Consider the following 230,590-nt stretch of genomic DNA (forward strand, 5'->3'; position numbering starts at 1 on the left):
TGAATGAATGAATGAATGTATGGTGGGAATGGGGCGGTGCTGACCTCATCTCGGGACTTGTGAATGGGTGGGCTGAATACCTCTGAAGACCTCCTTAATTCTACCGACACGCCTTCCCAGAAGGAAGCACAGTCTGGGGTCTCTGAGGCAGCTTCCCCTACCTCTGGAGTTGAACTCACTGAGGTGGTTAAAAAGCTCCTCGGTGGTAGGGTCCCGGGGGTGGAGGAGATCCACCCTGAGTTCCTAAAGCCTCTGAATGATGTGGGGCTGTCCTGGTTGACACGCCTCAGCAACATCGCGTGGACATCGGGGACCGTGTCTTTGGATTGGAAGATCGGGGTGGTGGCCCCCCTTTTTAAGAAGGGGGACCGCAGGGTGTGTTCCAACAACAGGAGGATCACACTCCTCAGCCTCCCTGGTCAGGTCTATTCAGGGGTGCTGGAGAGGAGGGTCCGTCAGGAAGTCGAATCTCACATTCAGGAGGAGTAATGTGGTTTTCGTCCTGACCGTGGAACAGTGGACCGGGTTTACACCTTCGGCAGTGTCCTTGAGGGTACGTGGGAGTTTGCCCAACCAGTCTACATGTGTTTTGTGGATTGGAGAAGGCCTCGGACCCTGTCCCTCGGGGGTCCTGTGGAAGGGACTTCAGGAGTATGGGGTACCGAATCCCCTGATACGGCTGTTCGGTCAGCGTGTCAGTGTTTGGTCCGCATTGCCGGCAGTAAGTCGAATACGTTTCCAGTGACAGTTGGACTCTCACTGCCTTTGTCACCGATTCTGTTCATTACCCTTATTGACATAATTTATAGGCCCAACCAAGGTGTAGAGGGGGTCCGGTTTGGCAACGTCAGTTTTACGTCTCTGCTTTTTGCAGATGATGTGGTTCTGATGGCTGCATCAGGCCACGATCTTCAGGTTTCGCTAGAGCAGTTTGCAGCCGAGTGTGAAGCGGCTGGGATGGAAATCAGCAACTGATCTTTTGTGGTAATGAAGGAGCTGAGCCAAAAGGTAAAGCTCTCTATTTACCTGTCGATCTACATTCCTACCCCCACCTGTGGTCACGAGCAGTGAAATTACTTTCCTGCGCAGGGTGTCCGGGCTCTCCCTTAGAGATAGGGTGAGAAGCTCGGTCATCCGGTAGGGGCTCAGAGTCGAGCCGCTACTCTGCCGTATCGAGAGGAGCCAGATAAGGTGGCTCAGGCTTCTGGTTAGGATTCCCCCCGGATGCCTCCCTGGTGAAGTGTTCCGGGCACGTCCCACCGGGAGGGTCCCCGGGGACGACCCAGGAAACGCTGGAGAGACTACGTCTCCCGGCTGGCCTGGGAATGCCTCGGGATTCCCAGGAAGAGCTGGACGAAGTGGCTGGGGGAGAGGGCGTCCCTGCTTCAGTTGCTTGGACAAGCGGCAGTAATTGGATGGATGAATGGATATTGATAATAATACATTGCCTTTATATAGCGCCTTTCATGACACCCATGGACGCTTTACAATTAAACAAACAACAAAAAGGGGGTTCATTGCACGAGCCGGTGTCCATGCCGCGGTCAACCACATGGACGGGACGCCGTCCACCGACGCGGAACTGCAGATATTCCCCAGCGGGAGCCTCGCTGGCTGCAGCGGGGACGGCGATTAAGATCATACTTAAATAACCCAGTCACTCTTGAGTTATCTGCCCTTTCTCAAAATGTGTCTGCGAGTGAATGATTCTAAATGTGTCATTATTTTGACATCCCAGTGGGGCTAATTTCCATAACTTCTTCCCAGCTTGGCATCTAGGCTGGAATGAAGTTTCTGAGCCACAAAAATGCTTTCATCGTCTTGGGCGCTGAGACAGATCCGTTGGCCCTATGACGTGCCAATTTCACCATGGCAAGAAATATGCTGTAAAAAATGTCCACAATTGTTGACCCCTGAAGTATTTTGCCGCAAGCGCTCCTCAGTAATGTTATGACACCTGAGAGCTCTTCAAATGCAATCTTTCCTTTAATAAATATTTGCATAGTCAATTTTCCATTAGTCGGAATAATCTTTGTCTGTGATGGACGACTTTAGTGCCGTTGAGAAAGTTTGAGCCGTCATATGAATGTTCTTATATTGTCTAATGGCACTTACTGAAAATGAAAGTATAAGAAGCAGAGATGAGTTTATTACACGAGAATCAATGTAACATTCTTTATGCTTGACATTAGCTTAGCAGTTTTTTCAATGTTATACATTTGCCATTCATTTTATGAACAAAGCTCACTGCACCTGTTTTGTGAGGATGATTTTGAGATTTTGACTGGATAAACTACAAACTAGACTACACGTGCTTGTCAAATAAATGCCAAATACAACGCACTTTTTAGGAGATATTCCATTTGTCATATATTTTGTTGTTTTTGGCACAACCCTGCAACACATATATGTCAAACTCAGGCCCGGGGGCCAAATTTGGCACACGACGTAATTATATTTGGCCCGCAAGACCATATCAGATGTGTATTAGAGCCGGCCCGCCAGTATATAGCACATGCGGCACTAATATTCCAAATCCCAGAATGCTTTGCTAGCGTGTCGGCCCATCGGTCTCGACACGCTTTTTAATTTTGGCCCACGGTGAATTTGAGTTTGACACCGCTGCAGTGTAACAGATGCTCAGGCACCTGTAAACCACATTGAAAAAAATGATTGCTGAATACATCCTTTTCAAATGAATAATAATAATGACTTTTATTTGAATGCGGTTTAACGTGGATCTCTGTTCAAAGTTGGCGAATTGCACTTTTGTACACTAGACAAATTTCCTGTGACGGACAATTAGCTTATTTTGTGGCATTATAGTACTTTGCGTGAAGGCAACAGCACTTCTCTCTTTTGCACCTTGGCTCTGATGGTCGCCAGAATGAAAGAATTATCTCTGTGTACAAGTGTTATTTTGTTATGTCTTGGCGTTTCTTATGTTATTATTACTGTGCTTACACTTGAAACCTGCCAAGGGACTACAGCAGGACGACAACAGGACAACAGAAACTAGCCGACGGCTGTAGGCTAGTTTAGTTAGCAAATGTTCATTAATAGGCATTGTCCTTTTTTAAAGAAATAAGGAACAAAAATAAATAGGCCTGAAGGCTAAAGAGCAAATTACAATATTTACAATAAGAGAATAACCATAATCTTTACAAATTATGACAGTTACAAGAACTAAATCGAAGGTTACAACGAGTACCGGAAGTGAGCGCTCTTGTTTTGAAGGTGCGTCTGGAAGGAGAGTTGGCGTTTATGACATGGTGGACGGTCTGTGTTGTATGCGAGCTCAAACGCTCCGCGCCGCGCTGCGATTTGACGGAAGATGTTAAAAAACCGGGAAGTGCTGGTAAGTGTAACTTGTGTCTCCGTGTTTTGCTTGTTGGCTTGAGCTGGTCGGAACAACTCAAATGACCTCCACGGGGAGGGAGGAAGAAAGGCTCGTATCCGGCCGGCCGCAGCGCGAGGAAGGCGGAAAGACGGCTCGTTAGCTTCCCGCTGTTAGCATGCTGCTCACGCCCAGGCTGATGCCGCTGGCGAGTGGGTGAGTTGTTGGGCGGTTAGCTGGTGGAAGGCAAGCTTGGAAGCTTCCTGACAACGACGACGACGACGCGGCGTCTTTTGGTACTTCAGCCTGCGTGGAAATGACGACAGCGACCGGCCGGAAGATGCCCATGCTAGATAGGATGTTGACCTTCTTGGTTTTATTTCACTGCAAGTTCACTTTTTTCCCCCTTTGCGTTTATTTTCCGTCCTGAGTGAACTAGGGAACACATGTTGTTGTTTTGACCATAAAGCTGAGACGTCCACGGTGTACTTTGCCTGATGGATGACTTATTATGTTTGTTGTGACTGACAAAGTAACAGTCAGCTTCGCTTTGCATATAGTCAGAGACTTCTGTGTGGTTGACGATTTAGTTGTTTGACTAAAAATTACGCAAAAAATCCCTTTGTAGTAGGCTTTACACCATCAGGATTTTTGGGACCGATCAGCGAGTTTAAAAAAAAAAATAAATCTCCGATCCGATGACAAGATGGAGCAATGCGTCTATTTAAATGACTTGTGCATTTACTGTATCTACTTGTGTACTGTATACTGAGTATCTTCAAAAGTATTCTCTATTCAGGTGATGTATTCTAATCAGTCAGGTCAAACCAACATTACAACATGACAGAAATAATGGGTGCTAACTTACTGTCATTAAAATACTTTATTGTAATAAAATTACTTCACACACATTGAAACTTTAGAGCATGATTCAACAGAACGCTGGTGTGTTTACGTACAACCGTTAGTGCTAGCACTAGCTTGCTAGTCTACATAATGTTTTGTTGGCTGCTTTTGAGCCATATCATATTTAGGCTTTACACAATCAGGATTTTTGGGGTTGATCAGCGAGTTGAAAAAAACGATCACCGATCCTATCACAAAGATGGAGGAATGTATCTATTTAAATGACCTGTTCATACTTGTGTACTTAATTGCTCCAAAAATTATATTTACAATAAATAATGTATCTTTGTTCCTCTATTTATGCCATTGAGGCATAGTGACAGACAGAACAAATGAATGGTCTCCTATTAAAACAGGATGCGGTGGTATCTGAATACAAGATTTTATTGTAGTAGTCTGACAGTGCAATCGTGATACAGCAAATTTGTCTTGTTGTTTGATCCGGGCATTACGTGTCGGCTGTCTCTGACGTGTTGTCTGTCCCACACCGCCGACATGTTTTTTAAAAAAATTATTATTATTTTTTTAAATAACTTCATTGGCCGTCAGATATTTACAGTACTACGTCAAAAGACAGGCGACAAGGCTAAAAATAAACTAGCTTTTGGATTCAAATATATTGTGCACGCGACGACACGGAGTAAATGTGTTTTGTGGAGCCGATCAATGACGTTATTGATTGGATCGGCGAATTATGACATTAAAGCCGATCAGCATAAAATGCTAAATGTCGGCCGATACCGATCAGCCCGATAAAATCGGTGTAAAGTCTAATCATATTAAAAGTACGTGAACATACCTCAAGCAATCCTTGAACGAACTTCTTCTCCCGAGGACCGGTGACCACCACACGTTTTTCCCCATTTTGTTTGTTTTTAACCAACACAATACACGCGCGATCCATTGTTGTTGTCATGGCCGTGGTAACTAGTGTACCCGGTCAGTTTGATTTGACAAAGCCCAGTGATCGTAAATGACAACGCTAAAAATAAACTAGCTTTTGGGTTCAAATATACTGTATATGACGGCGATGTCTTTTGCGGAGCCGATTGATGACGTCATTGATCGGCTCCGCGAATCATTCACTCATTTGTGACTCTCGAATCACTACAAAGTAGACTTTACACCGATCTGATCAGCTTGATTAGTATCGGCCGATAATTAGCATTTTATGCTGAGCGGCTTTAATGTCATAATTCGGGGATCCGATCAATTATGTCATCGATCGGCTCCGCAAAATACATTTACTCCGCGTCGCCATCGTGCACAGTATATTTGAATCCAAAAGCTAGTTTATTTTTAGCCTTGTCGCGTGTCCAATAAAGTTATTAAAAAAAACATGTCGGCGGTGTAGGACAGACAACACGTCTGAGACAGACAACACGTAATGCCTGGATCAGACTACAAGACAAATTTGCTCTTTCATGTCAGAATCAGAATCATCTTTATTTGCCAAGTATGTCCAAAACACACAAGGGATTTGTCTCCGGTAGTTGGAGCCGCTCTAGTACAACAGACAGTCAATTGACAGAGAACACTTTGGAGACATAAAGACATTGACAAAAAACTATTGTGCAAAAAGATGCAGTGTCCTCTAGCACTTAGAGCAGTTCAAATGACTAATATTGCAATAGTCTGGTGCAATGACCATTGTGCAAAGGGCGCTGAGAATTCAAGGAGTGTATGCGGTTTAAAGTGACGAGTCGTGCGATAATCTGGGACAATGTTGGTTGTGCAAATGTTACAGATACTCTTCAATCAGTGTGCAAATGGAGCAGATGCTACTCTGGCATGAGTGGCCAGTATATGCAAATAGTGCAGCATGGCGAGACAACTACAGTGAGTGCACGAGTAATACATAATTGGCCCCACAGAAATGTGACAACGAACTCAAGTCAAAAAATTGCCAGCATGTTGTAATGGAATTGTAGGTCAGGTGTTTAAGAAGTTGATCGCAAGAGGGAAGAAGCTGTTGGAATGTCTACTAGTTCTAGTTTGCATTGATCGGTAGCGCCTACCTGAGGGAAGGAGCCGGAAGAGCTGGTGACCGGGGTGCGGAGGGTCCGAGAGGATTTTGCACGCCCTTGTCTTAGTTCTGGCAGCGTGCAAGTGGGTAGGGGGGTACCGACAATCCTTTCAGCAGTTTTGATTGTCCGTTGCAGTCGGAGTTTGTCCTTTTTTGTAGCAGCACCAAACCAGACTGTGATGGAAGAACACAGGACCGATTCGATGACCGCTGTGTAGAACTGTCTCAGCAGCTCCGGTGGCAGGCCGTGCGTCCTCAGAAGCCGCAGGAAGTACATCCTCTGCTGGGCCTTTTTGAGGACGGAGTTGATGTTGGTCGCCCACTTCAGGTCCTGAGAGATTGTAATTCCCAGGAACTTGAAGGTCTCGGCGGTTGACACAAGGCAGCTGGACAACGTGAGGGGCAGCTGTGGCGAAGGATGCCTCCTGAAGTCCATGATCATATCTACAGTCTTGAGCGTGTTCAGCTCCAGGTTGTGTCGGCCGCACCACAGCTCCAGCCGCTCCGCTTCCTGTCGATATGCAGACTCGTCACCGTCCTTGATGAGGCCGATGACAGACTATTGCAATAAAATCTTGTATTCCGATACCACCACATCCCGTTTTTTACGATCATTGGGCTTTTATCTTGTCAACTCAAATGCGACCGGATACACTCGTTATCGTGGCGACGACAACAAGAGTGGATCGCGCCTTATATAGCGGTTTACGGTTCTACGTAAACATGCCGCCGTTCTGTCGAATCATGCTCTAAAGTTTCGGTGTGGGTGAAGTACAACCCCAATTCCAATGAAGTTGGGACATTGTGTTAAACACAAATAAAAACAGAATACAATGATTTGCAAATCATGTTCAACCTCTATTTAATTGATTTTTACTTAGAATTTTATGGCTGTAACATGTTCCCAAAAAGCTGGGACAGGTGGCAAAAAAAACTGAGAAAGTTGAGGAATGGTTATTAAACACCTTTATGGGAATTGCGGTTGTAATTTAATTACAATAAAGTAATTTAATTACAGTAAGTTAGCACCCATTATTTCTGTCATGTTGTATGTAATGTTTGTTTGACCTGACTGTTTAGAATACACGATGTGACTAGAGCAGTGATTTCCAACCTTTATGGAGCCAAGGAACATATTTTACAATTGAAAAATCTCACGGCTCACCAACAAACAAAAATGTCACAAAATGTGGATACATTAATTGCTGTACTTCATTAATTAATGTACTTCCTGCCATCAAATAGAAGACCATTCTTTTGTTCTGTCTGTCACTATGCCTCACTGGCATAAATAGATGAACAAAGCTGCATTATTTATTGTAAATATAATTTTTAGAGCAATTAAGTACACAAGTATATACAGTAAATGAACAGGTCATTTAAATAGACACATTGCTCCATATTATGATCAGATCGGTGATGTTTTTTTTTTTTTTAAAACTCGGTGATCGGCCCCAAAAATCCTGATTGTGTAAAGCCATATATATATATATATATATATATATATATATATAAAATATCCCCCCACACACACGCGCACCTGCCAAATAGTGCAGCCCTATGGATGCGACCGTAATCTCAGACGATTCCCCCCGAACCAATAGCTGGAACGATCTGTGTTTTGGCCGTGACGAGTCAACGTTTCGTAATTTCCGTAGCAAAATACAGACGTTCAAACATTTGGCAGCTCTGTGTATCTTCTTCTTTTGCTTTCGGCTTGTCCATTTAGGGGTCCCCACAGTGTGTCATCCTTTTCCATGTAAGCGACATCCTCCTCTCGAACACCAACTGCCCTCATGTCTTCCCTCACGACATCTATCAACCTTCTCTTTTGGTCTTCCTGTCGCTCTCTTGCCTGGCAACTCTGTCCTCATCATCCTCTGGGCTGTTGACCCCAAGTATTTCAAGTCTTCCACCCTCGCTATCTCTTCTCCCTGTAGCCTCACTCTTCCCCCTCCACCTCTCTCATTTATGCACATATATTCTGTTTTACTACGGCTAATCTTCATTCCTCTCCTTTCCAGTGGATGCCTCCACCTTTCTAAATGTTCCTCCACCAACAGACCACAATCATCTGCGAACATTATTTCAGCATTTCCATCACCACTGGAAGGGGCTCAGGGATGATCCCTGATGCACTCCCACCTCCACCTTCAACTCCTCTGTCAAATCTACAGCACACCTCACCCACTGCTGCCCTCATACCATGTCCTGTTCTATTTGAGCATACTTCTCTGCCACTCCAGACTTCCGCATGCAGTACCACAGTTCCTCTCTGAGTACTCTGTTATAGGCTTTCTCTAGATCTACAAAGACACAATGTAGCTCCTTCTGACCTCTGTACTTCTCCATCAATATCCTCAAGGAAAATAATGCATCTGTGGTACTCTTTCTGTCCTGAGTCTAGCATCCACTACTCTTTCCCATAACTTCATTGTGTGGCTCATCAACTTTATTCCTTTATAGTTCCCACAGCTCTGCACATCACCCAGCACACTTTTCCTCCATTCCTCAGGCATCTTCTCATCCGCTAGAATTCTGTTGAACAAGCTGGTCAAAAACTCCACAACTCCTCGATGCTTCCATACCTCCACAGCTCTGTCATCAGGACCAACTGCCTTTCCATTTTTCATCCTCGTTAATGCCTTTCTAACTTCCCCCTTACTAATCATTGCCACTTCCTGGTCCACCACACCATCTACTCTTCTTTCTCTCTCATTTTCCTCATTCATCAGCTCCTCAAAGTATTCTTTCCATCTATCCAGCACACTACTGGCCCCAGTCAACCCATTCTTCAACACGTTCTCTGCTCTGCCTTCGTCTTCCTAATCTTCCTTCCCACCACCAGAGTCATCTTACACGCCACCATCCTATGCTGTCAAGCTACATAAAAGAGCAAAAACAACAACCGATAACTGACTTGATTGTGAGTCATACTGTCCATTGTATCATACAAATGTGACATGCTGTCAAGCGTATCCAGCCTCGACTGGTTCTACGGCATTGTAGGACATTTCGCCCTCTATGTGCGTGTATCACACTCGGGTGTTAATTGGCGTGTGGTTGGTTCTGTCGTCATGGCAACACTGCACCTTGGCACCTGAGCAGGGCGGGGCGGCAATGCAGAAGGTGGCTGACTCTATGCGGCCTCAAATAAAAATACGTTTTATTTGGAGAGCGGCTTGCGTGGCGGAGACGTCAGAATAGTCCTGCAAAGGGAGAGGGGCTGGCAAGTTATTTCTGTGTGCTTTCTGGGCGGACTTGTACTTTGCAAAACGGAGGAAGAGCTGATCTGAACTTGAGTTGTGCTAACATGTAGTTGTTTTCAAAACATGCAGTACTGTACATAAAATTACAACTAAATACTTTAGTTGAAACTTTTCCAAAATGATTTTAATGAAGAACTTGTGGGTTTAAAGTATGAGTCCCGTGGCAGTATGAAGTCAAGTGGGATGCTGAGCTGACGATGTCTTATATTAATGGTGGACATGAGACTTAACAGTTGCATATATATATATATTAGGCTTTACACGATCAGGATTTTTGCGGCCGATCACCGATTTATATAAAAAAAAAAAAAAAAAAAAACACCGATCCGATCACATGATGGAGGAATGTGTCTATTGAAATGACCTATATACGGTAAATAAAACTGTATATACATGTGTACTTAATTGCTCCCAAAAATTATATTTACAATAAATAATGTATCATTGTTCATCTATTTATGCCAGTGAGGCATAGTGACAGACAGAACAAATGATAAATGGTCATCTATTAGATGGCAGGAAGTCAATACAGTAATGAATGTATCCACTTTTTGAGACATTTTTGTTTGTTGGTGTGCCGTGAGATTTTTCAATTTTAAAATATGTTCCTTGGCTCCATAAAGGTTGGAAATCACTGCTCTAGTCACATCGTGTATTCTAAACAGTCAGGTCAAACCAACATTGCAACATGACAGAAATAATGGGTGCTAACTTACTGTAATTAAATTACTTTATTTTGAATTACTTCACCCACACCGCATGATTCGACAGAACGGCGGCATGTTTACGTCCAACCGTTTGTGGTACCACTAGCTTGCTAGGCTACATAACGTTTTGTTGCCTGCTTGCGAGCCGTATCGTATTAAAAGTACGTGAACATACCTGAAGCAAGCCTTAAACCAACGTCCTCTCCTGTCCTGAGCACCGGTGACCACCAACACACGTTTTTCCCCATTTTGTTCTTACAAACACACGCCGCGCTCCATTATTGTTGTCGTCGCCATGGTAACGAGTGTATCGGGTCGCGTTTGCGTTGACACGATGAAGCCCAATGATCGAAAAAATGGGATGCGGTGGTATCGGAATACAAGATTTTATTGCAGTAGTCTGACATAGAGCAAATTTGTCTTGTCGTCTGCGGGCATTACGTCTGTTCCACACCGCCGACGTTTTTTATTTTTTATTTTTTTAATAAATAACTTTATTGGCTGTCAGATATTTACAGGACTACGCCAAAAGACACGTGACAAGGCTAAGAATAAACTATCTTTTGGATTCAAATATACTGTGCACGATGGCGACGCGGAGTAAATGTCTTTTGCGGAGCCGATCAATTAATTATGACATTAAAGCCGATCAGCATAAAATGCTAATTATCGGCAGATTCCTATAAGGCCGATAAAATCGGTGTAAAGTCTAATATCTATCTAGCTATCTAGCTATATATATTGTTTATTGTTTCACAAAGATCATTTACATCACTTTAAAAATGTATAATTGTGGCTAAATGAGGAGTTAACGGAATTAGGTTCCGCGTGGTGGTGACTCGGCGTGCCCGGCGCTACAGTTTTTGTTTGCTTCCGTAATGGCGTTTTTGCGGCGTAATCCTAAACTCAAAAGGTCCTGACGACCGTACGGAGGCTTTGCCCAACACGGAGTGGCGTTTTCAAGCGGAAATACACACAAATACAAACAGAAACGGCACCGTGTGTGCTGTGACGAGATGTCGTTACGCCGGCTGGAGAGGCGTCCGTCACCGGGAAAGATCAATGCTGTCTGAAATGTCGATGCCGCTGATACCAGAAGATCGTTTCTCAAAGTTAAAACTTGATGCATCAGTCATTTGAGGGACTGTATTTTCGGTGTCGTATCAGAAAGGAAATCGGTGATATGGATCATTAGGAGACACATGGAAGCCAAACTCTATTTGTGGCGGCCAAAATTTAGGGTTAGGGTTAGTTGTGGGGAAAACATGTGACATTACTCATCAGCCCCTTTTTCTGTCCTGTGGGAGTTCGCCACGCTTTGCAAATGTTTCTGACAGCGACAGGCGTACAAGTGCTGGAGCGGATTGTGGAATGGACTGAGTCCGATACTCGTTTTTGCCGATATCGGACATTGATGTTGCTGTCACACTTTCTTGATGTCACTGGTAAACTGTTGCACAGAATTTCACCGGTTTGCTTCTCAGGTTGTGCTGGGTGGCACGCATCCTGATGGTGTGGGTGTGGGTGTGTGTGTTTGTGTGGGGTGGCACAGTTGTCGGCTAAGAAAACATTGAAGGTAGCCGAGAAATAGCAGAAAGGTAGAGAGAGGCTTGACAGGCACGGCTTTTGTCCTGAGCAATCGTCTGCACGTCAGCAGTGCAAACTTGTTCGTTTGGACACGTGCACTTCTCCACTTCGTCACAGTGGTGTCATCGTCGAAAAGATGGAAAATGACTGGAATGTCTTCCCGGTAAGGCTGAACCATCAGTTGATTTTCCCTAATTCATTCAAGTTTATTTGGTCAGGGTAAGAGGTACTACGATTAATCGCCAACTCATCGATCAAACTAATCAAATGACTTGATAATTGATTCATTGTTGAGAGACCTTGTTTCACTTCTAGGTATGTTACTAAAATTTTCAAGATACCATTATATCAAAATAGACTATATCATTGGCTGGAGGAGTGTTACACAAATAAAATGAGCCCTGGTTTGGACAGAAATAATGGGTGCTAACTTACTGTAATTAAATTACTTTATTGTAACTAAATTACTTCACCTACACCGAAACCTTAGCGCATGATTAGACAGAATGGCGGCATGTTTACGAACACCGGTAACCACCAACACACCCTTTTCCCCATTTTGTCCTTATAATACAGTTGGCGCGTGTTGTCTGTCCCACACCGCCGACGTGGTTTATTTTTTTATTTTTTTCAATAACTTTATTGGCTGTCAGATATTTACACTACTACTTCAAAAGACATGTGACAAGGCTAAAAATAAACTAGCTTTTGGATTAAAATATACTGTGCACGATGGAGACGCGGAGTAAATGTCTTTTGCGGAGCGGATCGGCGAATTATGACATTAAAGCCGATCAGCATAAAATGCTAATTATCGGCCGATACCGATCAGGCCGATAAAATCGGTGTAAAGTCCATCCATTTTCTACCTGTTATCCGAGGTCGGGTCGCGGGGGCAGTAGCTTTAGCAGGGACGCCCAGACTTTCCTCTCCCCAGCCACTTCATCCAGCTCTTCCGGGGGAATCCCGAGGCGTTCCTAGGCCAGCCGAAGGACGTAGTCTCTCCAGTGTGTCCTGGATCGTCCCCGGGGTCTCCTCCCGGTGGGACGTGCCCGGAACACCTCACTAGGGAGGCGTCCGGTAGGCATCCGAATCAGATGCCCTGGCCACCTCATCAGGCTCCTCTCAATGTGGAGGAGCAACGGCTCTCCTCTGAGATCCTCCCGGATGACCGAGCTTCTCGCCCTATCTCTAAGGGAGAGCCCGGACACCCCGCGGGGGAAACTCATTTCGGCCGCTCGTATCCGGGATCTTGTTCTTTCGGTCACGACCCACAGCTCGTGACCATAGGTGAAGGTAGGAATGGAGATTGACCAGTAAATCGAGAGCTTCGCCTCTTGGCTTAGCTCCTTCTTTACCACAACGGATCGATACAAAGTCCGCATCACTGGAGACGCTTCACCGATCCGGCTGTCCATCTCCTGTTCCATTCTTCCCTCACTCGTGAACAAGACCCCGAGATACTTGAACTCCTCCACTTGGGGCAGGATCTCATCCCCGACCCGGAGAGGGCGCGCCGCCCTTTTCCGACTGAGGACCACGGTCTCAGATTTGGAGGTGCTTATTCTCATCCCAGCCGCTTCACACTCTGCTGCGAACCGCTCCAATGACAGTTGGAGGTCACGGCTTGATGAAGCCAACAGAACCACATCATCTGCAAAAAGCAGAGATGCAATACTGAGGCCACCAAACCGGACCCCTTCTACGCCTCGGCTCCGCCTCGAAATTCTGTCCATCAAAGTTATGAACAGAATCGGTGACAAAGGGCAGCCTTGGCGGAGTCCAACCCTCACCGGAAACGAATCCGACTTACTGCCGGATATGCGGACCAAACTCTGACTCCGGTCGTACAGGGACCCCCCGAGGGACACGGTCGAACTCCTTCTCCAAGTCCACAAAACACATGTAGACTGGTTGGGCGAACTCCCATGCACCCTCGAGGACCCTGCCAAGGGTGTAGAGCTGGTCCACTGTTCCACGGCCAGGACGAAAACCACACTGCTCCTCCTGAATCTGAGATTCCACTTCCCGACGGACCCTCCTGCCGTAGTTGGAACACACCCTCCGGTTGTCTGTTTAAACGTCGCATGTCCATTTCAACTAATAAGAAACATCCAGGCATTTTTTTACCAAAGAGACAAGGTTTCAGTCACATGCTTTACATTGATTTGTGGGTAGAAAAAAGTGGCATAAAATCCTTCATCCTTATCCGATTCTTACAAACTAGGGCTCATTTTATTTGTCTATTTTGATATACAAATAGTTTGAATTTTTTAGTACGATACCTAACATGTAGACAGAGGGTATAACAACACTCAGAGGCACATATTCTCTATGCTCTGCCAACAACGAACTAGTATTCTTGCAATGTATTGAGTCACTTAGTTGTGAGACTTCAGCTGGTGTGTTATGTGGGTCTTGATTGTGCTGCCCCTTGGAGGCCAGCTTACTGCCGATGGTAGCTATCCCATGGAGATGGCTCTCAGTGCACAAAGTGAAGCCACCAATGGGCAGAAAGAGGGCTTCTACGTTGACTTGAATGCCCTTTCCAGTCATTTCAGTCGGACGCTAAAGACGATTGGAGACATTTGCAGCGTAAGTCCAGGCACCCCTGTATATGATGTATGAGCACCGGGGTTCTTGGGCAAACGGCGTTGAGGTAACTGCTGTTGTAAGTTGTTGTAAGGTAAAACGGACTGGACTTGAACAGAGACGAGCTATATTTAGCCTTTTTTTCCAACCACTCAAGCGACACGTACCAAAAAGCGACGAAGAAACGGACAGCGTGAACGAAATCGTTTCCACGCTGCTTTGCATATGGCAAGAAAGGCAATCGTGGAAAAAACGGTGCTGAACAATGCCAAAAACTTTTATGGGTTATGCAAAAGCTGTCATTTGTCCGCCTGTGTGTTGGAAACGTATGACGTGAGCTTTGCTCCCAAGCCACGAATATTTTGCCAGGTGAGCTTGCCTCACCTGTAAAACTTGTGTGTGAGAACCACAGAAGCTGCCGTCTGCCATCCTTGTATTATCATGGCTCGTTTTATGATGTTAAATTGTTCAACATACAAAAACATCATTATTTCTGGTGAAGTTGACGCCAGTTAATGCAGGAAATACTTTTTCAAGGCTTGTTTGCTATCACGAGAAATAATGCAAAATAATTGTATTGCTGCATGGTCAGGAGGTGCTAAATGCTGGTGATGATGTAACGTGGACCTCTGCTGTTCCCAGCAGTTACTGCCTTCGCAATATTCTCTCGGCCCTTACTCCCCAATCACCATTAAGGGGATTTTCAGTGGACGTTTTCGGAACTACACTACAGTCCCCTCCTAAAGTATCGGCAAGGTCAATTCCTTTGTTTTTGTTGTATACTGAAGACATTTGTTCATTTTGCTCACTTGAAAAGTGGGTGGCTTCAAACAAAAGGAGCTCTGTCCTGAGTTCTTTAACACATCTAGATGTAAATACCATGAAATAAAAGCTGGAAATCTGCACGTTTGTCTCATATTCATCTTTTGATCTGAAACCCAATTGTCTTCAGTGTACAACAAAAACAAAGCAATTGACACCTTGACAAATAGACACATTCTTCCACCTTGTGATCGGATCGGTTATCGGTTTTTTAAACTCTCTGATCGGCCCCAAAAATCCTGATCGTGTAAAGCCTAAATAAATATGCCACAAACTATGACCCCCCAAAACACTTGAATAGCAATTCAAATGCTTGCAAACATCGTCAAACGTTTCTGTACCCTTAAAAATACGGCACAGGAAAGAGCTTACGTCTGAGCAGGCACGTACACAATGTTCAGTACCTGGAGCTGTGCTGTCCAGTGGAAAACTGAACATTTGACTGCACACCAACACGCAGCGGTTGCATCCATTGTGCCGACGCAGCCCAGGGCCTTGGCCTGTCACGATGGCAATTTTTCAAGAAGATATATTTTCCCAATAAGTATCACGATCATATTGTTGTCTTTTTAATGCGTCTGAAATCATGAAAAATATGGCCCACCCTTATTTAATGTTTTTTTATTTTTTATTTTTATTTTTTTTGCTTTTAAATCAGTATTGGTGTTGCTATTATTGTTGTAATTTTGTTTGTTTCTCTATTAAATTGTTGTTCTTTACTCTGTGGTATGAATCCCCCTGGGTCTGAAATAAAGAATAATGGATGGATGGAGCTGCGCGTGCTTCGTCTGGATGTGAATGTGCGGTGACGTCATGCTTTACGCATGGCGTAAATATGGCGATGGAGATTTAGTATGCGATGGAGATTTAGTTTTTAACTACTTATAAGTTGTTTTTATCAAGCGTTCCCCCCCCCCCCCCCCCCCCCCCCCCCCAACAATCCCGACTGTTGTGCTGAATAGACGATGGACCTCTGAAGTGATGTTCATGACAAAGTGCGCATGTCACGTGGCTGTTCCAATTAAATGTCGTGTATGTGTACACCCGATCGGAACAGATCACGTCTCATATAAACCGTTGACCAGAGATCTTCAATCGGAATGACACATTTATTCTCCATGTAAACCCGCCTACTGTGTGGTTGGTTCGCTGAAGACGAGCCCTTTACCTATCGATCGAGTATCCGTTGACATTCACTGTCGTCAACGACTCGCTGAATTACCTGTGCCACTGAGATTATGCTTAATAAACAGTTAATGTTCCCGTGTTTGTGTTAATTGGGGACTAACGCAACAACTTGGAGAGGCACTAATGTTTTAATGGGTTCACCGCGGTGTAGCAAGCTGTTTAGCTCCTTAGCTCGCTAGCTCACGGGCTGGCAAACACAATAAATGGTTAACTTTCACGTGTGTATTAATTAGGGACGAACACACACAACAACTCAGAGCGAAGCGCTGATGTTTTAAATGACTTTGCCGCAGTGGAGCAAGCTGTTTAGCTCCCTACCTTGCGCGCTAGCGAACAAAATATGCAGCGAACTTTCCCTTAAGTGTCGCTGTTGTGCGGATATACGCTCTGCACACGGAGCAAAGCTGTGGAGTACTGGACGCAGCCAACACCGGCAACAGTGTACAGGATAGGTGAATGTTCAGCTGCCGAACCACGACTATGCGGGATCCACTTTTTCAATGTTTCACATGCGATGATGATGATGATGATGACGTCACCATGTAGTAGCTGACATTTGTACCATCTGCACCCGTGTGTGTTTCGCAGCTTTCCCAAGATGACATGATGGTTCCCGTGCTGAGCTCCAAAAAAGCCAGTGAGCTGCCCGTCAACGAGGTGGCGTGCGCTCTGCAGGTACGAGCGCGGTGGCGGCGGCGCACCTTTTGAGTCTTGAACAAGATGGCGTGAGAGTTTCACATGTGCGTGCAGGCCAACCTTCAGTACGGGCTCGGCGAGGACGAGGTGTCTCGACGCAGGGTCTACCACGGCTGGAACGAATTCGACATCAGCGAGGACGAGCCGCTATGGATGAAGTACATCTCGCAGGTGCCATCGCCATGGAAACAAAAATATTACAGATGCGCTCGTTTTATTTTTAATACAAAAATTGGCAACTCTGTCCTTTTTCACATTAAACATTTGTAAACACCAATTGCCAGAGTAAACTTTTACACATGCAAGACCCACAAAATGTGTTTTAAATCATTAAAATTCAGAAATATTTGCATAATTAATTAGACTCTTAAGTCGTTAGTTGGTTCTCCTTTTAATCCAATAAATATATTTTGGTCAATGGATAGAAAATACATGACAACATAAACAACAAAAATTGTATCAAAATGTTATTTTCTTTCAGGCTGCTATGTACACAATCACGTCACTGCCAATTTGAACAAAGTGCAATTCAAGGATTAAGAGCTCAAGCTGAATGTTTAGCTGATAATATTCACAAGCCTGAAAAAAGTGCTGTCTGTGCAAAGAATCCAATCGAATAATTTTTTCCTGTACTTGAGTTGGGAAATATTCTTTTGCTCACAAACTCATCTCCTCATCACCATCTGCAGATAAGGCGCGTAGCATACGTAGTAACGTGTCCGGCATGGCACTGTGCCCGCTTGGCCCAAAGTCAACAACTTGATTGGTTCCTTGAAAACACTGTTTGCCTTTGACCGTCACTCTTCATGTTTGTTTTCACTCGCTGAAGCTCCACTCACCAAAAAGCCACAAACACTTGCTTTCTTTTAATCCTATCTCCTCACGGGAAGCGCACCGCTGGACCCGGCCTTCCGTAATAAAAAGTGCCGGTTAACACGTTGCCACGGCGAGCGCCCCGTTAGCATAGCGAGTATGTTAGCGAGCGCTTTGTTACCATTGGAATTCCCTCACCCTAATCACTGTACAGCATAGAGACTTTTCGATTTTGTGGACCGTGGAGTCCAAGAGAGATCACGATCCTTGCCTAATCACTACAACCTTCCAGTTCAAAGATCCGCTGATCCTGCTGCTGCTGGCGTCGGCCGTCATCAGCGTCCTCATGCGGCAGTTTGACGACGCCATCAGCATCACCGTGGTACGACAAACGCCCGCTCGTGACTTTGACTCTGTTAGCCTTAGCATTAACGCCGACCACTGTCCGCGTCTCCCAACAGGCCATCGTCATCGTCGTCACCGTCGCCTTTGTTCAGGTGAGCCTGAAGATGTCACCCAAGTGCATGGTGGGAAATTTGACTGCTGGTCTTGTTTTTTCTTGGACAGGAGTATCGCTCAGAGAAGTCTCTGGAAGAGCTGGGAAAACTGGTCCCGCCGCAATGTCATTGGTACGCTGTGTCCTCGTACTCCTCCGTGTGCTTGTTGGAGTGGGATTTCGAACAGGAGTTCCTTCCCTCGCCACTTTCCTGTGCTCTATATCGTCGCTTTGCCATTTGTCGTGCTGCAAATGTGGAGTCAAACTATTTTTTCATTTGACTCCAGCAATGATAGTCTTAGAAAAGGTCCTTTTGAAAATCCCTCTATCGTGATGAGGGTAGGGAGTGAGTCAATGATTCCGACCTTTTATATTTTAGGAGCAAAAATGTTATTTTGTTTTATTTTTAATGTAATTTGGTGCCACACACCAACTCCTCAAGTGTAAAACCCACTCAAAGTCTTTAAGTGGACAAAGTATTAAGTCATGTTGTATATGTTTGCTATGTCAAGGCTAGAAAAATGACTTGCTTTGAAACAGAACGGAACTGATGCAAATATTTTGAAAGGCAAAAGAGCTTTATCTTTGCAAAGAGGTCAGACAACATATGCTGCCAGGGGCAATACTAGGGTTGCAAGATTCTGAGAATTTGGAAACAGTCCTTGGGAATAAATGGTAATAAACCATGACTTGAGGTTTGCTCTTTACAGGGAGCTTATATATAATTGGGGGGAATGTAGTTCAGCATAGTCCTGATTCAAACAAGCAGATTTCTGTTTGAAATCAGACATGGTGTGCGGCCATCGCTTGCTAATGGCGCCGATTGTGCCTTTGCCATGTTTCACTCAGACTTTGAGGAACCTAAGTGAGATAAGTTCAACTATAAAATGATTTTTAATGACAGCTCTGTGATGCATATTAACGAATCTGCGCCTCTAGTACTCCCACACTCATGGCGTCCAAGCATTGTGTTGGCATAACAGCCCGACACAGGAATGAATGCGTGGCCTTGGAAGGCCTCGAGGCTGGAACACGGGACGCTTACTCATATGTCAACCTTGTCAATTCAGAACCTATTCCATGAATTACAATTTACAATAAAGCAGCATTTATCTTAGGGATGCATTGTTCTAGTCTCACCCCACGATAGCTAAAAAGCGACTTTTTTCCCCCCTGATAGTTTCACCTTACCCACATGCCGTAAACCGATTAAAAGACACTTAAAAGTATGCCTGTTCTCACTCACGCTCTCACAGTTCTCCAAATAAAGACTTGAAGCTGTTTATTTGTCACTCCCCGTTGACGTTTACTGTCAAACTGACACAAAAATGAATCAAACATTGCATGTTCAGACAGCAAAAAGTTCAACCGAATCATATCATTTCATCTAACAAATGTCTACTGGCTTAATGATAACATTGAATGCGAAACGCCATGGATGGGCTCAAGGAAGTTAGCCACAGAGCATACAGCAATACTGGCGGGCATACAGAATATTCTCTCTGCGTTGTGGGACCACCTGCTATTACTTCTCTGCCTCGTCTTCTTGCTGTTAATTATACTGCATGTTACCCAGTAGAGCTCAGCGCTCCCTGGCATGTTGTGGCCCAATGCGGTTCTACAACTCTAAATTCGGAAGTAATCAAAGAGTTTTGTTTTTTTAAACCAACACGGAAGTGTTAGAATGTGCAAAATGATCGTAAGGTGAATGTTCGTAAAGAGTGTTTTGAATTTGGGATATAGTGGAGACCTTAAACAGATTCCTGAGGTACGAGCATGTTGACGGTGCCGATTGTTTCAGTATCCGCGAAGGTCAGCTGCAGCGCATGCTGGCCAGAGAGCTGGTCCCGGGAGACACGGTGTGCCTGGCGGTGGGAGAGCGCGTCCCGGCTGACCTGCGCCTCTTCGAGGTGAGCGCACGCGAGCGTCGACGCTTCCGCCTCCGCCGCCATTGACGCTCCTGACGCGGCAGGCCAGCGACCTTTCCGTGGACGAGTCCAGCCTGACGGGGGAGACGGCGCCCTGCGCAAAGTCCACCGCGCCCCAGCCGGCCACCGGCAATGGTGACATCGCTTCCCGCGGCAACGTAGCCTTCATGGGGACGCTGGTGCGCTGCGGCAAAGCCAAGGTGCGCAAATAGACGTGAGGGAAAGTCAATTGTCGCAGCGGCAGGCAATTCATTTTCCGATCATTTGGTCAGAATTTCCTTTTTACAATCAATTCATTTGACTGCAAGAGAAATTATATTTGAATGATTGGCAGTTGTTATCCATCAAAAGGTCATCATTGTTTGTTAGGAAAAAAATATTCTCAAGCAATATTTTTCAAACTTTGAATACCTTAAGGCACCGCTGTCAAACTGTCACACAATAGCAGACAGCTATTGTGAGATATGAATGACTATGTATGAATTTGTCACAACTATTGTCTTTACCGTGATTCTGATTGTACAAAGACAAGCGTGTAATGACTTGAATGAGGAGTTGGGTTCATTTATGCACTTGAGTTTGAGGGGCCACCGTTTTTATGAAAGGGTTTGTCTTTAGCGTTATGAAAGAAGTATTTCAGTGGGCCACCAGCATTTGCTCTGTCAAGAAGGATTGCCTTTTTTTACGAATGCTGGAAATTTGAAATCAAGAACTTTTCGGTTCTGATGCCCAGTGAATAGCTGACTTCCAACGTGATGGACTTGGGATTTGTTCCCAAACAAGCAAAAAGAAAGAGAGCAGTGTTGAGGAGGGATTGAAAGAAATGAAAAATGATGATGTCCAAGTAACGGAAGCTTCTGTGTGTCTCCCGACGCGACCTCTGTTGTCGCTGCGTGGCAGGGTATCGTCATCGGAACAGGAGAGAACTCGGAGTTCGGGGAGGTCTTCAAGATGATGCAAGCGGAGGAGGTGCGTCCGGCGTCTCTTTGGCCCGCTCGGGCGCTGACGTCCCCGTCACTCACTTCCTGCTTGTTTGCGGCAGGCTCCCAAGACGCCGCTGCAGAAGAGCATGGACCTGCTGGGGAAGCAGCTCTCGCTCTATTCCTTCGGCATCATCGGTCAGTCGCTCGCCGTCCTCGCTTGTGTGCTTGGCGTGGTGCTCAACACGCTGCGTGTGTTTCCCGCAGGGGTCATCATGCTGGTGGGCTGGCTGCAGGGCAAGAGGGTCATGGACATGTTCACCATCGGCGTCAGGTATCCGTCGTTCCTGCCCGGCAAGAACGCTCGCAGGGTTCCACGCTTAAAGATGGATGTAGCTTAGCGTAGCGTAGCATCGAGAAAAAGTACTCATCTGTCTATTCTTTACAGAGCCCGAAAAACAACACGAACCTGTTTGACTTTTTATGTTACAAGACGCATGCTCGACTTGCGTAAGGAGTTTTCTAATCTTAGAACTTTTTTAAATATATGTGACAAACCTCACACATAAAGAGAAAAAAAAAATCTCTCAATTCTCAAAAATTTGCAATCCCGAAATCTTGCGCGATCTCATAAAATGGAAGAAGAAACACTTCTGGGTATGCGCCAATGAATTCCCGAATGGTTGCTGGAGCCTTGTAAAATGGCCACGTCTTCAAAAAACGACTTGCTTCGGAAAATTCTTCTTGACGTCTGTGGAACACGACATCAGGTAAGACACGCTTGTTTTTATTTTCGGTCGTTTCCTTTTGTTGAGTCGGGGCGCGTCTCAATTGGCTACATTGCGTTCCACGTCACATTTCTGGCGGCGGCGTTCCCCGCGCAGATGGAGTTGTGGTCGTAAATATTCAACACATTCATTATTTCTAATTGTCAGCTCCGATCCTAAAATCGGGACGAATCCACTCGCGATAATCTTATCAGACTCAAGATTGTCTGGCGTTAGACGTGTGAGGTCAGGAAGGGGCAAAATTGGCACAAAAGCAGGACGATTAGCTTTACGTTACAAGATCCGTCAGTCACGTCAGTCAGTCAGAATTAAGGATTTCAAACCGCTCCATTCGTGAACCGAGGTTCGGCTGTCAAACAAGCTTGTGCGCTCTCAGGGCTTCCGTACTCGTCGTGAAGAGACGTCTCTCTCGATACGCTCGTTGTCGCCGCGCGTTTATGCTAAGTTAGGCTAACTGCGGGGTATCCCCCAGTCTGGCGGTGGCGGCCATTCCCGAGGGTCTCCCCATCGTGGTGACGGTGACACTGGCCCTGGGCGTCATGCGCATGGTGAAGAAGAGAGCCATCGTCAAGAAGCTCCCCATCGTGGAGACCCTAAGTATGCCCCCCCCCCCAAAAAAAGTAATATAAAAAAATCACTCCTCCATCAACACGAGTGTGTGACCTTGTGTGTGTGTGTGCCCGCCAGGCTGCTGCAACGTCATCTGCTCGGACAAGACGGGAACGCTCACCAAGAACGAGATGACCGTCACGCAGATGTTCACGTCGGACGGACTCCACGCCGAGGTCGGCAACGCTCGTTTGGTGGCAACGCCGCCTCCTATTCTTCCTCTTCTACATGTTTGTCCTTTTGTTCTCTTACTTGTTGTTGTTGTTTCTACTACTAGTTTATTCTATTTGTTTTTCCACTTGTTCTTTCTCAAGGTCCTCTACTCGCGCTTCTCTTTTACTTCTGTTTTTCTACTTCTTTCTTTTGTTCACCTTTCTCTTCTCCTACATCAGTAATATGTAGGAGACCTTGATTAGCTGAAAGATGATTGAATATTCTTGCAATAAGGAACAAGAAGCATCCAGAAAAAGTAGCATACACAGCGATTGTTGTCTGAGCTTCTCTTTTTATACGTTGTAAGTCAGACCGCGTCCATTATCTTCTCTAGACATGAACTGTGCCCCATCGACTGCCTTCGTTTTCTCTTATTCCGCAAAGAGGCTCTCGTCGGACTTCATCAAATAGGAACTATCTTCCCAACCACAAACATAGCCAACAGTCCTAGCAGTTATTTAAGACTAAGTGTCTCACATGCAGAGGTGGGTGCGCTAGCTAAATATTGTACTCAAGTAAGAGTACTGTTACTTGACAATTGTGACTCAAGTAAAAGTAAAAAGTATTCCTCCAAAAAGTAAGAGTGAAAAGTACACAGTGAAAAAACTACTCAAGTACTGAGTAAATGGTAACTTCAGAATTTTTTTTTAATCAGAGCATGAACAGCAATAAAATAAAAATAACAAAAAATGTGACTGCAAATTTGTGTGTGTGTGAGAAATCTTTCCGATTGGGCAGACCGTGCCAGACAAATACGACAATACGTGAAAGCTGTTTTTTAAATTTTTCTTTGTGTCGTGCGCCGTTGCCTTCAATGGTGACGGTCGCTACGTAGGCACGACGATTAGGTGGGCTAACACTAGATAAAGTGTTCATGCCAATGCCCGGGAAGCCCAATAGATGGTGATGTGTGAGGTCATGTGACTTCCTTGTGTCGTTTGATTTGTGAACTAGACTTAAACGTCGCTAGCGCTTAAATTGGTTTGTAACAAACAGCGCCCAATGCGGAATGTTATAAATAAACAATAATTGATCAATAAAAGTAGCGAGCGGCATTTAGATCAATGTAACGGAGTGAAAGTACTGTTTGTTCTTAACATAGTTACTCAAATAAAAGTAAAAAGTTTGCAATTTTAAAACTTTGACAAGTACAATTTATCCAAAATGCTACTTGAGTAAATGTAGCGCGGTCTGAGCCACCTCTGCACGTATGTAAGACTCGATGTACAGAAATGAGCCCCGATTGATGTACAGAAATGAGCCCCGATTTTCATTCTTGTTGCCACCTGTGATGGTTCGTGGTGTCCTCCAGGTGACGGGCGTGGGCTACAACGGCGCCGGAGAGGTTTTAGTGGACGGGGAAATTGTGCACGGCTTTTCTCACCCTTCGCTAAGCAAGATCGTGGAGGTCAGTCCATGACTAAATAATCACAGAGATGATTGATTGGTAGGTAACTTGCGTGCGTGTGTGTCTTCAGGTGGGCTGCGTGTGTAACGACTCCGTCATCAGGAACGGGACTCTGCTGGGAAGGCCCACGGAGGGCGCGCTCGTGGCCCTCGCAATGAAGGTAGCGAGACGCACGGGACTCACTAATCGCCATTTAGGGATTTTGATGTTGTGGACCTAGATTGTGCCTTAAACAGTCCGCTAAAAATCCCTCCTTTGGGAGTTCAGAACGCGGTCGCTGCGTTTCGGAATCATTTGTCTCTTCCTGACTCCGTAATCGCTACATCGGCATTTTTATATCGTGGAGTGTGTCGTTGAGTCGTCAGTGAAATGAAAAGTAGTTTCGCAACACCACTCTGGCGCCGTTAGCGACGTGACTACACCAGAGCTGCTGCGCCTCCACGATGAGAGCTCACCAGCGCAAAATGGCCGACCGGCTGTATCGTGCATCGCATCGTGGGCGGACAGCCCTTCCCAAGCCAGCCTGTGACTCTCCTCCTCCTCCTCTCCGACCTCTCAGATGGGTCTGGAGGGCGTCCAGCAGGAGTACGTGCGTCTGGAGGAGTATCCCTTCACCTCAGACAAGAAGTGGATGGCGGTGCGATGCGTTCACCGTACGCAGCAGGTTTGTAACACCGCTTTCATCGCAGTACAACACCACCACCAGCCGTTTACCCAGTGCATCCATCCATCCATTTTCTACCACTTATCCGAGGTCGGGTCGCGGGGACAGTAGCTTTAGAAGGGACGCCCAGACTTCCCGCTTCCCAGCCACTTCATCCATCTCTTCCGGGGGGATCCCGAGGCGTTCCCGGGCCAGCCGAAAGTCATAGTCTCTCTGGCGTGTCCTGGGTCATCCCCGGGGTCTCCTCCCGGTGGGACGTGCCCGGAACACCTCACCGGGGAGGCGTCCGGGAGGCATCCAAATCAGACGCCCCAGCCACCTCATCTGGCTCCTCGATGCGGAGGAGCAGCGGCTCTCCTGAGATCCTCCCGGATGACCGAGCTTCTCACCCGTTCTCTCTAAGGGAGAGCCCGGACACCCTGCGGAGGAAACTCATTTCGGCCGCTCGTTCTTGGGGTCACGACCCGCAGCTCGTGACCATAGGTGAGGGTAGGAACATAGATCGACCGGAAAATTGAGAGCTTTGCCTTTCGGCTTAGCTCCTTCTTTACCACAACGGACCGATACAAAGTCCACATCACTGCAGATGCCGCACCGATCCGCCTGTCGGTCTCGCGTTCCATTCTTCCCTCACTCGTGAACAAGACCCCGAGATACTTGAACTCATCCACTTGGGGCAGGATCTTATCCCCGACCCGGCAAGAGCACACCACCCTTTTCCACGGATTGTCCATAACGAACACCATGTTCAAGCATAAGGGTGTCCACACGTGCACTTGGCACCAGGACACCCTAGGTCGCAGTTCGACGATCGACTTTGTGGTCGTGTCATCGGACTTGCGGCCGCATGTCTTGGACACTTGGGCCAAGAGAGGGGCGGAGCTGTCAACTGATCACCACCTGGTGGTGAGTTGGCGCCGATGGTGGGGGAAGATGCCGGTCCGACGTATTGTGAAGGTCTGCTGGGAACGGCTGGCAGAACCCCCTGTCAGAAGGAGTTTCAACTCCCACCTCCGGCATAAATTCATCCACGTCACGGATTTCGGTGAGGCCATGGAGAAGAATTTCCGAACGACTTCAAAGAAAATGAGGAAAATGGATGGATGGACAACTGAAAGTGTACTGTACTGTACTGTAAGTAAAACACTTATGGGCAGGAAAGAAAAGAAAAAAAAGCACCGTACTGGATAAAAAACAAATAAGCTTTTCCAAAGCTACAAACTTCACTCTAATATATTTGATTGCATTTCATGTTTTAAATATCGTAAGTTTGTATTGCAATTAATTCAGCGATACCTCGTCACTAGTGGTACTCGTAGCACACTGAGTATCACTCACGTGGTGAATCTGTTGTTGAAGTGCACGTGAACCCTTTGGAAGGACCTGCGTCAAGTGTCATCTGAGTGACAACAGTAGACCGCACACGCAGGCGCCGTATGCACAATTGCGTGTCATTCATAAACAATATGTCTTAGGCTGGACTGACCATTACAGATACAGAATTACATTCATAAATTCAAATATATTTATTCGATTGTATTGAGATGACATTCCTAAAGAAATTGTGCAACAGAAGCCTGCAGATGACGATCGATGTGATTTATTAGCTGGAAAGTGCAAACGGGACATCAGCTTGAAGCCTCACACGGTTCCACTATAAATTTGAGTGCAATAAATCACCCAAAAAAACTGGCACCGTGCTATTTTTGACGTCAAAATACCTCGGTCCGGTACCGGTATCAGTACTTTCTGCTGCCTTCCGCGACACGGCCTCTGTTTATACCGCACTTTGACGTGCTCTGTCCGAGTTCCGACGTGGTGACATTTCGACGGGACGAGCTGAAATTTACACCCGAATCCTCATCTTGTCTTCATGATCGCCAATCCAAAGCGATGCAACGCCGCCATCTACGGCGATCTGTTAATCATTACAGCGGTTCACAGACGAGGGTCCCTCTCCCACGGCGACCGGTCGAAAAGCATGCTTGCGAAATATAAGCGTCGGCGGCAGTAAGCGGTTGGATCCACGTCCACGCCGGTGAATGAGTTGATCGGGCAGGGCGGCTTTAGCTTTAGCTAGCAGCTCCCATGGGGTCACATTGATTGGACTCCAGGTTGGCTGACTCCTGACTGATGAACTTTTGAAGGGTTCACATCCTTTTTTCTTGCAACAAATGATTTATGCATTTTATTGAACCTTCTACTTATCCGACTAAGGCGATTGAGGACAGATTGTCATTTGTGGTGCGCGTGTCAGGATAAGGCAGGCGTGTTGTTCGTGAAGGGCGCCTACGAGCGGGTGATCCGCTTCTGCGGCTCCTACAACGGCCGAGGCGGCGCCCGTCCTCTCGACCAGCAGCATTTGGAGCTCTACCTGCAGCAGATCAGCTACATGGGCAGCGCCGGCCTTCGAGGTCCGCGCACCAACTTGTCGCCGGCTTCCGCGTCGCGCCACGCGGTCTCGCCTGACCCACTCCGTCTCGCTCCCCTCAGTGTTGGCGTTCGCTTCCGGGCACGAGATGGGAACTTTGACCTTCCTGGGCCTGGTGGGCATCATCGACCCGCCCAGGTCGGGGGTCAAAGAGGCGGTGAGCACGCTCATCGCCTCGGGCGTCGCCATCAAAATGATCACCGGCGACTCTCAGGAGACCGCCGCCTCCATAGGTCAGACATTCCCAGGAACAGTGCATGGCTTTTCTTGGCTCAAAACTCATCGCTCACAAAAACAACAAATACAAAAGTGACTTTCAAATCACTGCAATGTTGGATAACGTGACTCCTTCCCAACTTGGTATGTGCGTGCGTGCGTGTGCAGCCGGTCGTCTGGGACTGTGGTCCAAAGGAGGCGAGTGTTTGTCGGGTGAGGAAGTCGACCGTCTGGACCTGCAGCAGCTGTCACAAATCGTCCCCCGAGTAAGATGCACACGCGTGTAACGTGTGAGGAAGACTGAAGGTAGGGGGCGATGCTGAGCACCTCGTGTGTGTGTGTGTGTGTGTGCGTACGCAGATCTCAGTGTTCTACAGAGCCAGCCCCAGACACAAGCTCAAGATTGTCAAGGTGAACACAAAAACACACACAAACAACACATGACCACTTTCAAACACACACTAACACACTTGCAGACAGATACACACATACGCAAGGACACAAACATGCATACAAACATGCAGCCGCAACGAAAAAACGGAAAGGAAGAAAGGCAACCGTTCCGTCTTTTTGCTTTTGGCGCGCAGTCTCTGCAGAACACGGGCGCCGTGGTGGCCATGACGGGCGACGGCGTGAACGATGCGGTGGCCCTGAAAGCGGCCGACATCGGCGTGGCCATGGGCCGCGCCGGGACCGACGTCTGCAAGGAGGCCGCCGACATGATCCTGGTGGACGACGACTTCAACACCATCATGTGAGCGCGAGCGGAAGATCGTTGGCTCTCACTACGCGGGGAGTCGTAGACGGTGCCGTCGCGTCCCATAGACAAATGCCCGTATTGTTATTAGGGAGTAGAGAACGATGACGATTCATTGACTCATTCATCGTTCTCCACGTCTAAATCGCTACGAAGGGATTTCTCGACGGTGGACGGTAGGCTTGTCTCAGTCTCTCGGGCTAAAACGCTGAATTGAATGATTTCTAATTGTTCGGTTGGGATTTGGGCAAAGTGGACTTTATAGTTGAGTCATCTAGCAAATGAAAAGTCTTTTTGGAACAGCACTCGCACGACATTGTCACTGTGGCGCGATTGCGACGTCAACCGGTTGGACCTTGAGATAGGAGGGAGCCGACTCACGGGTTTTTCCACATACGAGCCGTCATTCCAACGGTTTTAATAACCTCGTTATTGTCAAAATGAACACTTCATGTGTCAAAGAAGGCGGCACGGTGACCGACTGGTTAGAGCGTCAGCCTCACAGTTCTGAGGACCCGGGTTCAATCCCCGGCCCCGCCTGTGTGGAGTTTGCATGTTCTCCCCGTGCCTGCGTGGCTTTTCTCCGGCCACTCCGGTTTCCTCCCGCATCCCAAAAACATGCATTAATTGGAGATTCTAAATTGCCCGTAGGTGTGACTGTGAGTGCGAATGGTTGTTTGTTTCTATGTGCCCTGCGATTGGCTGGCAACCAGTTCAGGGTGTACGCCGCCTCCTGCCCGATGACAGCTGGGATAGGCTCCAGCACACCCGTGACCCTAGTGAGGAGAAGTGGCTCAGAAAATGGATGGATGGATGTGTCAAAGAAACCATCCAGCTGCTGTCGCCTAACGTCTGTCGGCTGCTGCAGAAAGTGGGTGGAGCCTGAGGAGACGCGAGCATGCGCTGCCCCGCCCCTGCGTCATAGATACCTTTGGGCCAGTCAGAATTTGTTCTTGTAATTCTTGCAACAACAGTACATGTAACACACCTTAAGGTTTGCAAAATTACATTGTTGAAAAATGTTGACTGACTGGTCCTTTATTTTTTCTTTTACTTCTATATTTATACTGTAGCCGGTAGCAATTCAGTAGTTTGTTACATGCGTTGTTAAGAGTTGTCCGAATTCCGACAGTACCTTGAACGCACCTGAATGTGATTGGACGAACGCGTCAGGGGTGGCGTGTTAAGGACATTGGAGCAATGTTGGAGCAGACAGGCACAGCGATTTCAAAATATAAACAAACAAACAAAACATTGCCGTGCACAACGAGTTGAGAAAAATATCAATGTCATCAATTACTCGCCATCCACTCCAAAAAAAAGTCTTTCATTCCTGGTTTTGAGATGTGCATTTGTAATTAATGCACTTGTAATGTTTAACTTGCATTCAAGATATTTTGGCGCCATCACTCAAGAATTTTTCCAGACCAGATATCATTTTTTCTGTCTTGGCACAATGCATGATGGGATATATTACTTTCGAGTGACCGTGGTTCACTACTTTTGCATCGTGGCATGCCTCGAGGTGGCGCACGTGGACAAACGCCGCTCGCTAAACGTTGCAACAGCACTAGAAGATGGCCGAGTGACTATATCGTGGACACGGAGGGATTGGCAACGCTCACGTGTTCGTTTTGTGGTGTTGCAGGTCGGCCATCGAGGAGGGAAAAGGAATCTACAACAACATCAAGAACTTTGTGCGCTTCCAACTCAGCACGTGAGTTGTGTCGACATAACTGTCACCAAACATCACCCTTGACCTCCTTCACACTCTCACTCATCAGCCAAAAACGAGACCGGACTTCAGCTTTAGCTTTAGCTTAGTCCCCGTAAAGTGAAAATATATGTCCGCACAGTGAAGCGTTGTTTACAAGCCTCTGTACCAACTATGAATGATTTAAAAAAAGAAATGGCCAAGTATGGAAAGTAATGTTTGAAAATGGTGAAAAATCAAGCCAATTTCTCCCCACTCCAATGCTGTGGGCGTGTCCGTTGAATTGGCTGAAACCACGCCCCGCTCAATCAAATACTTCCTCTACCACCTGGAAAAATGAATTCGACTCCGTTAGCTTCTTTCTTATTTATGCCTACACATAAGTACTGTCCATGTTTGAGCCGTGAAAACATGTCCACTGCCTCTGGTGGCTGGAATGGATCCCACTGTGTCGTTTCTAGACTGCAACAACGAGGCGCTCTAAATTGGTTGGGGCAGCCCAAAGCCCCTGGCCACAAGCCGGCTGTCGTGTCACGAATGTTAAATGCATGAAAAGTACAACTCACCATAACGTATGACGGATAAAAGGTGGTAGGCTCTTCTTCTGGTTGACGTCACAAACCCCTTGACGTCACAGGGATAGTTTTTGGCTCCGCCCACAAAATCGGGAATTTTTTTCCCAGGTGAGAGACTTGTAAGCCATATGTCAACAATTCAGTTCTATATTGTCTTTGCAGATGTTTTCAGCACTTATTTTCAAATATATTTAGAAACGAAGCAAGACTATCCGTTCGGGGCGACGAAAACAAGAACGAAATGTACTCTGCAAATTGAAAGTTTGACAGAACACGATCTCGTTACATCCAATGTCGAACAGGTTCTCCTTACACAGGATAGCAAACAACTTCCTGCTTCCGTACCCGGAGGATCATGGGAAACGCAGTCCTCTGAGCTCAAGCAGCCATTCGGCTACAAACATCGGCCATCGTGCGTGTCATAAATGAAAAGGAAGAATCAATTCAATCAAATGAACTTGCAATTGGAATCAGCTGTTAACAGACAAGTCGCTCTGTCATTGGCCGCCGTCTGATTCCTCACGCCGGCTGCTGGTCGCCCCCTACAGGAGCATCGCGGCGCTAACCCTCATCTCGTTGGCGACGCTGATGAACTTCCCCAACCCGCTGAACGCCATGCAGATCCTTTGGATCAACATCATCATGGACGGGCCTCCCGCGCAGAGGTAGCAAAGCACAAATATTCAGCTTCACGAGCCCTCATTTGAAACCCTACTTTTGACACCGACCTAATCCCTGTTTGAACCCCAGACCAAGCTTGAAACTCTAACCCTGGTTACAAAACCTAATTTCAAATCCTAACCTTAATTTGAAACCGAAACCCTGGTTTAAAACCCAAGTTTGAAACTCTAAGGCCAGGGTGTCCTACTCATTGTGGGTTTCCCTCAGACGGCTGTTATGATTGAAACCAAAGAAACGTTTCATTGCCGCCTCATCATATTTTTTCATATCGCTGGCGCCGGGCCGGAGCCTCCTATGTCCAAATTTGGTCAACTTCCTTTTTTTTTTTCCACAAATGGATACTATTGGTCAACCCTTCCATGGGTGTTGTTTTGACAAATGATTGAGCAATGTAAAGGTTTGAAAATGGCTTGCTCTCTTCAATGACGCAATGTGACTGGCTCAAGAAACATATTTTTCCTTTTTCTTTTATTTGTGTGTCTGGGGGGGGTCCTGAAGGTTTGATGCTTTTGGAGATGCCAGGATTCTGCTTGACATCAGCGATATGCACAACAAATTGATAGATAACCGGTTTTAAAACCACAAGGCAAGGATTATAGTTTGTTCAACTATTGTTCAAGTTACTGTAAAAAGAGGTTTGGTAACAAAACTACCTACTCTGCAATATCACAACATAATTTATGAGATATGAGCATTAACAATGTTGGCACAGATTTGAGTAAGAATCACGGACGTTGGCGCCCATGATTTGCTTTGGCGGGCCGGATGCGGCCCCCGGGCTGCGGGTCTGACCCCGGTGCCCAAAGGCTTAAAACCCGCATGTGAAATTGTAAGCCTTGTTACAAAGCTCAGCCAGGCTCGCGACCCGCCTGTGAATCCCGAAAGCTTGACCCTGGTTGCAAAGTGAACCACTTGCGTGTGCGCATGTTTCGGTGCTCAGTTTGGGCGTGGAGCCGGTGGACCGCGCTGTGATCCTGAAGCCCCCTCGCAACGTTTCCGACAGCATCATCACACGCAGCCTCATCGCCAAAGTTCTGCTGTCGGCCTTCGTCATCGTCTGTGGGACGCTCTTCGTCTTCTGGAGAGAGGTCGCGACCCCGTCGCCCTCGGCCTTCCTCTCCGCTCGTCCCGCCGCTCACGTCCGCGTGGTGTCTTTCAGCTCCAGGACAACGTGATCACGCCTCGAGACACCACCGTGACCTTCACCTGCTTCGTCTTCTTCGACATGTTCAACGCGCTCAGCTCGCGCTCACAGGTGACCCCGCTTCCCCTTCCCCCGAAGGCCGACGGCCAATGACGACGCCTGCGCGCGTGTGTGTGTGTGTGTGTGTGTGTGTGTGTGTGTGTGTGTGTGTGTGTGTGTGTGTGTGTGTGTGTGTGTGTAGACGCGCATGGTGCACGAGATGGGCCTGTGCAGCAACCGCACGTTCTGCCTGGCCGTGCTGGCGTCCATCATGGGCCAGCTGCTGGTGGTCTACTTCCCGCCGCTGCAGCGCGTCTTCCAGACCGAGAGCCTCAGCCTGTCCGGTGAGCGCGCTTCAAATCTCGTCTGCTTTACTCACAAAAATGCAACTTCACATTTGAATGGCTTCTAGAAAAAAGCAAATGACAAATATTTGCTTGTTTTCAGCAAAACAAGCTTCAAACTGTCTTTTTTCCCCCAGCAGCATTAACTTGCATGAATTTACATGGAATTCTTAATAAGCGCGTCCTCTTGGCAAAATGTCCCTTTTGACAAAAACACGACCCTTATTAAACGTCCTGTTTAACACCGGAATCGAAATACGGAAGCCTCTAAAAAAAAAAACGATATTTCTCTTCTTGCCGCTAGCTGTCCCTCGGCTCGACGAACGGGTGCGACGTTTTCAGACGGCCGCTTCACTTTATTCACAGCTCGCACAAGGTCGGATGCGGGCCGACTTCAGCGAAGCGTACGACACGAATCCAACATTGCAGACCTCGGCTCGGTTTCTTCTTTCTGGAGCTTCCGTCTGTCCTGGACGTCGTCTCCAGATCGAAGACTCGAGTGTGTCCGTTATGTCCCCGAGCTGCTCTTCCCAAAGTCTCAGAGAAAACTAAACGAGCTTCTCCCGAGGACCTCTCAGCCCATTTTTGTGCGATGTCGCCTGGAAACCGCACCCGGGTTACAGATGAGAACGGAAGGTTCGGAAGTACACCCTTTGCCCAACTCCCACGTACTGCTATACGTTCATACAATATGACCACTTTGGTTTTCATTTTCCTGATGCTTTGGTAAAATGCGCTCTGTCAACTTTTGAAACCCTTTTTTGGGGGGGTGCTTATTATACATGAGAAATGACAGTACTGTATGCTTGTCTACCCATGAGGACGGTGACCCCGAGTGAGCAAATATAGTAGCTGCATCTCACAGGATGTGAAAGTAACTTAAGTGCGTGTCACTTCCTGTGGTGTTTTTCGGCAGACCTGCTGTTCCTGGTGGCGCTGACCTCGTCCGTGTGCGTCGTGTCAGAGGCCGTCAAAAAAGCGGAGAGGTGGCGAGGCGCGCCGCAGGGGGCGCCCTCCGACTACTTCCATCAGGTATGACGCAAAGCGGGGCGACCCGCCAGCGACGGAAGGACAAAACGGCCGAACCCCCCATCCGTCCCCTGCTGGCCGGCGGCCTCATCATTCTTCTTGTGCGTCACGGGGAATGAGGGAATTACAGACCGCTTCGTCCTCGGCGCCGTCTCGCTGGGCTCGTCGCGGACGATCACGACGTCGTCGACGGTAACTCAATGATCGCTGCGAAGCTTCCAGGCAGAGAGAGAGTTTGCGATTCATCGTTCGAGTCCTCCAGTCAACTATATAGTCTGCCATCTCCAAATCCCCACGTAGCGGGCACGATGAAGGCTTTGGAACGTTCTGAATCACTACAAAAGTGGCGCAAATCCAACCGAAGCGTTGTTGTTGAAACTCCACAAAGGCGGAATGTTTGCTCCTCGACTCCACGCCGATAGGCTCTCATCCGTCACGGCGGCCAGCGGGCGTCTTCGGGCGGCCCGGGCGCTCGGCGTCCGCTCGACCGAAGCCGTCTGTCTTCATCCTTTGCGGGACGGAAACTCTTGTTCTTGTTTTAAAAGGACTTTTTACGGGCTTTGAATTAACCCTTTAACTACCCGCTTGACCAATCAATAGAGGAAGCCAATAATCGCTTTTAAGGACCACGTATGCCAGATTGACTTGTTTGGTTGCGCGTTTTTTTAAAGGAATAATAGAATTTGTTATTGTCAGTCGAATAAAGTTACACAGATGAGATGAAGTAGCGGCAACGGTACTGGTTGGGATTTTCCGCAAGCAGCCAGGAAATCGTACAGAGCAATCCAAATATCCAGTCCGCCCAGTGTTCTCGAAGGTTCTCCCACTTTCTCTTGTTGTTGTGCTTTTGTTTTCTTCTGGTGACGTGTCAACTATTTGGTTACGGTTCATCTTTTCAAATCTATACATTTCTGTTCAAACTGCCCAAAGGAAATTTGAAATGCAAACCTTTTTTTTGTTTTTGTATCGCTTCTTAAGGTGGCACCTTCCTTCCTTTGTAGCGGGAAATTAAATTAAAGGACACTTGTGATGTTTGTGCATTTTGACGTCATCTTTCCCATAAAGAAACACATTACAATTATGATTTGGTGGGCTTTAAACACGAGTTCTCTATATTCAAATCCCTTCGAGTGATTCGGGACTATTAAGCTAATTGTTTCAGCCTTGGAGTCAACCAACTAGTTCAGTGCAAAAGAAAATCCTTCGTAGCAATTGGGCAGTCGGGAGCGATTCCGATCCCAGTCGCTGCGTTCCCAAATTCTTATCTGGTGGAGTTATTGTGCGTCCGTCACCGTGGCGACGGTCTGAAGGTCACGCCAATCTTTCCAAATAAAACACTGTGACCTACGGTCTCCGCTTTTGTATTTCCAAGGGTTAAAATGTGACGAGGGCTTGTCGCATGTTCGCCCGCACTTTGCTCGATTGAAGAGCTTCCTTTTGTTTGGGACTTCAAAGACTCCGAGAAGGCCGCGAGCAGTATTGATCCAGCAGAAAAGGTAGGCCAAACCTGCAATCCCGTACGTATGAAAAGGATTATGCTGATACACTGCAAGAATTTGCAAATATCCATGGAAAGCTGACAAATTGGAAACAAGGTGGGAGTCGAAAGTAATTTGATGAAAGTTACTGCGTGACTATAAAAGCAGACTCCCATTACAGGGATTTTTTTCAAGTTCACTTGTAAAGTCAAAGTTACAAAGCTTACAAAGCAAAAAATAAAAAAATGGACAAAGCGACGGCTCGTTAATGGAAAATCAAGGTACTGCGAGTGTACTTGCTTGTTTTAGTCAGGATGTTGCTCGAATGTTTTGTTCGTAACTAGATTCAAGTTTGCTAGTAAGCAAAAGTTCTTGTAGTGAATTTCTGCTTTAGTCTCCCAACTTTGAAGTTTCCTGGAGTTACGAGTACTGCAGACGCTCCCTGGTGGTCTTGTTTATTTATTCGATTGCAGTTTAATGAGCTTAATGTTCAGAATGGAATTGCATAGTTCCCATCACTTGCTCCGCTTTCTTGTTTTAGTTAGTATTGATTGTGTGTGTCAAGTGCACAATAAAACTTGCGTAATCTTGCAAAGAAGCGCCCGTGTCGGTTGTGCGCATGTGCGACAAGCACGTGGTCACGTGACCACGACGACTGGTTCCAGCCGACCGGAAGCACCCCAGGTACGACGATGGCGGCGGCGACGACGACGACGTCGACGGCGCTGCTGCTGCGGCGCATTCGGGTCGCGCTCCCGCGGCGCGGCTTCAGCCTGGACGCGAGCGCGCCGTTGGTGCGCACGCGCGGCTACGTGGGAGGCCGCTGGGTGCGCGCGCCAGGCGACTTCCCGGTTGTGGACCCGGCCACCGGGACCGAGATCGCGCGAGTGTCCGACTGCGGGCCGGAAGAGGCCAAGCAGGCCGTGGACGCGGCTCACGAGGCTTTCCACCAATGGAAGGACGTCACGGCCAAGGTGAGACGATGAGGATGATGATGATGATGATGATGATGATGACGATGATGATGATGACGATGATGATGATGATCATGATGATGACGATGATCATGATGATGACGAAGACGATGTGTCCCCCGCTCACTCCCACTTCCAAAAACGATTGCACCGCGTTGGAAATGGGGGCTGACGCGGGAGTGGACGTCGACTCCCGCTCACTCCCACAACGAGAGTGCAAAGTTCAGCTCGATGATCACATATCGGTTTGATTCAAGTTCAAATCAAACCTAAGTGCGTCACGGTTTCCGCTACCGTCCGTTCCCGGTGACTTGGACACAGTTGACATAGTTCCCTCTCCCGATGACCTTCGCTCCCGCTCCTGCCCAATCACGTGATGGATCCCGAAAAATTTCAGTCTGGAGTCATTCGCGACGAGACTCTTCGAGTGAACTATATAAAACCCTCCGTGGGGGGTCAGGGCGACCGGTCTGTAGTGTCCCGGCTCATTAGGATGGGCTGTTTTGGAAACCGGCCCGACAGGAAGTCTTCCAAAGGTTGGGACCTTTTCCAGACTGAGGCTCAGGTTAAGAATGTACCGGACACGCTCCCTTAGCACCCTGGCGCAAATGGAGTCTGCTCCCAAAGCTTTCCTGATCGTTGTGTTCCTGAGCTCCCTCTTAACCTGCCATGAAGAGACCAAGAGAAGGCCAGGGGCCCGCCCGGTTGGGGGCAATCCTGAGTTCACCGCCCGGCGAGCGGGTCGGCCGACAAATTCGTAGGGGCTGCCCCCTGGATGGCGCCCCCGGGGGGGAGGGGTATAGCTGAGGGAACGAGTTGATTGGGATTGAAATCTATGGAAAAACTGGTTTTATCATTGGCCCAGTCCTGCTTGTCCATCCCCACTCTTATCATGTTGTCATGATATCCGGGATGTGTTTTAAGAGCTCTCCACACACCCCTGGCAATTCTTCCGTCGCCAGGGTTTTCAAAACCAGGGTTTTGGTTTCGTCGTCGTTGTTGTCCTTTTTGGACTTCGTGATGTAAGACTTGAGCTCCCATTGTAGCTTGTTTGTCCCCTGAGATGAAGAAGCTCTTCAGGGGTCAGCCAAGGTTTGTGAGGGGAACACTAGTCTGGATGGCGCTATGTTTTCCACACAGAAGTTCATGTAGTCCGTGTTGCACTTGGTCAGACCGTCAATGGCATGCCCGTGTGAACTAAATAAAATGGATGGACAGCATGTATATTGTGATTGGTTGCCATAGGAGCGCAGCACCCTGCTGAGGAGGTGGGCCGACCTGATGAGCGAGCACAAAGAGGACCTTGCCAAGATCGTCACCTTTGAAAGCGTGAGTGTTACCCGTCGTTATTGTTAGCGTGGCGTTAACATGATGTTGGTATTGGACATTAGTATGGCGTTAGCATGACGGTGTGATGTCAAGTGTTTCGGAATATTTAGATATACTTAATATTAGCGTAATATTACCTTGTTGTTAGCATGACATAGCTATGATGTTAGCGTGATGTAAACATCAATGCGTGCTTGTTCAGGGCAAACCCATGAAAGAGTCGATGGCCGAGATCGCCTACTCGGCCTCCTTCCTGGACTGGTTTTCCGAGGAGGCGCGTCGGGTGTACGGCGACGTGGTGCCGTCGCCCTTCAAGGACCGCAGGATCCTCCTCCTCAAGCAGCCGGTGGGCGTGGCCTCCGTCATCACGCCGGTGAGTGGCCAACAAGAGCGCTCGGCTAGGCGCGGCTAGGCTAAGTTGCGATGTCGACGTCGTGTTGTGCGTTCGTGTTGCAGTGGAACTTCCCGAGCGCCATGATCACCAGGAAGGTCGGCGCCGCGCTGGCCGCAGGATGTACTGCCGTGGTCAAACCGGCCGAGGACACGCCCCTTTCGGCGCTCGCCCTGGCAGAGGTCACAATTGCACGACAAACGAGAAGTTTGACACACACCTAGCCTAGTCTAGTGTTTCTAGTCACTACTCGGGTCTGTCTTAGTTCTCACGTTGTTGTATGATGTTACATCTCGTTAGCTGTCATCCCGGGCCGGCGTCCCCGCCGGCGTCTTCAACGTGGTGCCGAGCTCCAGGGAGCAGACTCCCTCGGTGGGGCGCGTCCTGTGCACCGACCCCCTGGTGGCCAAGATCTCCTTCACGGGCTCCACTGCCACCGGCAAGGCAAGGCCACAACGGACCCGGGGGGGCCGTGGGTCTGTCCGTTCTCGTCGTGCTAGCATGCCGACGTAAACGAGCGCTGCGTTGGCAGGTTTTGCTGAAAATGGCCGCCGACACCGTCAAGAAAGTCTCCATGGAGCTGGGAGGCCACGCCCCTTTCATTGTGTTTGACAGCGCCGACGTGGACAAGGCGGTGCAAGGAGCCATGGCCTCAAAGTTCAGGAACTCGGGACAGGTGAGCGTAATGCCAAACCGTCTTCACAGACTGGTGGACACAAAAGGGGACGTGTGGTGACGCAGTAGCGGCCATGATGTTTTGTTGTCGTTTGTGTTCAGACGTGCGTGTGTTCCAACCGTTTCCTGGTGCAGAGCGGCATCTACGACAGCTTCGTGGCCGAGTTGGGCGCCGCCATGGACCGAGAGCTCAAAGTGGGACACGGCAGCGAGCCGGCCACCACGCAGGGACCGCTCATCAACAGCAGGGCGGCAGACAAGGTCAGTTAGTTAGTTACGCTACACCTTTGTGTAGAAAGCGGAAACTGCTGTGAAGCGACAGCTGACTGAGAGTGGGACACGGGCGGCCAGGCGGCCAGCCGGCCACTGCGCAGGGCGGTGGACAAGGTCCCACCAGTGACGCCCAGCCGGCTATTCATTCATTGTGCAGTCTTCCCTCGCTATATCGGGTTTTTTCACCTATTTTGCGGCTCAGTGCATCAATTTAAAAAAAATAAATACAAATTTTATTGTACAGTACAGTGCAGTACAGTTCAACTTCACGTTCCTTGTAAAGTAAACATCGTCGGCTAATTGAATGTAGCCTGCCACCGCTGTTTCTAATAAATTGCAATCATAACGGGTGGTTTGGCTAGAGGGAGGATGGAAACCGCTGTGGGTGCGCTTTCACTCGCTTCATTATACAAACGGTAACAAAATACCGTAATCAAAAGCACATTTATAGCACATCTGCCGGTAGCCTCAACTGACGCCGTCACTGAACACCACAGCGGCTAACGCTATCGCCAGGAAATAGCCGCCCAAGGGTACGTTCTCATTGGGTTAGGGTTAAGGTTACTTCCCGCCTTTTAAAGGCATACGCACATTCCGAGTCATAGTTACTGTAGTGCAGAATGTGTGGATGGTGACCCCAAGTAGACAAAAACAATACCTGCACCTCAAATGTATATTCAAGGATTCCGTTTACTTGTCACACCAGCACACGTTTACACATGACATGGCATGGAATTTCATACCCAAAGTCCCAGATTACCATAACCCCTATTCTATGATGGCATGGCAATATAAGCATGAAACTTTAAAATGTATATGGTGGTCTGGAATTGAACCCCTGCGATAAACCAGGTCTTAGTCTCGTCATTTTTTTATTTATCCTGACACCCTGGCTTGACCTCCACACACCAGGTGGTCCACCAGATGGAGGACGCCCTTTCTCGGGGGGCCCGACTCCTGCGGGGCGGAAAACGTCTTCACGGCTCCTTTGTGGCGCCCACGTTGCTGGCGGACGTCAGCGCCGACATGTTGTGCATGCGAGAGGAAACCTTCGGGCCCCTGGTGCCTGTCGTCAGGTGAGCGGAGTCCCCCGTGACCCCGCCGCCCACCACAGCGTGTCCCATAGTTCTGTCTGTCTGTCTTCCGCTTATCCGGGGTGGGGTCGCGGGGGGCGGCGGGCTAAGCGGGGTAGCCCGGACTTCCTTCTCGCCAGCCAGTTTGTCCACGAGGGCGTCTGAGGCCGTCAGCCCGTGGGTCTTCCGTGAGGCCTCCTCCCAGCGGGACGTGCCGACATGCCAGAACACCTCCGGGGCGTCTGGGGGGGATGCCGTATTTCCTGCAATCAGTCATGATGATAATGAAGAATCCGGAAACGTACTGTGCTCTCCCGCGCAGGTTCGACACGGAGCGGGAAGCGCTCGCCATCGCCAACGCGTCCCGAGTGGGCCTGGCAGGTGAGCATCCAAAACTGCTCTTGACTGGTATTCGCTCACTTCTAGTCAACTTTCAGTCCCGTTGTCATCTAGTTGTATTACAGTGGATTCGATTTGACCTCGATGTGATGGTATAATAGTGTACACTTCAATTCTACAGTAACATTGTCTAGTCCAGTTTTATTCCAGTCCACCGCTTGCCCAGTTCTATTTCAGTCTAGTCAAGCCCAGTTCACATCTTGTCCAGTCTTTTACGGGCTTTAGTCCAGTCCTCGTCGGGTCGAGTAGGGTTTTAGACCAGTCCAGTCCACTTCTAGGTCTAGCCCAGCTTTTTATTTGGTAATTTCTAGTCCAGTACTTTTCAAATTCCAGTCCACTCTAGTTGATTTCTCTGTTCTAGTCTAGTCATGTTATTTTGCTTTCCGAGCTCAGTTCTAGACTAGTTCTAATCAAGTACATGTCTAATCTAATTCAGTTCTAGCATTATTCTGTCTGTTAGAGATCAGCTCTTTTCAGACAAGTCTAGTCCAGTTCTTTTCAAGTCTTTTCCAGTACTCTGTTTGTTCCAGTCCAGTTTTCAGTTTGGTCTTGTCCATCCTAGTTTCCTTCTTGTCCAGTCTTCCACTGGCTTTATCGCAGTACTTGACTAGTTTTAGTTGGGCGTAACCTGTTTGTGTGCTGATTGGTCGCCGCTTGCCCTAGGTTACTTCTACTCGTCGGACGTGTCTCAGATCTGGCGAGTGGCCGAGGCTTTGGAGGTGGGTCTGGTGGGGGTCAACGAGGGCCTCCTCTCCACCCCCGAGGCCACCTTCGGGGGCGTCAAGGAGTCTGGTCTGGGTCGGGAGGGCTCCAAGTACGGCGTGGATGAGTACCTGCACGTCAAGTACGTCTGCATGGGTGGCCTTGAGCTAACGGGCGCTAACGGGAGCGCCAAATAATATGCCGTAATGGACTTTCTGTGATTGGACGAGCTAATGCTAATTAGCTCGTGTTCCTAGTTCCTATGGGCAATTCTGCCCTTTAGCATGCTAGTTAGCTTAGCATCGTTTGAATTGACTATTGACAGTTGATTTGTTGCTCATTAATTTATGAATTACTTCATTAATAAAATATTGCCAATCTATGATTGGAAGATCTCTTTTATGTCAACTGAATAAAAAGCACAATGAGAAAAATGAGAAGCATCAAATGGCATCTAGATGTTTGTTTATATTCATGTACGCATGTCGTATTAATAATGTCATATTTGACAACGTCTTCGTTAACATCAGCTTCATGATGATCACATGATGTCTTGTATTTTTATCCATCCTAAATCTCAAATACTTTGTCGTTGTCATTTGCCAAATAACTTTTTTTGTTGTCTTACAAGAGATGAATAAACTAAAATATTTCACACAATCAGCACATCACTGCCTCTGAGCCAGTCTTTGAAAGTCAAATGTCTGCGGGGTCATTGGCAAAATAAAAGACGGTCACAAAGCGCCTCCGTCGCGGTCGGGAATTCTGCTCGGGATGTGTGTCCGGCACCCGTCTTCCCGTCGCTGTCCCGCTCCGACTCTGATATGGTGAGCGCCGAGTTGCGTTGCGTGCCGCACCAAACGCAAAACGCGTCCGTCGACAGATGAACGCCAGCTAACGTGTTAACGCTGAGTGAATTTGGCACGCAGCTCCATCCTCGCCTGCTCGTCTGCGTTGCGCAGGATCGAGTAGCGGCTCCCCCTGCGCGCGCACACAGATATTACAGTGAAGCTTTGCCTATTCGCGGTTCACTATTCACAAATGACGAATTCACGTTTTTTCCCTGTGAAAGCTATGCTGAGATTTGTCTTTCTGTACTTCCCTAAGATGGTGCCAAAGCCCTGGCTAATAGGAAAGACGCAATTGGTGTCAATGAAGTATGTTGCCTAACCATCTCAACTGTTTAAGATGTTTGTATGTCGGGGAGGAGTTTAACCTGGTGTCCTTGCAAACAAAGGCTTTTGTACAAAGTATGAAATAAATACCAGTTGGCGTGTTCAATACTTTTTCCCTGTGTCATTTCACATTATTACAACTTTATTTCTGAGCTTATTCTACTTTCTTTGTATGCATGGATTCATTGTCAATAGAACCTTTGGAACTATATTGAATGAGAAAAATGGTGACGTGTGAAATACTTATTTCAGGCGCTGTGTGTGTGTGTGTGTGTGTGTGTGTGAACGAGATCCGGGATACAAGCGGCCGAAATGAGTTTCCTCCGCAGAGTGTCCGGGCTCTCCCTTAGAGATAGGGTGAGAAGCTCGGTCATCCGGGAAGATCTCAGAGTAGAGCCGCTGCATCGAGAGGAGCCAGATGAGGTGGCCGGGGCATCTGATTCGGATGCCTCCCGGACGCCTCTCCGGTGAGGTGTTCCGGGCACGTCCCGCCGAGAGGAGACCCTGGGGACGACCCGGGACACGCCGGAGAGACTACGTCCTTCGGCTGGCCCGGGAACGCCTCAGGATCCCCCCGGAAGAGCTGGATGAAGTGGCTTGGGAGAGGGAAGTCTGGGCATCCCTGCTAAAGCTACTGCCCCCGCAACCCGACCTCGGGTAAGCGGAGGAAAATGGATGGATGGATACTTCCTAAGATGTCCTGAATGAGCTGAACAGTTTGAAGTTGGAATCGGATGAACAAGTTGTGAACTACGGAAGGCTGAGTTAAATCTGGAAAATTCAATTTCGTGTGGGATGAATCTTTTACGGCTGTGAACAATAGTTCCGAATGAGCTGAATATTTTGCAATTTAGATTCCAAAAACCTTATTTGTCCCATGAATAAAAATAAATGAACGAATGTTGGAATGGTTTGAATTGGTGGGCGTATATGGAAGGAGTAGAACGGCGAAAATTGGTGGACTAATTCTAAATAGATTGATTTTTTGTTTTCGTTGAAAGTAAACGCGTTTGTTGTTGGCTGCAGTTGCAGAGCGTGACCGGCAGATGGCGTGCTGCCACTTTGTCCCAGCAAAAGCCAAGATAGTTTATGCTGACAGATGACTCACCCCGACGTCAAATGTCACTCTGTCTTGGTTCTGTCATAGCGAGAAGAGGGCGTCCGGCCCGCTTGTTGCTTTGTGGACGAGTTACCATGACAACCAAACAACACAACCACCTCCGGGTGCCCGGATGTAGAATGTTCGACGTCATTAAGCAAATGACCGGATCGCTGCGCTTGTCCATATCCGGACGTGAGGGCAGGGCGGACCGCACTGGCCTCCAGGTGGATGTGTTGAAAGTCATCTCGGTTTGAAGTTGTCACCATGTCGCACCCGAGGTCGCTTTTAATCACTCAGAGTTCCTTCGCCTTATTTTCAACGTGTGCGAGCGCGGCCTCCGAACGTCGCTGCGGAGTGAGCGCTCTCGGCGTCGGCGCGGAGGCGATCTCGGGTACGCGTCACGCTGCTGCGGTCGCGGGCGAACACAACATGTCTGCGGGCTCAGGCGGCCCAGCGCCGGGACCCGGCGGCTCCCCCGGGGGCTCCAACCCCCGCAAGTTCAGCGAGAAGATCGCCTTGCACACGCAGCGGCAGGCCGAGGAGACGGCCGCCTTCCACGAGGTCATGATGGACATCACGTCGACGAGGGTAAGCCGAGGCGGAGGCGGAGGGGGAGCGCAGGCCTCGGCCGGGAACAAGCTGGCCTCGGCCGGGAACAACTTGGCCCTGGAGCCCGCCGGCGGCCTGACTCGAGAGCCGCCAGTCGACGGCGTGGACGTCGGCGAGCGGCGAGCGGCTCGTCGTCCGCTTCCCGGTGTCGTTAGCGTACTTAGCATGTTAGCTCGTGCGGCTAGTCGGCTTGTTTACTATCGGAGCTCGCTCGCAAGCGCACGCCGGAAGTCCGATTCACAGCGGATCCCCGCGTCATCGCGTCAAAACTTGGCGGACGACGCCGAGGTGTCTGCTTGGAAACCCACACAGCGTCCAAATCCTGTCTGCTTTCCAAATGGTCACTTTGGTGTGACAGCCCTCCAACGCTTCCACCTGCATGCATGTTTTGGCGGGCTGCTAGCTACTTAACTAGTCAGCCAACTCACTAACAAGACCTTCTACACCTAGTTGAGTCGTTGAACTTGGTTTCAGTGCAATGTACTATTTACTAATCAAAGCCAAGATTGTTAAGTCGAGTTTGTTGAAGTTGATGTTGTAACGAACTGTTTTCACATTGGCTGTCAATCAAAGTGGGCCATGTGGAGTTCCGTTGTGACGTCATGCTCGCTGGCGCAGTCGCCATAGTTACCGCCCTTACCTTAGGTACCAAACCATTGTTCACTCGGTTACCATAGCTACCACTGTTACCAGTGTTACGAGGGCTCGTACGTTACGTAGTTACCGCAGCTAACTGCGCCGGCAATATCGCCCTTGCCACCCTTGCCACCCTTTCCGTAGTTACCTTAACGAGCGCTACCGCAGTTCCCATAGTTACTCATGTTTGCGGACCTTCACAATTTACCGATGTGACGTCGACTTTTTGGGGACGACCCGAATGTCGATGAGTACTGTTACCGTAGTTACCACCGTTCCCGCGGTGATGGTCACTAAATCAATGAAAGTTTTTCTTTGAACCGAAAGTCGCCACGGTTACCAAAGCATTACCAAGTCGCCACAGTTATCAGTGTTTCTCCTGTGACCATAGTTAGGACCGTTACATAGATACCTCGGGTACCGCTATCGCTGTTAGCGCCTTAGCGTGTTAGCACGTCATGGAGAAGTCGCGGCGGTAACAAGTTTGTCATTTGGTGTCCAGCTGCAGGCGCAGAAGCTGCGGCTGGCCCGCGCTCAGGGTCCGTACTACGGCGGCTCGCTGCCCAACGTCAACCAGATCGGCCGCGGCCCTCAGGACCCGCAGGTGAGCGCGCCGCCGCCGGAGCGGCAGGAAGCGTCCGGTTGACCGCGTGTGTTTGCGTGCAGGGCTCCTTCCCGCCGTCGCCGCTGGAGTCGGCCCGCTCCACGCGCCATCACGGCCTGGTGGAGCGCGTCCACAGGGAACGCCGCTTCATGTCGCCCGTCAGGCCCTACCGCAACCGACAAGTATCCTTTGGGGCGCGTCCCCGAGAGCGCCTTTATCGGGAAAATCCCAGGTGTCGTGGATTCCTCCGCAACTAATCGATGGTCAAATTCTTCGACAGCTGTCTTCGCCGTCCGGTCATTGTTTGGAATTGTCCACATCCTCTGATTTCGGCCTCACCGGCAAATTTTCTCCCATTTCTGTCGTCATCGGTGAAAGCAGACTCGATGTCTTTTGTGCGGAATCCAAATAAGACGATTGAAAACATCTGCTTTGACTTAGACTGGAAAACAATGAGTGACATTCTTTCCCATTTTCTGACAGATGTTGGGGACCAAACCCCGAACTCATTCATCAGCAATTTGTGGAAAAAAATAAGAGTCACTTCAACCTTAAAAGGAAAATAGTGGTTATTTGCAGCTGTCATGTAACTACCGTGTAATTGATGTAGTTGAGCCTGAAGCTGCCTCAGAAGTCTTTCTTGAACTAGTAGCCCTTCGCTGGCATTAGTCAGTAGCGAGAAGTCGCCGAGGCCTTCCCAAAAGGTAGCGGAGGATCTCGCCCTCTCGCCTGAAATTGCGTCATTGTTGCGTGTAAACAATGCCAAATGAAGAACAACAACAACATTTTGCAATGAACTTTATTGCAAGATCAATTATTGAATAAATTGATCGAAAAAATCAATAGAACGATGGATGTAAAACTGTAGGGAAACTCAAATACGGCCTCAAAATCAAAGATTGAAAGCGATGATTTGCGCTCCAGTTGTAGAAAAAGCGAATGACAATGACGCTTTCCCCGCAAATGAGCCTTTTTGCTTTGGTCGCTTTGCTTTCCAATGAAAGAAACTCGAATTAAAGGATACAATCGATCCATCGACCGGCCCTAATTCCTCAGAAAGTGCGCTCGATGTGAAAGTCGATGCCTTCTTAACAGCGGTCTCCTCAGGTGGACAACTCTCCTTATAACTCCGCCTACTTGTCCCCGCCCCCGGACCCCAGCTGGAGAAGGTACGGTCTCTGACCCCGCCCCCTCCTTCGTCTCCACGGAGACTCTGTCTGCGGCCATCTCGCTGCTCCTCGGAGCCTTTGGCCGCGTTGGGAATCTTTGACGCGTTTCCCTACTTGCTGGATTTTCATTGCTGTTCACATCACGATTCATAGTTCCTCCCTTGTGCACCGAAAAGGCCTTTGCAGTGATTCGGGAGGAGGGGCGGGGCGTGAACGATTCTGCGTTGGGAATCGTTCCTCGTTCCCTACGCCCCAATCGCCACGTAGCGGACTTTATAGTTGAGACCAGGGCTGAAACGATTAATCGAAGATCCTTGGGATTTTTATACAGTGGACTACAGGTACATCTCCCAAAATTCGATTTATCGTGAAAAAGTGAATCAGTCCGTATTTTTTCTCCGTCATTTCAGAAAGGCAAACAGTTATTTGGAAATAGATTCATTGCACGTAGAGTGAAATCTTTCTTTCGAGCAATCATTTCTTTTCCTTTTGATGAAGATGGCTTGCAGAGAATGAACATTCAGTCTCAGAAAATGAGAATACCACCAAAGAGCAATGAAAAAGAGGTTTGAAGCGCAAATTGTCAAGGTATGTTTTGATCCTTTTGCGTGAGGGCGCCGCGCTAGTCCAGCTCGCGTCGGCGGCCGCCTTCTGGGCATCCGCGTCGTCGGCTCCGGCGTCTTCGTCGTCTTCCTCTCGAGAGATTTTCGACGGGGTTCAGGTCAGGGGACTCCGCCGGCTCCTGCCGGAAACTCAAATCGGCCTCTCCGGACAGCTCGTCGGCAAAAGTTCCCACGGACTTGAGGAAACACAGCGGCGACGGCAGCGGACGACATGGCGAACGTGCTGGATCGTGCGCTTCCGGACTCTGGGTCCTGGATTTCCAAATGAAATGCAAAATGGACTTGTGATGAGGATGAAATGATCTGAAAGAGGACGTCGGAGCACGGAGCGACAGTCCAGGCCTTCGACTCCTTCCAAGGTCATCTGTGGTTCTGGAGCGACTCCACGCGAGGAATGCCGCATTTGGGGTCCGCGTCGGGTACCGGTCGGTGTGCGGTGGCTCTTGGCCTCGATCCAGTCCCTGTGAGGCTCCCCCCCAAATTCTTCAGTGGCTCTGGCTCGACGGTCCTCTCAAAGCTGCGCTGCGCTTTCGCTAGCACGTGTTTTCACTCCATTTGCTCGGATGCGGCGCTCGTCTTGCTTGGCGACCGCCGTGTTCGCGGCTCCGGCACGCCGCTCGAGTCTGCCTGACCCCGCCGTCGTGTCGCCTCCCGATCCAGACTCAGAGACCGTTTCCGTTTCAAGGTTCAGTCAGGAAACCTTTGCGGGTGTTCGCCCCTGATTAGCTGATTGAGGTGCGAGTTTTCCACGTTGGAACTTTTCACAATATTCTCATTTTCCATGATTCAAAACGTCACGGAACAACTGCTTGAACGATTTCCATCTGTGTGTGACCGTTCACAGTTTTGCTTTCTGAATCGGATGACCTAAAATATCGTATTCCTTTTTCACGATATTCTCATTTTCGGAGGTGTGCCTGTATGTAGTCGACTCCAGGGCTGAAAGATGAATGGAAGACTCCCTAACGACGACACGAGGATTTTCCCAAAGTGGAATAGATTATGTAGGGGCCAGACACACAGCAACAAGACTTGGAAATGGCTGTCGACTGACTCCGTAGCGGCGGGCGCCGGCGAGCGATTCCCAACACGGCCTCGGTGACGTTGTGAACGTGCGAAGCGACCAACGCTTCGGAGCGCTAACCCGCTGGCAAGCCACTTCCTCTTTTCCCGTCTTTGTCCCTCCTCCTCCTCCTTCGGGGAGTCCGGCTGCGTTCTTCCCTCCGCTTTTCTAACCGCAAAGAAGGCTCCCGTGGCGACCTTCGGGGATGTTATTCGGAGGCTTCCGCCATCTTGTCATCCCGCCTGCGCTTTTCCTTGCTGCCTTCATCCCGCGCTTCTTCCTCTCGCTCCTCCTGCTTGTCGCCGGGCGGACGGCGGAGGCCAATAACGTACCGTTCTGTTCTTGTCGATGGTGAAAAGGAATTGGTCCGGAATCTTCCCGGGGGACAAAAGCCACTTGTTACGTCTCCCAACCACTGCGCTCAACAGGTGAATCCTCCTCCTCTTCCTCCTCTTCTTCTTCTCTCCTCCTCTTGCTGTTCTTCATCTCCTTCCCTTTCTTATTTTCCTCCCCTTTGCTTGCTTGCCTCTCATACTCGCTTCATTCTCTTGTTCCTCTTCCTCCTTTTCTTGTTCATCATCTTTTTTTCTCATCTTCCTCACCCTTCTTCCTCTTTCTCCTTTTCCTCTTCTCCTCGCCCTTCTTCTTCCTTCCTCTTGCCTCCTTCTCCTCTTCCGCTTCCTCTTCTCCTCCCTTTCCTCTTCTTATCGCTGTTCCTGCTTTCCTCCTCCCCTTCTTCCTGATCTTTTTTGCTCGTTTCCTCCATCCATCTTTTCTCTCCATTCTCATTAGCCAACATCTGCCTGAGTAGATCTTCTCCTCTGCGCGTTCCTTTCTTTCCTTGAGCCACGCCCCCGGCGGCGTGCATTTCCTGTTATGCGATTGGCTGGCTGCGGGCGGTCAGTTTGTGTGAACCAATCACAGTGCTTGCCTCGGCGACAGCTTTTTAACATCGTAGCGAGGAGGCCAGATGGTGGCCTGTGATTGGTCGAGCACGTCGATTGGATCGCTGACAGCCCGTGTGCGTGTGTGTGTGCGTGCGTGCGTGCGTGCGCGCGTGCGCTATCCAACAGGACCAACTCCGACTCGGCCCTCCACACCAGCGCGATGAACCCGCCGCTGTCGGGCGACCCTTTCGCCGCGGGTGGCCACACCCTCAGGCTGCACGGCGGAAGACGCAACGGTGAGACACGCATAAGCCCCGCCCGCTCTGAGCCGAAGCCGCTCAAATGCCGTGCTGCGGCGTCGCCCTGACAACCCTGTCTGCCCTCAGTCTTTCCGTACCCCGTCCCGCCCATCGAGGAAAACGTGCTGGACGACGCCAAGCTCCTGCCCAACAAAGCTTGGGACGCTAAGAAGGTCAAACATCACACACGCGCACACGTGCAGACGCATTCAGTAGTGGCTGATTACGTTTGATTTTTTTTTATGCATTCAGTTTCCTATGATGACCTCCAGACCAAAGTCATGTGAAGTTCCTGGCATCAAGTACGCCCCACCTCCCACACACACACACACACACACTGTACTGGCATCACTTATGCCCTCTTAACACACACACATGCGTGCACTAACACAGTGTTAATGTTTATAAGGCGCATCACGGCCAGTCAGAATGGTTATCAAGAATGTTATCAGTGAAGGCTACAGTGGGGCAAAAAAACCATCTCGTCAGCCACCAATTGTGCAAGTTCTCCCACTTCAAAAGATCAGAGAGGCCTGTAATTTCCATCGTAGGTATACCTCACCTATGAGAGACAAAAAGAGGAAGAAAATCACATTGTCTGATTTTTACAGAATTTATCAGCAAATTATGGTGGAAAATAAGTATTTTGTATCACCTACAAACAAGCACGATTTCTGGCTCTCACAGACCTGTAACTTCTTCTTTAAGAGGCTCCTCTGTCCTCCACCGGTTACCTGTATTCATGGCACCTGTTTGAACTCGTTATCAGTATAAAAGACACCTGTCCACAACCTCAAACAGTCACACTCCAAACTCCGCTATGGCCAAGGCCAAAGAGCTGTCAAAGGACACCAGAAACAAATTGTAGACCGGCACCAGGCTGGGAAGACTGAATCTGCAATAGGTAAGCGGCTTGGTGTGAAGAAATCAACTGTGGGAGCAATTATTAGAAAATGGAAGACATACAAGACCGCTGATAATCTCCCTCAATCTGGGAATCCACGCAAGATCTCCCCCCGTGGAGTCAAAATGATCACAAGACCAGTGAGTAAAAACCCCAGAACCACACGGGGGGACCAAGTGAATGACCTGCACAGTGCTGGGGCCAAAGTAACAAAGGCTACCATCAATAACACACTACGGCACCAGGGACTCAAATCCTGCAGTGCCAGACGTGTCCCCCTGCTTAAACCAGTACATGTCTAGGCCCGTCTGAAGTTTGCTTGAGAGCATTTGGATGATCCAGAAGAGGATTGTGAGAATGTCATATGAAACCAAAATAGAACTTTATGGTCAAAACTCAACTTGTCGTGTTTGGTGGAGAAAAAATGCCGAGTTGCATCCAAAGAACACCATATGTACTATGAAGCATGGGGGTGGAAACATCATGCTTTGGGGCTGTTTTTCTGCAAAGGGAACACGACGACTGATCAGTGTAAAGGAAAGAATGAATGGGGCCATGTATGGTGAGATTTTGAGTGAGGAGAACCTTCCATCAGCAAGGGCTTTGAAGATGAAACGTAGCTGGGTCTTTCAGCATGACAATGATCCCAAACACACCGCCCGAGCAACAAAGGAGTGGCTTCGTAAGAAGCATTTCGAGGTCCTGGAGTGGCCTCGCCAGTCTCCAGATCTCAACCCCATAGAAAATCTTTGGAGGGAGTTGAAAGTCTGCGTTGCCCGGCGACAGCCCCAAAACATCACTGCTCTAGAGGAGATCTGCATGGCGGAATGGGCCAAAATATCAGAAACACTGTGTGAAAACCTTATGAAGACAGAAAACCTTTGACCTCTGTCATTGCCAACAAAGGTTATATAACAAATTATTGAGACGAACTTTTGTTATTGACCAAATATTTATTTTCAACCATAATTTGCTAATCAATTCTATAAAAATCAGACAATGTGATTTTCTCGATTTCCCCTCCCCCCCCCTCATTTTGTCTCTCATAGGTGAGGTCTCTCATCTTTTCAAGTGGGACAACTTGGTCCCCCTGACTGACTAAATACTTTTTTGCCCCACTGTACATTGACAACTGGGACTTTTTCTTGGCCCGATGGTGCAGCATGAAACATAGATGGTAATAATACCAATTCAAATTCAAGTGTGAATAGTACAACCCCAATTCCAATGAAGTTGGGACATTGTGTTAAACATACATAAAAACAGAATACAATGATTTGCAAATCATGTTCAACCTATATTTCATTGAATACACTACAAAGACAAGATATTTCATGTTCAAACCAATAAACTTAATTGTTTTCAGCAAATAATCATAAACTTAGAATTTGATGGCTGCAACACGTTCCAAAAAAGCTATGACAGGTGGCAAAAAAAGTTGAGGTATGCTCATCAAAGCAGGCTCATTGGGAACAGGTGGGTGCCATGATTGCTTCCCTGAATTGCTCAGTCATTCACCAGCAAAGATGGGGCGAGGTTCGCCTCTTTGTGAACAAGTGCGTGAGAAAATAGTCCAACAGTTTAAGGACTATGTTCCTCAACGTGCAATTGCAAGGAATTTAGGGATTTCATCATCTAGGGTCCATAATATCATCAAAAGGTTCAGAGAATCTGGAGAAATCACTGCATGTAAGCGGCGAGGCCGAAAACCGACATTGAATGCCCGTGACCTTCGAGCCCTCGGGCGGCACTGCATCAAAAACCGACATCGATGTGTAAAGGATATCACCGCGTGGGCTCAGGAACACTTCAGAAAACCATTGTCACTAAATACAGTTCGGCGCTACATCTGTAAGTGCAACTTGAAACTCTACTATGCAAAGCAAAAGCCATTTATCAACAACACCCAGAAACGCCACCGGCTTCTCTGGGCCCGAGCTCATCCAAGATGGACTGATGAAAAGGGGAAAAGTGTTCTGTGGTCCGACGAGTCCGCATTTCAATTGTTTTTGGAAATTGTGGACTCCATGTCCTCCGGGCCAAAGAGGAAGAGAACCATGCGGACTGTTATGGACGCAAAGTTCAAAAGCCAGCATCTGTGATGGTATGGGGCTGTGTTAGTGCCAATGGCATGGGTAACTTGCATATCTGTGAAGGCACCATTCATGCTGAAAGGTACATACAGGTTTTGGACAAACATATGCTGCCATCCAAGCAACGTCTTTTTCATGGATGCCCCTGCTTATTTCAGCAAGACAATGCCAAACCACATTCTGCACGTGTTACAACAGCGTGGCTTGGTAGTAAAAGAGTGCGGGTACTCGACTGGCCTGCCTGCAGTCCAGACCTGTCTCCCATTGAAAATGTGTGGCGCATTATGAAGCGTAAAATACGACAATGAAGACCCCGGACTGTTGAACAGCTGAAGCTGTACATCGAGCAAGAATGGGAAAGAATTTCACCTACAAAGCTTCAACAATTAGTGTCCTCAGTTCCCAAACCTTTACTGAATGTTGTTAAAAGAAAAGGTGATGTAACACAGTGGTAAACATGAGCCTGTCCCAGCTTTTTTGCAACGTGTTGCAGCCATAAAATTCTAAGTTCATGATTATTTGCTAAAAAAACAATAAAGTTGATCAGTTTGAACATGTAATATCTTGTCTTTGTAGTGTATCCAATTAAATATAGGTTGAACATGATTTGCAAATCATTGTATTCTGTTTTTATTTATGTTGAACACAACGTCCCAACTTCATTGGAATTGGGGTTGTATAAGAAGAAGCAATGCGAAACAACATGCAAGGTGTGAAGTTTTAGTTCCGGTCCAAGAGTTCGAACGGGCCGCGTCTAGCGTTCGGGTCAGCCGAGACGCCGCCTCCTGCGTTCTGCTTTGTTTAATCAATGACCTGAATTGCACGTATTTGTTTGTGCGTGTTAAGCGTGTTCGTGTCGCCCGAGCAACCGTCCGGCCCCGCCCACGGCGTCCCGTCGGCTCTCAACATCAGCGGTTCTCTCCCGGACCTGTCCAGCCTTCACTTCCCGTCACCTCTGCCCACGCCGCTGGACCATGATGAGCCGGCCTACCCCGGCGGCAGCGCGGGCAACCTGGCGTCCACGCTCACCCAGTTGGGCATCGACACCGGCGACGTCGAGGGAGGCGACGGCTTCTTCCGCCATCACCAACAGCCCGGTGAGAGTTTTTTTTTTTTTTTAAAGTTATTAAATTTTTTTGAATGAGGTATTCAAACAAACACAGGCAATAGTCCTTAACGTGCAAGCAAAAACCCACAACACACTATGACAGGAACGATGGTGAAAGGACATTGATACCTTTGTATTCCTTGCAGCTCTGGCTGACGATATTAACAAACTAATGGATCGATTCTTATCAAATAAATTCCATATTATCGCAGTGTGATTGTACAGTGTTTTAACTAAAGCATTCTGAGAAAAATCATAATTTTGCTAGTACTGTATGACAAAAGAATACATTCACTCCCATTTACGCAGTGTTCCTGAAAGCACCTCGCGCTATTTCGTTCTGAAGAGCGCCATAAATGCAGCAGGTGTACATTCTTTCGATTAGCATTTCCAAACAGGTCCATCTGCTGGTCTCTTTAAATATGACTGTTGATTCACTGTATAGTGCCGAGAAAAAATATTTGCCCCCTTCTCAAATTCTTATATTTTTGCATACTTGCTAATGTTTAATGCTTAAGATCATCAAACAAATGTCAATACCTGAAAAATATAACCCAAGTGAACTTAAAATGCTGTTTTTAAATTGTGATTTTATTTATGAAGGAAAAAAAAAACCATTCAGTTAGCTGGCCCTGTGTGAAAAGTAATGGCCCACTCAACCTAAGACCTGGTTGGGCCATCCTCACCTGCAACAACTGAAATCCTTTTCTAGAACTGCCAATGAGTCTTTCACATCTCTGTGGCGATATTGCGGCCCGCTCTTCCTTGCAGAATTTTTGAATTCAGCACAAAGACTTTGTTTTTTCAAGCCATTCAGAAGTTGACTTGCTGGTGTGTTTTGGATTGTTATCCTGCTGCAGAACCCAAGTGCGCTTCAGCTTTAGCTCACAAACTGATGGCTTAACATGCTCCTTCAGGATTTTGGATTCTGGATCAGGATCAACAGGATTCTGTTGAAGAGCAGAATTCATGGTCAATCACAGCAAGTTGTCCAGGTCCTGAAGGAGAAAAGCAGCCCAAGACCATCACACTACCACCACCATGTTTGACTGTTGCTATGATGTTCTTTTTCTGAAGTGCTGTGCTGCATTTACAACAACGTAACGAGACACACACCTTCCAAAAAGCTCAACTTTCATCTCGTCAGTCCATATGATATTCTCCCAAGAGTCTTGGGAATCATTCAGATGTTTTTTTGCAAAAGTAAGACGAGCCTTTATGTTCTTTTGGGTCAGCAGTGGTTTTGGCCTTGGAACTCTGCCATGGATGCCATTTTTGCCCAGTCTCTTCCTTATTTTTGTGTCATGAACTCTGACCTTAAGTGAGGCAAGGGAGGCCTGCAGTCCGTTACAAGTTGTCCTAAGTTCCTTTGTGGCCTCCTGGATGAGTCATTGCTGTTCTCTCGGGGTAATCTTTGTAGGTCGGCCACTCCTGGGAAGGTTCACCACTCTTCCATGTTTTCTCCATGTGAGGTTAATGGCTCTCCCTATGGTTCGCTGGACTCCTAAAGCCTTAGAAATGGCTTTTGTAACCCTTTCCAGACTGATAGATGTCAGTTACTTTATTTCTCGACTTCTGGAATTTCTTTGGATCATGTCATTTTGTTGCAGCTTTTTTAGATCTTTTGTCCAACTTGATTTTGTCGGGACAGATTCTGTTGAAGTGATTTCTTGATGAAACATGTCTGGAGGCTATCAGGCTTAGGTGTGATCAGTGAAAATTAGCCAAAAACAATTAATTCATGTTCTAGCAAGGGGGGGTAATTACTTTTTCACAATGAAATCAGCATTCATTTTAAGTTCACTTGGCTTCCATTTGTTTGATACAAAAAAATGGGCCCAATCCTTTTTCACGACAATGTATATTTCAGGACGGTGTGACTATTGCACACACGTACATTGCGATGATGATGCTCCAACCAAATATTGTGCAGCCCACCAATCAGAAAGCAGGCCACGTGACAGCCGCCATCTTCCCTCCCTTAGGTGGGCCGGGCTCGCTGGGGAGCGGGCTCGCTAACCCGTCCCTGCAGTCGTCGCTGAGCAACCCCAACATCCAGGCGTCGCTCAGCAGCCGCTCGTTCAGCGGCTCCCTAAGCTCCGCCTCCTTGCACTCATCGCTCAGCAATCCGTCGCTGGGCTCCTCCCCCTCCCTGCCCTCCTCCCTCAGCAGCCAATCGCTGCACTCGTCCCTAAGCAGCTCCTCCCTCCAGTCGGCCCCCGGCGGTGCCAACCCCGCCTACTGCTGCGGCGGCTCCGCCTCCTACACGCCCGCTCTCAGCACGTCGCCGCGGAGACGGGCGCAACCCTCGCCGCTTGTCCTGCCAGGCGCGGGGGGGGACGCCCGGCGGCATCACTCCAAGCAGTTCTCGCCCACCCTCTCGCCCACGCTGTCCTCCATCACGCAGGTATTACACACACACACGCACGCGCGCACACACAGTGCCGTTGACATGTGACGGGTGAGGTGAGTGCCCCCTTCACTCCCCCCTCCCTCAGGGCGTGCCCCTGGACACGAGTAGGCTGCCCGTGGACCACCGCTTACCCCCGTACCCGCTGGGCCAGCAGCACCAGGGCGCCGCTCAGCCCGCCCACCAGCAGCAGGCCGCCCAGCTGAGTCAGCATCAAGCGCAGATGGTCCGGCTCCAGCAGACGGCGTCGCAGAACCTGCTCAACGCGCAGCACTTTGGAACGGTACCGGAACAAAGACCAAACGGGTCGTGTTAGTGCCAGGCGACAAATGTAAATGTCATCGTGATTTGGATTTTGGCTTCTCTCCATCCTAAAAAAACATTAGAATGGAAGAAAAACGTGCGCGCGCAGCTTTCCTGTGTTGTGACGTACGTTCTTGTGCTCTGCCTGAGGTGCTTGAAGGCGTTTCTCGACACCTCAGTTGGAGTTGACTGTAAAGCTAGACGCACAACAAAAAGAATGTCGGACATTGTATATTGACGTACTTTTTGGTTGTCATCTTAATGCTCACGCTCAATAGAAAACCCTATTAACTGGCTAGCAAAAACTAGCATTAGACATCACAGGTGGGATTTATTCACATCCAAACGCTGTCGTAACAGATACACGCAGGTCATATAACAATACATATATTCTTCGATCGAGACCTTCTTCTTCTCCGCTCTGTCTTCAAGCTCCAAGCGTGCGCCACACTGCCCCTTTTTAATATGTTCTTTATTATTGCTATGATTTGAATACAGTGGAGCCTCCATAGAAGGGACTAGTAGGGGCGTGGGGGTTCGTCCGATGGAGCCGATTTGTCCATTACATTGAAGCGCTTTTTTTTTTTTAGGCCCAATGCACCCACATTACTGTACAGTACAAAATCGTTTTGTAGTTTGTTTTTGTTTTTGTTCATGGCCTAAAACGCCGAGTACAATACAAAGTTATTGTAAATATTGAAAATAAAGTTTGAAAGTTTCACATTTTATCCAAATTTGAACTTAAATTTGCTTGGTCATGGTGACGTTGTTGAGGGACAGTACCCATCATAGGCAAGGCCCCTTTCATGAGCCACGAGGAATTAGTGTGCTTCCTCGTTCCAAATATTTTGCCAAAGACGAACGGCTTGACAAAAAACAACTGTTGCTATACCAGACTATAGCATGTTCCAGACTCTAGAGACTCGTGTTTTGTACTCCTCAAGAGTTTATTTCTTCTATCTTTATATATCTTTTTCTTGCCCACCCGGGTGGTATCTCCTTCAACCTCGATCGGGTTGAAGGTTCAGCGCAGGATCTTAGCTGTTCCCGGTAATGCGCTCTTCTGAGCACAGATGTCTGTATATACAATCGATAGAACCATCGTAACGCGGCTGCCACGTCATTGCGCTACATTCAACATGGCCGCCACATAGGCACGGGAGGATCTAGTCATTGTATATCTGTGACCCGGAAATACGTCAGCCCCATTCTCTGCCTGCGTAGCGCTAGTAAACAACAGCGGCCAGTTCTGCAACTAATAGACGACTTTGTCAGCGGCAGCTAAAGAGACGAATGGAAACTGTTTTTGGACACATTATTCAGTCCCGACGGTCCGTTTTATCCGATATCCGTTATATCGGGGTTGGTTTTATCGAGGGTCCGCTCTATATTGTTTTACTTGTTACCAATGTATTTCCGGCTATTAATAGTTGAGTTTTGGTAGTTGACTAAAAACGAAATGATTTCGATGTCATTCCAAATATTTGCGATTGTTTTTTTTTTTTTTTTCCATAATTGGCCAGCCCTAGTTTGCGTTCAGCTTGTCGTGGTTTTCTTGTGACAGCACGTGTTTGTTTGTGCGTGCATGTGCGCAGCAGCGTGCGTGCAGCTCGCAGGTCAGCACGCCGCTGGCGAAGAACAACAGCGCGGCTTTGGAGCCGTTCCTCCACGGCTCCTTGACCTCCCAGTGTCAGCTCGTGCAGGAGGCGGAGCAACACAGGAGCGGGAACCTCCCCCAACTGCACTTGACCTCCGACCCATACAACGTGAGTGAGCCCTGTGCTGGCCCGTTTGGTGACCGTGCGTGTCGCCGTGGTAACGTGATGTTTTCCCAGGATGCCTTGCTCAACTCCCTGCTGGACGACTCGTACATAAACATGCAGCTCGGCGGCAGGGCCGGCCAGCAGGTACGGCGACGCGTCACGCATCGACACGTGTCATATGATCAACATGCGCATCGCGCGATCATTGTTTTGATTTGCGTCACTCGGACGACGAGCGCGTCACGTGACCAGGCGGACGTAACGTGAAAAACGCATCACACAAGCGACTCGTTTCTGTCAACGCGCGTCACATGACCCAAATGTCGTGTATCAGTTCCCCGGCGACAGCCCGAGTGACGTCGTGAGCCGCGGCGTGCTGAGCGGCGGCCACGTTGACACGCAGGCGGCGCAGCAGTCCTTGGAGCGGGCCGCACTCAACAACCAGAACCACAAGCAGAACCAGAACAACTGCGGTGGCGGCGCTCGCCAGAACGTCCCCAACATCATCCTGACCGGTGGGTTGACACTTGACCTTCGGCAACGCAAAACCAGACTGCCGAGCCGAGCGGGAAGTTTGTTTTCGGCCCGCTACGCACATCAAGATAATCGGCCTGTTTGATTGATATGCTGAGTTCAAACATAACAGAAAGTTTTGAAATCAAGGGTTTCGTTTCCCTATTTTTGATTGGTCTCGCCTCCTGGATGTAGGAGTCCACTAAATGAAAATCCCGATCTAGCGATTAGGGAGTGAGGATGAATTCAATGAGCATTCGTCATTCCCTACTCACTCGAAATGGATTTTCGGTGGACATGCGAAGGAACCAGCTAGGTCCGCTGTCCAAAAATCGCGTGTAGAGTTGGGGCAACGGAACCAGCCCCGGAGTCAGCTCACCGGCCCAGGCTTTTTGCGTGACGGCGCCCGCACGTGTGTGTGTGTGTGTGTGTGTGTGTGTGTGTGTGTGTCCGTCCTCAGGCGACTCCCCGCCGGGTTTGTCCAAAGAGATCGCCAGCGCCCTGTCGCACGTGCCGGGTTTCGAGATGGACCCGTTCTGTCTGGACGACCCGCTGAGAATGGACGCGCTGGCGCTGGACATGCTGGAGGGAGACCTGATGCTGGCAGACCCCGCCGTAGAGGACTCCTTCCGCTCGGACAGACTCAAGTGAGCCCCGCCCGACGCGGGCCGGCGGACGCGCCGCGCGGGCCGCGGCGTCCGGAGCAACATTCGCCGGCTTCCCAGCCGCCGCCGTTACGGTCGCAAAGGGGTGCAACCGGTAAATGTCCGTGGGAATCTTGGGATTTTGGAATCATTTCAAATTGGACACTTTCCTTTGGAATTTATTGGGAATTGGGGGTATTTTAATTTGATATTCCATCGAGCATATAGTGAAATTCGCGACCCCGCACCCAAACTCTCTTCCCTCTACCGTCATTTCATAGAGATCATTCAAGCATGAATGTAAACAGTTTGTTTTGTCACAAGCAGATATCTGCAAAGTAGCTAGCCCTCCTTGCCCACGTGCCAGGGCATCAGTACCATTTAACTCCATGACCGCCAGATGTTTTCAAAGCAGCTGCCCATATTGCCAGCCGTTCTCGAGCATTTCCACCGAAAGAAAGCGTCGACTCATCAGAAAAAAAAAAAGATTGTTTCTAGCTTTTTCTGTTCTTTACTAAGCAACAGAAGACAACTTCACAGGTCGGTGTTTCTCTGTCACAGTCTCAGTGGCGAGACTCCGCCCCTTCTCGGCTCTGCTCACCACGCAGACCGCAACCCGCGCTCCGGCGCTCCGGTTTCAGGAACACATTTGCTCCCAAAGTCGTCTTTCAGCGAACCGCGACAAAGAATAACGCGCCTCACTCATCCCGACATCATCCTTGAACTAGTGAGGCAATTTGAAAACGACATTTGTTTTGCAGATATTCAAGTAAGAATCGCGACGTTGACAGACTCAGCGCGAGGCTCCACTAGAACGCGGTTGGCGTTCGTCGTTCGGCACGGCCTCGCGCGCTCTCTTTCTCGCTAATGCCCTTTTGTCTCGCTCGTAATCGCCGGCTGACCTTTCTCTTGGAAAGCGACGTCGTCTACGGGCTTCTGTTGGTCATTGCGGCCGAGACGCCTCTGGCGGTCAGTGAGTTGAGAGGCGAGCTTCAAGTCAATCAATGATTTCCATCGAGTGCCGCGAATGAATTCCCAGGCAAAGTTTCGCGCTTTGAGGATCTGGTGATTTGGCGCCGATGCCCTTTTGACAGGAAGTCAGCCACGAAGGTTTCCAGGCGACGACAGGAAGTCGTCCAACCCTCAACCCGCGGAAGGTCCGGCCTTCAAATCCGACCCGACGTCTGTGCACTAGTGCGCTTTGTAAGACAATCCAGCCAAGCTAGTACAACGACTAGGAGACCCTGCTAGACTAGTATGAGTGTGTTTTTTCCCACCACTAGAGCCACAAATACACAGTGGCTCTACTAGTGCTGAATTGTAATGATAATAAGGGCTTAGGGCTTCTCTGGTGCTTTTTAAGGCACTCAAAGACGCTTTCCACTTGCTTTGACTCCACATCGCCGCCTGGTGGTGCTAAGGTACTCGCGTCACCGCCGTCTGACGGACCAGGAAGGACAAAGCGCCTACTAGTACATCTACCTGAAACTAGAGATAAAGCATATTGAATGCATTTATTCAATATCCCCTTAAGGCCTGTGTACTACTACACTCTTTGTCTAGTAATGTTTTTCAACGACTAGAGCTACTAAGATACAGTTCTACTAGTGCACTAAATTGTCTAAATAATGAGGACAAGGACCATACTCCTAGTACATGGGCCTGAAACTAGATATTTCAATATCAAGGATATCAAATACATTTATATGATATCCAGCTTCGGGTACTCGTATCCTCTTTGTCCTCACTAGTAAGACAATTTCAGTGCACTAGAAGAACAACTGTTGGTAATATGATTCACTTGACGTGTATTACCAATAAGGAGAAAGTCTACTAGTACATGGACCGTAAGATGGATATCAACGATATCGAATAAATGCTCAGGCAGGTTGCTTAAGCGCACTAGTATAGGACAACTTTGACAATCTACTACAACAACGATGTTACTAGTGAGGCCAAACTAGTAGGAAGGGAACCCTTTTCAAATCGTCTAAAATTGGCAAATTATTTTGCCGATTTGTTTGTTTGTTTTTGTTTTTTTTACACATGAACCCATTTCGACATACGACAAAGATAATTGACATTCAAACATTTTTCGCTCACGTTCAGCAGTTATATACTGTGTATTTTATATCTTTTTTCAATTCAGTTTGGTCGATTAATCAGGAAAATATTGGAATCAGCCTCACAAAACCTCGGCTCCTAACTAGTAGGGTTACTAGTGCAGCACAGTAGTTTACTCCTGAGGTTTTATTATATACGAGTAAGTCACGAGTAGTAGTAGTAATGGAAAAAACAATACAAGTGCGTTGAATTGTCCTTGCTCGTGAGCGCACTGGTACATGGAGCTGAAGCTGAACTAGATGCTGGGCGGGCTTTGTCTACTTCCCGCTTTGCTATGCAACCCGGGGCGGGATGGAACCCGCAACCTTTTCTTTTTGCCTGCTGATAACGCGGTTAGTCACCGTTTGCCCCGCCCCTTTTCCAACCATCATGACACATTCCAATCGGCAGCGGTTGGAAGGCCCAAAAACGAGCTCGTCGGTCAGCAAAAGTGACGACTGGGAAAAATCGTGCGATCGGCCGCTTGGCCGGAGACTCGTCCGGGGCGTAAGTCGGCCCCGGAGAGGCGCCGGAGCCAAAATAGCCGAACGGAGTTGTTTCGAGCTATCGCGTACTCGCGAAGGCTGCCGTCGATACTTAAGGCGGAAAAATGTGGCGTCCAATAAATCCTCCTCATTTTGTTCATTGAATTTTGACGTGTCCAAAGTACGTGCGGTCGGTATCGGCGAGTACTCGAGCGAATGCTCCTACCGATATCGAACAACCCTCGACGATTGGGCGCTGATCAAGTCACTTTTGAATCCACCAATGAGCGAGCGAAATTGTTCAGGAAGCTCCTCCCCCTCTGAATGTACGCGTGCTGGCCTTCGCCGAGTCACTTCCTGTTCGTCACGCGCGAAGAATTGAAAAGAACAAACGTTAGCAAGACGTTGAGTGATGTTATGGATGACGGCTTACTTTGTGTGTTTCGCCAGGTTTTTGGTTCCTTTTGTCTCTGAGATTAAAAAAAACAAAAAAGGTTTTCCCAGCTGAGGGAGCGGTCGCAGTTGGTCCCGTCGGGGGCGACTTCCTTTTTGGACAGGAAGTTTTCACCCGCTTCCGCGTTTGAGCTGGAGCAATTCCAAAAGGTCAAAGTCAGCCTCGCTGACAACCGAATCACCTTCAAGTCCTCCGAGTTGATTTTAGCCAACCAAACGTACGCGCCTGCGTGTCCTTGCACGTTAGCTTTATGCAATCAATCACGCAGTCACAATGCAGTTGCACACTCTGCCAGTGGGGGAGCTGTTGAGGGATAAGATAAAGGCCATATTTCCTAATTCTTTCTAACTCCCCCACCATGAGCTAAAGGCCATATTTCCTATTTTGTCACATTTTTGCAAAGGTTTGCTCGAATGTTCTTGATGCTGTTGGGCTCCTGCTTTTAGGCTGAACTGTGTGCGTGTGCACGCACGTGTGTTGTAATAATTGTAATAATTTGTAATAAGCAGGGACGTGTTTGTACATATGAATGTTTGCAAAGCAGCTAACAGAGATTTATAAACTGTTACTTCATTCTTTTTTTTGCAGAAAATAAACCTTATGTGAACTCGTCAAGTTTCCTCATTGAGGGGGAAGAAACTGCACCGCTACTTCAAAATAAAAGTAACGGTGCGGCTACCTCAAAAGAAAAGCAGCAGTCCCGCGACTTCAAAATAAACGCAATAGTACCGCGACTTCAAAGTAAAAGCGTCAGTAGTTTCTTAAGACTCTTGAGTTTTTTGTGCCACATGTAATAAAGCAGAGGTGTCAAACTCAAATTCCCGGTGGGCCAAAATTTGAAATTGGGACAACGTCGCGGGCCAAAGTCAATATTGAATGAAAAATCACTGCGATGTGCATGTTTCCTTTCTCTGCAGAAATGTAGCCTTAAAGTTGATCATATGACAACAAGCTTACATTTGGCTTAAACACCGAATCTGGAATAAACAAACGTTAATATTATAAACACGAGAAATCTAATTTCCGATACAAGACGTCAGTGGTATTTGTTGTTTTGTATTTAAATAGATAACATGAATTCTTCTGTCTCTCCATCTTCTATTTATCTATCTCCGACTGCCTTTTCGTTTTCATGTAAATCTTGTTTCAAATGACAACCCCAAAAAATAAATACAAATCCAAACTTCAAACTATTAACAGTCCCTGCCTAAGAGTTGATTGATAAAGGGCATTTCAAAAACATGAATTCAATGATGTTCTATTCTTTGCTCCGCGCACGACAAACAGGTCTGTCTTTGACTTTAGTCAACAGACAATCTGCCTCCCACCTGTCTTGGAAGCGAACCCTTTTCCATCTTTCGTTTGGCCATTTTTGGGAAGGGGAAGTGCACATTTGCTCGAGGAGACCGGTAGCGTAGTCGCTAACGACCGCAACAGAAAGGGAAGGGGCGCTCGAGACCGATGGGCCGACACGCTAGCAAAGCATTCTGGGATTTGGAATAATAGTGGCGCATGTGCTATATGCTGGCGGGCCAGCTCTAATACACATCTGATATGGTCTTGCGGGCCAAATTTGGCCCCCGGGCCTGAGTTTGACTTTTATGCAATAAAGACTTGGGAATCACTCCCTGATGCCGGCGTCTCGCCCAATCAGGAGCACGTTGGGAAATTCAATCTGCCGCCCGAACTCCGAGAGGCCGAGCGCGTTCCCTTTCTTTGAATTTACGAACGAGGCGCTCGACCGGCCGGAGTTTCCCAAAGGAACGCGCTCGGAGTACCCGTAAAGTGTCAGCCATTTTGCGGCGCTGTCGGGAAGTGTGGCGAGTCGAGGTCATCGCCGCCTCTGTGGTCTCCTCAATGTATCCCGCAATGCATTTTGCTAAGTCCTGAAAAACAATACAGTGAATACTTGCATATTTGCGGTTCGTGAACAAGACCCCAAGATACTTGAACTCCTCCACTTGGGGCAGGATCTGATCCCCGACCCGGAGAGGGCGCGCTGCCCTTTTCCGACCGAGGACCATGGTCTCAGATTTGGAAGTGCTGATTCTCATCCCAGCCGCTTCACACTCGGCTGCGAACCGCTCCAGTGAGAGTTGCAGGTCACTGCTTGATGAAGCCAACAGAACCACATCATCACCACCACACCGGACCCCCTCTACGCCTCGGCTGTGCCTAGAAATTCTGTCCATAAAAGTTCTGAACAGAATCGGTGACAAAGGGCAGCCTTGGCGGAGTCCAACCCTCACCGGAAACGAGTCCGACTTACTGCCGGATATGCGGACCAAACTCTGACTCCGGTCGTGCAAGGACCGAACAGCCCGTATCAGGGGGTTCGGTACCCCATACTCCCGAAGCACCCCCCACAGGACCACCCGAGGGACACGGTCGAACGCCTTCTCCAAGTCCACAAAACACATGTAGACTGGTTGGGCGAACTCCCATGCACCCTTGAGGACCCTGCCAAGGGTGTAGAGCTGGTCCACTGTTCCACGGCCAGGACGAAAACCACACTGCTCCTCCTGAATCTGAGATTCCACTTCCCGACGGACCCTCCTCTCCAGCACCCCTGAATAGAACTTACCAGGGAAGCTGAGCAGTATGATATCCCTGTAGTTGGAACACACCCTCCGGTCCCCCTTCTTAAAAAGGGGGACCACCACCCCAGTCTGCCAATCCAGAGGCACTGTCCCCGATGTTCACGCGAGGTTGCAGAGCCGTGTCAACCAGGACAGCCCTACAACATCCAGAGCCTTGAGGAACCCGAGAAAATCTCATCCACCCCTGGGGCCTTGCCACCGAGGAGCTTTTTAACCACCTCGGTGACCTCAACCCCAGAGAGAAGAGAGCCCGCCTCAGAGAACACAGACTCTGCTTCCTCATGGGACTGCCGCCTCAGCAATGGAGGTGCGGAACATGGTCCACTCGGACTCTATGTTCCCCGCCTCCCCCGGAACGTGAGCAAAGTTCTGTTGGAGGTGGGAGTTGAAACTCCTTCTGACGGGATTCCGCCAGACGTTCCCAGCAGACCCTCACAATACGTTTGGGCCTGCCATGTCAGACCGGCATCTTCCCCCGCCATCGGAGCCAACTCACCACCAGGTGGTGATCAGTTGACAGCTCCGCCCCTCTCTTCGCCCAAGTGTCCAAGACATGCGGCCGCAAGTCCGATGACACGACCACAAAGTCGATCATTGAACTGCGACCTAGGGTGTCCTGTTGCCAAGTGCACGTGTGTACACCCTTATGCTCAAACATGGGGTTCGTTATGGACAATCCGTGATGAGCACAGAAGTCCAGTAACAGAACACCGCCCGGGTTCTGATCGGGGGGGGGGCCGTTCCTCCCAATCACGCCCTTCCAGGTCTCACTGTCATTGCCCACGTGAGCATTGATGTTCCCCAGCAGAACGATGGAGTCCCCAGCGGGAGCGCTCTCCAGCACCCCCTCCGAGCACTCCAAAGAGGGTGGGTACTCTGAACCGCTGCTTGGTGCATAGGCACAAACAACAGTCAGGACCTGTTCCCCCACCCGAAGGCAAAGGGAGGCTACCCTCTCGTCCACCGGGGTGAACCCCAACGTACAGGCGCCGAGCCGGGGAGCAAGAAGTATACCCACACCTGCACGGCGCCTCTCACCGCGGGCAACTCCAGAGTGGAAGAGAGTCCAACCCCTCTCGAGAGGACTGGTTCCAGAGCCCGAGGCGAGTCTATAGTGTAGTGGAGAGTCTTGTTGAGACTATATCTTGTCGGAACTTCTCGACCTCACACACCACCTCGGGCTCCTTCGCTGCCAGAGAGGTGACATTCCACGTCCCTCGAGCCAGCTTCTGTACCCGGGGTTCGGATCGCCAAGGTCCCCGCCTTCGGCCACCGCCCAGCTCGCACTGCACCCGACCCCTATGGCCCCTCCCACAGGTGGTGAGCCCACAGGAAGGGGGACCCACGTTACCCTTTTGGGCTGTGCCCGGGCGGGTCCCATGGGTGCAGGCCCGGCCACCGGGTGCTCGCCTTCAAGCCCCACCTCCAGGGGAAAAGCTCACTGCCTTGGTGAAAACCCCCCAAAATATGTTGTCTTAATAATCAGAGCCAATTTCTCTTACAGTTGACTCACTAACTGGCCGTGATGATCATGTCAGATTAACATAAAATAGAAATCAATATTGTGGCGTTTCCGGTGAAAATAGCGCTGACGCTTTATAACTCGTCAAATGCGTTGAGGAGAATCACGCTGGGTGACAATATGGCGCCCTCTCCTCACACCGTCTTCGGCTTTTGAGTGACGCTGTGTTGTTTTATTTTGAAATGTGTGAGCGGAAGTGGCGGTAACAGCGCCGCCGCCTTGCCGACCTGGTGCCACATCAAACATGGACGTCCCGTGCGAGCCAACGAGAGCGGCATGACCGTCGCCGTCTTTTGCCGGACGAAGCAGCGAACACGAACAGGTAGCCGAGCTCCACACGCACTCGCCAGGCCACAAAGCGAGCGTCGAGCGGCGCGACACCGCCGGAAGCTAGCTCGCTAGCTCGCGTCTTCTTTCTAACGGGGCTCGGTTGGGCTGTGCGCCCTTTATCGGACGCTTCTCTCGCCGCGGGGCGAATTCTGGCAGCCTGACTGCAGCTGTCCGCCGTCCGTCTTAAAGCAGAGAAACGACATCCGCTTCCGGCTCTGATGTGCGGCGAATGTCAGCCGAATAGCAAGCAAATGTCACCGACCGATACGTGACGAGCAGATGTCAGCCGCTGTCCGATAACGGAACTCGTGCGGCGCTCGTCCGTGCGCGTGCATGTGCGGGTGTCACGCGAACCGTCGGCCCTCTGTGACGTCGCTCGTTTATTTCCGGACCCGAAGGTGAGATGCGCTTGTCTGTCCGTTAATGGAACTCGCGCCATCTTCATCCTCACCACCACCATGCACGTATAATACATGTATGATGGAGTAGTACACGCAAATGATTGTGTGTGTGTGTGTGGTGTAGCTGCACTAGTAGACATTCATGTTCCTTATGCATTATGTTCCTTAAGTATGTAAACAAAAACATGATTGACATGTCACACATGGCGGGTGTGCGTTAAAAATAGTCACACATGTGGGCGACCAATGGAAAGCGTGAACCCTGACCCCCACACTCTGATCGTGTGACTTGACACATGATGTCATCACTCACACACCCAAAGACACTTTTGTGCCCGCACGCGTATTCACGGACTCACCCAGAGTAAGTAAAGAGGAAGTATTAGGAAGAACGTTTTCTACTTCCTGGAACGACTATTGTCACACGCGAGCGCCCACAGGAAAGACCTGACGCCCTCTTTCCTGTTTGACACTTTCACTTCCTGCCGCGGTGCTGACAAATCACGAGAGCGCCGAGGTCCTTCTGTTAGTCGTGTACGTCAGTTGCACATAATTGGCAATAAATGTGCGAAAGTGACATCGTTTTGCTCTCCTGCAAAATATTAAAATAATTAACATCAGCGCACATTTTAATTACGTGTGACCGATGTTCTTGTCCAAATGAGGTCAAGTCAAAGGGCCCTCTTTTCATTGTGGCTTGTAGGCAATCGTGAACCCATGTTGCAGAAACAACTGCAACTACATTCAGCCGCTAAATAATTCAGCAGCGACAAACCACCAGCCAAATATCACAAACTCGCGTGACGTCACGTACGGGCAAACAAATGTGCGCACGAGCACAAACTACAAACTCGTGTTTGGCACTATAGCACATTTAAACAGTGGCAAAGTAGACGAGTAGCAAAACGTTTGACTGCTCCCTCACACAAGATGCATTCAAGGACCGCCAACAAAACAGGACATCTCAGCCGTGGATGTAAAAACACCAACAAAAACGGCAACAAGATGGCGCCAAAGTAATACATTTATTTTTCGTGTCTGAGGACAAAAAAAGGAATAGATGAGATTTTCAGCCAATAACGAAGGATAGGTTACAAAAAAATGTGTGAATGTGCAAAAGTGTTTTGTCCTTGATGTAAAATGTGTTGCTTAGCCCAGACTTCCTGTCGTGTGACGCCACGAGCAGTGAGCAGAGCAGAGGCGGGCACACGGGCGGCATGACGGACGACAAATGCCCGCAGCTTGTGGACTACTTCGTGGTAGCGGGTCTGGACCCCGCCGGGCCCTGGCGACCCCTGGACGACGACGCCAGGACCGTCGGCGCGCCGGGCCGGGGGACGGAGCCCGTGACGGACCTGGCGGTGATCGCCCGCGGCCTGGGCGAGGAAGTGCCCCAAGGGTTCACGTGCATCGACAAGTCGCTGGGCGGCCACTCGGCCGAGCTAAGCGCCGGACTTATCAACAACCCGCGCCTCTACCTCTGCTACCGGAGGGGCCGCGACAAGCCGCCCCTTCTCGACCTCGGGTGAGACATCGCCGGCGCCGCCGCATCCTCGTTATGTCATGAGTAGAGACGGCCGCCCCATCCTCGCCGTGTCATGAGTAGAGACGGCCGCCGCATCCTCGTCATGTCATGAGTAGAGACGGCCGCCCCATCCTGGTTGTGTCATGAGTAGAGACGGCCGCCCCATCCTCGTTGTGTCATAAGTAGAGACGGCTGCCACATCCTCGCCGTGTCATGAGTAGAGACGGCCGCCGCATCCTCGTCATGTCATGAGTAGAGACGGCCGCCCCATCCTGGTTGTGTCATGAGTAGAGACGGCCGCCCCATCCTCGTTGTGTCATAAGTAGAGACGGCTGCCACATCCTCGTCGTGTCATGAGTAGAGGCGGCCGCCGCATCCTCGTCGTGTCATGAGTAGAGACGGCTGCCGCATCCTCGTTGTGTCATAAGTAGAGACGGCTGCCGCATCCTCGTCGTGTCATGAGTAGAGGCGGCCGCCGCATCCTCGTTGTGTCATAAGTAGAGACGGCTGCCACATCCTCGTCATGTCATGAGTAGAGGCGGCCGCCGCATCCTCGTCGTGTCATGAGTAGAGACGGCTGCCGCATCCTCGTCGTGTCATAAGTAGAGACGGCTGCCGCATCCTCGTCGTGTCATGAGTAGAGGCGGCCCCCGCATCTTCGTCGTGTCATGAGTAGAGACGGCCGCCGCATCCTCGTCGTGTCATGAGTAGAGACGGCTGCCGCATCCTCGTTGTGTCATAAGTAGAGACGGCTGCCGCATCCTCGTCGTGTCATGAGTAGAGGCGGCCCCCGCATCTTCGTCGTGTCATGAGTAGAGACGGCCGCCCCATCCTCGTCGTGTCATGAGTAGAGACGGCCGCCGCATTCTCGTTGTGTCATAAGTAGAGACGGCTGCCGCATCCTCGTCGTGTCATGAGTAGAGGCGGCCGCCCCATCCTCGTCGTGTCATGAGTAGAGGCGGCCGCCGCATCCTTGTCGTGTCATGAGTAGAGGCGGCCGCCCCATCCTCGTTGTGTCATGAGTAGAGACGGCCGCCGCATGCTCGTCGTGTCATGAGTAGAGACAGCCGCCGCATCCTTGTTGTGTCATAAGTAGAGACGGCCGCCGCATCCTCGTCGTGTCATAAATAGAGACGGCCGCCACATCCTCGTCGTGTCATAAGTAGAGACGGCTGCCGCATCCTCGTCGTGTCATGAGTAGAGGCGGCCGCCCCATCCTCGTGTCATGAGTAGAGACGGCCGCCGCATGCTCGTTGTGTCATAAGTAGAGACGGCTGCCGCATCCTCGTCGTGTCATGAGTAGAGACGGCCGCCGCATCCTCGTCGTGTCCAAGAGTAGAGGACATTTTGAAAAAGACTTCACTTTTTCCATATTTTCTCAGGTTACATTTACGGCTGCAACCAACAATGATTTCAAGAATTGATCAATCTGTCGATTATTTTATTTTTATTTTTTGATTAATCGATGAATCAGACAAAAAACACAAATTTCCATCCCTGTATTCAAAATCAGTTAGCATTGTAGAAAATGCTCAAACATGAATAGATGTTGGTTTAGTTCCTGGTTTGAGCCATAACGTCTGTCAGAAAATCATCCACGATGTCACTGAGTTAACGTAGCAATGTTTTTGTGTTTTTTGAATTGTGGACCCGCACATATTGCACATACCAGAAATCGGCACTGAGGTCCAATGAAGGGTGAAGCTTACTCTGCATTTTAGCCTCCTTTTCAAATGCAAAAGCCAAATATGCGTAACTATTTGTGAGTGATTTGAAGTTTTGGCATTTCACAGTCTTTGCCATGATTTGGAGATTGCGTAATCAGGCGTGTCTCGCGGTGCGCGCAGGGTGTTGTACGAGGGCAAGGAGCTGCCCAAGGCCGGCTGGTACGTGATCGAGACCACGCCCTACAGCCGCTCGGCCAGCCTGAGTTCCGGCGCCGGCCCGACGTCGCACCGCGTCTTCCTGACGTACCGGCGAGCTCCGGACGCGCAGGGCCTGCGCTCGCTGGGCGTGACCGACATCGGCGTGCTGCTGCCCGGCAAGGGCGAGGCGGCGCCGCACACCTTCAGCCGCGTCGACAAGAACCTCAACACGGGCATGGTGAGACCGTTTCCGAGTCGCTAGCGAGCGTGCCGCGGCCGGGCGACGTGACCGTCGCGTGTGTGCCTGCTTGCAGTGGGGTCCCGCCGTGTTCGTGTGCTACAAGCGAGCGGTGGCCAAAGCCAACGCGCTGGTATACGAAGCCGGTGAGCGCACGCCGACACGTGATCTTCTTCCGACTGTCGTCGAGCGCCGTTTGGATTTTCCTCGCTCGGGTTTCAGGTCTTCTGAGCCGCTACCCCGCGGACGACCGGGACGCCTTCGCGCTGCCCGAGTCGGTGCCTGTCTTCTGCCTGCCCATGGGCGTGGCTCTGGAGAGCTGGCCCATCGACGCCAAGTACCAGCTGCCCGTCTTCTCCACCTTCGTGCTCACCTCGGCCAGCGGGGACAAGGTGCGTTCACTTATTGAGCCCGCTGGAGCAAAACATGGATATTGTGATTCAGAATCTCAGAATCGTCTTTATTGACCAAGTATGTTTTATAAAACACGCAAGGAAAATGTCTCCGGTAGTTGGAGCCCCTCTACAAACGACAACAAATGAGCCACTCTGACAAAAATATGCATTCAGTTAGGCCGTGAGGGTTGAAACAATGATTCCCAACAAATGAATTTCATTTGACTCTCTTAGCTATAGTAGCCGTTTTTGACTCATTGTTTTCGGCCTACAGTCAGTGATACTGTACGATGATGGAATTCACTCGATTCCTGACTCCCTAATCACTACAAAAAGATTTTCATTGGACATTTCAGGAACTATCGAGCAGAGATGGGGGGGATGACTCGAGTTGCCACTTTTACGACTTGCTTGCTAAATACTTCAGAAAGACTTGACTTGCCTTCGACTTGAACTACATGTCTTGACAAGTCATCTCGTTTGGAGTTGGAAATCTGCATTTGAATTGAGACAGTTTGCCTTTTTTTTTGGAAAATAAGTTTTGCATTGTTGCGCACTTGCCAACTTGCCAGTGTGACGTAGCCACCTGCACGAACAACGATGGAAGGAGCTCCTGAGCTAAAACAATTTGAAGGATTTTTTTTCTTGTCACGGAGGTCTGCAAAAAGAGGATGGCAACCTGCACGGCTTACAAGTCGCGCATTAAAGACACGACGACAACCACGTCCGACTTCATCCGTCACTCCAAAACTCACAAAGACAGGCAAGCTAATTGAACTGTTTCGCTCGCTGGTCAAACATTGAGTTTCGTAGACTGGTTTGGGACGATTAAAGATAAAAACGATGTGATTGTGACGGTTTTAGTCCAGCTAAGTAACGCGACTCGGGGTGGACGCTTGACGACGATTGCCGTACGCTTTCGTTTGGCTTCATAGGCACCCGAAAGTCTCTTTTTTTTCTCTCTCTCTCTCGTGCACTCTAGAGCAGAAAGTAGCGCCTAAAATATAACGCCGACCACGGAATGCAGAAGGCAAGCAGCGTTGCTCGCGTTGTGGAGATGAAAGCACGACGAAAGAATCGGCGCTAGAAGATGCCAGGCGCGTTGTACGTCTGCTGTCTGGGATCACGTTGCATTCCGATCACGGCCATAACAATGTTGACAAAAGTGCCTTCCGCTACGAGCAAGCCCAGTACAAATTGGGAGTAGCTCCGTGTAAATATCATTTTCGCACTCCTCAACGTGTTTGTCGAAGTTTCACCATCAAAATGTCATCTGATGTGTCGGCTTTGTGACAAAGCTTTCTGCGATATGTTTTTACAATTGACACCACGGCATATGAGAAATAACCTCGAATCTAATGACAATTGTCAATTGTCCAGAGTCAGTGCGTCTAAATAAATTCACAAACCCGACTGAGTGAAGGACTTAAAGTGGAGGACACGGGGGGGATGCAGATTTTGTTTTATTTGTTTGTGATTTTTTTTGGGGAAGGATGGCAGCATTTTGATGTCGTGTCTTATTCTCGTAGTTATGAATCTCTAATCTTCTTCATCGAATTCTATTTGAGCAACAGAAAAGAGCGTCATCTTAAGAACCGTAGGCGTTACGAGGCTGTCGCCGCAAAGTACACTGCGTCGTTTGTTCAGAAATAAAGCCCAGTTCAATGGAGCTTGAAATCCAACTTTCAAACAATTCAGTCAATCATAATTTTTAATAATTCATAATCTCAGTTGTTCATTTATAAGGTGGGTATACTTTTTTAGTGTTGTGATTTGTGTGTGTGTGGGGGGGGGAATTGTGAAAAAAACATTTCATTACCACGACTGGAGCAAGCTCGGATGACTTGACTTGTGACTTTCTTCAAGCAAGTAATGACTCGCTTGAAATTGAGTGGCCACTTGACTTGAATAGAAAGGCCTCTACAGATGTTAGGGAGTCGGTCGGCAATGATGAATGATTCCGCGTTGGGCACCGTTCACTCATTCCCAACTCCCCGATCACTACAAAGGCTTTCTATTTAGAAGATGTAGTTAGTGGCAAAAATGTCCCTTTGTAGTGATTGGGGAGCGGGGAATCCGAACGCGAGTCGGTCATCGTTCCCGACTCTCCAACCATTCCCAGGGAGTTTTCGTGGATTTTGAAGAAGTCAGAAGAGTTGAGTCGTGTTTGACTTTTGACGCTCGTACCCCGACGCAGGTGTACGGCGCCGCCATCCAGTTCCACGAGGCGTTCCCCAGGGAGGTTCTGTCGGAGCGCCAGAGCTTGCGTCTGGGCCTGCTCAGCGTGGTGGACCGCCGGCCCGTCCCGGAGCGCAGCCTGCAGGCCAAAAAGAGCATCTGCGTGCTCTCGCACTGGCCCTTCTTCCACGTCTTCCAGAAGTTTCTCACCTTCATCTACCGATACTCCGTCTCTGGACCACACGTGCTGCCGCTCGAGAAGTATCCGTCCGTCCGTCCGCGTCTGCCTCGTGTGTCGTGCGATGTCACGTCATCGATGAAATCGACGTTGTCCTTATCGCAGGCACATCTCCAGCTTCATGCACAACGTTCCCTTCCCGTCTCCCCGGCGACCTCGCATCCTGGTTCAGGTAGGGCCGCGCGACAACATCGTGGGCGTGGCCTTCGCCTTGTTGCCACGACAACGTTACATCACGGCACTTCGTACACCGACACGCGTCGCGCGACGGGAGCGACTTGACTGGATTTTCCAAATGAAAGTGACGTGGTCGTGATGAGAGCGCGTGTGTGTTGCAGCTTTCTCCGAATGACAACCTTCTTCTGTGCCAGCCTGTGTCCTCCCCTCTGCCGCTCAGGTGCGTGCGTGCGTGCGTGCGTTGCTGCGACCGCCGTCTTAAAAAGGTAACCTTGTTGCGTGTTTGTGTGCGTTAGTGGCGCCAGCTTCCTGAAGCTCCTCCAGAACTTGGGTCCGGGGAACGCGTGCACGCTGCTGCTGGCCGTGCTGACGGAGCAAAAAGTTCTGCTGCACTCGCTGCGTCTCGACGTCCTGACGGCGGTCAGCGAGGCGCTCGTCTCCGTAAGCGAGCCTCCGTCCGTCCGTCCGCGCCCGGTCCGCTGCGGCGGAGTGACGCCCTCCGTGTTTGCGCGCAGATGACGTTCCCGCTGCGCTGGCTGTGCCCGTACATCCCGCTGTGCCCGCTCCAGATGGCCGAAGTGCTGCTGGCGCCCGTGCCCTTCATCGTGGGCGTGCACTCCAGCTACTTCGACTCGTACGACCCCCCCGCCGAGGTGGTCTGCGTGGACCTGGACACCAACGCCGTCTTCCAGTGAGTGCGCCTGGCGCTTGTTGGTGTGAGAGCGTTTATCTCGGAGCTTCAGCACTCCCCCTTGTGGTACGCGACTGAATGACTGAATTTTGGATTACGTTACATCGAAAGAAGGAAGTCCAGTTAGTTGAGTGCACTTTTTAAGTAGTTTTACTTTTAAGTGCAATAGATTTGCATTTAGTCTTTATTTGTTTTTTATTATGAATTATTATGTAAGTACAATTTGTATGTAACTTATGGTTTGAACGTTCAAACGGTGCATAATGTTAGGGTGCCTAACTCCATATATATATAGTACTTTTTAGGACTAAACCTTCGATCTGGTTTTTGATGAACACTTGGGCCTACTATGCTACTGTATTTTAATGCGACGAGGGGGGGAAAGCTTCTTTTTTATTTATTTATGTATTTTTATTTTTACTTATTTTTTTGGGGGGGGGGGGGGGGGGCTGTCAAAAGTTTGAGTTGTTCCAATAATGAGCGTGAGAGCGTTTGACTTTGGTGGTTTTGCGTTTCCTTCCTGTCACGCGTCAGGTCAGACGACAAGAAGCCGTTGTCGTGGCGATCGTTACCCCGGAAACCCGGCAAGACTCTTTTCAACACGCTGAGCGACCTGCACAAGACGCTGGAGCAGAGTAGGTTCCGAACGGCAGCATTTCTTTCGTCCGCTTCCAAAAGCCAAACGGTGCGAAATCAGGCGCGCGCTCGCAGTTTGCTCTCCGGGCCAGGAGGAGGCGACGCTGGAGTTCCTGCTGACGGACTTCGACCAGATGTACCGGCGCCAGAAACAGCTGGAGCTCGACATCCAGGAAGCCTTCCTGCGCTTCATGAGCTGTCTGCTGCGAGGGTACCGCGCCTTCCTGCTGCCCATCACGCAGGCGCCCTCCGACACCACCACCGACTGCAGTTCCCTCTTCAACCTGCAAGGTGCGCTCTGGCCTCTGGCTGCGGGGGGAGTCGATCTCCGCATATTTTCAAATTCGTGAGTGAAATATTTGTATGGAAAGCAGAGACGCACGGAACGTTTGGATTTATTTTGTAAAATACACGCAGCTTCGTGGTTCTTCTAACTGGTTGTATTTGGGCCTGATGACAGTATCGGATGAATTGTTTCAGACCCGGAGTCAACGACGTACAAACGTTAATATAGCCTTTGCGGAATCGCGGTTGGCACCGATCGCTCCAACGAGATGACGTGTCACTTCCTGTCAGGCTTCCTGAAGTCTCGCGAGCGCACTCAGCAGAAGTTCTTCGGGCAGCTGACGCGCACGCAGATGTTCACGCAGTTCATCGAGGAGTGCTCGTTCGTCAGCGACCGCCACGCCTGCTTGGAGTTCTTCGACGAGTGCGTCCAAAAGGTCAGCGCAAAACACGGAGCGGAGGAAAGACGTGCGAGCTGCTCGAAAGAAACACTGACAAAACAAATATCATCATTCGAATTATATGCGGCTTTATTTGTTTGAGTGGCATTTTGGTATATTTTTCAGGAAAAAAAAATAATAATTTTTTTGAGTCCGATTACAATATTTGTCAGAAGAAAAACAAATATTTCAATTAATAGGCCGATTAATTTACAAAAATATATAATAGAATAAAATGACTTATTTACTTACTTTTGTTCTTGTTTTTTGTTTAAACGTCATCATTCCTATCTGCAGAGGAGCAGAAGATTTTGCCGTCCAAGCCAACTCTCGCTCAGGAGTTGCTGCTTCCAAAATTGCAGTCACTTTTTTCTCCACAGTTTAAACTCCATCCATCCATCCATTTTCTGAGCCGCTTCTCCTCACGAGGGTCGCGGGCGTGCTGGAGCCTATCCCAGCTGTCATCGGGCAGGAGGCGGGGTACACCCTGAACTGGTCGCCAGACAATCGCAGGGCACATACAAACAAACAACCATTCGCACTCACAGTCACACCTACGGGCAATTTTAGAGTCTCCAATTAATGAATGTTTTTGGGATGTGGGAGGAAACCGGAGTGCCCGGAGAAAACCCACGCAGGCACGGGGAGAACATGCAAACTCCACACAGGCGGGGCCGGGGATTGAACCCGGGTCCTCAGAACTGTGAGGCTGACGCTCTAACCAGTCGCCCACCGTGCCGCCAGTTTAAACTCCAGAGAAGCAAAATTCCACGGATTGGCTGTAGTGAGACTTGCCAGCTGATTACGACCGACAACTTGCTTGTGCGGCGCCCAATAGGTCGCTACCATCAATATCCGCGTACAGAAAGTTAGCATAGTAGGAATTAAGAGGATTTGTGCCATAACCTTTGTAAAACATAATAGTGTTAAATAAACATTGCAGTCATGCCTGTTTCTTTCATATTTTATTGTATGACAGTATTTGAAAAGTTTTATAAAACAAGCACATATCTGTTAAGTACAGTATTTGTCACGTTTTTTAAGAAAATGGGGATCTATAGTTCAAAAACCGAAAAATCAGTTTTGGATTCCGCACCCAAAAATGAGTTAAAAGCAGCGGTCGGGCAGTGTGACCCAAACGTTGCCGTGACAACCGGCACAACACGTCATCGTCTCACGAAAGACGCGTGCGTGTTGGACAGGCCAACGTTTGGAGATTTAACCGTCAAATGTCAAAAACGTTTGCGGCTACCCTGAAACGCGAGTCCGAGCTCCACGTAGTGGACAAACGGCGCGAGCTCGTCATTCTGCGCGGCTCTTGACACTGAACGGCGCGTAGCGATTTGTGAGAAATGAAGACTGTTTTGAAGCTAATGATTTGAAAAGGACTAAAAGGAGGCGCTAACGAAGGCGCGTGTCCCCGCAGGTGGACGTGGAGAAGCCGGAGGACGTCCGTCTGGTGGACGTGGACGAGAGTCACTGCGGCGAGCGCACCGTCTTCATCATGCCGCCCGAGCAGCCCACCCGAGACGACGGCTCCGAGTGCCCCGCCCGCTACAGGTGACGCTCGCCCGATCGCGCCCCGGCGCCACGCTCGCGCTCACGTGTTGTTTTTGTTTTTCTTCTTTCGCTTTGGCGCCCGCGCAGCTACGACACGTTTCCGGCCTTGAGGGCGGAGCTCTTCGACCGGCCGCTCGACCGACTGCGCGTCCCCGCCAAGGGCGGCGCGCCCGGTAGCCCCGCCCCCAGGCGCACCAAACAGGTACGCAAAGAAAAGCCCAAAGGTCAAGCAAAGTACTATTTCGTCAAAGTATTTCAACATCGAGTGGAAGAAAAGCTCGAAATGGAGTGGAAAGTCAAAGGAAGAAAATGGAAAATAGTAAGACTGGAAGGCAATTCAAAGATTACAAATCAATTAAAACAAAATAAATGCTGTAGAAAGAACCAAAGAATGGGAGGGGGGAGAAAAGATCCAAATTTAGGATTCCAAAGAAATTGACAGAATGGAAAGACAGATTACAAAGAAATAGAAAAAAATAACGCGAAAGAATTAAACATGGAAAGAAAAAGGATTGACTGAATAGAAAATCCCTCCATCCGTCCGTCCGAAAGACATAGTCGCTCCGGCGTGTCCCGGGTCGTCCCCGGGGTCTCCTCCCGGCCTCGCCGGGGAGGCGTCCGGGAGGCATCCGAATCAGATGCCCCGGCCGCCTCATCTGGCTCCACTCGATGTGAATAGAAAATAATAGCCAAAATAGAATCGTAAGAAATTAACGAATATCAAGTGGAAGAAGAAAGAAAGTAGAATGAATCTACAAATAATTGAAATAGTAAGAAATAAAATAATAATTGAAAGAAAGGAAATAGTAAAAGAAGAACGAAAGAAAGGAAGAGGAGACTGAATCTAAGAATAATAAGAAACAAAAGAATATCAAGAAATTGAAAGAAAGAAACAACCGAAGATAAAATAAAGAATAGATCTTGAAAATAAAATATACAACAAAGTCTTGAGGGCATAAAAATTAAACATAAGAATGGAAGGAAAGAGGAAAAATAAAATAGTAAGAAATAAACCAATATGTAAAGGATAAGAAAGTAAAGCATAGAAAGTGTAACAAATACAAAAAAGGACAGAAAGATAGAATGATTTAAAAACAAAATTGAAAAAAACAGCGATTGGCTGGCAAGCAGTTCAGGGTGGACCCGCCTCTCGCCCGTGTGAGGAGAAGGAAACAATGAATACATCGTACTGTAGATGCATTGAAATTGTAAGCAAAGGAATGGAAATGTAGAAAAAGAAAAAAAGAGAAAGAGAAGTTGTCAAAAAAGAAGACGGCGTGTAACGCGGGAACGTGCGGCCCACCTTTAGCGGCAAAAGGGGATTCGGTACCTGACGTAAGCGACGCGGACGTCTTGTGCTCGCCAGGAGCTGAAGGTGGCGCAGCGGCGGGCGCAGAAGTGCTGCGGCTCGGCCGACATGTGGTGCAAGTGCCTGCTGGGTCACGTGTACGGCTTGTGGTTCATCTACCTGCCCACCTTCGTGCGGGCGCAGAGCGCCAAGGTGCCCACCCTCCACGCCGCCTACGACGTCCTCAAGCACATGGAGAGCCGGAAGGTTCTGCTGCCTGACGAGGTGAGGAGGGCGAGGAGGATGAAGATGATGATGGTGACGGTGACGATGATGATAATAGTGATGATGATGAAGATTGTGATGGTGATGACAATGGTGAAGATGATGACAGTGATGATGATGATGATGGTAGTGATGATGACAACGATGATGACGATGATATGATGATGGTAGTAATGATGATGACGATGATGGTGATGACTGTGATGATGATGATTGTGATGATGATGACGATTGTGATGGTGACGATGATAATAGTGATGATGATGATGACAGTGATGATGATGATGGTAGTGATGACGACAACGATGATGATGATGATTATTGTGATGATGATGACGATTGTGATGGTGACGATGATGATAATAGTGATGATGATGATGACAGTGATGATGATGATGGTGGTGGTGATGACAACGATGATGGGTTAGTGATGATGACGATGACGTGATGATGGTAGTGATGATGATGATGATGACAGTGATGATGATGATGATGATGGTAGTGATGATGACAACGATGATGTGATGATGGTAGTGATGATGATGGTAGTGTCAACAATGATGAAGATTGTGATGGTGAAGATGACGTGATGCTGGTAGTGATGATGATGATGACGGTGATGATGATGATGGTAGTGATGATGACAACGTTGATCGGTTAGTGATGATAATGATGACAACGATGATGACGATGATGGTAGTGAGGATGATGACTGTGATGATGATGGTAGTGTCAACAATGATGAAGATTGTGATGGTGACGATGACGTGATGATGATGATGGGTTAGTGATGATGTGATGATGATGATGACTGTGATGATGACAACAATGATGATGATGACGACGACGATGATGACACCCTAACGTGTGGCGTGTGTACGCCAATGTTTGCGTGTGTGCATGTGTTTCAGGTGTGTTACAGGATCCTGATGCAGTTGTGCGGGCAGTACGGTCAGCCTGTGCTTGCCGTGCGGGTCCTTCTGGAGATGAAGAAGGCGGGCATCACGCCCAACACCATCACGTACGGGTACTACAACAAGGTACACGCACGCGCGGCAGGTGGCGTCGAAGCGGAGCGGTTGCGATGACCGTGGATATGATACGCCGACGCGCTCCAGCTGCCCGGCTAACGCGTCGGGCGGGCCGACGTTCCCGTAGGAGGCGACGCACGCGTGTTGAAATTCTGGACTGATTTTCAGGAAGGTTACTCCCAGTTCCCTGGCGGTAATTATGCGGCGTTTTAGGCAACTGTATGCGGCACGGTGCGCCAACGTCCTTTCGGTCTCCGGGTTCCGGCCACTTTGGCCTCCCTAGCTTCGCGTCGCCGTCGGCAAGGAGCTCGAAACGTGCGCGTCGTATCGACGGATACGTATCTGTGGTGATGACTTTGCGTCTTCTGCGCTCAGGCGGTGCTGGAGAGCAAATGGCCGTCGACCAATCGGGGCGGGCGCTTGCTTTGGGCCAAGCTGAGGAACGCGGTGCTGGCCGTCGCCCTCTTCAGGCGGCCCCTCAAACTGCGCCGCGACGGCCGAGGTCGGAACGCCGCCGCCGCGTCGAACCGAAGACGACGGCCGTCTTAGCTCACGCCTCTTCCTCTTCTTCCTCTCGCCGCACACGCAGCCGTGACGGAGGAGCGCGGGCCCCGCCCCCGGCTGCCTCTGATTCGTCAGGCCAGCTGGAGCGGCCTCAGCGAGAGCTCCAGTCACGAATCTCTGACGGGCTCGTTGGCCAAGAGCAGCAGCCTCAGCAGCATCAAGACGCACGCGCAACGTAACATGCACGCTTTCTGGACACGCCAGCGTTGGCACACGCGCGCGCCATATCCGCACGCCTTGGTGACGCACACTGGGCCTCATTCACTACTAAATTCGTCGAAATGTGCTCACTCTGCGCACAAGTTGAGCACATACGGAAAATCGTCGTCAGTCACGACATGCGCGTAGCGAGCAATTTTCTTCGCATCGCCGTGCGTATGCTAATGAATCAGAAAAAAACATGAATCGGATTATCGTTGGGAATAGAAAGAATGCCGGAAATGGAATCGCACTCGCTGCTCGTTGAGTGACGTCGTCGGACATCCCGTTGCTTTTCTAAGTGACTTGTTCCAAGCTGTTGTGCATCTTGGGTCAAAGATGTGTTTGTTTGTTTTGTGTTTTTTTTGCATTATTTGCGCATACGCATAGTCTGAGGAGGTTTTAATTTTTGTTGGCAGAGTAGCACCTAAAACAAGTGCGGTGCGTCCACCGTGGGTAGGCACGGTGAGTGAATGAAGCCCAATGTTTCCAACATTCAAATCAGTCGTAGAAAAAGAAGGAAAACCTCCTGACGTGCCTGATCGTCTTTTTTTGTCTTTTGTGTCTGCAGCGGTGAACGCCAGCAACAGGAACTTGGGCCACCACGACCGCGTGTCCACTAAGCCCCCCTTGGCTCCACCCGCGGCGCCCCCGAGTGGCGTCCTGGTGCGTCGCAGTGACGTCTGCTTGTCCAGCTTCTACGCGGACGACAACGAAGACGAGTACGACGGCGGATGTGAGGCGGCGGCCGGGTCGGGAAGGTGGGCCGCCACGCGCGCACCCGTTGTGATGACAACGACCAATCAGGTGCATGTTAAGTCTGCCTTTTCCACCCCAGAACGACGGGCACGGGTGCGGCTCCGGTGGACGAGAATGACAACAAAGTGTCGCCGCCCGGCCGAGGCCTGGCAGGCAGGCTGCAGCGGCTCCTGACGCCCACGCGGCACCGGGCGGGCGTGCGGCGCGCGGCCAGCGTGGACGAGCGGCGGGCCGGCGCGGGAGGACGAGGTTCCGCCGGAGCTTCGGGCCGCCGGGTGTCCGAGCAGCGGCGGTCTGGGAAGTCTCAGGTGGCGGAAACGCTGCCGGGCAAAGAACGCCTCGCCAACGCCAACTCGGAGGTGACGCGCCAGCCACGCGCTCACAAACGTGGAAATTAACGGGAAAAACGGGAATCGACAAATTGTTAGCAGAGCTCCTCACTCTCGTCGGCTCACCGGGCCTTCACCGGGCCCCGCCTTTTAAAGCCACGCACACGCAAAGTCGCAGATATTACAGTGTGGAGCATGAGTTTGGCGACCCCTAGTGGACAACAGTAATACCAAAGAAAATATAGTAGATATAGTAATAATGCAAAATCCATTGATTTCTAATCAATCGATGGGATAACCGGTAGAATAATCGATTCTAAAAATATTCGATAGCTGCATAAGTAACAATTTTTTTCTCTTCAGTGACATTTTGATTGTTCAACACAAGATTTCAAACTTCAACTGCTTACAAATAAATCAGTTGAAACGTATTTGTATTTTTTTAAATGTATGAGTGAGGTCAGCTTCTGACAAAATTGGTATCATGCTGAATACGATACCTTCCCATTCAACTGCCGATGGAAAGTTTTGAAATTGGAATATTTCCAAAACTTCCCACGGAGATTTCCAAGAAACATTTCCGAATATTGACTGTGAACTCCGATGGGCGTCTTTGTGTGTGTGGGCAGAGCTCGCTGTCGCCAAGCAGCGACGCAGACTCGGCGGACGCGCCCCGACCGCCGCGCGACTCCTGGGACGCCGGCCGAGACGCGGCGGGAATCGAGGTGAGCCGTTTGATTGGCGTGATTTGTCGGGACGAAACACTCGGAATTTGGCTGCGCAGGTTTTGATGTCGAGCTGCTCGCGGTGCCGCGCGTGCGGCTTCCTGGTGTACGACGAGGAAATCATGGCCGGGTGGACGCCCGACGACTCCGACCTCAACTCCCGCTGCCCCTTTTGCGCCGCCCCCTTCGTCCCCTTCCTCAACGCCCACATCCGCGACCTGCGACCCCCCGGCAGGTACCGGCCGCCGCCGTCGCGTCGTCGATGTGCTCGTCGCCGGCGTGCCGATGTTTTTGTCTTCCGGATGTTTCCAGCGACACCGAGGGCGAGACGGCCACCGGGCCTCCCGACGAAGGGCGGGCCGCGCCGCCGTCGTGCAACGGCGGTGACTCTGCTTCCGACAGCGGCGCGGCTGCGGTAAGCGAAGAAAACCGCCGTTCGCGGACCGCACGCCGTCACGCCTGACTTTTCGTGACGGCACGCGGGCATGCAACTCATTTGCGTTCAGGGGCCACGTGCGCCCAATGTGATCTCAAGTGGGCCGGACCATTCGTCATTCGTGGCGCAATGAGAGAGAATTTCTTTTCTTTTATGGTGCCTTGGGAAAATGTTCACATTTATTGACGATTATCATATGAGCAATCTGACAATTGCAACAGTGCAGCGAAACCTCAATATCGGACGTAACGGAATCCAAAATGGTGAGCGGCCGCTGGCGCGGTGGAGCAGGCGGAGACTGCCGAACTTCACAAAGCGAGCACCGTCATCCGTGCATCGATATCAGGTGTCCGATCCCGAGTAGCATAGCGGCCAATTCCAGAAGGTCATTGAAAGGACCTATATTTTTGTCGGTTTTGACCTCCATAGCTAACGTGGACTTCGTCTCAAAGTGTCCATTTCATTTCCAAACAACGAAACGGACCCCTATGACGGCTACTTCTGTTTGAGCCACTTTTGGATTCGCTTTGTCCGTATTTGGCTAAGAGCGCCCCCTTTCCTCTGATCGGTCGCCTCCGTGTTTGTTTGGTCGGCGGAGATCTACGCTAGTGACGCCGATAAGCTGGAGAAATTCCGATGAGCTGATTTCGGGCCTCTCGGCAGAAAAACGTCCGGTCGTCAGGAACGCGGGGATGTTTTGAATTCATATTTCACGTGTCGACTTAGGCACCACAAGACAATATTACGTCCCGAATACTCGAAAAAGTTGCTTTGGGGCCTATAAGTGGCTCATCAGTGCGACATCCAGTGGACAAAACAGCAACGATAAGAAGTAACTTTTAGTGAAAAAATAGCAGCGAGCATGTCGTCGATCTCCACGGGCCGAATTGGACCCCCGACCAGCCCGCGGGCCGTACGTTTGCCAGGCCGGCCTTACTTCTCCGCTCTCCCGCCTCCAGGTGGCGGTGGCGTACGTGAGTCCGCTGGTGCTGCGGAAGGAGCTGGAAAGTCTTCTGGACCACGAGGGCGAGGCGGTGCTGGGGCAGCCGCAGTTCCTGGAGAGCCACTGCATCATCTTCTGGAACCTTCTGTGGTTCTTCCAGCGACTCGGCCTGCCCAGCCACCTGCTGCAGCTGCTCCCCCTCCTCGCCGAGCCCGCGCAGGTAGGACGCCGCCGCACGTTCCCACGTAGCCGTAGCCGTATCGTTTCCGCGCAACGTTGGCAACTTTGGGGGGATTCTTCCGCAAAAGTCGGAAAAGCGGCAACTCGAGTCACACCATTTGACTCGAGTCGACTCGAGTCGTGCCATTTGACTTGAGTCAGGCCATTTGACACCACCGGGTGGCGATCGATTGACAGCTCCGCCCCTCTCTTCACCCGAGACAAGCGGCCGCAAGTCCGACGACACGACCACAAAGTCGATCGTCGAACTGCGACCTCGGGTGTCCTGGTGCTCGAACATGGTGTTCGTTATGGACAATCAGTGATGAGCACAGAAGTCCAATAACAGAACACCGCTCGGATTCTTTTCGTGGGGGGGCGTTCCTCCCAATCACGCCCTTCCAGGTCTCACTGTCATTGCCCGTGTGAGGATTGAAGTCCCCCAGCAGAACGATGGAGTCCCCAGCGGGAGCGCTCTCCAACACCCCCTCCGAGGACTCCAAAGAGGGTGGGTACTCTGAACCGCTGCTTGGTGCATAGGCACAAACAACAGTCAGGACCTGTTCCCCCACCCGAAGGCGGAGGGAGGCTACCCTCTCGTCCACCGGGGTGAACCCCAACGTACAGGCGCCGACCCGGGGAGCAAGAAGTATACCCACACCTGCTCGGCGCCTCTCACCGTGGGCAACTCCAGAGTGGAAGAGAGTCCAACCCCTCTCGAGAGGACTGGTTGCAGAGCCCGAGCCGTGCGTGGAGGCGAGTCCGACTATATCTCGTCGGAACTTCTCGACCTCACACACCAGCTCAGACTCCTTCCCTGCCAGAGAGTTGACGTTCCACGTCCCTCGAGCCAGCTTCTGTAGCCGGGGATCGGATCGCCAAGGTCCCCGCCTTCGGCCACCACCAAGCTCGCACTGCACCCGACCCCTATGGCCCCTCCCACAGGTGGTGAGCCCACGGGAAGGGGGACCCAGGTTACCCTTTCGGGCTGGGTGCAGGCCCGGCACCAGGCGCTCGCCTTCGAGCCCCACCTCCAGTCCTGGCTCCAGATGGGGGCCCCGGTGACCCGCATCCGGGCAAGGGAAAACGCAATCCAATAATTTTTCTCGTCATAGTGTACTGTACTGTATGACCAATGTCAGAGTTTGGTCCGCATATCCCGCAGTAAGTCGGACTTGTTCCCGGTGAGGGTTGGACTCCGCCAAGGCTGCCCTTTGTCACCGATTCTGTTCAGAACTTTTATGGACAGAATTTCTAGGCACAGCCGAGGCGTAGAGGGGGTCCGGTGTGGTGGTGATGATGTGGTTCTGTTGGCTTCATCAAGCCGTGACCTCCAACTCTTATTGGAGCGGTTCGCAGCCGAGTGTGAAGCGGCTGGGATGAGAATCAGCACTTCCAAATCTGAGACCGTGGTCCTCAGTCGGAAAAGGGCGGCGCGCCCTCTCCGGGTCGGGGATGAGATCCTGCCCCAAGTGGAGGAGTTCAAGTATCTCGGGGTCTTGTTCACGAAGAATGGAACGGGACAGGCGGATCGGTGCAGCGTCTGCAGTGATGCGGACTTTGTATCGGTCCGTTGTGGTAAAGAAGGAGCTAAGCCGAAAGGCGAAGCTCTCGATTTACCGGTCGATCTCCGTTCCTACCCTCACCTATGGTCACAAGCTGTGGGTCGTGACCCAAAGAACGAGATCCCGGATACAAGTGGCCGAAATGAGTTTCCTCCGCGGGGTGTCCGGGCTCTCCCTTAGAGATCGGGCGAGAAGCTCGGTCATCCGGGAGGATCTCAGAGTAGAGTCGTTGCTCCTTCACATCGAGAGGAGCCAGATGAGGTGGCTGGGGCATCTGATTCGGATGCCTCCCGGACGCCTCCCCGGTGAGGTGTTCCGGGCACGTCCCACCGGGAGGAGACCCCCGGGACGACCCAGGACACACCGGAGAAACTGCATCCTTCGGCTGGCCCGGGAACGCCTCGGGATCCCCCCCGGAAGAGCTGGATGAAGTGGCTGGGGAGCGGGAAGTCTAGGCGACCCTGCTAAAGCTACTGCTCCGGCGACCCGACCTCGGATAAGCGGAGGAAAAAGGATGGATGAACCCGACTGAGTGATTGAATTAAAGTAGAGGACACAGGCGGAATGCAGATTTTGTTCACAAAGGATGGCAACATTTTTATGTCGTGTATTATTCTCTTAGTTATGAATCTCTAATCTTCTTCATCGAATTCTATTTGAGCAACAGAAAAGAGCGTCATCTGAAGAACCGTAGGCGTTACAAGGCTGTCACCGCAAAGTTCACTGCGTCGTTTGTTCAGAAATAAAGCCCAGTTCAATGGAGCTTGAAATCCAACTTTCAAACAATTCAGTCAATCATAATCTCAGTTGTTGTTCACTGAACTTGTATAAGGTGGCAATACTTTTTTTACTGTTGTGATTTGTGAGAAAAACATTTAATTACCACTCGGATGTATTTTGCAACTGGAGCAAGAGTGTAAGACTTGACTCGCTTAAACCAACTCATGACTCGACTCGACTCGACTCGACTCGCTTGACACTTGCACATATGTGACTTACTCCGATCTCTGCTTGAGTCATCAGCAGTGTCGGAAAGATGATTTGGGAAATTGGTTACAAATGCAAGTTACCCTGTTGAAAATGTAATAGCGGTGTAACTATTTCAATTACTTTAGTAATACCACAAATTACATTTGATGACATTTGAATTTCTTAATTTCAAACGAATGCATCAACAGGACCCTCGGATGTTTCCTCGAAAAAAAGCGGATTCAAACGATAGAAACCTTCTCCAAATAGAGGTCATATTTGGAAAAATACGTCGTGTTTGAGACTACGGCTCAATGGCACATGACCGGAGAGAGCCGATCACAAGCGTCGGCTTTTCGAGGAGGACGTGATTGGAAAAAAAATCTGAGCTTTTGTGGCTATTTTCTTGAACGGAATCATGGAAATTTCCAAAAGCAACTTTAAGTATATCTTTTCTCCCAGAAATGTAAAGAATTACAGTCAAATCAATTTTGTCATCAAATTGCGTTGGAATTAGTTACTCGCCAACAGTTGTCACTGGTCAAATGAAAAACAGTTTCAGAGCGCCGTTAGTGACGTAGCGTGCGTGCGGCAGTGGGAGTGCGTGAGGGTGAGGCTCCTGTGGGACACCCTGACCCCGGACCCCGACTCTTGGCCCCCCCTCTACGTCCTGTGGCGTCTTCACAGTAAGTAGCCTCCCCGACACGCCCAACGCTCCCCTAGCCCCGCCTCCGCTAACCCTCCCACCCCCAACCGACACAGGCGGCGTGCCCGTGCCAAGATTCCGCTGGCGCCGCCACAACCACCCGTTCACGCTGTCCTTCCTGGAGGAGGTCCTGCGCTGCGTGGGCATGAACGAGGTCCACAAGGCCGTCACGCTCTTCCTCGACACCGTCCGCAAGACGCAGCACGCATCCGCGCCGCCGCTACGAAGGTCAGACGTGGCACTGCGCCACATTCGCCGTGTGCGTGCATGCATTTATGTGACTGGGCTTTTGTGTGTGTGCGTATTTACCTGTGATTGTGTCTGTGTCGTTCTGTGTGTTTTCTTGTGTATTTGGGTGTGCGTGCACGCACAGGAGCGTGTACAGAGAGTTCCTGTTCCTGACACTGGCGGCCATGGGCAACGACCACGCCGGTAAGTGTTGTGACGCGATGATGTCGAAAACGCCGCCTCGGCGCTTTGCTAACGCCCATCCGCCGTCCTCGCAGCGGCCTTCGACAAGAAGTACAAGGCGGCGTACTCGCGCCTCAGCGGCGTCGTGGGCAAAGAAGAGCTGCGCAGGAATCGGGCGCAGCCGCCCGGCGCCAAGGCCCTCGATTGCAGGCGCTGCTTCCGGCCGTCGCTCCAGTGCTGACCGCTCGCCGGCGCGTCCGGCTTCCTCCTCTCCGCCGGCGGACGCCGGCCCTCCGCGCCCACAGCTCCGCCCTCCGACGTGGCGCGGGCGCCCTGGCGCGCTGCCGGCCGGCAAAACGTCAGAGGACGCTCACGCGGCCGTCGCTCCTCTGTGCGCTTGTTGAAAGAAAGGCAATAAGTTGCGGGAAGTTGACCTCTCCAGACGGGCAGTGCCGGTGTCGCTTCCTGTGTCGGGAGCGAGCGCACAAGAAGGAGGAGCTTAAACCGAAATGCAGCTGGCTGTGACGTCATCGGGTTATCGTGTGACCTGAGCCACGCGTCCGCCGGCGACGACGTTTTCCTCCCACAGAAAAAAAAGTCCAAAGCCGTTCGGGTGTTTGCTGCAATATATTTCGTCAAATATTCACGTCGTGTTCCCGCTGTAATTTATTCTGATGGAAATGTTTTTTTTTTACTAAATAAAAACAGAACAAACATTTCTGAGTGAAGTTTTTCGAGATTATTTCTTTTTGCCTTAAATTGCAAGCAAAAAATGGAGATATGAGTGCTGTATGGTGAATTTCAAGCTGTTTGTTGCCGCTCCCAGCTGAAGTTTACTCAAAAACGTAACGATTGCACGTTGTGCCTTGCAGAAGTCTGATTAGCTCAATGCTAACACCAATGGTTTTTACTCAGATCAAACACAATAAATGTGTTTTAATGACATGTCTGTTTTGTGTAGGTAGGGCTGCCGACGTTAAAGCATTAAGTCTTGATTAATCACCAAAGATTATTGCATTAATCATGACATAACTCAGATTAATCACACAATTAATTTTGAGCGCACACGCCCCTTGCACACGGCGGATGGATATCTGAAATGTGGCGCAGGTTGCTGTAAGGTCAGTGGTGAGGTCAACGCTTACACCAGCGCCAAGACGAGCGAAGAGACTCCGACCGGTGTGCTCGGCGGTAACTTTTGCTTCAAAAGTCCCACTGATGGGACTTTTGAATTCAAATCAAAGGTCATTTGCATATCGTGCAGCACTCAACTCTCTTTTCATCGAAGCACAACAAGTTTCAAAGACCATCTCAAAGCAAAATGTGGTCCTACAGTCCCCTCCAAAAGTACTGGAACAGCAAGGTCAGTTCCTTCTGAAGACATTTGGGTTGGGTTTCACCTGTGGAAACTGCATTTGCTGTTAAGCCAACATGAAGACGAGAGAGCTGTCTATGGGACAAAAGCAAACCATTGTGAAGCTGAGAGAAGAGGGGAAATCGATCAGAGCTGTTGCACAAACAATGGGCGTAGCCAATACAACAATTTGGAATGTCCTGAAAAACAAACAAACTACTGGCGTACTGAGCAACAGACATCGAACAGGTCGGCCAAGGGTATCGACAGCAGTTGATGACGGAAACGTGACAGCTGTGAAGAAACACCCAAAGACAACAGCCAGTGACATCACTGACAACCTCAGAAGCCACTGTTCGAAGAAGACTTTGAGAAGAGAAATATAAAGGCCATACCACAAGATGCAAACCACTCATCAGCAAAAAGAATCGGAAGGCCAGATTGGATTTTGCAAAGAAGTACAGAGATGAGCCACAAAGTTTTCTGGACTGATGAGACCAAGATTAACCTCTAGCAAAGTGATGGAAAGGCCAAAAAATACAAGCTCATCTGTGAAGCATGGTGTAGGTCATGTCATGGCTTGGGCTTGCATGGCTGCTTCTGCAACAGGCTCACTCGTCTTTAGTGATGTTGTAACTCATGATGGTAGCAGCAGAATCAATTCCCAACCCTAGAAAACCATTTTGTCAAAAGAAATGCATCCAAACTAATCGGGAGAAGCTTCATCATGCAACAAGACAATGAGCCAAAACACACTGCCAACACAACAAAGGACGTCATCAGGGGGAAAAAAGTGGAAGATGTTAGACTGGCAAGTCAATCACTGGATCATAACCCAATAGAGCATGCATTTTACCTCCTGAAGAGGAGACTGAAGGGAGAAACCCCCAGAAACAAACAAGAACTGAAAGAGGCCGCAGTAAAGGCCTGGAAAAGCATTTCAAATGAAGAACGCAACAGTCTGGTGAAGTCAGAACTCTAAATTGCCTGTAGGTGTGAATGTGAGTGTGAATGGTTGTTTGTTTGTATGTGCCGTGCGATTGGCTGGCAACCAGTTCAGGGTGTACCCCGCCTCCTGCCCGATGACAGCTGGGATAGGCTCCAGCACGCCCGCGACCCTAGTGAGGAGAAGCGGCTCAGAAGATGGATGGATGGGTTATGCCACCAAATATTAAATGTTATTCACTTTAAGTTTATTTAATAATGTCTGTTCCAATACTTGAAAAGTGGGTGGCTTCAAACAAAAAGTGCCCTGTCCTGAGTTGTTGAACACATCTAGATGCAAATACCATGAAATAAAAGCTGGAATTCTGAATTTTTGTCTCATATTCATCCTTTGATTTGAAACCCAAATGTCTTCAGTATACAACAAAAACAAAGGAATTGACCTTGCCGTTCCAATACTTTTGGAGGGGACTATATGTGTATGTGTGTATATTTGGCGCCTGTGATTAATCACGATGTGTCAAAATTCAAAAGTGTGATTAATCTGATTTATAAGAATTAATTGATTGACAGCCCTAGTTCAATATGAAGTGTATATGCGTCTGTCATATTTCCATTGGCAGCTCGTGCAGGCGATGGACACTGGTTACCACGGCAACGACGCCTGCGGTACTGTGTGAGTGTCGCCCCCTTCTGGTCACGTGATGTGCACTTCCTACATTTGTTCCCCGTCCCCTCTGACCCAGAGGCCGAGCGACAGCGAATCAACGTCCTCAACGCCGCGGACTCCGACGACGTGTTTGCCGTCGGGGTGCATGGGAGTTCCACATGTGCTTTGTGGGCCGGAAGAAGGCGTTCGGCCGTGTCCCTCGGGGAGTCTCGGGGGTACCGGACCCCCTGAAACGGGCTGTTCGGTCCCTGTATGACCGGTGTCAGAGTTTGGTCCGCATTGCCGGCAAACTGTGGCTGTGGGCTTCTAACATGTTACTAGCATAATGTTACAACATCCCCATTTCCTAGTACACCACTGCAAACGTATGATATATACTTACACTTCTTTAAGATGATCCAAAATGGAATCCTGCATGCTTGTTGCTGGCTGTGCTCAGTGTGAAACAAAAAAAAAACTAAAAATATAGCACGTCCAGGGGCGGTAGCTGTCACTCAAAATGACATATTGCTCATAAAGTCAGGCAGCACACGCGCAGAAATTGCAACGTGAGCAAAAAGTCAGGCAGCGCAAACGCAAATATCATCATTGCAAGCAGAAAATATTTTCAAGTAAAAACACTTTTTCTTTTTGCTTGAGTTAGATTATATCTAGGGTTGGGCATGGTTTGAATTGGAGCGGTTCCGATTCCGGTTCCAAACGATTCTCCATTCCGATTCTTTTAGGGGGCTGGGTCCAAAAAAGTTTGCATGGTTTCAATAAATTATGAACACCATTTTCTTAGCAGCCCGCAGCATAGACTAAAATGAATGACAAAAATTTGACTCGAGGTTCTTAATAAGCAGTATCAATAGCAAACCTGTGAACTCAAAGGCAATGTGTGTGGAAATAACCCGATTGACTCCATATTCATGCATTAATGTTTCAGCTAAAACTTGAATACAGGATTGTTCAAATAGTTATTTTAACAATCTGCGCCCGTACTCTGTTTCATGGCGTTAAATGGCTTATATGTGCAAGTTTTAACTTGCCTTCTTGTTTTAAGCTCGTAACCTTTTACTTTGAAGGCTACGCACGCCAACTTCACACGGCCCCGGTGATTTCCTTCTTTCTTCCATTCTTTGTTCATGGATGGAACCAAATGCTCTAAAACGCTGATTGCTTTCCCTCCCCACCGATGAGGCGCAAGGTTACTGTTTGTGATAATGTGACAACGTTTCTGTGAATTTTGTCCCAATTCAAAGTTGCTAAGGTGACGTTTTCGACCAATGTTGAGCTTTTTTGTCATCGGCGCTCACGTTGGTTTGAAGACGATAATAAACGGCAAAAACCATCAGTGCAAAAGTGCAAGCAAGCGCTGACTCAATGTTGGCATTGACGTATTTGATTGTTTCACTCACCCAATTGACCGAAGGTTGACTTGACTTCGCTCCGCTTGGAGCGCGTCAGACGCTCCACTTCGAGAAAAGCTCCTTTGCGGAATATCCTCTTATTCCAAGTGTTGCGCTGAGGCGACTGGTCATTCATTTGAACAAAGTAAAGACGCACTTTTGTTCGCCGCCGCCGCCGTCGGGCACAAGCACGTCATCGTGCCCGTTCTTCTTCGTTGCTTTTCGCCACTTCTTCTTCGCGGCTGGAGGACTAGTCATCGAAACTGGGAAGTGACATTTTTTTAATTTGAACGGTTCCGGGAGAACCGAAACGTTAGTCCCGGTTCCAATCGGTTCTCGATTCTCGATGCCCAACCCTAATTATATCTCTCGATATAATATCTCTTTTTTGCTCGCCATTCAAGAAGTTATGTTTGATGGTTTGTGATTTCAAACGTTTTGTGCGATTGTTTTTTAGCACAAATCTGTTTCCGTACCGTGGAACCTTCCGGTCACGTGCGCCAGTCGGTCAATCGGCGTATTTCTTGCGACGTACCCACGCGGTCGCACGGGTTACGCGTTTCCACTCTAATGAGGACGCGAAGCGCACGAGCGGCCCGGCCCGGCCCAGTGGCGGAGCTTCATGTTCCAAAAGTCCATTTTAAGCACGACGGCTCATTAATTTATAGCGAGACGAGACCACGACCATATCGAGGCACTTTTAATTTAGCAATATTGTGAATATTTTGACAGCCCTGCTACGGAGCGCTTCAGGAGTAGGGAAGGCGTGAAGGATTCCGAAGGCAGTCGGAGGACGCTAAACGTGTTTCCCGTGCAGCTCCGCGGCGCCTGCGTCACTTCCCGTCGGACGCCGGCGGTGAGCTAAACCGGAAAAAGAATGTGACGCGTGCGTGCGTTCTTACCGTTTGATGTGTGTGTTTTCTTAAGCGTGCGCGTGCGTGTTAGGCGGGCGAGGTCCTGCCGCCGACGGAGGAAGAGGAGAAGTTGCCGAGTCAGGAGGGCGCGTCCTCGCCCGACGAGCTTCCGCTCGCCGAGGATGCGGTTTCGACTTCCCGTCGCCCGTGGCCACGTTTCCTCCGGCGACCTTCGACCTAACCTGGATGGACAGGCGGCGGCGCTTCCCGCTCGACGGCCGATCGCAGCCATCGGCTTTTCGCGACGCGACGACCGCCGTCGTAGAGCCGCGATTTGTGGATGCTTGATAGCTCTAGGATAGCTACGTCTGAAATCCAGAGGTAGATCTATAGTACATAGATCTCTAATAGATAAATAACTCTTGTACAGATAGATGATGATGTAAGACCAATAGATCAAAAGTGCATTTGTTGACATACAAATAATATGCTGCCAATGAAAGATTTTCGATCTGTATGCTTATAGATCCAGAAAATAATGACGAGAGATCATTAGAACTTCAGCTCATCCGGCCCAGTTCGAGTCCGTTCGGCCCGCCGGAGGTCAGCGCGCTTCCCGCTACGTCGCTTCCTCGTTCCGCTCGCAGTACGTGAGCTCACGTCTCTTTCAGACGTTGTGGTCCTTTCCGGAAACATCCCGACCGACGCGGTCCCCTCGCCGGCGGAATCTCGAAGGCTTTCTCCGAGGCGTCCGCGTATTTTGCCGCCGAGAGGTAGAGACGCCGTCCGAGCGGGACGTGACCTCGGAAAGGGAAATTTGTATTTTTCTTTGGCCTTGGTCTTCTCGGCCGATGACCTCTGACCTCTTACGAAGACTCCTCATCCTCACCGCGATCGGCCGCGGACGGGCGTCAGCCGACCGCCGCCGTCAAGATGGCGCTCATCTTTTTCCGTAGTTTTCTCCTTGCTGTTATTTCAAGTTTTCATGGTGAATTCAACGTGGAAAATGTGTCGCGTGTGACCAAAACAAAAACTAGGAGAAAAGCGTGACAATAGAATAGAAATAGAAACATAGAAAGAAATTTAATTTAAGCAAAACGGTCCATAGTTTAATATTGAAATACGAATCAAATCAACCAATGTGTTTGACGGTGAGCTTGTGGGCATATACTGGCGGAAAAGATCCCCACTTCCAAGTATCATTGTGTTATGGGAACCATGTCGAACCAGAAATGCCATCAGAAACTTCAAATAAAGGTGGATACATTTTAACGATTAACGAAATAACTACTGATGATTGGTTTCTTGTTGTCACAGGAGTTTCAGGACAAAATAATAATTGGTTATTATTGGTGGAACAAGCAGCAAATGTAACGAGAAAAGATTGTGTAGTTTGCATGGGTCCCAGGCCTTTGTTGCGCATAGTTCCGGCACAAATATCACAAGATTGTATTATTCCATTAATGAACGCTACTGTACCAACAAAGAGGTGTAAATCATGGGATCCTATATATCCCGTAACAGAAGCAGATAAACACAAACCAATGTTTTCTACTTTAGTAGCACCAAATAATTTCACTTGTATAAACATGATTAATAAAGGAAAAAAATTAGGACCACTGAACGACACACAGTGTAAAGTAATCTTAAAAGTCAAACCAAATTTTGTGCCAATATCACGGAGCGACATCTGGTGGTGGTGCGGAGATGATAGACTGTTTGATAGATTACCTAAAGATAAATCTGGATTATGCGCTATTATTACTTTGATATTGCATGTGTCAGTATACCCTATTCCTGTTCAAAATTTAATGGAAAGGACACCAATGTTTTTGTCCAATCTAGAACATAGACAAAAAAGAGATTTGTCCTGGCAGGGGCAAAATAATCCAACATACATAGACGCCATAGGAGTTCCTCGTGGGGTGCCAAATCAATACAAATTGGCTGACCAAGTTGCAGGAGGATTTGAGTCTTTCATATGCTGGTGGTGTACGATTAATAAAAATGTTGATAGGATAAACTACATCCACTTCAATGTACAGAGATTAGGTAATTGGACTCAGAGTGGGTTGGAAGCTGTGCATGAGCAGCTCAAGGCTACCTCTTTAATGACGTTCCAGAACCGCATAGCTGTCGACATGCTCCTCGCAAGAGAGGGAGGTGTTTGCGGTATGTTTGGAGAACAATGTTGTACATACATTCCAAACAATACTGCTTCGGATGGGAGCTTGACCAGAGCCATCGATGGTCTACGGACCCTCAATCACAAGATGAAGAACCACTCTGGGGTGGACACTTCTTTGTGGGACAGCTGGATGGACGTCTTTGGTAGATATAAAACCCTAATTTCACCAATATTGATATCAATTGCTGTTTTTGCAGCCATTCTGACATTATGTGGATGTTGTTGTATCCCATGCATTCGGTCATTAATCAGTAAATTAATCACCACAGCCATAACCCCCATGGAGAATCGTCTGGAGCTTATGTATCCCTTACTGTATGATGATAATGATGAAAATGATGATAATGATGATTTTGCTTTAACTGATTTGTTTCCTGATACAGATGATTACGATATTTAAACTACAACATTCATATATGACAGGTTTACTCTGAGTGTAAATGTATTTGTTTCATAAAAATGATTCTACAGTTAAAAATCGAAATGAAGTGACTGTAAGATGATATGAGAATTTGTGCAAATACATGATAAACAGGAGGGAAATGTTAAATATATTATAGAAGTTATCATTTATTTGCTTAGCTTGCATTAGTATGATGGACAATTTTAGATGTTTCGCCTTCAAAAAGAAGACTCAGCATCATCCATGGAAGGACGCTTGGACCAAGGACGTGATCGGATGTGGTCGGGTCGGGACAGGTGTTGATCCAATATTATGTGTTGTGTCTTATTGCTTAGAATACTATGTCTGGGGAAAAACCCTCTTATTATCAAATATTTTGTGTTGTGTCTTATTACTTAGAATAATATCAAATATTTTGTGTTGTGTCTTATTACTTAGAATAATATCAAATATTATGTGTTGTGTCTTATTGCTTAAAATACTATGTCTGGGAAAAAACCCTCTTATTATCAAATATTCTGTGTTGTGTCTTATTGCTTAGAACATTATGATTGTAAATCCCTCCTATTTCAAATAAATGCAGGAGCGAGGGGGGGGGATTGTTTAGAGCGTGTTGAGAGACTGTGATCTGAACAATCTCCCATACGCCCTCCTCATGAGAAAAAGTAACAAGCGTCTTCATTCCTTTTGTGTCTATTATAATGTTGGGTAAGATTAATCTAACATAAATTGAATGAGAAGTTGAAAACTGAAAAGGGGGCACGAGACCAAAGAACGTGAAGACGTGGAAGAATAACAGAAGATAAATGTGTTCAAATAAGAGCACGAGAAGAACGTTAGAACCTGAATGGGAACAAAAGACAAGGAAAATGAGGAGGAGAGAACCCAGAAAAGAAAAAACGAGAAGACTAAGAGGGTGCGTTAACGAGCCACAAGGTGGCGCCATTTCCTCGCTGGCTATGTTGCTCCTAGAAGGGGGCTAGGAAGGAGGGAGGAAGATAGGTAGGCTGGGGACTAGGAAGGGACATGAAGGAAGGAAGGTGGAAAGAAGATGGAGGGAAGAAGGAGAAAGGGGAGCTCGGGAGGTCGTCGGGTACTTTATGGATCCCGTGTCGGAAAGGGCGGAGGTGACTTTGAGACCACGCCCACTTTGTTCTTCATTTAGCAGCTACACGTCACGATGAAGATGACGGCCGTTCAATAATCGAGCAGGCAGGCGGCAGGGGCGCCCGCACTTCCTGCGGAGAGGCGGGACCGGGACCCGTACGTGCTGACCTTTGCGAGACCTTCAGCTAATGCCAGCTTGCTCGTTAAGCTAGGCTAACGTGAAGCGGCGGAGTCGTGTGTGTGTCATCTGTGTTGCTATGGCGACTGAGGCACCCGCCGACAGCGACCCGGGCGTCGCCGCCGCGGCACGTGTCGTTTGGCGGGAAGTGTCGTGTGACCTGTCGGTACATGCGCGTAGGATGACGAGAAGGTGCATTTCAATCCGTTAGAGGAAAAAGTTGTGCTTTGACGCCATCCGGTGGCATCTTGGCACCAGGGAACTATGTTGAAGTAATTTGAGGAGTTTCTTTCAGGCAAAAGCAGTGCTTTGGCGCCATCTCGGTGCCAAGGAACTATGTCGAAGTGAGTTGCAGATTTTCATTTCGGCACCGTCTTTCGGCATCTTGGTACGACGGAACTACGTGGAAGTGAATTGCAGGCACTCCGTCCGTTTTCTCGCACTTATCCGAGGCGGGGCGGCGGGGAAGCCCGGACTTCCCGGGGGGATCCCGAGGCATTCACGGGCCGGACGCCCGAGCCTCCTCGTCCGACTCTCAGGTCCTTTTTTGAGGACGCTCATTTAGACAAAAATAGTACCTTGGCGCACTATGCGGAAGTGAGTCGAGGAGTTTTGTTCGGACGGTGGCATGTGTAGGTGACGGTAAAGTGACTTTCTGTGGCAGGGCGCCGCGCGACACGCTGCACGTAGCGTGGCGAGAAAGTGCCACGTGACCTCCCGGCACACACGCGCGTAGTGCGACCTTGCGAGGCCTTCAGGAATGATTTCACCTACGCAATCGGAATCGTGTGAATTCTCCAGCAAATTCGATTTGGATTGTTTGAGCCGGAGCTGAAACAATAATCGATGAACTATTTCGATGAGCGATTCATCGTTTCGAGACTTACAAATTGTCCAAGTCTTCAAGATTTCAGCCTGTCAATAGGAAATGTCCGATTTCTGTTGTCCTCCATGTTTGCAGACTGATTACCTTTGTGTTTTTTTGGGGGGTGGGCGGGGGGGGGTGGGGGGTCATTTCCAAAAGAAGACATTTGCAAACATCGGCTTTAAACTTTGGAAAACAATCATCAACATGTTTTTTTTTCAATCTTCTGACGTGTTGCGGACCAAACCAGGAATTGAATCAGAATCGATTTATGTTTTTGTATTTTCTGCACTGTCAATGTGAAATAATGTCCTTTTTTTAAATCGACGGAAGTTTTCAAAAATGTATTTTTATCCAATTCATCGTGGATTATTTTCATTTTGGTTGCTCGCAGGCCCGTTTTGAACGTTTCTTTCAAGCACACACACAACGTGATGACAATGACAATGCAATGACAATGTGAAATGCAATTACGAGTGTAATACTTACGACCACGGTGAGCAAATGTCTCATTTCCTGTCCTTTGTAACGTGTCTTCGTTTTCCCTCTCTCCCTCTCCCTCTCTCTCTCTCTCTCCCTCTCTCTCCCTCTCTCCCCCTCTCTCTCCCTCTCTCTCTCTCTCTCTCTCTCTCTCGCCCTCGCTCTCTCTCTCTCTCTGCCTCCCTCGCTTCATTTCACTTCTCCCGCAGCAGCTTTTTGTGTTTGCGTGCTGCGCTCTGGATGAGCAGATTTGAGAGCAGCAGCAGGCAATTTGCTGGGATTCGGCGTCCTCGCCGCCTCCATTCATCGCGTCCGCGGCCGGCTGCGTGTCGTCACCCGGTCTCCCGGTCTCCCGGTTCACGGCGCCGCCTGCTGCAGATGTCAAAGTTGTCCCGAGGAGGACCCGCATGGAATTCATTTGCCGTCTCAACAACAACAATTGCGAGTCACTCCTTCTCCTGACTCTTTGGCCTCTTGTTCTTCTCTTTGAGTTTCTCCTTTTCTTCTTTCTTGAGGCGAATGGGGGACACTGAGTGTGCTTTTCAATTGGCCCAAAAGCCATTTTCGGAAGTGTGACGTCAGCTTCGGCGGGCTTTGGCTGTTAGCGTATTGCTAGCGAGCTAGCTAGCTGTGTGTTTAAAGCCACAAAAAGTGACAAAAATGACGACGCAAGAACACACGCGCTAAGGTAAGAACAAATGATTTTTGAAATGATATTTTCTTTTCAACATTTTACGTGTGAAGTTCCAAATGAACTGATGAATATTCTGGTTACACTTCTAAAGTGCTCATGGTTAGCAACAAAGGCTAATAGTGAGACTAGACTGGAAAGGCGTGCGAAAGTACTTGCACCCTAATTCGAATCTCGTTTTTATGGAGTGTAAACGCCACAACGCAACGCAGCGACATTTGACTACAAGCGCGGGACTCCCGGCCTCCGACTGTCGACTGTCTTTGAATCGGTTTTTCTTTGTTAACGATAAAGCGAAGCCCGTTAGACTGTGGGCAAAATGAGTGCCCGCCAACCCAAATAAATTGTACAGTCCGAGGCGATCTGTGTTAATGTCCTTGTGTCGTGTTGTTTTTTTTGGGGGGAGGGGGTTGGGTTTTCTTTTGTCGTCGTGTTGCGGCCTTTGTAATTTTTGTGACCTGTCTCGGCCACCGTACTTACGGCTTTCCTCACAATGCACCCGTGTTTTCTAAAGACACCGCAACCGTATTTCAGAATATCCCGTGTAATGTTATTGAAGTTAAGCATTTCATATGAGCCATGACCTGACGAGATGAATTACGAAGTTCGAAGTTAAGCGTCGCGGTGAGAACGAGTCGACCTTTGTTTGTGACCTCAGCAACGTAAGCAGTTCTCATTAATGAGAGCGAACTGATGAATGAATTCATTCACTCGTTAACCTTTGGAACGGCTCATTAATTGCAAGACTTTTGTACTCTCGCTGGACAATATTCGTATTCGTCACAGAGGTTTTTGTGGAGACATTCAGGCGACATTTGAGCATTAATGGACGAGGTTCATGTTGATACGTTGATGAGCTATTTGTTATTTCTAACGCAAAGGTTTGTGCGGAGACATTTATGGGAGACTTTAGGGGGTTTGCCCGGAGACATTTAGTGCAAATTTGTGACATTTGGAAATAGTTATGAGGTTTGTGTTGATAATTGTAGATATTTTAGGAGATGCGTAAGGACACATTTCTGCGATATTCATGAAGTTTGTGTCGACACATTTGACTTAGGAGACATTTTTTGGTGTTTTTTGTGGTGACAATGAGAGGAGATTTTTGTGGGGCCATTGACGTGGACTGTCTGCAACATTTACAGGTATTTATGAGGTTGAGGAGACATTTCAGAGACATTTGGAGATCTGTATTGCTGAGGTTTGTGTCGACATTTATTTTCGCAGGTTTGTGAACAGACATTTTAGGAGACACTTGAGGTGGTGTGTCTGGAGACATTTGTGTGTTATTTTGTGAACCATTTGGAGATACTTCTGCGGTTCGTGTGGAGACATTTAGGAGATATTTACCGGGCTTGTGTTGCTCCATAAAAGAAGACACGACACATGAGACATTTTGCCAATCATTGTGCGGTGTTCCCAGGGGTCGCGACGATGGCCCCCCCCTCCGGGCCCAGGACGCCCCCTCCCCGCCGCTCCCCCGCCCCCGCCACCGTGCTTCTGGCGCTGCTGCTCGTGCTGGCGCGTCCCGAGCGGACCCTCGGCGGGGGGCAGGGGCAGACCAACGTGACGCTGGCCGTCATCCTGCCAGAGAGCAACACGGACTACCCCTGGGCGTGGCCCCGCGTGGGCCCCGCCCTGGCGCGGGCGGTCCGGCTGGTCAACGCCGACCCCGCCCTGCTGCCGGGCGTGCACCTCGCCTACGTGTTCAAGAACAGCGAGGACGGAGACGGCATCTGCTCCGAGTCCGTGGCGCCGCTGATGGCCGTGGACCTGAAGCTGGCGCACGACCCGTGGGCCTTCATCGGGCCGGGCTGCTCGTACACGTCATCGCCCGTGGGCCGCTTCGCCACCCACTGGGACGTGCCCATGGTGACGGCCGGGGCGCCGGCCGTGGCCCTGTCCGGCGGCGTGTACCCGTCCATCACCAACACTGGCCCCACCCACAAGAAGCTGGGCAAGTTCGCCCTGCGCATCTGCGAGCGCTTCGGCTGGCGCGAGCACGTCATGCTGGTGTTCAACGACCACAAAAAAGTGGGCGACCGGCCGTGCTACTTCGCCGTGGAGGGCCTCTACGACGAGCTCAATAGCATCAACATCACGGTGGTGGCCAGCATCTTCGAGGGGAACCATCCGCACATCAACTACACGCAGATACTCGCCGACATACAGAACGAGGGCAGAGGTCAGTACGGGGGACGCACGAAAGCTTCCGGGGGAGGGGGGGGGGGGCTTTCTTCGCTTGTAGTAGCAACGTGACAAGTGAAATTTCCGAAAAAACGTGGAACGAGCACATCCAAGGCCTCGAAAATCCCCCAGAACAAATACATTCACAATTGGTGATTCGGGTGCACGACCGATTCTGCTGGTCTTCTCACCAGTAATATAATAATTTAAAGCAAAAAACAATAACATTCCATTTGTGATATTCAGACGTGGCACCAAGTCATTGCTTTGCAAGTCACAAGTCAGTCTCAAGTCTTTGCCCTCAAGTCCCGAGTCGAGTCGCAAGTTGGCACATGCAAGTCTTGTAACATATTGTCGAGTAGAGTCTAAAGTCATCAAATTCATGACTCAGGTCCACACCTCTGACCATATTGAAGTCGAGTTATATGTCAAGTGACGCCGTTTGAAAACTAGACTTTACACCGATTTTATCGGCCCATAATTAGCATTTTATGCTGGTCGGCTGATCGGCTTTAATGTCGCAATTCGCCGATCCGATCAATGACGTCATTGATCGGCTCCGCAAAAGACATTTACATTTATCGTGCACAGTATATTTGAATCCAAAAGCTAGTTTATTTTTAGCCTTGTCAGGTGTCTTTTGGCGTAGTCCAGTAAATATCTGACTGCCAAGTTATTAAAAAAAAAAACATGTCGGCGATGTGGAACAGACGACACGTCTGAGACAGACAACACGTAATGCCCGGATCAGACTACAAGACAAATTTGCTCTTTGCACTGTCAGACTACTGCAATAAAATCTTGTATTACGTATCCCGTTTTATCTTTATCTTGTCAACTCAAATGAGACCGGATACACTCGTTACCGTGGCAACGACAACAAGAGTGGAGCGAGCCGACGGTATTCTAAGGACAAAAATGGGGGAAAACGTGTTGGTGGTCACCGGTGCTCAGGACAGGAGAGGACGTTCGTTTAAGGCTCGCTTGAGGTATGTTCACGTACTTTGAATATGTACGATACGGCTCACAAGCAGGCAATAAAACGTTATGTGCCCTAGCAAAATAGTGCTACCATCAACGGTTGGATGTAAACATGCCGGCGTTCTGTCGAATCGTGCTCTAAGGTTTCGGTGTGGGTGAACTCATTTAATGAAAAATAAAGTAATTTAATTACAGTAAGTTATCACCCATTATTTCTGTCATGTTGTAATGTTGGTTACACCAACAAACAAAAATGTCACAAAACGTGGATACATTAATTACGGTATTGACTTCCTGCCATCTAATAGAAGACCATTCATTTGTTCTGTCTGTCACTATGCCGCACTGGCATAAATAGAGGAACAAAGATAAATTTATTGTAAATATATTTGTTTGAGCAATTAAGTACACAAGTATATACAGTAAATGAACAGGTCATTTAAATAGACACATTCCTCCATCTTGTGATCAGATCGGTTCTCGTTTTTTTAAACTCACTGATTGGTGACCGGCCCCAAAAATCCTGATTGTGTCAAGCCTATTGAAAACGTCATCAAAATGGAACCTCTCCAAATTTATGTGCGAGCTTCTTGGTGGATATTTTGAACTGAAACTTGTCAGCCAATTGGCTGAGAAGGGCTTCCCATGTAGCAGACAAAAATGATGAATGATTGCAAACGCAGCGACGGCGTTCACAATCATTCGTCCTTCCTGTATCCCCGGTCAATACGAAGGGATTTTCAGTGGACATTTGGTAGTATGACTGTTCGTGATGCTATGTGTGTTGCTCTAGCACGAAATGTTATCAGTTTGAAGTTGTATATTTTGCAATGCACAATCAATTAAAACTCAAAACGAGCCGATAAACGTACCCGGCGCGCAGATATGTTGCTAGTTCTGCGTTGCTTTTGAATCTTCTCAGCTTCCCCAGGTCCTTTCGTTCTGCTTGTGTTTGCTAGTCTTTATGCCCAGTTGCTAGCAAACGAGGGATGAACATTTTTACAAAATGTTCCAGAGGTGGATATTCTAACAGTTCAAGCAAAGTTCCTGAGGCCCAAGCTAACAAGTCAGCGCGAGGCTACGGGGGTGTTCCCGGGAGTTCACGGCAAATGATTGAAACCTCGATTGTGCCATCTGTCTCGAATAGGTTGATCTTCTTCGGGCGCAGTGGTTTCTTAAAAAAAAAAAAAATGCAAACTTGAGCCAAGAAATAAAAAAAATTATTCTGGGGAAAAAATATCATAGCTTTTTTGGCATCAGGAAAAAAAGCAAATCCCAGAAGGGTGAAAAAGCAAAGAGCAAAACTTGTTTTGAATAATGTCATTAAATTGTCATTTGCTTTTCTTCTTTAAGTGAAGAAGTGAAAATATGATTGAAACGGCTTTTCAAATTTTTGTGAGAAAGATCACAACATAGATTTTATTTTAATCCCACAACAGTAGTCTGACTTTTTAGGAGGATTTAACACACACAACAAAGTGCTTGACGGGAAACGAGCCACTCGTTTGTTCATAAAATATTCTGTTGATCGATATTCGTTGACGCATGTGACTCGATGCTGCATTAACCGCGAGCGGCAAATTATCGACACCGGCGGGGTGTCGCTCATCGAGTGAGGCGCACTGACATTAGCGTGCGCGTTTGCCGCAGAAACCTGAGTCCGGCCACCCCCCGCCCCGCCGTCGGATCGACGACTGCGCAGGCTCGGGCCGCTTTGCGTCTGCCCGAGGCACTCTGGGAAGTCCGCATGCTACGCTAGCTTCTGCCGGTACCCCGTACTCCCGCGCACGCTCTGTGCGGGTCACGCGGTCGAACGCCTTCTCCGAGTCCACAAAACACATGTAAACTGGTCGGGCCAACTCCCGCGCATCCCGGAGGACCCCGCGGAGGCCGTAGAGCCGGAAGTCGGATGCGGAGTCTTCGTGGGAACATCTACCACCAAACCGCCAAGGGATCTGAGATGATCAACGTGCTGCCATTAAATCTGCAGCAGAGAGAGGCGCCCGCCACTCTGGCCAAAGAGGAGCGAGCCCCGCCGGCCCCCGAGCAGCGAGCCGCGAGCGATGGGGTGCGTAGTCCCGCGACAGCGCGCTCTCGACAAATTGGCTACGTAGCCGGCTGCCTCTGGCGAGCGCCTTTCGTGTTTAAGGCCCAAATGCTCACGAGCCAGAGGAGCGCTACCGATGATGTGTCCTGAAATTCAACTTTTCCGGCAAGTTTCGCCATGTCTGCCATCTTTTCACCGACAAGTCCAACATTCGCGCAGGATATCAACATCTTTATCCGGTGTTTTGGAATGTGGTTGTAAATACTTTTTGTGTTTTTGCAACGGCAAAAAAAGTTTAGTCTGCTGTAAATCCAAGCCACTATATAAACAACTTCTTCTCTTCTCCTCCCTCGTCGCCCAATGTCGAAAGTAAGCCGTTTAGCACAATGCAGGCAAGCAGCAAGAGCTGTCACGTTTTAATCCAGGGTAAAAAAAAAATGGACCCCGGACCTTAGTTTGGACACCGACGGGCTACACTAGCGCCATGCTAAGTGTTGTGCAAAAGTGTAGACAAACAAAGTGTGTGTGTGTGTGTGCGTGTGCGTGGGTGCGCGTTCGTTCACACACGGCCGCCTCCCAACAGGACATTCATTAACCGAGGTCGGCGACCTGCGGCCTTATAAGGAAGCTGCGGTGCGCCTATCAGATGTCCAGCTATTTCCTGACAAACACGCTCATTCCACTCTCCCTCCTTCTCGCCACCATCGCAACATTTGATTGTTAGCGCTAGAAAGAAGTCACAACATTTTCGCGCCGCTTTCCGCCTTTTACCAGTTGACGACGCAGCAGAGGCGGCGCCGCACTTTAAATTCTTTCATGATCTAACGTGAATAAAATTCAGCTCATGAGATCTAAATTTAGATTTTGTTTCTCATTAATGCACAGCCAGATGTTAGCGGGTGACACACACACGCATTTTCCTTCGTCACGCGAAGACGACCTGTGACCTCGCCCGTGTTTTCGAGATGACAAATTGCCGAGTGTCACTTTTTGTCGTGGTTGTTGCTTTTCCCAACTGTAAGTTTTGAAATGTTGAAGCGATGACATCACTGCAGCTGCTTTGAATGAATATTCAAACTCCTCCTTTACATACATGAGCCTCAATGTTCCCTTCAAGGAAAACTTGACCACTTGCAACTGATTTCTTGATCTTTCCATGAAGATAAACTTTTATGAACCCAGCAGGCAGTGTTTTTATTCACCTTTGAAGTGTCATAGAAGGCATAATGTGGATTATATATTTCTCTTTTTTTAATCATTGGGCACTGTGCACCCTTCTGTTGTGCAACTTCGAAAAGAAGCCAACCCCACTGTTAATAGTAACGTAAAACCAAGAAGATAGTGTAAGATAATCGTTTAGTGACATCAGCATAAAGTCTGCCCCTGCTGTAGTTGGGCAATAGGGACAGAGCCCTGCTACGAATAGCAAGAATCTGCGAGTAATTGATGCCCCTCCCCTCGTTAAGGTTTATAATCGGGTATATGCGCAACCTACTTCCGCATTCGGCCAATCGGGTCAAAGCGCTTCCCGCTCGCTCAGGTGGATGGCGAAGGGAACCGCATAAAAGCACCCGTCAAAACTTGAAACGTTTACAGGTACATCGCAACAGAATCAATTTGTATCTTCTTCTTTTCCTTTGGGCTTGTCCCGTGAGGGGTCGCCACAGCGCGTCATCCTTTTGCATGTAGGCCAATCTCCTGCATCCTCCTCTCCAACACCAACTGCCCTCATGTCTTCCCTCACGACATCCTTCAACCTTCTCTTTGCTCTTCCTCTCGCTCTCTTGCCTGGCAGCTCCATCCTCATCATCCTTCTACCAATATACTCACTATTTCTCTTCTGGACGTGTCCAAACCATCCAAGTCTGCTCTCTCTAACTTTGTCTCCAAAACCTCTTACGTTGGCCGTCCCTCTGATGAGCTCATTTCTAATTTTATCCAACCTGGTCACTCCGAGAGCGAATCTCAACATCTTCATTTCCGCCACCTCCAGCTCTGCTTCCTGTTGTCTCTTCAGTGCCACTGTCTCTAATCCGTACATCATGGCTGGCCTCACCACTGTTTTATAAACTTTGACCTTCATCCTAGCAGAGACTCTTCTGTCACATAACACACCCGACACCTTCCTCCACCTGGTCCAACCTGCTAACCCTAACTTCATCTGTCAGCCTATCCATCATCACTGCAAACAGGAAGGGGCTCAGGGCTGATCCCTGATGCAGTCCCACCTCCACCTTAAATTCGTCTGTCACACCTACAGCACACCTCACCGCTGTTCTGCTGCCCTCGTACATGTCCTGTATTATTCTAACATACTTCTCTGCCACTCCAGACTTCCGCATGCTGTACCACAGTTCCTCTCTGGGTACTCTGTCATAGGCTTTCTCTAGATCTACAAAGACACAATGTAGCTCCTTCTGACCTCTGTACTCCATCAACATCCTCAAGGAAAATAAGGGTTCTGTGGTACTCTTTCTAGGCATGAAACCATACTGTTGCTCGCAAATACTCACTTCTGTCCTGAGTCTAGCCTCCGCTACTCTTTCCCATAACTTCATTGTGTGGCTCATCAACTTTATTCCTCTATAGTTCCCACAGCTCTAAGCACATCACCTTTGTTCTTAAAAATGGGCACCAGCACACTTTTCCTCCATTCCTCAAGCATCTTCTCACGCGCTAGAATTCTATTGAACAAGCTGGTCAAAAACTCCACAGCCACCTCTCCTAGATGCCTTGGAGCCTCCACAGGAATGTCATCAGGACCAACTGCCTTTCCATTTTTCATCCTTGTTAATGGCTTTCTAACTTCCCCCTTACTAATCATTCCTGGTCCACCACACTTGCCTCTTCCACTCTTCTTTTTCTCTCATTTTCCTCAGTCATCAACTCCTCAAGCTAGTATTCTTTCCATCCATCCAGCACACAACTCACACCAGTCAACACATTTCCACCTCTATTCTTAATCACCCTAATCTGCTCCACATCCTTCCCATCTCTATCCTTTTGTCTGGCCAACATGTATAGGTCATTTTCTCCTTCTTTAGTGTCCAACCTGGCATACATGTCATCATATGCCTCTTGTTTGGCCTTTGCCACCTCTACCTTTGCCCTGTGTCACATCTCAATGTATTCCTTTCACCTCTCCTCGGTCCTCTCCGTGTCCCACTTCTTCTTAGCTAACCTTGTTCCTTGTATGATTTCCTGTACTGTGAAGTTCCACCACCAAGTCTCCTTCTCTCCTTTCCTGCCAGAAGATACACCAAGTACTCTCCTGCCTGCCTCTCTGATCACCTTGGCTGCAGTGGTCCAGTCTTCTGGAAGCTCCTCCCGTCCACCGAGAGTCTGTCTCACCTCTTCCCGAAAAGCTGCACAACACTCGTCCTGTCTCAGCTTCCACCACATGGTTCTCTTCTCTGCCTTTGTCTGCCTAATCTTCCTCCCCACCACCAGAGTCATCTTCTTTGCTGTCTAGCCACACTCTCCCCTACCACAACCTTACAGTCGGTAACCTCCTTCAGATGACATCGTCTGCACAAGATGTAATCCACCTGCATGCTTCTACCTCCGCTCTTGTAGGTCACCCTATGTTCCTGCCTCTTCTAGAAAAAAGTGTTCACTACAGCCATTTGCATCCTTGTTGCAAAGTCTACCACCATCTGTCCCTCCAAGTTTCTTTCCTGGAATGCCGTACTTACCCATCACTTCTTCATCACCCCTATTACCTTCACCAACATGTCCATTACAATCTGCACCAATCACGACTCTCTCTCTGTCTGGGATGCTCAGAACTACTTCGTCTAGCTCCTTCCAGAATTTCTCTTTCACCTCTAGGTCACATCCTACCTGTGAGGCATAGCCACTAATCACATTATACATAACACCCTCAATTTCAAGTTTCAGCCTCATCACTCCATCTGATACTCTTTTCACCTCCAAGACATTCTTAGCCAACTCTTCTTTTAAAATAACCCCGACTCCATTTCTCCTCCCATCTACACCATGGTAAAATAATTTAAACCCTGCCCCTAAACTTCTTACCTTACTGCCTTTCCACCTGGTCTCCTGGACACACAATAGATCAACCTTTCTCCTAATCATCATGTCAACCAACTCCCGAGATTTTCCTGTCATAGTCCCAACATTCAAAGTCCCCACATTCAGTTCTAGGCTCTGTGCTTTCCTCTTCTCCTTCTGCCAATGAACCCGCTTTCCACCTCTTCTACTTCTCAACAAAATCTATTTGCATATTCTCATTTAATGAGTTGGCGTACATAAATAAATTGTGCAACAGAAGCCTGCAGATGGCGATAGTTGTGCTTCATTGTTCGCAAATTTCTTCCCGTTTGCAGTTTTCCAGCCAAGAAATAAACATCTGTATCCATTTTATCTCACTTAATAAATATGTTCAAATTTGAGATGTACCTCTACAGTCTTTTTTTTCTTCCACCGTAAAGCTACCAAGAAAACAAAATTTTAGCAAGTTTCGCTTTAAACAATCATGTCATCGATCCTAGTTACGCTTATTAGCAAAGCATACAAAGCAAGTCTTCCTCAGCACCAAGCTCTACTTTTGCCTAAAAGAAGCTCCTCAACTCACTTCCTTGGCAACAAGATGGCGTCACAATAAAACTTTGAATGCTTTGGCTTGAGCCCGAAAACAGCGATGGAGTGTGTTTTTTAGGAAATAACGGAGGATAGGTTCAATAATTCAGCGACGAGGAGAATTGGCGAACGCCGAACCGCGATCGGGCGGGGCTTCACCTGACAGTTGTGTGTTGGTGTTGATTGGTTGAGACATTCTGCAGTGTGTATGCATCCATCTTACTCAGGAATTGCTGGAGGAGGTTAGAGGTCACTTCCTGTTTTTAGGATGGTGTGTGCCCTTTGACCTTTCTTGAAAAAGAAAAAAAAAGTGAGTCAGCAAATGAAAACATAAAAATCACCAGTTGGACAGTTGCCTCGTTTTAGCACAACCACGGCTCTAGATCGTTCCTAAAAAGTCCACTGATCGTTCATTGTTCCTGACTCCCCAATCACAAGAATTTGCAGTTTGTGACGACGTTTGCCCCAAAATGACAGCGAGCCCATCAAAATGCTGCACTCTGCTTGGAATGGCCGCTTGGACCTGAGTGCAACGCGGCAAGAATTTGCAAAATTGGATGATGGCCTTCAGAGAAATTGAGTTTTTTTGTGTGTGTGTGTGTGTTTGTGGGTGGGGGTCCTTTTTGGGCAAGGTTCTTTTATGATATCGCCTTCAGAAAATCAGATCCAAAAATGTCTTCAAATTGAAGAAAAACAGTAGAACCTGATTATTTCTCAACATATCTCCTGGACCCTTTGGTGCCGTCTGCTACTCGGGGGAACCCTTCTCCGATTGGGTGATTTGGTTTCACTTAAAAATCTAAACCAATAAGCTGACACGGCCCAAATCCAAGTGGACGCGTCAAAATGAGCGTGACGTTTCACTCGTCCTCACAGCTCCTCTTGTACAGCACAAATCGTTCTTACATCAAGTCAAACTTGCACCAAATATTTATTTGTGACAAGATACAACGTGGCGGCACGGTAGAAGACTGGTTAACACATCTGCCTCACAGTTCTGTGGACCGGGTTCAAATCCCGGCCCCGCCTGTGTGGAGTTTGCATGTTCTCCCTGTGCCTGCGTGGCTTTTCTCCGGGTACTCCGCTTTCTGCCCACATTCCAGAAACATGCCTGGGAGGTTAATTGAAGACTCTAAATTGTCCGAAGGTGTCAACGTGAGTGCGAATGGTTGTTTGTTTATATGTGCCCTGCGATTGGCTGGCGACCAGTTCAGGGTGTAACCTGCCTCTCGCCTCTCGCCTGAAGATAGCTGGGATGGGCGCCAGCACGCCCGCGACCCACGTGAGGATAAGCGGAATGGAAGATAAATGAATGAATGATACAACATAACATTTGTGTCGAAAAATGTGGACCAACATGCAAATCGTGACGGATGGCCGGTGTTGGCGCTCGGGAAAGTGGGATGAGCCAATGAGACGGCAACTATTTTAGTCTCAGCTCGGCCCTGTTGAGGGGTGCACCAAAGCTTTTAGTGTTTTAGTGCCGTGTGTGCGTGTGCGCCCACCCTTGCTGCTTTTACTGTTCACTTCCTGCCAGTGGAACAATAGAGCAGCCGCTGGAACAGGAACAGCAGCTCCCAAGCGGCGAGACTTCCTGACGCACGCCAGGAAGACCAGCCAAACACACACCACTACGCTAACAATATGACGACTACTACTACTACTGCTACTCAATAAATATGCAACAAATGCACAACTAACTACACACCGTGTAGTGTTGTTCTACTCAATGCCAAATACTTTGATAAATACTCACCAAATGGGAGTATTGTGGCAAGAATATTTTTTCCTGAGTTTCTGCAATATGAAGCTAGTGAAGCCTCAGCACTTCTCACATGTGCCCCCCCCCCCCCCCCCCCCCCCCCCCGCCCTTTCCATCCGCAGTGATGTTCGTGTGCTGCTCGCCTGACGTCTTCAGAAAGTTGATGGTTCACTTCCGCCGCGCCGACCTTCCCCACGAGCAGTACGTCTTCTTCTTCATCGACGTGTTCGGCGAGAGCCTCAAGTCAGAGCGCCGGCGGCCGTGGGCGCGCGGGGATGCCGACGACGCTGTGGCCAAGGAGGCCTTCCAGGTACGTTACGTGACCCGAGCGGGCACGGAGCAGGGAGCGCGGTTGGCATTCTTGACGGCGCGACCGAGACGTGAGGACACGCAGCTGCGATCGGCCGTCGTTCGTATTTGTTTCTTTGACATGTGCAACATACAACGACACGCAAGCTAAAAATACAAATGTCAACATGCTCGTGGACATGATGACGCATGGCGTGTCATACGTGTTGCTGACATGATGACGTACGTCAGATGATGACGTGATGACATGTATCATTGTTCCCGCGCTCACATACAATGATGTGTGTCACACACGTCAAGTTGATTTGTATTGCCCTTAATCCCAAAAGAGTCTCAAAGGGCTTCACAGGCCAACAGTTGGCAAAGAATGACAACATCACATAATCTAAACCCCCGAATTGGGCAAGGAAAAGGGACAAAAGAAACCTTGAGAAGGGACTGCAGATGGAGCCTGGGGGGATACCCATTCCAGGATGAGCAGGCTGCAATGGATGTCGAGTGGGCAACATTTGTCTGCTGCTGTACAATCTTCATTAAAATGGCATAGGAGTCCGTTTCAAGAGATGACGCGCCTTCGGGAAAATGTGTTGTTGTTGACATAGAGACGTGTGCCATACATGTTCCTGAGATAATAACATGATAATAACGTCATTAACTGTTATATTGAATAAAGACGTCTGCCGTACACGATGTTGACACGATGATGTGTGTCAGACGTGTCGTCGTTGACGTTGCGTGAGGCGTGTCGGTGACAAGATGACGTGTGTCATACTGTACGTATGTTATATTGATATGAAGTGTCTTACGTGTTGTTGTCTTGTTAGCATGATGCCGTGTGTCACACGTGTTGTTGTTGTCGTTGGCAGAGTGTGAAGATCCTGACTTATCGGGAGCCTCAGAACGCGGAGTACAAGGACTTTGTGGAGAACCTGAAGCTAGACGCTAAGAGCATGTTCAACTACACCATCGACGACTCGCTGGTCAGTCTGAACACACGCGTGCACGCATAGCCATAAAAATAGACGCTCCGCTAGACCTGCACGACCTGGCCCAAAAGCAATATCTCATTGTTTTTTTTTTTTTTAGCTTATATCACGATACACAATATCTTGATATTCTAATTTCTCCTGTAAAACACGATGGAAAGGTTACAATTAACCCTTTGACACCAGTGTAATGATTCAAGCAGACACTCCAGTGGGATTTTGAAGGTGAAAATGAAATCATCTCAATTTTAAACTAATTCAACAATACGCGCGGTAGTTTTGTGGATGGGCGCGTGCTGCTGACTGTGAAAGACGCACCAGCAGCGAGTGAAAGAAGAAAACATTATGTGAGGATTTGTACTGGATTGTCACATGCAGCAACCTGCGATATATCGAGTCTATTCAATCTCGCTCCACTCTGCGCTAAAAGCTAAGCTAACACGCGGTAACGTCCACCTAAATGTTGCACTGATTTTTACAAGCAGCCGCCCGCTATCAGCCACTTTGCTCTATGCAGCCAAATGTAATCACATTACTGCACTAGCCTGCGTCCCTTATCACACGCACTCTTTGTGTGTGTGTGTGTGTGTGTGTGTGTGCGTGCGTGTGTGTGTGTGTGCGTGCGCTTGCGTGCATGTAGAGTGAGCAGGTTGTCAGGCGGCTTGTAAACCCAGTTAATCAGTAGCAGACAGCTGAGAGACGCTAATGTGCTTAACTCTCGCTCACACACACACACACACACTCTCGGGGAGCATCATAAATGTCAGCAAACACTAAGTCATCTTTCAGTGGCGATTGTGTATTTGTATTGTATATTCTCACGTGTAGCGAAAGCTGAGCCGCTGGCTAAGCTAACAGACGTTAACATTGAAGATCTCTGACAGTAAAGGTGTGACGCGGTTCAAATAAATAGCAATAATCAGGCCGCACGTTGCTGACAGAAGAAGTTGGCGACGTACGTGCGCGTTTGCCTTTCTAGTGATGAAATCCACAAACAGCTAACAGAAAGTGACACGCATTCAACTCCCGTTATTGCCGGGTGATAAATTCCAAACCACCTGTGTTAGCTGAGAAGCCTCAATATAAAGCGATCATATAAAGTTTTGTTTTAATTGGAATGTTTTCCATTCCACTTCGCGACACATCTTTTCACTGTATATTGTACTTCCAGATTTGATCTGGGTGAAAAATGAACACACTAACTGTGTTCTGGCAATATAAAGAAGAAAAGGAGCATGTCACTAGCAGGTGTAGCTGGTTTCAATTGAAATCACCTCAAATTGGTTTTGCATACTCAGTACATCATGTAAATGTGGTGGACAACGTCTTATCTTCAATGGTGAGGGGCTCTACTTATAACCTTCCATCCATCCATTTCCTTTACCGCTTCTCCTCACACGGGTCACGGGCGTGCCGGAGCCTTTCCCAGCTATCTTCGGGCGAGAGGCAGGTTACACCCTGAACAGGTCGCCAGTCAATCGCAGGGCACACAAAAACAAACAACAATTCGCACTCACAATCACACCTACGGGCAATTTAGAGTCTTCAATGAACTTACCACGCATGTTTTTGGGATCTGGGAGGAAACCGGAGTGCCCGGAGAAAAGCCACGCAGGCACGGGGAGAACATGCAAACTCCACACGGGGATTGAACCCCGGTCCCCAGAACTGTGAGACGGATGTGCTAACCAGTCGTCCGCCTTCCCCGCTACTTATAACCAGTTTCTTGTGACGGACTGCTAGTTTATTCATAAATTTGTTTATCATTAACGTTCCAACTCTCCTTCTGTAAGTCGCCTGAATACATGCTTTCACCCTTGAAATGAACATTTACAGCAAATGCCTTCTTTGTAGCGTAAGTGTGCCGTGTAGGTCAGTCCAGTGAGCTCCAAAACCTGGCGGTGCCTGCAGGTTAGCTTTTTTTTTTTTTAAATGCGTTCAATATAAAACACACCAAGTTATTAACAGATACTTATTTATGTATTACTTAGTGCCTGTTCATACTCTCTCACTGTCAAGAAATGGGAGACAATCATTCAACAAACTAGCTTACTTTATGTCTCGCTTAATGCTAACTCATAGTGCAAAACCCCATTGACGAGCTAGCGGAAATGAGCATTGATGTTGTGGTGATTGTGAACCTGCAAACCAGTGCTCCTTTGTAACACGTGGAGCAGCAACGCATGCAAAGCATAAACCGCTGCAGATGGCGGCATCTGCTCATTGGGAGAGCGCGACGGCGACTGAGCGTGTGTTTACGTCTTTCAGATGAACATTATCGCTGGAGGTTTCTACGACGGCCTGATGCTCTACACGCACGCGCTCAACGAAACCATGACTCCGCCCACCACGCGGCCTCCGGGGAGGGTGGTCACCCTGAGGATGTGGAACAGAACCTTTCACGGTTTGACTCTTGCCATTTCACACGATGGGCTTGCGTTCTTTCGAGCGGGGGGGGGGGCGGCTCATTTGTAGGTGAGGTATCGTTTTAAAATTTTATTATTTATATTACATTTTATTCTAAATAACCAGTGACGGTGTGCTGCCTTGAGAGATCAATTCATCATCTTCCCCCATTGAAATGAAGGAAATGCATTTAATGCTTTCCAGCCCCCGCCCCCCTAAAATAGCCCAGTAAGTTTTCTATAAGTTTTTATATAAGAAATATTGCCCTCAACGGTACAGTTTTGTAGACTATAAAAAGGCTGCAGTGTAATAAGATTTGCCATCCACATCTGTAAGCCACCAGCAGGGCAAATGGGCGTACCTAATGTTTTGTCCTTCCTTGGTGGCCGGCAAAGCGGCCGAGTGGCGCATTGGCGCCACCGGCTCATCTCGTCCTCGCTGGCGAGGAAGCCGACGTGATTTGACGGGGTCGGCGTCTTTCTAAAGCGCGCTCGGATTTCACATTTTTGCTGGGATGTCGAAAACTCGCAAGTCAAGGCGCTCGTATCTCTCGTCTTTATGTCAAATCCATTTCGTTTAAAAAAATGAATCCACAAACATTTTGACTGACTGAGTTTAGGCAAGACATCCCCAAAATTTTTTAAGAAGAGCGACTGGAGGGTGTGTTTCAACGTTAGGGGGAACCACACGCCTCAGCCTCCCTGCTGTGGTCAATTCAGGGCTTCTGGAGGGAGGGAGGGTCCGTCGGGAAGGCGCGTTGTGTCAGGCGTGCGTGCGTGTGTCTGTTCCATGACGGCGAGGCTTTATTTGTCCTCCATTCCTACTCTTTGTTTTGGTTTGTCCTCCATTAGCGTGCCATCCATCAGTGTCGCACTGCTTGTTTGAAATATCTTCACAGCACAACAAACACAACCTTTGAACACACACGCACGCTCGGATTGCTTCATTTTCCAGCAGCAGACCCGAAAGCCCCCGAGGTGAACCTAACCCACGTGGAGGAAGAAATGAAAAATAAAATTCACATAAAAGGTCAATACAGCGGGGCCTTGAGATACGAGTTGAATTGCTTCCATGGTCCCGCTTGTAACTCCAAACATCTCAAATCATCCGACGGCGCCACGTCGATGTCTCGACGGCACCCTTTGTCCTTCCCGCGCGCCGGCGCCATCCATCACTCAGCCCGCCCGGCCAAGCTCATTGTCGCCCGCTCACCGACAAAATGGACGGCAAGTGGCTTCCTGTTAGTTGTCAGATGTAATGTTCCTAATTCCTTATCTTTGATTTACACGCTGCTGTTGCCAGGCAACAGGCCACAGGTTGACTCTTGCGACTTTTTGCTCCCCCCGAGCGCCGCCTCTGCAACGTCGCTTCCAAAACGACAAGGGCATCAATCTGGATTTACACTGCACGTGTTCTACTCCATGTGTGGATTAACGAGTAATAACCGGACCGAGGCTGGATGTCCAATGCAGATGTACGCTCTTGCCACTTTTTGCTCTCTTCCAATTTTGGTCCTATATTGGATTTTTGGGAGCATCGCAATTCAGGTGGCACATGTCCAACGTGACCGCATTCACAACCACGTGAAACGACGCGCACCTGCGTTAATACAGGGCAACAACGATGTTGAAATGAAGAATAACAAAATTCAAGTTGCATAGCATTTCATTGTAGTGGCAAAGCACTTATTTAAATGAGAGAACTACTCATTATTTTACTTACACTATTTGTTTCGCTTCTCACAAATGTAAAAAGTTGAGAGCAAAAAACACAGAATCGTGTCATTCGACACGTGTCGCGTATGTCCGGGCAGAACGGGGACGTGCGATGTCATGCGTGCGCGTGTGATGTCACGATGCATTCAGGCGTGACCGGGACATTGCGGCTGGACGAGAACGGAGACCGAGAGACCGACTTTGCTTTGTGGGACATGATCGACGCCAACGACAGCGCTTTCCAGGTACGTGCGCACGTGCACGAGGGGAGGAGCCACCAGGGCTGCCTTAGGAATCTTTCACCCGTTGCCCACTTGCTAATTTTGGGATTTCGATATGTTGGACTGCGTAGTTGAGTGCCAAGTGAGGACTGTTGAGCCTTGTGGTTGATTCCAGACGGTCCTGGTGTACAACAGCTTAGAGGAGCAGCTGACGGCCATCCCTGGAACGTCGCCGCACTGGCCAGGCGGAGTCCGTCCTCCCGACGTTCCCGTGTGCGGATTCAAGAACGAAAACCTCGCTTGCCTCACTAGTAAGTTCAAAGGTCGAGCTGGTGATTTCCAACTGCCACATTCGTGTAGGGGACACAGGAAATGTGTCCCAAAATATTTTTGGACTACATGTAACGAAACATAATAATCTTTCTTCATCTATCCATGCCACTGATGTATAGTGACATGCAGGCCAACTAAATGCTCTTCCACTAGAAGGTGCACAATAAACCTGTGTATCCACTTTTTGTGACATTTTTGTTAAGTGGTGTGCCATGAGATTGTGTGCCTTGGCTTATTAAAAGGTTGTGGAACACTGCATTCACAACAACAACAAATGCTCACATTGCTGCGATCCCTTAAATGTCTCCTGTGTGTGTGTGTGTGTGTGTGTGTGTGTGTGTGTGTGTGTGTGTGCGCGTGTGCGTGTGCGCGCACGTGTCAACAGAGACCATCACCATCCACCAGATGGTGTCCATCGTGGTCTTCTTCATCCTCACTATGACCCTGACGGTCGCCATCTTCATTTACAGGTGAGGAATAAAGATCCCTCAGTTGGTGACTCCAGCGCTCCCCCTGGCGGAGATGGGAAATAATGCAGTGTTTCAAACTGTCAGCCAAAAACAATTATTGAGCAATTATATAGCCTATTCAAAAGTAAAAGAATCAAACACAAAACAACAGAATTAAAAAAAGAACGTGAAACAACAAAGACGAAAGGTCGTTGCAAACTAAACTAATATTACGGAAACTAGTAACGAAAGGAGATGGGCGGAGCCACAGCGGAAGGAAGGTCATCTCTAACAAAGCAATCTAAAATATTTCATACCGGAATGTACTTTGTAAATGAAGCAATACCAAATCTAACCTATAAAAACAAAGAACTGAATCTTAAAAAAATAATAAAAACAGCTCAATCTAACATGGACTACCGGAGACAAATTCCTTGTGTGTTTTGGACATACTTGACAAATAAAGATGATTCTGATTCTGATTCTGACAAGGTAGAAAACACAAAACAGAGAATCACAGCAGTACTTACTATAAATCGGACTGAAAGGAAATCCGCTGGCGAGCGAAAGACAAATACCACAACAGCAATCCGGTATATGCGCGACATTGGGCAAAACAGCTCCAAGCGCTTTCTCCCGCTTCGGCTGAACGGCCGAGGAACTTAAAACGTCAACAGATGTCACCAAAGATGACAATATTCCATATTTAGACTTTGTTCGTGTTTACATTTATCATATCACATTTGTATAACATAAATTTGTCTGAAGACACCAGCCATAAAGAAAAGAAAATTTTTGCAAGTTTGGCTTCAACAATCGTGTCATCACCCCGTAGTCGCGCTCATTAGTGTAGAATACAGAAAGTCCGCTAACCTGATTTGGCCAACAGGTGCGACAGGGCAGCTCCACCCAATGAATCCAATGAACTTGGGACGTTGTGGTAAACATAAATAAAACAGAATCCAATGATTTGCAAATCATGTTCAACCTTTATTTAATTGAATACACTACAAAGACTAGATATTTAATGTTCAAATTGATCAACTCGATTGTTTTTAGCAAATAATTATGAACTTAGAATTTTATGGCAGCAACACGTTCCAAAAGAGCTGCGACAGGTGGCAAAAAAGACTGAGAAAGTTGAGGAATGCTCATCAAACACCTGTTTTGGAGAAACATATGCTGCCATCCAAGTGACGTCTTTTTCACGAACCCCCCTGCTTGTTTCAGCAAGACAATGCCAAACCACATTCTGCACGTGTTCCAGCAGCGCGGCTTCGTAGTAAAAGAGTGCGGGTACTAGACTGGCCTGCCTGCAGTCCACACCTGTCTCCCATTGAAAATGTGTGGCGGATTATGTAGCGTAAAATACGACAACGGAGACCCCGGACTGTTGAACGGCTCGAAGCTGTACATCAAGCAAGAATGGGAAAGAATTCCACCTACAAAGCTTCAACAATTAGTGTCCTCAGTTCCCAAACATTGATTGAATGTTGTTAAAAGAAAAGGTGATGTAACATGGTAGTAAACATGACCTTGTCCCAGCTTTTTTGGAACGTGTCGGAGCCATAAAAGTCTAAGTTCATGATTATTTGCTAAAAACAATCAAGTTGATCAGTTTGAAAATTAATATCATGTCTTTGTAGTGTATTAATTAAAAATATAGGTCGAACATGATTTGCAAATCATTGTATTCGGTTTTTATTGATGTTTAACACAACGACTCAACTTCATTGGAATTGGGGTTGTAGTTTAACCAGGTGTTGACATTCACAAAAACACACTGAAAGCAGTTGTACAATATCAAATGACATTTGCCGTGACAGTTCCACATACAGTAAATGAAGGTGTTAAAATGAGCTGCAGCCTGACCAAAATTCTTGCATCTCGGAAGCACATATTATGTTCGGGATTGACCTTTCATTAGGATTTTGAATTACGGGTTGAAGGACCCCCTTGAAAATGAGATAATGCATCTCAAGGGATGAACCTTGAAGGAAATAAACAAATGCGTAGCTGGGGTCAAAGTTTTCCAATGTGGATAAATGGCTGCTTTTGCGACATAGAAATTGGCAAGCGTGTCTTTGGAAATGTTTGGCGCCATCATAATCTGTGATTTCCTTCCATTGGGCTCCTTTCTTGTCACACGCAGAACGTGTTTGACGATTCTGCTCATGTTGTCTGTTTCTTAGCAAAAATGGAAGTTGCTTTTTTTCTGAAAACTCTTTGAAATGGAGGTCCGAAAAGTGGCCAAATATAATGACAATCGCAAATTGATTTTTGTTTCATGTTATGTGGAAGTAAAGCACGTCGGCGCTTTCACCTAAAGACTAAAGAAAACGCCAAATAAAATCAATTGGGACAAAAAGGCCTTGACAAATAAACTTGAATTCATCCATTCAAAATCACCTAATTGGCCAGCACTAGTTAGAGTATTGTAGAGGTCAGAATCAGTTAACTGATTATCAAGGTAATTGAAAACTATTTTGATCGTTTTAATCGTTTATAGAGACCTTGTTTAACTTCAAATTGTCCAAATTGTCAGCCTGTCAACAGTAAATATTCTTCCATTTCTTCAGTCACTCATGAAAACAGACTGATTACATTGGGTTACAAAAAAAATAAAAAATTAGGGGCAGGGGGATAAGTTGTCTGTTTTTTAAGTGATTTAGGGCAATTTTGAAAAATTCTCGTGTGCAGGTCAAGTTTTTATGAATCAAATGTTACAAACTTTGCTTACTGTAAACTGACTAGTAGAAATTGATCAAACGGACAGACGGATGTTACGGAGCAACTGAATCGTCATCGATTTATGTCCTGTTTTTCAATATAGGGAGGGAAATTGAGAGAATTTTTTAATCGGATTTATCGATGAACAGAACCAAATAATGGACAGATCCTTCAATTCTTCAACTAATGTTTAGTGCGCGCTTGTGTGCGGAGCGGTTTGATGATTGCTTTGCTGCGCCAGGAGGATGAAACTCGAGAAGGAGCTGGCGGCTCAGCTTTGGAGGATCTCCTGGGACGACATCCACATGAGCAACCTGGACAAAGTGCTGCGCAGCGGCAGCAGGATGACGCTGTCTCTGGTCGGTGTCACACGAGCGCGCTCGCATGCCGCCGTCACGTGACCCCGCTGCGCTGTCTTTGTCCGCAGAGGGGCTCCAACTACGGCTCCCTGATGACGGACGGACACGCGCAGGTGTTTGCGAAGACCGGCTACCACAAGGTGGGCGTGCGCCGCCGGCCGCGAGCGTGAATGTTTGATTGTCGCTGATTGCGAAATGTTCCCGATGCAGGGAAACATCGTGGCCATCAAGTATACCGACAGGACACGCATGGAGTTGAACAGGAAGCTCCTGTTTGAGCTCAAACATGTGAGTGTGTGTGTGTGTGTGTGTGTGTGTGTGTGTGTGTGTGTGTGTGTGGAAGAAGGAGAGAGACATCTCTGACGATGATCTTTGACACGTTGACTACAACATGGAAAACGGATAAGGCTTTTGATGAGTGTAGAACATGTAACGTTAGCAACGTGACAAGTGGCCTCCATCTTTGTGGAATTTTCTAAAAAAGATGGCACAAGCAGTTCAACGCCACAGTGAATGAATACATTCCTGAAAACTTGCTGACTGACGATTCTACTCCCCTTCCCACCAATAATCTTCCATTTGCGCTATTTCGACGTTTTAGGACGACTGACGCCGTTTGAAACGTCACGCTCATTTTGACGCGTACACTTGGAGAAACCGTCGGAATTTCAGCCCGTACGAGCTTTTTGGCCGATATTTTGAGGTGAAACTTGTCAGCATTTTAGACAAAAGTTAAAACACCAATGACCTCTAGGGGGCATTCAAGGATTGGCGACTGACATAAGTTTAGATCAAATCAACATTACATGACATAAATAATGGGTGCTAACTTACTGTAATTCAATTACTTTATTGCAATTAAATGACTTTAATAAATACTGTTAATGACTAACTTTCTCACTGTCCCAGCTATATGGACGGGTGTTGTCCAGAGTTCCAGTCCGTTTGACGACTTTTTTCCCCCCCGCTGCGTTGCTTGAACGCGGCACGCTCCTCCTCATGTACATTCTTCAGGTGCTCCATCAAATTTGTTGCGTTGAAGCATTTCCATGACGTGCACAGACTGCAAAGAACTTGCGTGTCGTTAACGCGGAGTTAAATGTCTTGCGACGATGACGTTATCCATCGGATCGGCGAATTACGACATGAAAGCCGATCAGCAAAAAAATGCTAATTATCGGCCGATACCGATAACACCGATCACATCGGCGTAAAGTCTATTGATCACTGCAAAGGGATGTTTGACGGACATTTTAGGGAAGGTCCGCAAGTTGAAGCGGCCAATTTGACTAGACTCCAAATTTTGACAGACTGTCATTTTTGGCAAATCTTATCACGTTGCTAGCAACATAGAGTATACGGCGGTAGTAGATTGTGACGACGTTGTGGACGAATGCAGATGAGAGACGTTCAGAACGAACATCTGACCCGATTCATCGGAGCCTGCATCGACCCTCCGAACACCTGCATCGTCACGGAATACTGCCCTCGAGGAAGCCTCCAGGTACCTCCTTACCTGTCGCGCTCTCTCTCTTTCCCTCCTTTTCTCTATGCCAGAATCTTTGTCTTTACCTGTCCAAGCACTTTACCAACATCACGAACACTACACGAGAGGGAGCCTCCAGGGACTTTACCTGTCTCTCTCTCTCCTCGCCTGTCCCTCTTTTATCTCTTGTCTCGCGTTCTTTACCTCTCTCTCTCTCTCTTTTTACCTGTGTCCCTACTTCCTGCCATAGCTGTCTCTCTCTTTGCCTGTCTCTGGTTGCGTGTACGTGAGTAGGACATCTTGGAGAACGACAGCATCACTCTGGACTGGATGTTCAAATATTCTCTAATCAATGACATCGTCAAGGTGAGCATCTCACTTTGTTCTTTTTTTAAATTTGTTTAAGGATGTCCCATGTTGTTGTTCCTGTCAGCAAATTGTTGCTTGACGTCCCGCGTGCGCGTCTATATGTAGGGCATGCTGTTCCTCCACAACAGCGTGATTGTCTCTCATGGGAAGCTGAAGTCGTCCAACTGCGTAGTGGACAAGCGCTTCGTGCTGAAGATCACAGATTACGGACTGAGCAGCCTGCAGGCCGAGAGCCCGTCGAGAAAGGACGCTCACGCTTACTACGCTCGTGAGTGACACTCCGTGCTCGTTATCCGCCGACCGATTCCCAGCCTTTATAAACAATGGACGGTGATCGACCGCCGCCGACCTGAACTGAAACTGCGACAAAAGCGTGTCGCGTTTGGCGTTGCGCTGCCAAATGTACCCCAATAGCTTCAGGTCCTTCCTCATTGCTGTGACAAAAGGCTAAAGTAATATCAACGCATGCCGTAAATGATGTACACAGAAGATGGCAAGAGATTTTTCAACTCTTGTTTTGATTATCAAAGCGATTTCAGTTTGACTTTCAGCTTAGCTGACAAACGACAGCTACGGTCCAGCGCTTTCCATTTTAGCGTGAAAAGAAAATGAACGTGCCATCTATCCTAAAGACCTGGAGCAAACCCGTCCACTGCTCCGTTTTGATCTCTATCTAAAACATTGACTGCGCCAACTATCATCACCTCCACCGCAATGCGTGACATTCCATCATCGCACGTGGTGAATACAAGGTTCAAAAGAGGTTAAAAACAGGTGCGGCGGACGCTAACGGATGATATCGGGCAAGCGAGGTGAGTCTTATTATTTGTTGTCGAGTCTTCCGGTCGTTTGGAGCAGAACATTGAAAAGAAGATCGGGCAAAAGTAGTGCAGCCTTTGGGAACGAAGAGGCTCCTAAAAGTGCTGGAACGGAGCGTGCGGGTGGCGAGCGGAGCCAAGATTGTAGGCCCGGTCTTGCCTCGGAGTCTTTTGGAGATGAACATTTGTCGCTGTGAGCGACGAGAGAGACGATTCATTCATTGGATTTACATCTCCTCAATAAAAGATCCAATTCCTCAGCGATCACGTTAATGACATCTGGATTTCTAAATCAACTTTGCTGTTCACGCGTAAATTATAGCCGGCGGGTGTTCAGTCTCCTTTCCGAGCAGTTGACCTTGCGTGACCACATCTGTTGTACTGACACGTGACACGTTCAAACTAGGTTAGTAGTGAAGAAATTGTCATTCAAGCCTTTTCTCAATGGCTGTGCCTGGTCGGCGACCTATTTTGCGTTCGTTTCCGAGCAGCGTGGTGGGGAAATGTCCTCTGCGATGTGCTTTCTCTAGAGAGGCTGTGGATGGCTCCGGAACTGCTCCGGATGGAAGCGACGCCTCCTCGGGGGACGCAGAAGGGCGACGTCTACAGCTTCGGGATCATCCTCCAGGAGGTGGCGCTACGCCGAGGAGTCTTCTACCTGGAGGGGGACCCGCTCAGTCCTAAAGGTCAGAGGGCAACTCTCCGAAGCGGCGCGAGGAGTCGGCCCTGTCGAACCGCACGCTGGTCTTCCCGTGCAGAGGTGGTGGACCGCGTGGTGCTGGGGGAGTGGCCGTGTCTCAGACCCACGGTGGACCCGCGCGCTCACAGTCCGGAACTGGGCCAGCTGATGCAGCGCTGCTGGGCCGAGGAGCCCACGGAGAGACCCGAATTCAACCACATCAGAATGCTGCTGCGCAAGCACAACAAGTAACCACGCTCACGTTTTCACGCCCGTGTACAGTCGAGCCCCGTTTATTGCGGGGGGTCCGTTCCAGGCCCACCCCGGATAGCTGGAATCCGCGCCAATAGAGAAACCATATCAGAAACGCATTTAAAAGTATTACGGGACACGTCATGAAGTGTTTTTTTTTTTTAGTGCCTCTTCTCAATCGCTCACTTGAACTTCTCCAAATGAGAGGCCAAAGGTGCTTGCTTCAAGCTGTTTTTCTTTTTCAGTTGCAGGATTCTGTAAAACCGGCACATCAAACATTGTACATTTATATACCAAAATGTTCAACCAAACCAGAGCTTTTCATATCACCAAGTCTGATGGCTTCATGGTCATTTATAGTGAGAAACGCCATAGACTGGCTAGCGGAAATTACGGTAGTTCTAAACCTACCGTTAAGCCTGTGTGTGTGTGCATTTGTGTGTGTGTGTGTGCAGGGAGTCCAGGACCAACATCCTGGACAACTTGTTGTCACGCATGGAACAGTATGCCAACAACTTGGAGGAGCTGGTGGAGGAACGAACACAAGCTTATCATGAAGAGAAACGCAAAGCTGAAACGCTGCTCTACCAGATACTACCGCAGTCAGTACTACACACGTCAAAGTGCATGGCACCACACAGTACACCAAACACCACCACTCAGTACACGGCACCACGTGCAGTACAGTCCGCGACACAGTACAGCGGGGCCGGGCAAACGATTGTGCTCTAGGGACAAGTTTGATTCGTAGATGAGGTGTCAAAGAGTATATTTTAATAATAAAAGAGAATAGGAATTCATTCTCATTTAAAATTAATAATTTGATACAATTAACCAACTGTTAAATAAGCTTCATGAAAAATGTCAAATTTACATTCAGTCTAAAATTGTTTAATTCAACAGTGGTTGTCAGTTTTTACACCAAGTAGCACCTAAAAAAAATACAAGTACCATCATAATGACCAACATTCAAATACGGTAGTGTAGTAGGCCTAAGTGTTTATATAAAAATAGTAATAATAATAATAATGAGACAGATGGGGGCGCTGTTGAGCACCAACATGTAAGGACGTGGTTTGGCTGCACACCAGTACAGGGCAAACTTTAATGAAAATATTTTGGCTGACTTTTGGCGAAACACGAGCGATAACAACTCAGTATCACACCCGATTGTTTTCTCCTCACCACTGAGCGGCTGGAAGCTACTGTGAGCAAAAGAAAGTCCAGACGGGACCAGGCCGCTAAAGCCCCGGGCGCAGTGAAAATGGTGATGCTCGCCATTGCAGACAGTGGCACTATGGACCTTAAAGGTCAGAGGACAAAGATGTTTCAAAATGTTCTTGATAGCTCTAGAACCCCTTTACAATGGAACAGGACAAGCCTGCGGGCCAGCGATGAGCCGAACGCCACGGCATCCATCCATATCGTCGAGCTTCAGCTGTTTGACTTCACCCTCCATAGCCCTCGTTTTATCCGAGTGCGTGTTCAGGCCATCTTCCGAATCTTTCCAACGTGACTCGTACTTGGCCAAGTCGTTCTTGATACAGTAGAGTCGATTTTTGGCTTTACTGACAAGTTGAGGATTTTGGAGATGCCAGCATTCTGCCCAACGGCAGAACGCTTGAGAAAGTAAACGTTCGGCGGGCTACGCTTTGCCCACGCGCGCACACACACACACTCACTGCATGCAACGCAGGACAGGACCCCAGTATTAAGTGTGTGTGTGTGTGTGTGTGTGTGTGCGCGTGCGTGCGTGTCCAGCTCGGTGGCGGAGCAGTTGAAGCGCGGCGAGACTGTTCAGGCGGAGGCGTTCGACTCGGTGACCATCTACTTCAGCGACATCGTGGGCTTCACCGGCATCTCTGCCGAGAGCACGCCCATGGAGGTCAGTCCTCGCTCACGCAGCCAATCGCACGCGAGCACGAGCGCTCGCCTTCTGAAGACTCCGACCCATCAAAGGCTCAACTTGACAGGAAGTCTTTCATGTTGACACATGGAATTCTGCGTTTTTAATTCTCATCTAATCTTATTATTTATAGTTTTTCAACGAAAACTTGTCTTGTCCACACAAACAAGAACAACAACTCGGCTCTTTGCTCCAACCGTCTGCTGACTCACTCCTTTCCAGAGCCAAAAAGTGATTGGCCAAAAAGTGAATTCATGATTTAACACCATTCATTGGCATGCAAAGGGAGGGGGTGGGCATCTTAATGGGCTTTGGTGGGCATCGGTGGAATATGGAATATTTTGTCGTGATCAGCTTATCTGACTTGACTTGCTTGATTTTTAAAACACTACATTGAAAGTTTCCAGTTCCGACATTGCGCATTTGTGACTTACTCGCACCTCACAAAAATTCATTTGGACTTTTTACTTTTGCACTTGAGTACATTTCCAAATGTTACTTATACCTAACTACAGGAGTTGACTCAGTACCGTGAGTTTTTGCATGTGTATTTGTGCTGAAGTATAGCGTGTGCGCACTTTTGGCACGTGCGTCTCCAGGTGGTGACGCTGCTGAACGACCTGTACACGTGCTTCGACGCCATCATCGACAACTTTGACGTTTACAAGGTAAGGTCACCGGCGCCGCCGCACACAAGCGCGGTGACAAGCGTGACCGCGAGCCACGCCCCCAGGTGGAGACCATCGGCGACGCCTACATGGTGGTCTCGGGGCTGCCGGTGAGGAACGGGAAGCTGCACGGCCGCGAGGTGGCGCGCATGGCCCTCGCCCTGCTGGACGCCGTCACCACTTTCCGTATACGACATCGGCCCGACGAGCAGCTCAAGCTGAGGATCGGAATACACAGCGGTCAGACGCGCACACGTCACGCAGCAGGGGTTGTAACGGCTCCCTTTTCCGCACTTTGCGACGTATACTCTGTTTACACCTACCGCGGACGAACTCTGTCGGAGTGTCCGGTGTCTAAACTTGTCCGACTTCCAACATGTTTACATTTCTCTCCCGCACAATTGATGTGACAAGCTGAGATTCAGCGCCTAATCTTTGTCTTCTACTCAAAGGTTGCGCTGACATCAAATCCAAAGCAATGCATCGCCGCCATCTCCTGGCGTCCGTTTATCACGACAGTTACATAGAAGCTTGAATTTCACAGATGAGCCCTGCCAGAAAAACGTAGTCGACAAATGTGTTTGTGCGTGGCAGTAAAAGTTGGATTGCAGTTGACGAATAGAAACGTCCACGGCAGTGAATGAGTTAACACGACGTTCCATATGATGCACTACTGTAGAATTTCTCAACAAATGTGTGTGTGTGTGTAGGTCCGGTGTGCGCGGGCGTGGTGGGTCTGAAGATGCCTCGCTACTGCCTGTTTGGCGACACGGTCAACACGTCGTCCAGGATGGAGTCCAGTGGAGAAGGTGAGCACACCGTCACAATTCGTCCATTTCAAGCATCACCGCTTTGTCAGGACACCTTTGAATTATGATTTGATTTGATTTTATGATGCAGCTTGTGTAGTTGAAAGTGCATCTTTTGCTGATATGAACAGCTTGCAGTAACGGCACAGCTGTAAGTAGAGGAGCTCGTTTACAAAAGCAGTCAGTGTTGCCAACTGAGCCGCTTTTTTACGATATTACGATATATAGCGACTATTTTTCTCAACGCCAGCGAATCATTTTCACATTCTGCAGTATGATACGAAATGTGGAAGGCAACTGCACCACTTAATTAATGAACAATTGTCAGTTAAGTATTTTTCCAAGATAATTTTTTTGTTCACATTTTCTGTGAAGGCAAAATATGTATTTATATTATAAATTGATACAAGTTGGTCTGGTATTATGAGGCAAATCCCACAAAGGGGCGGGGGGTTCTTGGCTGTCGGGCAGAAACCTCGTATGTCCAAATATGGTCAGTTCAAGAGATGTTCACGTTTACGCTTTATTAACCAATCCAAAATGTTGAAAATAGCTTGAGGACAAACCTATCAACTCTTGAATGCTCAACAGTGTGAGAAGTGTGGTCAAACGCCGCCTCTTCCCTAATTCTGTGAGAGTCGTGCAGCATTATGCCGCCTCCAGATTGAAAGTCTGAAATAGTGAAAATAGTCAAATTAGCCTGTTTTGTTCTGAAATGCTTCGGTGCAAAAGGAAGCCTGCGAGCCAAGAAGGTAAGATGACATGCAGATTCCTCGATGAAAGTCAGATCAGTCAGCTCATCGTTCACTCACGGCTCTGAGACCGTTGAAAGAGTTTGGGAAGATGACGTCAGGCCGACGTGAGCGTCATCAATTAGCAATTTTTTTTTCCATGATGATTTCGGGATGGTGTTGAAAAGTCGTCATTTTGGAGATGCGAGGATTCCGCCCGACGACATTTGTCTTGACATTTGTTTTTTCAGCGTGAAGGGAAAACAATGATTCCGATTTTTGTGATAATTGGGGATTTGCTTTCACGATCGTTTGGCTCGGCCTTTTGTTGTGATGAGCCGTATGTGCACTTTGACCTGATGAGCCGTACGTGCGCGTGTGTGCGCAGCGCTGAAGATCCACGTGTCGTCGGCCACTCGCGACGTCCTTCAGGAGTTGGGCTGCTTCCGCTTGGAGCTCAGAGGGGACGTGCACATTAAAGGCAAAGGACAGATGACCACCTATTGGCTGCTGGGAGAGAGCGACAGCCAATGACTGCACGGGGAGCGCAGGAAGAGGGCGCGGCCACGCCGCAGCTTGGCAGGGAAAAAGGAAACGCGCCACGAAGCCACAGTGCGTTTGTGCCACGTTTCCTGGTAGGGCGGCCTCAGCCGATCGCCATCCACAACCAGGAAGTGTCCGATGCTCACGTGACTGAAAAAAAGGACATAATTCTTGACTTTGGGCTACTTTGATCCTTTAAACTCAATTGCAACAAGTTCGTCATGTGTCCACTAGAGGGCACAAATCTCTGCTTGTCACGTCGCTACAAGCTAATGCTAACTGAAAGAAATGACGTCTTAGCCTGACAGGAAGTGAGGTCGAGTACGGCAGCGCCTGGAGATACGAGTGACCACGAGTTTTTCGAGATACGAGCCGTCGTTCGGAAGATTTCTTGCTTTGCTTTGACTAGCGAGCGATAGCTTGACATACGAGCGCTGTATGGTGGCAGGGAAACTCGACTCACTTCACAACAAGGTTTTAGAATTGGTGAACAATTGATCAAAAAGTTTTTTATTTGCACTCCCACTTGAAGTTGACTGTCAAATTATAGGTCAGAGGACAAAGATTTTCAAATGTTTCTTGATAACTCTCGAACCCGTTTACAAACCACATCTGCCATTTCAAAGTCTTTATATGGCAGATATACAGCAGTTCAATCGATAAATATGATGCCTTCCGGTCTTCGTCTCTTTCCGGCGCCGTGACGTCACACGAGCCAAACATCGTGTTCGTGCGCCGTTGTGTGCTATTGTTCCCGTCCTTGTATATTTGCTGTCGTACGATTTAACGACGTCACGGTGGTTTGTTTTGTGGCATTTGGTTGTACAAATGGTTCAGGCAGCGGCGAGAGTTTTTTTGGGCTTTCCAAGTAAAGAAGGAAGGCGTGACCAGTGCATAGGGGAAGTCACTCGACAGGGGATGAAACACGCTCAGCTATGGGTGCCTTGCAAGCATTCCAAATTCTGTGCCGGTCACTTCGAACGGGCGTGTTTTGAGAAAGCATCGGATCCACAGGTGTAGTTAGGCAGAGGCTGGAAGCGGCTGCGGTGCCAACTATTTTCCCTACGGCCATCGGGACCTCCACCGGCGGCGACGGAACTCAATCTCGCAGCGGCGAAGCGGCGCAGACGAGAGGTGAGCATTCCCTCGTATATACCTACGACTCTATTATGGTTACTGTGCACTGGGGAGTGGGGGGAAAAAAAAGACCCATTCAGTACCGTCGTCTGTACTTTTGCCTCTACGACAAGCCGACAGACACACGGCAAAGAATTTGTGCGTGGCGTGTTATAACGCGACTCGACGACTCGAGCGAGGGGCACACAATATACAGGAATACTGCATCCTATGTAAAAGCTTGTGCCGTGTCACTGAATCAGATATGAATATATAATACGTATAGTCGTGCTAAAAAATATCGGCACCCCTGGGGTGGCATTATTTCAAGCTTTTGACATGGCGTCACGTGGCGCCGGCGGCCACTCTCTTTTTCTGTTGTACAGCTGCTACTTGTCCGCTCGTCGTCGTCACTGCTAGTTTCCGACCTCCTGATCGGCTCGATCGCGTTTGCTTGGACGATGCCGAGTTCAGTCGGGTGCTCCCGTACGTCGAAATCCTCATATTCCAACACATTGCTCGCCATTGCGTATAGAGTGTTGCACGCTGTTTGTCAATTGCAACGTCATTTCCGGTAGCCCTTGCGCTGGATAGAGTAACCGCACCCCGGCGTCTTGAGCTTCGGGTATGTTTTGGGAGGACTCGATATGCGTCATAAAAACCTCATTTTTAGCTAAACTATGGTTGAAAATTTGCTGGAAGTGACGTGCATGACATATAAACAATGCAAATATGAATTTTAACTGACCCCATAATGTCTTTGTCATCTGACCTTTAAACACAATGACACTGTGTATTTCAAACAGCCGTATAGCTTTGCCTTAATAAATGCCATCTAGCTTAAAGCTAAACACCATAGACGAGCTACCGATTAGCATCAACATCGGTGTTTTAAGCTTTACGTAACAGATGTTTGAACAAACGCTAGAACTCGCCCTCTAAATCTCGATTTGTTTTTTGTGTTGACAGTAACAAATTACTTTGAATTGTTACTCTAGTACTCTTCCGAAAATTCAAGACATCAGAGTCCATGGCACAAAGAGAGAGAGGAAATGCTAACGCATCGTTCAGCGGGCGCGTGCACGACGAACTGGAGACAGGAAAGGCCTTTGGTCCGGACCAAAAGCGGACTTTAATTTCTTTGCTTTGTACATTTTGCAAGCGAACTATACAGTAATTTGTAAACAAAGCCACACGCGTGACGATCGTTGCTCACATTGGACAGAAATGAAGAGGACGGGACAAAGCACAGACCTGGAAATATGCGCTGCATTTCTGTTCTGCAAATTTGCGCTTATTAAAGTTGCAAAAATAAAAGAGGGAGTAACCTGTCATGAAGCATCTGTCGTTCCTGTCTTAAGCCTCCAATTAACAATAACAAAAAGCAACTTACTCAAAGAAAGTTATGACAGGTTCTGCAACAACAACAAGGATCACGGCAATCGATTATGTTGGGTGGGGAAAAAAATAACAAAAAGAGGGGTTCAAAACATGCACGGGGTCACCGGGCGCTCGGGAGAGGCCTTTTTGGGCTGTCCATTCAAGGAGAGCTTGAGGCATGTTCACATACTTAATATTACAGCTCGCGAGCAGCCGCCAACGCGACATTATGTAACTAGCCAGCTAGTACTAGCGCTAATGGACGTAAACATGCCACGTTCTGTCGAATCATGCTCTGAAGCTTGGGTCAACATTGGTTTGTGTGCGTAAATAATGTTGACAACATCAAGGTGTGCAGTCTGCAGGATGTCTTTCATATTGAATTAGACCGCGGATTAGATATGACGTAAAACATTCACTATCGTTATAAGCTACGGGACATTATTGGGTCGGGTCGAGGTCGGTTCGTATTAACAGCACCGCAAAAGAACCACACCCAGTTTGTTAGAAAGCGGACAGAGACCGCCTCAAAAAGGAGGTCTCGGGGCAGTTGTTTGGTGCGCACCGGGATTCACACCTGCACAAAAGGTCCAGACCAAGAGGAAACCAACTCTGGTTTGTTTAAAGTGGACCAAATGTGAATACAGTAAACTCCCGCCCGCGATGGGTGAAAATCTGCAAATAGAAATATATACATAATGTATCTTTGTTCCTCTATTTATGCCAGTGAGGCATAATGACAGACGGAACAAATTAAAAATGGTCATCTATTAAATGGCAGGAAGTCAATACAGTAATGAATGTATCCACTTTTGGTGACATCTTTGTTGGTGTGCCGTGAGATTTTCCAACTGTAAAGATTGGAAATCACTGGATGAGGGTCTTGAAAGACTTCTAAAACAATACACACATTTAAACACAGAATATATTGAGAGTGTGCAAGAGCAATGATTTAAAAAAAAAAAAAGGCAAAAATATCTAAATGAACACAGTACAAAAAGTAAGGTGTTTGCATGACTGCGAGACGAGCTGTACTATCAATTGCGTTGTGATTTAAAAAAAAAAAAAAAGGGGGGGGGGTGGCATTGCGCAATAACAAAAAGCAAGACATAGCAGGACTGCAAAGCGTGAATCGCGGTTTACTGTGGACCCAAATCTACATGTCAGAAAGTAGCTGGAATTTAAGAGGAAAAAGTCGATTACACTCAAATTCCGATTCGGCGATCGCTTTTTCAAGCCCAAATGAATCCTAATTTGAATCACTACCGATTCATGCACAGCCCTAGCAGAATTGTGTATATATATATATATATATATATATATATATAATGTATATTCTTTAGTGAAGAATGTCACATAGTATTTCTTACTGTGGTTTACGGAGGAGCTGTGAACGTCTCGTGTATCCGTTGATTGGAAAAAAGGTTACTTACATTCTATTTAATGAGGTCAGCACTGTAAAGTACAATATTTTCGGGGATTATTCTTGAACAGATTAATTGGCATTTGCATTCAGGTGATTTGAGATAAGAGCGTCTTGATTTACAAGCGTGGTCACGGAACCAATTCGACTCGAAGGGACGTCGGCTGACGTTTCGTTTCCTATTTTCGAAGGAAGCGCACCAAGTTGGCTTTACTTCAAAATCTTTATTCAAAACATAAAAGTACAAAAAGACAGGAGGCGTGGCCTCGTGACCTGCCAATCACGGGGCTCGTCTTTACGTGATCGGAAGGAGGCGCGGCCAGCCAATCGCGTGGCTCGTCGTCATCTTCACGTGATGAGCTGCGCACACAAACACACAACTCGCTGTCACGCACACACACGAGCCTTCACTCGTGCGTGCGTGCAACTCACAGACTTGACGGTTCGTTTGATGAAGTCCTTCCTGCCGCTCAGATCGCGATCAGGAAAGGCGTCGAACACCTGTAAGCCAGCCGGCGATTAGAGCGGGCCGACGAGGCGTGCGTTCGCGAGGCGGCGGACGCACCCGCTGGCAGATGATCTTCATGGTGGTCTCCTCCAGGTTGGCGTCGGCGAGGAGCGCGCGCACCGTCTCCGTCAGCTCGCCGTCGCTCGGCGCTCGCTTCGGCATCCTGACGAGCGGCTCGTCCTCGTCCGACGTGTCGTCTGTCGTGGTGACGACGGGCGTGAGAGCGGCTCGTTAAACTTGAGGCTGCACGCCGCATCCCTCACCTGTGTTGGTGGTCTTGCTGCTGCTGCTGTCGGTCTTCTTCTTCTCGGCCTGACGTACAGGAAGTCAGCGTCACGTGGACAAAACGAAACCAACCCAAACCCCGCAGCAAGGTCAACTTTGTTTTTTCCCTCCCACCTTCCGGTCACCGGCCAAGTCGTCGTCAGAGAGGTCCCTCTTGACCCGCTTCTTCGGAGGCGGAGTCTTCTTGGCCGGCGTCCTGGAGCGCTTCTTGGACTCGGTCACCTGAGAGGAAGTCGGCGGGTCGGAAGGGGCACATTATTAACTAGATTCTCACTCCTCACTACAAAAGGATTTTTATGTAGTGGAACTCGATACGTAGTTCCTAAAAGGTCCCCTAGAAATCCCTTGTTAATAGGCCTGCCACGATAATTACTGTATCAACTTATCGTTTGACAAATAAAATGGACACGATAGCTTTTCCGGACTCGATAAATGGTGAACGGCCTTGTCATTAGCCGTTGAAATAAATGTGAACATCTGTCATCGTGACAGGCCTACTTGACGGTGATTCGGGAGTCCAGAATGACAAATGATTCCCAACTGGACCGCTGCATTTGCAATCTTTCATCGTTCCCGACTATCGTGGACTACAGAGTTGACATTAGGGCTAATATAGCCACCGGAGTCCAACTAACTAGCATTTTTAAGTACTGGACTACAAGCAGACCCCCACATATTTGCCATCCAGCAATTGCAAATTCACCCATTTGTGGATTTGTTTTGGGATTTGTTTTTTTTGGGGGGGGGGCAGGGCGCTAACCTCATTTTTTTTGGGGGGGGGGACTGCCACTTATCCCCATTTTTTTCCCACAGACTTATTTTTGTAAACGAAAAAACACGAATTCACGGCAATTATAAGCATATTATTTACGGATGACTCGTGGTCTACATTCGTGGCTCAGGCCTGGTTCCTGAGCCACGAAGAGCAAGGTCCACTGTATGCGGTTGCCCCGTTGGCTCAACGGATGATTGGCATACCGGCTCCGAGTAAATAAGTTGTTGGTTGTCACTCACCTCTTCCTCCTCACTTTTTTCCGCATCTGAAGCTTCGCCGTCCGCCGCCTTCGCTTCGTCGTCTCGGTCGTCCTCGTCCTCGCTGCTGGAGTCCGTGACGATGGCTTTGGACTTGCTTCCCGCTTTGGACTTTTTGGGACCGGCCGAGGAAGAGGAGGAGACGCGTCCGCTCTTGGCGTCGCTCTTCGTCTTCTTGCTCTCGGCGACCGAGTCGGACGACGCTTTCTTCTTGGATCGCTTCTTCTTCTTCACGGGAAGGCGCTGCAGGCGACAAACATTTAAGGGTTGGGGAGACGGAAGTGGGTGGGGCTTAACGCTCATCGCTTGACTTCAGTCGCCAATTTCAGGACTTTCTCAGCTAAATCTTCTCAACGAGCTGACTGGACAGGTCCGTCTGTTTACCAAAGGGTGTGCTGACTAACGCAAGTGCAAATATTTGTTGCGACTGAACAAGATTGGACGCCTTGAAGTTTTTGTTTGTCCTGCCCCGAGATACGAGCGAGCTCATTTGGTCGATTTTTCGCCTCGACTTGCGAGCAAAAACGGAGATACGAGGGCTGGGTTGTGGCCATGAATTCAACTCGCTCGACGATGAAAATCTGCAAAAAGGGCTTCAAGCGGTTTATAGCCGAAGTTTACTCGAAAACCAAATTTGAAGCAACCGCATCGTTTTGCCGGAGGAAAGTCATCTTAGCGTGATGCTAACAAACATTGCAAAATGCCATAGTGGGGCTAACGAATCTAGCATCCATCTTGTCATAATTATGCAATACATATGTGAACAAGCAACAGTGGAGCAACACATGTAGACCGACAATATAACAGTACTGTCATATATTGTTTATCCTCTGAAGAACGACTAATACTGTATTACTGCGGCCATCTCCGTGTACTCCTGCCTGTCTATTATTCTGCCCCCAGGTGGCCGAGCTGGGCACACCAGACGGAGCAGCGCAATGTCCATTGAAGTGAAGCAAAATCTTCATTTCTTTCCATTCCATTTTGTGATGTCATTACTGTATGTTTTTATAAAGTGCAACATTATAGAACCGCATCCGTCCGTCCACATGTCCAGCTCAAAAAACTCTTGACGTCCTAAAAACTGCTCCCGCCGCCACTGGGCGTTCTTTTGAGGTCCAATCGCCGACGGGCTGACGCCCGTTTTTGTTTTTGTTTTTTTGTGGCGATGAGGGCTTTCAGAAGAACTACAAAGTACAGAAAATGTCTTTTTGACGATGCACTAACTGCATTGGCAATCGTTCACAGGCCCCAAGTCCCTTCCGGAACTATCCATGAGGTCCAAACGTGGGAGTGGCCAATCAGACCAGACTGGACCTTTTGCCAGTTTTGGGAATCTTAACGCGTTGCCAGTTTTGGCCACGAGCGGTCGCTCACCTTGCCGTTGTCCTTGGGCGCCAGCAGGAAGGTCACAATCCGCTCCACCAGTTCCGCCCGCGTCCCTTTCTTCTCCAGGTCCAGAATGCCGCAAAGCAGCTTGAGCTTGCTGTTGGTGAAGTGCGAGTTCCTGCCACCAGCGATCAGAAAGCAGTTACGGCGACCGCGCGCTCGGACGATCGGACGCCGGCTAACCTACTTGAGGAGTTTGTCTCGCTTCTTGAGGTAGCGGTCGCTGCCTGCGTGGAACGGGAAGCCGTTGAAGAGGCGCAAGTTCTTCTTGATGCTCGCCGTCTGTCAGAGCACAGCGCCCGCCGTCACTTCCCGCCGCTAGCGCTGGCGCGTGCCATGCTTGGACCGCCTCGCAAGATGACTTTGCAAACAAATTGATTTTACAAAGCAATTGATTTTGACCGAGTGACTATCCACGCAACATTTTGCCTTCTGGGACAACAGAAGCACCAAAAATATCAACAAGAAAGTAAGCACTCATATTTCACCCGGAAAAAAAGTTTGGTAGTTTGTCGCTATTCTTCAGTAATCAGCACAAGAATAATCATCGGTGTCACCAAAACACAACAGTTTCGGACTAAAAAGCAGAGAAAATGAGCAGAAAAGTGAGTGACGCAGATATTTTGGGCTTTCGGGACACGTACAGCTGGGACTGGCCGTCGAAATCCCACTGGCCAATTACAATCGGACGCTTCCTCCTCGTGCGATTCCCAGATAAAGACATGGCGTTGTCCGACAAATGAAACATCCAACTGGATGAGTTGAAAACTGTCGACAGCACCCTGGTTGGGTCCTGGCAGCGATGCTTTTTTTCTCCACTCCACCAGAGAAGACAACTGATTTTGGGGACCGCTATTAAAAACCCCGCGGCCGTGGTCTGTTTTTTACGCCGGCCTTGGCGCCGTAAAATGCGGGAATCCACGCTGGCTGAAACATCTGTTTCTACTAAGTCAGCTAAGTTAGCAGTAGCCTCGATGCATTGAATGAACGTGGCATAAATTCATCCAATTCATCTGCCGCGGCCATCGGACACCTGGTCCCGCGAAGATTCTCGTCTCGGGGAGAGTACTAATCTTCTCGAGACGACTGAACACCGCAAGTAACTGCGGCTTCAAATCAAGTACGTACTTTGATTCAAATGCAAAAATGGTGATATTATATGTTCCTACGAAATGGCCCCAAGTCCCAGCTAATTACCATGGAACGTTTCCAATTTGGAATATTTTCCACAATTGGCCAGGTTAACTTGTTCCGTCCGTTAAGTCCGGCGGCCATCTTCTTACCTTCCCCGGCCGCTCAAACAAGATGGCGTGCAGAGGTTTCAGGTCTTCGGGCTTGAGCTTGCCGATGTGGAAGTTGGTGCGCGGAATGTCTCCTAGCTTGTCGCCATTTCCTGCGCAGACGAACAGCGCGGGTTCAGCCGGCGCTAGCCGCGGCCGGACGGCCTCGGGCGTCAACGTACCTTGCGCGATCGTCAGCTTCTCCTTGTGTCTGGGCGCTTGCATGTCCAGTCGCTCCACGCTCTTCTTGGCGCGCTTCCCCTCCACAATCACGTCGCCTGCGGGGGGCGCCACACCGGTATGGACCCCACCCACAACGCACATAGATGGCAAGTGGATCTTTCCTACCTGCCGTGCTTTTCTTCGCACCGGACACTACTTCCTGCGACGTCTCCGGCGGCTCGTCCGCAGCTTCCGACGACGCTCGCCCGCCTGACGCTTCGTCTGCCATGTCGCTCAGAACTGCGTCGCCGCCTTCAAGTGTGACACGCACGCACGCATTCAATGCCCCCAAAATTTGTGAGATCGGGCCTTAATGACATACCTTTTATAAGTACACAGGGCAGACTGCAACTAACTATTATTGAATCTGGTCAATGAATCGGATAAAAGAAAAAAACTCCATCCCTTTATTGAAAAACAGGACATTATTTCAAATTGAGAGTGCAGGAAACAAACATAAATTGACTCCCATTTAGTTGAGTGTCTATAAACGATGACTCAATTATCAAAATAGTTAATTTGATCATTGATTAGTTGTCCATTATGATTGTTGCACCTTTACATAATTTGACTTGACCTCTAAACTTTTGAATGTACATTTTTTCCTTTTTTTAATTTCCAAGAATGTCCACTTGTATTCCTTTCTGTGACTCTTCCGGTCTCGCTGCTGCCACCTAATGACGACGCTCTTAGGGTCTGGGGGGGATCCCCGGGCACAGAAAAACATTGTATCGGATCTGTACGATTCACGTAAATGGCCTATTTTTACTCAAAAAGGCGACTGATTTGCATGTATGCATTGTAGGTTTACCCTGAAAGCTTAATTTTACAAACGTTTTATGAGTCGTGTATGTACATAATCACACACGACAACAAGATGTTAAACTCACTCAAATCATGAGTTGATACTAGAATAAAAAGATTGCAAAATGACAGTCCATCATTTATTCAAGGAAAAGAAAAAATAAATAAATAGCGACGACGTAACGGTCACATGACTGTAAATGGCGCCAACATCAAATTCAGCATAATACCGTGTTTTTTATTGGTTGTGTAAAAGTATGTTTATGACCGTGAACATCTTTTTCTTTTTACACATTTGTGGTCTATTAAGCGTTCGACGAAAGTCCGCTCATGGTCACGTTTCCTTGCCGCCGATGACGTCATCGATACGTTTGATTTGAGATGTCGTGACGTAGCAGACTCGGCTCTTTCGTGTCGTTAGCTCGGCTGCTAACACGAGTTCGCCCGTCCAAAATTATTCAAGAATATTCAGAGTTGGCAAACCATTCAAGACGAAAGCCGGGAGCGCGCGTTTCGGACGTCAGCGGCGAACAGCTGATGCGTTAGTTTGCCTTACCTCGGCGTTCTTGTCGGTTTGTTGCGTTTGTGGTCGCGTTGCACTTCTGTCGTCACTTTTTTTCTTTTCCGTTTGATTCCTGATGGCGGTTTCTCTGGAGGGCGGGGCTACGACCGCGTCCTCGCCCTCGATTGGACCCGAGAAAGGGGACGTCCCCGCTCATCTTCTTCGTGCACGAGTAGTGGCGGAGCGCCGGGCTCAATGTTGCCCCCTAGTCGGACGCAGGCGGTAACGCATCAATAACGACGCTTTTTTTTCAGCAATTCAAACGTTTCCAGCCATTTTCCATACCGCTTCATCCTCACGCGGGTCGCTGGCTGCCGGAGCAATCTTCGGGCGAGAGGCCCTGAACCGGTCGCCAGCCAATCGCAGGGCACAGAGAAACAAACAACCATTGGCGCTCGCATTCACACCTACGGGCAATTGAAGAAGAATCACCTTTTACTGTCATGAACATGAAAATGCATGCACACGAAATTTGTTCTCTGCATTTTATCCATCACAGTGAACACATACACATGTTAGCGGAACACACTGGGGCAGGAGGCAGCTGAAGCGCCCGGGAAGCATTTCGCGGTATCGGTGTCTCACGCAAGGACACCACACCCGTGAGTCCAGGAGATGTGGGCGGATGGTCCGGTTGGGGTCTTGAACATTGGTCCCCCACAGTGGCGGGCGATGATCTTAACCGTTGGGCCACGGCTGCGTCTTCAATTAACCTAGTGTAAACCGGAGGCACGGGGAGAACATGCAAACTCCACAGGATTGAACTCCGGTCCTCAGAACTGCGAGGAAGACACTCGAACCAGTCGCCCGCCATGCCGCCCCAAAATAGAAATAACATGACAAAAATCTTGAAAATATGAGGAGGATGTGTGAAAGTTACTTCTGAATACTTCCCCATGTGGCTTTCATGATTTCAAATGGTGTTTTTTTGTCTTTTCTGATATCCCATGCAGACTGGCAAAGTACGTCAGAAGAATTAGAAAAAAGGCAGATGACCTCTTGACCCCTAGAGCGTGCTTACGCGTCTCTTTTTCTTGTTAGTTCCTGCTTTTGTGTCTGCCCAAATGTTCTTCTCAATTTGAGGTGCACACGCGCCATTGGCTCTTTGCCTATTTTGGCTTCTTTGATGGCTTTGCTCAACTGTCGACTTCCAACTTGCTGCCGTTCGGCACGTTTGCGTCCGATCTTCAAGTTCGGGCGACGCGCCGCCGTTTTCTCACGACAAATTTCCGCTCATTTGTCCGTGACTTTCCTTAAATACTCTGGTCAATACGAATAAAATAGCAGCGAACGGTATTGAACAAGTTCAGTTTGAATGCGACACGTCGAGGCCGATCGGAGTTGAAAATGATTCCGGTGATTTCAACTTTGATTAAGGCTGATTCGAAGCACCTTGACGGATTCACCTGCGGCTGTCAGAAGCTCATTGGGACCTTTCGGATTCGCCCTCGCGCTCTGTTGTCCAAAACGAGCTCGACTTCAGTCTGTCTGATCAATCAATCAAAAACAATAAATTTTGCTTGGACTGTCTGGGAAATATTGGTTTTATTTTGTAATCGTTGAAAATATCAACAAAGTTGTTGACTTTAAGGAGGACGATCGAGCGGTCTATCCATGTAATTGTGGAGAGCAGCTGTCTCAGAGTTATTTTGGTCATTTGAAGAAGAATTCGCTTCAATCGTGTGGCAAAAAGTTTCGCGAGCCTTTGAGGCTGCAAAGGTGACGTCACGCGCCGGGATGTTTTCGCGCGCCGTCGTCTTCCGGTCTCCACCCGTCGGCAGCCATGATGGTAGGTTAGCTTGGCCTCTTTTCTGCCTTCTTTCTGCCCATTTGCTCCATTTGGTTCCTCGGGCGCCGTCCCGCTCGTCTTCTGCCAATGTTTGCGCTCTGTGTGTCCGCAGCAGGAAGGACTGGACGACGGACCAGACTTCCTCTCCGAGGAGGAGCGAGGAGTGAGTTCTCCTTTTTTTTTTTTTCTTCTTCTTCTTCTTTCTCTCTCTCTCTCTCTCAACCCCACCCCCACTCCCACCTTTCTCTTTTTTCTTGTCTTTTTTCCCCCTTCTCTTCACCTGTCCCGGCCCTGTTCTAAAAGAAACTTGCGTTAGCAGCAGATAGCCCCGCCTGTTAGCATTAGCGCGCTGCTACCGGGACGTTAGCTCAGCTCGGAGGGAACTGGTTCTGCCAGCGGCAGGTCACGTGCACCTGTTTCAACTTCCAAAGGGATGTCGACACGAAGCTAACATGCTAAGAGTTAGGCCTGGTACACACGTAAGGATTTTTCCACTTTTAAACAGATTGTTTACGTGTTTAAAGTCAGGCGTTTCACAGTTTTGGTCGTACCATTGTGTGCGGGAGAATCGCAACACGCATAAATAATGACTTACAAGTCCTTCATCTAGAAATCGACATAGATGTGTTGGCCAGGTGCATCATGGGAAATGTGTGTGTGTGTGTGTGTGTGTATGTGCGCGCGCGCGCGCGCAGCCCAGGGCGGTCGGCGTGGACCTCCAGACGGACGCCACGCTGCAGGTGGACATCTCTGACGCCCTCAGCGAGAGAGACAAGGTCAAGTTCACCGTGCACACCAAGGTGAGGTCACTTCCTGTTCGGCGGCACGCGGGCACTTCCTGTTTGCGCACGTCAGATCGCGGACGGCGCGCTCGTGTGTCCGCAGAGCACGCTGCCCAGCTTCAAGCAGAGCGAGTTCTCGGTGGTCCGTCAGCACGAAGAGTTCATTTGGCTGCACGACTCCTTCGTGGAGAACGAAGACTATGCCGGATACATCGTGAGTAACGGAAGCGGCGGGGTTTGTTCGTGCCAATTACTACTTTCCGGGTGATTATTGTTTTGGACTCAGTCGACTTCAAAACAGAAACATCTTGCTTGCGTGAGTTACCAAACACCGCATGGTTGAAGTTGGTAATGTGCCTAATATTGCTTTCACCGACACAACAGCGCCCCAAAATCGCGTTCGGTCGCTAATGTGATATGCAAAAAAGTTGCTAATTTATCACGCTGTCTTTGACACATTGCAAGTGCCCGCGCTCACACCGGCCCACACAAAATGAATACTTAACAAACGCAAACGACGGCGGTTACATCATCTTCCCAAACCTTTTGTCAAACCTCTTGGACCCGTCAATAAAACAATGAGCAAAAAAAAGCCACATTCTCCACATTTGGTGATTCCTTCAGGTACCACTAGAGGGAGCTCGCATACCACTGGTGGAACTTGTACCACACTTTGAGAACCGCTGATCCAAGTCAGCGTAATGACCTTCGCAAAGTGAAGTTACTCTTTACGCACTTTTTATTTTAACATACTAAATCTACTGGAGTTTCCATTGACTATAACCTTTTGGTATTTCACAATTTAGATGGCAAAATTGACTAAACATGAATTGCATTCTTGTCAAAAGACTAAACTGAAATCAAAATTTGCTGTCAAAATTAGCATTGGAAGGAAGGAGGAAATAAGGGAACAAGAGAAGGAAGGGGTGCAGATGGGAGAAAGGAGAGGAGGGAGGATGAGAAGAAATAAAGAAAAAAAGGAAAGAGAATTCAAATGCTTATATTGTGAAGTACTCTTAATCTGTAGTTGGCCAATTGCCGTTTGCGTGAGGCTGCGCGGCTAGCCGATCCGGGCCTTTCTCCTCATCATCTTGAACGGTTTACCGGCCCGCGCTAACGGACTCTTGATTCTGTGGTTCAGATCCCGCCCGCCCCGCCCAGACCCGACTTTGACGCCTCCAGAGAGAAGCTGCAGAAGTTGGGCGAGGGCGAGGGCTCCATGACCAAGGAGGAGTTCACCAAAATGAAGCAGGAACTCGAAGCGTGAGTCACTCAAGTCAAATTCCCGATCGGGCACTGCTTTCCTAGTCCCTAATGACTATATAGACATGTTTTTATATAGTGGACTACATCGTCCATTGACTAAAAAGTCCACTAAAAAGCCCTTGGTCGTGATTAGGGAGTAGGAAATGCGTGAATGATTCCTTCACCATTCCTGACTCCCTCATCGCTATATTGGGATCGTTATATAGACCCGACTTGTGAGTCTTTCATAATACCAGTCGCCGTTCGAGTTTTTTGTGATTATGGGATACACAAATAAACTTGAGAAACGGGCACTCTATGGTGACATTAGGAACGTGGTGAGATTTCCCAAAAAATGGCAGTCAGTCAAAATTCTGAGTCTGGTTGGAATGGCCACTTCAACCGCAGTACAACGGAGCAGGATCCCCCAAAATGTTTTTTTTTTTTTTGGTCACCCTTTTCCATGCCTTTGGTCTTTGCATGTCTGATCGTAGTGTTGGGACTCGCCCCCTAAAAGCCCAACCGCTTTTCATATTGACCGTGACGAATGAATCGTGAATCACAATTGAATTGTTACTCCTTGTACTGTTCCAAAATAATAAATATATATAAGAATGAAAAATCCAATTGATTTATTATTTGTGAACTACCTATTAAATCGGTAAGAAAGCATACGCTGGCCCGTTTTGACTGCTGTGTCTCTGTACAGAAAACTTTTTCTTGTGAGTTTAAAAGGGCTTACTTTAACGAGGATCCCTCGGCGTAGCTTGGCCTCAAGTAGAATCCCTGGCCGGGTCTGTTTTCCGCTCGTCGCGGGTGTCATAAATCTTCACGGATCTGAACTGAGCTTCCGCCTTTCCGGCTAGCCTGCTGGGTACTTAGCCGCGCAAGCTAGTTGGATCAACGTTCTCCCTTTCTCTCTCTTAAATTTGCCACCTTTCCGCGGCACTCCTTCCAGCGATGGCTCCTTTTCCGCTTCCGTGGTGTCCGTGCAGCTCATTGGCGAGCGAGGCAAAATGTTCTTAAACAAACTTTATGGAGATCTCGGTGAAGCCACAATGTGTACATGTGCAGAAGCGATGCGCTGTAATTCAAAACGCCGGCGGACGTCAACAAAAGCATTGCAGCGCTTGTCAGAATAAAATGCGTACTTTAATTCATTTTCATTCGAATGCGACTATTCTAATTTGGGATGAGTTTTTTTGCATTGGAATTGGAGAATCAATGCGAATAGCGAATCATTCTTTCCTAGCACTACGCTATAGGTATTTTTCTATAGTTTTGTGAGTGTCGTCTCTCTTCCTGTCATCGGACCCCGCAGAGAGTACTTGGCCATCTTTAAGAAGACGGTCGCCATGCACGAGGTCTTCCTGTGTCGCGTGGCGGCGCATCCCTTCCTCAGGAAGGACCTCAACTTCCACGTCTTCCTCGAGTACAACCAGGACGTGAGTAGTCTCGCCGTGCGGAAAGCCCTTTGAGCATTTAGTCCGTATCCCGGATAGGTGGACCATTGGTGGGCTCTTTGTTCACGCCTGTCAGACAATTCAGTGCACTAGTAACTAGCTTAAAGCCATTTTAGCAGTTGTTCGATGTCCTACTAAAGACACACACGAGACAATCGGCCTGTTTTTGTGCCGATTTTGCCCCTCCCTGACCCAGATTGTCAAACGCCAGGCAATCTTAAATCTTATAAGAAGACCCTATAAAATTGTCCTTGGACTTGTCCCAATTTTAGGTTCTGAAGTGGGTCGGGCCGGCAATCTCAAACATTGAACGTCAATATTTACGACCAAAACTCTCCGTGTGTAGGGGAGAATCGACTTCTCCCGAGTCATGACGCTGAGAACGGCGACTTTGAACAGAATGTAGCCAATCGAGAAGCGCCCTGACTCAGCAAAAGGAAACGACCGTAAATAAAAACCAGCATCTCTCACCTGATGTTGTTTATTATTCATTTATTTTTGTGTGTGTGTAAAAGCGCGTTCCCCAGAAGACACAAAGTATTTTTCAAAGCCAGTTGTTTTTTGGTGACATCGACATTTTACAACCTTCCGGAGGGTTCGGCAACTGAGGTGATCGCGCAAGATTTCAAGATTGCCGATACGACAGAATATTTGTGTGTGTGGTTTCGTGTGTTGACATTATCGGAGCACACTACACACAATACGGACAAAACTATGAAATGCCAGATTTTTTTATCTTCCATGTGTGGGGTCTGTCACAGATTAAAAAAATAATAATCTTTTCAGGCCTAATGTGCTGATTGTAGATAGAATAGTTGTTCTACGACTGCACTAAATTGTCATATTGGTGAAGACAAAGAGTCTACAAGTACACGGACAGCAACGATCTGGAATAAATGCTCAAACAACTTTCCATCCCACCGCCCACTTCCCACTATGAAATCAACATCGACGATGTCGTCGACATCGTCATCGCCATCTCTCGTGATCACAGCTGAGCGTGCGAGGGAAGAACAAGAAGGAGAAGTTGGAGGACTTCTTCAAGAACGTCGTGAAGTCGGCAGATGGTGTCCTGGTGGCGGGCGTCAAGGTAACACGCTGACGTCCGTTTGCCACCACGTCAGTCGCGCTTTGACGCTCTCGTTGGCACTTGCCCGTAGGACGTGGACGACTTCTTTGAGCACGAGAAGACTTTTTTGTTGGAGTATCACAACAGAGTGAAAGACGCCTCGGCCAAGTCGGACAGGATGATCCGCTCCCACAAGAGTAAGACGGGAAGCGGGTGACGTGCGTGGACAGGAAGTCCCTTGACGTGGCTCCCGACTCATTTGTTGCTTTTGTTCAGACGCCGCTGACGACATCAACAGAATGGCGTCGTGTCTGTACGCGTTGGGAACGCAGGACTCCACGGACCTGTGCAAGTAAGAAGGGCGCCGCCGTGTGTTTGTTAGTCCCATGTGCATACAGAATGTTCACGCCGGTGTCTGCTTGTGCTTCAGGTTCTTCCTCAAAGTGTCCGAGCTCTTTGAGAAGACCAGGGTACGTCACGTGACTTGTGTGTGGTCTCGGTCTTTGTTTAGATGACTTGTCTGTCAACTTGTTTTTTTCCGCCCTTCTGCCAGAAAATTGAAGCTCGGGTGGCCGCCGACGAGGACTTGAAGTTGGCCGACTTGTTGAAATATTACCTGAGGGAGTCGCAGGCCGCAAAGGTCCCTCCAGTCTTCTTCACGACGGCGCGGGAGAATCTTCATCATGTGACGATGTGAGCGTGTCGCCCCCTACAGGACCTTCTGTACCGCCGCAGTCGAGCGCTCCTGGACTACGAAAACGCCAACAAGGCTTTGGACAAAGCTCGCGCCAAGAACCGCGACGTCCTCCAGGCGGACACCGGCCAGCAAGTGTGTTGCCGCAAGTTTGATAAGATCTCAGAGTCCGCCAAGCAAGGTAAGAACTTCCTCATCCGGGCTCCTCTCGACGCCTGGTCTTCTCCCATTCTTCCTTGTCTCTTCTCAGTATGCTTCATCTTGTCTCCTTGTTCTTTTAATGGTAGTCATCGCCTCTCTTCTCAAACGCTTTGTCTCCTCTCATCCCTTTTCATCTTCTTTTGTCCTTCAATTATCATCTCCTTGTATCTTTGTCTCCATCTCCTCTCAACCTATTGTCCTTGTATCCTCTCAGTCCTCCTCTTCTCCGAGTCTACTTGTCACCTACCCTCATGTCTCATCAACCCTTCTCTTCCACCTGTCTCCTGTAAACCTCATTTCCTGGTTTCCTTGTCTCTTCGACCCTCATTTTCTCCTCGCGTTCTTGTGCTGTGCTCAGAGCTTATTGACTTCAAGACGAGGCGAGTGGCGGCGTTCAGGAAGAACCTGGTGGAGTTAGCCGAGCTGGAGCTTAAACACGCCAAGGTAGTGACCTAGTCGGTAACCAAGTCTGTGACTGTGTTGATGATGTCATCGTTGGCCCGTCTTTCGCTTTCTCTCAGGGGAACTTGCAGTTGTTGCAGAGCTGTCTGGGAGTCCTGAAAGGAAACACTTAACCATGCCCCCCTTGTCAGAGCCACGCTCCCTCCACCTGGACAACGCCCTCAGCGTGGGGGTGTTGTTTTGGGGGGGATCATGTCGGATGGACTACAGAACCACGACAAGAAGGCTTAAAACTACACAGGACTTTTGTTATCTTCCTCCCTAACCACAAGCTGTCCTCTTCATCAACTAACACAAACACACACTCACACACACTTTGTCCTTGGGTCAGACTGTTTCAGTCTGGGTCAATTTGGAACAGTCTGGTACTGTCTGGCTCACTCTGGTCCAGGTCCTGGATCAGTTTGGTACAGTCTGTTTCAGTCAGGATCAATCTGGCTCAATATGGGTCATCCAGTCGAGCTCCATCTGGATGAGTCTGGTCCAGGTCTTGGATCAGTGTGTCCAGTCTGCATCAGTAAGGAACTGTCTGGGTCTGGCTCAGTTTGGTCCTGGTCCTCTTCCAGTCTGGGTCACTGGATCTGGATCAGTCCAGTCAGAATCTTTCTGTAGCAGTGTGGTTGAATCTGAATCAGTCTAGTGAAGTTTTGCTCAACCTAGATTAGTCTTAATCAGTCTGGTCCAATCCGGGTCAGTCCAGTCTAATTTTGGACAGTCGCCATGGCGCACATTCTTACTTTGGTGAGGTCATTGGGTGTTGTTCAACTTCTTTTGCCACCTTCTCCTCCAGGTGTGGTTCCTGTTCTTATTCAAATGAACGAAAGCCTCGGACAGGTTTGTATTCCAGTCCAGTCCAGTACAGTTGTTGACTAATGGCTGCTCACGGCCAGCTTGGTCATCTTCCTCTCTTAATTGTAGCTCCTTTTTGTTTTTGTTCGTGGGGCGCGCTTGTGTGTTTGCCTTAATGTTACTCTTGTTGATTTTGTTTCTTTTCACTGTAAATGAATGTTTTTCACTCTTAACGTGACCAAAGCTTCCGTATCATCTTGAGATGGCGATCGAGTACAAAAAAAATAAAGGTGCCAGTCCAATAAACGAGCTGATTTGTTTTCACAATCCAACTTTCAACTTTTCTTCGCTTGCTCCAGTTTCCTGGGGCATTGGGGATGAATCATTCCCAAATCGCCGTTAACAATACTGCAATGTGGTATCTTCATCTTTCCCGCTGCGTTCAACTTCCTACATTCCAAACGGCACGACAAAATGGCAAACTCCCTGGCTGTTGGGAATCGCTCGCTGTCCACAATATAGTGCCCAAAGCAGTCCCGTCCAAAGGTTTTGGAACAGCGAGGTCAATTCCTTTTGTTTTTGTTGTATACTGAAGACATTTGGGCTTCAGATCAAAAATGAATATGAGACAAAAGTTCAGAATTGGAGCTTTTATTTCATGCTGTTTACATGGAGATGTACGAAAGAAGCGGCGTTTGAAACCCTCGCGAGACGCCAGCTCGTCCCCCCCTGTGCCGTCTGCGCCTCCTCCGTGCACCGTAGAATGCGGCCGCCCAGAGGGAAAACCTTGGTTGATGTGTGACATTTGGCAGAAACGAGGTCTGGAGGGTAGTCCCCGCCGCTTAGCGAGCCTTCCCTCATGTAAGTAAGTCGTGTTGTGTCGCTAAAGATGAAAGAAAATAATAAAGACACTGAAACGACCAGCCGCGGAGGTGCCATCTTGGTTCTAGCTATTTGAAATAGCGGGCTCCACAGTTGGGTCGTCAGTGAAATACAAAGTCGCTTTAGTAGTAGAAGACGGGGGGACCGTCATGCTCGACTCACTACACAGTCCAACGGCACTGCAAAATGCCCAAGTCGCTATACAGCCGCCTCCGAAAGTATTGGAACGGCAAGCTCAATTCCTGTGTTTTTCTTGGATACTGAAGACATTTGGGTTTCAGAGCGAAAGATGAATATGAGACAAAAGTTCAGAATTGACATCTAGATGTGTTCAACAACTCAGGACAGAGCAGCTTTTGTTTGAAGCCATTCACCCTGCTTCACCCCTCATTATTCTCGGGGACTTCAACGAAGCAAAACTCCACCACGAACTCCCTGAGTACAAGCAGCGCATTGACTGTCCCACCATTGAAAACAACATTGCTGCACCATGCGGAACTACTCGTTCCCCGTGCGGCTTTGGGCTCGTCTAATCACCTTTTAATTCACTTAATACAACTTCAAATAACATTAAGCAATTACTTTTTTTTTTTTTGTTCCCCTTATTGTGCGTTAAATAGTAATTCTAATTGCCTTCATGCGCACCCCGTTATTGAAAACATTGACACAAATAAAAATGTAATAATGTATTCCATTTATGTAGCGCTTTCAAGGCACTCAAGGACACTTTAGAATTGCACAAATGATTCTTTCACTCCTCAGTCACACCCAAGTGGTGATAAGCTACTTGTGTAGCCACAGCTGCCCTGCAGGGGGCAGTCTTGACAGGAGCGTCATTCATATAACACTGCTATGGGCGTCCGAGATGCTCTTATTTTCGTTGCTGAAAGGTGACAATGCAGGCCCATGGGGGGCACAAGCCAGTGCAAACCGTAGGCCGGTCCCAAGCCCGGACAAATGCAGAGGGTTGCGTCAGGAAGGGCATCCGGCTTCAAACTTTGCCAAACAAATATGAGCGTTCATCTAAAGAATTCCATACCGGATCGGTCGTAGCCCGGGTTAACAACGTCCGCCACCTGCGCCGTCAACTTGCAGGGCGCCGTTGGAAATTCAGCTACTGTGGGTCAAAGTCGAAGAAGAAGAGGAGGTGGAAAACGGGTTCTTCGGCAGAAAGAGAAGAGGAAAGCACAGAGTCAAGAACTGAATGTGGGGACTTTGAATGTTGGGATGATGACAGGAAAATCTCAGGAGTTGGTTGACATGATGATTAGGCGAAAGGTTGATATATTGTGTGTCCAGGAGACCAGGTGGAAAGGCAGTAAGGTAAGAAGTTTAGGGGCAGGGTTTAAATTATTTTACCATGGTGTAGATGGGAGGAGAAATGGAGTCGGCCAAGAATGTCTTGGAAGTAAAAAGAGTATCAGATGGAGTGATGAGGCTGAAACTTGAAAATTTGAGGGTGTTATGTATAATGTGATTAGTGGCTATGCCCCACAGGTAGGATGTGACCTAGAGGTGAAAGAGAAATTCTGGAAGGAGCTAGACGAAGTAGTTCTGAGCATCCCAGACAGAGAGAGAGTCATGATTGGTGCAGATTGTAATGGACATGTTGGTGAAGGTAATAGGGGTGATGAAGTAGTGATGGGTAAGTACGGCATCCAGGAAGGAAACTTGGAGGGACAGATGGTGGTAGACTTTGCAACAAGGATGCAAATGGCTGTAGTGAACACTTTTTTCTAGAAGAGGCAGGAACATAGGGTGACCTACAAGAGCGGAGGTAGAAGCACGCAGGTGGATTACATCTTGTGCAGACGATGTCATCTGAAGGAGGTTACCGACTGTAAGGTTGTGGTAGGGGAGAGTGTGGCTAGACAGCAAAGAAGATGACTCTGGTGGTGGGGAGGAAGATTAGGCAGACAAAGGCAGAGGAGAGAACCATGTGGTGGAAACTGAGACAGGATGAGTGTTGTGCAGCTTTTCGGGAAGAGGTGAGACAGACCCTCGGTGGACAGGAAGAGCTTCCAGAAGGCTGGACCACTGCAGCCAAGGTGATCAGAGAGGCAGGCAGGAGAGTACTTGGTGTATCTTCTGGCAGGAAAGGACAGAAGGAGACTTGGTGGTGGAACCTCACATTACAGGAAATCATACAAGGAAAAAGGTTAGCTAAGAAGAAATGGGACACGGAGAGGACCGAGGAGAGGCGAAAGGAATACATTGAGATGTGACACAGGGCAAAGGTAGAGGTGGCAAAGGCCAAACAAGAGGCATATGATGACATGTATGCCAGGTTGGACACTAAAGAAGGAGAAAATGACCTATACATGTTGGCCAGACAAAAGGATAGAGATGGGAAGGATGTGGAGCAGATTAGGGTGATTAAGAATAGAGGTGGAAATGTGTTGACTGGTGCGAGTTGTGTGCTGGATGGATGGGAAGAATACTAGCTTGAGGAGTTGATGACTGAGGAAAATGAGAGAAAAAGAAGAGTGGAAGAGGCAAGTGTGGTGGACCAGGAATGATTAGTAAGGGGGAAGTTAGAAAGGCATTAACAAGGATGAAAAATGGAAAGGCAGTTGGTCCTGATGACATTCCTGTGGAGGTATGGAAGCATCTAGGAGAGGTGGCTGTGGAGTTTTTGACCAGCTTGTTCAATAGAATTCTAGCGCGTGAGAAGATGCCTGAGGAATGGAGGAAAAGTGTGCTGGTGCCCATTTTGAAGAACAAAGGTGATGTGCAGAGCTGTGGGAACTATAAAGGAATAAAGTTGATGAGCCACACAATGAAGTTCTGGGAACGAGTAGTGGAGGCTAGACTCAGGACAGATGTGAGTATTTGCGAGCAACAGTATGGTTTCATGCCTAGAAAGAGTACCACAGATGCATTATTGGTGTTGATGGAAAAGTACAGAGAAGGTCAGAAGGAGCTACATTGCATCTTTGTAGATCTAGAGAAAGCCTATGACAGAGTACCCAGAGAGGAACTGTGGTACTGCATGCGGAAGTTTGGAGTGGCAGAGAAGTATGTTAGAATAATACAGGACATGTACGAGGGCACCAGAACAGCGGTGAGGTGTGCTGTAGGTGTGACAGACGAATTTAAGGTGGAGGTGGGACTGCATCAGGGATCAGCCCTGAGCCCCTTCCTGTTTGCAGTGATGATGACAGATGAGGTTAGACTGGAATCCCCGTGGACCATGATGTTTGCAGATGACATTGTGATCTGCAGTGAAAGCAGGGAGCAGCTGGAGGGACAGTTAGAAAGATGGAGGCATGCACTGGATAGCAGAGGAATGAAGATTAGCCGAAGTAAAACAGAATATATGTGCATGAATGAGAGGGGTGGTGGGGGAAGAGATAGCAGGGGTGGGGGACTTGAAATACTTGGGGTCAACCGTCCAGAGCAATGGTGAGTGTGGTAAGGAAGTGAAGAAACGGGTCCAAGCAGGTTGGAACGGGTGGAGGAAGGTGTCAGGTGTGCCAGCCATGATGGACAGAGTAGAGACAGTGGCACTGAAGAGACAACAGGAAGCAGAGCAAATGACGATGTTGTGAGATTCGCTCTCGGAGTGACCAGGTTGGATAAAATTGGAAATGAGCTCATCAGAGGGACAGCCAAGGTTCGATGTTTTGGAGACAAAGTTAAGAGAGAGCAGACTTGGATGGTTTGGACACGTCCAGAGGACAAATAGTGAGTATAAAAATCCATACACAATCGTGCGTTCGTACAGAAGAAAGTGTACATTATGATTATGCCATAATCACTTTCTCGTTCTCGTTCCCTAGCACATTACGGAGTAGGGAATGAGCCAAGAGACTTTGGAGAGTCGTGAGCCTCCGGGACATCTTAATGCCACCACATTGATTTCAAGTCACATCTTTTCCTGTCTGGAAAAGCAGTCCGGATATCGCAGCCAGTCACGTGGCAGTGACGCGTGTCCTGCAGCCAGTAATATTGGAGCGGGGCGCGTCCAGTCTAGAACACGTGTGGGATTTTTAATAATGCGTTGCAGACGGGACGTGGCCATTATTGTGAAGGCGGTGGCCGGAAGTGTTTGTATGACTGTTGCTACCTTGAATGTGTAGCCAAACGCAGATTTTTTGGGGGGGCTTTTGCACTTTCACGCTGGACCAACAGTTGGCGTCAAAATGAGCTCCATCGGGACCGGTGTGGGTACTTTGTCTTACATCGTTTATTTTTTTTTATTTTACACGTAACTGTTAGCTTCTTCGGGAGTTTCCTGGGCAACATTATTTCATTGATAACAGCCTCTAGCTAGCGAGTTAGCTGTTAGCTTGCTGAGTCACTTAACAGCCAGCGAGGCGGGCCTAGCACCGCAATGGTAATCTGAAACTGAAAGCTAGCAGGAGTCCCGTTGTGTTGTAGTTGGACAAAATAATAGTCATTATTTACTGTAAGTGTAAGCAGCTTTCTCGGGACTGTGTTTTTTTTTTGCACCCAACATAGACAACATACAAACTGACGTGACGCCTCATTGATCGGGTAGGCCCGTTGCTACGTTCCCTCAGCGCGTCCGGCATATTGGATGTGTCATAGCTGTCCGTAAACTTAGTAATAACAAAAAAAACAACAACCTCTCATTCATATATTTAGGAAACATATGTATGTCAAAGCATTGACACTTTAATCTGACGATCATAAATGTTCACTTTGAGGCGAGCACCAAACCAACATCGTGATATTGTAGTAACTCGCACAATTCCCCAAACAAGCGGAAAGTATGCTTGCCTCAAGCTATTTGTCACTTTCAGTAGCAATGTGACAAGGTTTTCAAAAAATGACGGTCAAAATTCCAAGTTTGGTTGGAACGGCCACTTCAAGCTGAGCTCAACTAGCAATAATTTTTGAAAATAAGCCGATTGGTTCTGGGGGAAATTAGTTTGTGTGTGTGTGGGGGGAAACAAATGTGTGATATTGCCTGTCGAAAATCTGGAACAAAAGTTTGAGTAAAACGGTACAACTTGATTATTTCTCAACAGCTCCTCTTGAACCCTTGGGTTTTGTCTGCTGCTCGGGAAAGTCCTTCTGATGGGCTTACAAATTGCAGATTAAAACAAAACAAAAAGTTTAATTTGTTAGAAAAAGTAATTTTGAAACGTCAGTCCCTCATGACGAAGCCCATGATGTCACTTCCCGTTTAGGTCTCTTCCGGTTTTTCTTGCGAATGTGGCCGACGTGTTTTATGTTCTGAATTCAATCCCTTGCCATCCACTGTCAAGCATCGTTGAGGCAATGCCGTAAGTTCGTGCATATCATTTTCCAGATGTTGTAAAAGCATAAATAGCAAACCTTTGGTAAAAAGTTACCGTTTATTGATGCGTTTAAATGTTGCTGTATTTGTAGCTACTTGATGTAATTACCGGTACATGATCTAATGCTTAAGAACAGGCTGGTTACTTACTGTTTGCAGTGCAGGGTGTAAAATAAATTTTAGGGCTCTACAGTAACTTTGGCACTCGTAGCACCGGTGCGTTGGTCGCACCAGCGCATGATTTGGTCGCAGCATATTCTGAGGAGGTGCAGCGTGACCATGCCATACCATAGTTTTGTATGACGTAAAGATTGACGGTGACTCTAGACAACTTTTGGTTTTATTACCATGACAAATGTAGCAGGATGGATAATGTTGTGTGTAAAAAGAAAAGCTGTGGGTGACTAACGGCAAGAGGATTTTACCAGTTTACCAGACTTTTCAAGGTAGGTGCGAGCTAGCTAGCTAGCTAGCTTGCTTGCTCACCAGCAGTCCAGATGTGGTGACGGCACACGTCTATTTCCTAAACGTGTTTATGTGAATTCTGTCCCGATTCATTGATGTAAAGTTGCTCCGGTGAAGTTTTAGCGCAATGTTAAGCCTTTTTTTTTTCTTTTTTGTCCTGTCATCGACTCTTAAGTTGGTTTCAAGACTAAAATAAACACTAAAAAGCCATCAAGGGCAAATGTGTGAACAACTGTTGACCTTGTTAGCTGCCTCAATGCTGGCATAGACCCAATTGACTGAGAGTTGACTTGACTTGAGTCCGCGCGGTGTAGGCTGGGGCTCGGAACGCGTCAGACTTCTACACATGGTGAAAACCTCCTTGGCACAATATCATCTCATTGCAAGTGTTGCGCTGAGGCGACTGGTCATTCATTTGAACAAAGTTAAGACACACCTTTGCGTGCCGCCGCAGTTGGGCACAAGCACGTCTTGGTGCGCGTTCTTCTTCGTTGGTTTTTGCCGCTTCTTCTTCGGGGTGGGCGGACTGTAGGCATCGAAACAGGGAACCGACATGTTTAAATTGGAACGATTCCGCGAGAACCGGTTCCAATCGATTCTCGATGGCCAACCCTACCGTTGACATCATGACGTGTATGTATCTGCAGTACGACCTGTCGGCGTCCACCTTCTCTCCCGATGGGCGAGTCTTCCAGGTGGAGTACGCCATAAAGGCTGTGGAGAACAGCAGGTCGGTGCAGTCGCCTTCTTGACGTGTCCGAGCGATTCGTCATGCACGCATGCAAGAATCGCAACTTTTGAGTGCATTTGTGTTTGTGTTCAGCACAGCCATCGGGATCCGCTGTAAAGATGGCGTCGTGTTTGGCGTGGAGAAGCTGGTTTTGTCCAAACTTTATGAGGAGGGCTCCAACAAACGCATCTTCAACATTGACAGACACGTCGGCATGGTAACCACGTGTACACGCACACCAACACACGTGAGATGGGCAGGGTTGGCACTGGGTTAAACCTTTAGCCACACTTAGCTAGTCCTTGTCACTGGGAAGCTGGTAAGCTTTAATGATGTGGAACCAATTAAAAGTACCTAGTCATCAATCAGGAGTAGGGCTGAACGGTTTGGGAAAGTACTCTTCTTTCAAACAAATCTTGTGATTGCGATTTAGCATGCGGTTTTTCTGGAGGAAGTTTATATTCAGCATAATTCACTAGACTCAAAAAATATATGATTCTATAGTATGGCCGACACAATATTGGTTATAGCAACAAACAACTTTCCTGTAGGCCAGGCCTAAATGTAAGATGAATTTATGTGAAGAACAAACCTTTATACTACTTTTGAATCGTAAAAAGAAAAACCTTCAATCACAGTACAATATTGAATTATTGATTTAACTTAATGCCTTGTAAAAAGTGTATTGTGACGCTCCTGTCAGTCGCAGTAGCACTGCTGTCGGTGTCAGCCGAGTATAGATATAATAAAGTGGATCGGGACACGAGCGACACTTTTCATCACCAAGATGTGAATATAAAAGCGCTTGAAATGGTCAACTATATTAAATGTTTTTTTTTTTTAAATCAATAAAAGTACAAATGTTGTGATGATTCACTTGTTACTTGATAATCTTCAAGAAGGAGCTTGAGGATGTTATATAGAATTTTGTCATTCAAACTTTTTCATTGAATCTAAACATTAATATTCTAAATATTTGGTAAATATTAGGCTAACGGCCCTGCTTTGAGTCGGCGCCGCCGTCGTTAGGCCCGATAACCAAAGTGGGATGAGCGGCTTGTGCATTGATGAGGAAGGCAGCTAGCTAGCTGGGACAACTCATGTGAGTTGCAGGACACATTGCCCGTCGACACTTTAAACGTGCGTCGCGTCGCGCTAATCAATATGGGTGCTTCACTTTGGCGGCATTGGTTCTCGCCGCCCCCTGCAGCCGGAAAGCCCCTTGGCCCCACTGCTTCGGCGGCGGCGTCGGGAAGGCCACTCGAAGCGTTTTACGAAGCGGGGTGAAAAAGAAATCATGAACACCGTTCGCACACGGCAGAATGGGCGTGCTTGACTTGAACTTTTATCAGGGAGGGCTTTTGAGTTTTGATGCGGGCAATTTTGATTCGCCAGTGTGGTGAACGTAGGCAGTATTCACTTCGCCACATCCTGTTTCAATTAGCCAATGGTGAGCTGCCCTGGATGAGGAGTTGCATTTTGACAGATGTCATCTTGTGGCATCCATGTACAATTATGCTGCCTCGAGCTACTTAAAAATCTTTTTATTCCAAATGCCGTCGCGATCCTGAACTCAAAAATCCACACTTGCGATGATTTACTTATTTCAGTAGGTCTTATTGTACCTTTACTTTTATTCCTGTTCTCCATATGTCTTAGAATAATTTTTGTTTATTATAGGTTTTTGTGTATGTCAATGCCTGTATTTGTGTTGTATCTCTTTTACATTGGCGAGCCAAAGAGAACTTTCCACCGGACACTAAAGAATGATTCTATTTTCTAAAAGTTTTAGGGGCTCGTCAATTATTTCCAGATGCATTTATTTTTTGCTATTTGCAGCAGTGCTCGGTCTCTATCTGAAATCAAAATGAAAAATCACAACTAATTCCTAGATCTAACACGCACACACTGCATTTAGATATGGTTTCCGGTTCGAAGTAGGTGCCATTTTAAGTCTGTGATGTGGCTGGCTTGTAACCATGGTAACCGTTGGATTTTCCCCCCCCCCAGGCCGTGGCGGGCCTCCTGGCGGACGCTCGGTCGCTAGCTGAGGTGGCCCGCGACGAAGCGTCGAACTTCCGCTCTAGCTACGGCCACGACATCCCTCTCAAGGTAAACCGCTCGGCAGAGGTAGGAGGAAGTCACACATTTAAGAAGACGACGACGTAAGAAATAAGATCAATTGATAAAGTCTCAAGTTTCAAGCAAGTCTCGAGTTACTGCGAGTCCCTACTAAATGTCCAGCAAGTAGAGTAGAGTCATTACGCGAGTTAACCAAGTGTTAAGTTATACAATGTTGCTCGGTCACATCGCGAGGTTCATCAATTATCCATTGATTGATGATCAATTTCAAATTGCCCAAATCCAAACTTCCAGCCTCTTAACAGTAAATCTTCTCCGATTTCTGTCGTCCTCCGTGAAAGCAGACTGATCCTCTTTGCGTTTTCAAAATAAGACATTTCCAAACATCAGCTTTTACTTTGGAAACCATTCTCCATGTCTATTCTCTGACGGGTGTTCGGGACCAAACCGTTAACTGAATCATCATCATCAGTTGGTTTGTGCAAATTCGGCATGATGTCCTATTTTTGAATAAAGGGATGGCAGTTAAAAAGTGCTTTCGTTCATCAGATTTTTTGAAGAAATAATTGACAGATTAATTGATCATTAAAATAGTTTGGTGCAGCTCTAATTTAAACCCATAAAAACAAGGTAAACATAACTTGGTTATTGGCCTGGAACGGACTCATTGAATTGCATGCATTTGAATTGAAACAAAAAGTTTGAGAGCTGAGGTTCCGCTGTCTTTGGCAAAGCTTATTGCTCTTCATGAATATGTAATGTCCCTTTTTCAATCAATTGAAAGAAGAAGAAAAAGGAGGCTACGTGTTGCGCTGCCTCCGAGTGTCCACTAACGACGCTTCTTTCGGTCCGCAGCACCTGTCCGAGCGCGTGGCCATGTACGTGCACGCCTACACGCTCTACAGCGCCGTGCGGCCCTTCGGCTGCAGGTGAGTTTCCCGTCGTCGCCCGCGCCGTCCGCCGATCGGCTGACGGCTGTCGTCGTTGTCGTCCGCAGCTTCATCCTGGGGTCTTACGACAAAGACGACGGGCCGCAGCTTTACATGGTGGACCCCTCGGGCGTCTCCTACGTGAGTCTTCGACACGGCCGGTTGCGAGATGGACAATTTAGAAAAGATTTTGGCTTAGTTGTGTCGTAAGCAGACATCCGTGCAAAATAATACAACTGAAAAGCACAACGTTTCAAGAGATGTCTGGAGTTTTGCAATAAGTACATACATTGGACAGATATAATAAATACAAATAAGATGGATGGCAACAATACGAAATAAGGGAGCGGCGGGGACCGTGTGCTGGTGGTCACCGGTGCTCGGGAGAGGATTGCTTGAGGTATGTTCGCGTACTTTTAATACGAAATACGCTCCCAAGCAGGCAATAAAATGTTAGGTAGCCTAGCAAGCTCGTGCTAGCACTATCGGTTGGACATAAACATGCAGGCGTTGTGTCGAATCATGCTCTAACGTTTTGGTGTGTGTGAAATAATTAAATGACAGTAAATTAGCCCCCATTATTTCTGTCACGTTGTAATGTCGCTTTGACCTGACTGATTAGAATACATGACCTGCATAGAGAACACTTTTGAAGATACTCACTATACAGTACACAAGTTGATACAGTAAATGAACAAGTCATTTAAATAGACACATTGGTCAATCTTGTGATCGGATCGGCGAAGGGCTATCATTTTTTTAAACTCTGTGATCGGCCCCAATCATCCTGATCGTGTAAAGCCTGAGAGAAACATGTCGAGCAGAACAGTTACAGACACTAATATTACACCTCAAACTATAAAAGAAAAAAAGCAAGACAGAGGACTGGGTTTTGATGGCAAAATAATCATCGACTTCCAGATATACAACTAAGAAACGCACCGTGAGTGATGCCGATTCCCTAGCTTACCTGTACGTACTCTGTCGGAGTGTGACGTGCCTCAACTTCTCCGACATCCGATTGACGAGACAAGCCCAGGTTCAACCGCTAATCCTTTTCTGCTCAAAAGCCGTGCTCATCTCAAATCCGAAGCCATGCAACGCTACCATCTGCTGGCATCTGTCAATCACAACCGAGGTTTACAAACCTACCTTTCCCAGACAAGCTGAGTTGAAAATGCGCTTGGCGAATACATGCACGTCGCTGGCGGTAAACGCTTGGATTCCAGCTGACCAATAGAAGCGACAGTAAAGACCCGGTTTATTCCCAGAAATCCAACTGAATTCTAATGGAAAGTTTCCCAAGTTTGAACGTTTGTAGGATTTTGCAACCCTGGGCGTGATGATGCAGAGAAGGTTTCGCTAAACAAGCTGATGTCACGTGATGTCATCACTTTCTCTTGGCTGTCTGACCACATGGGTGCACCTCTGCGGAGATTGTCGCACTCTCACCTCTTTCTTCTCATGAAGTGTGTGCGTGTGTGTTCCAGGGTTACTGGGGGTGTGCAATTGGAAAAGCCAAACAAGCCGCCAAGACAGAAATTGAAAAATTGCAGGTGAGTGCGCGATGTTTGACACTTGAGTATGTGTGACGTCGTTTGACGCTGCGTGCGGTTGTGCTGCAGTGTGAGGTTATGCGATGCTGTGTGTTGTGAGATGTAGAGGTGGCGCAATCGATTTATCGACAAATAGATGATCAAATTAATCGACAACTAATTTGATCATCGATTAAACGGTTATAGAGCTTGTTTAACCTAAAATTGTCCAAATGCTTGGAATTTCAGCCTCTCAACACGAAATATTCTTTCTGTCGTCCTTCATGAACACAGACTGATTATCTTTTGTGTTACAGCAAAATTTGACATTTGCAAGCATCAGAATCAGAATCATCTTTATTTGCCAAGTATGTCCAAAAACACACAAGGAATTTGTCTCCGCATCTGCTTTTCCTTTGGAAAAAATGTTTGCCCTTTTTCTGACATTACGGTGGACCAAACCAGTAAGTCAATCACAATCAATTGATGGGGGGGGTTAATCTATTACAAAAATAATGGTTATTTGCAGCCTGGTATGACTAACCTTCAGTGTACCGGTATATCAGACAAGTAGCCAAGAAGCAATTCTCACTTTCAACAAGGTCGGCGAGCACATCACTTCCTCTTGTCATATTGCGTCATTGTTGTTTATTTGGGTTTGTTTTATCCATCATTAAGCAATACCCCAAATAAGCAAGAATCGGTCAATAAACAGTCATTGGAAAAAAAGGATTTTTCTATTCTTTGATGCAAAATACATTTTTATCCGATTTGATTGATGAGAAAAATCATAGAATAATCTATTCTCAAATTATTCGATAGCGACAGCCGTAGTGAGATGTGTGATGTCATCTGACAGATTGCGTGTGAGGTGATGTCATCAACAGACATGGTGTGGAGTTGAGAAATGGTGATGTTGTCAGATCTCCTGCGTTTGTGACCGTGTGCTTTGAAATGACGTGCCACGTAACATTGTGTAATGTGATGGTGTGTTGCAGATGAAGGACATGACGTGCAAGGAGCTGGTCAAAGAGGTCGCCAAAATGTGAGTCGCTGCCTGATGACATCATCACATCATTCATGATGGTCGAGGTCGGGGGGTGGCGATACCTACCCCCGTTTTTTGGAGAAGTGCCCCCCCTCCACCCCGAACTTTTAAGGGTGTTCCGCCACCCCTGATGACACGGTTATCGTCTCCATGGCGACACTCAAAATGGTCGTTTCCAACCTTTTTTCTTGTGTACCCCCTGAACAAATGTTTTCCTTCCTCGAGTACCCCGCCACTCGTGTGTGAATGATTCTCCAAAAGTAGGACTTAACGCGGTTGTTCATTGAATGAAAATCGTTTTGTTTCATCTCCTTAATATGACCCGCTCATTCTCAGGCATTGACTTCTTTTTAACTCAAACATAAAATAAATATGTTGCCTTGAAAATAATGTAAATAAAAAAAGAATAGCAAATAATAAACCTGCGTTGCTTATATGGAGTACCTCTTCTAACATTTAGCGAGTGTTCTATGAAATCCACATGAACGGGATGTTTCAGCCATTTATCCGTGTTTTCCAGTACGCGACTGTTTGGATTTTGGCATTGTTTCCCCGCGCGCACAGCACTTTATTGAGGGGCTTCTGAAATGTAGATGGAGACATACTTTATTCATCCCGTGAGGGTAAATTACATTCACTTGCTCTATAATAAAGTTTTTGAAACCTTTTCACGAGCCAAACGCTCTGTTTACTACAACGAGCGTGCGCACGCGCTCGTAATTACGATACGCGGAAAAACTTTTATTCCCAGTGACAGGTTTAGCAGCTGGTATTGGTGATAGTGTTTAAATAGTAAAGCGGTGGGCCGAGTTGTGACGGGATTGTCATAGTGAAATGTTTATTTTTTTTGTTTTAGCTACTGGGCTAGCTCGCTAGCTAGCTCCCCCGTTACCGAAGTCACCAGCAGTCCGAATGGCTTTGACAGCTCGGGTTTCTTTGTAAATGTGATCCAAAATTAATAAGTCCTTCAGTGAATACGCTCCAGAGTCAGCGTCCGTTCCCTCGCTTTTAAACCGGCCGCTTTTGGGAAGCTAACGTGGCCGTTTCGCCATTGGCAGCGATGGCCGCCATCCATTTAGCTACGTTGTCAACATGTAGCCACTTGCCGCTCTGCTAAACGCCTGACAAGGTGGCCAGGCCCGCATGCGGGGAAGCGAGCGAGTGCCGAAACCAACAAATGGCCGCTCTCTCCCCGCATTTATATTCCGTGAGACCCGCCCAAGCCCGTTTCCACGACCCCCCTGCAATGTGCTGGAAACGCTGATCTGTGCCAACGAGACCGTACATTTAACAATACATTGCGGTTTCGGAATTGAATCCAGTCCGTGTCGCCGTTTGCCAACATTTGAATGGAAATGCAATCAATCCATTCCAGTCGCAGAATAAAGTTATATTTACCTTGGTTTTATTGCTTCGTAGTTGAAAATAAATACCGCACCATATGCAAAGAAATTAAACACTTTATTATGAGGAAAACACCGTGTCCGCATGCAAATCAATGTGCAGTCTTGAAAAAGAAAATAAATAAAATGGGCGCAACCAACAAAGTAAAAAAAATACAAACGCAACATTTGAGGGGACCCAAGAATTAATAACATTTAATCTAAGCAGGAAGAAAAGGAGACCGTTGATTTAATATTAGTGGAACCTCAGTTTACCCCAAAAAATGTTTACAAGAAAGAAGGCCTTGGGTTAAACACTATTTTGGGTTTACGTAAGTCTTGGCCTGGCCGCAAAAGGCTCAGACGTTTTTGCTTTTTCTCGTGCTCCATAAACACGATTGGATTGGCTCTGTGCTTCAGGTGTCTGGTTTTTTTTTTTCCTTTCCTTCGCTAAAATGGTCGCCACGGCGCAGCTTTTGAGGTGGCGGCCATTTTGGGCTAGCAGTAACCACAGTGAACGTTAACGTTGCTGTACCTGAAAAGGCTAAGACACTACGAACTCGCTGTCATGCCATCATCAGAAATTGTGCGTCACCTATTTCTGTTTTGCGGATGGAACGGTTGAATTGTTTTTCCATTGACTTCAATGGGGAAACATTACCTCAGCTTGCGAACGTTTTGGTTTGAGAATGAGGTCGCAGAACAAATTGAATTAGTAACCCGAGGTTCCCACTGTATTATTAAAATAGTACAGATGGGACATTTCACTTGACCAAAGTGTGCAGCAAGGTTACAAACACCGTTGTCATGTTCAGCTATTATTGCCTCCTCTTTTTCCAACAGTGAAGCCCACCACGCGATGCAGTTGAAGCCAATTGGACCATGGCAGTTGGCGACTCGCCCCCGCACACTGAGCGATGGCATATATGGCGGGCACTGAGCTTAACTTAAATCATAAAAAGATCGAGTAATAGTTAACATGAAGCAGGTTGCTAAAGAGAGGCGCGCCTGCTCCCATTCACTTGAATGTTCGTGTACATTTTGGCCACGAGCTTCACTATTTCATACACGGGTACGTTAGAAATAAGTGTTGTTCTAAAACACAATATTCTGTGTAATGGCTCACTTGCTCTAAAATCGGAACCGTACTTGTATCACGAGTGAAAGCTGATGTGCATTTGGATTGGCTGCGAGCTGTGATGGCGATTCAGATTTTCGATTGGCGGCAAAACCGCCGATTGTTTCGGAACCCCGCACACTGCACTTTTCACTTTGGAGATGTACTGAGGGCTAATTTAGAGCAAAAAAAAACCCAAAACAGACAGACACTTGCAACGGCTGTTGCCAATCATGTTTGCGTCGCTCAAGAAACGCGGTCACGCAAGACTGTTTGTGAACCCAGTTAAGTTTTCTTTGGGAACTTAGTTCATAAACCGAGGTTCCGTATCATGGTTATGACGCGCGTGCGCTTTCAGCATCTCCTGCTCGATAGTGATGCCGTGTGTGTGTTTTCAGCATCTACATCGTTCACGACGAGGTGAAGGACAAAGCGTTCGAGTTGGAGCTCAGCTGGGTCGGAGAAAGTAAGAACACGAGCGTCTCGCTTGCGTCTCCTCTGCTAGTGCGGGGATGATGACATTCCAGAAGGTTTCGCTCACTGGACTGAACTCCTGTGATGTCACTTCCACTTGGCTGTCTGACCACACCCACCCGTCGTCGTCGACAGCTGACGCGTGGGTCGCCGCGGGGACTAACCCTCCTTTCTCTTGTCTCCTCAGTCACAAACGGACGGCACGTGCTCGTCCCCAAAGACATCAGGGAGGAAGCGGAGAAATACGCCAAGGTGACGCATACGCAAAAGACCCGCACGCATTGTGTGTACTGTGTGTAATACTGCGTCGCATCTTTCAGGACTCGCTGGAGGAGGAAGACGACTCTGATGAAGACAACATGTGAACCCGCTGACCCGTTTGTTCTCGTTTGTTTTTCATGTTTTGTAGTTTTGCTTTACGAATAAACAAAGTTGTTTCCAGCCTGCGTCCCTCTACTCTCCTGACCGTGTCTGGGTGCATGTTTGCCAGGTCGACATCGCAGACAAATGACCATATATGGCCTCGCTGTCTCCCTCTTCCTGTTACATAAAGCATCCGCTGCATTTGTTGACGGGATAGATTCACAAGTTTGTTGTGGGGGCACTTTGCCCGTGACGTGACGTCGCAGAATGCCCATCACCAAACCTGCTAGCTTAAGAGTCTACTCAGCCTTGGCAGCTGTAACACGTGAATTTGCGCCGACAATAACAGCGAGATCTTACGAGCTTAAGTTGCCTGAGCTTCGGCATTGTCGTCACACGCCAAGCGGCTCGTGGATTCCCGTCAAGTCGACTCAAGTACACTTTGTTACCGTCTCTGTGCTCATTTTGGGTCGGATGCAAATATGTGGAAGAACGCCCACGAATCGGCGCCAAGCGTCAGATTTGATGACGACGGCGTGCCCGGATAGATTTCATGTTGCATCGCTACGGTGAACGTGTCGACGAAAAGGCGTGTGGCGTTCGTTTCGCGTTTCGTCTACGGTGTCCGCCGCGTGCGCGCGCGAGCTCCAGAAGCAGAGCGGCACGTATCGGGGTGTGGCTTTGCCCGGACAAGGAAGCCGGCTCAGCCAATAGCGTTGCGCTTCCCGCTTTACGCAACCAATGGGAACCTTTCCTACCCACGCTTCCCCTTATTGGCAGGTCACTCAGCACATGTCGTCATTTCCCTTGTGGCGCCGCGTTCGTATCCACCAATGGCGAGAGCGCAACTGTTAGGACCAATTAAAACGGAGGACTCCACCGGCCAATCGCTTCGCTCGGCGGCGAGCAGCGCTGAGCTCTCCGCGAATGGGCTGACGGGAAACACAGCTCGGGACTCAACAGCTTGTTGTTCGCGCATCGCGTCGCAAGCCCGGGCGAGAAGGAAGCAAGACGCCTCGTCGAATGTGAGTAGAAAATGCTTCATTTACGCCTCCCGAAAAGTGTCGTCCGCTCCGGAACACTCGCGCGCTGCTCCGGCGGCGGGCTGGAAGGCCGCGCGGATCTCGGAAGATGTCCGCTTTCGTCGCGCTCACGAATTGAATGGCAGCCGCGGCTTGTTTTCGCACTGAAGAAATGTGAAAGCTTGCGTGTGTGTGTGTGTATGTGTGCGCCTTTTGTCAAACAGCCGAATATGAAAGCAATAAATCCAAAGCGACGGGCTCTTATCTAATGTCACATGAAATAACGCCGTCGGGTGCTCAGTTAGTTTCTTGGTGGACATAAGCAAGACGCCGCTTTAAATCTACGGACGAACTAGCTCGCTCGGTCGCCTCTTAGCATGTTAGCTCTAGCTAGCCGGAGAGCGGACACCACCACCTCCACCACCACCTCGCCCCCCAGCCGCCAGTTCTGTCGGGCGGCTGCTCGACTGTCGTTTGCCCGTCGGTAGTGGAGGGGAAAAGGGAGGGCGCCAGAGAGCGAGCTAAAGTTAGCCACGCTAGCCGAACTGACATGGCGACGTGACTCACTGTGGAGCTCCTCGCTCGGCTCGGTTCACGGTCAAACAGCCCGCTCGAACCGGTCGCTACCGGCTGGCTTGTTGCTGGCTCTCTCCAAGGGAATCTTGCCATTGAAGTGAAGGGAGCTGACATATTTGTTCTGATCCAACCAGGAGGAGGCGAAGGGGGAGGGGGTCCCGACTCCTGAGCTAACTCAACAGGGGTTCTTGTTCTTTAGGTTTGGGTACTGGAATCTTCCAAAGAAAAGTCAACCACGAGAATCCAGAACATTTGAATCTGTTAGTTTTTGTCTGTGTAGCTAGCTCCCCAGTCACCCGGGTCTCTCGGCAACTGGTTTCCCCACCCCCCTTGGTTTTAATGTTTTCAACAGTAGAGAAGAGTCCAGTTGCCTCCATTTAACCTTTGCGGATTACCATGACCTGCAAGACCGAGGTCACTGGACTCTTCCATCTTCAACAACCATAATAAGTCCGCAACTAAGCATCCACAAGATTCAAATCTGGAATCTTCTTCTAGTTAGTTATGTCTGTGTAGATTCTCAGTCATCCAGGTCTTTCCAGACAACTGAACTGTTTTTGGTTGTTGAACACGTTACCTCTCCAAGCCTTGAGCTTGCCTAGATGACTGAGAATCTACACAGACTACGTAGAAGAAGAAGGATCCAAGATTCAATTTTGGAAGATTCCAGTTAGTTCCTGTGTTAGTTAATTCAACATTAAAAGGCCTACTTCAGGTAAGTGGACTCTTGGGTGTTGAAGATGTAACCAAGAAGTGTCCGGTGCCTGCGGTCTTCCAGGTCATGGTAATCCGGAAAAGTTCAATGGAGGCAACTGGACTCATCTTGGTTGTTGGAGACACTAACATCAACAACCAAGAAAAGTCCAGTTTCCGAGATTCGACTTCTGCACATTTTAGTTAGTTAGCATTGTTGTTGTACTTTTCACACTACACTTTTTCCCCCCCCGTGTCTCAGCAACCCACGAAGCTCTCGGGCTGGATTTACTCAAATAAGGAAGGAAGATGAAGGTGAGTGTTTTTGGGTTTACGCCGATGTTGTCAAAGTTTTCAAAACAGTAATTGTCCGTGTGTGTTTTTTTTTTTCCCTCCTTCTTCTTTTCTTCTTCTCTCCCCCCAGGCAGCCGACGAGCCTGCCTACCTGACCGTGGGCACCGACGTGAGCGCCAAGTACCGAGGGGCCTTCTGCGAGGCCAAGATCAAGATTGTCAAGAGGCTGGTGAAGGTCAAAGTAAGATGGCCACGCGCCTGGCGTCAAATGGCGGCTGTCGTCTTTGACGGGGCTGTGTTGGGAATCATTCACTCGTTCTCTGCTACATACAGATTTCAACACAACAAACGGCTTTTTATATCGTGGACTCTGACATTTTGGAGCGCTGCTCGGGTAGCATTAATGACATCATTGCTCTCGCAATGTCAGGAAGCTATTCTCAATGCTCGACCTGGACCGGCATCAGAATCTGATGGTGCCATAACTGTGAGCAAAAATATTGTGCTTTCATGCTATCCAAGTATTGCAATCACAGCTTTAAAGTGTATTATTTTGTTCGGGAAATACCAACCTTATTGCCATTCAACACGCTCTGTGGGTACATCAGTAAACCTTAAAAGAAAAATAACAATAGAATCCAAATGTAGTGCAACGGTAAAAATACTTCATTCTCATCTCCTTCGCTGTTTCGCTAGTTATCTGCCAGTGCCTCGGTAGCGACGATATAGTTCATTCATTTCACCAATTGTCGTACGCGCTTAGTCTCGTAGCTGGTTACAAACGTACCCAGAATTGCCTCCGATACTTGCGGCCACTCTCGATTACGAGCGTTTTGCATACGCGTCCTCTACCGAGCCTCTCCCCGAACAATTGCCAAAGAGCGGACGTTTTCGACATGGCGAAAAGTCGTAGGGCTTGCCATTGACTCCCAAAGAGCAGCGGTTCCTAACGGTGATGGAAATTGTTCTCGGTTTGGCTTTTTAAAACAGCGCGGTCCGCACGTGGGAACAGAACTTGAAAACGGCCACGGCGTCGTGGCTGGGGAGCGATTATCGACGCGGCCGCGCTAGCCGTGGCTTTGTTGTTAGCGTCTGCTCTTGTTTTTGTTCCCTGCAGGTGACTCTGAAAGGTGACAGCACCAGCCAGGTGGTCCACGATGACCAGGTCAAAGGCGCCCTCAGGGTGAGAAGCTTCACCGCCGCCGCCGCCGCGAAGGCGACGACGTGGATGTAGTTAACTGTGTGCGTGCCGGCAGGTGGGCTCCACGGTGGAGGTGAAGACGAGCGAGGGTGTGTGCGGCGAGGCCGTCATCGGCAAGCTGACGGACGCCAGCCTCTACACCGTCGGTGAGTGCGCGCCGCTCAGGTGTGCGTGTGCGCGCGCAAGCGACCAACGCGGGGCTTTTGTCTTTCAGTTTTCGACGACGGAGACGAGAAGACGCTGCGCCGGTCTTCTTTGTGTCTGAAGGGCGAGCGACACTTTGCGGAGAGCGAGGTGAGTTCGGACACGCCTCTTGCGGGTTCTTCTCGTCATCCTCATTTTTCTCTTTTTTGTTGTTGTCCTCCTTTGTGTTCTTTCCATCCTTGTTGTTCTCCTCATGTTTGTTCTTCCACTTCTTGTTCTTGCTGTTCTCCTTTTTTGTTCGTTGTACTCCTCCATCTTGTTCTTCCTCTTTATTGTCCTTCTCTTCTGTCTTCCTTTTGTCCTCCTTGTTCTCCTCCTATGTTCTTGCGCTCTTCACAGTAATTGTCCTCCTCCTACTTATTCTTTTCATCCTAGTTCTCCTTTTGCTTCTTCTCGCACTTGTTTTTCCTCTCTTCCTCCTCGTTCTCTACCTCTACATGTTCTTTTCCTTCCTCCTTGCTCTTCTCCTTAGTTTTTCTTTCCCTCATTCCTGTTTTTCCTCTCCCCCTTGTACTACTTCCCCTTCTTGTTCTTCTTCCACTTCACCTTTTTGTTCTTCTCCTTTGTTTTGTTGTACCCCCCCTTTTTGGTTTTATCTTTCTTCCCCCTCTTCTACTTGTTCTATTTCTTGTTCTTCTTCTTCTTTTTCTCTTCCTGATCATTCTTCTTCCTGCTCCTCCTCAGACGCTGGACCAGCTCCCCCTGACCAACCCGGAACACTTTGGCACTCCGGTCATCGGAAAGAAGTCCAACCGTGGACGTCGGTCTTCGCAGGCTGTGTGAGTCTTTTAGGGAAGAGGAAAAAATGTAAACATGAGGCAAAAGAGGAGACGCTGAGCGCCAGGTGTCCCTCAGGGCGGACGAGGAGAACGAGTCGTCGTCCAGCGAAGAGGACGAGGACGAGCGCGGGAGGCTGAACGACGAGCTTCTGGGGAAAGTCTGCAGCATCAAGAAGGAAGACCAGCCTTCCTCCTGGTTCCTGGCGCTGGTAAAGCCGCCAATCGCACACCAGGACACTGATTCAAAAACCAAACCCAAAAAAAAGTGTGAACAGCTCTTGCGTGTGCGTGTAGGTGGTGTCTCCCAGCTGCAATGACGAGTTGGTGGTGAAGAAGGATCAATGTCTGGTCAGGTCCTTCAGCGACTCCAAGTTGTGAGTTTCAGTCGATCTCGGGAAGTGTCCCCAATCTCCTCTTACAGTGGCGCCTCGAGATGCGACTTGTGACTGCGCTCGTATCTCAAATCACCCTTCCCCATTGAAATGAATGGAAGTGGCCCCTAAAAAAAAGCAACATGTTTCTAATCCATTTTTAATAAGTAAAATTATAATCTTGTACTTTATAAAAACCTTGAGTAACTACGTAATGCAACAGAGTGTCAAGAATTCAAGCGTTTTTTTGGTCTCGACTCGCAAAATCTGGGGTGACTTTGGGGGTCCGGGTGTTGCGCAATCCGAGTCGCCACATCCGGCGGGGGAAATCCGGGTCTCGGTCTCTGGCCGTCGATCGCTCCGCAAAACGAGAGCAGACTATACCGGGCCCGATACGCGTCGCATCGGGCCCGGTTCCACTGTACGGGGATTTTGGCGAGGCGGACGTCAGAGCGCCGTTGTTGACTCTTTGTGGTGTTGTTTGGCGCAGCTGCACGGTGGCCCGGAGGAACGTGCACCCCCTCAACTCCATCAGCATCAACAAGTCGGAGCTCTCCAACACGCGCGGTCAGCCTCCCTTTCCCACAATGCACCACCGCATTCTGGTCCTCCTCATCGCTTCTCCCCGCTCGCTTCCGCCTCCTCATGGTTGCGCTTCCTGGATCCACTTTAGCCGCCTCTTCTTTCTCCTCATCGTCTCTCATCTTCCTCCTCCATCATCGTTGTCCCTTCCTTGTTCTCCTCATCATCACTCCTCCCTGCTCCTCTCTTTGCTCCCTGCTCCTCTTCCTCCTCCTCCGTTTTCCTTCTCCTCGTTGTTCCTCCCTGCTTCATTCCCCCCTCCTCTTTTCTTTTTTCTCGCTTCTCCTCATTCTTCTTGCCTGGTCGTCATCCTGTTCCTCATGACTCCTCTCCAGGCTTTGAAGCAGCTCAGAGATTCGCCAGGCGCAGGGAGGTCCCAGAGACGTGGAAGATGGACATGAGCCAAATCTTGGACTCGTCCTCCAGCGACGAAGAGGTCGACGACGACGAGGAGGAGGAGGAGGCGGAGAAAGAGAGCGAAGACGACGACGTGGACGAGGAGGAGAAGAGGAAGAAGCTCATTAAAGAGGAGGTCGGCACCCTTCCTCACATTTTTCTCCAATTATTGTCTGTTTCTCGGTGAAAAGTTGCAAAAGTAGCAACCAAATTGATAAGTTGCCGACACTGACGGGGCTTTTATAGACGAGCTCGTCTCTGCCCGCAGCCGTGTTGTTAGTGTAAGCGGTCCACGTCAGCCGCCAAAAATCACGCTGACAAATAAATTTGCCCGGCCCAAGTTTCACCTTTTGATGGACTTTAAGTGGGTGCTCCAAATGCACACGCGTTTGGATGATGACGACGACGATGCTGATGCTGTAGACCTAATCAAACGGCCACATGTACAGCTGTAGATGACGTAGATCTAGACAAGATAGAGGCCCCTCCTCACGTCGCCATGTGTGTCTGCAGCCGGAGGAGGAGCCGGACCCGGAGGAGAGAGATCATTTCCTGCAGCAGCTCTACAAGTTCATGGAGGACCGAGGTGAGTCCGGGCGGGCCGCCGGCTGTCCGTCACGTGCCTTTTCTCACCGCGTCTGTGTCTCCGCCAGGGACGCCCATCAACAAGCCTCCGGTGTTGGGCTACAAGGACTTGAACCTGTTCAAGCTCTTCCGTCTGGTCTTCCAACATGGCGGCTGCCGCAAGGTAATTTCATCTGATTGATGTTCGCTAGTCCAGTGATTGGCAAAGGCTGGGTCATAGTTTATAAAAAAAAAAAAAAAAAAGTTCAAGGAGTACCCGGTAAATGGACTGCACTTATATGGCCCTTTATCTACACCATCGCAGTGCCCAAAGTGCTTCACAAAGCCTCATGTTCACACAGCAATGGGCGACTGCTGCCATGCGAGGTGCTGCCAGGCCCACTGGGAGCAAATTAGGGTTCAGCGTATTGCCCGCACCCATGTATAATACGCACCCCCAAAGTTGACCTCAAAATTCTGGAAATCCCTTCTACCTATGTATAATGCATTTTTTACAATGCATGATTTTGCTTCTACCCATATGATCAAAACATGAAGTATGATCTGTATTTTGTCAGTTTTTTTTCAAAGAATTATTACTTTTTTTAAATTTAATTTTGAAATTCACAGCCCTACTTTTTAGTAAATCAGAACACACACAATTGTGGTCATATATTTGATTACCCAGGCAGAATTTGTAAGATGGGTACAATTCTTTAAAGAAAACATGGACCAGATGAAACACATTTAATTGTATTTTAATGGAATTCAAATTAAATGGTCAAGCATTTCAGAAAAGCATTATCATTAAACAAAACATAACCATAAAAAAATTAATGATGGTTGTTGGTCATAAAAAAAAAATAAAAAAAAAAAAATACAATTTCACAAATTCTGCCAGGGTATGTAAACTTCTGAGCACAACTGTACATATACGTCATACGTTCGTACCCCTGTCATATTGGAATGAAAGTGTAGGGTACACCTTTTTTATAACCACTAGATGGCGGTAGCATATTAGAATGAAATTATACACCATTCTCATAACCTAGGTGGTGGTGGCATTTTGGAATGAAAGTGTACAGCTTTTTTTAACCTCTAGTTGGCGCCATACATTTATAAAGTGAATTCCCCCCCCCCCATTTTCCCCTATACCTATGTATAATGCGCACTATTGACTTCTGACAATTTTCTGGGGGGGGATTCAGCATTATACTCGAGAAATGACAGTAATTTTTGGAATATGACAAAATTAAAAAGGGTTGCATGGCTTTTTTTGTCGACACTAATGTGTAAGTCAGTCGGCGTCGACTAATCGCTGATGACGTCGCTGATAATTTTTCAGAAGAATAACTCAGGAGGAGGGCACGCTTTGAAATAATCCAAATTGGCCGCCAATGTGCAGCTCATACGCCCCCGAGCACGCACGGCCATTCAGAAATGGACCATTTCCATCAGTGAAGGTGACCGACTGACTCGTCTGCTGCTGCTGCGAGCCAAAAACACGTGACTGGCGGCTCGCCGATGTCACGCTCTGAACGTCACTGTGGAATTGTAAAGTCAACTAATCGACGAGTCCACTAGTCTGTGCAGCCCCAGGTGGAAGAGTTTCAAGTTTATTAGGATCCCCATTAGTCTTTTAAGAGTTCCTGAGGTGTCCTGAATTTTGGGCAGCTTTTGAAGTTTGAATTGGCTGAGAAATGTGGAGGAGAAGCACACGGTGTGTGCCACTTGCGCTAATTTGTGTCAATGCTGACGAGCATTGTTAGTGGAAGTAGGAAGTGTAATACTGACAGTGGTATAGTGTCTAATGAGATAAGGGCCATCATCATTGTTGAACTGAAAAATGTCCAAATTCTCTGATTTCAGCTTTTCAACAGCAAACGTTCTCAGATTTCTGTCGTCTTCCATTAAAGAAGACTCTCTTATCTTTGTGATTAATCAAAATGAGACATTTGAAAACGTCTGCGTTTACTTTGATGATCAACATTTGTTTTTTTGACGTTATGGACCAAATCACGAACTGAATCATAATCATTTTATGGAAAAATAGTCCCTTTTAATAATTAGGCAAATTTTTTTTGCACCCGAATCCAAGTCTTTGATTTAAAGAATCTGCTGACAATGCATTAAAAAAGTGTCCGCATATGAATTTTCTCACCATCCTCTCATTAATATACGTACATATGTATATGTATATAGTCAAACATAAAGACACAATTTTATGTATAAACATTTTTTTAAATTCATCCTGCAATTTGAAGCACTGTGAAGCACTTCGGGTTGCATTTCCGATGTATAATTTCATTAATTGGTATCCAAATCAAATGAGCTTTAAATTTTATGGGCTATTCTCACACGCGCGCGCTTCGTTCTTATTCGTTGAACTGCTCACAATGTGCATTGGCCCACCTCAGGCAGCTTCATTATTTTCATGTCATTGTATGGCGCACTTATACATGGGATTTCTTTGATTTGTAACAGTCCATGCAGCTACGTAGTCGGTGGTGACGTCACGTGCGTGACTCTGATGATCTTCGAACAGCACTACTGATTTATGACCTCGTAAAAGCAACAAGCTTCCCCGTCACAAACTAATTCAAAATCATTTGAATGCGTCAAAATTGTTAACCTGTCTGTCGCTTTTTACGAAACCGTTGAGCGCGGCAGACTTATTTCCAAGTATGGATCGGCGTGCCGTTTAAGCAGAATGTAATATCGCATCCTGTCTGATGGTGTGAAAGCGTCTTTCGTCATCCAAAACGGTTTTGGTGACAAAGACAACGTGTTATGTTGCGGAGGAAGTCTGTGCGTGCGTCTCTGTTCGTAACTCTACCGGTACTAAAACAAAGCTATTGCCGTTCCACTTGGCCAGGTCATCGTACCTTTGGATGATTTTGTCACCGAGTAACCTTTCAAATGTCAGAACTTGAAGAAAACGGAACTTTCTCACCCGATCTTGATCAGCTGAAAATGGAATCGGGACGTCCCCATGGATAATGGTTGTGTGAAGAAGTCGGAATTAACATGTCGTTGAACCTGAAGCTGCCTGGCAGGCGTATAACAAACTAGGAGCAGAATCAAAATCAGAATCCTCTTTCGTTGCCAAGTATGTCAAAAAGTGAAATACTACTAATATCGGGAGCCGAGAAGTCGCTCTGTTTCAAAAAGGTTGCCCGGGACAACCTCACTCCCTCCTATGTCATGTTGATTCATTTTTGTTTGTTTGGTTTTGTTTCGTCATTAAACGATACCAAATCAACAACAATAATCGGTTAATAATTAGTAATTGGGAAAAAATGGTTTTGGCATTGACTTCAATAAAAAGCCGATGATTTGATTCATCGACAGAATTGATTGTAAAAGTATTCGATCGCGCGAGAGCCCTAATTATGACCTAAATATGGATGAATTATAATGCGCCTGATTTGTGTGTCAGATTGAGAGTGGCACAGTGTGGAAGCAGATCTACATGGATTTGGGCATCCCCATCCTCAACTCGGCAGCCTCGTACAACGTGAAGACCGCGTACAAGAAGTAAGCGTTCACGTCTCGATCGACACGCTGGCTGCGGCTGCCGGGCGCACCCCACGAGTGACCTTTGCGTCCCCCTCGCAGGTACCTGTTCGGCTTCGAGGAGTACTGCCGCTCCGCCTGCATCACCTTCAGGACCGTCCACCACAACAACCCGCGTGCCCCCAAACTGCACACCATTCCCAGGAGCACCGGGCCCGAGTTCCCCACGGCCGCGCTGAAGGGGGAGGCCAAGGGCGCCTCTGCCGAGTCCGGGAGCGAAAGCGACAAGGACGAGCTGAAGGACAGGCAGGCGTCGCCCAGGGTGAGTTGCCGCAACGCAACGCGCCAGTCGGTCCGGATCTTTATGGGCGCTTGACCTGAGGTTTATGCGTCCCAGCTGCAAATATGTGGCTGACATCTACTTGTGGCACCTGTACAATCCTTCATGAGAAAATACCGCTGGAGGTGGCGCGGCGTTAACACCCGATCCATGCGGTCTGACGGCTCGTTTGATGATATTGAACATTTCTTTTGCTGGTACGTTTTGGATCGTTATCCTGCTGCAGAAACAAGTACGCTCCAGTTTGAGGTTACAAATGTACGGCTGAACATTCTTCTTCAGGATTTTCTGTTAAAGAGCATAATTAGCGGTTCCATCAATCACAGCAAGTTGTCCGGGTCCTGAAAGAGCAACGCAGCCCAAGACCGTAACACTGCCACCACCACGTTTGACTGTTGCTATGATGTTCTTTTTCGAAAACGCTGTGCTACATTCGCGCCAGATGGAACGAGATGCACACGCTCCAAAAAGCTCAACTTTCATCTCGTCAGTCCATAGAATATTCTCCCAAAAGTCTTGGGAATCATTCGGATGTTTTTTATGCTAAACTAAGACGCTCGTCTTTGTTCTTTTGGGTGAGCAGTGGTTTTGACCTTGAAACTTTGCTATGGATGCCATTTTCCCCCTGCAAGCTCTTCCTTATTGTTGTGTCATGAACTCTGACCTTAACTGAGGCAGTTCTTTGCAAGTTGTCCTGAGTTGCCCTGTGGCAATCATCCAGAGCCTTCAGGAGCTCCGGGCGGATCTCATCCACCCGTGGGGCCCGGACACTGAGGAGCTTTCTTATCACCTCGGTGACTTCGATCCCCGAGACAGGAGAACCCACGTCAGGGTCCCTGCTCCCTCCTTGGAAGGGGTGTCGGTAGAATTGAGGAAGTCTTCGAAGTATTCGGCCCACCGGCTCACAACGTCCTGAGCCGAGTTCTGCAGCTTCCCGTCCCCACGATACACGGTGTTGACTGTGCACTGCTTCAACCTCCTGAGACGCCGGATGGCGGACCAGAATTTCCTCGAAGCCGCCCAGAATTCGTTCTACACGCCTCACCGAATTCATCCCATGCCCGAGTTTTTGCCTCAGCGACCACCTAACCTAACCCTAACCAATAACAGGACACTTTGATTGAAAACTAACTCCCTATTTAAAAATATTTATTGATATGTTGTAATATTTTTCTCAATTTTTTTGGCGTCTGTTCCATGATTAGAGGTCTTTTCTAGCAAAGCTCCGACTTTGGAAGAATGTTCTCCCAAGTTGTCTTCCATCCCTCAGGAGTTCCTTGTGAAAGCAGTCGATGCGGTTGCTTGCCAGGCGGCTCGAGAAAGTGCCGGCGGCCGCATCCAATTTCAAATCAAACGCCACGCGACACACTTTCTTCTCGTGTTCATTTCTTGTAAGAATTATAGTTCAGCGCTAAATTGCAAGTACTTCAAAATAGGGAGTTACTTTTCAATGACCCGGTGTGTGTGTGTGTATATATATATATATATATATATTAAAAATTCATTTTTCCAGATTATTTGGTGTGTTTTGATACAAGTGTGTAAAAGAGCAGCAAAGTAAATTTGGATTTTTGTAGGGGGGAGATAAGAGAATTCCTTTTCAGACAATATTGCCACGGCCGACTGCTGCACTGACGTCCTCCGTCTTGTCCCGCGCAGGGGAGGAGGCGATGCGGCGCCGCGGCGGCCAAGACGGAAGCGGCCAACAAGGGAGGAGACGACAACAGCGACGCGCGACGGCGCAGCCGCCGGCGCCCGGACGGCTCCGACAGGGGCTCTGAGGAAGACGAAGACGACGACGAAGAGGAGGAGGAGGAGGAGGACGACGAGGATGACGAGTTTGAAGAGCGGGAGAGGCGACTCGGAGCCAGGTCACCCTCCTTTGACTTCTTTTTCCACTTCAAACTTGCAGTTATGATCCATCGCTTGGTCGATTCATTCATCTTTTTTTTATCTTTGAATTGGGAGCCAAATTTTCAAAGCACGTCAGTCAGCACACGAATGTACCCGTTTGCGTGTGCGCGGTTGACTTTCGCCTTGAAAACTGTTCATTTCTCTTTTTTTGGTTTTATCATAATATCTTACAATACATTGCTATTTTTCTTGATCTAAAACAAGTTTTGGGGGCTGGCTGGAATGGATTAATGCCATTGAAGTTCCTATTTTCAATGAGTCAACAAAGGCAGTCCGTTTTCCATAATACGTCCCGGAAATTGTGTTCAGGAGCGAGGACGACGAGGAGGAGGAGGAGGATAGCGACGCCGTGACGGGGACGAAGGTCAGGGTGAAGTACGGCCGAGGGAAGACGCAAAAGATCTACGAGGCGCACATCAAGAAGACTGACACCGACAACGGAGAACCCTTCTACCTGGTGCACTACTACGGCTGGAACGTCAGGTGGGTCCGCACGCGTTCTCACGAAATTTCGGATCGCGATTGTCGTGACCGAAATGATCGTGATTATCAGCATTATCGCGGAGTTACTCAAAGAAATCTCAACAAAAAACAGATATGGATACACGCTAAAATACCAAAATCGGCCACGCTTTAAACCACATTCATCCAGGTGTGTTTTCACACATGCAAGACCTCACCAAGTCGCCAAATCCTTGAAAACAATAAATATACGACAAATATACGATATCCCAAAAGGCCACCTTAAGACATCCACGCATCCATTTTGCGTGGTCGGTCGGGGTCACGGCTGCGCTGGAGCCGCTCCCGGCGAGAGGTCGGGTCGATGCCGGCCAATTGCGGCCAGCGCCTGACAGCATTGCAATGTCTAATTCGGATTAAACACAATAATCTGATCGGTCTGCTTTCGTGGAGGATTACAGAAATCAGAAAATATTTGCCGTTGCGAGGCAGACATTTTGAGGATTTGGACAGGTTTAAGTTCAACGGTGGCCCTCGACGATGAATTGATGATCAAAATACTTGACTTCAGTTCACACTTGAGACTTCTGACTCACTTCCGCCTCTGGCACTAAGCAGCATGTTTGCCCACAGGTACGACGAATGGGTGAAGGCCGACCGCATCATCTGGCCGGCCGACAAAGGAACCAGGAAGAGAACCAGGAAGAAGGTGAAGGTGAGACTCTACTTCCTGACCGCGCCGCGCGGGCTTCCGACGCCACGACTGACCCGACTGTCGCCCCAGAACAAAGAGGAGGCCGACAAAGAGGACGACAAGGTATCGCCGACGCCGCCAAAGCCCGTGGGGGCCAAGCGAGGGCGCCCCCAGATCCGGACGCCTCCCGGGCGTAAGACGCCCGGCGGCGAGGGTCGGTCCAACGGCAAGAGCGTCCGCACAGAGACGCCGCCCAACATGGCCAACGGCGACAGTAAGCCACACCGACGTCACTCGTGAAACGGGGTTAGGAAGCCTTCCCTCTCCGCTCGATTGCGCCCTGTATCGTGCGTGACTTGACAAAGTACGCTGTTAAGTTTAGTGCTGCAACTAAACATTATTATTGTTTTAGTCATCGGGAATTCCTACAATTAATCGGATTTCAAACAAACATTTCCATCCAATTTCTTCAAGAAAGGGCTGTATTTCAAATTGGCAGTGCAAAAACCTTTCTGCATTGGCCATCCCATAGCGCTTAAAGTTAGAAATGACCAATCATTATCAATGTCAAATAGCTTGTCAATAGGCCAGTGACAAAAACTTTGCATCAACAATATCTGACCAATTTAGTTGCACAAAAAGGATCTTTTGTGTTGTTTCAAAGGGAATTGAGCTGTCAGAACAATCAAGAAAAAGGAAAAGCACCGCTGGGTAGGGGACAGCCCGACCGCGAAGAGCCAAGATCTGTGAATAATTCACGCCGATTATGTTTGGCATGAAATTGTATTTATTTTTGCCCCCCAAAAAAGCTTGAATAAATGGGATAATACTGCCAATAAGCTGTTTCTGTTTTCCATGGGAAAACAGAGGTAGATTTTTTTTATCAAATCAAAAATATATATTTAAAAAAAAAAAAATAATAAATCAGTCAAGAGGTGAATCCGCGGTTGTGGAACTGCGAATATGCGGAGGTCCACTGTACTTTAAAACATACACATACGCTAAAAAGGACTTTGTAATAACTTATTCATCCCGCCTCATTTCACAACAGTCACACTTGAAGCTTTATTGTTCATGTGATCATTCCCATCATTGTAAGCGCAAGTTTTCAAGTTTATTCATGCACCACATTTAAAGACGGCTTCAGGTGACCAAGTGGTATGTATATTTAATTAAAAAAAATAAATAAATAAAGAGTATAACGCACACAAAAAGGGCTGCACAATATTGGAAAAAATGACATTGCAATATATATTGCGACATAGATATTTGAAAACCAGGACACATTTCTCTTTGTCCATTTGATTTATTGTTCGGGCAGTTTATAATAGCTTCAGTCGAAAAGAAACTTGGGGGAAGTCCACCTGTATTTAAATAATGCACCTGTGCTAGTACTCAGCAGCAGTAACAGTCCTGCCAGACTTGAAGTAAAACGCATTTATTTTATGCCCAGTTGTACCGTAATACGTACGGCCATTGCAACATTGCTCAAATGATTAGTGCTAGTGATCTGTGTGCTTACACGCATTTGAACCTAACATGCATTCGTGTTTTGAATGCGGTCTTGTTGCGGACACGTTCAATTTGTCCCTTCCGGAATGCCCCAGTCGACCCCGCCGCCCGCTTGTCGTCGCATGTCAAAGAGCCAGACAAGACACGCAGACGTGCAATTGTTTCCCGTGTCTTCGCTAACAGGAGGTGCAGGGAGTGCACAACGCTCGGGGAGGCGCCATTTGTTTGAATCTTGTATTTATCCGAGCATCCATCAGATCTATCCAAGTACACATAATAAATACATCTGAACATTCATTTCAGTACTCCGACATTATATAGATTCTCAGATGCCAACTTCCAGCCGTATTTCCACATTAAAAGTCATTTTCATTGTTGGATTGTTTTTGTAATAATAGTCTCGTTTCTGGAGATGGGGATTTGGGGGTTTTTGTTTGCTGTAAGGCATCATCATCAAAGTTATACACACATATTACAAGACAATTATGTACCATTTCCCTTTGAGTGTGTAGTGCATCTCTATCATGAGTTTGACTTTTTGAATTGAACAACTGAACTAAGTTACACTTTTGACACTATTCTAATTGATTGATGTACTTGTATATTCGCATTAAGGTAATGGCCGTTTGTTAGTTGTTTTTTTTTCCTCTTTTTGTTTGATGCGACCGTTTTATAGTAAACTGTAGCTGGCAGTGAGAAATAAACAGCTTGAAGTAAGAAGGTTTTGCCTCTTATTTGGAGAACAGCTTGCTGTCTCTCTGTGGCACGCGTCTACTCTGTCGTGACTTCCCACTTCGCGCTTGAGCTCGCGTCCTCCTCTATTTATCCAGGTAAGGCAATTGAGAACATTTTCATTTGCAATGGGTGACGGTAAAAACAAACGCTTTGAGCCCACTTGCTCCACGCCAGCCACACGACACAACGAATCGATCATGAAATTTGTGGCCGACGCGTTTTATTGGTTCATTGTTGCAGCTCTAGTGACGTTAGCGACAGTTAAAGTGAACAATAGGCTGGATCTGGCCTGTACCTGCGCTATGCTCTTATTCTGAAGTAGCTGAGTTAGCCATCGATACACGATTGGTTAGTTAGAGCTGTCAGTGCCGTGAGGCACACGTAGGGTCGATACGCGGTAACGTTCACTCATTAATATCACGTAAAAGACTCGAATAAGAATAACTCGAATTGGTGCAAGAAGTCATGGCTAATGCTAACGAGGTGCTTAAAGTATGTTTGTGTGTCACTACTCACTTTGTCATTGACGCACACAGCCGAACGGTCAGAGCCATTTGATCATTCGCCGATCACTAGATCGGCATTTTTGGTGAATTTTTTTAGTCAACTATGTGATTCGCTATATTGAAATCCCGATGTAGTGAGTAGGAAATAAGTCGATAATTCTGAACACCGCAAATGTTTTATCTGCATTTTTTTTTTTCTGTAGACTCGTCACGCATCAGGAGGACCAGGAGGACGTCCGGGATGTACGACTCGGACCGAGCCTCAAACGGTGAGTCGGATGGCGTCCTTTGACATTTGCCCACGCGCCCAAGGGAACTCGGTACTACTTGTGTGAAAAAGGATTCAAGTACTGATTGAACTCCTTTCGTATAAACAATATACAAACACTCAAATGTACTTGTGTACAAAAGTAAAAAGGTTTGCATCACTGTGCTAACATTTTGAACTGAATAGCAAAAAAAAAGGCTACCTTTTCATGTCACGTTATCAGTTCTGGTTGAAGAAAGTAATGTGCGCGTTTTAACAACGTGAGGGATGTGGAGTGCAGATATGCGTCAAATGGAGGGAGCAAAAGTAAAAGGTCATCATAAATAGAAATAGAAATACTCTGCATGTTATGACCGCAATTGTATTCCCCACACCCCTGTGTCACGCTAACACTCCCACCGCGCGCTCTCCTGCAGAGGATTCCGGGAACTCGACAGTTGACAGCGAGTTAGAAGAGCCACCCGACAAGAAGCTGTCGCCGTGGCGAGGGAGGCCCGAGAAGGAGGAAGAGGAGAACTCGTCCGAGGCGAAGGAGGGGGGGCCGAGCGAGGCGATCGTCACGGCGACCGGTCGGCTACCCGAGGACACCTCCCGGGTCGCCGATCCCTCCGAAGAGACGGAGGACACGGCTCCCGAAGCGGAGGACGAGGTCGGAGGTGAACGGGAAGTCGTTGCTAAGACGGAGAAAGTGTCCCCGCCCTCTTCCCCGGCCGTGGCGTCCCCTCCGCCCAACGAGCTGCAGGAGGCGCCCCCTGCCCCGTCAGTAGACCCCAAGACTCCGCCTTTGTCGCCACCCGCAGTCAAAGTTCACAACTGCGAAACGCCGCCCAAAATCTCCAGTCCGCCCACCGCCCTGAGTCCTGAACCTCTGCCTCCCCCTCCGCCTCCTCCTCCTCCTCAAAGTGTCCCAAAGAGAGCGGATGAACCAATGGTGGTCCTCCGCTGCCTCCCGCCACCGCGCCTCCGCCCAGAACCCCCGGTCTCGGCCCCCGCCCCGACTCCGGCCTCTGCCGCCGCCCCCTCGGACACAGACTCAGCCAGCGAGGAGGAGGAAGAAAAACCAGAGCTCAAGCTCTGCCCTGATAGGAAGCAGGAAGAGGATACACCCACCTCCCCTAAGTCTTCAGCGAGTCCCACCAAAGTTGGCTCCGGCGTGTCCCCCGAGTCCCTCCCGTCGCCCCTACGCGGCGCCGAGGCGGAAAGGAAGAGTCACAGAGCGGCGAGGGCGGACGAGGTGCGAGGGCAAGTTGACGAGGAATCGAAGGAACGTCCGAAGGAGGAGGTCGGGACGCCGCCCCGGGCCCAGGAGGCTCTGGGCCCGGCCCCCGGCGAGGAGCCGCAAATGGGTGCCGAGGCGTTGCTCTGCCACGAAGTTGACCTGGACGACCCCGACGACAAGGACAAGCCCGCCCCTTCCACGGAGCCACTCCTCCTCATCGTCAGGGAGCGCCCGCCCCGACCCCCGTCGCCCCGCCGTCCCCTCCTCCCCATCCTTACCGACGCCGTCTCTAGCCGCGCCCCCTGTCCCGAGGAGCTCCGCTCGGCCGGCCGCGACCCGGGGATGGAGGAGGAGGTAGTGGCGGGCGGCGGAGAGGAGGAGGAGGAGGAGGAGGACGACGACGACGACGCCCGCTCCCGTCCGGATGTCGACGCGTCGCAGGAGGCCCGAGGTGCGCCACACCCCCCACCCCCCTTGTCACGTGACTCTTCGGTAACCATGTGAACGTTCGCCCCTCAGGTCAGAAGCGCCTGGCGGAGTGCCACACGAGCCCCTCCTCCAAGAAACACAAACGAAACCACAAGCGAGCCGGCGGGACTCCTAAGAACGGCACAGGTGAGGGCACCGGCGCGTCGCTCGTCCTTCCTTTGTTTGCCGCTCGTGTGATGATGTCACCGCTTACGATGTCATGTTCTGATTTGGCCCCTCCCCCTTCCTCCAATCAGGTCACAGCAGCGACAGCGAGGACCAGACGCGTCTGTCGTCTTCGTCCAAATCCAACAAGTCTCGCTGTCCTGCCGCCGCGTCGCCGCAAGCCAAAGAAAAACACGGCGCCACCTACAAGTGGACCTTCCAGCTCGGTAACGCGCGTGCAGAGACAGACAAATGTACACCGCTGCACACACGCGCAAAAGCAGAAACACTGAGACACACACAAACATACAGATGCGCACGCACACACCCACACATACAAATAAACACGCAGTCAGGCATACGCACGAAAACCAAAAACACGCACACGAATGAAAGAAGATTGTGTGTGCGTTCTCCCGGTCAGACGCCCTGGACAGCATGTCGAGTAGCGAGAGGATCTCCTTCCTGCAGGACAAGCTGCAGGAGATCCGGAAGTACTACATGAGCCTCAAGTCGGAGGTGGCGTCCATCGACAGGCGCAGGAAGCGCCTAAAAAAGAAGGAGCGCGAAGGTAAGACACTCCCGCCGCGCGTGGGAGCGCCCGCTAAGTGCGTCGTGTCCTTCCCGTCAGCGTCCAACACCGCGGCGTCCACCTCGTCGGGTTCTTCGGACACGGCCATGAGCCCGTCCTCGGCCTCGCCCGCTCAGAGCGCCGTGGCCGTGGAGTGCAGGTGATGGCGCGCGCGACCCCCGACCCCTCGCGGGCCGACTGACGCTCGGATGCGGCGGGGACGCGGCGCTCCGCAGAAAAGGACTGACTTCCTGTTTGACACTTCAGAGCACTTCGGCTTTTTTTTAAATTTTACTTCCTCTGTCCTTCCTTTTTCTTTCCTGCTGGCCTGCACATCCCTCCTTTTTACTTCCTGTCTTTCTTGCCGCCCTTTTCCTCTTCACTTCTTTTCTCCCCGTTTGTCTTCAGTCCTTTTTACTTCGTGTTCATGTTTGCTCACCCGGGTTCGTCTGAACTCCTCTTGGGGGTGCAACGTTCAGCTACAGGGTCAGGGGGAGGAGTCAAAGCAGCTGCTTATGCAAATGAGTTCTTTGACAGAAATATTTGAAGTAAAAAAAAAAATATTTTTTTTTTTTTACTTTTCTATGACATGAAAGCTATTTTGGTAAGAAAAAAAAGTTGAATAAATAAAGGTTTTGTTTTGTGTTGCATTGCAGTGAGGAAATGTATTTAAAAAGAAAAAAAAAAGAAAAGAGGACTTTGAAAGTTTTCTTTCCAACAGGGCACAACAAATTTCTTCCTCACGTCAACGTGATGTCGTCAGACATTTTGTGGCCCGCTCGCTTCTTCCCGTTTTGCTCGTGTACTTTTGTGTAAATAAGATGTGGGTGAAAATGTAAAGAATGATTTATAATATTTTTAAGAGAAGACTTTGTACGCTTCTGTCAGCTGCCAAGGAAACGCAAGCACCGGTTTCCAATAAAGTTTTTTTATATTAATCATGGGTGTGAGCTGTGAATGTGACAGAGAAGAGACAGGTGTGCGCGGGCGTGCAGGTGCGTCATGGACATGCGAGCGCGCATAGATGACGTCCCACTTTTATTTTCACACGTTCCAAAACCAAAGCGGCCGGCGTCCGCTTCATCTGGGCTGGGCCAGCACCCCCGCTTTGGCCGCCAGCGCCTCGTTCTGCTGGATGTGGTACTCCTGGAAGCGCATGGAGATCCGCTGTGTCATCTTCAGGTACTTCTGGAGACACGACTCGGAGCAGCTCGCCTGGCGAGGAACAGGAGGGCGGCGACGTGAAGACAATAGCGCGACGGCGGCACAAGCGCGACCCGGACTGTACGGTACCTCTTCGGGCCGGACCTCCCGGCTGGTCAGATCCTTCACGCAGTCCATGAAGCAGTTTTCTGTCAACTTGTTGTACGTCCCGAGGAACTCTTTGAACTGAAACAAGAATCGACGTCACTCCAACTATTTGAGACATTTTCGAATCCGCACGAGAGATGCTTGCTGACCTGTTTGACCTGGTCTGACTCGGACACCTGAACCGCCATGCCGGACAACGGGAGAGCCACCAGCAGAGTGAGACCCCTTCTAGCGATCTTTAATACTACGACACAGCAATGTGTTCATTTTGGATTATTCACATTTGCACCGTTTTTTTTAATATTTGTTTTTTTCATATTTGCTAGTAGCCTCCAAGAAAATAGTAAGATTATGTCGACTGATTAACGACAGCGGAGCTAAATGAAACGGGGGGCTAACGAAGCTAAAAGCTAGCCGAGCCCATTTAGCGTCCTTTTTTTTTTTTTAACGACTGCCGATGTGCATTGGGCAGCTAACGTCTCCTCAGACATTTTCACTCAACTACAGTTATGTTAGAGCTTCTAGCTTGCTGGATCGCCACCATTTAATACACTTTCTTCCTCACCTGGTTGAGTTTGACGTGAAAAGCTTCAAGCGCATTGAAGGACGAACGGAAAGACCGGAAGTGTACGATAGCGTCCCAGAATAACGTCCAATCCAAATAAAGACGGGACAGTGTAAACTTGTTGCTTTGGTTCGGTTCGTGTCCAGATACCCAAAACAATCCAAATATACAGAAATTGGATAAAGCTGTGGTACTTTTCGCCCAAACGGCAAATTGTGCGCCGCAAAAATATCTTCCGGTTCTCAACAGTGGAACCATACACGGTTCCAAACATAAATGTTTTATTGTGTTTACGATAAAAACATTTTCAATATTTTCTCTAGGCACTCGGCGTTTATTTCGATATTTGGACTTCACAATTATATCGTAATTGTTTGTGATTTTGCGATTAATCTCAGGTCACCGATGTTAATCAGAGTGAGACATCGTTGTGGTTGTCGGTGAAGCAAGATCTCTGGACCCAGGAGCGGAAGCCGGAAGTAAGTTTTTGTTAGCCGCAACAATCCACTTGTGCACTTTTGATGCTTTCGCACGTTTTCTTTCATTAGCTTTACCAGCCCAGGTGCATCTTTCCCCTCAAAGACACACTTTCAAAACTTGGAATCGATGCCATTTTGCGGAGGTAAATGTGTTTTTGAGAGGTTTTCGTCGTGCGGCAGGCGCGCTGTTGTACACTTTGAGCGGGAACTTTGGAGTGGGGCTCGCGGAAGGTTGGCCGCGTCGTAACTCGAGTGAGCGATGAGCGTGTTGTCGTCCCGCCTGGACGTATCGCGGACTCGACTCTCGGCCAGGACCGGTCCCGACGCCGAACCCGCTAACGGACCGCTCCATTTGACGATTCAAAAGGTGAGCGGCGAGCACCGGCGCAGCTCAAGGCACCCGAAGCCGCACGGAGGAGCTCCTCGTCGGACGCCCGCCGGCTCTCAACCCGGTGAGCGAGTGACGTCATCGGCACACTATGACCGTTGCCATGACTCTGCTGCGTCGTTGCCATAGCAACACGTCGAAAAACTGCATTGAGTTCAATTACTGTGGTTTACAGTAGGGCTGGGGGAAACAAACAAATAACTGCTAAGTCTTCTTTTCCTTTCGGGTCGCCACAGCGCGCCATCCTTCTTTTCCATGCCTGCCCATCTCCTGCATCCTCCTCTCGAACACCAGCTGCCTTCACAACATCTGTCAACCTTCTCTTCGGTCTCAATTCGTCTCTGTCTCTTGCCTGGCAGCGCCGTCGTCACCGTCCTTCTACCGACATACTCTCCCTCTCGTCTGGACGCGTCCAAAACATCTCCCCTTGGCTGTACCTTTGCTGAGCTTTCCGAAACTCCTCGGGAGAAGCTCAACATCTTCATTTGCTCTTCGGTGCCGCCGTCTCTAATCCGCACTTCGTGGCACACAACACAACACACCTGCCACCTTCCTCCACCCGTTCCAACCTGCTTGGACTCGTTTCTTCACTTCCTGACCACACTCTCCATTGCTCTGGACTGTTGACCAAGTATCTCAAGTCCTCCACCCTCGTCATCTCGTCTCCCTGTAGCCTCACTCTTCCCCCACCGCCCCCCTCATTCATGCACACACAGTCCCCTCCGAAATTATTGGAACGGCAAGCTCCACTCCTTTGTTTTTGTTGTATACTGAAGACATTTGAGCGGCACGGTGAACGACTGGTTAGAGCGTCAGCCTCACAGTTCTGAGGTCCGGGGTTCAATCCCCGGCCCCGCCTGTGGACTTTGCATGTTCTCCCCGTGCCTGCGTGGGTTTTCTCCGGGCACTCCGATTTCCTCCCACATCCCAAAAACTTGCATGAATTGGAGACTCTAAATTGCCCGTAGGCATGACTGTCAGTGCGAATGGTTGTTTCTTTCTGTGTGCCCTGCGATTGGCTGGCAACCAGTTCAGGGTGTACCCCGCCTCCTGCCCGATGACAGCTGGGATAGGCTCCAGCACGCCCGCGACCCTCGTGAGGAGAAGCGGCTCAGAAAACGGATGGATGGATACTGAAGACATTTGAGTTTCAGATCAACAGATGAATATGAGACAAAAGTTCAGAATTCCAGCTTTTATTTCATGGTATTTACATCTAAATGTGTTAAACATCTCGGGACAGGGCACTTTTTGTTTGAAGCCACCCACTTTTCAAGTATTGGAACAGACATTATTGAATTAACTTAAGGTGAATAACATTCAATATTTGTGGCATAACCCTTACTTGCAATAACTGCATCAAGCCTGCGACCCACTGACTTCACCAGACTGTTGCGTTCTTCATTTGAAATGCTTCACCAGGCCTTTACTGCGGCCTCTTTCAGTTCTTGTTTGTTTCTGGGGGTTTCTCTCTTCAGTCTCCTCTTTAGGACGTAAAATGCATGCTCTATTGGGTTAAGGTCCAGTGATTGACAAGCCCAAGCCATGACATGACCTCCACCATGCTTCACAGATGAGCTTGTGTTTTTGGGCCTTTCCATCACTTTGCTAGAGGTTAATCTTGGTCTCATCAGTCCAGAAAACTTTGTTCCAAAACCTTTGCGGCTCATCTCTGTACTTCTTTGCAAAATCCAATCTGGCCTTCCGATTCTTTTTGCTGATGAGTGGTTTGCATCTTGTGGTATGGCCTTTATATTTCGTCTCTCAAAGTCTTCTTCGAACAGTGGATTGTGATGCCTTCACCCCTGCTGCCCTGTGGAGGTTGGCAGTGATGTCACTGACTGTTGTCTTTGGGTGTTTCTTCACAGCTCTCAATGTTTCCGCCATCAACTGCTGTTGATACCCTTGGCCGACCTGATTGATGTCTGTTGCTCAGTACACCAGTAGTTTATCTCTTTTTCAGGACATTCCAAATTGTTGTGTTGCTCCTCCCAATATTTGTGCAATAGCTCTGATCGATTTTCCCTCTTCCCTCTGCTTCAAAAGGGTTTGCTTTTCTCCCATAGACAGCTCTCTGGTCTCACGTTTGCGTAACAGCAAATGCAGTTTCCACAGGTGAAACCCAAAGCCAAAAACAAGCACTTTCTAATGTTTACGCAATCAATGTAAAAGGCAACACCTGAGCAACTAGAAACACCCATCAGTCGCGTTCCAATACTTTTGCTCACTTGAAAAGTGGGTGGCTTCAAACAAAAGGTGTTCTGTCCTGAGTTGTTGAACACATATCTGGATGTCAATCCCATGAAATAACAGCTGGAATTCAGAACTTTTGTCTCATATTCATCTTTTGAGCTGCAACCCAAATGTCTTCAGTATACAACAAAAACAAAGGATTGGACCTTGCCGTTCCAATACTTTTGGAGGGGGCAGTATTGTATGCTACATTTGTCCTTCCTTCCTTCAACATTTCTTGACTGATTCAAACCATTCCCAGTAAAAGACATTTTCAACATGTACTTTTACCAAAATGCTCACATTTCCCAATTCCACCTTTTTCCGCATCGACATTCCCACATTTAGGCTACGTTCGCACTGCAGGGCATGATGCCCAATTAGATTTGTTTTATGTACTGTAGTTGTTCACATTACAGAAACAAATGCCACCTCTATGAGGACGGAACGAGTCCACGAAGTCACACGCAAAACAGGACGTCTCATTGCGCGGAAACACGAGACGCCGTGTTGATGCAACAAGTCATTCCGACCCCGCCTTCGCGTAGGTCTCGTCGTGACGCATTTGTGGCAATTGGATTTTGGGCGAGCGCGGCCAACATTTGCTTCTATTTATCGGCTGTAAAGCGTCTCCTTTGCCCACTGACTATTTTCTGCCGTTTCGTGGCGAGTCTTTTTGGTTGAACAATTGTGACGTGTGATGACATTCGGGTCGGATGCGCTCCCCGTGAGCGTACGTATTATCCGATTTATAGCCACATATCAAAGAGTCCTAGGTCGGGTTTGAAAAATCCGAATTGTACTGTTCACATTGACATGAAGAAATCAGATGCATGTCACATTGGGCACACACATCGGAATTGACCCGCAGTGTGAGCGTTCTACGTTATTCTGTCCTCCGCCGACATTTCTCCACTGATTCGTTCTCGACGATTCCCCATCGATCGCTATCATTCCGCATGGTTCCATATCGTTTTATTCAGCATTTACACACGAACTTGCATCATCTGGCCATTCGATACGATGCTAATGTTTTAACTTCCAGGTCACGACCTCCTGACCTCCCATTTTGAGGTGGGGTCTCGAGGGGCTGTGCTGGCGGCCCTCAAGCAACGGTGAGCCCCGCCATTCTCGACACAGCCTTCGGTTTTTATTGTTTTTCTGGTGTTGTTTCTCTGATGTGTGCCGCTCAGCTCTCTCAGCGCCCCCCAGAGGCGGGAGGTGAAAGTTCAGCTCCTCGAGCCTCACCGAAGCAGCAACTGCAGTGCGGACAGTGGACACAAGGGGGCGCGAGCGCTGTCCTGTAAGCTAGGAGGCGCCTTCAGTATGAGCAACGGTGGCACTGCGGCAGCTGCAATTGGCGAGGTAGAGATCATGTGACACATACGATATTGCCAAAAGTATTGGCTCACCTGCCTTGACTCACATCTGATTTGAAGCAACATCCCATTCTAAATCCGTACGGTTTCATATGATGCTGGTCTACCCTCTGCAGCTGGAACAGCTTCAACTCTTGTGGGAAGGCTTTCCACAAGGTTTAGGAGGGAGTTGATGGGAATTGTTGCCCATTCTTCTGGGTGTCACTTTGGGGTTGAGGTCAGGACTTTGTGCAGGCCAGTGAAGTTCATCAACATCAAACTTTCTCATCGTGTCTTTATGAACCTTGATTTGTGCACTGACGTACCACCGTGTTGAAACAGGAAGGAGCCATCTCCAAATTGTTCCCACAAAGTTGTAAATATCCGAAATATTCGCCCCTGAGGAGCTCTGAATGCTTCAGCGTACCAAGAGATTTTGGACAGGCAAACAGTTTGGGGATTTCCCCATCCTGTTCCAACATGTCTGTGCACCAGTGCACAAAGCAAGGTCCATAAAGAATTTGGTGCGGATGAACTCGAGTCCTGATCGCAACCCCATAGAACACATTTGGGTTGATTTGGAGCAGACGGTGAGCAAGGCCTTGTGGTCCAACATCAGTGTGTGACCTCACAAATATGCTCCTGCAAGAAAGGGCAAAAATTCACATAAAGTCACTCTTAAACCTTGTGGAAAACCTTTTCAGAAGGTATAACTGCAGTGGGTGGAGCGACGTTATATTCGATTAAGAATGGGATGCCACTTAAATTCATATGTGAGTCAAGGCAGGTGAGCAATTACCTTTGGACTGCCAAATGAAATGAACGTGTGTGTGTGTGTGTTTGTGTGTGTCTAGGATCGCAGGGGGGTGAGGAGGGGTCAGCAGCTGGATGCCATTGACAGGTATACTACACAACGTCATTGTGTGACTCGACTGCGACTTCACTTCTGTCGTCTCTCGCAGGGAGAACTGGGCCAGTGGGCGGGGTCTGAGCAAGATGGAGGCGCTGCACAATCGCCGGCTGGAGCTTCAGGTGAGTGAGCTGCTCAGTGGCGACCATCTTGTTTTCCCCGCCGGTGCACATTGTCTCCGTCGTTGGCCTGTGCGTCACAGAATCGACCGCTGCAGTCGGCCCCCGGCATCGTCGCGCGCCGCACGCCGGACGACCCGGCCCGGCGCGGCGCTCAGCAGGTGGACGTTGCAGGTACGCACGCACCCACGCACACGTTGTCATGCCTATGCTGACCAGCAGGTAGCAGCGTTGCCTATGAGATGGTTTGGGTTACCATGGAAACGGGACAGTAGCCACTCCGTTCAGCTTGGTGGGCTGAATACTGGTTGTTGTGGCAACAAGGCTGTGGCTATTTTTAGTCTCTCAGCTCAATGTTGGGGGGTTGTGTGATGCTCTTGCAGCCCCCCATGCGACCCCCACCCTTCCCCCTCTGGATTCAATTCGTTTTGTTGTATTAATGAAAGGGGTGGAGCCAAAAGACGGTCATGGTAATGTCTGTTTATGTTGTATTTTGAATTAGCAACTGTCATCAACCCGTCAGCGAGGACCAGCATGGAGACTGACCCGGTTACCACGGCAACATGCACCGACCACACCAGGTGTGTGTGTGCGTGCGTGTGTGTGTGTGTGTCCACGTGTGTTGTCCTCAGAAGAACATCCGCACCTGATTATAAATTCATCTTCCTACCATTTCCATACGTCTCCATGGCAACACCCACGTTTCCATTGTGTCTGTGTGAGAATTAGGTTTACAGGTTTGATGTATCCCATAATGCATCAGTGTTTTGGTGGTGTTAACACCCTCCTGTCTCTCACTCACACGCACACACACGCACGCACGTGTTGAAGATGTTAAGTCGACAAAATGCTTTGTCTGCAAGTGTGTGTGGGCGGCGATGTCGCTCACTGCCAGGTGCTGCGGTGTGGCGCTCTTAACGTGTGTCGGATTTCTCAGGGCGACACAGTGAAGCCCCGCCCCCTCCTGCTCTGCAGCAGCCTCGTGAAAGGGGGGAAATCTCTCCCTCCCCGCACTCTGTTGTCTGATCCCGCATTTTTCGGCGTGCGCTCGGCAGAGGCGGCAGGCAGGCAGGCGGCCCAGGGACTGGTCATGTCCTCCCCGCCGCAGCCGGCGGCGTTGGCGCGCAGACAATCCTGTTACCTCTGCGACCTGCCCCGCATGTCCTGGGCCATGATCTGGGACTTCAGCGAGCCCGTGTGCCGCGGCTGCGTCAATTACGAGGGCGCGGACCGGATCGAGTTCGCCGTCGAAACCGCCCGCCGCCTGAGGCGGACTCACGGTATTCGTGAGTCCAAAAGCGGGAAGGAGATCCTCAGCCAGCATTTGGCGGAGGACGGACCCGGAAAGTCCCAGCGGCCCTCTTCGGATCGGTACTCCCTGCTCGGCGCGGACACCCGGGTCAGGTCGGACCAAGGTAGGCTTCCTAACGGGCTCGGGTCGCCAAATGGGTTCAAACCGGACGACGGACCGCCCGAGCTGAACCGTCAAAGCCCGAACTCCAGGAGCAGGATTCACGGGGGTCCGGCGTCGGCACCGGGACTCGTTAACGTGCCGCCCGACCTGCTGCCCCAGATGCCGGCAAATGGACAGAGCGCACAGGACGCGGCCGGCAGAAGCGCGCCGCAGGGCTCCACGCTCGGCCCGGTGTGTCCGAATGAGCCGTCCGGGAAACGGGAGCAGGACAGGGAGATGAAAGACAAGCAGAGGAACGCAGAGACACTGAGCGAGCTGAGCGAAAGCCTTCGGAACCGTCAGGAGGACTGGGCCGGCAAGCCTAAGATGGTTCGCAACACCCTGGTCACTCTGTCAGGGTGTACACCCTTCGAGGTCCGCTTCAAGAAGGACCACGGCCTGGTGGGCCGCGTATTCGCCTTCGACGGCGTGTCCAAATCCGGTGTGGACTACGAGCTGAAGATCTTCATCGAGTACCCGAGCGGGTCTGGCAACGTGTTCTCCAGCGCCTCAGGGGTGGCCAAGCAGATGTACCACGACTGCATGAAGGACCTGGGCCGAGGTCTTTCCTCCGGGTTCAAGTATCTGGAGTACGAGAAGAAGCACGGTTCGGGTGACTGGCGGCTGCTCGGTGATTTGTTACCAGAACCTCTGCGGGTCTTCAAGGACTGCGTGGGGGGGGATATGCTGCCGCAGCCACACGTCGACGGCACCCAATCGCTGTCGCCCGCCTCCCTGCTGCCCTCTGCCCGGGCCCAGGCCCCGTGCGGGTCCCGGGGCGGTTCCAGGAAGAGGAAGTCCTCCCCGGAACCGGATTTGCGCGAGAGCGGCCCGAAGCTGACGGAGGAGCGGCACCGGCAGTGGCTCGCCAACCAGGCCGGAGCGCTCAAATTGTCCACGCCGCCCGAGTCAGTCGAGTCCCCCGCGGTCGCCCTCGTGTCGGCGGCGGACGCTCTCGGGCGTGTGCCGTTCCCGGACAAGGACCGAGAGACTGTCCGCTGCGGCGGCGGGCCCGCGTCCCCCGCGGGTGGTCAGAGGGGCCTCCCGTCCCGCAACGGAGACCCCGCGGGTGACGGCGCGGAGCCGGCAACCGCGGCCTCCGGCGGACCTCTGTGCTGCACGTTGTGTCACGAGCGCCTGGAGGACACTCACTTCGTCCAGTGTCCGTCCGCCGCCCACCACAAGTTCTGCTTCCCGTGCTCCCGGGACAGCATCAAGGCCCAGGGCGCCGCCGCAGAGGTGTACTGCCCCAGCGGGGACAAGTGCCCGCTGGTGGGCTCCAACGTGCCGTGGGCCTTCATGCAGGGCGAGATCGCCACCATCCTGGCGAGCGACGTGAAAGTCAAGAAGGAGAGGGACCCTTGAGGAAGCAACCACAAATTGAACACAACGAAACACCGAGCCCTGCCGCCGATAGCGAAAACGCCGTCTTTGATTTGCCCCCCCCCCCACCCAAAAAAACGGGCTGTAATTGCCTACAGATGCCCCGAGATGGCGTTAAAGCAGTCCTTTTTAATCAGGCGAGGATTTGACCTAAGCACAAAAATGGTGAATAACGGAGGATAGTTTCATCCGCAAATAAGAAAATTTTATATATATATATATATATATATATATAGGGTGAATGAAAAGTAATTCCCTATTTGAAAATCCTTATTATTTATTCATATGTTGTAATATTTTCCTCAATTTCTTTTGTGTACGAGTGGCCAGCCAGAAGTCTGCGCCTTTTTTCTGATGAAGGGAGCAAGTCTGTTCTACCGAACGGACGACGAATACGAGAAGCGTTCCTTGTGAAATCAGTTGAGTTGAGGAAGTGCCGGCGCCCGTCTCCGATTTGAAATCAAACGCCGTGCAACACACTTTCTTCTCGTGTTCATTTCTTGGAAGAATTAGAGTTCGGTATTTAAAAATAGGCCGTTAATTTTCCATCACCCTGTGTATATAAAATTAGAAAATCAAAAAATATTGAAAATATGCTATCGGCGGGGGATAGGGAACGAGAACTGCCCCCAATAGTCCCTAAAAAAACCGACAACGGGAGGAATTGACGCGCCCACCAAAATGTTCCTAATTTTCTACATTAACATTCCACACCAGATTTTTCCACAAACTATGATCTCAAAACGCTCCAATATCATTACAAACTCAACCTAAAACATTAGTCCTAAAACTAATTTCACCTTCGCAACCCACCGAACTACCAAAACCCGTTGTTCGCTTTTGAACTCGATTGTCGGGCGTTTTCTGTCGAGCGTCGCAGAATCTTGTGTTCGGCGACAACATCGGCAACAAACCTGCTGAAAGAATAGTAGAGTCGCTTCTTTCCCCAGAAAGAAAAGTTTGTTTCCAGCTTTTTGCTTGCGTTCTTTCCAAATCGGCAGCAGAGCATGGGTCGGTTTCGCCAAAAACATCAGGAGGCGACAAAAAAGCGGCGAAAACGAAACTTTGCCGCTGATATTCTTGGCTTTTATGACCCCTCGAACTATACAACAACAAAAACAAGAATGGGAAAGGGCTTTTGATGACAAAAGCATCCTTAATTTACGGATGAAACTAAGAAACGCGCCGTGAGCGAAGCTGACTCACCGCGTGGTTTTTGTACGTGGCGTTCGCCATTCACTCCGTGAACTGCGTCATCTTTTCTCTCCATCGTGACACATGCTCTGCGTCTATGTAGCAGCGTATCCATTCTCTGGGGGACTGTTAGGCGCCTAAACTAGTCCGGCCCCCGACGTGTTGGCATTTCTCGCCGAGCCCAAACTCCCCGCCTAATCTTCATGTTCCGCCGCAAAGCCGCGCTGACCTTCAATTCAAAGCGATGCAACGCCGCCGTCTACAGGCTCCTGTTGATCATTACAGTGGTTGACAAACCTGAATTTCAGAGAAAAGCTGGGCGAGACCCTCTTCCGCGCATACCTGTCTGTCTGGATACATTACTTTCACATACCTCCTTGACACCAATTACTACTTTCGTATTGGCCAGGGCTCGGGCGGCATCTTGTGGCATTCTAGGGCATTACAAAAAGACCAGGAAACACATTTGTTCACCGTAGGGCCCGACCGATTCATCGGCTGGCTGAGTTAATCGGACCTCTTTTCAAATCGAAACTCATTACAACATAATACATAGATTTATGCAAATCAACATTTTAAAATATCGGCCTCAAAAATCAACCAATTTATGCCGAATTGTTTTCTTTTTAACACAAACGCATTACAATATAAGACAAAAATAATGACATTCAAACAAACAATAATACCCAGTTTACGGCAAGTTTCAGCTTTCTTTTTTTGATATATACATATATAAAATACACAATACGCACATACATAGGACTGGGGTTCAAATCCGGCCCCGCCCGTGTGGAGTTTGCATGTTTTCCCCGCGCCTGCGTGGCTTTTCTCCAGGCGCTCCGCTTTCCTCCCACATCCCAAAAACAGGCGTGCAAGGTTGACTCTAAATTGTGAATGCGAGTGCGGACGGTTGTTTGTTTCTATGTGCCCGGCGATTGGCTGGCGACCAGTTCAGGGTTCGGGGTCTACCCCGCCTCTCGCCCGAAGATAGCTGGGTTAGGCGCCAGCACGTCCGCGACCAGCGTGAGGAGAAGCGCTACAGAAAATGGATGCAGATTAATTATCGGTTTATCGGCATTTTATTCTGCCAAAAGTCGGAATCGGCCCGAAAATATCCATATCGGTCAGGTCCGAGTTGACTGCTCATGATGGGGAAGAAAACAGAAGAAGACGACTTCATCTCTTCTGGAACAGAATGTCTTCACACGTGCACGTGCGTGGGAGACATTTTGTTGTTTTGCTCCCAGCATCACACAAACGTCCCAGAAAAACAACAACAACTAGTCTCCTTCCATGGATTGGACTTTTTGGTTGAGGTCTTTAGAACCTTTTTACGTCTTTTCTACGTGTTGATGTCTGATTGTGTTGTCGTGGTGACATGTATACGTGCCTTGCAGCAAACGTGTCAATAAAGTCCACCCCCGCCAATCGTGTCACTTTTCCATGCTTTGATTGACGTTCGAGCGGGATTTCTCGGGGAGCTTTTCTCTCGTCTGCGCCGCTTTTCTCCTCTGTCAGCATCCCCTGCTGTTGTTGCCGTGAGAGACCGCAGCAGATGTGTCGCCTAGCAACAGAGCCCTTCAGCAGCCGGTGGGCCATTTTATCCGTACCCTCGCCCCCGACACGCACGTCCTCCGACGGCCCCTGCAGTAAACACCGACACGCTATGGCAACACTGCCTGCATCCCATAATGTTCCACTCCCAGTTGTAAATGTGAAAGATTTTAGTTTTCAAGGTGTAATTGTTCAATTTTGGGTGCGTGTTAATTGTTGTTTATCGGCACCCTCGTCCTATTCCGCAGGGAGGAGCGCCGTCCTACAGTTGTTTCCGTGGCAACCCAAGCCAACGACAGTCTGGCAGCGCCGGCCAATGAGGCGGCGACGGAGGCGGGGCCGGCTCAGACGGAGGTGAGGATGCTGCTGGAGACGTGATGTCATTTCACATTTCAACATGTCTTCATAAACGCTCTCTGAGTTGAGGGGTCACATGCACCCCAATTTGATCTCAAGTGGGCCGGGCCTGTGCATGCATGGCTTCATAAGCTGTAAATGGTAAGTGGACTGCACTTATGGTATGTAGTGCTTTAACCACGCCATCGCGGTGCCCAAAGCGCTTTACGGATGTCACACACTCACCCATTTATTCACACACACACCAACGGGCAGGCGCTGCCATCCAAGCAAGGGCGCCCCACTCGGAGCAAGTTGCGGTTGAGTGTCTTGCCTGAGGACAATATACTCTTTGCCGTTTGGGGAATCGAGTATGACGTGTTTGTTTTAATTGACCGTCGTTACCTCGCTCCTGAGTCAGGACGCTTCTTGATTGGCTACGTTCTGCTCCACGCCCGTTCAATATTGACGATTCTTGGCCCCGCCCGACCCGTTTCGGACCCTGTAATCGGGACAAATCCACTCTCGGCACACGTCACACCGAAGACGAATCTCGTCTTCATGTGCGTACGGGGCCCAAGCGGTGGTCGGTACGACCTCCGGTGGAATAAAAGTAGCAACAACACTTCCTTTTATTGAAAAATAGCCGTCAATGTGGTCTCTCTCCACACAAGCAGGATTGGATGGTTCTGGCCCGCAGGCCGTACGTTGGGCACCCCTGCACTCTGTCACATGTTGTTGTTGTTGGTGTTCTTGTTGTTATAGGAGTCGGGTGAGGGGCGGAGCTAGGGCGTTGCGACCAAGTGAGGACGACTCACTGTTACTAGTGTAGTGTCATTTTCGCTAGACACCGAGACTCCCTCCAGAGGAGGAGACGTTCACCACGGGCCAATTTCCTCATAAAAATTGGATTATCACAAAGCTGTCCAATTACCTTTTGACAATTAGCGCAGCTGATCTGTGCACGTGGCTCATGCAGTGGACCCACTGCCAAACCTCCACCTCGGTGTGTTAGTGGAACATCAGCGTATGCGCCGCTTATCAGAAGCTAAGACGTGAAAATGTTTTAGTTTTACGCCGCGACCCGGTTGCTAATGTTTGTCACGTTTTGCCGCAGAGTGGGCCCGTGCCGCCGTCCGCGTTGGAGGAGGCACGGCAGCTCCTACGCCGGCTTCAACGGCAGAAGAAAGTTCTGGACGAGAACCTGGAGACCGTGGAGAGGGTCCGGACCGGGGAGGTCCTGCACTGCCAGCTGGAGGCACTGGCGGCAAACAGGTAGCCGGAAAAGAAATTTCACCGATCCGCGTGAAATCGGGCGCGCCAAAACCTCTCCAAGACCCATCCGTGCCAGAAAGTGAACAGGACAGTGAACATTTTGGCTTCATTCTGTCGTCGGGTTCTCAGGCGGTAGAGTGGTCGTCTCCCAACCCGAAGGTTGGGGGTTTCGGCCCTTGTCACCGTGTCGAAGTGCCCTTGAGCGAGATGGCGAACCCCAAGCAGTCCATGATGCTGCGTCCTCAGAATTTGGTGAATGAGGAGAAAGGGTTCAAGCGCTTTGAGTACCTTGACGCTAGAAAGCCCATCTACCATTTCCCCTTGGCTGCTAAGTTCGAAAAACATCCGGCCCTGACACCACTGTCACCGATCAACTGGAAATTAGTGTTCTAACGGGACACACGACGAATGGCCGAAATGAGCGTTATTTTAGAAAGGCGGCGGTATCAAACTGAGTCTTGTCACGGTGAACGCGCATGCCTCATTTGGTGTCTGTTGGACTGGTGGCGCGGCCCGATGTACTCCAACACTAGGTGGCGCTCCCGAGCGCTCAATTGATGCACCTGCGTCATGTGACTTTGCCAGCGAATCGAGCGAGCGGGCTCGCATCAAGAGGACGGTGGACGCGTGGATACACCTGATCGGCAAAGACGTGCAGGTGAGCGTCCCGCGGCCGTGTGATTTGTGCAAGCCCCTCCCGCCTCCGATCCCCTCGGAGACGGTCGGGTGAAACGAGGGCTGGCATTTTTATTCTTCTCCTTCAGCCCACTTTTTAGACGCTTAACTACTTTCCAAATCGTTCATCTATTCCGTATTCCCACCGATGCGACATTCACATGACTCCCATTCAACATGTTCAGCTCATTCAGTTCACCTCGGGAACGATTTGCAACTATCCCAAAATGTCCACATTTATCCAGACATCACCTAAAATGTATTCCAACCGATTCAAACCATTCCAACTTCAACATGTTCAGCTCATTCAAAGCATCGTGTACTTTTCCCATTGCCCATAATTTCAAAATAAAAGCCCGAAATGTTCACTATTCGCCTCCAATTTCCACATTTCTTGACTGATTCAAATCGTTCCAGCTTCAGGCTCTTGAGTCCATTTCATGTTATTCCATACCATTCAATGTTATTCAATACATTTCCACATCCCTCCATATTTTTCATTCCCAAACTTTCAAAATAAATGAGACATTTTTACATATTCGTACCCTCGTTTCCACATCTGCCGACCGATTCCAACGTCAACGTTCGGTTTACTCAAACTATGGTGTGTACTTTTCCCAATCCCCAAACTTTCAAAATAAAAGCCTGAAATGTGACATTTTTCCATATTCACCTCCAATTTCCACATTTGTTGATCAATTCAGTCCATTCCCACTTCCGACTGTTCAGCACGTTACATTATTCCATATTATTTCATAATATTCAATATCATTCCACAGGCTTCTATATTTTCTATTCGGCGTTTTATTCAGCATTCACACGCAATTTCTCCATAAATTTCAATGTCCAGGTCATCAGAATGATCTGAATAAGGTCATGGCGTTTGCTTTTTCTGTAGGGGGGGGCGGGGGAATCCATTTTAATCTAAAATTGTATTTTTGCGCAAAAACTCTCTTCTTCTTTTGCACTGCTTAGGACAGGATGGAAGCGGAGGCGGCCAATCGCAGAACCTTCCCGACCGGGGAGGCGGCCGGCAGAAGCTCCGCCCGTCTGGGCCGGCCAGCAAGTGCGCTCAAAGGAACGGGAAGCAAGAGGACGCCGGCGGGACGCGGACTCCGAAGCCAACCGGCCGCACCGATAAGGGTACCTCGTCCTGTCTGCTGATCGGTCAGACCTGGCCGCGCCCGTGTTTGACCCGCCGCTGTACCGACCGCTGCAGGCGGCGCAGCCCGGGCCCGTCTCCTTCGACGCGGTGGACGACGAGTCTTACCTGACGCGTCTGTACGGGAGACCTCCCCACGGAGTCCCGACCCCAGGCCTCAAGAGGAGCCCGCCGCTTCGCTTGAGTTCCGTGACGGCGCCCGTCAACAGGAAGCCGCGCCCCCCTGTGGTGGACGCCATGAAAGGTCAGACATATTTCCAAGTATGTCAAAAACACACGAGGAATTTGTCTCCCGCAGTCGGAGCCGCTCTAGTACGACGACAGAGAACACTTTGGACACATAAAAACATAAAAACACAGTCACTGAGCAATAAAAGGTTACCAGTAATGTGGTAATGCCGGTACCATTTTTAAAAATGTTTATTTTTGGGACAATTGTGATGCAGAATGCAAAATGATGCACAGTCCTCGAGCAATTAGAGCAGTTTGAAATGACTAAAAGAACAATAGTATTGTGCAAATGGCGTGTGTGTATATATATATATATATATTCTTCTTCTTGGGGAGTTACAGTAAGTAAGCAAATGGTGCAAGCATGCTTTCTGTAGAAATGAAAAAGTGGAGGACATTGCTGCTTGCAGTTTGCAGCGAAGGTGTGTGTTTGCCCAGACATCCAAGGAATGAGAGTAAACGTACAAATGAGTATTTTGTGCATAAATTACACTGACAGTGAACCAGAGATTTTTGGGGTAGGAACCTTCCTCAATAAAAGTATTGCTTTGGCATCTTGGTTTCAAAGAACTATGTTGAAATGAGTTGAGGAGCTTCATTTAGACAAAAGTAGCGCTCTGCTGCCATCTTGTGGCATCTACAGGTTTTGACAAACCGTTTTTGGGGGGTGGTATTCTTTACCCGCTGATTTTCACCATTGGCAGCATTACCCCCAGCTGGCAAACAAACATTCTTTTGTGACCACAAATTAGTTTAATGAATTTCGTGTGCACGTTATGCCAATTTTGTGCCGGCGTGCTCGGTCATGGTGACATTAATGTACAATACTCATCGTAGGGAAGTCGCTTTCATGAGCAACGAGGAATTTGTGTGCTTCCTAGTTCCAACTCCGTTGCCAAAGGTGAATGGCTTGACTAAAAAAAAAAAAAAAAAAAAAAAAAAAAAATGTTACTGTACCAGAAATAGCATGATCCAGACTCCGAAGACTCCTCAGAGTTAACGCTGCAGCCATGACGCGCTCTCTCTGCTCTATGTACAACAGACAAGAGATAGAACCATCGTCACATGGCAGCCACGTCAATGCCCCACATTCAACATGGCCGCCACGTAAGCACGGGAGGATCTAGTATTCTTGTATATCTGTGACCCGTAAATACATCAGTCCCATTGTCTGCCTGCATTGGGCCATAGCGCCAGTAAACAACAGTGGCCAATTCTGGAGGTAACGGACTTTGTCAACGGCAGTGTCCTAAAACAGAAACTGTTTTAGGACACATTGTTCAGTCCCGATGGTCCGTTTTATCCATTAGCCATTATATCGGGGTCTGTTTTATCGGGGTTCCACTGTAGTTACACGTTTCTGTAATACATTACATAGAATGCATATCGTGAATAAAAGGTTCATAATAGGCTACAGAAGTGGAACTTGTTGCTTCTTCTCAGGCGCGAAGGTGAAACCCTCCCTGCCGCCGGCCCTCCGCCCAGCACCGGCACAACCCCAGCCCCCCCGCCTGACCTCTACCCCCATGGCCATCCCATTAGGTGAGTAACACATTTTACTATACCACATTCCACCCAAAGTTTTCTTATTTTAACATTATCCCATCCTATCCAAAGCGCGTCCACGTATAGGCCCCTCCCCCAGGTGTCCGCAGACGGTGACCTCGTGTCCTGTTGCATTGCCCCTTGTGGAGCATGCTGCACCGGACCCTCCCGCAGCGGACTCTCCTGCAACACACTCTCACGCCCTGGACCCTCCCGCGCCATACCCCCCCTCTCAGCTGAGTCCTGTACCCATGGAGGAGCACGAAGAGCTTGTCATGGAGTTGGGAGGAGTGCCAGATGAAGGACGTGAGGTGAGTATGCAGTGTGAAGGAGATCTGAGCTTCAGGAACTTTAAATTTGGTAGTTATGGCCAAAAACTCTGGAAGTAGTCTGTCATTGAAGGATCCCTGGAAATGGCCATTTAGAATCAAAATGGCTGACTTCCTGTGTGTCTTGTTGCTAGGTGAAACTGGACTCGCCCGTGTCTCAAGAGCAAGCAGAGCCGGAGGATGCCGTTGAAGCGCGGCCCCCTTCGTCAATCACCGTGGCGATGGTGGGGAGGAGGAGCAAGGAAGAACAGGAGGGAGGGAGTGGGTTCCCCGGAACGGACTTCCTGTCCATTGCTGACGTGGTACGGACAACCCCTAATATCTAGCGACTAACATCTGACAATTTACATCTGACTAACACCTGACGCTTGTCATCTGACACCTGAAGTCAGACCCCTCGCTCACTGGCTCGGAGACTAGTTGGAGACCTGATGAAGACTCCTGGAGACTAGCTGGGTGGCCAGGGAGTCTCAGTGAAATGTAACCTGTTCGATTTCATTTGCGACCTTTTGGAGACTCCTTCACTCTAGGGAGAAAGCTTAACTTGGCTTAATGTCACAAAACTGCAAGCAATCCTCACCAAAATGTAGGTTGACATCGATACTTATGCCCACCTCAGTCTCTGTTCATTTGCTATTAATACAGAACATTTGAAAGAAAGAGGCTAAAAAATATTCTTACCTATGAAAGGTTATTCCAGTTCCCTTGTTGTGATTGTGAAGAACCGTATGCCGCACAATGTGCAGGCATCCTTTCTATTGTGGTTTTCGTGTTGTCCACAAACATGAAATGCGCTGACACTTTGCCCCCACTAGCTTAGCGTCGCTGTAAGGCCTCTTTATACTTTGTACGCACTCGTGCGGCCGACAACGCCCGCATTGCATCACGTGACTGACAAATTGGCCCGCGCGGCCCCTCTGCATCGCTTTACACACGCCAAAAATTGCCTCGGAGGTCATCTCTCGTGATTGGTCCGTTTTAGTTACGTGCTGTGATGTTGTACTCAGCGTGCCCATCGGTTCTACATACCAACTACGCCGCCGCCTTCTCGATCGATTTTGCAGCATAATTAAACGTATCATCTGGTTATCTCGGTCCATTTGTTCTAGCAGACACTGTTCCACGGTCGCCATTATTGTTGCTTTGTTCCTTGTTACTGAAAGGAAAGTAAAAATGGCTCCCGGACATGGCCAAAAAAAATGCAGAGGAAACTACACCCTGTGGCGTCCGAGCCAATACCAGCCGTAGCGACACCCCCGACTGACTTGGAGGTGAACTCCAGTACATTTTCAAAACTGCGCGCGTGGGTTGCGCTCGAGTATGAAGGCAAACTACCCGCGGGACAGCCGGAGTGACGTCAGCGCGGTCGCCGCCAGCGCGAGTGTAAAGAAGCCTGTAGGCACGCAGCGCAAAGGCGCAAGCAATAAGCAATAAGACCAACAAGTGGGAAAAGTATCCATACTACTTCAAACACTCTCCAATCTGGGCAAGCGGACGTATTTTAGCGAACAATCCTTTTTCGAGGATTGTAGACATACAGTGCCATCAGAAAGTATTCACACCCCTTCACGTTTTCCACAGCTTTCTATGTTCCAGACTTTATTCTAAAGCTGATTTGAGTATAGTTTTCTTAAAGGCCTTTACGGTAGAGTGGGCAGACGGAAGGCACTTCTCACTAAAAGGCACACGGCAGCCCCGCTTGGAGTTTGCCAAAAGCCACCTTGAGGAATCTCAGACGTACAGGAACAAAATTCTCTGGCCTGGTGAAACCAAAGTAGAACTTTGTGGCCTGAATTGCAAGCATCATATCTGGACAAGAGGAGGCCCTGCTCATCACCTGGCTAACACCATCCCTACTGTGAAGCATGCTGGTTGCAGCATTATGCTGTGGTTTTGTTTTGTTTTGTTTTTCCTGCTGCAGGAACGGGGCGACGAGTCCGCATAGAGGGTAAGATGACAGTTGCCAAATAGAGAGAAGTTCTTCAAGAGAACTCGCTCCAGAGTGCTGTGGAACTCAGACCAGGGCGCCGATTCACCTTCCGACACGACATTGACCCAAAGCGCGCACAAGATAACAAAGGAGTGGCTTCAGAAGCAGCCTGTGAATGTCCTCGAGTGCCCGGCCAGAGCCCAGACTCGAATCGGATTGAACATCTCTGGAAAGACCGAAAAATGGCTGTCCGGGTTTAGGATTAGTCTGTAACAGCAAAATGTGAAAAAGTGAAGGGGTGTCAATACTTTCTGGTGGCACTGTCAAAACAAAGGAACTGACTTTGTGGCATTTCCCAAGGTGAAAGGCGGCAGCAAAATTCACATACAGTGAATTTTCATTCACTTGAATTATGTTTTTTGCGTGAAATTCATTTTTGGTTGATTTTGTTCTGATTTTGTGTGCAACTGATGCATGGTTCATTTTGTGAAGAAATATATAGCTGTTTTGAATTTGTAATAAACTTTTCTTTTTTTCAATTACAAAGGTTTCCGTAAATGCGCGTATGAAACTTGCAGGGTTCAGTACCTCCAGCAAGGTTAAGAACCACTAACCTAACAGATCTGTGAGGGCATCAAACCATGACGTGATGATGTCATTCCAGGGGCAGGAGTTCGTGGCGATGGAGGAGTATGTCGTGGGCGAGGAAGCAGTCCTTTTGGATGGAGGTCCGTCTCCTTCTCCGGTCGTCTACCAGGGTCCAGTGTTCCCCCCCGAGAACCACATTGCCCTACCTGTCCCCCATCACAGTTCTGCTCCCAACCTGGATGAAAACATGCTCAACCGTATGGTGCAGTGGTGAGACTACCCAGACCTCATGCGGTCTTCAGATTCACGGTTCTCATGTGGCTTGGACTGCTCTCACGTGGTCTTGTTCTAAATGGTTGTGACTGTTGTGTTGTGCTTAGGGTGGAGCAGCAGCTGATGTCAAGATTGATCTCCAAGCAGTTCCCACCTTCTCTCCCGGTTAGTGACCAGAACGACCAATCAGATGTGGAGGAGCGGAGCCTCACCTCAGACATTGGTGAGCGGAGACCCTGACAGACATCTTAAATGTTATCTTTCCAGACCAGCTCAATGTTTGTGATCGCGCTGTGTTTGTGTGCCACAGTGGAGGCAGCAGGCGGAGGAGGTCTACAGTTCTTCATAGATGCCGGTATCTGCGTGGACTCTCCTTTAGTCAAGGAACTGGTTCACGAGGTTTTGGCTGAAATGATGGACCAGGTGCTGGTACCGAGGGAGGCTCCAGTTCCAGGACCTACACTAGGACCAAAGCCAGGATCAAATCCAGAGTCAGGGGTAGCTTCTTTCTTCCAGGAGAAAACGTTTCCTGTGGTTCCTGTGGTTGTCACACCTCTACCAACCCCTCTTCCGAGTCCTGTTCCGTCCATCAGAGACCCAATCCCGTTCTCCACGCCACCTCGATCTGAACCAACCAGCTTGCTGATTGAGGATTCCCCGTGGCCAATCATCACAGCCCCCCCAGGTTCGACAGTCTTAGCAGTAATAGCATCATTGGCGGTTGGGTCTAATCATGATTATACTGTTTGCAGAATAGGCAAAGGTGTCACGCTCTGTACTTGAGTAGAAGTACAGAGACTTGTTTAAAATCGTAAAAATGGTAAATGTACTCCCTAATCACTATCGAGATTTTGCTACAGTGGTTATTTAGTGATTTTCCAAATAAGCCAAAGTGGCGAGCCAGCCAGGAGAGGCTGAACAATTCAGAACGCAGTTCACTCATTCCCTGCTTCCTAATTGCTAATAGGGAGTAAACAATTTTACTTTTCTCATTAGAAAGGTAAATACTAAAATAAAGTACAGCTACCTGAAAAATCCAATTTGTAATTATTCCCACCACCGACTGTTGGTATGGGCCTCCAGAACCTATATCCACACCGGTTGGCAGCCCTGAGGCGGATTTGTTTGGAGAAATCCCCCCTGCCGTCCATCAAGCCCTGACCCCAGCGTCCTCAGAGAAAGCTAGCCTGTCATTGGACGAGGAGGAAGACCACCTGGATGCGCACACACAACCATTGGATGTGCAAGATGAAGAAAAACCTGTTGCCTTGCCTCCACACGCCCCCTCTCCTGTGCAGGCTGATCCAGAACCCCCCTCCAGTGCTTCTGAAGACACCACCAGCAGCACCAACAGCAGTACAGTGACAGGAAGTGATACAGGATTCAAACTGGTCTCGGAAGGAGAACTGCTGATCAGCTTCAACCACACGGATGCCATCACAGGTACTCTCCTGAACCCCCATTAACCGACCCCCTATAATTAGCTTCCGTAGTGTTTCACATTAACCAAAAGAAACCATTTCCTTGTACAGACGAGGCCACTTCCTCAAGTTCTCTTCAGGATGTGGTGAGAAACACTCAAAACATTCAAATCACCATCACTTCATGGCTGCCTCTTTGATATCTTCCTGCTTGTCTTTGAGCACTTCCCTTTTTCCTTCTTGATCACTTCCTGGCTACCTTTGTCTGTCTGTCCTTTCTGTCTTTACTCACTTCCTGTTCCTCTTCGAAATGCTTCCGGTCCTACCTGGAGGAAATTAGTTATTTTCTACCCATTGGAAGTCTTCAATCTCATCGAACGTCAATGACATATGGGGTCCCTCAAGGATCCGTTCTTTGACCCCTTCTGTTCAGTCTGTATATGCTACCCATGGGTCAAATTCTAAATATTGACTATTATAGCTATGCAGATAAAAATTATATTTAGCAGTGTTCAATTGAGGTGTTTTGTCACTGTCTAAAATGGCTAAATAACTGCATGAGCCCAAACATTCTTCAGTTAAACTACAAAAGAACTGTTAATTGTTTTTGGCAGTAAAGAATCGAGGATTCCTGGTAGTAAATACCAGGAGTCACTCTCTTTGAAAAACAAAGACGACCAAGTCTGAAACCTTGGTGCGCTGATAGATTCCTGACTTTCAAGTCATATCAAATCAATCACTATAACCTCTGAGCATAAGCTGACAAACAGATCCAGAATGAAGGCGGCTTGCCTGTTCCGAGGAGACCAGGAGACGCTCATCCATGTTTTAGCTCAAGTAGGCTTGACTATTGTGATGGTTTTCTGACTGGACTCCCCCAAAAGTGTATTAAACAGCTGCAGCTGATTCAGAATTCTGCAGCTCGGGTTCTGACTGTGCATGGGACGGCATCGGATTCTGACGGTACGATAACCGTGAACAAAAATACCGCGGTATCATGGTATTTGAATTACAGCTCTAAAAGTATTATTTTGAAAAATGTGGGTTCATAAAAAAACATTTTTCCATTGAACACACTCTATTTTTAAGCAAAACATATAATGAGTGTATTAATAAACATTTTCCATGTTGACTTTAAATAAATAACAAATGTCCCATTAGTGGTGAGCTATTTTTCGAACAGACCTGCGGACTCCTTATGTGGTGCCTTGGGGCGAGCTGGTGCTTGCGGGCACCATGTTGGTGGCGATCCCTGCTCTTACATAGTGCTACAAGAATTATATACGATACATAAACAAATGTTCAACTTTGAACTCTTTTAGTCTTTTAACGTTTTTCTGCGAAACAAATTTAAAGTAACAAAAAAACACAATCACTCCAAAATTCAATGAAATTACTGCATGTACAAACAAAAGAAAGCAAAAATAGCATCACGATAACTTCGATCCGCTTTCTTCTGCCTGTCCGAAATTATCTACCCCGTTTTGCAGAAGAGTCTCTCAGAACGGACTGAATCATGAGCAGCCTGTCGGCAACAATCCCATTGGCCGGCACCGTCGTCATTTATTTTTCATTCTAAATTTGTATCTGTCCAGATGATTCTCCTTTTCCTGTCAGTCTCTCTCGCTCTGCACTGCTGCCCCGCCCCCTTTGCTCAGCTGAGAAGGCGAAAGAAAAAGAAAAGAAGGCTGCTTGCTCTCCTTATTAACATCACACAGGCTGATATTGTGGCGCCCCCAGCAAAAAGCAAATTACCGATAATGGACAGTGAAGCGGTTATTGCAAGCTTGCCTTTTCAAAACTGTGGCATACCTTCAACACAGTAATCGGTCCATGCCTAGTTCTGACCGGGACAAAGAGGTCACAACATATTCCTCCAATTCTGAAGTGTTTACATTGGCTCCCAGTCAGCTTTACAGTACACTTGGACAATCTGCTTACTGGTCTATGAATCACTAAATGGTTTAAGTCCTAAATATCGACTTTAAACCCAGTCGGGCTCTGAGAGCTCCAGACTCGGTCAAATAGTGGAGCACAGACTCCGAAGCAAACACGGTGACGCAGCATTTAGCTGCTATGCTGCACACAAATGCAATCAATTGCCATCCCCAAGTGGGAATGCTTTCAAGTCCAGGTTAAAAAGTCCTCTCTTTTTCCACTTTCAAATGATCTCTTGGACTGTACATATTTGATTGATTTATTATTATCATCATTTCCTTTTGGTTTTTAAGGGTTAAGCTGCATTTTGTTTTATTGTTCTCTCTATATTTGAATGCTTTTAATCATGTAAAGCACAGTGAGTTACATTGTATGAAATGTGTTTTATAAATAAAGTTGCTTCGCTTTGCTTCTAGGACCTTGACCCCCCCAGCGAAGGGCAGGTCAAAGTGCACACGATCGAGGTGACGCACGCACTCCGAGGAAACAGATCACCGGGACGCACACGTACTCGTCTGGCCGTGACCTCTCACCTTCTGTGTTTTTAGGGGCAGGAGGCGGAGCTAAGCATGGGGGAGGTGACACGCTCCGCCACGCCTCAACGGGACGGAAAAATCAATCACTCCGAAGGTGCGACGTCACGACAATGAGTACAGCAGCGACATCGTCTATGATGTCATAGCATTGAGAGAGCAATGATGTCATCGTTCAACAGACGCCCTTTTCGAGGCGACCAATGAGAGCTTCGACTATGACCTTACGCCGGTGCCCGGTCAGACGCCGACCTCCGACCTCCAAAGCGAACCCTCTCAGGTCACACGCACACATGAATACCCACAAACACACACTCACATGAGCACACGCACACACGCAACGACACAACAAGGCAATATTGTGTGTGAGTGTGTATGTGTGTTTTGACAGGCGTTCCCGTTGGGAGCTCGGAGCCCATCATCAGGTAGGAAACGCACTGCGGCGACGTTTTATTGTCGTCACAAGCACACGAACTCCTCTTATGTGTGATGTTTTATTTGCTGACACGTCGCACGTCTTTGTCCTCATGCGTCACCTCATCATACGACCACCAGAGGGCAGCGCGTCCGTACTCCGCACATACGTCATTTATAGTGTGCGTGTGTGTACGCCTGTTCCACCACGCTGCCTCCACTGAACACTTGCAGTGTCAGCACTTTGACAAACGTGCATGTTTACACTGTTTATGTGTGTGCGCGAGTACGCGTGCATGTTTGTGTGTGTGTTAGGGAGGCTCACAAGTGATGATTTGTAGTATGATTGTGGGTGTGTGTGCGCGTGTGTGTGTGTGTGTGTGCTGAACTCGTGCTAAGAAAGTGCACTCATTGATGAATGCTGCCCCCTGTTGGGCAGAGTACAGAGCTGTAGATAAACAGTACATACAGGTATGTGTCCAAAAATTTGAATATCGAGGGAAAGTAAATTTATTTCAAAAAGTTCACCACACAAAATGAAATACCAGCTAATTGAAAAGTAACTCCCTATTTTGAAGTACTTGTAATTTATTTCGGAACTATCATTTTTACAAGAAATGAACATGAGAAGAAAGTGTATTGCATGGAGTTTGATTTCAAATTGGGTATGGCCGCCACCAGTTTCTCAAGCCGCCTGGGAACCGCTTTAACTGATTTCACAAGGAACTCTTCTTGTATTCGCCCTTCAAGTCCTTCCAAAGTCGTTGCTTTGGTAGAATAGACTTGCTCCTTTAATCATGGAACATACACAAAGACGTTGAGAAAAATATTGAAACATATGAATAAATGATAAGTATTTTAAAATAGGGAGTTACTTTTCAATCACCCTGTATTTCAAGCCTTTATTTGTTTCTGGACTTTTGGGAGAATATCATATGGGCTGACAAGATGAAAGTTGAGCTTTCTGGAAGGTGTGTGTCTCGTTACATCTGGTGTAAATGGAGCACAGGATTTCAGAAAAAGAACATCAATCCAACAGTGCAACAGGGTGGTGACAGTGTGATGGTTTGGGGCTGCTTTTCTCCTTCAGGACCTGGACAACATGCTGTGATTGATGGAACCATGTATTCTGCTCTAACAGAAAATCCTGAACGAGAATGTTCAGCTGTCAGTTTGTGAACTCAAGCTGAAGCGCACTTGGGTTCTACAGCAGGATAACGATCCAAAAGAAGAACCGGTGACCGGGATGCGCAGGGTCCGAGAGGATTTGTCTTAGTTCTGGCAGCGTGCAAGTCCTCAAGGGTGGGTAGGGGGGTACGACAATCCTTTCGGCAGTTTTGATTGTCCGTTGCAGTCGGAGTTGGTCCTTTTTTGTAGCAGCACCAAACCAGACTGTGATGGAAGAACACAGGACCGATTCGATGGCCGCTGTGTAGAACCGCCTCAGCAGCTCCCGTGGCAGGCCGTGCGTCCTCAGAAGCCGCAGGAAGTACATCCTCTGCTGGGCCTTTTTGTGGATGGAGTCGATGTTGGTCGCCCACTTCAGGTCCTGAGAGACTGTAATTCCCAGGGACTCGAAGGTCTCGGCGGTTGACACAAGGCGGCTGGACAGCGTGAGGGGCAGCTGTAGCGAAGGATGCCTCCTGAAGTCCACGATCATCTCTACAGTCTTGAGGGTGTTCAGCTCCAGGTTGCGTCAGCCGCACCGCAGCTCCGGCCTGCTCCGCTTCCTGTCAATATGGAGACTCGTCACCGTCCTCGATGAGGCCGATGACAGCGGTGTCATCTGCAAACTTGAGGAGTTTGACAGCCGAGTGCGCTGAGGTGCAGTCGTTCGTGTAGAGTGAGAAGAGCAGCGGAGAGAGGACACAACCTTGGGGCGGTGGAGACTTCATGACCACAGATGTCAAGGCGACAAAGACTCATTGCTAGTTTTAGAAACTGCTTGATTTCAGTTGTTGCTCCTGAGGATGGCCCAAGCAGTTCTTAGGTTTAGGGGGCCAGTACTTTTACACACAGGGAATATTTTCTTTCCCTTAATAAATCAAAATTTAAAAACTGAATTTTAAGTGTATATAACATATTTAGTACTAGTTATATCGAATATATTTAGTGTGTGTGTGTGTGTGGTCATTTAAAGCGAGCATGACGCAGGTGGGAAATGTGTTCTGGTCCGATGAAACCAAGGCGGAACTTTTTGCCCTTAATTCCAAACGGCACATTTGGCATAATCACAATACGTCGTCACCAAAAGCGCGTACAGCTGCAACTGGCGCCTTTGTCAACGTGGACGGAATTACGAACACTTCCAAATAGTGTTTGCGCAAAACCTCCAGGCTTCTCTGCCAGAAGGCAGACAACCGCTAAACTTTATTTGGGTGAGTTGACGCACTTTGACGGGAGGCAGATGAACATGAATGATGAACAATTAACACGAGTTTGAATTCGGGCCTGACCGATTAATCGGCCAGTATTAATTAGTTTTGCACTTTGAAAAGCGAAACTGCAACTCAGACCACGGCAGCGGCGACCGTGACAACAGGCTGGCCACTGGATGGTTGCTGGGCTGCGTTCCCATGGCGACATAGCAACGATGACATTTTGTGTGCGTGTGTTTGTTTCAGACCAGCAGGAAGTCGGCAACCGGACCCCGGCACCGGCCCAATCTTCAGACGACTCCAGTGAGTTCTTCTGACTTCCTGTCGCCGTTGAAGATTGATGACGCTGAACTGGCAGGCTTTAGGACCTTGTAGGAACCCTCACCCCTCTGGGCAGGATTTGAGCTTCCGGAAGTGGACCTTCCACAATGAAATGTGGATTACCGACTCATTTATTGACATTATTGATTTTAATTTGTCACATTTGACTCTTTCGTGTCAATCGAAATAAAGCGTTGGTTGTGTCGAGTGGTTTTTCAAGGCCTTTTGTGACCAATGGCGCGGCGCTACTTTCTTGTGAAGGCTCAAACAGGAAGCGCTGCTTGGTTGTGATGCTGACCGGACGAGGCGTGCAGGGGGCGCGGGTTGGAACCCGCGTCCACGTGTCTTTTTCGAGCCCCTCTCGACCCCCTTCACGTTTTGTGTCAACATGCGGAACGCGGACGACGACGCCCCAAACCTGAGGGGACGTCTGCTGGCCGCGGAGTCGCGCATTGCGGAGCTGGACCAGCTGCGCAACCGGCAGGCGGTTCTGGTGCGCGCGGCGCTGCTGAGGTGCGACGAGAAGCTTCTGGGGGGCAACGTCCCCCTCGCCAGGAAGCAGCTGGTACGTGACGTCAGCACCAATGTGTGGACGGGACAGTCTGGCTGCCGACTCGTCCGGCCTGATGTTGACTTGGGGGGGGGTGGATTGACGACCACCCACCTTGGAAGGCACCACATGACTCCCCCTCCCCAACGATTTGTGTAGCGGGCATCACATAATGTTCGATCGGCAGCAGCCCAACGACCCTCCTCGGAGGATTTGGGCAATTCTAAACGATGACTTGATTATCGAGGCAGTCGTCGAATAATTTGATAATCGATTAGTTGTTATTCCATTGGGCACTACGTGCCCTACGATTGGCCGGCGACCAGTCCAGGATCGGCTCCGGCGCACCCGCGACCCGAATGAGGACAACCGACATAGAAAACGGTCGCATGGTGTTAAAAGCTGTGGGTCCCCCTCCCCCACGTCAGCATTTAGACACGTCCAACCGCTGGAATTAGACGGCGGTCATGTGACTATTTTGTTAGTGTTGCTTACATGAGTTTGGATAAGCATCGCAAATCTCTTCCAAGTGGGGGGGGGGGGGCATGATCGATCATGCTCGTGATACATTAGCGTAACGAGAGATCAGGTGTGATGCAGGAAATTATTGAATTTCACTGAATTGCTCTCTTTTGTCTATTGACTACAAATATGGTTTAAATTTTTTGGGGGGTGGGGGCGTCAATGACTTGGTCTCTATGGCCGTGCGAATAGCAGGGTTTACTGTAGCTTTGTTCATCTTTCTTTGCACAGTCAGTGGCGGCTGGTCGATAGAGGACGCCACTGCTGCTGAGTCACAGCAGTTGATAGGAAGTCGGCTCGCTTTGCGTCTGAAACTTGCCTTCTTTTACCATTGACAAGCGCGTCAATAACAGGCGTCAAATCCTGAGCAGCAGCCAATTTTTCAAATGTCAGTTAAGTGGTCCGCTGAACAAGTTTGGCAACAACAGTTACATTAATTGAAAAAATTGCAGTTAATGTTTTTTCTAAGTTTTACACTTTTCCAAAATCTTCCCCAGGGGCCCAATTGCACCCCCTGAATGGCCGGTCCTGGCCTGCGGGCTGTACATTTGACTTCCCTGCCTTAGAGGGCACAAACTGATGGCTGAAGGTTCAGCAGGATTTTCTGATAGACAACAGAGTTCATTGTTCCATTGATCACAGTAAGTCATCCAGGTCCTTAAGAAGTCAAGCAGCCCCACACCTTCACACTACCACCACCACGTTTGACGTCATGATGTCGTTTTTATCAGATGCTGTGCTTTTTTTTTTTTTTTTTTTACGCCGGGTGTGAACACCTTTAAATAAGTTCAATTTTTGTCTCGTCAGTCCACAGAATATTTTTGCAAAAGTCTTCAGGATCATCAGAATGGTTCTGGCCAAACGTGAGATAAGACAGAAAATGGATCAATAGATGGTTCCGGTAACAACACGTGTGTTTGCGTGTGCGTGTCAGCGGTGTTTGCATAGGAGGGACGCCGGCCTGGTCGGTCAGCTCCACGAGTTGGACCGTCAGATCAATGAGCTGCGACTGGACGGCGAGGAATCACGTGGCCAGATGGAGACGTCGCATGCCCAGCAAGAAGCAGACAGCCAGGCCAGTTCAGGTAGAAGCGGCGCACGTGTGAAGAAGGCGCGTTGACGCGTTACGCTGACAGGTTGTGCCTCTTAGGTTTCTACGAGCTGAGCGACGCCGCCTCGTCGTCCAATTCGTCCAACTCCATCTTGGGCGAGTGTTTCCGTTGGACGGCCGACCCGGACGGATTCCGCCCCGCCGATGGTACGCCGGTCTGAGCCTGACGCCGCCCCCTCTTCCTCTGATAAGCCAACGTTCAGCGATATAACACGTGCTCTGTGAAATCGTACTTCCGGGTGGCAAATAGTGGTGCGCGATCCAAACGACATGTTTTGTTGTGGTTTTCAGTCAGTCGGACGCAGACGGGGGAGGAGCGCAGGGGGCGTCAACTCTGGGTGGGCGTCCAAACCGTCCCCCGATGACGGACGTACTTTGGTGGGGAAACATTGACGTCAGAACGGCAAAAACGACAAATGTCTTCTGATGGGGAAACAAATCTGTCAACAGCCGCCACGCGAACCTCCCCGTCAGACGATGAGTAGGATGAAATCAGTTCCAATGGCAAGTTATGAAAGTGCACTTTGGAGAGCGGTGCATACATTTTCTTTGTCCACTTGAGGCCACCATCCACACGTACAACGCAAGCACACGCGTACTGGCCACGGCCTGCTTGAATGGCGTGAACGACAGCCCGAGCGGGCGATTTCCTGCCGTTCCTCACGCACGGTCCTGCAATCTCGTCAGCAGAAAAGAATCCAGAATTCATTGCGCTGATGTTTGAAACTAGTAGAAAATCAATCTCAAACGTTGCATTTGTTCATGTAGGAATTGTTATGAGTGTGTGCGTTAGCTATTCGTCGGGACAACGGTGGTATTTGTGAAGTTATTTCACAAAACTGAATGTGCGATATATCGGCAAGCAATTTGGCATATGCTCAGTAAGCCGTTCTTTTTTGGTTGTCGTTGCAAAGAGCCCAGTTGACCTTGTGCGAGTTAAGCTGGCACATTTCAACGAATGAGCCTACAAAGTTGACTGTATCAGACGTGCCCAGGTCGGCAATTGCACGACTCTAACCTTTGAAAAAATCCTCGATGCACTGAATCGGCAATAAATGAACCGCGATATAGCGAGGGAGAACTGGATTTCAATCAGAATGATTGCCGTTGCCGATCGGCTTTTGAGGGGCGTCGGCAGCACGCCGCCCTTTTCAGCGCAGGTCAGCGGCACTCACTCGCGTTCTGCCACCCGGAAATACTTTAGCGCCTGTTGTTTACAAATATGATGAAAACGTTCAATTCGGTCACATGTCTCCAGACGAGGCCGGCTGTTCCACGTGTGACTCCTCAAGTCCCAGTTCTGCCTTAAACTCCCCCTCCTCCCCGTCAAAGCCCCGCTGTAACGTTTTGGTCCCAAAAATGAGCGAGGCGGTCCGGCCCCCGGGTCCGGCGACCGTGGGGGCGCCCTGGAATCGGTCCCGAGTCTCTCTACAGGCGTTGATCGCAAGCAAGGAATCGGCCACACCCGCCACCTACCCTCCTATCGTACGACAGAGCTGCTCTTGGCCCGCCCACAGACACTCTGACAGCTACATCTCCCGTCTGCTTCGGCGCCGAGCGCCACCCGCTCGCGCCGTCTGCCCCGGGACCAACGCGGGCTGTGGCCCAGATTGGCAGGGCAGAGGTGACGGTACCCGGCGACACCCTTTGCCCGCAACACAGGTGTCCCACACGAAGCACGTCGACCTCTCCCAGGGCGGGATAAAGGTCCCTGGACCGAATGCAAAAATGGCCGCCACTCATAAGCGAACTCTGGAACCAGCCGCGCTCACAAGGTCCCACCCAAATCCAGACCAAACAGCACGGCGAGAGCAGAGTCAGCGGCGTCATCGCAAGCACGCCGCCCCCAAGAGCCGCCACTCGGACGGGGGCAGAATCAAGTCCCGAATGCGGGGACTGGAAGACACGGGCGCCGCCCCCCTGACAGCCTGCGGGAGAGCCAAACGACCACCCCGCGTGTCCACCCCGGATGTACATCGCCGTGGAAACTGCCACCGCCGTCACATCACCAGGTCCGAGCGGGACCGCCACCGCCCGTCACGAGCCGGCCGGGATGCGTTCGCGTGCACGAGAACGGTCGAACCTGCTCGCGAGCAGGTGACAGGAAGTGACCCGGAGTATTCTGCAGAGTGCTCATCCGGTCGGGCTGCTGCCGGCGTCACGGGAGAGCGCCGGTGCGACGAGGACGCCGCCCGGGGGCCCAGCTTACAGGCCTTCGTCAAGATCAAAGCCTCTCACCGGCTCAAGAGGAAGATCCTGCGCTTCCGTTCGGGCTCGCTCCGACTCATGACCACCGTGTAAGCGCCCGGCGTCCATCTTCGAAGCATCGCCCGAAGACGGCCGTCGGCTCGGGAAGCCCTTTGAGGGGCGGGTTCAGACATAGCCAATTGGATTGGCCGGACGAGTGCCTGTGAAGCACCGCCGTTAAGTCCAAACGTGAAAGGGAAAGTATCCGACGTGACGTTAGCATGTTAGCTTAGCACACGCCCACGACTGTTAAATGCATCCGGTCTCTGGAAATGTGCCTGAGCAAAAAAAAAAATCCCTCCCACTTCCTCTTCTCCGCTTAGCTTAGCTCATTAGCTTGGCAACCATCTTAACAACAGCGATGTCTGTGTTTATCGGGACAAATTTGCAGTTTTCAAAAAAACACTTCATCATCACATGTAAATTGTCCGGGAGTATTATTAAAGTCTTATCAAAAATCACCCCATCTAATGTCTCTAATTTAATTTAAAGAATAGCCAATCAGAGTAGTGACAGGAGACGTGACCGAATGGGCTGTCAATCATTTGTACATCGCGCACACGGTGGCTGGCGGGGACGGGCAGCTTTACGCAACTGGAAACTATTAACAGTTTCTTGGCTGGATGATTTAACTCCAGTTAACAACAAAACTTAAAAAGAAGGAATTGGACAGCTCTCTACTTCAAATCAAGGGTAAACGTATATAACGCGGACGACTACACGGCCGAGGTTGGAAAACCACCGTGAACGCCACGTCACCGTTGTCACCGAGCCATCAGGTAAGTTGATCGCCTCTCTTATATTTTTACTTGACTGTACAGTCCAAAAAATACTTTAAACCGGAAACATTTTGTGCAACGTTGCGCGCTCGCAGACGTCACCAGGGACGGCGCTACACCGGGGCTAGGGGTTGCTATAGCCTTAGCAGAAATTGCCATTTTGAGTAGCGCGCAGTGTCACGCATTACTGTATCCGATAAAGTAATCAGAGTACAGTTACGTCATCCAACCAATGATGGTTACTATTGTGTCAACAGTGATTGCTAGCAAGCAATCATTTGTAGCGGATGACTTGACTAGCGGCAACAGCAGCGTGTTACTGCCGTGTTAAGCGCTCAACGCTTAACGTGTGTGTTACCTCCAAGCGCCACACAGGTGCCTTCATGGACCCCCACACAATCAGGAAAGCACAGAACCCGAACAATATGGGTTCGGGTTGCTACAGTCTGTGTGTCTATCACTGCAGCGTCTCAACTATTACGATGTACAATGTTTTTTGTTGTGTTTTCGATTTTAAAGTCAGTGTTTTTAGTCAGCGTCGGCTCGACTTGTATGCTATCAAAAGAACATGCTGCCGAAGCATTGCTAAAATTAGAAACTGACGAACACAATAAGCTAAATTAGCAATTGATAAACATTGAAAAAATGCACCTTACTTGTATGTGTTTTTTCCTATTAAAGAGATATTTTGAATGCGTTTTTCAGGCTGGCAGAACACAACGCATTCACCCCGAATTAGCAGAAAACCTTCTCTGAACTCAGGCCACGAACGGGGAATATCTTGCTTCTCCAAATCTTTTGCGTCACGGCCGTTAATGCCCTCTCGTTCACATTCCTTCGTGTCGCTGCGGTCCCAGTTGTTTCGGGTACTTGACAATGGTGTGCTTGTTTCCATGTTTATGTACTTACTGTCTTCGGCACGTCGAGTCTGCGCTAAATCGCTCATTTCATCTGACTTCAACTCGACTAATATTTCAGTTATTGCTTCATGTTGTCATTCTGTAATCCGTGTGGCGTATATGATTACCGAGTCGTGGCTACGGTTAAGCTCGTGCTCTTTTTGTACTGTGGATAAGTGATATCCTTGCCACTTGGCAGCTGATGAACTACAAAAGTTACTTGTCATCGAACTTATTTTCCTTTTGAAATCAAGTAATCAGTAAAGTAACGAAGTGACTTTTCAAGGTAGCTGTGGCAACACTGGCGAGCGGAGGCCTTTTTCCATTTCCACTCGCGAGAGGTTATGGCGAGCTAACCTACAGTACGTTGTCGCAATGCATCGTTTTGCGATCGAGAAAAAAGAATGCAGGTGGAAAATGAAAATGAAAACCCCGACTGCCGCGGGGACAAAAAAGAAAAGGGGGATTTGAAAAATCAGCCAGGTCCCGAAACAAATGCACAACAGGACGTGGCGTCTTTTTGGTTTGCAGTAGCAAGATCGTGATGCGCCACGTCCTTTTACGCTCTTTAAGTGTGTTCACGCGCCCCATCTCCTATGTTAACAATTTAGCCAGAAATGATTCATCCAATAATCCATGATCAAATTCATCGACAACTATTTTCACAAACGATTAATCGTTTCTAATAATAATAATAATAATGCATTACATTTATATTGCGCTTTTCTAGGCACTCAAAGACGCGTTACAGTTTCATGCGTTATACGTTGACACCCTGCTGATGCTACACTACTTGTGTAGCCACAGCTGCCATGCAGGGCGTGGTCTGACGGAAGCGTGGCTGCCATTCTGCGCCTACGGACCCTCCGACCGCCACAATAGATTTCTGTACTCCTCCATGAAAGCAGACTGATTCATTATCTTTGCCTTTTTTCAAAATAAGACATTCACAGACATCTGCTTTTACTCATCAACATTTTTGACAATTTTATGACATTTTGCGGACCAAACCAGTATCTAAATCATAATTAATTCATTCTTGAAGTAATGTTCTGTTTTTGAAGAGAGGGATGGAAATGTAAACATTTTCTTATCTGATTCATCGATTAATAATAACCGACAGATCAATCGATTACGAAAATAATTGTTAGTTGCAGCCCTAAACATAATTATAACATTATTAACACTTTTAGCTAATGCCAGTCTGTGCTAACACGGCAGCTCTGCTTACCTTTGGGCTTTGACTGTTCTCCGACTTCGCACAGAATGAATACAAAAATGAAATGTTGATGTGATGACTTTTTTGAACACAGAAATGTTGCACGTGTGTGGATGGCATCGTGCGCGTGTGTTTGTTTTGCATGGGTGAGTCGTTTCTTTGTTGACATGGCAACAGCCCGTGGCAAGAATTTGTCACAGGGTGTGGCCCGAATTCGCGAACAGGGTGAGGCACGCAGACACGCACACAAACCAACTCGACAGGTAAGAAGAAGCTTTGCATTCTGGCGATTATTTGCTTTAACAAAGGAGAAACTAACAACTAACAATTCTTTGCCATAATGATGAAACATTGACGGAGGGAAAAAGATGGCAGGAGGTGCAACTTAATTTCCTCATTTTCGATGAGCTGCATCACAGGACATTTCATTAGGTACGCCTTCCACCTACTGCACTGATAGCTGTTCCTAATATTTTGTCCTGAAGGTGGTCAAAATATTAGAAACTGCTGTCACTTGTAAACATAATTGGTCACGGTTCAGGTGGCGTAGGTCAAAAAGTATCTGTCCGAGGCGTATGCGTGTATGAGACATGGTCACTATTGGCAGCTGTTCCGAATATTTTCACTACGCAACATGAGGAACAGCTGTCAATCATAATCATCGTGATTTTCAGTTCAGTCGGTGTACCTTATGAAGTGACCGTGAGAGGAGTGTGCATCTGTGTGTGTGTGTGTGTGAGCGAGAGCGATGACACCCATTATGTGTACGAGTGACAGCTGTTTCTAATATATTCAGAACAGTCATCAATTGTAAATGCAATGGGTTGCGCTTACCGTAGCTAACGAAGCGGCTGCGAGAGAGTTGACGTATTTTTGTGAGCCACTCAAACCATTTTGTATTCTTCTTTAAGTTAACCCTCGGCTGCTTCACCACAGAAGATGATGAATGTAAGTGGGCTACTTTCTTCCCAGTAAAGCGCAGTGTGTGTGTGTGTGTGTGTGCGTGTGTTAACGGAGAACATTCCAGAGGCCACACAACGCCCTCTGCGCGCATTGACGCTGCATTCGCAAACACCCGGCGAAGGTGTGCGTTGCGCTGACTTTTTGTTGTGGTGGCTTGTCTGTCAGCTCTCCGACGCCGTTGACGGTTGGCCCTCCCCCGGGGGCGGCAACCAATCAACAGAAGGCGGCGCTTGGCCACAACAGCCCAACCAGCCTCCGGGGCCAGGTAAGTTTTGAGTTAGGGGACATTTTGACCCTCATGCATGATGACTTTTTAAGCAGTTTCACGCTGTCGCCAGGTGCGCCCAACCAGCCCAACCGGCCCCCGTGGCCTGGTAAGTTTTGGGGAGTTTTAGGCCCGATACACACATCAGGATTTTTAAAATCTTAAAAGACTGTTGACCGATATCTATTACAGAGCCCACACATGAAGATTCAAAACAAATAATAAATCAGGCATTTAACAGTTTTGGTTGTTCTGTGTGTAGAGTGTTTTGATAATATCAAACCCTGCACATAAAAGAGAGTGGCAGGGAGAGGGTGCCCATCCAGGTGCCCCTGGAGTGGCAGGGGGCACCATCCAGGGCATCTACCCACAGGGGGTCATCCAACCGCACTGACCCATCAAAAGAGTTGGAATTGACTTTAATAAAGACTTTAAGATCAATTGTGTCAGGTCACTTCAGCGCTAGGATACAGAGCGGTCAAGAGGGTGAGGCCTTGAAGAGCAGGAATTTGTCTTGTGGCAAAGTCACGTAATGCTCCGTAATCCACAGATAGCAAATCAGGAATGCTCACACTTCATTGTTGTTTTAATTCCAAATTCACAGAGGACGACGGGGGAACATACGTCGTTATCTTTGTAACAGAATCCCCAAAAGCCAGGGGGACCAGGAAACAAACTACCAGAACCCGAGGTCAGAAGCAGAAGGCTTGTCGAATAAGAACAGGCAAACTTGATCTGGGAGAGCTCGTGGTCACGGGCAGAAAGCGGAGTGGATTCACAGGGTAGCGTTGTCGCGTCTCGAATGGGCATCAGGGGCAAAGCGTCTGAGTGGTGCGGGTCCTACGTGGAAGAAAGGACCTTCTGTGCAGCTTCGGCGACTCGGTTTCCTCCTCAGCTCCCCTCACGTGTGGAGTCCCACAGGGCTCAGTCCTCGGTCCCCTTTTCTTTTCCCTTTATTTGGTTCCACTTGGCTCCTTCATCAGGAAACATGGAAAGTCCTTCCACTTTTATGCAATGACACCCAAATCTATGTGCCTCTAAAAAAAGAGAAATTGATGTTGTCTCACCCCATTGCTTAACTGTCTCCGTGATATAAAGGCCTGGCTGGCTTTAAATTTTTTAAGTTGTACTGACAATAAGACAGAGGTGATTGTTTTTGTTGGCACCGCTAGGAACGTCCCAGTGGATCTTGGCTCTTTGGGCAGCCTGACCAAGCCAACCATCTGTAATCTGGGCGTCAAGATCGATGCTGACCTGAATTTCGACCGCCAGATCAAGGGAGTAGTCAAGTCCAGCTGTCTAAGATCAAGCGCATCCTCTCAAGGCAGCGTTTTGAAACAGTAGTCCATGCCGGTGCACTTCGGGACTCGTTTTAAAATTCTTCAAATATAAAATAAAGTGCTTCGCAAATAAAGATGGATTGGATGTATGACTTTCAAACACTCTGGTGTCATCACCATAGCTTTAAATAGGGGGTGTAGCTGACTGGCTGACAGATTGTGATTGGCTGTCAATGGCGATGTTACAAAAGACTTTCTTTGGAAAATATTTCTTGGCGTCTGGTGAACCCAATTAATTATATGAAAGATGACACCGGGTAGGACGTTGGTTTTTATTTACCGCCGCTTCCTTGTTTGTCAATCAGGTCGCTTCTTGAAAATTAATTGACACCTTTAATATTTAAGTTTGTAGGCACCAAACCGTTTCGGACCCTATAATCGGGACGAATCCACTCTTAACGCACCTCAGACCTAAGGTTAATCTTGTAAATCATGACTAATATGGCGCTTGGCATCCTTGGTTGGGAAGGGGCAAAAGAACAGCCCGATTGTCTTTATGTGTGTATCGGGCCCTAGGGAAGTATTGTGACCCTCACGATGAGTCTTTAAGCAGTTTCACGTTTTTGCCAGGTGCGCCCAACCAGCCCAACCAGCCCATGTGGCCCGGTAAGTTTTGGTGTGTTGACGGGGGAAGTATTGTGACTGTCATGACAAGTCTTTAAGCAGTTTCACATTGTCGCCAGGTGCGCCTAGCCAGCCTAACCAGCCCACGTGGCCTGGTAAGTTTTGGTGTGTTGACGGGGGAAGTATTGTGACCGTCATGACAAGTCTTTAAGCAGTTTCACGTTTTCGCCAGGTGCGCCTAGCCAGCCTAACCAGCCCAACCAGCCCATGTGGCCTGGTAAGTTTTGGTGTGTTGACGGGGGAAGTATTGTGACCGTCATGACAACTCTTTAAGCAGTTTCACGTTTTCGCCAGGTGCGCCTAGCCAGCCTAACCAGCCCAACCAGCCCACATGGCCCGGTAAGTTTTGGTGTGTTGACGGGGGAAGTATTGTGACCCTCACCATGAGTCTTTAAGCAGTTTCACGTTGTCGCCAGGTGCGCCTAACCAGCCTAACCAGCCCAACCAGCCCACATGGCCCGGTAAGTTTTGGTGTGTTGACCGGGGGAAGTATTGTGACCCTCACCATGAGTCTTTAAGCAGTTTCACGTGTTCGCCAGGCGCGCCTAACCAGCCTAACCAGCCCAACCAGCCCAACCAGCCCACATGGCCCGGTAAGTTTTGGTGTGTTGACCGGGGGAAGTATTGTGACCCTCACAATGAGTCTGTAACCAGTCTCACGACGTCGCCAGGGGCGCCCACCAACCCCACCTGGAACGGACAACAGGTCGCAGGCGGGGAGGGCGGCAGAGGTGGAGGCACTGGTGTGGGTGGAGCCCTGTGGCCGGCCCCCTCCCCCTCCAAAGGGTCCGGGGACTGGCCTGCTCCATCACCCGGAACAGGAGCCAACACTTCAGTTTCTCTGGTAGCGCCACACGCACGCACACAAACACCAAGTCAACCGTGTCGATCAAACGGTGAATGTTTGCGTTGCAGTCGGTGCCGTTCAGCCAAAAGATTCCCGGCGGCTTGAGAACGGGGAACATTATCAACATCAAAGGAAACATCAAACCCAATGCTAACAAGTCAGTTGAAACGTCACCACGACGATCATAAAAACGGCGATAAGGAGCATACCAATGAAAATGATGATGAAGATAACAATAACGATGATAACGTGACGCCGACGACGATTGTGGGATGCGTTCAGGGTGACGGTGGACCTGTGCAGCGCTCACGATCTGGCGTTCCACTTCAACCCTCGCTTCAACGAGAACGGCAAGAAGGTGATCGTGCGGAACAGCAAAATCGGCGGTCGCTGGGGCAACGAGGAGAGGAGCCTGCCGCGCTTCCCCTTCGTGGCCGGACAGCCGTTCGAGGTGCGCCGCCGTGATGAGGATGAGGATGAGGATGACGACCCTAACAGGAAACTGTCTGTGCGTGTTTGTGTGTTTATGTGCGTGTCTGTTTCTTTGTGTGCGTGTTTCAGCTGCGGATCGAGTGCGCCTCCAACATGTTCAAGGTGTTCGTTCAAGGCTCGCACCTGCTGGACTTCCATCACCGCTTGACGAACGTGAGCCAGATCCAAAAGTTGGCTATCTCCAACGACGTCACGCTCTCAGACGTCAGGATCCAGTGACCTCTGACCTCGCCACCTCTGAAATCAGAACATCAGCGCCTCCTCGAGTCGAAATAATAAAGTCAACCTTTGACCCCATTACACCGCTTCTTTGCTTGTTGTTTGTCACGAAAAATCAAGAGAAGGGCACAAGGAAGAAGGAAAGGACAGAAAGGACGTACTGTACCCGGAATTTGTTGACCTATTTCCTCAGCTGGGCCAGCTGACGCGTTCAATGACAGTCGGAGATTGTAGCGTCCCTGAAGGAAGCTCGTTATCTCCTTTCAATCTTTTTTCTCGTGCGTTTCAATCAGAACGACGTTCTGGATGAACCTATCACGTGGCACCATTGAAAAAGCCTTATTTACATAGAAAAATAAGCAACTGGAATAATAAAGTGTGTGGTTTATGGCGTAGGTTCCACAAGGGGGCGCTGCCTGCAATGACTTCAACTTCACATGAACCTTGATTGAGCTGCTGGCTTTGGCAGCGGTAGCATCACCTTGCACATAGGCGATCTTTGATTATTCGATGACGTCACGACGCGGAAAAAAAAAAGTGTCACTGAGTTGCGCATCTTCGCACTTAAACACATTGAAAGCCTTTTACAGACTTCTCAAGATGACGTCAGGGCACCGAAGTGCGCGCCTTGGAGGTTAGTCTCGCTGTCATCGCTGTTTTTGGTGAGCAGTCAAACTCGGATCAGGTGAGTTGGCCCCCTCCCATATTAGCTTGTGATGCTAACTAACAGGCTAGCAAAGCTTGCGCAGATTTCTCGACTCCCAACTCCTCTTTTATTTTTCTCCCTCCCTCTCTCTCTCTCTCTCTCTCTTTGTTGTCTTTCACGTCGTCGACCTTTGCCTTTCTCTTCGCCACCGATTGTTTCCAAATGCGACACTTAGCCGCGGATGCTACTCTGTTAGCCAGGTATCTAATGGTAATTAGCACCTGAGCTAGCACATCCCGGAAGTGTTTTTGAACGTTTTGACCATTTTGTGTGTACGGACACGATGCTACGAGCGTCACTTCCTCGGGCAGTGCACGCAGCTAAGTGCTACATGCTAACGGGGAGCTAGCTAGCCTCTTGTTTTTGTGCTTGTTTCTTGTGTTCATGTCTGTAAGAAATGAGGGTCGAAGGGAGAAAATTAGTGATGCACCGAAATTAGAATTCTTGGCCAAAACTGACAATGAAACAAAAAAACAAGGCCGAAGTCACAAGAAATGATTAGTAGAATTGCATTTATGACTGTGACTGCAGAGCTGCCAACCAAGAGAAATTTTCACTTCCAGAACAATTTGTCTGAATTTCTATATTTTTAAAAATTATGTCCAGAAAATTACCACGGGACAATTATTACAGTATATTATTTAATAGGATACAAAAAAATCAATGCTCAACATAATCATTACTCTATAATCCTAATAGTTAATAAATGATGGCTTCAGTTTGCTATTTGAAATGTTAGAGTGCAAAGATTTCCACCATTTTCTCGATACCTCTGGACGGCCATAACTGCCATTTTGAGGTTGTTCTATTATAGCATTTTAATCGATGAGTCACAATGTCGAGCGGTCGGGCGAGGCGATGTTCGGCTGTGACGCAACAAATGGCAAACCTTCCGTTCTTTCGTTCTTGGCACACACGTTCGGTTTATTGCAGCATATTTTTATTTTGTGGCAGCTGGTTATAATAATGGTGTGGGCTGCGATAAGAGTTACTTCAGGCTTCCACGCAATAAACAAAACGTCGCGAATCAACAGGTGGGGAAGCTGCACATCTCGTACAAGGCTGCCTAGCAGAAGGGGAGTTTACACGGAGTCGTGTATTCCGATCCAAATCGGTTCAGAAGACCGAACCGAATGAAAATGCTCCATAGAAACACCTCAATCGGAATAAACAGGCCGAGTACCAATGGAATTTAATTCGGTTTCACAGAGGTGGAATGTTCCCTTTGCCAAACCCATCCGAAGTCCATTTTGGTCCTGTCAACTGTGAATGGGAATGGTGTCGGGCCAGTGTTTGACCTAGATTGAAAATTGACTTGTGGTGGTGGGCAGGGTGGCGCCGTGGTGTTTGATGAGCGCACATACAATACAATAATAACTCGGGTGTGGAAATCGGTCCGCTGTAAGCAAAAAAACCAGTATGGGATCGGACTGGATCGAAATTCTTCGATTTGACCGCTCTTGTAGTGTACAAGCGGTGCATTCCACGCGCCGCTCCAGGTGGTCACGACAACAGCTTGCTAAGACGCTAACATAGTAGCAAGCAGGAAGAACAAATGTTGCTTGCTTTAAGTTGAAGTTCACTGTAAAACTAAACACACATACCAAAAGAATTAGGCCTATTATCCATCCATTCATCCATTTTACATACTGCTTCTCCTCATGAGGTTGCTGTCGCCTATCCCATCTGACTCTGGGTGAGAGGCAGGGTACACCCTGAACTGGTCGCCAGTTACGACCAGTTAAATGTTCAAATACATCACAGACTATGTTTCTCTCTTTGTTTTTGTTCACAAAAATTGCTATCTTAAAGCTGACACAGTGAAACGAGAAACACCATTGACAAGCTAACAAAGATTAACATTGAACTTGCGGCACTTGTATTTCTCAAAATAATGAATATTAGTACACAAACGCTGTATGAACACATACAAACAGGCTATAACAATACCCTTTGGCATATATTCTTCAAATTATGTGGAAAAACGAGTTCTATTAACAATATTGGATCGTGACTTCTACTTTCTTTGTTACTGCAAGTGTGTATCTCATTGTGTGTGTTCACCACACTGCCCCTCAGAGGCCAAGACGTGCACAGCAGGAACAGCCGTTGTCAATAAAACTAAACCAGTTGGGGAAAAAAAAAATATATATATATAAAACTAGATCGTGACAGCCCTAAACACAGTGCATGTTTTTTTTTACATTAGTAATTCATTTTGTACATGATGTTACTCATTTTCACTCAAGTTAATTGCTTTAAAAAGAATGTGCTCAAATTATACTTTAATGTAATTATATCAGCAGCGTAAAACAACATCATCATCATCATCAATAATATCGTGTATCATGATAGTTTCTGGGAAAATATATCATCCTAAAAATGTGTTGTAGTGAATGGCCAAGGCCCATCAGATTGACAGGAGAAAATACTGGATGATAAACTGAAAATAACACTTGACAACTTCTTCGAGAAGAAGGTTCAATTAATGGCTGTTAAGTTAAGAAAGTCCTAACCAATGCTATGTTACGGGGCACTTTTCAGTAAATTACCCAACTTGTGGAATTATACTTCAAAATATTTTGACCAGAAAATTTGTTCATCATTAACCAGTCAATATTGCCTTAAAAGACAGGTAGCTATCTTTTTTTTCTTCTGCAAAACTGCAGTGTCGAATGCGATGCGGTCGAAAAATAGAGCGCGCCTAACTTTTGTGCTGGTGCACCCAAGAAAAAAAATTGGGTGCAGCAGTGCAACCAATGCAAGAAGTTAGTCTAGAGCCCTGATTGGCCGGGATTATGCCCTGCACAGTAAAAGTTTATGAATACCATTAGCAGTTACAGTTTAAACCAAAATTGGTGGTAGAGAGAGAACCCCGCAGTGGTTACAGAAATGACTTGAATCTGACAAAAATAATAAATACAAATCTACCAATGAAAAGCCGACATTGCTTTTGAATTGCGCTTCCCCTCGAAAAGATTGAAAAGGATCTGACCATAGGGACATGTTCAAACAAGGCCGGGCTTGAGATTGCGACCCAAGTGTTCGCATACGCGACCCTTTTTTTCAGCGTGCGCGAGTAAAAATTTCCTGCGTGAGTGCATGTTTTAATGCTCCTTCAACACAGTGTCACGATATTTGACATAGTGGTTGAAAGTCGCCATCTCTTTCACTGCTTTAGTCAATCTCCTCCACCCGCACGTGCTCCTTTCTGAAGAAAGAGCGCCTCGTTGTTATGAACCGCCGACGGGCGCGCGCGTTCAGCCCCCTCGCCACGGCCAGAGGGAGCCCCGCGTGCCGGAGCGGTGGTGCTGTTGACGAGGGCGCAGATAGCACTGGTAACCACTCAGATTCATAATGACATGACATGGATCCGTCCTCTCCAACAACACAAACAAAGTAACCATTGACGCAGCCATATGTAACCTTACTTCTACTTAGCTAGATAAGTCCTGCGTACAGTCATGCTCACCATTCTTGGCACCCTTGAAGTTTAAGTACTAAATGTGGAATATCTCCTGAAGGAAATGAATCGAGTTAGAGAGAACTTGTTTGATACAAAAGAGCAAATGATAAACCACATTTTCCGGACAGATGAAACAAAAGTAGAGCTTTTTGGCAATGCACGCAAACAGAATGTTTACAGGTGGCGCAATGAAGACTTTATGGAAAAGAACACGCTGCCAACAATCCAGCATGGTGGAGGATCCAAAAGGCTGTGGGGCTGCTTTTCTGCATCTGGTACTGGAAGGCTTGACTGTCATCACAGGTGTCATGAAATCAGAAAATGATCAACGCACTTTAGAGCAAAATGTCTTACCCAGTGTAAGAGAATACAGTTTGAGGCGAAGATCTCTGGTCCTCCAGCATGGCAAAGACCCAAAAGGACAAAAACGGGCTGTTTTCAAATGGCCAGCAATGAGTCCTGATCTCAAACCAAATTGAAAATCTTTGGGGGGAGCCGAAATCTGCCATTGGGGAAAAGAACTTTGCTACTACTACCTTTAAACGTGTCGGCCCCTGTTCTCATGTGACGTAGCAGCGACATCCTAATTCATGTTCAGTTTCCGCTTCCGGTCCTGTCTGGCTGTGTAGCTTAGCAATTAGCATGGCGTCTCTGTCTTTCTCCTGTTAATGACTCCTTGTCCTCCCTTGGTGCTCCCGATACTTGTCACAAGTGTAGCTTATTCTCTGCCATGGAGGTGATGATTAGGGACTTATGCTGGGTTGACAACAGGCACCTAGCAAACATTCCCCTCTGCGTCGTGTTAAGCCGCGCGGCGCAAAATAGCGTGCAACATGTATTCCCGGATACTAACAGCAGAAAGTGAGGTTGGGCCACTGTTCAATGTGGACCCGACGGTTTTTGTTTTTCAATATAGTGTACACGACCGCACGCTGGCCACGGTTTTTGCTTGTGTTATGACAACATCCTGTTTCGACCGTTTTATTTCAGTGACAATAAAGTTTCGGTCCGAAACCGAAATGCACGTTTGGACCACTTTTGGCGCAAAAATGTCTGTGGCTGAAAATTTTGATGCATCACGAGAGAAAATGAAGAAAGGAATGAGGGAAAGAAGTAACGTTTGAAGCTAGGATGGAAGGAAATATGGTGGGGGTTGGGGGGGGCGAGTGAATGAAGGATAGAACAAGGGGGGAAAGCAAGGAAAGAGGAAGATGCGGAAGGAAGGAAAGTAGGGAGCAGGCAAGGAAGGAAAGGAGGAGCAACGGAGTGAAGAAAATATGGGCGGAAGAGACTGGAGAAAGGAAGAGGGGAATGAAGGGAAAGGAAGAGAGGAAAGATATAAACGGGAAGGGAAGGAAGGAAATAAAAACAAAGGAAAGAGGGAAGAAAAATCGTAAGAAAGGAAGGAAATGAGGATCCCAAGAGAAAGAAAGGAGGAAAGAATGTCTGAACTTTCCCCGAAGCTCACATTGCAAAGCATGTGATGCTGACATCCAATAATAATCACAGCTCCCTAGCAGCGTGTCACTTGCGGCTGATTGCCAAATCGTGAGTGTACTTCTCGAACTTTGAACCCTGCAGGTCGCCTCCTGCTGGCGAGGCCTCTCGCGCTCCACCGGTGAAACATGTGACGAGCTATCAATCGCACCGGGCCACACCTCCCTGCACCATCAGCCAATCAGAGCGCCATCTGGAGGTAAAGCCAGCCTCTTTGTCGTCAGTCGCCATAGTGACTTTTTCAAGTTGACGTCCACTTCCTGTCTTCAGGGCCGCCATGCACGTGAAACTGCTGCGCTCTGAGCTGCGCGTGGACGTGTCAGGGTTTCACGCGGCGGGGGCGGCGCCCGAGTACATCAAAGGCAGACGCCGCCCCCTCGGCGTCATCGCCGCCAACACGCTGCGGACGCCGCCCTGTCCACCGCCTTTGTGTTGTCTGGCCAAGGATACCACCGCCCTGCCGGACATGTGGGCCATCATCAAGCCGGGGCACGTCCGCGAGAAGATCGCCATCTTCGCTCCGGAGTCTAGGCAAACGGGTTCCTCTATGGGCGACCCCCCTACCGTAAACCACGCCCCCTCGTTGCGGGCCGGGAAGGTGAAGGGTAGCTGGGGGCAAAGTGGCGACGCCAAGCGCCGGAAGAGGTCTGCGGGCAAACAAAACCTCCAGCGGGACCCGGGTACGCTGCCTGGACACAGACTGCCCCCCTGCGCCTCCACCCAGACTCCAGCAGTTGGTGAGATGGAGGGGGCAGAGCAGAAGGTGTCGGTGGGCGCCATTGTGGCGTTCCTGGAGGAGTGCCGCGCCAGCCAACATCACGCCAAGCTCGCTATCGCCAGAACGCCGTCTCTGGAGGAGCCAGAGAGCGTGCGGGTGTCGGATGTGGTCGCCAAGCTCGAGTTTCTGCAGCGACGGAGCGAGGGGGGCGCTCCTACAAACTTGAGGAGGTCGGCGGGGCGCGTCCTGCTCGCCGCCAGTCCCGCCTTGACCCCGCTGCCACCGCCATCACGTCTACCTTCCGCTCGAGATGGCGGCCCAACGCCAATCGGATGGTCCCGGTCGCCCCCCTCATGTGGCACCGCAGCTCCCGAGACGCCGCCCTCGCTTGACGAAACGGAGCCTCGCCCTGGCTTGTTGTTTCTGTCTGCACCGTCGCTGCCTCCGCCCGCCATCCGATCAGACGAGTCGTCCAAGGTGTCTGATGACTTCCTGGAGCAGAAGCGGCAGTTGCACGAGCTCCTGAAGCCGCCGCCCAATCTCGCCGCCCCGCTGCTTGCCACGTTACCCCAGGACGTGCTGGTGTGCGTCTTCGCGCTGCTGCCCACCTGCACCCTGGCGGCCCTCAAGTGCACGTGTCGCTATTTCAAGTTCATCATCGAGGACTACGGCGTCCGACCCGCCGACTCTCTGTGGGTGTCGGAGCCCCGTTACCGCGACGACCCCTGCAAGCGGTGCAAGCGGCGCTACGCCCGCGGCGACGTTTCCCTGTGCCGTTGGCACCGCAAGCCGTACTGCCAGCCGCTACCCTACGGCCCCGGGTTCTGGATGTGCTGCCACAGCCCGTGCAGGGACGCCCCCGGGTGCAACGTGGGTCTCCACGACAACCGCTGGGTACCAGCCTTCGACAGCATCAGCGTCCCCGTCTGCCGCAGGGATGCCGATGACTGAGCTGCACGTGAAAAAATCGTTTTAACTTTTTGGGAACTTGCTGATGGTCGCCCCCCCCCTCCAACGCCCTCCCTTGGCCGCCACCCGTTGTTTCTTGGCTGAGGAAGGAGTCCCGGACAGGACTCTTCTCCACCGGGTGGCGCCCGGACCGGTGGGTCCCGTCCCGGCTAGGGAGCGTCGGGGTGTGTACATTGTAAATAAATAAGAGATTTTAGACAACAACAACAACAAAAAAGAGTTTGCTTTAAATAAAGAGCTTTTCTTCACTTCCTCTTTGCCGTCTTTGATTTTCTTTGAACAACTTGACGAATGTAGACAGCACGGCGGATGAGTGATTTGCGGGCCTCGCAGTTTTGAGGTGCAGGGTTCGAATCAAGACGCCGGCCTAGCTGGGTGCTGTTGGCATGTTCTCCTCGCGCTTGCGGTGTTTTTTCTCGCGCTTCCTCCCAAAACGAGTAGCACTCTATAATATTGTACTTTATTAAAACATACAGAAGTGTAATTTAAGAGAATGAACGTTTTTTGCCATTTATTTTTTTTGCTTCAATGGACATTGTGACGCTCCTTGGCCACCTAGGGGCAGTACGACACAGATGTACATGAAGCCCGTCAGTCTTCTGTAAGCTCCTGTAATATTAGTAGTTCTTTAAAGCTAAAAAGAATATATGCCTGTGAGTATTATCCTTCTAAATGTCTCGTGAGATGTTTGTGTTCAAATATCCGTTGCTTAAAGGGTTATAACACCACAACGCCGATGCTATTCGTTAGCTCGTCTGTGGTGCTTCCCATCATGTGTTGGCATTAAACTAGTAGACGTTAAGGCGAAGTTATGTGGTAGTTTTAAAGTGTAATTTTTTTTCGGTTTAGTTTTTGAGCACACTTCAGCTGGAACAATTGTTCACGATTTGCCCAAGTGTGGCTTTTTGGGAGTTCT

At 48.6% G+C, this 230,590-nt stretch overlaps 15 protein-coding genes, 1 long non-coding RNA gene and 2 other non-coding genes across 70 annotated transcripts; 15 read left to right on the top strand and 3 right to left on the bottom strand.

The window, feature by feature from the left end:
• Window positions 1–3,202: 3,202 nt before the first annotated feature.
• atp2c1 (ATPase secretory pathway Ca2+ transporting 1) lies at window positions 3,203–34,937 on the top strand. Of its 2 annotated transcripts, XM_061794582.1 has the most exons (27): window positions 3,204–3,358; window positions 17,023–17,109; window positions 17,185–17,301; window positions 18,236–18,325; window positions 18,405–18,440; window positions 18,511–18,572; window positions 20,241–20,349; window positions 20,412–20,567; window positions 21,268–21,336; window positions 21,410–21,485; window positions 21,555–21,621; window positions 22,548–22,672; window positions 22,763–22,860; window positions 24,210–24,305; window positions 24,376–24,465; window positions 24,865–24,969; window positions 27,227–27,383; window positions 27,463–27,633; window positions 27,785–27,882; window positions 27,977–28,027; window positions 28,204–28,370; window positions 30,022–30,090; window positions 31,211–31,327; window positions 32,284–32,431; window positions 32,503–32,598; window positions 32,729–32,870; window positions 33,787–34,937. In XM_061794582.1, exons 1-27 carry the CDS (start codon window positions 3,335–3,337, stop codon window positions 33,906–33,908), a joined length of 2,745 nt encoding a protein of 914 aa, XP_061650566.1. In that variant the 5' UTR covers window positions 3,204–3,334; the 3' UTR covers window positions 33,909–34,937. The 2 variants fall into 2 exon arrangements, 1 of the variants encoding a protein (XP_061650566.1); XR_009791415.1 differs by lacking the exons at window positions 32,284–32,431; window positions 33,787–34,937 and having other exon boundaries at window positions 3,203–3,358; window positions 32,729–32,867.
• Window positions 34,938–35,089: 152 nt separating this feature from the next.
• On the top strand, window positions 35,090–42,476 carry aldh5a1 (aldehyde dehydrogenase 5 family, member A1 (succinate-semialdehyde dehydrogenase)). Its single transcript, XM_061794585.1, has 11 exons — window positions 35,090–35,395; window positions 36,043–36,351; window positions 37,597–37,680; window positions 37,883–38,053; window positions 38,137–38,253; window positions 38,372–38,515; window positions 38,604–38,747; window positions 38,849–39,007; window positions 39,932–40,095; window positions 40,415–40,473; window positions 41,155–42,476. Exons 2-11 carry the CDS (start codon window positions 36,070–36,072, stop codon window positions 41,388–41,390), a joined length of 1,560 nt encoding a protein of 519 aa, XP_061650569.1. The 5' UTR covers window positions 35,090–35,395; window positions 36,043–36,069; the 3' UTR covers window positions 41,391–42,476.
• Window positions 42,477–43,604: 1,128 nt separating this feature from the next.
• LOC133487648 (CREB-regulated transcription coactivator 2-like) lies at window positions 43,605–62,750 on the top strand. 2 transcript variants are annotated; one of them, XM_061794583.1, is made up of 15 exons: window positions 43,605–44,058; window positions 45,218–45,319; window positions 45,382–45,501; window positions 46,427–46,488; window positions 48,534–48,602; window positions 49,248–49,357; window positions 49,448–49,533; window positions 49,613–49,662; window positions 53,204–53,454; window positions 55,451–55,872; window positions 55,964–56,158; window positions 57,774–57,944; window positions 58,014–58,085; window positions 58,276–58,456; window positions 58,915–62,750. In XM_061794583.1, exons 1-15 carry the CDS (start codon window positions 43,735–43,737, stop codon window positions 59,103–59,105), a joined length of 2,406 nt encoding a protein of 801 aa, XP_061650567.1. In that variant the 5' UTR covers window positions 43,605–43,734; the 3' UTR covers window positions 59,106–62,750. The 2 variants fall into 2 exon arrangements, with proteins under 2 accessions (XP_061650567.1, XP_061650568.1); XM_061794584.1 differs by lacking the exon at window positions 48,534–48,602 and having other exon boundaries at window positions 43,607–44,058.
• Window positions 62,751–65,826: 3,076 nt separating this feature from the next.
• On the top strand, window positions 65,827–88,365 carry LOC133487646 (DENN domain-containing protein 4B-like). 4 transcript variants are annotated; one of them, XM_061794579.1, is made up of 29 exons: window positions 65,827–66,584; window positions 68,152–68,518; window positions 70,366–70,621; window positions 70,698–70,767; window positions 70,844–71,013; window positions 73,214–73,455; window positions 73,538–73,604; window positions 73,771–73,829; window positions 73,906–74,050; window positions 74,125–74,300; window positions 74,835–74,935; window positions 75,012–75,227; window positions 75,513–75,658; window positions 77,088–77,221; window positions 77,309–77,423; window positions 78,588–78,794; window positions 79,706–79,834; window positions 80,201–80,327; window positions 80,415–80,564; window positions 81,159–81,348; window positions 81,426–81,705; window positions 82,305–82,400; window positions 82,460–82,635; window positions 82,713–82,815; window positions 83,796–83,999; window positions 87,128–87,218; window positions 87,295–87,466; window positions 87,612–87,670; window positions 87,745–88,365. In XM_061794579.1, the coding sequence occupies exons 1-29, from the start codon at window positions 66,539–66,541 to the stop codon at window positions 87,888–87,890; spliced, it is 4,440 nt and encodes a 1,479-aa protein (XP_061650563.1). In that variant the 5' UTR covers window positions 65,827–66,538; the 3' UTR covers window positions 87,891–88,365. The 4 variants fall into 4 exon arrangements, with proteins under 4 accessions (XP_061650563.1, XP_061650565.1, XP_061650562.1 ...); XM_061794581.1 differs by having other exon boundaries at window positions 65,836–66,584; window positions 68,180–68,518; window positions 87,089–87,218; XM_061794578.1 differs by having other exon boundaries at window positions 65,837–66,584; window positions 87,089–87,218.
• Window positions 88,366–96,436: 8,071 nt separating this feature from the next.
• npr1b (natriuretic peptide receptor 1b) lies at window positions 96,437–130,573 on the top strand. Of its 4 annotated transcripts, none has more exons than XM_061795981.1 (23): window positions 96,437–96,581; window positions 98,297–98,772; window positions 100,199–100,960; window positions 110,477–110,664; window positions 111,530–111,643; window positions 113,918–114,053; window positions 115,921–116,015; window positions 116,167–116,302; window positions 116,710–116,794; window positions 119,745–119,862; window positions 119,931–120,002; window positions 120,073–120,150; window positions 121,262–121,366; window positions 121,643–121,714; window positions 121,823–121,985; window positions 123,066–123,221; window positions 123,294–123,462; window positions 123,922–124,068; window positions 125,228–125,351; window positions 125,972–126,040; window positions 126,106–126,280; window positions 126,751–126,849; window positions 127,969–130,573. In XM_061795981.1, exons 3-23 carry the CDS (start codon window positions 100,210–100,212, stop codon window positions 128,112–128,114), a joined length of 3,198 nt encoding a protein of 1,065 aa, XP_061651965.1. In that variant the 5' UTR covers window positions 96,437–96,581; window positions 98,297–98,772; window positions 100,199–100,209; the 3' UTR covers window positions 128,115–130,573. The 4 variants fall into 4 exon arrangements, 2 of the variants coding, with proteins under 2 accessions (XP_061651965.1, XP_061651966.1); XM_061795982.1 differs by having other exon boundaries at window positions 96,463–96,581; window positions 98,294–98,772; XR_009791614.1 differs by lacking the exon at window positions 96,437–96,581 and having other exon boundaries at window positions 98,228–98,772; window positions 127,969–129,257; window positions 130,238–130,573.
• A 1,673-nt stretch (window positions 130,574–132,246) lies between these two features.
• On the bottom strand, window positions 132,247–139,585 carry dek (DEK proto-oncogene). Of its 3 annotated transcripts, XM_061795991.1 has the most exons (14): window positions 138,635–139,585; window positions 138,410–138,531; window positions 138,119–138,329; window positions 136,885–137,010; window positions 136,719–136,814; window positions 136,540–136,649; window positions 135,444–135,538; window positions 135,245–135,374; window positions 133,850–134,110; window positions 132,950–133,057; window positions 132,814–132,862; window positions 132,608–132,747; window positions 132,475–132,543; window positions 132,247–132,402 (listed from the first exon to the last, which is right to left on the bottom strand). In XM_061795991.1, the coding sequence occupies exons 4-14, from the start codon at window positions 136,985–136,987 to the stop codon at window positions 132,391–132,393; spliced, it is 1,173 nt and encodes a 390-aa protein (XP_061651975.1). In that variant the 5' UTR covers window positions 136,988–137,010; window positions 138,119–138,329; window positions 138,410–138,531; window positions 138,635–139,585; the 3' UTR covers window positions 132,247–132,390. The 3 variants fall into 3 exon arrangements, with proteins under 3 accessions (XP_061651975.1, XP_061651973.1, XP_061651974.1); XM_061795989.1 differs by having other exon boundaries at window positions 132,247–132,543; XM_061795990.1 differs by having other exon boundaries at window positions 132,475–132,747.
• A 201-nt stretch (window positions 139,586–139,786) lies between these two features.
• On the top strand, window positions 139,787–146,945 carry snx6 (sorting nexin 6). Of its 5 annotated transcripts, none has more exons than XM_061795984.1 (14): window positions 139,787–139,913; window positions 140,026–140,076; window positions 140,609–140,713; window positions 140,799–140,909; window positions 141,837–141,958; window positions 143,262–143,385; window positions 144,398–144,493; window positions 144,564–144,669; window positions 144,749–144,824; window positions 144,903–144,942; window positions 145,026–145,112; window positions 145,188–145,347; window positions 145,726–145,811; window positions 145,889–146,945. In XM_061795984.1, exons 1-14 carry the CDS (start codon window positions 139,908–139,910, stop codon window positions 145,940–145,942), a joined length of 1,224 nt encoding a protein of 407 aa, XP_061651968.1. In that variant the 5' UTR covers window positions 139,787–139,907; the 3' UTR covers window positions 145,943–146,945. The 5 variants fall into 5 exon arrangements, with proteins under 5 accessions (XP_061651968.1, XP_061651971.1, XP_061651969.1 ...); XM_061795985.1 differs by having other exon boundaries at window positions 139,826–139,913; window positions 140,029–140,076; XM_061795987.1 differs by lacking the exon at window positions 140,799–140,909.
• Window positions 146,946–151,507: 4,562 nt separating this feature from the next.
• On the top strand, window positions 151,508–162,972 carry psma3 (proteasome 20S subunit alpha 3). Its single transcript, XM_061794432.1, has 11 exons — window positions 151,508–151,666; window positions 153,882–153,964; window positions 154,058–154,181; window positions 155,975–156,076; window positions 156,902–156,975; window positions 157,044–157,116; window positions 158,466–158,531; window positions 159,509–159,555; window positions 162,456–162,523; window positions 162,719–162,783; window positions 162,852–162,972. The coding sequence occupies exons 1-11, from the start codon at window positions 151,646–151,648 to the stop codon at window positions 162,894–162,896; spliced, it is 768 nt and encodes a 255-aa protein (XP_061650416.1). The 5' UTR covers window positions 151,508–151,645; the 3' UTR covers window positions 162,897–162,972.
• On the top strand, window positions 158,310–158,391 carry LOC133488396 (small nucleolar RNA SNORD53/SNORD92). Its single transcript, XR_009791654.1, has one exon. It is a non-coding gene; the product is annotated as a small nucleolar RNA SNORD53/SNORD92 (small nucleolar RNA).
• On the top strand, window positions 162,566–162,644 carry LOC133488397 (small nucleolar RNA SNORD53/SNORD92). The gene has a single exon (XR_009791655.1). It is a non-coding gene; the product is annotated as a small nucleolar RNA SNORD53/SNORD92 (small nucleolar RNA).
• Window positions 162,973–163,775: 803 nt separating the features above from the next.
• Window positions 163,776–182,884, top strand: arid4a (AT-rich interactive domain 4A). 3 transcript variants are annotated; one of them, XM_061794352.1, is made up of 25 exons: window positions 163,778–163,919; window positions 165,448–165,500; window positions 165,610–165,720; window positions 166,597–166,662; window positions 166,736–166,826; window positions 166,895–166,974; window positions 167,569–167,663; window positions 167,740–167,872; window positions 167,958–168,037; window positions 168,525–168,601; window positions 168,952–169,148; window positions 169,526–169,598; window positions 169,666–169,760; window positions 173,016–173,113; window positions 173,195–173,414; window positions 175,092–175,303; window positions 175,656–175,829; window positions 176,442–176,523; window positions 176,593–176,776; window positions 179,459–179,524; window positions 179,940–181,193; window positions 181,262–181,357; window positions 181,468–181,602; window positions 181,800–181,946; window positions 182,007–182,884. In XM_061794352.1, the coding sequence occupies exons 2-25, from the start codon at window positions 165,495–165,497 to the stop codon at window positions 182,108–182,110; spliced, it is 3,876 nt and encodes a 1,291-aa protein (XP_061650336.1). In that variant the 5' UTR covers window positions 163,778–163,919; window positions 165,448–165,494; the 3' UTR covers window positions 182,111–182,884. The 3 variants fall into 3 exon arrangements, with proteins under 3 accessions (XP_061650335.1, XP_061650334.1, XP_061650336.1); XM_061794351.1 differs by having other exon boundaries at window positions 163,776–163,919; window positions 176,442–176,517; window positions 181,800–182,884; XM_061794350.1 differs by having other exon boundaries at window positions 163,777–163,919; window positions 181,800–182,884.
• Window positions 182,885–182,926: 42 nt separating this feature from the next.
• Window positions 182,927–184,030, bottom strand: timm9 (translocase of inner mitochondrial membrane 9 homolog). Its single transcript, XM_061794438.1, has 4 exons — window positions 183,823–184,030; window positions 183,407–183,501; window positions 183,240–183,335; window positions 182,927–183,161 (listed from the first exon to the last, which is right to left on the bottom strand). The coding sequence occupies exons 2-4, from the start codon at window positions 183,443–183,445 to the stop codon at window positions 183,027–183,029; spliced, it is 270 nt and encodes an 89-aa protein (XP_061650422.1). The 5' UTR covers window positions 183,446–183,501; window positions 183,823–184,030; the 3' UTR covers window positions 182,927–183,026.
• Window positions 184,031–184,090: 60 nt separating this feature from the next.
• Window positions 184,091–210,448, top strand: kiaa0586 (KIAA0586 ortholog). Of its 10 annotated transcripts, none has more exons than XM_061794357.1 (25): window positions 184,308–184,753; window positions 187,967–188,036; window positions 188,115–188,286; window positions 189,134–189,180; window positions 189,242–189,311; window positions 189,392–189,482; window positions 189,811–189,889; window positions 195,141–195,246; window positions 196,346–196,503; window positions 197,089–197,161; window positions 198,154–198,321; window positions 198,398–198,584; window positions 200,015–200,113; window positions 200,189–200,427; window positions 200,580–200,747; window positions 203,040–203,233; window positions 203,344–203,459; window positions 203,547–203,921; window positions 204,320–204,679; window positions 204,769–204,803; window positions 207,012–207,059; window positions 207,144–207,225; window positions 207,311–207,408; window positions 207,520–207,553; window positions 210,167–210,448. In XM_061794357.1, the coding sequence occupies exons 1-25, from the start codon at window positions 184,561–184,563 to the stop codon at window positions 210,235–210,237; spliced, it is 3,333 nt and encodes a 1,110-aa protein (XP_061650341.1). In that variant the 5' UTR covers window positions 184,308–184,560; the 3' UTR covers window positions 210,238–210,448. The 10 variants fall into 10 exon arrangements, with proteins under 10 accessions (XP_061650345.1, XP_061650346.1, XP_061650341.1 ...); XM_061794359.1 differs by lacking the exon at window positions 210,167–210,448 and adding an exon at window positions 208,684–208,820; XM_061794361.1 differs by lacking the exons at window positions 184,308–184,753; window positions 207,520–207,553 and adding an exon at window positions 184,091–184,301.
• Window positions 189,928–192,210, top strand: irf2bpl (interferon regulatory factor 2 binding protein-like). Its single transcript, XM_061794382.1, has one exon. The coding sequence runs from the start codon at window positions 190,156–190,158 to the stop codon at window positions 192,124–192,126; it is 1,971 nt and encodes a 656-aa protein (XP_061650366.1). The 5' UTR covers window positions 189,928–190,155; the 3' UTR covers window positions 192,127–192,210.
• Window positions 198,429–218,668, bottom strand: LOC133487594 (uncharacterized). The gene is made up of 3 exons (XR_009791387.1): window positions 218,403–218,668; window positions 199,529–199,600; window positions 198,429–198,563 (listed from the first exon to the last, which is right to left on the bottom strand). It is a non-coding gene; the product is annotated as an uncharacterized LOC133487594 (long non-coding RNA).
• On the top strand, window positions 210,503–215,132 carry dact1 (dishevelled-binding antagonist of beta-catenin 1). 6 transcript variants are annotated; one of them, XM_061794390.1, is made up of 5 exons: window positions 210,666–211,954; window positions 212,121–212,176; window positions 212,248–212,398; window positions 212,464–212,571; window positions 213,683–215,132. In XM_061794390.1, the coding sequence occupies exons 3-5, from the start codon at window positions 212,350–212,352 to the stop codon at window positions 214,723–214,725; spliced, it is 1,200 nt and encodes a 399-aa protein (XP_061650374.1). In that variant the 5' UTR covers window positions 210,666–211,954; window positions 212,121–212,176; window positions 212,248–212,349; the 3' UTR covers window positions 214,726–215,132. The 6 variants fall into 6 exon arrangements, with proteins under 6 accessions (XP_061650371.1, XP_061650374.1, XP_061650376.1 ...); XM_061794392.1 differs by having other exon boundaries at window positions 210,666–211,701; window positions 211,811–212,176; XM_061794393.1 differs by having other exon boundaries at window positions 210,670–210,806; window positions 211,811–212,176.
• On the top strand, window positions 217,730–222,396 carry lgals3b (lectin, galactoside binding soluble 3b). 20 transcript variants are annotated; one of them, XM_061794410.1, is made up of 14 exons: window positions 217,730–217,831; window positions 218,480–218,516; window positions 218,697–218,796; window positions 218,870–218,905; window positions 220,707–220,742; window positions 220,820–220,855; window positions 220,933–220,977; window positions 221,055–221,099; window positions 221,177–221,221; window positions 221,300–221,353; window positions 221,432–221,604; window positions 221,676–221,764; window positions 221,890–222,058; window positions 222,169–222,396. In XM_061794410.1, the coding sequence occupies exons 2-14, from the start codon at window positions 218,508–218,510 to the stop codon at window positions 222,316–222,318; spliced, it is 987 nt and encodes a 328-aa protein (XP_061650394.1). In that variant the 5' UTR covers window positions 217,730–217,831; window positions 218,480–218,507; the 3' UTR covers window positions 222,319–222,396. The 20 variants fall into 20 exon arrangements, with proteins under 20 accessions (XP_061650394.1, XP_061650393.1, XP_061650399.1 ...); XM_061794409.1 differs by lacking the exon at window positions 217,730–217,831 and adding an exon at window positions 217,838–218,000; XM_061794415.1 differs by lacking the exons at window positions 217,730–217,831; window positions 221,300–221,353 and adding an exon at window positions 217,838–218,000.
• Window positions 222,397–222,802: 406 nt separating this feature from the next.
• Window positions 222,803–229,922, top strand: fbxo34 (F-box protein 34). 4 transcript variants are annotated; one of them, XM_061794395.1, is made up of 3 exons: window positions 222,803–223,003; window positions 226,206–228,186; window positions 228,258–229,922. In XM_061794395.1, the coding sequence occupies exon 3, from the start codon at window positions 228,265–228,267 to the stop codon at window positions 229,654–229,656; it is 1,392 nt and encodes a 463-aa protein (XP_061650379.1). In that variant the 5' UTR covers window positions 222,803–223,003; window positions 226,206–228,186; window positions 228,258–228,264; the 3' UTR covers window positions 229,657–229,922. The 4 variants fall into 4 exon arrangements, with proteins under 4 accessions (XP_061650379.1, XP_061650380.1, XP_061650381.1 ...); XM_061794396.1 differs by having other exon boundaries at window positions 228,072–228,186; XM_061794397.1 differs by lacking the exon at window positions 222,803–223,003 and having other exon boundaries at window positions 223,200–226,362; window positions 228,072–228,186.
• The last annotated feature ends 668 nt before the right edge of the window (window positions 229,923–230,590 follow it).

This window comes from Phyllopteryx taeniolatus, chromosome 13 (genome assembly GCF_024500385.1).
Source record: "Phyllopteryx taeniolatus isolate TA_2022b chromosome 13, UOR_Ptae_1.2, whole genome shotgun sequence".
Taxonomy (NCBI): domain Eukaryota; kingdom Metazoa; phylum Chordata; class Actinopteri; order Syngnathiformes; family Syngnathidae; genus Phyllopteryx; species Phyllopteryx taeniolatus.

Bases quoted from the DNA above. Each gene is read 5' to 3' on its own strand.
- atp2c1 (XM_061794582.1), top strand. From the start codon at position 3,335: ATGTTAAAAAACCGGGAAGTGCTG. The intron at 22,861-24,209 runs GTCGGCAACGCT...GGTGTCCTCCAG, and splicing joins CGGACGGACTCCACGCCGAG to GTGACGGGCGTGGGCTACAA. The intron at 24,970-27,226 runs GTTTGTAACACC...TGCGCGTGTCAG, and splicing joins GCGTTCACCGTACGCAGCAG to GATAAGGCAGGCGTGTTGTT.
- aldh5a1 (XM_061794585.1), top strand. From the start codon at position 36,070: ATGGCGGCGGCGACGACGACGACGTCGACGGCGCTGCTGCTGCGGCGC. The intron at 38,054-38,136 runs GTGAGTGGCCAA...TTCGTGTTGCAG, and splicing joins TGGCCTCCGTCATCACGCCG to TGGAACTTCCCGAGCGCCAT. The intron at 40,474-41,154 runs GTGAGCATCCAA...CGCTTGCCCTAG, and splicing joins GTCCCGAGTGGGCCTGGCAG to GTTACTTCTACTCGTCGGAC.
- LOC133487648 (XM_061794583.1), top strand. From the start codon at position 43,735: ATGTCGCACCCGAGGTCGCTTTTAATCACTCAGAGTTCCTTCGCCTTA. The intron at 45,502-46,426 runs GTATCCTTTGGG...CGGTCTCCTCAG, and splicing joins GGCCCTACCGCAACCGACAA to GTGGACAACTCTCCTTATAA. The intron at 48,603-49,247 runs GTGAATCCTCCT...GCTATCCAACAG, and splicing joins CCAACCACTGCGCTCAACAG to GACCAACTCCGACTCGGCCC.
- LOC133487646 (XM_061794578.1), top strand. From the start codon at position 66,539: ATGACCGTCGCCGTCTTTTGCCGGACGAAGCAGCGAACACGAACAG. The intron at 73,605-73,770 runs GTAGGGCCGCGC...TGTGTGTTGCAG, and splicing joins GACCTCGCATCCTGGTTCAG to CTTTCTCCGAATGACAACCT. The intron at 74,051-74,124 runs GTAAGCGAGCCT...GTTTGCGCGCAG, and splicing joins TCAGCGAGGCGCTCGTCTCC to ATGACGTTCCCGCTGCGCTG.
- npr1b (XM_061795981.1), top strand. From the start codon at position 100,210: ATGGCCCCCCCCTCCGGGCCCAGGACGCCCCCTCCCCGCCGCTCCCCC. The intron at 114,054-115,920 runs GTTTGACTCTTG...CGATGCATTCAG, and splicing joins GTGGAACAGAACCTTTCACG to GCGTGACCGGGACATTGCGG. The intron at 123,222-123,293 runs GTCAGAGGGCAA...CTTCCCGTGCAG, and splicing joins GGACCCGCTCAGTCCTAAAG to AGGTGGTGGACCGCGTGGTG.
- dek (XM_061795989.1), bottom strand. From the start codon at position 136,987: ATGGCAGACGAAGCGTCAGGCGGGCGAGCGTCGTCGGAAGCTGCGGAC. The intron at 135,375-135,443 runs GTAGGTTAGCCG...CGCTGGTGGCAG, and splicing joins AAGCGAGACAAACTCCTCAA to GAACTCGCACTTCACCAACA. The intron at 132,748-132,813 runs GTGAGGGATGCG...TCACCACGACAG, and splicing joins CAGCAAGACCACCAACACAG to ACGACACGTCGGACGAGGAC.
- snx6 (XM_061795984.1), top strand. The intron at 140,077-140,608 runs GTGAGTTCTCCT...GCGCGCGCGCAG, and splicing joins TCTCCGAGGAGGAGCGAGGA to CCCAGGGCGGTCGGCGTGGA. The intron at 145,348-145,725 runs GTAAGAACTTCC...TGCTGTGCTCAG, and splicing joins CTCAGAGTCCGCCAAGCAAG to AGCTTATTGACTTCAAGACG.
- psma3 (XM_061794432.1), top strand. From the start codon at position 151,646: ATGAGCTCCATCGGGACCGGT. The intron at 157,117-158,465 runs GTGAGTCTTCGA...TGTGTGTTCCAG, and splicing joins ACCCCTCGGGCGTCTCCTAC to GGTTACTGGGGGTGTGCAAT. The intron at 162,784-162,851 runs GTGACGCATACG...CGCATCTTTCAG, and splicing joins AAGCGGAGAAATACGCCAAG to GACTCGCTGGAGGAGGAAGA.
- arid4a (XM_061794350.1), top strand. The intron at 166,827-166,894 runs GTGAGTGCGCGC...TTTGTCTTTCAG, and splicing joins CGCCAGCCTCTACACCGTCG to TTTTCGACGACGGAGACGAG. The intron at 181,194-181,261 runs GTGCGCCACACC...TTCGCCCCTCAG, and splicing joins CGCGTCGCAGGAGGCCCGAG to GTCAGAAGCGCCTGGCGGAG.
- timm9 (XM_061794438.1), bottom strand. From the start codon at position 183,445: ATGGCGGTTCAGGTGTCCGAGTCAGACCAGGTCAAACAG. The intron at 183,336-183,406 runs GTCAGCAAGCAT...TTCTTGTTTCAG, and splicing joins AGTCAGACCAGGTCAAACAG to TTCAAAGAGTTCCTCGGGAC. The intron at 183,162-183,239 runs GTACCGTACAGT...GTTCCTCGCCAG, and splicing joins GGGAGGTCCGGCCCGAAGAG to GCGAGCTGCTCCGAGTCGTG.
- kiaa0586 (XM_061794353.1), top strand. From the start codon at position 184,561: ATGAGCGTGTTGTCGTCCCGCCTGGACGTATCGCGGACTCGACTCTCG. The intron at 189,890-195,140 runs GTGTGTGTGTGC...CCTATTCCGCAG, and splicing joins ACATGCACCGACCACACCAG to GGAGGAGCGCCGTCCTACAG. The intron at 198,322-198,397 runs GTACCTCGTCCT...CGACCGCTGCAG, and splicing joins AACCGGCCGCACCGATAAGG to GCGGCGCAGCCCGGGCCCGT.
- irf2bpl (XM_061794382.1), top strand. From the start codon at position 190,156: ATGCTTTGTCTGCAAGTGTGTGTGGGCGGCGATGTCGCTCACTGCCAG.
- dact1 (XM_061794387.1), top strand. From the start codon at position 210,630: ATGCGGAACGCGGACGACGACGCCCCAAACCTGAGGGGACGTCTGCTG. The intron at 210,807-212,247 runs GTACGTGACGTC...TGTGCGTGTCAG, and splicing joins CCCTCGCCAGGAAGCAGCTG to CGGTGTTTGCATAGGAGGGA. The intron at 212,572-213,682 runs GTACGCCGGTCT...ACATGTCTCCAG, and splicing joins CGGATTCCGCCCCGCCGATG to ACGAGGCCGGCTGTTCCACG.
- lgals3b (XM_061794410.1), top strand. The intron at 218,797-218,869 runs GTAAGTTTTGAG...CGCTGTCGCCAG, and splicing joins CAACCAGCCTCCGGGGCCAG to GTGCGCCCAACCAGCCCAAC. The intron at 221,222-221,299 runs GTAAGTTTTGGT...CGTGTTCGCCAG, and splicing joins CAACCAGCCCACATGGCCCG to GCGCGCCTAACCAGCCTAAC.
- fbxo34 (XM_061794395.1), top strand. From the start codon at position 228,265: ATGCACGTGAAACTGCTGCGCTCTGAGCTGCGCGTGGACGTGTCAGGG.